This window comes from Podarcis bocagei, assembly GCF_964188305.1.
Source record: "Podarcis bocagei genome assembly, chromosome: 3".
NCBI classification, from domain to species: domain Eukaryota; kingdom Metazoa; phylum Chordata; class Lepidosauria; order Squamata; family Lacertidae; genus Podarcis; species Podarcis bocagei.
In genome coordinates this window covers 88387921-88607940 of record NC_138127.1, presented here as the reverse complement: position 1 = coordinate 88607940, position 220020 = coordinate 88387921, and the positions used below count along the sequence as shown (strand labels likewise).

The 220020-nt window shown below is 43.8% G+C and overlaps 2 protein-coding genes and 2 long non-coding RNA genes across 6 annotated transcripts; 3 read left to right on the top strand and 1 right to left on the bottom strand.

Moving 5' to 3' along the window:
• The first annotated feature begins 4739 nt into the window (after window positions 1-4739).
• On the top strand, window positions 4740-171472 carry THADA (THADA armadillo repeat containing). Of its 3 annotated transcripts, none has more exons than XM_081185941.1 (38): window positions 4740-4913; window positions 7693-7792; window positions 9629-9723; window positions 10822-10952; window positions 12206-12354; window positions 12461-12493; window positions 14551-14599; window positions 16369-16559; window positions 17709-17803; window positions 20429-20649; window positions 22937-23628; window positions 24612-24763; window positions 24861-25016; window positions 25210-25332; window positions 26145-26268; window positions 28457-28608; window positions 29554-29767; window positions 30964-31099; window positions 32352-32488; window positions 32758-32904; window positions 35267-35424; window positions 37092-37201; window positions 46576-46708; window positions 48815-48928; window positions 50415-50537; window positions 52132-52223; window positions 75614-75703; window positions 77883-78014; window positions 101961-102129; window positions 120272-120387; window positions 125430-125515; window positions 143439-143866; window positions 144136-144257; window positions 145553-145625; window positions 146210-146354; window positions 149249-149380; window positions 167618-167772; window positions 170330-171472. In XM_081185941.1, the coding sequence occupies exons 2-38, from the start codon at window positions 7717-7719 to the stop codon at window positions 170702-170704; spliced, it is 5826 nt and encodes a 1941-aa protein (XP_081042067.1). In that variant the 5' UTR covers window positions 4740-4913; window positions 7693-7716; the 3' UTR covers window positions 170705-171472. The 3 variants fall into 3 exon arrangements, with proteins under 3 accessions (XP_081042067.1, XP_081042069.1, XP_081042068.1); XM_081185943.1 differs by having other exon boundaries at window positions 4741-4913; window positions 143451-143866; XM_081185942.1 differs by lacking the exon at window positions 4740-4913 and adding an exon at window positions 5653-5672.
• Window positions 171473-171740: 268 nt separating this feature from the next.
• On the bottom strand, window positions 171741-175212 carry LOC308582739. The gene is made up of 2 exons (XR_014005827.1): window positions 173016-175212; window positions 171741-172598 (listed from the first exon to the last, which is right to left on the bottom strand). It is a non-coding gene; the product is annotated as an uncharacterized lncRNA (long non-coding RNA).
• A 1454-nt stretch (window positions 175213-176666) lies between these two features.
• Window positions 176667-181582, top strand: ZFP36L2 (ZFP36 ring finger protein like 2). Its single transcript, XM_081186009.1, has 2 exons — window positions 176667-177086; window positions 177954-181582. Exons 1-2 carry the CDS (start codon window positions 176682-176684, stop codon window positions 179445-179447), a joined length of 1899 nt encoding a protein of 632 aa, XP_081042135.1. The 5' UTR covers window positions 176667-176681; the 3' UTR covers window positions 179448-181582.
• Window positions 181583-213941: 32359 nt separating this feature from the next.
• On the top strand, window positions 213942-218687 carry LOC308582746. Its single transcript, XR_014005833.1, has 2 exons — window positions 213942-214012; window positions 218308-218687. It is a non-coding gene; the product is annotated as an uncharacterized lncRNA (long non-coding RNA).
• The last annotated feature ends 1333 nt before the right edge of the window (window positions 218688-220020 follow it).

Here is a 220020-nt window from a genome sequence, read left to right as displayed (position 1 = left end):
AAAACGAATCTCCTATGGGGTTGCTTCGCAAGACGGCAATGTCTTGCGAGTTCCTGCTGGTTTTTTTTCCCTTTCCCCCACCTTTTTCTAAGCCGCTAAGCCACTTATCAGCTGATCCGATCAGCAGATAAGCCGCCAAAAGCCGCTAATAGCGCTAAGCTGCTTATCAGCTGATCCGATCAGCAGATAAGCTGCTAAAAGCCGCTAATAGCGCTAAACCGCTTATCAGCTGATCCGATCAGCAGATAAGCTGCTAAAAGCCGCTAATAGCGCTAAGCCGCTTATCAGCTGATCCGATCAGCAGATAAGCCGCTAAAAGCTGCTAAAAGCCGCTAATAGCGCTAATCCTTCAATGGGCTTGCTTCACAAGACGAAAAAAACCGCTAGAAGAAGAGAATCACAGAACGGATTCTTTTTGTCTTGCGAGGCACCACTGTACAGTAATAATAATAATAATAATAATAATAATAATAATGTACTCAAGGGTCAGCTTTTTAAGCACTGTTGTTGCAGTAGTGGTTTCCTGGCACAATATCGTGCCTGCCACAGATTTGACTAAGGGTCAAATAGCCAGGACTTGGAGATACTGTATGTTGTACACCTCATAACACACACACACACACACACACACACACACACACACACACTAACTATAGGGGATTCATTTGTCCTTCAAATACTCAAGTAGATAGTGAGGTGTTATGCGGTAGAAAACAATGCTCCCGCTTCTCTGCCTCAAGCTTAAAGACATTTACCTCCAGCATTTGGCTGTACAATAGCTTTTAAAGACTTTTTATGGGCAGTATGTTTCTTTACCCATGCTGTTTCTACTTTCCATTGCTTTATATAACCACAAAGATAAGATAGATAGAAAAACCTCTGGTTATCATTAATAGTTTTAATAAATAACAAAATAGAACATTCATTGATCCCACCAGCACCACTAGGATCTCTTATCCTGTTTCCTAATACAGATCCTGAAGCTGAGGCTCCAATACTTTGGCCACCTCATGAGAAGAGAAGACTCCCTGGAAAAGACCCTGATGTTGGGAAAGATGGAGGGCACAAGGAGAAGGGGACGACAGAGGATGAGATGGTTGGACAGTGTTCTTGAAGCTACAAACATGAGTTTGACTCAACTGTGGGAAGCAGTGGAAGACAGGAGTGCCTGGAGTGCTCTGGTCCATGGGGTCACAAACAACAAAAACAACATCTCTGTTGTGTATTGAGTCAAAGGATTTTATATCTGTATTATTATTGTCTGTATTTGCATTAGGGTAAAGTAACTGCCTTTTGGTTTCAAAGGGTACAGCTACTATTGGTTCATTTAAGCTGCTGTATTTGGATCCTCTGTCTTATTGGTTTCCTCCAAAAGGCAGGACTGTGATTGCCTGATATTGTTCCCTCCAAAATGTATCCTTTCTAGCTAGTTCCCTGTCCCTATAAATGTAGCTTTCCCCTCCTCAGTCTTCAGTCTTGTTTGCCTTAATAAAGAAGTGTTACTAGAGAACTGTCTCCAGCATATTATGTCAAGAGAGCTGAAATCACAAACCCCACGTCACAACAATCTCTCTACACAAAAGTCTGTGTATGGAGCCCACATATAAGAGAATTTGCCCTTCTGCTGTCTATGAAAGGTTGCTTTTTGGGTACACTGCCAGCATAGATGTATCTTCACACTGGATATGGAGAATGCTCCTTCCAGTATTGGAACAGCCTTTTTGCTGCTATTAATGCACTTACACTGCCTTTCTGTCAAATCCTATAGTACGGGGATATAATTTAACAAGACATTTACATACAAAACCCGCAGAATACTCTCCAGTACTAAGTAAAAGTACTGGATCAGAATTCTACTGATCAGAATTGGGCCACTGCCAAGCAAGACCACACCATATGAATCAACCAAACCTGTGCTGTGTACAGCACCAACACTTACACCTCAAATGTGCCTTTCAAAAAGGCAGTAAGAGATCCAATGTGCTCCGAGTATAATTTTTGTTCTACTAAATGCATTTTTAGATCTAAGGAACTCAGCTGTACAGAAGTCAAAGCAGCCTTCCATTGCTGCTCATGCATCAAGCATTCCGTGGTATGGCTGAAGTTTATTTAGAGGCAGTAGTAAATTCTGAACTCAGAATTTGTTGTTGTGAAAGGAAAATGCCTTTCCCACATTTCAGAATACTGTTGCTCACCAACAAGTTTTAAGGAAACCAAACTCCTACTGTTTTCTCTATCATTCATTTTGTGGTGGCTGTGTATATTTTTAGCAAGAGCAGCCATGTGGATTTTTTTAAAAAAAACCTCTTACACTCTCACGAGTCCCTTCCGATTCTGTGATTCATATTTGTAAATAAATGGAAATCTGACCACACAAACTACCATTATCTCTCCCTAAACTTGTGCATACTACAGTTTATTGTGCATTAGAATCTGCCTGGGTCACCACTGATGTAGTTCTGTGTATACTTCCTGAAACCGAGAACCCGTGGGTATTTTATCTCTCTGTTAAACCTTTAAATTTGTGCATAAGCAGCTATTCATTCAGTACATCATACATCCTAGGCATGACTTTTTTAAAAAAGCCCTTCAGTCCAAACTGGGACTTCTTACACCCACTCCCATGGGAAGTGGTTTGCCCAGTCTAAGCTGCCCAGCATAGCTGGGACAACCCAGTCAGATGGGTGGGGTACAAATTATAAAATGATGATGATTACCAGAGATGCCAAGGGGCGGAGTGGATGATGGGGAAAAACAAGTCACTTTTGGATTTGTCACTACTAACTTTAAGAGGATTTGGTCTTTGTGGTATTTTGGATCTCTGGCAGAAAGGCAATGTATAAATGACATCTTTTGCAAATTATTTTAAATTTTAAAAATGGTATTGTTGGTAGCTGAGAAATTTAAGAGTACATTTCTTAGCACTTTGGTGCCACACAGTGGTAAAACTCTGCAGGACAATGAAAAAATTATCTTTTACGAAAAGTACTTGTCTCTTTTTACCATGCAAAAGTGAATATATTAATAACTTTAGAAACATGGAAATTAAAATATACTCTACCAAACATTTAATGCAATTAGTAACTCTAAAAAATATTAATACTCAACCAATATTTGGTCTGAGCTACATTATAATGTTATACTCCAAGAAATCAAAAGACACACTACAAGCTGCTTTAACAACCTGAGCAAAAAGTCTGTGAAAATGATCAATGTTTAAATGGCCTCTAGATTATGACAGGAATCTGAACAAATGCAACATTTGAATGAAAGTATATTAAAAAAAGATATACACATGCCAGTGCTAATGGACCTCTGAAGCTAGGTAAAAACTACAGTATGTTTAATCACCCATGCACTTATTTAAAGTGGTGCCCCTCACATGGCTGATGTAGTTATGTTGCTATATAGGTTGACTTCATATTGTTGCATTTAAAAATTGCTTTATTGTATTTTAATGTTGTTCCTTGCTCTGGGATTGTGTGAACAATGAAGAGCGGATTGTAAATAATTCACGAGTGAGTGAGGAAGCTTGTTTGATGATTATGCTGCCAATGTTTGGGTGCCTTTCAAACTGAGTAAGGATTGTAACTTTGCTTGAAAGCACTGGAAAATTAAAGCCCAAATTTGTCCAATGGAATAAGGAGCACACATATTAAATGGAAAACTGTGACAGATCCAAGCAGGTACACCACCTGTATACTGTACTTAGGCTGCAATCTTATGCCCACTACAGTATTTGGGAGCGTAATGCAATTTCTGTGCACACTTACTTGAGTGGGAATTATGTCCCACTAAACACGAATAGGAGGACTGAGGTGTAAGAGCACAATCCTTGTCAAGTCGACAATTTCTCATGCACAGAATTACAATCTAGGCCCCACAGACTGACCCCCCACTAACCTTGCCAAGTTTGGGCCCCAAGTATCCTAACTTCTGATGTGGACAGAATTTGGTTCCCGTAATAAAAATGAACCTGCCAGACATCTTTGGCTGGCACAGTGTTCTACTTTGAAAACTCAGTTTTGATTGTCTGAATACGGAAGTTATGGAATACAGTGTTGTTCTGGGCAGTAGCACATGCAAAATATCAGTGTTTGCAAGCTTAAAAACTACTTTTTGCTATGTTAACCAGAATAACTCTTTATTTCTTAACCTCAAAACTCATAACTAACTCCCGCGGAATTCAGAGTCCCCTCGTCCTCCCCATAGCTGTCAACTTTTCCCTTTTCTTGCGAGGAATCCTATTCGGAATAAGGGAATTTCCCTTAAAAACAAGGGAAACGTTGACAGCTATGCCTCCCGTGGATGGTAAAATGACCAAACTCGCTTGCTGCATTGAACACAGGGGGTTTTTACTCCGGGGCAAAAAACGCTTCGAGGCCAGACTGTTAGTCTTATTGAACTCCGTGGGACTTTAACTCTCCCAAGAAGGCACGCTGAGGATTGGGCACCTTTACCTCCACTGCCCTGCAGGGCGGGGGGGATATTATTGAGAAGGGAGCCGTGTCCTGCCCAGATGCTTCGCTGGACTGCAACTCCCATCAGCCCCACTCAGCAATGGCCAAGGGTCAGGCATGATGGGAATTGTAGTCCAAAGGAACCTGGCGAGCCTCAGGTTCCCCACCCCCGTTTTACGGCCCTCCATTCCTCCCTGAAGCCGGCTCCGAGTGGCCTAGATTGCCCCTTGGGCTGCTCCTCGGCCTTCCCGTTTCCCCGGCTGGCTGAGTCGGTCCGCGGCGCATCCAGCGCGCTCGGCCGGGGCCTCCCCGCGCCCACCTCCCGGCTCAGAGGAAAGACGTGGCTCGGCGGGCGGAGCGTTGCCTGTCTGTTCCTCCGTCCGGCCCCTCGCGGCGAGGAGGCGGCACCACCAGAAGCCGGTGGAGGAGAGACTGGCCGGGCCGATCGGGGCGGTAAGCAGCGGGAGGCGCGTAAAAGCGCGCGGCGGGCGAGCTCTCTTGGAGAGCGGGGCGCTTCCCTGGATGCGCTCGCCGCCGCCTTTTCGTTTGCTTGTGTTGCAGGTGGCGCGTCTCGTGCATTTTTAACCCCACCCCCCAAAAAACCCAGTAAAGGGTTATTGGGGACGCTAAGCTGTTCCCTGAATCTAGCTCCCAAACAGCAGGGTCTTCCTTCTCCTCCTCTGCTTTGAACCAAAGAAAACCGCTCCTGGGATTCGGGGCCACGCGATGTAACGCGCCGCTCATAAAGCCCAATCTGATCAAGCGTGCACGCTGCACCTTTAAGGGACATCGGAAGCACAGTTACTTTCTCCCCCTTCCCTCCCTCAAAGAATTCTGGGCCCTGTAGTTTATTAAGGGTTGCTGGGAATTGGAGCTTGGCGAGGGGTAAACTACAGTGCCAAGCATTCTCTGGGGGAGAGAAAGTTCTTTGGATGCGCCTTAATGGTATAGCGTGGTACATAGCCATTCTCATTGATCCAACCTCGAAAGTGCAGTGCAGGTGGTTATATAATTAGGCTGCAATCCTCGCCATGCTATGAAGTTGTTTCCATTGAATTAAGTGTGGCTTACTCTTGGATAAATGGAGATAGGATTGCCGCCTTTGTGATGAAGAAGAGGCACTGAGTCCTCTTCCTGCACTCCATTGCAACGTGTGGAGATTTGTGCAACTTGCTGCCATGAGTGTGATGACCGCCAGTCATTTATGGCTATGTAGGTATCTTTGTTGATCATATACCCAAGCATACTTTGCCTATGGAGTGGCTAATGAAACAGACAAAATCTATAAAAAAATTAAAATAAAATGTCCAGTAGCACCTTAGAGACCAACTAAGTTTGTTCTTGGTACAGTGCTACCTCGGGTTACATACGCTTCAGGTTATAGACTCCGCTAACCCAGAAATAGTACCTCGGGTTAAGAACTTTGCTTCAGGATGAGAATAGAAATCATGCAGCAGCAGCGAGAGGCCCCATTAGCTAAAGTAGTGCTTCAGGTTAAGAACAGTTTCAGGTTAAGAACGGACTTCTGGAATGAATTAAGTACGTAACCAGAGGTACCACTGTATAATGAAACAGAGTAATTCGTGGGGGAAAATTAACAATAATAAGAGGAAATAAAACAATTGCATTGCATTCACTAAAAATGATTGTTGTAATGTCTTGCTTGTAGGATTCCCTGGGTTGATTGGGGAGCAGGGGGCTGGACTAGATTTTTATCTGATCTGGTGAGATTCTTCTGAAGTTCAAACCTGACTGATCCCCGGTGCTGAAAAGAGAGAGACCAGTTAAAACATTCTGTAGAATCTGGAGTGGTTAAGCATTATCCTTCCAGATGTTGTTGGACTCAAACTCCCACCAACACCAGTTAGCATGGGCACTAGTCAGGGATGATCAAAGTTGTCCAGCAATATCTGGAGAGCCACAAATTAGCCACCCCTGTGATAAAGGATTTTTTTGGAATTTTCTCTTCTAGGCTGTAGTTTAGACTGTTTCCCCATCCAATGTATGTGGGCGTGGAAAGTGAGACAAGTCAGGGAAGAGAGTTCAAGCCAACGTCTCTGGCATCCTATTTTGGTGTGCAGGGTATTTTCCTTTTTTTTTGTGGGAGGGTATTCAAACATACAATTTCCCACTTGCAGCGTGAAGTGAAATGAAATAACACTACCACTTGATGCTGCTGTATGTGCAGACTGGCCTAAATTCTGGGGCTAAGCCATGGTGAACTGTGGCTCCAATTAAACTTAGGCAAGTTTTGGGATGAGGGGAACGTGCGGCTGGTTTCTGTGGCTGTATGAGAGTCAGGGGCACAACATTCTCTCTATCTGCTGTCGACTGTTGTCCTTACATGTTCACCAACTCCACAGGTCATTAAAAAAGTGTATTTATGGGTAGCTGTTGGAATCTAGATGGAGTTTAGATGGTTAATGGTTGGAATCAGATGGATGGTATTTCAGGGAAACAGATCTATTCATCTAAGCTAAGAAACAGATCTGTTCATTCCAAGAAGTAGCTGTTGTAGGGAATGTCACAGAATTGATTTAAGGGCAGGTCTGTGTTGCCCCCAGGTAGAGATTACACACTGCAAACATTATCCATGTTGTCAGATGGCAATGGTGGTTGCTCATGAGAAACCAGTCAGGACTCCGACTAGTCTTTTACAGGTTTTATTTAGGTGCAAAACTATTTACAGTGCAGAACCACCAGTTCACGTCTGCCTCAATCGCTAGCAGAATCCGGGAGTGGTCGTTTCCGGGTCCTCCCCCAACATAACAGCTTAGTAACCCCCAGCCTTTTCCTTCTTTGCGTTTTACACCTCTGCGCAAGGTGGGCGACGGAAGAGGTGTGCTTCCCTCCTGGCCGACTTGGCCAAAAGCGGTGCTGAGGCTCCCAGCAGCTTTGTGTTACGTTGAACACAGGTAGACAGACCATGAGCCCAGTTTGCACTGAAGTCTTGGGATGAAACCCTATGACCACCTGGAGTTGCTGGAGTTTGCAGTCAAGTTTTTACATTATGGATAAAGCATTACCCATTGGTGAATCATGGATAAAAAATCTAGCTCATAGGGTCTATGAATATTTTCTGAACTTTTTGTGCAGCGTACGTATAAAAAAAACCAACTGCCACAAACTTTTTGCAAAGCACAAAGGTGAACGGGAATTAAACAGTCTTTACTTTTAAATTGTGCATTTAAAACAGTGTTGGTACCAAGTGTCAACTTATAATCTTTTTCAGTAGGCAATTCTTTAATCTACCAAAATGGTTTTAAAGAAGAAGAAAGAGATTCAGGTTGATGCCTTTGTTCTTGATCACCAACAGCTTGAAAGACTTCACTGTAAGTATAATTAAGTTGTTTAGTTTGTCTCTCTAGACGTATTTCAGTGGTACTGTAATGACTTTTTAAATCCAGTCCTCTTGATGATACCTTTTTAACTTAAAAAGAAAAATCAGCCCTTTTCATGTACTGTAGTTTATATGCTCTTCCCACCCCATTTTGAAAGAGTTTCTGCACTGAAGATCAAAATTAAAGGGAAACATTCCAGAATGCTTGATTTTGTTATTTTATAATTCTCCTTAAAGAATGTATTGAGGATGCCCTTGAGACACTTTCCTAATTTTCGTTGTAGAAAGTTGGTAGAAAGTAGGTCCCCTGGAAGCTGTAATTTTTGTAAAATCTGCTAAATATTGTGAAGAATAAGAATAAGAAGAAGAATACCCTGCCCATCTGACTGGGTTGCCCTAGCCCAGTGATGGCCAAACTTGGCCCTTGAGCTTTTTGGGGACTACAGTTCCCATCATCCCTGACCACTGGTCCTGTTAGCTAAGGATGATGGGAATTGTAGTCCCAAAACAGCTCGAGGGCCAAGTTTGGCCACCACTGCCCTAGCCACTCTGAGCGGCTTCCAACATATATAGAAACATAATAAAACATTACAGCTTAAACAGTTTTCCTTTAGGTTATATAGTTATATAGTTACACATCTCCTTGACATCTGATGGGAGGGTGTTCCACAGGGTTGAACTCATTCTGTGCAGTAGTAGAGCTTTAGGTAGCACTTGGGCAAGGTAGACCCCACTCCTATATCTTCTCCAGAAAACTATATTTTCGTCTTTAATGCAGCACTCGTCCAAGAATTGGATCTAGACATCTGTGAGGGGAGTTTCACTTGTGGAATGTTCCTGTAAAAGAAAGGAGAAGTGGTTTTCACCGATTCTCCCAGCAGCCCTTGACACTCCCTGAAAAGCAATTATGTGTGGGTTGAGGAACTCTCTGGAATAAATGAGAGGTGGCAAAGGAGACTGGAGGAGGGAAAATGCAGGAATTGGTGAATACTGTTTCCCCTCACCCCCTCTTTCCAGTTGTGGAAGCCTCTGCTGGATCATAGCTTCTTCCGTGAATAGATAGGACCCTGCTGGAAACAGAAGGACTGTACTGGATTCAGAGCATTAGTTTCAGATAGAGAAAAATAAAACCTATGCAGTGTATGAGCAATTGACAAAGGGGAAGTCACCTCAGTGAAGGTTGTTGTTGAACTGCCCCAAAAGTTATTGTCTAGCAGCAGCTGGTGGGCTATAGGCTTCCCATCCCTGGCCTGCAGTGTGATCCGCCATCTTAGCTTGTAACTGCTGGGAATTCATTCATCCTCTTCCTTTTAGCTGAAGGCAGGCTACAGTGGTAGCTGTCGTGTGTTCTGGTTACAGCTAAAGACACGATTGGGCTGCGTGACTGCATTTTCCAAATTACTCTTGGTTTGTACTCTGCCTGAAGTTTCTTTGCTGTGAATCCAAATGATGTTTTCAAGTTGGGATGATTTTTACTGGAACTTCTACATTCTTAATCACAGTTGTTGGATTCAATACAGAAGATGCTTTCTATGTCTCTAATAATTGCCCGGAAATAAGAACTTCAGCAGGTGTGTTCTCACTGATCGTAGTGGTGGAAGAAAGCAACTTTTGAAATTATTTGTCCTTGTAAAGGCACAAGAACTGTTCTTGTTTGATCTGTCAACTTGCAATAGTGAACAGAAGTATATGTGTTAATGGGTGTTTCAGGTCTTTGGGTCAGTGAAACATTCACCCCTCGATAACAAAAGATTTAGAAATTGGCATTTATAATATGCACATTGATAGAATATTAAAGCTTTTCTTTACTTGCTTTCTTTCTGCATAGCTTTTGCAGATGCTGAAGGGCAAAACCTAGCCTCTCTGCTGCTGCGTTGTGCACTGTTACCTGATGGCATCCAGCAAATCCATTGTGTCAAGCAGGTCTGATTTTAGTAGCATTAAAAATAGTAACATGGAAATGTGTAAAGAAGAGCTGCAGATTTTCCTACTAATCATTTTCCTACCAGTTAGGAATGGTTGAAGCCTAAGTAAACCAAACAAACAAATGTGATCCAAAAACTGTCTGTACTAACCTTTTGTAGTGCTGTGTTTTCTGCAGTTAAATTCTACTTTATTTGAACTTATAACTTGATTGAAGCAAAACAAATACATTTTAAAATAGGGATGGCTAAACCCAATTTCAGGGACTGGATTAGGCGCTCTGGGTAACCTTTTTCTGGCCCCAAGGCTCAACTCTCTCTCTGTCTCTGTACAGGCAGTGACCAATTAATGCACGTCCAATTCATGCAAAACCATGCATGTGTGCATCACAGCAACCTGAAAGCAGCTTGAAAAGGGGATGGGTGGGGCAGGGTGGGGTGGGGTGGGGTGTAACAGGGTGAGACAGGCTCCCCCCAAGCACATGGGGGTCAGGAATGTAAACCCACAGATCTTGAACTGGTCTGTGACCGTAATAATAAATTTCTTATTATTATTGTTATAAACCCACAGAAATCGGTCATTGCCTGTATAGATAGTTTAAGTAGGCACAGTTCTTTAATGGAGATGTCAGTTGGCTTCTCTCCAGCCCTCTGTCATTTTTATTTGACGTGCAGGACGTGGGTGGCCACACCACTGCTAGCAAGTGTCTCCCGCAGGATTTGTCAAGGTCCTCGGGCCCAAAGTAGGCTAGCCACTCCTGGTTTAAAAGAAGTAAGAGCATCCAGAGAATTGGAACACTGAGCTGGAGAACTTTATAATGCAACCTTTGGTTGTAGATCGCATTTGCATCACACACATTGTCCTTGCCATAGCTGTCAACTGTTCCGTTTTTTAAAGGGAAATTCCCTTATTCCAAATAGGATTCCTCGCAAGAAAAGGGAAAAGTTGACAGCTATGGTCCTTGCTGACTTCGATCGTATAGCCGAAAGATAGATCGGGTTATTTAATGTTTTAGTAGTAGATGTATCTGTATGTATAGGACGATGCAATAGCTAATGCTGAATTCTAAAAAAACATATTATTCTTTGTTGTGCATAGATTGTGCCTTTACTAGAGAAGATGGATAAAAGCTCTTTGTGTGATCCCATGGTTAAAAACTGTTTAGATGTTTTGGGAGCGATGTTCTTATCTCTGGATGTGAAGAACCCTTTGAAAAAAGTGTTGGCAAGGTAAGTGTGTAGTTTTTTCCTATCAGGTTTGGGGTGTGGGCGGGGCCACCCGTTGCTCCAGCCATCCAGTTCGGAGGGCAAAATAGGGAGGGGCGTCAACTATCCAGCCACCAGAAGTGTGTGTGTGTTTGTGTGTGTGAATGTATCTGGGGAGCTACTGTAAGTTTGTGCTCTGCAAATAAAGAATTAACTACTGGCCGTTTGTCCTGCTTGGGCTCAGTGTGCTTGGGACAAATGGTCTGACTTGGTATAAGGGAGATTCCTGTATATGTAAGGGTCTCCCAGCTCTCCAGAGCAGATTTTTTTTTTGGGGGGGAGGAAGGAATTCAAAGAGGAAAGGGAGGATTGGCAGAAACGTTTCCCTTGCCCCCTTCCATGAGCAGGAGCTTAGACATGAATGGAGCTCCAGTCACCAGGTTTCCGGATCTGACCCTTTCTGTTTAGCACTTTGTGATCAGTTCCTCAACAAGCCTGCCCATATTTCTGGGCATTATTTGCTTGACTTTTGTTTTGTTCCTGGCCAGGGCAACTTTTGTGTCTGATTTTAAGACTGAATAAGATTTATAGTTTTGGCTATGCTGCACTGCAGACCAGAGCTTTCCAAACTGTGTGTCGTGACATGTTTATTGTGTCGGCTTTGGCGTGTCGTGTGAACGCTCCCTGTGCTCCTTCCAGGGCTGGAAAGGGGTTAGTTTAACTTCGAGTTTGCTAGTAAAACTTAACGACTGTGTTGCAAAATGATGCATGTTTAAAAGGTGTGTCACCAACATGAAAAGTTTGGAAGGCTTTGCTGTAGACAATAGGGATGATTTGATCCCTGTTGCTTTTAATATTGAATTAGAACGTGACGTTTGAAAAGAAGGCGTGGACAATATGGTTGCAGTTTGTGAAACGGTGAATGTTCTGTTGTGAACCTTGAGTTTGAAGCATTGGCTGCCTCTGCCTTATTTGATTCTATCCTCTTCCACCAGAGAAGAGATGAGTTTTCTAATTGCTCTCACCATTTTTGACTGAATGCTCTCTACCTCAGGTTCTCTATTCCTTTTGATGCTCTAGAAACTGTAAAGAATCAGACTCACATTAAATTTTACTAGAACAGTGAGTGCCACAGTTTCTTATCCTGTAATCAGATTCACTAAAATTCATCCTGAAGTGTTATGGCGCCCAGAAAGATCGAATTACATGTCCTTTTACATTCCATGCTTTTAGCATCAACATCTCAGATAACCTGGCCATGCCCTCTTCTCATGCAGCTCCCTAAACGGAATTCCTGAACCTCTTATGGCAGAAGCTACACAGAGTTTTGTGTTCTGCCTCAGAGAAGAACTAAAAACAACAGACCTGTCTCAGTACAGAAAGACTATGGACAACCTTGCTTCCTGTATGGAAAACAACACTATAGGTATGATGATAAGTTTATAACAGTTTGGAACTTGCAATTATTACAGAAAGAATTTATATTGTTATGATAAGTAAAAGCTGCTTAAATACATACTTTCATCTTTCAGGTAAATCAAGTGTGAATATCCTGTTCAAAGAAGGTAAATTCTTGACATTTCTGCTTAGGTTAAAATGTTCTAATAGTGCCGCTCCATGGGAATTATGAAAACACTTTTCTACCCTTTCGGTAGCTCTTTGGGCGGTAGAAAGAATTAGAGAGAGGGATCTGAAAAAGTGACTTTAGGTATTACCGACTGCACTGAAAATGATGCAATCACTTTATGTCTGTAAACAAGTGCTTAAAATCCAGGTTGCAGGCTTTCTTCCCACATGTGATTATTCCCTGGGAGAGTGCTGGCAATCTGGGGAATTTGTTTCTGTACCAAAGGATGTCGCTTTGCATAGCTAGCACATTTCTTATCACCCCCTCTTCCCCGCAAGGTGGCAGAAGGAATTTGGAGCAACTATGAAACCTTTACCTTAAACATTAATTGAAATAAACTATTTTGCTAGGATACGGGTGGCGCTGTGGGTTAAACCACAGAGCCTAGGACTTGCTGATCAGAAGGTCGGCGGTTCGAATCCCCGTGACGGGGTGAGCTCGGATTGCTCAGTCCCTGCTGCTGCCAACCTAGCAGTTTGAAAGCACGTCAAAGTGCAAGTAGATAAATAGGTACTACTCCAGCGGGAAGGTAAGTGGCATTTCCATGCACTGCTCTGGTTTGCCAGAAGCGGCTTAGTCATGCTGGCCACATGACCCGGAAGCTGTACGCCGGCTCCCTCGGCCAATAAAGCAAGATGAGCGCCGCAACCCCAGAGTCGGCCACAACTGGACCTAATGGTCAGGGGTCCCTTTACCTTTACCTATTTTGCTTGTTGGTATTTCGTGGGATTGATATGGTAGTAAATACTTTAATCTACGGAGGCAAAATTGTGCATGGGTTATTAAGTACACAGATTATAGCCCTGTTTTAGCCTTCATGGACCACAAGGAAGAGTTCCTGCCAGTGAGATGTGCTTTTCCGTTTTATCTCCCCGCTGCCTTGCAGCAGACCACTGGAACTGGTTCACACGTGCCTGTTCTTCATTTAATGACAGCATTATCAAGTGGTCATTGTAAGTTACGCAGCACGACCAGCATGCGGTTCTTTACTGGGCAACATGTCCTTGCTCCCAAGGAGATTGGAATCCATGTTTCAACAGCGGAGAGGAGATGGTGGCGAAGGAAACACTCAGGACTCTTTATATCACCCAAAATGCAATGTTTTTTAAAAATGCTTTCAGTTCCCGCATTCAACTGACAGTCATCAAATGGAGAGAAAGCATGTGATGTGAACCAGGCCTGTAATTAAACTTCTTAATTGCTTAACGCCCCAGCCTCTAGGCAACATACAATATAAGGAGTATGTCATTTGTATCATAGACTGTGGCACTTGTCTTTCTCTTTCTGTATGGTAAAAGTGTTGGGAAAGAATAGCAGTGTCAGGATAATAATAATAATAGTTAAGGTAGTAAGTACCATTGTTTCAGGCAATATTTATTTTCAAAGCATTTTTATTAATGCCTTCTGACCTTAGCTCGCAAAATTTAAAGTGGCAACTATAGCCATGAAGCAGATGGGTGCAACCCAGCAAAGCACAGCCAGAAAACGTACATGAAAACCAGTAAAACAGGTCAGCAATGATAATAGCAGCAAGGAGTTCAAATGTGCCCCTAAATGCCTAGATTTATTTTTTTTTAATAAAAAAAAAATCTGGTGCATAAAAAAAACCAAGAGTAGGTCCTGGACAGAAAAGGATTTCCATAAATTTGTCCCTGGGAGCCACTAACAAATTCAGAAGGTGGAGGCATTGTAATCAGTGTCTCTAATGACCTTAAGAATGGGGCAGGCTCGTATGGAAGTTGGCAGTCATTCAGATACCCAGCTATTATATAGCTGTTTATTCTCTGTAGATGTCCCAAGTTTCTACCAGGGTTTAAAGGTGAAAAAAAAAGTGAGAGAACCTGCAGTATCCACTGAGATGCAGTTTTGTCATTTTGAAAAATATTACATCTGTAGTCTGGCATTTCATTTGTCTATTGCTGCATTATCTTTTTATGTGAGACCTATTTATATCAAATACTGGCTTATGTATGTTTTCCAACTATATTTTCACAGCTCTTCAATTTCTGCAGAAATCTGTGCTTGAAATAGAGGAAGAAAACAGGTGAGAACTGCTCCGTGTAAAATGTGTGCTGGTTGGAATGTGAGACACACTGTGTAGGGACACAACAAGGTCCGTTTGGAACAATATTGCCCTTGTACTTCTTTTGAATTCCCTGAGATGGATGAGCTGCAGCAATCTGTGATTCATAGATAAGTTCCTGGAGTTCAGTCACGCTCTGTGGAGAGGAAACATTGCTGTTTGGTTTTCTTTAAGAGTTTATCCAAACAATTCTGAAATCTGAGAGGAATGCAGAAGAATATAAAAACAGTTGTTGAATGGTGCTGTTTAGAGTTCTGTTTAGCAAATTTCCCTCAGTAAGTGAGGACTTGCTTTTTTAATTCCAGGGGCAGAAATTAAGAGCAGTGAGAGGATGGGCTGGCCAATCTAATCCTGAAGATTCAGAGGGTGGGTTGTAGGCTTTGGCTGTATTTGACAACAGGTTTTCTACAACTAGGATTCTTTATTGCTACTAATATGGAAGGGGGGGCTTTGTTTTCCTTGAATGGAGAATTCCTGAGATTCAGTATGTTTTAGACTCTGTTCAGAAAGCAACTCAAGTGAAGCCATTTGGAATTGAGTTTAGTTTTAAGCTTGGTTTTCTACAGCCTAATAGTATGGTCCCTTTCCTTGATGATAATAAAAATGTAAGAACCAACTCATTGGTGAAAAAGAGCTCAGAATGTTTTTAAGCTGCAGAGAGGTGTACCCTTTTAACGGCAAACGGGTTATTGTATTTTAATATTCTGTTGGAAGCCGCCCAGAGTGGCTGGGGAAACCCAGCCAGATGGGTGGGGTATAAATAATAAATTATTATTATTATTATTATTATTATTGTTGTTGTTGTTGTTGTTGTTGTTGTTGTTGTTGTTGTTTGTTGTTGTTGTTGGGTGGGGTATAAATAATAAATTATTATTGTTGTTGTTGTTGTTGTTGTTGTTGTTGTTGTTGTTGTTGTTGTTATTTTTCCCACACAAATAACTTGGTCTCACTTATTCACTTATCTGCTAAGCCTAACAGTTGTTGGTGGCAATTGCAAAACCAGTCAGCAACTTGTTCCTTAAACAGATACTACATCAATATGAAAGTCCTTTTGAATTTTAAAAAGATTGCTGTTCTAAGAAATATAGCAGTCATGAAGAATACGAAAAAGAGAGAAAACAACTCACTGACTTACTGAGCTTGTGCAGAAAGCAGAGCTTGCCTATCCCGTTAGGCAGGATGAGGCCACTGCTTCAGACGGCGGAAGCCTTCCTGGTGCCCTGCCACTCAAGCAGCTGTGGCGGCAAAGTGCTGCTGCTATCAGCACCAATTTTAGGATCTTAGATCTTGCCCCAAATTGGCACTGATGTGTGGTGTCTCTGACAGCTGTGGATGCGGCAGAGCATGTTTCACACACCAACTCTTATTAGAAGCATTGATAATCTCTCCACGCATACTCTTTTTGTTGATTTTTCTTTGTTGATCATTTTCTGAGACCCTGTTATGTGTCTCTCTCTCCCCCCCCCCCCGTTGATAGCGCAGTGCATGAGACCATAACAGTTCCTTCTCCCTGGTGGTGCCTACATTGTGGAAATCCCTTCCAAGGTCAAATCATTGATTGTGGGGTTTGCATGGCACATTAAGACATGGTTATTTCAACGAAGTTGAAGTTGGTCATTGCCTGTGATGGAAACTCGTGTCACAGTTAATGGATGAATTTGATGCTGCCATAATACACGTTCAAGTGACTAATACTGCTATTCATTTTCAATTTTCTTATACATTTAAAGGAAGCTCAGTGGAAATCGCATTGCTCAAACTCGGCTGATGCACGATTTATTGATGGGTGTTAAAGTTTCAATGATGTTGATACAAAAAATTCAGGAAAACGTTCAGGGAAATTTCTGGAAGACGTTAGATTCTCCTATTTGGCAAAGTATGTGTGGACTACTGAACCATTTTTCACACTTCTTAATTAATGGTAAGTAGTGCTGATATTTAAGGGTGGTTTTTTAAACGCTTCTTACTATATTGGGCATTGCCTTTTAGTAAGAAGATAAGAGTCATTCTGAAGGAAGAGCAATATGAGCGAACCTCTTGGTGGTTTGATGTATGTTTTTTTTTTACACTTTAACAGTGCAGGGTTTGGAAAGAGAGTTGCCTTGTTTTGCTGTCTGCATTGTGTCCTTAATGGAGAAATACAGCTCAGCTAGAGGATGAAGATGGCGCTGTGGGTTAAACCACAGAGCCTAGGACTTGCCGATCAGAAGGTCAGCGGATCGAATCCCCGCAACGGGGTGAGCTCCTGTTGCTCAGTCCCTGATCCTGCCAACCTAGCAATTCGAAAGCACGTCAAAGTGCAACTAGATAAATAGGTACCGCTCTGGTGGGAAGGTAAACGGCGTTTCCGTGCGCTGCTCTGGTTTGCCAGAAGTGGCTTAGTCATGCTGGCCACATGTACACCGGCTCCCTCAGCCAATAAAGTGAGATGAGCACCACAACCCCAGAGTCGACCACGACTGGACCTAATGGTCAGGGGTCCCTTTACCCTTTACCTTTATAGGATGCAGGCCAATTTTCTGAAGCTGTAATCAGGAGGCGTAATCAGCAGAAGTCCTCTGCCCCCAACCCCAATTAGTGGGAGCATGCGCTGGATTGCAACCCCTTATGTAAATACAAGGAACCCTTCTGTTTACGGAAGGGCTACCTTGTATCGAAGCCAGCATCCCTAGTAAGAATTGCCACTATCATTTGTTGATAGAAAATATTTCTAAAAAGATGTTGTTCTGTTGCCTTGCCAATACATCAGCAGCAAACTAGATGCCTGCTTAGTTGTGAGTACCTGCTGTTTAGGCTTGTAATGTGGGCGCTAAAATGTTAAAGAAGATGCAAATTCTAGATTTCCATTGTATGTTGTGTAAGTTCCCAGAGTTCTCCACTGCACTTATTGCTGTGAGCGTTCTCCCCTGGTTTTCTTTGCACTATACATGCTACGGTTACTGTGTTGGATGCCGGCAACAATAAAAATGGAATATATTAAGAATAATTAGCAGTTCTAGAAAACAATAAATCTGAAAGAGAATCTAAATGTCCTTTGCAATACTAATGTATTTCAATTTTATTTCTGCAGAAGACCTCTTACAGACTGTCCAGACTACAGCAGGGTTGGCTGTTGTTCTCTTTATTAAGACCATGTTTGAACCAGGTGAAAAGCTACCTTGTTTGGTAAGTGTGTTTCCCTTGGAAAAGTTAAAAAAACAACAACCCACAATTTACTTAATTTTCAAATTGAAAGTAATCATAGGGTGAGATCCAGTGTAGCGTGAGTGGCATACATGTGTTCTCAAGCAGCAGGATTTGTCCTTCCTCTCTCCCCGTGCCCTGCAACCCCCCCCCCCCAATTATTTTGGAGCACTGGAGCAGATTCTGGGGATGTGTGGGGCTCCACAGGGAGGGGAGGGGAGAAATCAGAAGATTCATCATGCAGGCAAATTTCTGATGAGTCAGTGAGCAGACAGCTTTGGAGGGCACTCAAAATGTGTTAAGTCAGCAGTTGGAAGGGAGAGCTGTTCTGAAAAATATAGTGGCCGTCTCAGTGTTGTTCACAATATTTTGTGCTTTATATATAATAATAATGATTTATTATTTATACCCTGCCCATCTGGCTGGGTTTCCCCAGCCACTCTGGGTGGCTTCCAACAGAACATTAAAATACAATAATCTATTAAACATTAAAGGTTTCCCTAGACTAGCCCCTATTAGAAGAATTGTTAGTCATTTCATAGTACAATCCTATACGTGTCTATTCAGAAATAAAACCCCTTTTTCAATGGAAATTCCTTGCAGAGTGCCTTAGAGCGCAGTCCTGCACGTTCCTGGTTAGAAGTTGCTCCTGTAGAATTCAGTGGGGCAGACTCCCAGTTAAGTGTGCATAGGGTTGCAGCCTTACAGCACAATCATAACCGTGTCTGCTCAGAAGTAAAAACTATCAGTTGTATTGAATTTGGTGGGAAATGAAATCTATGCATGTGTTCTCAAAAGTAAAAACCCACTTGGCGTCAGTTGGACTTTCTCCTCAAGTGTGCATAAAAGGTAAAGAGATCCCTGACCATTAAGTCCAGTCGCAGACGACTCTGGTGTTGCGGCACTCATCTCACTTTAATGGCCAAGGGAGCCGGCGTTTGTCCTCAGACAGCATGACTAAGCCGCTTCTGGCAAGACCAGAGCAGCGCACGGAAATGCCATTTACCTTCCTGCCGGAGTGGTACCTATTTGTCTACTTGCACTTTGACGTGCTTTCGAACTGCTAGGTTGGCAGGAGCAGAGACCGAGCAACAGGAGCTCACCCCATCGCGGGGATTCGAACCGCCGGCCTTCTGATTGGCAAGCCCAAGAGGCTCAGTGGTTTAGACCACAGTGCCACCCATGTCCCGATCAAGTGTGCATAGGATTGCACTATTTATTTTACGCTTGTTAAACTTGTATAGGCTGCCAATTTTCTGAACAATTATTGAGTCTGGTGCTTTCTGAATCCTAGATAATTTGTGGTGGTACTAGTACAGTTGTACCTCAGAAGTCGAACAGAACCCATTCCAGAAGTCCGTTCAACTTCAGAAATGTTCAGCTTCCAAAGCGTGGCTTCTGATTGGCTGCAGGAAGCTCCTGCAGCCAATCGGAAGCCATGGAAGCCCCATTGGATGTTTGGCTTCCAAAAGAACGTTCAAAAACTGGAACATTTACTTCCGGTTTTCGATCATTTGGGAGCCAAAACGTTTGACTCCCAAGGCATTCGGGAGCCGAGGTACGACTGTATACTGAATTGCTGAATTGTTCAGTGGTGGGAATCCCAAGGAAAAAATAACTTGAGAAAGGTATTAGAAAATGCTGCTGAGTTTTTGCCTCGTTTCCCTTTTAGAGTGATTTGATCTTTCTATTCTAAATGGAAAGCTTGGGATAAGTGTATTTTACAAGCCTAGCACTGATCATGGGAGCAGAGAACAAAGAGATTAAATTTATAATTTATCGTTGTGACGTTAACCTATGAGAGTGCTGGAGGTGAAATAGTTAAACAGGTTACCCAATCAGAAACCAGGGGGGTGGAGTCAGAGGGACTATAAAACCAGGGAGGAGTTTGTTGGGAGTTGGGTGGAGTGTGAGTGAATTGTGATAGAGTCAGTGGGGAGGTTGAGTTAGTGTAGCGAAATAAGCTGAGTCAGGAACAGTTAGGAGCTAGGAAGACAAGGAAATATCTGAGATGTGGTTTAGTGAGTGAGAGCAGGTAGCAGAAGTTATAGGTCTGGATAGGCACCCCATGATTGTAATTGACCGATACCGTTTATGAAACCACAAGCTTGTTAAACTGCAATAGATAAACAGAAGTTTATGTTCCAAGTTAACCCTGACTGGACTCAGTATTGTACCAGGTAGGGCCTGGGTGGTGGCAGCGAGAAATAAAGTGGTGGCACAGGGATCAATAGACGGTGAAACGTCCGGGGACCCTGTGTGATTGCCACAATAGTGGATAGGCATAACTACTTGTGCTTAATAGTGCCATGATGGAAAACATGTAAAGAATCATAGAATCGTAAAGTGGGAAGGGACCCTGAGGATCATCTAGTCCAACCCCCCGCATTGCAGGAATATTCAGTTATCCCGTCTGAAGATCAAACTTGGAACCTTGGCATTATCAGCACCAGGCGCTCACCAGCTGAGCTATCCAGGCTGAAAGACCGTTTACATGTTAGCAGCTAGTATTGTGCTTCCTTGCAGTTTTCTAAGGGTCTGGCAAAGCACGGTCTTATTTTTTTCTCCTTCCCTGTGGTTTAATTAACACTGTATTGCCTTTTGCAGATCAGCGACTTGCTTTGTGGCTCACTGAAGCATTCTGACTTACCAGACTGGTTTGTGGACAGCTGTGGGAGTCTTTGCACTGCTGAGCTTTCTGACTCGGTCCTCCTTTTCCTCTGCCACGGAGCACTCGCTATGCTAGAGTGGAAGAATGGCAGCATGGACCGGAGAATGGAGAAGCTGCTCTTAGATATTGCCTTGACTTTGCTGACCTTGAGTGCACGGTAAAACTACATTTTTAAATGGTGTTTCGTTTAGCTGGAACTTGGGTTCGCCCATTACTAGAGTTCAGGTTTCATTATAATATAAATTGTGAATAAAATGTGGTAAAAAATATATCAGCGAATAGAATCAGAGAATTGTAGAGATGGAAGAGACCATCACCTGGTCCAACCTGCTGCAGTGCAATCTTTTGCCCCGTGTGGAACTTGAACCCACAATCCCGAGATTAAAAGTCTCATGCTGTACCAACTGAGTTATCCTAGCAGAACCTTAAATATCACCACCACAAGCCGTCCTAAATCAAAAGGCCTTGCAGTGTTTTGGAAGGAGACCTGGGCTTTGGCAAGTCTGTATAGGAAAAGAGGTCCAGTGTTGTGGGACAGCTGGAGCCGAATCCTTAACGCATGTTAGCAGAAGTGCTGAATTGACCTAAATCTTTCACTTGGTCTGATTGTGGATCAAGGACATTCTTCTTCTTCTTCAATTGGACAATGTGGATTCATAGGGAAATAAAAGGATTCATAGAGTTGGAAGGGACCCTGAGGATCATCTATCCAACCTGAATATGCAGCTGCCACCATACAGGATTGAACCTGCAACCTTGGCATTATCAGCACCACGCTCTAACCAACTGAGCTATCCTTGGGATTGATTTATTGGACCTCTTGGTGCTGCCATCTCTCCTAACTGAAAGCAGCCTGGATACCACAGCAGTGTGGTTTTCAGGTGGCTACTGTATTTTTCCATGTATAACATGCCCCCTTGTATAAGACGCCCCCATTTTGGGGGACTCAAATTTAAGAAAATGGGAGGTTATATTACTAGAGTTGTTGAGCTTTTTTGGGGGGTGGGATGCAGGAAATCACTAACGCGAATGACAAGTGCTAAGAATCGTTCGCGTCGCAGAAGCTGGCAAGTGTCTGTCCGTTTGCAAACAACAGCCGGAAATCGAACGCCCATTTGCCACAGCGGCAGCCAATCCAAGGCAGCTCTTGACGTAGCAACCAATCACCTGCTCAATTAACGCAGGAGCAGCCAATCCAAAGCAGCCCTTGCCGCAGCCAACAATCACGCACCAAATTGCTGCTTGCAAGCTGCAGCTTGTGGCTGCAACCAATCATCCAGTCCCCACAATGCACTGCCCGTGTATAAGACGAGCCCCGTTTTTTAACATTATTTTTGAGTAAAAAAAAACCCTCGTCTTATACATGGAAAAGTACAGTATCTCAGCTGCCTTGAACGCAGGAGAGGTAGCTGCCAAGGATCTTAACCCACATGCTTTCCTTCCTTCCCACAAGTTTAGAGGAGATTGCCTCTCAGTAAGGGCAGAAGGGGAGCAGCCTGAGTAAGCAAAGGAACCCCTCTGACGCTTCACACCATGCAAGACTATGGTCTGCCTCAGGCAGAGGAAAGAAGCAAGGGTTCGGGACAGATCTCTAGCTGATGTTTACCTTGTCACCAGGAGGCTGCTGACTGCCTGTAGCCAAGACAAGCAGCCGCAGGGGTTTGTCCCCTGGAATGTGAGACGAGAGCACGGCCGAGATATGTTCGTGCTGTTTGTTGTATATATTGGTACTGCTTTCCCCTCCAGCAAGTACAGACAGTGGGTGGGAGGGAGGTTTGAAGGAGATACCAGAGATTTGTCCCTAATCTGCTCCTTGGATTTCGTACCATTTCCATTTTCGGGAGAATAAGCTGTTTAAATGAGAAATGCACTCTGTATAGGACCTAGGATAGAATGTTAGAGGTACACATAGAGCAGGGATGTCCAAGAGGTCGATCGCAATCTACTGGTAGATCCCTGCAAGGTTTTGGTAGATCGGTCGATCTCTGGCTCCCTTTCCTTAGCGTTGCTAAAACTGACTCCTGCCTTGCTCCGCCCTCCATTGTTGTTTGATCTTTGGAAGGGAAGATGGAACTTTCTCTGTGTTACTGTTTCCATCCATAGTGATCTTTTTGTGAGTGACTTTACCCCTTTGTCCCTTGCCTTTAACTCCCTCCAAAATGGAAGTCCCCCCCTAAGTTTTTTTAACCCCTAAAAAGGGTTTTTCTCCTCCCCCCAAAAAGCTCAGCAACTTTGAGCTGAACCCCCCAAAAACAGGGGTAGATCACTGCCAGTTCTTAATTCTAAAAGTAGATCGCAGTCTCTTGAGAGTTGGCCACCCCTGACACAGAGCTTTGTAGCTTTGTAACGTTGTGAAAATTGGCAAAGATTTGAAGATCAAAACCATTCCACCTTTAAAATACGGTAATCTTTCTCCATCCTGATACTCCGCTTCTCTCTTGAAGGCTTAAAGAATCTGTTATGGCGGCATCCTTGTCCAGAATTTTAGCTATCTGGACGGCTTCGGCGCTGGATGCTCTTCAGTCAAGTTCTGAAAACCTGAAGCGCAGCCTCAGTGGAAACTCGGGCACTATTGGAAAAATGCTGGATTATGTCTATGCTCATTGGGAGCATCCTCTCGATGCTGTTAGACACCAAACCAAACTGATATTTAGGAACATCCTCCGAATTCACCAGGCCTCAGCAAAAGGACCCATTGTAAAAGTGGACCCTTTCTTCTCGGGATTGATTGACAACTTGCTAAGTTTAGAATGGCACGTTAAGGGCAAATACTCGTCACTTGGCTGCCTTGTTGAATGTGTGGGCATTGAAAATATTCTGGCAATGGACAGGACAATTCCTGCGCAGATCTTGGGCGTCATGAGCGATCAGTCTTTTGCACCTTACGCAAGCGATTTGTTGGAAACCATGTTTGTGAACCACAAGAGACACCTTGAGTCCACACTAGAAGGGAACACCTGGATTGACAAATGGCACGAGGCGTGGGTGTCTCCCCTGCTGTCGATTTTGTGTGATGGGAATCCAGAGCAAGCCACCTACGTAACAGATTATTACTTACCCAAGCTGCTGAAATGTAGCCCCGAAAGCTTGAACTACATGATTAAAATCCTTCATACATCAGCTGAATCTAATGTTGGTAAGATCAGACTTCATACCTTGTACTCCAGGTGTGTTTAAACTGCATAGCTGTCAACGTTTCCCTTTTTTAAAGGGAAATTCCCTTATTCCGAATAGGATTCCTCACAAGAAAAGGGGAAAGTTGACAGCGATGTTAAACTGGGCAGGTGGGTGGGGAATCTTTGGCTTGTTTTGACAGGTATTTCTCTGCAGAGCAGAGGTGGGAGAGATTCTAGGATCCCAATTGCTCAGTGAACAGGTGACAAGAATCGATCCTGATGGCCAAGAACATAGCTTAGAGACCCCCTTTTTATGTCTTCACATAATTCTGCAATAGAGCAAAATAAATTTCACCTTACATTGTCCTATGTATTTGCGTAAAGCTTTCCTTGATTCTTTTCAGGGAGCTTTAATAACAATACACAAACTAGTTTTTCACCCAATTTTTGGTTTCCTATAGAAGTGCAATAATATATATATTTAAAATTATTGTTGTACTGACTGGTTGATCACTAGGTAAAATGTGTATCCTGAGAATTTAGAGAAGGAATTTAAAGCTGGTGGTGTTTAGGATACCTTTAGCAATATACCGTATTTTTTGCACCATAACACTCACTTTTTTTCCTCCTAGAAAGTAAGGGGAAATGTCTGTGCATGTTATGGAGGGAATGCCTACGGGTGGCATGCCTACGGATTTTCCTCCTCTAAAAACTACGTGCGTGTTATGGTCGGGTGCGTGTTATAGAGCGAAAAATACGGTATTCTTATACCTAACATATTTTGATTTTTAGAGTGTTGTTTTTAGCAGTGGAGCTGGAAGTGGTGAGAAATTGCTGTTTTTGTAGCAGTATAAAAACAAAGGATTTATTGTTTTTGTTGTTGTTGTTATTAATTTATATGCCGTCCATCTGACTGGGTTGCCTCAGCCACTCTGGGTGGCTTCCAACAAGTTAAAACATCAAACACAGTTAAACATTGAACATTAAAAACTTCTCTGTGCAGGATCTTGCAATACCAGAGGAGCACTTGGAGCTTTGATGGCATGCCTGAGAACAGCAAGAGCCCATGGGCATTTAAAGTTTATAGACATGATGCACAGTGGTCTTGTATCCATTACCTGTATCAAACAAGGTTTAGTTCATCAACACGATCAGGTACAAATCTAAGTGTTTTGTGCATGTGTGCTTTTTAAGTTTTATATATTTATTACAGAGAAAAACTTCGTTAAAAACTTCCTTATTGTTTTAAAAGGTGCAAATAGACGCTTTAGGTTTGCTTTGCGAAAGTCACTGGAGCACAGAAATTATTTCCACCGAAGAGATGCAACTGATTGAGTTTTTTATTAGCTACAACTTGAACAGCCAGTCTCCAGCTGTGAGGCAACAAATCTGTTCCCTGCTGAAAAAGGTAACCTTTAAGCATGAACTTGAAATTCCGCATACGCCTCTTTAGAAGTTCTGTCCACCTTTGTGACAAATGTTCTCAAACTCCATTACGTTTCGCCTTTACTTTTTTAAAACATGAAATAAGTTGCGATGTCCACTTCGATGTTTCTTGTTGGGTGGCATCATTGTACCGTATTTCTTTTTTATTTTCCAAGTTGTTCTGCCGGGTACACGAGAGCTCCCAGACAGTTCATAAAATGCAGCAAACCAAGTCCAAGCAAGGCCTGGGCAAACATTCCGTTCCATGGGATCCATTAAAGACTTTGCATCAATACAAGGTATGTGTGCACAGAGTTTAAGAACTATGTGGCAATTTCCAAACATTGCAGTAGCCACAAAAGCGGAGAGTGCGATCCATCTGTGGCAAAGGACAGTCTGAGACACGATGGGAAACAAGACATATGAAGCTGCCTTTTACTGGCTCAGACCACAGTGACTGGCAGTAGATCTCCAAGTAGATTCCAATCATTGAGCCTAGGGCCTTGCTTGATACAATTCTACCACTATCTGTGGCCTGCTCTGAAATATCCTGTTTTCATGCCCTAATATCCAGGCAGCAAGGCAATCAGCTACTGCCGGGAATTTTCAGATTCTCACTGGCCCTGAAGTGCCACTAGGCATTGCAGCCAACTCACACTCAGCTAGACTTTGGACCCCTAGTCAAACGTAGTGCAGGCCACTTGCAGAGGGTAGAATCTCCTTGAATTTTGAGGTGATCATAAGAAACAAGTAAGGAGCACAGAGAGAGGAAGAGATGTGGAATGTGGGAAGGATGGAGGTGTGGGGAAAAGATTGAGAACTTGTAAAAATATATTGGCTCATGGAGGTTGGGTTTGTTTTTTGTTTGTTTTTGTCCAGGAGGATATCCCTATGGGGCTTGGCAAAACCCTGCCAGAAAGGGGTAACTAGAAACTGGGGCTATCTCATAGGTTGGGTAAAAGGATTAGTGAAATTTGTTTAGCAAATGAGAATTCGTCAAGCATATGTTTGAATTACAGCTCTGGGATTGGGTGGGTCAAAAATACCCCCAACCCCTTTTGAAGACAGTCTTCTATTTGATCTGTCTGTGGCTTCTATTTCCCATCCTTAGGATTTCATGTCCTCTATCTGTGATATCCTTTTTGGAGCCCTGTTTCCTGGTTCGTCCCATCCAACCAGATTTACTGCACTGACAGTTTTGGGATTAATAGCTGAAACGTTTCCCGTATCAGAAGGTAAGCTGTCTTGAAAATGCGGTGGGGAAAGATTTTGTTAAATGTCTACGGTCAGGTTATATTATAACTGAATACAGTGGCTTTTTTCTTCTCGGTTGCCACCTGCTTTGACTCAACAAAAAAAATGGAACAGCAGTAGGAGGAGTAATAACATTTTATTTCAGAAGAGAAGTACTCCAGTATTCGGAGAGTGCCGCAGTTCAAGTGCCATATGGCTCATTCACTCCTTGCTATTTGACTGTGATGTGAATGGGTAAAGCTTGGTGTATTGGAGTATCTTTTTTCCTGGACCTTGTCTTCCCAAATGCAAGGTGGTTCTTTTAAAAGTAGATTCAGAGGCAATACAAGACACAAATGAGTGAGAAGATTGAAGATTTCATTCTAAACAGCAAGCAATAGATACATACCAAGCAAGCACCTCAATCTGCCACTTGGAAGCCCTCAAGAAGCAGGGAAGCGATCCCCCAGGTAGCCTTTGTTTGCACGGCCCTGCTGCCATGTGTCCGTCCACAAGCTTCAAAGAACTCTGCCCCAAAACCATCTGATTTATAGCTAACTAGCCTGTTAGCTATAAATTAAACGGCGTTTCCATGTGCTGCTTTGGTTCGCCAGAAGCGCCTTAGTCATGCTGGCCACATGACCCGGAAGTTGTATGCCGGCTCCATCGGCCAATAAAGCGAGATGAGTGCTGCAATCCCAGAGTCGGTCACGACTGGACCTAATAGTCAGGGGTCCCTTTACCTTTACCTTTACCCAGCCTGTTAGCCTACGTGCCTTGCCCAACTAGCTATCTGCAGATTGTTCATTAGCTAGCCACCTCTTCCCATGCTGTACGTTCTCCAAACAATGTCTAACATCAGAAAAGGTACCCAGCGCTGTTCCTTCCTTCCGCAGATTAAGGCTTCAAAGGCTGTTCTCAGCCGTCAAAGAACTGATCAGGAGATAAAGAGGGGGAAGTAAACAGAGGCAGGAAGAATACCCATGGCAGACCACTATCTCCTCGAAATACAATTATATTCTGGATAGATTGCCCATGCACTCCACCCCTTGGTCTACATGGTTGGTTACCTCTTCCATGCTTAGCAAATCTGTTCCTCCTTCCCTCTCTGAATAATAACTCAAACATATAACATACACACTAGCCAAGCATGTACAGAATCCAGCAATATGGCATCCCTGCCGCATTTTGAATATCCATACCCCAACGAAATTATCAGCTGTTCATAAATTTTTTAAAAATTACAAGCATCAAGTGTGAAGTTGCATATATATGTGTGTTTTCACTGTGTTCCCATTTAAATTCCACTCAATAAGCAGCTTAATCTGGGCCTGGTTTCTGCATGCACGTTCACAAAAAGCTGCCTTACATGGAGTCAGGCCATTGGTCCATCTCATTCAGTATTGTCTACACTGATTGGCAGGAGCTCTCTAGGGTTTAAAGCAGGGAACGTTTCCAGACCTACCTAGAGACTCCAGGGATTGAACCTAGGCCCTGCTGCAGGCCAAGCAGGTGCCCTATCATTGAGCCCAGGGCCCTTCCCTGAATGTTTGGTTGGAATGTAGTAAAAAAGCAACAACCGTGCATCTCTCTGCATGGGGCGCACACACATTTTGTATTTATATCTGTGAACCTGAATACAAAAAGTCAGGTGAGAATTGACAATACAGGGAAAGTTGCTGCATGGTGATGTTTGCTGCAAGTTGTAACATGGGATGCCAGCCTGCCTCTTTTGACTGGTTTATTCATCTTGCCTGGCCTGTTTCCTGAGGAAACTTTCTGGCACGGCACTCCTTCCACCATGATGGCAATGATCACTTTAGGCTTCTCAATGCAGCAAGTAGCTCTAAAGGAAGCGCTCACCAGTTGGGAGGGAAATGCCACATAGTTCATTTTTAAATCCTTCTGTTGCACAGGCTCTTCATGTTACGCTACCCTGTCTTCCCTTTTCTTCAGCCATACGAGGTCTCGTCTTTTTGTAAGAATGCAACCTGTCCTGTAAATTGAACCACAAACTCTCCTAAGCTGTTTCCAATAAGTTGACGTTGAACTGTATGATTCCTTTGTTTAATAATGCAATCAAGTGCTAAATAGCTAAATGTAACAAAACAGAATACAACATTTTCCCTCTGTGACTTATAACAAAAACACCCTCTTTTGCATGTGTTCGTTGGGTATCCTTTGGAGCAGGCCAGAGCCAAGAACTGTTTCAGGTAGCGCAAGAGGTCAGCCTTCCTCGGCTTCAGACTCTGCTCCACTGCTTTGCCAGCACTTTTGAGGAAATAAAGATCTTGGCATTTGATATTCTGATGAAGCTTCATCCTGTCTTGCCTTATTTTCGGGTATGGATAAAGTTTATAAAAACTCCACATTCTCAATTTTGTAATCATTTTGCTTGTTGAACTCTTAAATGTTGGGTTGAAGGCTACTTCAGAGTTTACAGCAAGAAATGGGTTTGTTTACCAGTCTCCAACCCTAAAAAAATTAAATAAATCCTGTTTCATTGGAAAATGAGGGAGGGCACGAAAATAGTTTTCCTGGTGGACCAATTGGAAGCAGAATTAAAGCAGGATGGGACAAGACTCCATCCTGTTGCTGTTCCTCCTGTATGCCTTTTTTTTTTTTTTGCCTCTGGGTTGGCAATTGAGTTAGGTATTGGGACCGTTGAGGGACGCGGGTGGCGCTGTGGTCTAAACCACAGATCCTAGGGCTTGCCGATCAGAAGGTCGGTGGTTCGTATCCCCGTGACGGGGTGAGCTCCCGTTGCTCTGTCCCTGCTCCTGCCAACCTAGCAGTTTGAAAGCACGTCAAAGTGCAAGTAGATAAATAGGTACCACTCTTGCAGGAAGGTAAATGGCGTTTCCGTGCGCTGCTCTGGTTCACCAGAAGCGGCTTAGTCATGCTGGCCACATGACCCGGAAGCTGTACGCCGGCTCCCTCAGCCAATAAAGCAAGATGAGCGCCGCAACCCCAGAGTCGTCCGCAACTGGACTTAATGGTCAGGGGTCCCTTTACCTATTGGGATCATTAGTAGAAATCAGCAGTTTGGATTTCATCCTGAGACCCTTGCACGTATCTGAAGCTTTTGGTACCGATTTCTATTTTAGTGGTTCCTGGTGGCTAGTTTGAAAAGTCCTTTTTACAGGAGATTTGTTTCTCCTCCTGTATAACAGCAACAATTCCCCCCCCCCCCCCAAGTATACTTTAACAAGGGGCCTGGATTAGAATGTAAGTCAGTACAGTATTCAACAAACTTGTATTTAAAAGTGTTGAACTTTTTACTTCAGGATCCTCAGCAACTGCAGTTGTTGTTTCAAGTAACGATGCAGCTCAGCACAAGTACCAAGCCTTACGACTGTGTAACAGCTTCCTATTTGCTGAACTTCTTAATACACCAGAAAGGCCTGCTGAAGACCTGCTTAAACAATCATCTACCTCTGAACACATTCCAGCCGGATGAGGATAAGTCTAGTGATCCAGTGGAGAAGAACACTTTGGCTGGTCAGTATTGAGCAGAAGAGGAAGTTTTGTTCTCCCCAAAAGAAATCTCCTGTACATCTTTGAAAGCTTTTGTTGTGACCATAGAAGACAGAGAAAGACAAAGGAAAAAAAAGTAATATATTTTGAACTGGAAGTTCCCTAATATGGCTGATTTCAAAACCTGATAAATGGTTCCCACCATAATTGAAAGCTTGTCACTAGGTGTTTAGTCTTGTGGGATCAGTTTGTTCATATACACAGGGGCTGCATTCAATGTTAGCTTTGCACTGGCAGAAAGCAGTTATGCTCATGCAAGGTAAAGCATGACCAATTTTTGGCTAATTTCAGTGTCTAATATTAACATAGTCTTTCAAGGCATGTAGTAGAACTAAATTGGTATCAATGGTATGTCATAAGCTGTTAAAGGGACGTAGGTGGTGCTGTGGTCTAAACCGCTGAGGCTCTTGGGCTTTCCGATTGGAAGATCAGTGATTCAAATCCTGTTGCTCTGTCCCACCTTCTGCCAACCTAGCAGTTTGAAAGCACACAAGTGCAAGTAGATAAATAGGTACTGCTATGGCGGGAAGGTAAACAGTATTTCCATGCGCTCTGGCACTCGTCACAGTGTCCCGTTGTGCCAGACGTGGTTTAGTCATGCGAGCCACATGAGCCGGAAGGCTTTCTGTGGACAAACGCCAGCTCTCTCGGCCTGAAAGCGAGATGAGCGCCACACCCCATGGTCGCCTTTGACTGGACTTAACCGTCCAGGGGTCCTTTACATTTTATCCTGTTATCTTATTGATCACATTCATTACCTTTTTGAAAATATCTTTAATGAATCAATTCCATTCCCACAGTGATTAAGAAGTTGCATGCTCCTTGCCTCAAAATTATATCTGCCCTGCTCTTATGTCCTAACAGACAAAATGTTGCTCTTTAGTGTTGGCTATAGGAAAAACCTTCAAAATTATGTATTCCAGAGCAAATCTCGTGGAAGCCAGTGGGAAAGGTTGCATTGTGGCCCCAAAATGAATGTGTGTGTGTTCAGTCCCCCTTCCTGTTTTCTGTTTTCATGACCAACTTTTAAATTCAGAGGTGGCTCTCTCATGGCATCTAGTCTTCAACTGTCTGTTTATTATTAAAGAATTTGATTTTGTACAGAATACCATGACTATCACTTTGATTCCCCCCCCCCCCGTGTTTGTACTAATATATAGTTGTCAAAAGCTTGATGGTGAACCTTGAAGGAGAAATACGGCAAGCAAACAAGTCTTTACTTCAAGCGGCTACTTCATTTCCAATGTATGGCCGTGTACATTGTATAACAGCAGCTCTGCATCAGTTACCATTAAAGTGAGTAATATTGCCCCTGTGTGGTTATTAGGTTAGGGATTAAATAGCTTGTGTAGGAAGTATAAGGTGGGGTGTACCAGCCCCAACCTCTATTGTCCATGTACCCACCAGCTCTAGCTTGGGGCTGGATGGGGGTTTTAACCATGTTCTGCTAAAGGCACTTAGATATCTCTCTGCAATCAGGAACATGGCAGGATCCTACCCCCTGCATCCCCCTAAAGGGGGAACTTCTGATCTTTGTGTGTTTAGTGTGGAGGTGGGAAGGAAAAAAAATAGTTATAAAAAGGAGAATTCCTGGATGCCAAGATCAAAGTTTAGGGCAAGTACTCTTTGGTGAGAGAACCTCTGCAGTGGTACCTCGGGTTAAGAACATAATTCATTCTGGAGGTCTCTTCTTAACCTGAAACTGTTCTTAACCTGAAGCACCACTTTAGCTAATGGGGCCTCCTGCTGCCGCTGCGCCGCTGCTGCACGATTTCTGTTCTCACTCTGAAGCAAAGTTCTTAACCCGAGGTAATATTTCTGGGTTAGCGGAGTATGTAACCTGAAGCATATGTAACCCGAGGTACCACTGTAATCACAAAATATGCAGCAAAGTATGGAAATATAGGCCATTAGACCTTTTAAAATATGCCCTTGTGGATTCCAAAACTTCCCTATTCTGCTAGTATAGAAAAAGTAACCATGTTTACTTACAGACTCTCCAAAGGTCAGATTTATGTGCATTCAGAAAACGTTGCACGGGCAGTAAAACTTGACTTAGTTACAGTGGGAAAAGTTCCTAAATTATTGGTATAGGAGCTCAAAAGTGGCTTGTATGAGCCATGCAGTCTGAGCAGCAGCAACTAGCTCAGACCTCTTTATGCATTGAGCTTCTCTAGTAGACTGGAAAGCAACAGTAGGCTTGATCACCCATTTCCTCCCAAGGTAAGGGAAGTGGACATAGCTAAGCCTGTCAGGACAGCTTGCTTTATGGTATTAACCCCTTCATGCATCAGTTAGTCTTTTGCATGTTGGTTATAGGAGGCTGGATACCCCATAGTCTGAAGGGGGTTTCTAACTGCATTCCGCAGAGCGTGCTTAGAAGCCTCCCCACAATCAGAAATTTTCGGAAGGCTATTCTAAGCTGCAGTATGGATTGTATGATTATAGTAAGGAAATAGGAAGTATTAAAAATTATCATAAAGTTAATGTTGTTATTTTGTCACAATGAAATGTTTACTTTGAATTCCTTGATTTTCTCTTCTTACAGTAATTTGACCCTGATTCCTGAATGGAAAGAGGTGGTGGCAAAGCTTATTCTGATGTCTTATGAGCTTTCTGCTGTAGTGTCTCCAGTAGTTCAGAGTTCATCACCAGAAGGTCTTATTCCAATGGATACTGACTTGGGTAACCCATGAATATTTCTAAAAATCATGGCATCTCTTGGTGCAGTAGTTTTATGTAGCTTGTTCTTTACCAAAACTGTCTTCAGCCTTCTTGCTGGTTCCCGTTATTATCTCTCAATAGTGGGGTTCACTGTGCCGTTTGGTTGTTCAGGACATAGAAGTGAAAATATCTCCTGAGGAGAGGTCCACTCAGTGTTGTGGAAATATTGATGAATCAACTGTTGTTTGGAAAGTGTTCGTTTTTAAGCCAACTTTCTCTGTTCTCCATAGACAGTTCAGAGCGCTTGCAGTTGATTCTGCGTGAGATACAGCCACGTGATACGAACGATTATTTCAGCGAAACAAAATTGTTCCAAGAGCGCTGCCGGCTAGACTGTACCAGTGAGGGAGCGGAAAACATTTGCACTGAAATTAGAGGTAATTTCAGGTGAACTCTTTGTGTGTGTGTGTGTGTGTGTGTATACATGCAAGGGAGAATGGTGGTGGTTGAGGTTAAGCATCTTTTTCATGTCCCCACCTTTCTCTCTTTATGAACCAAAGTGGCTTACAAATGGCCTCTGTTAGAAAAGCCCCTGCCCGCTGGATTAGCTCTACTATTTTCGTCTGTTTTGGGAAATCCTTTTAAAAGTTGCTTTTCACATCAAAACCACTGGGTGGGGTAGTTGAATTTCACACACTTATAAATGGCCTCCGTTGGGACTTTCATTTCAAAACAAGTAAAATGCTGGGAATGTTGAGGTAAAAATCCATCTATGCCATATGAAGTTAATTTTTTAAAATTCTTTCCCCTCCCTTTAATTCCTACAGTTTCATATTCATGCATGTAGTTTTTAATAGCACTAGATGGATTGGTTGAAAAAGGGATTGTTTCTCCTTTTTAAAAGTCTTTTAACTGAATATCTGCATTTTTAATACTTTGGGCCAACACATCTCCTGTAGCCAATCTTATTTGTGTGTCCCATTGGTGAGGTCTGACTTTACATCATATTTTATATATATATTTATAAAAAATTATATACTGCTCCATTATAGAAAACCTCAAAGTGATTATGACATATTTTTGCTGATGTAGCAGTGATCTCTTCAGCTGCCACAAAAAACACACAGTGGTGTCCTGTCTATGTTAAACTAATTCCCACATTGTTTCATTGCCCTGGTCCGCTGAGAGGAAATCACAGGTGAAAACAGGTGTGTATATGTTTTTTTAGATCTTGCCCTGCACATGGAAAAGGATGTTGCAGGAAACAGATAAGTCTGTTATCAGGGGTTTTTGTGTGTGTGTTATGCTAAACAGGGTTTAGTACCAGGGTTTTTTTTGTGTGTGTTATGCTAAACAGGGTTTAGTACCAGGGTTTTTTGTGTGTGTGTTATGCTAAACAGACAGTAGAACTGGGACTATGCTGATCACCTGTTCAGAGAGGGGACTGGCTTCAGGAAGCCAAGGAGATCTCTAATGTGAGGCCTGGGAGCCTAATCAACTGTTTGGCAAGAGAAGCTGAAGGTCTTCAGAGCAAGGACATGTCGCCTGCTTTCATTGCCTGAGATCCTACGCCATAGAGTCATAGAATGGTAGAGTTGGAAAGGGACCCTGAGGATCATCTATTCCAATGCCCTGCAGTGCAGGAATATGCAGCTGCCCCATATGGGGAACGAACCTGTGACCTTGGCGTTATTATTCATGACTTCTCTTGCTGTACTGACTTAGAACCTATAATAATAATAATTTATTATTTATACCCTGCCCATCTGGCTGAGTTTCCCCAGCCACTCTGGGCAGCTCTCAATCGAGTGTTAAAAACAATACAGCATTAAATACTAAAACCTTCCTAAACAGGGCTGCCTTCAGATGTCTTTTAAAAATAGGATAATTGCTTATTTCCTTGACATCTGAGGGGAGGGCATTCCACAGGGCGGGCGCCACTACCGAGAAGGCCCTCTGCCTGGTTCCCTGTAACCTCACTTCTCGCAATGAGGGAACCGCCAGAAGGCCCTCAGCGCTGGATCTCAGTGTCTGGGCTGAACGATGGGGTGGAGACGCTCTTTCAAGTATAAAGGACCAAGGCCATTTAAGGCTTTAAAGGTCAGCACCAACACTTTGAATTGTGCTCGGAAACGTACTGGGAGCCAATGCAGATCTCTTCGGACCGGTGTTATGTGGTCCCGGCGGCCACTCCCAGTCACCAGTCTAGCTGCCGCATTGCAGTTTCCGGGTCACCTTCAAAGGTAGCCCCACATAGAGCTCATTGCAGTAGTCCAAGCGGGAGATAGCTAGAGCGTGCACCACTCTGGCAAGACAGTCCATGGGCAGGTAGGGTCTCAGCCTGCGTAACCTAGACATAAAATGCCAGCAACGCATGCTGGTTGCAAATTCTGGCCTTGGGGAATCTAGTAACATAGGAAGCTGTCTCAGATTGACCCAGACCATTGGTCCATCAAGCTCAGTATTGCCTTGACTTAAGTGGACAGCAGTGGCCGTCCAGGGTTTCAGGCAGGAATTGTTTCCATCCTTGTCTATTTACTTTATTTAACAAAATGTATACACGGCTTACTAGAACGAAGGGCCTCTTAAGCGGTTTACAATAGGCATTGTATAAATATTCCTTTAAAAAATAAATAACGTTGAAATATTTTTTAAAAAATGTAATCCGTCATTGTAAATCAGTGGTATACTGAAATTGTGTGTCAAAATTTACTGCTAAATTTGTATGCCTGGGTTGCCTTGCTGGAACAGAAGTCTTTAGCTGTCTCTACATATATCCATTATACTTATTTGTTTAAGATGAAGAACAGCAGACATGTGACGTAACAGCTCAGATGGTGTTGGTTTGTTGCTGGCGAAGTATGAAGGAAATATCATTACTTTTAGGCAAGTTGTGTCAGCTTCTGCCTTTACAGGCACTTCCCAATTGTCCGGATGCACTGATAACAGTACAGCAGGTAAGACTATTTAATATTCTATGGTTTGAAATCTTCTGTCCTTGGAACTGTATATGAAGTATTGGAACGAATTACTGTTGGCCTTTTGTCTATCACATCTTTTTTTAAAAAAAAACCTGTCTTGCTGTTTTCCAAATAATGCTGACATTTTATGGACAGACACTTGGGTGGGGGGAGAAAGGTGTTGGCTAGATGTTAACAGCAGCTGTGCTTACTTAAAATTTCAGATTCTTTTAAATGGTTCACTTCTCTATAATTTGGCATCGAGAAGTAGCTCAAAGGATTGTTTTAAGAGACAAAAATATTCAGGGAAGATTCGTGACTGCTTATACCAGGGAGGAATTTTGAATAAAACAGCGCTTTAGCACTGCAAATTGTTTACTGATTTTCCATTTAGGTACATTTAATTACTGTTTACACTGATTACCAGTTATGATAAAGTATTCTCATAGGTGAGCGTTTTAGAAAGGGCACTTTCAAGTGTAATCTGAAGTTGCTATTCAGGCCATCCATACTTGGGGAGCCTTCCATTTATTTAATGGAGGGGGTTAGTCATATATCTATCCATTAAAGATTGAGAATTCGTTTAACTGGCTTCAGCTTCACTTCCACTTATATGTTTCTCATTTGGCAAACGGCAAGGTGAGAGCCGATGAAATTGCCATTTTAGTATAGCTTTTATGGTCTGTAATTTTCGACAGCAAACACATTGATGGATTGAGGGTATCGTGTTCCCCACAGGCTGGATGACAGAATTATGCCCATTCAGGACTGCTTTTCTAACGCCCCCCCTTCCCTTTTTTTAAAACCTCACGGAGGCTAGCACACCATCTGGGACTGTTCAAGAGAACGGACTACAGTGTTTACAAGAAATTAGCTTACCACAAGTATTTCATTTGGAAATATTTTGGATTTATTAGATTTCTGGGTTTAATTGATGACCTTTTCCCTTTCCCATATGGTTTCAACCAGACCAGTTTCCATCTTGGCAGTCTGATATACACAACATGCTTTCCTCCTCTTCTGTCAGCCTTTCTCAGGAGGCTGGAGGTGGGGGGAACTGGGAGGTCAAATCCTGCTCCTGCAAAGGCAATGCCATTGTTTTAAACTTAAACCGGCTACTTGAAAGGGTACTGGTGACAAACTTCTTAGTGTATCCCTTGCTTTTTGGCTATCCTATGCGCAGGGAAGTAGTGCTAATATTTTTATTTGCATGTTGTCTCCAGCAGATGTTTTCATCTGTCTGAGAGCTGTGTTTGGACCTCTTACAAGGCCCAGGGAGTGTGGAGTCATCAACAATGTACCTCCACCATCGGAATGGTTCCCCACCCCTGACTTATGGCATGATCCAGATCACACTTGCCCTCCTTGTGTTTACACATTGTGGAAGGATGGCACAGGCGTGAGTTAACGGCTAAACAGCCCTCTAAAGTATAAAAAGCAGCCTTTAACAACTAATGCATGCAAGCAATGCTAAGAGTTGCTGTCAGGAGAAACAATGCAGTTGATTTACATAAGTAAACTCGGGAGCAGACCATAGGTTTCAATGGGGCTATGTAAACAATTACATTGGCTCTGTCTGTGGTACCATTCTTCTTAGCCTGTCAAAAGTACTTGTGTGTAAAATCCTTGCAGTTTTCTTAAGAAAATCCAAACCGTTTTTCTAGGTGAAAGAGATTGGGGAGTATTTCAAGCATCACCTTCTGAAGTCAAGGCACAGAGGGGCGTTTGAGCTGGCGTACGCCGGTTTTGTAAAGCTCACTGAAGTACTCTCAAGGTAAACTGCACCAAAAGTCACTTTCTTCTGTAGCATTCAAGCCTTCGTGCAGGCAGGATGTCACTTACGTGGATATGAACTTGCTTTTTCATGGAGTTTACCATAGTTTTAGCTCCTCCCTGCACACCCAAATATCATATTACCTAACCAAGACCTCAATGTTTCCTTGGCTCTCTGTTCCTCGATATACCTGCTTTCTGGTAACTAAAACCAAAGCAGGTAGTCTTGCAGTACTTCCAAAATATGCTGAAAGGAAGAATGTGTTTCTCTTAATTCACGTTGGGAAACCTGTGGCCGCCAGATGTTGGACTCCACCTACTCCCAATCATTTGCCATGTTGTCTGAGGCTTATGGAAGTTGGGATCCAACAGTTTCAGAGGACCACAGGTTCCCCATTCCATGTTCTGAGGTAATTTCATAAATATGAAGCAGCCGTCCGTGCTTCAACATCTTACTTAGTAAACCTTTCCACAAAAATACTCAAAAGACAGCTTACCAAAAAATGTGCAAGCCGTATAATACAAGAGCCACTAACTTTTAGCTTTCCAGATGTTTCTGAACTACAGCTTTTATTGTCCTTGACTATTGGTCATGTGGGCAGTTGCGTGATTTAAATGCAGAAGGATGTTCTGGTGAGTGGCGAACCCACTCCTCAAGAAGTTTCTCTCTTCAGCTTCTTCCCCACACCCCAAAGCTGTTTTTCGTTCACTTCTGGTATTGGAGTATAAATGGAAGAAAAATAATACCTGATGTCAGGAGACGGACGACAGGGAGTAAAGCAATGGCGCTGAGCAAAGTACAGCATCCTTTGTCTGTGCCATTTTCCTAAGCCTGACAAATGTTTATGTTCAAGTTACTTCAGAAAAAACAAAACTGCTGTCCAGCCTATTAAATGCTGAGTTTTTGAGGAAATGTGGAATAAATTCTCTTCCCTGCCCCCTTCTCCTTTTGAAAATGAGTAATACATTTACAGCTTTCAGAAAAAAGAAAAAAGTTTTGCTTGGAAATTCTCGCTGCTTTTCATTGGCTGATGTATAAATCTGATAATTTATAAAGGTATACAAAGGCCGATTTACACCCGCTATGATGAATCGTATTTTTCCATTTCATTTTAATTAGTTCTCCCACATAAGAACTAAGCAAAGTCAGCTTCATTTGGGTGCAGTCCACGCTGTCAGGGCTGAGCCATTGGCCACTGTCGGAAGGGAGTGAGGAGTTGGGCTGGGGAATCAGAGGCAAAGGAGCTAGCCAGGAATCGGAGCCAAAGAACATAGAAGCACGCCAGAGCCAGGAAAACTGTTGTTGCTCGGGCAAAGTCCCATCTCAAACAGGAAGCCTTCTATAGTGCTTCCTGTCTTGTGGGACCTAGTGGAGAACTTGGATGGGTACGGTCAGCCCAGAATCTGAGAACTCTTCAGAGCTGTACGTCCATTGCTCCAGTGATCACCCGAGGCAGTTGCACTCATAGCCTAGGGTTTTTTGCCTGTTAGCCATAGCATGTATTAACTCTTGTACGCCTCGTGTTGACATTATAATGACTACATCAGGGGAATAATTTCCTGGGTTGCTTTTATCTTAATAATAATAATAATAACAATTTATTATTTATACCCCAGCCACTCTGGGCGGCTCCCAACAGAATATTAAAAACACGATAAAACATCAAACATTAAAAACTTCCCTAAACAGGGGAATGTCTTCTAAAAGTCAGATAGTTGTTTATTTCCTTGACACCTGATGGGAGGGCGTTTCACAGGTCGGGTGCCACTACTGAGAAGGTCCTCTTCCTGGTTCCCCGTAACCTCGCTACTCGCAGTGAGGGAGCCAGGAGAAGGTCCTTGGCGCTGGACCTCAGTGTCAGGCAGAACGATGGGGGTGGAGATGCTCCTTCACGTATACTGGGCTGAGGCCGTTTAGGGCTTTAAACAGGCATAGGCAAACTCCGGCCCTCCAGATGTTTGGGACTACAGTTCCCATCATCCCTGACCACTGGTCCTGTTAGCTAGGGATGATGGGAATTGTAGTCCCAAACATCTGGAGGGCCGGAGTTTGCCTATGCCTAGCTTTAAATCTTGAGGTAGGAAATCTTGAGATAGGAAACATGATTCACTAGTTTTTAAACCACCAGTCATACTTCCACCAGTCAATGCTTCCTTAGCCATTAAAAGGTATTGTGGAATTTCTATATACATTGCTGGTCTCTTGCAGCAACTAAGTTTTTATGAGCTGGTGTTTTAGATTTCATCCCCTCTGTGAGTGAACATCTGTCCATCAGTTTCACATGTGCGCGCGCCCCCCTCAAAGCAATATTGGAATAATACTATAGATAATACTGGTAACTTATGTGGTTGTGGTAAGAGAGAAGATGCAAAAATGGCTGAGTGCTGAACACTAACTACTGTTACTAGCAAAAATTGAGGTGACCTACCATAGAGGCCTTCTAGAAGAAAATACTGTTTGGGTTGTATCCGACTGAGCCATGTTCATAGACCCACTGAAATAGGATTGATCCTATCCATTGATCTCAGTGGGTTATGACTAAAGTTGGATGCAATCCTTAATTTTCTTCAATTATTATTGTGTTATTTGTAAAGATAACACATGAGGAAACTTGTTGCCCGTGACTGAATTCATGTCTGAAATAATATCCCATTGAGAAGCCTACCAGTTTTGCCCATTGATGAATAACATTGTGCATTCTGTTTTATGCTGTATGCCGACAGATAAAGCGCCATTTTAATTACATTGCAAAATTAAGTTATCTTTAGCACATTGTTGGGTTTTTTTGGGGGGGGGTGTACAGCTGTGTGGCAAAAGGTGCAGATTATGTGGGACGTTTATTGTATTCTCTGAAAATGCCTGGAGTCGCTTCTCCGCCTGCACAGGAGATTGTTTAAACTGGCAAGAGGAAAAGTAAATCAGAGAAAACCACAAAAGCCATTTGCTGAATTAGAACCAGAGCAACTTACACATTGGCGAGCTGTGTGATGTTTTAATTAGAGGTTTTGGAGATTAAGTATGATAAAATTAGTCGCTTGTTCCATCTGATAGAGATCGGGAGTCAGTATGGGCAAAGACATGCTTGAGTTAGTGACTGTCATTGCAATGTTCAAAAGCTCTTTCCCCTCACTTGCCACTTGCTTCTCATGGAAACAACTTTTCAGCCTTCCCAGAGGGCTGTGCTATTGCCAAGTCAAAGGGAGTAGCCTCTTCCATTTTCAAAGTCAACAGTTCTTACTTGTTTTTACTACTTCGGGACTACCAGAGTTTTGCTTGCACAAAAATGTGGGAGCTGTAGTGGGTGACCTGAAAGGATTGTATTACTTCTGGCATCATCAAAGCAGCACAACATTGTGGTGCTAAGGATTTGTCAGATTGCATTTCTGTATATTTTTCCTCTTTCTGCTAGTCCCAGCAGGAGGAAGCTTCATGTTTGTTCAGAGATAAGCCCAACAACTTTTGCTTTCAGCTACATGGTTTTTGTTGTTTAGTCGTTTAGTCGTGTCCGACTCTTTGTGACCCCATGGACCAGAGCACTCCAGGCACCTCTGTTTTCCCCTGCCTCCTGCAGTTTGGTCAAACTCATGCTGGTAGCTTCGAGAACGCTATCCAACCATCTCGTCCTCTGTCGTCCCCTTCTCCTTGAGCCCTCCATCTTTCCCAACATCAGGGTCTTTTCCGGGGAGTCTTCTCTTCTCATGAGGTGGCCAAAGTCTTGGAGTCTCAGCTTCACGATCTGTCCTTCCAGTGACCACTTAGGGCTGATTTCCTTCAGCATGGATAGGTTTGATCTTCTTGCAGTCCATGGGACTCTCAAGAGTCTCCTCCAGCACCATAATTCAAAAGCATAGCTTGGCTATATTTTTGTATTGCTTCCTTGGTGAATTCCAGACAAGGCCTAGAGCTGGTTTGCATGCCACGCTAACCCAGCTATGGGATAATCATGAACATACCTCCCCCCACTGGTTTTATACAGCTTCCTCCCTCCCCTGCAGATGCCGTTTGTGGCATGAGCAAGTCCTAGAATGGCTTGCTGTGTGAACTAGAATCATGGTTTGTTTCAAATGAGTGGTAAGCCAGTAATAAACTAAGATCAGTGAACAATCAATTGATGTACGTTACAAGATTTTTGAGTTCATATATCTGTGCGCGTGTGTGTCTTGGTGAAGAGAGAGATTAATAATAATAATAATAATAATAATAATAATAATAATAATAATAAATTATTTATACCCCGCCCATCTGGCTGGGCTTCCCCAGCCACTCTGGGCAGCTTTCAACCAAATATTAAAATACAGTAATGCATCAAACATTAAAAGCTTCCCTAAACAGGGCTGCCTTCAGATGTCTTCTAAAAGTCTGGTAGTTGTTGTTCTCTTTGACATCTAGTGGGAGGGCGTTCCACAGGGCGGGTGCCACTACCAAGAAGGCCCTCTGCCTGGTTCCCTGCAACTTGCCTTCTCGCAGTGAGGGAACCTCCAGAAGGCCCTCGGCGCTAGACTGAGGAAATATTATGAAAAAGAAATGGCTATCATTCAAGGCACCCCAGGGTGCCATGGCACACTGGTTGAAAACCACTGGGTTAAACCGTGTTTGGCCGTGCTTGAACGTCATGCTGGTTTGTAATGTTTCTGTATATTTTCTGTTATGCTTACGGTGCACATGCAGTAGGCTACTTAATTTATTGACCCGAGATGCATGCATGGCAGCTTACAAAAGAATAATAAAATAGTTAAAATATAAAGAACACATGAAGCAAAGCTAGTTTAAATGGCAGCAGATAAAAACATATCCAGAAAAGCAGATTAAAAACAAAACTCACAAACCCAAAGGGCACTGCAAGAAAGAAGTCTTCAGTAAGCGTCTGAATGGTTAAGGAGAAAGGGAACAACAGATCTCAGTGGAGAGGATGATGATGATGATGATGATGATGATAATAATAATAATAATAATAATAATAATAATAATAATAATAATAAATTTATTATTTATACCCCGCCCATCTGGCTGGGCTTCCCCAGCCACTCTGGGCGGCTTCCAAAAGAATATTAAAATACTATAATACATCAAACATTAAAAGCTTCCCGAAACAAGGCTGCCTTCAGATGTCTTCTAAAAGCCTGGTAGTTGTTGTTCTCTTTGACATCTGGTGGGAGGGTGTTCCACAGGGAAGGCGCCACTACCGAGAAGGCCCTCTGCCTCGTTCCCTGTAACTTGGCTTCTCACAGTGAGGGAGGGCCAGAAGGCCCTCGGTGCTGGACCTCAGTATCAGAGGATATTTCCACCATCTCTGTGCCGCCACCAAAAAGGCCCTGACATGGAGGGGAGGGAGAAGAATAGGGTGACATGCAGTTCTAGGATAGATCTCTGTACAGAAATTTTGCCTATGTTTATATAGCACTATCTGAATATGAAATTCACTATTATAGCACTTTCAGTATCCACAAATTTAATTTTAAAAACTTTAGATGTTGACGTCTTCCTAAGTTGTTGCATCATGAATGTGTCTTTAAAAGTTTAAATACTTATCCCAAACTCCATACTAAAGCCAGATGTGTTGCGATTTTGTCTTACTCAGTTGCTTAAAATCTCTTAACAGGTATATCAGTATTGTAGTTCCAAAGCAAGGTAGTTCTATATCACTCACAGTTTATTGCTCTTCATAATATAAGGAACCCCCCCTACCCCAGTCCCAATATAAACCATGGACACAGGAACATATTTTCTTCACAATTCTGAAAAATAAGCTAATATGGCTTTACAAGGTCTCTTACAACTTGGAATATACACATGTGTAATAATCATGTCTTGCAATCAGTTGGTGAGTGGACATTATTTTGGCTCCAATTGCAGTTTCGCTTGCCAGGGAGAACCTGGGAGAGGGTATTCAGGCTTTTAAAAATTAGAAAATATTGTCGTTTTAAACAAGTGTCAATGAGGTGTGAGAACTGGCACTGCTGGAAAGGTTTACATGCATGAGCTGAAATTGGGCATGATTGATTGTGCTTTATGCACCTTTAATTACAGATGTGCTGGTGCATGAATTTCAGTAAGACTTTCAGGATATAAGCAGATTCCTCTACTCCTTTCTTCTCCTCAAGTACAGTGGTGCCTCGCAAGACGAAATTAATTCGTTCCGCAAGTTTCTTCTTCTTGCGAGTTTTTCGTCTTGCGATGCACGGTTTCCCATAGGAATGCATTGAAAATCAATTAATGCGTTCCTAGGGAAACCGACTTCAGACCAGGTCCGGGGACAGTCTGTCCCCCGACCTCTTCTGAAGGCTGGGGGGGGGGGACAAGGGCTTTTCTTCCCACCCCCAGCATTTTAAAAAACCCCGGGACAGCGGAGGGCTTCTCCGCTGTCCGGGGCGATCTTAAAATGCTGGCGGGCGGCATTTTAAAATCACCCCGGGACAGCGGAGGACTTCTCCGCTGTCCGGGGCGATTTAAAAGCCCCTGGGAAGGCAGGCAGGGGGGACAAAGACTTTTGCCCCCCGCCAGCCTTCAGAAGAGGTCCTGGACCTCTTCTGAAGGCTGGCGGGGGCGAAAGTCTTTGCTCCCCCCGCCTGCCTTCAAAAGCTGTCCGGCCAAGGCTTCGCGGACCTCTGCCGGCATGCCGAAGCCTGCGCGCGCTGACATTAGCGCGCCCAGGCTTCGCGGAGCGCTCCGCCAGCAGCGGCAGCGTTGCCGCTGCTGGCGGAGACTCGCCCGCATCCCGAAGCCTGCGCGCGCTGACATTAGCGCGCCCAGGCTTCGCGGAGCGCTCCGCCAGCAGCGGCAGCGTTGCCGCTGCTCGCGGAGACTCGCCCGCATCCCGAAGCCTGCGCGCGCTGACATTAGCGCGCCCAGGCTTCGCGGAGAGCTCCGCCAGCAGCGGCAGCGTTGCCGCTGCTGGCGGAGACTCGCCCGCATCCCGAAGCCTGCGCGCGCTCACATTAGCGCGCCCAGGCTTCGCGGAGCGCTCCGCCAGCAGCGGCAGCGTTGCCGCTGCTGGCGGAGATTCGCCCGCATCACAAAGCCTGTGCGCGCTCACATTAGCGCGCCCAGGCTTCGCGGAGCGCTCCGCCAGCAGCGGCAGCGCTGCTGCTGCTGGCGGAGACTTGCCGGCATGCCTCTCCTGCCTTCAAAAGCCGTCCGGGATAGCGGGAAGCGCTTCCCTGCTATCCCGGACTGCTTTTAAAATGCTGGCGCTGGGGAGCAAAGCCTTTCGGCCCCCGCCAGCCTTCCTGGACCTCTTCTGAAGGCGGGGGGGGGGAAGGCTTTACTCCCCACCGCTAGCATTTAAAAGAGGTCCCCGGAGATTTCCCTATGGGCTTTCGTCTTGCGAAGCAAGCCCATAGGTAAATTCGTTTTGCGAAGCGCCTCCAAAACGGAAAACCCTTTCGTCTAGCGGGTTTTCCGTCTTGCGAGGCGTTCGTCTTGTGGGGTACCACTGTACTAAGGTTTCCCCCATGCATTCTTAGGTGGAAGAAGAGGAAAGAACTAGATGAGACAGTTTTTTGGTTGTACAGTATGTTTTACATAATTAACAGTTGGTAAAATGAGTTGAGATTACGAGCTCGGGAGAAAATTAGGGTTGCGTTTAACTCTGTCAAACTCAGAGCATTGTCAAACTCATTGAAATCCGAATACTTAAGTTGTTGTTAACTTTGCTGTCTGGTCTTTGACCGCAATAAAGATTGATTGATTATATACTTAAGTCCATTAATTTCAGTAGGTCTCTTTTGCTCACAGTTTGGCCAGATACAATCCTTAGTGTATAAATATAGAACAATCAGTATATAATAGTGTAAACAGATGATTTTTTGGAATAACTCATCCTCTTGGAAGATGTAGGGGACCTGTGTTTCTTAGGGGATGAGAAGACTGTGGGATAGGAAGAATGAGATCCTTTTATGTGCTGCTCTTTTTAGCATTCATATAACATCAGAAGCCACATACTTTAATCTCTTGCGGAGCTAAGCAGCGTATCTGCTTAGCCTGTTTTTGAACAGTTTGCATCTTCTGCGACTAGCAGAAGAAGAAGAAGAGTTTGGATTTGATATCCCGCCTTTCACTCCCCTTCAGGAGTCTCAAAGCGGCTAACATTCTCCTTTCCCTTCCTCCCCCACAACAAACACTCTGTGAGGTGAGTGGGGCTGAGAGACTTCAAAGAAGTGTGACTGGCCCAAGGTCACCCAGCAGCTGCATGTGGAGGAGCGGAGACGCGGACCCGGTTACCCAGATTACGTGACTACCGCTCTTAACCACTACACCACACTGGCTTAATTTATTGAGCTGTTTGCTTAATGTCATCTGCACTGCATTTTGGAAAGTATGTGAAATGGGTAAATACTTCAGTTTGACCAGCTGGCTGAACTATATTTTGGGCTGCGCATGGCATCCAGGTAGAATTTGAGGTTTTGCTCCTTTGCTGGAGGCTATTCCTCTAGTTTTGGCAGAAATAGTTATTTTTAAGACTGCGGTGCAGAAAGGCTTTATAGGTTATGCCAAACGGTGTAACTGCAGAGGAAAAATACTTCACGGCAAGAGGGCACTTCTGACAGCCTCGTATGTAGAAGGTCCCAGGTTAAATCCTGGGTGTCTCCAGACAAGGCTGGGAAAAGCTGGTGTCTGAAACCCTGTAGAGGCTCTGCCAGCTGGTATAGACCAGACCAGGCACCCCCAACCTTCAGCCCTCCAGATGTTTTGGACTACAATTCCCATCATCCCTGACCACTGGTCCTGTTAGCTAGGGATCATGGGAGTTGTAGGCCAAAACACCTGGAGGGCCGCAGGTTGGGGATGCCTGGACCAGACTAATGATTAGGCAGTTTGGTTTGCATCCTAAAGTCCCCTTGGGAGAAATTGACATGAGCCAGTTGTTGTTGTTTAGTCGTTTAGTTGTGTCCAACTCTTCGTGACCCCATGGACCAGACCACGCCAGGTACTCCTGTCTTCCACTGTCTCACGCAGTTTGGTCAAACTCATGTTAGTAGCTTTGAGAACACTGTCCAACCATCTTGTCCTCTGTCGTCCCCTTCTCCTTGTGCCCTCAATCTTTCCCAGCATCAGGGTCTTTTCCAGGGAGTCTTCTCTTCTCATGAGGTGGCCAAAGTCTTGGAGCCTCAGTTTCACGATCTGTCCTTCCAGTGAGCACTCAGGGCTAATTTCCTTAAAAATGGATAGGTCTGATCTTCTTGCAGTCCATGGGACTCTCAAGAGTCTCCTCCAGCACCATAATTCAAAAGCATCCATTCTTAGACAAAAGCCAGAGCTTTTCCAAAAAAGGAGATTTCACTGATACCTTAAGATCATTAAGTGTTATGTATCCTGATCGCCGTGTTTTCAGTTGTAGCCTTTCATTTGTTTTCATGCTCTTGTTTGCCTTGCAGGTGCGACGATGAAAGCCTGCATGGGCTGCCAGAGCGGTGGCTGTGCAATGTACTAGAAGAAATCAAATCTAGCGATCCTTCTTCTAAACTATGTGCCACTAGACGCAGTGCTGGGATTCCATTCTATATACAGGTACCTAAGATACCCTTCTAATCTTAAAACAATTGCAGTTTCTTCATTGGATCTGCTGTAAGAGCTGCAGGATGGTCTTGAATATTAAAATGTGCATGGGTTGTCTTTGGTTCTTCTTCTTCACACACACACACAAATTTAATTACAATTGTGTCTAAACAGTACATTAGTCTCTACACACCTGTCTTACTTTCATTGAACTTATGTCAGCCCAGATATAAGCAGAGGAAGAAATTCCGAGCACACCTACAATATGAAATATCATGGGCTCCATTTGGGATTGTACAGAACAAAACAAAGAGCAGAATCTGGAATGTAGCACAGGACAATTGGCTGACATTTCCTGAAAATAGGTTACTTTTTTGCTTCAGGGATAGCTTTATTCTTATTTTTTTGGCTACAACTAAAGATCTGAATGATCTTCAGCTTGAAGAAATATGATTCACCCAATAACGCTGCTACTTTTTTGGGAAGTGAGCAGCAACCTTGAAAGTCAGGCTATAAATATAGACCTTTTAAATACAGTGGTACCCCGCAAGACGAATGCCTCGCAAGACGGAAAACCCGCAAGACGAAAGGGTTTTCTGTTTTGGAGGCGCTTCGCAAGACGAATTTCCCTATGGGCTTGCATCGCAAGACGAAAGCCCATAGGGAAATGCTGGCGGTCGGGAGCAAAGACTTTCGCCCACAGCCGGCCTTCAGAAGAGGACCTCTTCTGAAGGCCGGCGGGGGGCAAAAGTCTTTGCTCCCCCCACCTGCCTTCCCCCCCACCTGCCCCGGGCGATCTTAAAATGCTGGCGGGCGGGAGCGAAGCGTTCGCTGCCGACCCCCAGCATTTTAAAATCTCCCTGGGACAGCAGAGAAGTCGGGAGCATTTTAAAATCTCCCCGTGTCCCGGGGCCCCGGGACAGCAGAGACTTCTCTGTCCCGGGGAGATTTTAAAATGCTGGGGGTCGGCAGCGAACGCTTCGCTGCCGACCCCCAGCATTTTAAAACGCTGTTCCGAAGCGGGGAGGGGGGGCGGGAACATCTGCCCCAGCCGCCCCACTTCGGAACGCTGTTCCGAAGCGGGGAGGGGGGGCGAGAACACCTGCCCCAGGCGCCCCACTTCGGAACACTGTTCCGAAGCGCGGCTGGGGGCGGGAACACCTTCTGAAGGCGGGCAGGGGGCGAAAGTCTTTGTCCCCCCTGCCTGCCTTCCCAGGGGCTTTTAAATCGCCCCGGACAGCGGAGAAGTCCTCCGCTGTCCGGGGCGATTTTAAAATGCCGCCCGCCAGCATTTTAAGATCGCCTGGACAGCGGAGAAGTCCTCCGCTGTCCCGGGGTTTTTTAAAATGCTGGGGGTGGGAAGAAAAGCCCTTGTCCCCCCCCCAGCCTTCAGAAGAGGTCCGGGGACAGACTGTCCCCGGACCTGGTCTGAAGGCGGTTTCCCTAGGAACGCATTAATTGATTTTCAATGCATTCCTATGGGAAACCGTGCATCGCAAGACGAAAAACTCGCAAGACGGAGAGACTTGCGGAACGAATTAATTTCGTCTTGCGAGGCACCACTGTACCTAAGATGAAAATGACAAGAGTATATGTGTACAGAAGTACAAACCTTCCTCATTCCTTGTATAGCTTCAAAACCGGGTTGCAAGTGCTTGTTAAAATTAATCAAATACTTATTGGCTCTCTCCAGTTGCATAATCCAAAACAGATAATGTATTATGAATGAAACTAACAGAATTAAGACAAGTGAGAGGTTCTTTCTTAATGGTAACCTTTTTAAAAAAAGTTTTCCTGAGGTTTTTGCTTCTCCAGCTTGTTCCTAGAGCTGCCAGTTTCATTTCTAGAAAAATTGCCTCTTTAATGAGTCGCAAATTTGTTTTGATTTAAACATTGAAAGTCCCTTTGCCACTTCCTGGGACTTGAGGCTGAGGTCTGATGCTCCTCATCATTTGTGCTAGATAGGTGTGTGTAATATGTGTATGTGTGTGTGTGTGTGTGTGTGTGTGTGTGTGTGTGTGTGTATTTGGAATCTTGAGGCAACTGGGTCAGTTCTATTTGCAAAAGTTTAGTGAGGGAGTTGTGCTTTGTCTTTATTTCTTCTTTTTTTCGTTCTAGGCTCTGCTAGCTTCAGAACCGAAGAAGGGTAAAACACGCTTGTTAAAAATGACAATGAAAGAGTTGATTTCTTTAGTTTCACCTTCAAGTACTCCACCAAGCCCAATCCCTCAGGTAATATCTACCTTGCATCACAATGCAAAGTCAGTAAATGTATCCGTTGTTTGTTTAGGACAGAGATGGGGGCAAATCGGGCCCTCCAGATACTGTTGTACTTCAACTCCCATCTTCCTTAACCATTGGCTATACTGGGTGGCAGTGATGGGAGTTGGGAGTCCAACAGTACCCAGAGGACCACAGGTTCCCTATCAGTGGTTTAGGAAATTGTTGCCATAGAATAACGGTACACTGTCGTCTAGCCCCAGGCACCCTCCTTTGGATTCATGACAAAGGAAGAACAGCCGTACCTCGCAAGTCGAACAGAACCCGTTCCAGAAGTCTGTTTGACTTCCAAAACGTTCGACTTCCAAAACGCTGCTTCTGATTGGCTGCAGGAAGCTCCTGCACCCAATCGAAAGCCACAGAAGCCCTGTCGGATGTCCGGCTTCCGAAAGAATGTTCGAAAACTGGAACACTCACTCCCGATTTTCAGTCGTTCAGGAGCCGAAACGTCTGACTCCCAAGGCGTTCGGGAGCCAAGGCGTTCGGGAGCCAAGGTTTGACTGTATCCAGGAATTCAATGCCACAATAAGTTTTATTTATATGTCTTGAAATCTTTTTAACCTGCCTTTCATCCCAAAGCAATCCTAGGACAGGGTACAGTAAAACAATCTAAAACCAAAGTGCCACCAAAAATATCATAAAACAAAAGGAGGGAAAAGCTTTACAAGGACAGAAAGATATTGAAACCGGTACACTCAGTAACAGAATTGGTACGTGGCCCTTCAGAGGCTTGAGAAGAAAAGCTTCAGCTTATGACGAAGCTGATATTTATTTTAAAGTATTTTGTAAACCACTTAATGTTTCAGAAATCTCTTAAGCATACAAATAATGTGAATAAGGCTTAAAGACCATTATGGATACGAGAACTAATCCTTAATTTATTAATTTATGATGAAAAGTAAGAAAAGATTTCAAGTATTGAGGTGTAGAATTCTAGAATAATTTCCCACAGTGTACAGAATAGACCACTGACCTAATTTCAGTGGCCTTCCCAGCGTCTTGTGGGGGGATACATGCCAAAACAAAAATAAGCTACCTTTCTGTGATAATTCACTCCCAGCGGGCTTCTTGCTTCAAATGTGGGTCCAGGATATTGGATTTGTATATCCTTCAACAGAAGCACACATACTAAATATAACTTTAATGTAGATTAAATTAGTATTTTATTGTGGTGATGTGTGTGGTGCAGTCACAGTTTACTGGGAACAGGCTGGGTGAGATTTGTTTCCTGGCTTGTTTTCTTTATCTTTTACCAAGCTGTTTATTCCTGAAATTTCCCAGGCATGCAGTTATCAACTTGGCCCCCGACTCTTAAGTCAAAGCAGGCGACTGATCAGGGCTTGCTCGCTTTTCAGAGTTACAGTTTTGAAGTTAAAGTACATAATTTTGAGGTTATTCCGATAACTAAGTAGCCTGTATTGACTTCCCTCCCTACCAGGTTCATGCTTTAAATATCTTGAGGGCTTTATTCAAGGACACCCGCTTAGGAGAAAACATCATTCCTTACGTGGCAGATGGAATGCGAGCGGCAATATTAGGTTTTACGTCTTCTGTCTGGGCAGTAAGTTGATCCTTTACGTTTAGTATATTAAGTTTGAAAGCCACATGTTAATGGGGGTATTGATTGTGTTTCTCAATAACACTACAATGCCTGATTAGATTTTTATGAATTCTTTTTATAGAGTTATATGGAATGTATGCCAAGTGGGCAGCGTGCAGGAAAGGCTATAAAACAGCCTACAGAAACACTGAATTTTGGCTCTTGGTATTCTTTTTATTTGGTTTTTATTTAGTTTCCTGCAATGAAGGCAGAGCACCTTCTGACATAGAAAGCTGCTTCTACTTGGTTGATTAATATTAAAAACTCAGTAACTTTTTAACACACACACACACACACACACACACACACACACACACTTATATATAGAGAGAGAGAGTGCCAGTTGGAGGTGATAATGAAGTCTCTGGTGGCATGCTTGGTCTAGAATGAATGCTTTAAGTTTAAGTTATTAACATGGGCTGCATCCACCTAACTCAGACTTTCCCAAACGTGGGTCTCCAGCTGTTTTTGGATTGTAATCTGAAGACCCACGTTTGGGAAGCCCTGATCTAACTTCTACTCCGTTATTGTTATTAATTTCAGTGGGTCTAAAAGTAGAACAATGTTTCCGTGGGTGTGGTCAGTTAAAATGTAATGCCGCAAGATCAGTCCCCCCACCAAGTAATATAGTTTAAACACCTTAGTAAAGGTAAAGGTAAAGGGACCCCTGACCATTAGGTCCAGTCGTGGCCGACTCTGGTGTTGCGGCGCTCATCTCGCTTTACTGGCTGAGGGAGCCAGCGTACAGTTTCTGGGTCATGTGGCCAGAGCAACGCACGGAAACGCCGTTTACCTTCCCGCCGGAGCGGTACCTATTTATCTACTTGCACTTTTTGGCGTGCTTTCAAACTGCTAGGTTGGCAGGAGCAGGGACCGAGCAACGGGAGCTCACCCTGTCACGGGGATTCGAACCGCCGACCTTCTGATCGGCAAGTCCTAGGCTCTGTGGTTTAACCCACAGCACCACCCGCGTCCCCAAACACCTTACTAACCAGTCCCTAAATAACATTATGAAATCACTAAGAAATCACTAAGGAATTGTTAATAATAATAATGATAATATGAAGTGATATGAAAAAATAGCAAATAAAGTTCCAAAACATATAATAAAGAACTGAAATGCATAATATAAAATAATTTTAATGGAAGCTTTTAATGTAATACTTTGATCATTTTAATTACTATAGAATAAAATAAAAATTCAGAATACCATTTGAGCTCACCTCGAGATAAAAAAATGTGTATGTCACAATATACTGTATATGACACCCCTAGAACCATAAGAAATGCAAAAAAAATTTACTGTTAATAACTCATTCTTGAATAGCCCCCCTTAAAAATCAAATTGCCCCCCTGTTGGGCTTGCGCCCAATGTTGAGAACCACAGGTCTAATTCCAGTATAAATATAAGTAAGTTGAAATTGACATTATGTTTTTAAAATGAAGCTCTTTCTCCTTTATGGGCTTTTTTTCATCTACTTTAACTTATACATAATGAAAAGATATAGGAAAAATTGGGATGTCATTTAACACTTGCCTTTATGTTGCTTGATAGGTGAGAAATTCATCTACTCTTCTCTTTAGTACATTGATCACAAGAATATTTGGGGTTAAAAGAGGAAAGGATGAGAACTCAAAGAAAAACAGGTATGGTACATGGATGCTCTCCTCGTGAAACAGGGTTGAGGAACCTGCAACCATCCAGATTTTGGAATCCAACTCTTATAATCCCTAGTCAGAGATAATGGGAGTTGTAGTCCAATATTATTTGGGGGGGGGGGGTCACATGTACCTCACCACTGCTATAAAATATTCTATGATCAAAAAGAAACTTGAGAAATGTCCCTTATTTTTGATGAATTTATATGAAATTTATTGTTATCATCTGATACCAATAATTAAACTGTGTTAAAAAAAATATTATGACAGTGAGAACATGATGCTCTTAATCTCAGGGTCATGGATTTGAGCCCCACATTGGGCAAAAGATTCCTGCATTGCAGAAGGTTGGACTAAAATCCATGATTGTTAATTTGGGTGTAAAATGGCACTCTCGGCTAATGTTTGCAGTTATTTTACTATTCCCGACCTGCTAAGCTGTTGCTTTTTCTTTTCTTCATTTCCCTCACAAATTATACTTCAGACATTTGTGCTTGCTTCAACGTGGGGCTAATCTAGATTTAGCTGTATAACTTTTAAAACACGGCCCTAAGCCTCCTTGCGTAGAAACCACCCCAGGTTTATTTGGTCTTGCTTCCTGTTAAGTATGCATAAGATTGCAGCCCTCATTTCACAAATGTTACCTTTCCATTATCTTAAAAGGATGTACAAAGCTCTAAGCATAAGAAGCAGGATTCATATATGTTTATAATAATTATATAATTTATTATTTATACTCTGCCCATCTGGCTGAGTTTCCCCAGCCACTCTGGGCGGCTTCCAATCGAGTGTTAAAAACAATACAGCATTAAATATTAAATATTGAAAACTCCCCCTAAACTCCCCAAATGGAAGATAGAGATAGGTAGCTGTGTTGGTCTGCCATAGTGGAAACAAGATAAAAAAATTCCTTCCAGTAGCACCTTAGAGACCAACTAAATTTGTTATTGGTATGAGCTTTCGTGCGCATGCACACTGAAGAATCCGAAGAAGTATCTGAAGAAGTGTGCATGCGCATGAAAGCTCACACCAATAACAAACTTAGTTGGTCTCTAAGGTGCTACTGGAAGGAATTTTTTATTTTGTTTCATACATGGAAGAGTACACATTGAGGGGTTTTACCCCCACAATTCATTGTCATGTGATTGTTCTATATGTATTTCCTGGCGCCTTTAAATGCCTTGAACCCTTTCATAATTCGACTTTCATGGATGTGGAGTCTCGCTTCAGAAAAGTCGAAGGGCCTGGGTCTTTTCTCGTGAGCCTTTGCAGAATGGGCCAGGAATAAGTGAGCTGATTCTGAAAGTGAGAGAACTGTGGTGCGTCTGCTTTGTTGCCTGGGTGGTAGGTTGAATTCTTCAATGGATTCTGGACAGGAGTGGGTAGCAGGGCAGAAAGTGTCAACAAGGAGTTGTAGCAAAGCCAGAGTGCGGCAGAAGCAGACAGGAGCAAAGGGAAGCACAGGGCCTGAGAACAGCACATCCAAGGGCTGCAATGTAACTTTTCAGTTACACACTTGTTTGGTCCAAATGGGCTTTGTCTGTATTGCAGGGATGGGCTGGAGGTTCTGCCGTCACCTGTTTTCAATTAATAATACAGTGGTGCCCCGCAAGACGAATGTCTCGCAAGACGGAAAACCCGCTAGACGAAAGAGTTTTCCGTTTTGGAGGTGCTTCGCAAAACAAATCTATGGGCTTGCTTCGCAAGTCTTGCGAGTTCCTGCTGGTTTTTTTTCCCTTTCCCCCCCTTTTTCTAAGCTGCTTATCAGCTGATCCGATCAGCAGATAAGCCACTAAAAGCCGCTAATCCGCTAATCCGTCAATGGGCTTGCTTCACAAGACGAAAAAACCGCTAGACGAAGAGAATCACAGAACGGATTCTTTTCGTCTTGCGAGGCACCACTGTATTCTTGATTGAGGGATGTACAACTCTGAAATGGTGCCAGCTGCAAGGGCAAAATGTTCACAATTTAAACCCACACATGATTGGCTGCTACTCATTTTCTGAATAATATATAAGCACAAATAGAATCTAATCTGGTGATTTTGTTATTTGGGTATGTGTGAGCCCTTCAGGCTGCGTGCCTACACTAATTTAATTTTAAGAATGACTTTTGGGAACTAATCCTTTACAATGAAATTATAACAATAATCTCTGTTTGAGGAAACCTGCATTTTATATTTATTTGTTCTGGTTCAGCAGCTGAGACACTTTTGTAATAATAAAAAAACCGCTAGATGTCTCTCTTGATTCATGTTTTTTTTATTGCAGAATAATCACTGTGTACCTAGAGCAACAATATGTAATTCGCTTTCCTTCAGGCATCCTTTGTTTCCAATATGTACTTGTGTTTGGATTACAGTCAAGTACATTTTATGTAACTTTCTGGGTCGTTTTAAATGAGCCAACATTTTCAAACTGGGAAGCCTGAAGGTAGGAACTTTTCCATAAAAGTGGATCTTATTTCCACAGATGTTGTGTTGATCCACCTCCTGTACCTTTTCACTTAATAGGCAACCTCAGATACGTTTTAAAATTAGGTTACATGGGCAGGTGTCATTGACATGAGTGGAAAGTCTGATCTCCCAGATTGTGCGATGATAGAGGAAGCCTCGTTAAATTAGATGCAGCTTGTGCCACAGGTTATTGAGGACCTAAGGTTCTAATTTCTATATCCAAGGCTGAACATTTAGAAGAGGATGTTGCAGCATGGTTTGACAGAAATGAAAGGCCAGGCAATTTTAAGAAAATTATTTTTCTCTCCTTACTTCTGCAAGAATCCATGGCAGTGGTACTCCATTTTACATTGAAGAAAAGAGTTTCCAAAGTCCCATCTTCCCAGCCAGTTGAAAATCTTCAGTTTACTCATGGGTTTGTTTAAAGTGTAAATGAATTACCCTTGCGAAAGGTGCAGGAAGCTTGTACCACTTTAATATTCCCCCCCCCATCTTTCTCTTGTAGATATATTTAAAACAAGGGGTGGAAAACATATTTACACCCAAATGCCTTCCATTCCCGTCTGCCCTAAAGAAAGAAATAACATTCTCCTCTGGCTCATTACTTCTGCCCTCCTTTTGGCTTTCTCAAACCTCTCAACCTTTTTGAACGTTATCTCTCCTCCACCCCTGCAGGTCAATCTTGACAGGTGGGCACCGAGGTGCTTGGCAGGTGGGTTGTCCTACTGACAGGTCAAAGTTGGCCCAGGGGGTGGCAGGAAAACACTGCCCTATCAGGATCAAACTCCCTGCACATCAGATGACTCAGTCTGGCTTTCTGCAAGCTTTGCCAAGCCACTCAATTCCCAGCAGAACTGTTATACAGTACTTTAACTACTTTTTTTTTTAATTTCTCAAATGACATCGGAATTAGCATCTGGGTGGAATTTCCGGAAGTCGGCAAAAATGTCCGAGGAAACCCGGGCGTATGGCAACCCATGTCAGAAGTGTTGATTTTTTGATGAAATGCCAAAAAATAGCTCCAAAATTGTCTTTTCTTCTCTTTTTTAGATTTTGCAAAAAAAAAAAAATGCTCAACAACTTTTGTGCCCAGATTTTCACTTTTTGAAGTATGGCAACCGTACTTATATAAATGCAGTTCAAATCAGCAAGAAATGTGATTATTTCTTTATTAGCATCCTTGTTCCTCATTACGTAGTGTAGGATTTGCTGTTAAACCCATAATGCCTAGAAAAGTTCGGCCTCTGCTGTGAGTAGCAGATTTTCCTGTCCATATCTTGTTGTTATATATGGACTCCAAGCAACAGTGGGGTTTCCTACTTCCCGTGTATTTATCATAGGGCCACTCCACACATTATAATTTTAGGTGTTGGATGTGACTAATAGCTGCTTGGAAACTTACTCCTTACAGGTACAGAGAACAGATTTGCTGTATACACTCAGTGTCAGTGAAAAATTTAGTGGAATGACTTTTGCAGGTAACAAGCTATTCTTTTGGACACCTGTATAAAGATCACTGCTGCTGTTGCTGCTACAGAATGAGGATGGAAAAAATGCCTGAACTATTGAACTTCAGTACCTATAATTTCCTGAAACACACTTATCTTCTGTTTACAGCTTTGAAGAATGAGTAATGATTCTTCCTTTTACTGGCATGTTGAGTGCAGATTTCTCTGAATTTCCAATTAGTGCTTGAGTACTAATCAGAAAGACTATTCAGGAATTGATTTTGTTTTTTTCTTCCCCTCTTGCCAAAGGAGCTTCTCCAAAATGCCATCACTTATCCTGTAGTAGCATTCCTTTATTCAGAACCGCTGAATAAAGTGGTGCCTCCCCTCGACAAGCATGAATATTAACGATAGTCCAAGATTTTCTCCTTTTTCATGATGTAGTTAACAATGCAAAGGCAAACTCCCATGAGCTACAGAATTCTGAAACAGGCTGTAGAGAAACTCATGTGACTGCATGTCTCTTGGATGATATTGATGAGAAAGAAAGCACTTTGTGTGTGTAAGTGAATTTAGGGGATAAAATCATTCTTGCGCTGCTAATTATTGAATAGTGCAGCCTGCTGATGGAAGGCTTCAGTGGGAGAGCAGGTTCTCTGTGGAATTTTAAGGAAAGAAGTGGCAGTGTTGCAAAGGCTGACTTAGTGTAAATCAGATGCATTCAACTATGGTTGGAAAAGTTTGATAGGCAGGTTTTTTTTAAAAAAATTAAAATCTGGTACCCACTATGAGACTTGGGACACGTTTGCAAGTGTTCAATCAGAGTTAAACTTATGAGTAAGGAACCTGTGCCCCTCCAAATGATGTTGGACTTCCAGCTCCCATCAGACCCAGCCAACGTGAATAATGGTCAAGGTTGGTAGAAGTAGACCACCAACCTATGGGGGGTGCACACCCCTGTTTTGTTGTTGTTTAGTCGAGTCCGACTCTTTGTGACCCCATGGATCAGAGCATGCCAGGCACTCCTGTCTTCCACTGCCTCCCGCCCGCAGTTTGGTCAAACTCATGTTAATAGCTTCGAGAACACTGTCCAACCATCTCGTCCTCTGTCGTCCCCTTCTCCTTGTGCCCTCCATCTTTCCCAGCATCAGGGTCTTTTCCAGGGAGTCTTCTCTTCTCATGAGGTGGCCAAAGTATTGGAGCCTCAGCTTCAGGATCTGTCCTTCCAGTGAGCACTCAGGGCTGATTTCCTTAAGAATGGAGAGGTTTGATCTTCTTGCAGTCCATGGGACTCTCCAGAGTCTCCTCCAGCATCATAATTCAAAAGCATCAATTCTTCAACGATCAGCCTTCTTTATGGTCCAGCTCTCACTTCCATACATCACTACTGGGAAAACCATAGCTTTAAGTATACAGACCTTGGTTGGCAAGGTGATGTCTCTGCTTTTTAAGATGCTGTCTAGGATTGTCATTGCTTTTCTCCCAAGAAGCAGGCGTCTTTTAATTTCGTGACTGCTGTCACCATCTGCAGTGATCATGGAGCCCAAGAAAGTAAAATCTCTCACGGCCTCCATTTCTTCCCCTGTTTTAGTGTGATGAGAACAAGCCACCTTGAGCCTTGGGTTCTTGAGCTTCCATTTTTGCTTCTCTGTTTAAAACCGGTTTGTTCCAAACAATACCTAGTTGGCATTAATCATGGTTTTCAGTTCAAATTACATATAAAGCTGTGTTTAAGCAAAGCAGAAGCAAAAAGGGGATAGTACTAGATGACTCTTGTGACCATTCCAAATCTGCAATTCTATGTAGCATGTTGTTAACACCAGTGCAACCGCCATCCCTGGTGAACCAACCTGGTTTAAAGAAGGAGATGCATACAACATTCCACAGGTAAATTCTTCTTGCTTGCCTAAGATCATGCTTAAATTGCTCCTGAGTGCTAACCTCCTCCTGCATCATAGCCTTGGACCAAACCCTCTGAATGAGAACTTCAAGCGAGTGGTGGATTTCTCACTTTTAAAAATAGTTTACTGGAAAAGGCAGTAGATTCGTAGATGAGATGCAAAATATTAACAAATGAAAACAAAGCTTTCAAGTTCTCATAATGTTAGGTGCTACCACAGGGATCAGATAAAAATTCTGGATAGCAGGCAGTACAGCCAAGGAAGGCAGGCTGCTTCAAGTTCAAGCACCAATTTTGATGCATGTTGGAGATAGCACATTCTCAGGGACTACTTTAAAAGGTAGAGCTTTTTATGGTGACTGTTAGACACCTAATTTACCAAAGGGACGGTAATGGTTCAGTAGCGTAACACACTTTATTCAGTATGGTTATCTGCCCTCTTCGCAAGAAATGTGGAAACATAGGGAAATGCCTGTTGTCTTTGTCCATGGAGTTTTCTTGGCAGGGATACTGGAGTGGCTTGCCGGTTCCTGCTCCAGGTGGATCCCATTTGGTCAAAACTCTCCACTATGACCTGTCCATCTTTGCTGGCCCTGTACGGCATAACTCATAGCTTCTCTGAGTTATTCAAGCCCCTTCGCCACGGCAAGGCAGTGAATTATGGTGTTGGAGGAGACTCTTGAGAGTCCCATGGACTGCAAGGAGATCAAACCTCTCCATTCTTAAGGAAATCAGCCCTGAGTGATCACTGGAAGGACAGACCCTGAAGCTGAGGCTCCAATACTTTGGCCATCTCATGAGAAGAGAAGACTCCCTGGAAAAGACCCTGGTGTTGGGAAAGATTGAGGGCACAAGGAGAAGGGGACGACAGAGGACGAGATGGTTGGACGGTGTTCTCGAAGCTACCAGCATGAGTTTGACCAAACTGCGGGAGGCAGTGGAAGACAGGAGTTCCTGGCGTGCTCTGCTCCATGGGGTCACGAAGAGTCAGACACAACTAAACGACTAAACAACAACAAACAACAGGGAAATGCCTTGCAAGGAGTCAGATGTTTGGTCTGTGTAGCTCAGAATTATTTGCACTAACTGTAGCCATGGTTCTGTCTTTCCCATCCCATTCTGGAATTGAACCTGAGAACTTTTTGCTTTTGAAACCATGTGCTGTACAAGTGAGCTAAATGCACCTGTGACACACAGAACTTATTCCTCGAGACCAGACTTTCTCCACCTTGGGTTCCCAGGTGTTGTTGGACTACAGTTCCCATCTTTCCTAGCTAGTGTGGCGGGTGGTCAGGGATGATGGGTGTTATTTATAGCCCACCCGTCTGGCTGGGTTTCCCCAGCCACTCTGGGCGGCTCCCAACAGAATGTTAAAAACACGATAAAACATCAGGCATTAAATGCTTCCCTAAACAGGGTTGCCTTCAGATGTCTTCTAAAAGTTGATGGGAGGGCGTTCCACAGGGTGGGTGCCACTACCAAGAAGGCTCTCTTTCTGGTTCCCTGTAACCTCGCTTCTTGCAGTGAGGGAACTGCCAGAAGGACCTCAGAGCAGGACCTCAGTGTCCAGGCTGGACGATGGGAGTAGAGACGCTCCTTCAGGTATGTCTCCTGTGCTCTCTTCCAGCTGCCCTATTAGCAGCAATGGAGCGACGTTACAATGGTACCTCAGGTTACATATGCTTCAGGTTACATACTCCGCTAACCCAGAAATAGTGCTTCAGGTTAAGAACTTTCCTTCAGGATGAGAACAGAACTCTTGCTCTGGCGGCTCAGCGGCAGCAGGAGGCCCCATTAGCTAAAGTGGTGCTTCAGGTTAAGAACAGTTTCAGGTTAAGAACGGAACTCTGGAACAAATTAAGTACTTAACCCGAGGTACCACTGTATATAGTTTTCACTCATCTTCTGTCAGCTGTTCAGCAGAAAAAAAACCTTCATCTCCTCCCCCCAACCCGCCACATTGTTCTTTACTGTGTTTTCCAGTTACATTTTTCCTTCTTTGCTGCCCACATATCAGTGGTACCTCGGGTCTCCTGTTTGTGCAGGGGGAAGCTCCCTAGGTCTGGGCACGACTGCTGTTTGATCTGCTTGGGAGAGGAATGCAAGGTAGACTCACTGCATTACGTACACAAAGCAGGCATGCTGCAATTGTTCTAGGAGTCTTCATTCCTCCGTGTCAGTCGTGGGAGAAGGTTCTTTCAAAAGGCTAACGAGTGAATCATTTTGTGGTAGGGCTGTGGTAATCCTCCAAAGCAGTAATCAAAGGCAGTAAATGAGCTGAGATTAGTTTGGGATATCCTGGAAACTTCTTGAACAATAGGTACATACAGTGTGAGTGTACAGTCACAAAGCTGATGTATGCTTAAATAACACCTTTGTACTCCCCCCCCCCCTTGGTAACGTAACACCTGTCAGTCTCTTTGCATTCACAAATGACTACCTTGAGGTTTTTTGTTTTTTCAAAAAAAGTAAAATAAAATTCCTGCTTATCATCTTCTGATGCACCCCCTCACATCACTGATTTCTTAAGAAGTGCTGGCTTCCCACAGTTGCTCTTCTCATGCCTAAATACACAAAGGTATCATAAATAGCAAACTAACAGGTACTGAGAGACTGAGGCATAAAAGAGATCAAAGCAAACAGACCATGCAGTCATTTCAAAATCTTGGCTGGCTGCTCTTGTAAATAAGAGTGCTTCTAAAGCAGAAAGCATTCAACTACTGTATTTATATAGGCCTTGACTGACAGTTCGGTTATTAACTTCGTAAAAACACAGGCAACGTAAACTAGTAGGAATGTTTGCTCTAGCAGTTTCTATCTGAAAGAAAATGAAAACCAAGGTATAATGGCTTGCTCTCTGTTTCCCTAAAGTATTTATTTTAGAACTATGCAGCATAAAAGAATGTTTTCCCAAGTCGGTGAACTTAAGCAATGTTGCTGGCTTTCTGATATTTAAGTATGTTGTTCCTTGCAAAACAAATGGTACATTTATCAATCTTTTTTGCATTCAGTAATGCTTAATTAGCCTTTTAGCTCCCTTTCTCTCATTGCCTTGCCTTTTTAAAAATAAATAAATAAATATTAAATTGCTCTTGTGAATAATAATAATAATAATAATAAATTTTATTTATATCCCGCCCTCCCCAGCCACAGCCGGGCTCAGGGCGGCTAACAACAATCAAATAATCAGTCAAATAATCACACAATCTAAAAATATTTCATTATAAAAATTAATTAAATCAAATTGATGGCAACCAATTAAGCAGAATTATGTGCAGGTTGCCAGAGGAGGGAGTCAGGCTGCGCCCTGACCAAAGGCCTGGCGGAACAACTCTGTCTTGCAGGCCCTGCGGAAAGATGTCAGGTCCCGCAGGGCCCTAGTCTCTTTTGACAGAGCATTCCACCAGTTTGGAGCTGCAGCCGAGAAGGCCCTGGCTCTAGTTGAGGCCAGCCTAACCTCTCTGAGGCCTGGGACCTTGAGGATGTTATTATTTGCAGACCGTAGGTTTCTCTGTGGGGCATACCAGGAGAGGCGGTCCCGTAGGTACGAGGGTCCTAGGCCGTATAGGGCTTTAAAGGTTAAAACCAGCACCTTAAACCTGATCCTGTACTCCACCGGGAGCCAGTGCAGCTGGTATAATACCGGATGAATGTGGTCTCGCAGCGAAGACCCCATAAGGAGTCTCGCCGCGGCATTCTGCACCCGCTGGAGTTTCTGGGTCAGTCTCAAGGGCAGCCCCACGTAGAGCGAGTTACAATAATCTAGTCTGGAGGTGACCGTCGCATGGATCACCGTGGCTAGGTCAGGACGAGAGAGATAAGGGGCCAACTGCTTAGCTTGGCGGAGATGAAAAAATGCCGCCTTTGTTATAGCTGTAATCTGCGACTCCATAGAAAGGGAGGTATCGAAGATTACACCCAAACTCTTAACGGCCGGTGCTGGCACTAATTGCACCCCCGCAAGAGATGGGAGTTGCCCCCTCGATCCCATATCGTCCCGCCCCAGCCAGAGGACCTCTGTCTTCGAAGGATTTAACTTCAACCGGCTCCCATGTAACCATCCAGCCACAGCTTCCAGACATCTGGTCAGTGTGTCTGGGGCCGAGTCAGGATGGCCATCCATCAACAGATAGAGTTGGGTGTCATCAGCATACTGATGGCAACCCAGCCCAAAACTCCGGACAAGCTGGGCGAGGGGGCGCATAAAGATGTTAAAAAGCATCGGGGAGAGAATTGCACCCTGAGGCACTCCACACACCAAGGAGTGGCGTGATGACAATTCCCCCCCAAGCGCCACCCTCTGTCCCCGACCAGAGAGAAACGAGCGCAGCCATTGAAGGACTGTGCCCTGGATCCCCACGTCGGCAAGGCGGTGGTCCAGGAGTTCATGATCGACCATGTCAAAGGCTGCTGACAGATCTAGAAGAATCAGCAGCCCTGACCCGCCTCGATCCAGCTGCCTGCGGAGATCATCTGTTAAGGCGACCAGAGCCGTCTCGGTCCCATGACCAGCGCGGAAGCCGGACTGGAATGGGTCCAGAGCAGATGTTTCATCCAGAAACCTACCAAGCTGTTCAGCAACCGCTCTCTCAATCACCTTACCCAGGAATGGAAGATTCGAGACAGGGCGGTAATTGGATAGATCTGAGGGATCTAATGATGTTTTCTTTAAGAGCGGACGCACCACCGCCTCCTTCAGTTCCCCTGGGAATATCCCGGTGCCAAGGGACAAATTGATGATATCCCCCAGGGGGCCCCGCACCTCGTCTGGACACGCTCTAATCAGCCATGACGGGCACGGGTCAAGAGGACAGGTGGTGGGCTTTCCAGCTTGGAGGAATCTGTCCACATCGGCTGGAGATATCCGGTCAAAGTGGTCCAATACTGGACCCGAGGACAGTCGAGGGGCCTCCAGTTCCTTTATTGTATCCAAATTGGCAGGGAGGTCATGGCGGAGCAACAGGACCTTCTCCGCAAAAAAGCTCGCAAATGCCTCACAGCTGTGTGTCAGATTGTTATTTAAATTTGGCTGTCCTTCAAGGGACGTTAAAGACCGAATTATACTAAATAATTGCGCCGGGCGAGAGCTAGCGGATGCAATGGAGGCCGAGAAGTAAGACTTCTTAGCAGCCTTCACTGCCATCTCATAGGTTTTCATAAAAACCCTATAAGATGTTCTTGAGGCTCCGTCACGGGCACCCCGCCATACTCGCTCTAGCTGTCTGAGGTCCCGCTTCATTTTCCGAAGCTCCTCGGTAAACCAGGGAGCCCGGTTTCTGCGGGGTCGCAGAGGGCGCTTAGGTGCGATCTCATCGATGGCTGCCAGGAGCTGGGTATTCCAGCCCTCAACAAGCTCAGTCAATGAGTCGCCAGGGGGAGCAAGGTCCCGCAAGGCTTGACGGAATCTATCTGGGTCCATCAGCCTCCGCGGGCGAGCCCAAATCGGCTCGCCACCTAAGCAGGGTGGGGGTGGAAAGTCAATCCTGGCTTTCAGAGCGTAGTGATCAGACCATGGCACCTTCATCGAAGGAGACATGATCACATCTATACCGGCGCCAAAGATCAAATCCAGCGTGTGGCCTGCTTGATGTGTGGGGCCCGAAACAAACTGGGAGAGCCCTAGTGTCGCCATGTAAGACACCAGGTCCAGAGCCTGTGAGGAGGGAGTGGCATCAGCGTGGAAGTTGAAGTCTCCCAATACCAATAGGTTAGGGAACTCCAAGGCCCAGCCGGCCACCGCCTCCAGCAGGCCTGACAGGGTGGCTGCTGGTGCGCTAGGTGGCCGGTACACCAGCCAGACAGCCAAGCTCTCCTCGGAGCCCCACACTAGGCCAACACATTCAATGCCGGGGATCGATGGCGATGGTAGAGCCCTGAAAGAACAATTTTCCCGGATTAATACTGCCACCCCTCCCCCCCGGCCCACAGTCCGTGACTGGTGGAGGACGGAGAAACCCGGGGGCGCCATCTCTCGTAAGGTAACAGTTACCCCTTCGCGCACCCAGGTCTCCGTCACACAAGCCAGGTCAACTCCCTGCGAGATAAAGAAATCTCGCAGGGTAGCGGTTTTGTTGCATAAAAAGAGAAAATAGAGGTATTAACTCTTGAAATGAAGATATATTTCACAGTTATGTTCAGCGGAATCCTAACTGGATTTTATCAGTGTAAGTATCGTTGGATTTAAAATTGCCTACTAGTCAACCGCCCCAATTTAAGCAGGATATCCTAGAATTACAGAAGGCATTCAAGCTTCTGATTGGCTCCTGGAATGTCTCATATTTTGGTTGGTTGCTCTGGTAGGAGTCAGCTGACTCATGCCACAGCAGCTGAGCAAAGAATGAATGTCCTGATTTAGATCCCCCAGATGATGATGATTAATAACAATAATAATAATAATTTATTATTTATACCCCGCCCATCTGGCTGAGTTTCCCCAGCCACTCTGGGCGGCTCCCAATCAAATGTTAAAAACAGTACAGCATTAAATATTAAAACCTTCCCTGAACAGGGCTGCCTTCAGATGTCTTTTAAAGATAGGATAGCTGCTTATTTCTTTCACATCTGAAGGGAGGGTGTTCCACAAGGTGGGTGCCACTACCGAGAAGGCCCTCTGTCTGGTTCCCTGTAACCTCACTTCTCGCAAAGAGGGAACCGTCAGAAGGCCCTCAGCACTGGATCTCAGTGTCCGGGCTGAACGATGGGGGTGGAGACATTCCTTCAGGTATACAGGACCGAGGCTATTTAGGTTGGTGGGTATGAAATTGCTGTGAATCCCCATGCCAGGAAACTTGGAAGTGGTTGTCTTTGTTATCTTTTATTCCTGATTAATGAGGCCTAGAATCTCTCAGCACAGTCCTAAACTAATGAAGCGCCCCTTCGGTGCCTTTGAAATGTTTCACAATATCTAATTGGGAAATCTAGTTGGTTTGTCAGTTCAGTTTGTCCCTTATTGCTCTTCAACAAATCTTCCTGTACATTTGTTATGCCCTTTCAACTATATTTTATTGTATGTAAACCACCCTGGTAAATCTTATTTTAAAAGAAGGCTAAAACCTATTGAACTTGAGAATCCTGTGAATTGGCTCATGTGAATATTGTAGTATTCTGATTACTTTGTTTTGGCCTTTCATATGATTTATGAGAATATTATTCACTTTGAGGGCAAGTTCAAACATATTTTTCATCACTGCAGTATCAAGTAATTACTCAAAAGTATTAATGAACTCCTCATGGATTAGTAAATACAGAATTTTGTGGTCACTTCTAGTCAACTCAGACACACTGTTTTTCAGTGAAGGCAGTGTATACTTTGCTTGAAAGTCATCTTAATCAAGTTATGTATGTGATGAAACAGTGTGGAGTCTCGTATTTAGTGAACCATTCATCTAAGTGGCATTGACCCCCTTCCTCCCCCCAAAAGTTTTGCCATTAAATTATTGACATGGGGTCACCTCTTCCCCTCCCTCCATTTTTGGATTTAAAACATATTTCAGCTGTGTATTAAAAGCCCCAAGAAGTTCATTCTCTTTAGTGGAGGGTATTCTTTTACAGAAACATCAGTGGCTAATGGCCTGCAGATGCTGTAGGGAATAATGAATTCTCCTTTAAGAAAGCAGACAGCACTCTTTGCAACAAACACTCCCTAGTTCCTTTTTCAAACATGTCTCTTTAGCACTCTGATTTCAAGCTGGAATATTTGTTTCGACAGAACTCTGCTTTCTTAACTCCTGGTGTTGGAGCATCCTTAACAGGTAATGAAGGTTTTGCCAGGAAAATCCAACTCTGGCTGAAAAAAGATGAAAGCAGTATCAACCTTGTTAGTGCTGGCACAAGATAATGGTCAGAGGAGTAGACTATACTTTAAAAAAATGCTTTAGAGTTCTGCTTAAAATTAAACAACCCATCAAAGTTGATTGAGTATGTTCACATCCATTATAGGAAAGAAAGGTGAGCAAAATAAAGTGCAGGCAAACAGCTTGCTGATGAATTTAAAAACTGAAGATTCCTCCCACCACAAGCAGGGTGAGGGACGGATAAGATGAAGAGAAAATTTCTAAGTGAGAGCTGGAAGGGTCTGTGATTTTCCATAGGAGACAGGATTAAGAAATACTTTTAGATAGAGTCAAGGTTTTGTAATTATGGACTGTTTTGTGCTGTTGTTGTTGCATTTTATTATAGATTACTTATTACAGCATCTATATGACTCGTTTGATCCTTAAACTACATGTTATGGGTTGTCATTTGTGTTTTATGTTGTGATGAAGGGCAGTACAGTCAAACCTTGGCAGCCGAACATTTCGGCTGCCGAACGTTTCGGAAGCCAAACGCCAAAAATCCGCAAGTGAATGCTTCGGTTTTTGAACGTGCCTCGGAAGTCGAATGGCTTCCCAGGCACATTTCTTAATTTTCCCCATCGAATTTGTTGACAGCCCTTTGATTCTCGGTTTTCGAACGTTTCAGAAGTTGAATGGACTTCCAGAACAGATTACGTTCGAAAACCGAGGTTCCACTGTATATAAATCTAATGAATACTATTACAGTACATCTACATTTTCTTGCATTTAACTTCTGAAATTCCAACTATACACAGTTAAGGTGGGGATGATCTTGTAAGAAGTCAAATTCTCCCACGAGAACATCCCTATTGAGAAGCAACACTGAGAGTTTAAAAGCTCTTTTTGCTCCAGGTAAGGATTAGCTATGGCCTAATCGAAATACTGAGATACTATGTAGCTTTAAGGTACAGTAAACCCACAATTTATGTAGGGGGTTGCGCCTTAAGCCAAAATCACATGTCTTCCAAATCCATTGGGGTTGAATTGCGGGTGGGATTGCCAAAGTCATTTTTCCCAGAGCTCTGCCCTCTTTGCACCCCCTTTATATTAATTTTTTGCCATGCATTTAAAGCTGAAAGCACACAATTAAATGTGCATAGGTTGCAGGCTTACTGTACTTTTCAGATAACCGGGAACTGATTAAACAAATTGCCAGTTTATGTGAAACTCACAGCTTTACCGATCCTTCCTAACTTCATCTCTTCTTTCATACTGGTTAGTTTCAACCCATTATCAAACTGACCTGATGAGTATTATTTAACACAGTTAGCCTCCCTCATCTTCCCCTTCATGGTATAGCACCTAGTAGACTGGAGGCAATTCAAATTAACCCTGCTGGCTCCCCCTACACTCCATTTTAAGACTGTGACTAAATGCAGACTCCGTGGATTCAGCGTCAAGCCAGCTTCCCCTCTCCTCTGTTTTGTTTAACATCTGGTTTCATAAAGAGATCTAATAAAGATATTGCCTGGCTAGGTTCTGGGTTTTCTTTTGGGTCAATGTAGTTTCCTTTACTTTTTTTGTTCAAGATACTCATAAACAACAACTCCTCCTCACCTGTTGCTAAGGGCCATCCACCTTGCCTGGAGTAAATGGTTTGTAGGCTGCTATTATATTCTGCCTATGGTGGGTAGTATGAGACTTCTACCCTTAGATCAGATTGCGTTTTCCTTGTCATTGCAGGCCTTCGGAAGATGAATTGAATAAGCTGTATGCCTTTCTTGCTTATTATCCTGTGTATGACTGTAACACAGAATGCGTTGATAAAGCGCACACACACACACACACACACACAGTGGTACCTTGGTTCTCAAACGCCTTGGTACTCAAACAACTTGGAACCCAAACACTGCAAACCTGGAAGTAAGTGTTCCGGTTTGCAAACTTTTTTCGGAAGCCGAACGTACTCCATTTTGAGTTCCACGCTTCCGTTTTGAATGTTACATTTCCGTTTTGAGTGCCGCACTTCTGTTTTGAGTGTTAGACTGAGGTCTGTCTGTTTTCACTATTTATTTTGCATTATTGTTTTTGCAGCTCTTTTCGTTTTGTTTTTGTGGCTGTGTGGAAACCAGTTCAGCTACTGATTGATTGATTGTGTGACTGCAGTACATTGTTTTTTGCTTTCATTTTATGGATCAATGGTCTCGTTAGATAGTAAAATTCATGTTTTAGGAGTTGTTTTTAAAAGTCTGGAACGGATTAGTCCATTTTGCATTACTTTCTCTGGGAAAGCGCACCTTGGTTTTGGAACGCTTTGGTTTTGGAACGGACTTCTGGAACGGATTAAGTTTGAGAACCAAGGTACCACTGTATATATTTTTTACAGAGCTGTATGATCTAAGCTGTATGATCTAAGTTGTGGGCAGGCAAAAGGACAAAGTGGTTGTGGACATCCTTAATTCATTCCTGGTATTGGATTAGTATTGTATCCTATTATTTTATTAGCTAATTTATGTCTCTGTGAGATTGCCATTTGGCATCTCTGTGGATATTTGGCGGGAAAGTGCACCTTTAGGGCTCTGCAAGGACAGCCGCCTCTTAAAAGACAACAACAACCCGCCCCTTTCAAATTGGCTGCCCTTTTTTCCTGACTAACGCTTTTGTCACTGAGAAATGGAACAGCTGATTCACGAATTATGCATACAGCATTACACCTAATATGCCCCTAATATGTCATGAAAGTATCCTCCTTCTGAAAAATATAAAATACGATAAACAGCTTAATCGGATGACCTTCTTAATTGTATTTCAGTTCAACAATTACTTTGATAAAATACATATTTTGTTATGTGCAAATGGCTTTAGACACCTATGAGGTCCATAAATTACCATATAGCATATATTCAACACAAAAAACAGCGACAATTTGTTGTTGACAAAGGACAGCTGGACATATAAAGGGCCCCATTACCTTCAGTAGCTTAGAGCCTCATCAAACCTAAATCCGGCCCCGGTCTTGCTCCACTCTTTACATTTCTGTCACAGGCTGTGATCTTCTTGTTAGGCTTGTTGGTGCAAGGAACTGTTGCACCCTCTCCCACACCTGAGTCTAAAAAGTCTTGAGCTGCATCCAGAGATTCCTGGTTAGTCTAGGTCAGGGGTCTGCAACCCGCGGATCCGGAGCCGCATGTGGCTCTTTTACACCTTTGCCACGACTCCGGGGCGGATACTAGCGAGGGGAGGAGGCGCATTGTGCGCCCCGACACTCCCCACTGTGGCAGGCGCTGTACTGGCTGTGACGTCGTATGGGGCGGTGTGTGCGTTAGTCACGCACCGTCCCGACGTCACCTTCCTGCCCGCTGTCAGATCGCGGCTCCAGAGATATATTTGTTTTAAATGTTGCAATGGTTTTGCGGCTCCCAGGTTTTTTTTCTTCGGAAACGGGTCCAAGTGGCTCTTTTTGTCTTAAAGGTTGCAGACCCCTGGTCTAGGTGCTCCTTCTCTGAGGAAAGTGAGTTGAGGACAGGAAGAGCATAACATGGCGCTTCCCTCTTCTCCTGAACTCTCTCCCCAGCCTCTTCTTTACTTTGTCACACTCAGGTGTGGCCAAAGTGAAATGATTCTGCATGCATATATACATTCCTAGCCGCTACTTGAAATCTTCTTCCTCCCAGTCCACGGCTGCTTAAAGCATTCAAAGTGGGAAGGCTCATATCTGCATAGTTCATCCCATGTTCATAAACACCTTTTGTTCTTGAAAATTTCCTCCTGAGGGGAATTTTCTCAGAGCTACATATTGGTTAAAAGCACTGGTTATTGTATGGGGTTTACTGTTTTCTTCTTCCCACTACGAAAACTACTTCATTCAGTTTTCCACTGTTTACCAGTCACTTAATATTTTCTCTTATTCAATGACTGCTGAATTTCCTTAGGAGGCTTCAGTGGGGAACATTGCCAGAAACCTTTTGAAAACTTGATAACAGTGACTTGACACCCTTAGCCCATTTGATGCATTTTCTGCCTGTTTAACTTTCAACTGATTTTTTGGGGGGGAGGGATATAATATAAATGTGGCATATTTGGATGGGAACTGTGTGTTGCTTCTATGCATTTTCTTGTCTTTGCCAAATTAAAATCTTAGTAACTGAGGTGTCCAGTGTGGGTGATTTTGCTAATACTAAGTTCTGAAATATTAAACTGTTCAACTTTAACTGGCATCATGCCTGTGCAGGGGGAAAAAATTGAAAAGCTGAAAAGAATAGTTGTACAAGAAAGGAAAGTATGAAGGAGGACTAACAAAACTTGAGATGGAAACGTTAAAAGTAATCTGTAGGCACTTCTTGTAAACAAGTTTTGGAGTGATGTTTATCTTGTGACCTATCAAAGTCAGTTAACATTAAAGGTTTTCTAGGCTTTAATTCAATGTAGTTCCTGTGCCAAAATCCGCATCTGAATATTATCAGTAACTGTTTGTTCCATCAATTTGTCATCTTCATGTAGTCTCTCTATCTGACAATCTCGGTATACGAAAATTAAATGAGTTATTTGCAAACATTCTGGATTGTTTCAGTCCAGATTGCTTGTTTAGTATGTGGAAAGTATTCTTTAAGCAGCGTTTGACGCAGCAGTATATTTTCCTGTTTGAAAAGCTAAGAGGACCGGAAATGGGTGGATACTGTAGAGCAGGATTAGCCAAGCTGGTGCTGCCCAGATGTTTTGAACTATAGTGGTCATCAGCCCCACCAGCATGGCCAATGGTCAGGGATAAGACGGAAGCTTTAGTTCAAAACATTGGGAGGGCACCCTGTTGGCTAACTCTGCTCTAGGGGATAGAGTGTTAGACTGGGGAGCCCTGGCTTCACATTTGCTTCGCTTTGAAGCTCATAACTAGCCTTGGGAGAGTCACTCTGCCTCTTGCAAGGTTGTTGTGAGCGTAGAATGAGATAACCCCTCGTCTGCCATCTTGAATTTTTTTGGGGGAAGTCTAGGATATAAATACAGTGGACCCTCCGGATACGTATTAAATTCATTCCGGGTGTCCATACGTAACCTGAAAAGTCCATAACTGGAGGTGCCACACCTGCGCACATGTGCGGCGCTGTAGAGCACTTCTGCGCATGCGTGCGGTGCGCAGAGCGTTTCTGTACATGCGCGTGCAATGAAACCTGGAAGTATACACTTCCCGGTTTGCTGTGTTTGCAACCCAAAACTTATGTATCTAGAGTGGTACTCTAGGGTCCACTGTATTGCATATAAAACAACATATTTGTGCTTGCCCTGGGAGTGCGAAAGATAGTGCTGAAGACTGCTGTATTTGTCACAACTTGATTTGTATGCGTAGAGATTCTATGTTCATTTTAAGTCTGGTAGAGTAGATCTCTTTCTAAGTGGTATGCAATTACTGCAGAATTGATGTTGTATCTTTTCACACAGAGTATTGCTTTAGATTTTAGGGAAGCAGTACAGTGGTACCTCAGGTTAAGTACAGTGGTGCCTCGCAAGACGAAATTAATTCGTTCCGCAAGTCTCTTCGTCTTGCGAGTTTTTCGTCTTGCGATGCACGGTTTCCCATAGGAATGCATTGAAAATCAATTAATGCGTTCCTAGGGAAACCGCCTTCAGACCAGGTCCGGGGACAGTCTGTCCCCGGACCTCTTCTGAAGGCTGGGGGGGGGGGGACAAGGGCTTTTCTTCCCACCCCAGCATTTTAAAAAACCCTGGGACAGCAAAGGACTTCTCCGCTGTCCGGGCGATCTTAAAATGCTGGCGGGCGGCATTTTAAAATCGCCCCGGGACAGCGGAGGACTTCTCCGCTGTCCGGGGCGATTTAAAAGCCCCTGGGAAGGCAGGCAGGGGGGACAAAGACTTCAGAAGGTGTTCCCGCCCCCCCGCCCCGCTTCGGAGCAGCGTTCCGAAGAGGGGCGGCTGGGGCAGGTGTTCCCGCCCCCCCGCCCCGCTTCGGAGCAGAGTTCCGAAGCGGGGCGGCTGGGGCAGGTGTTCCCGCCCCCCGCCCCGCTTCGGAGCAGCGTTCCGAAGCCGGGCGGTGGGGGCAGGTGGGGAGAAGCGATCTCCCCGCAGCCCCTTGCTTCAAAAGAGGTCCGGGGGCAGCGGGAAGCGCTTCCCGCTGTCCCCGGACCTGGGGCTGCGGGGAGAAGATCGCTTCTCCCCGCCGCCCCTTGCTTCAAAAGAGAAGACCCGCTGTCCCCGGGGCAAGCTTCGTTTTGCGAAGCAAGCCCATAGGGAAATTCGTCTTGCGAGGCAACTCGAAAATGAAAAAACCTTTCGTTTTGCGAGTTTTTCGTCTCGCGAGGCGGTCGTCTTGCGGGGTACCACTGTACTTAATTCGTTCTGGAGGTCCGTTCTTAACCTGAAACTGTTCTTAACCTGAAGCACCACTTTAGCTAATGGGGCCTCCCGCTGCCACCGCGCCGTCAGAGCACGATTTCTGTTCTCATCCTGAAGCAAAGTTCTTAACCCGAGGTACTATTTCTGTGTTAGCTGAGTCTGTAACCTGAAGACTCTGTAACTTGAAGCGTCTGTAACCCGAGGTACCACTGTACCAGTAATAGTATAGTCACATTTCTCTTTTGGTTCTTTTTACTTATTGGGTGAACATCTGTCTAGTACTAGAAGTAGCCACCTGTTAGTTAGAAGCCCTCCTGTCTAATCTCAAATGCTTGGCAACTGGCTGTGGTCACTTAGTAGTGAGGTTGAAAGAATTGTGCATTTGCTGGGACATGCCTTCTCCAGTCAGTCTGCAAGCTTAGAGGAAAACAGTCATGGCTGATACAGGATACCAAATTACAAATCCCAACGTCATTATGACTAAACTTCAAGCCTATTCTTGATCCTAGTTGTAAACTTGATCGGCCTAGCTGGAGAATGTTAGGTCCCTTTTTGGTGGGCGCCGCCAAGTTGTAAGATTGGTAAATTGGAGTTGGTGGTCCTTCATTTACCTCCCAGAATAATTTCCTAATTAGATTAGGAAATTATGCTAACAGAAAATCTCCTCCTTCAGTGACAGGTACCAGTTCAAAAGCATTATTCTGTTGTTCTCCCAGAGAAATGTTATTCAATGCCTGAAACCTGGAGGCCTCTCTGAATTTAAACCACCTCTTGTTACTATAGCCCTGCACTTAAGAAAATGACTTATTGAACCAACCCCTGTTTAAAATCAGCCGTGGAATTATGGGATGTGAAATAATAATAATAATAATAATAATAATAATAATAATAATAATAATAATAATAATAATAATAATAATTTATTTATACCCCGCCCATTTGGCTGGGTATCCCCAGCCACTCTGGGTGGCTCCCAACCGAATATTAAAAACACAATACAGCACTATATAAATTTATAATATTTTGCACACCTGCCTTAACCAAAACTTCCATGGCTATCATATGTTTGAAAGATGAGGACTTGATTAGAAGAATGTTTGAAATGCACTATATTTAAGATTAATATTTTATCTCCGATCATCTTGTACTTTGCAGGCAGAAGTTGAGAGTGCTGTCTTCAATTTAAAATACTCAGCAACTTATTGAAGACATGATCAAACTTGGCATGTTTGTCAGAGGTCGGCATGACCTAACCTGCCATGTTTGTCACAGGTGTGAGGCTGGGATTGTGCAACACTGTCGAGTCAGTGTTTGGCTGTTGTTGCTCAAATGCTGCAGGTTCGAAGCCTTGATCTTTAATAATGGTTCTCTTGCGCTAGAGCAGCCTTTGCCATGTGTTGGCTGATGGGAGTTGACGTGGTCCAAAACACGAGGAGTGCACCAGGCTGGAAAAGGCTTTGCTGGAAATTCAGACACGTCCTCAGGTTTCCAGTTAGAAACACAAGCTTGCAACAAGGGGTTCTTCTTCACATGCTCCCTCTGGAAGACCGATGGTCCCTCCTATAGTGATTAACTCTTCCAATTTACTATTCATCACTTATAATATCTCAAATATCAAAGGCAGCAGTAGGAGGGGTGCCAGGGAGTTGCAACCAACATTCACTGTAAAGCACTACAAAGACCATTTTTGCTAAGACAAAGAGCTAGGAAGACAACTGTTGCTCAGGCAAAGCCTCAGCCCAAACATAAAGCTCTTTCTAGTCCCTGGAAGAGCCTGTTATTCAACTCCTATGGGCAAGGTCAGTTCAGGGCCTTCACTACCCCAGGAAGATGTTCCAATTATCATTTTGGTGGTGTGCCATCCAGGGCTGCTTTAAATAGAACCTTAAGTTCTTGGTTCTGGCCTTGTCATTCCTTAGGCCGATTTTACCTGTCCTCCTTATATGTGGGAATAATCAGACCAGATTTCCTGCAATTTTTGTTTGCTAGTAGAGAGATACTGTCTGCTGCTTCCATTTTCTAATTCCAGAAGAGTCTGCATTTTATCTGTTTTATAGAATCATAGAATTGTACAGTTGGAAGGGACCCAAGGATCATCTAGTCCATGGGTAGGCAAACTAAGGCCCGGGGGCCAGATCCGGCCCAATCGCCTTCTAAATCCAGCCAGTAGACGGTCCGGGAATCAGCGGTCCAGGAATCGGCATGTTTTTACATGAGTAGAATGTGTCCTTTTATTTAAAATGCATCTCTGGGTTATTTGTGGGGCATAGGAATTTGTTCATCCCACCCCCCAATATAGTCTGGCCCCCCACAAGGTCTGAGGGACAGTGGACCGGCCCCCTGCTGAAAAAGTTTGCTGGCCCCTGATCAAGTCCAACCCCCTGCAGTGGAGGAATTTCAGCTAAAGCATCCATGACAGATGACCATCCAACATCTGCTTAAAAACCTCCAAGGAAGGAGAGTCCACCACCTCTCATGGGAGTCTGTAATGTAGGGCTCTGGTTTTCTTAAATGTTATATTGTGGAGATCTTCAGTTATGAATAACAAAATTGGCTTTAACCAGTTCTCCTTGGACATTAAAATAGGTGAAAAATATAGTAAACGAAACTCTACGCAAGGCCCCTGCCAGTATGCTTGTAGTATTGAACAGGTTAAGGTTCCTACCTTTTTGTGCCCTTGTGGAAGCTTTCTGTGCTTGCTTCATTTAAAATATTTGTTTTGATCTGTTTTGCAATATTTGGCCAGTGCTTTGTGGTTAAGGCATGTTGTCTTAGCTGAGCACTGGAGGAATCTTGGCTGGTATTTGCCATGTGGTGATTTACTCATATGTTAAAACCTTACTTATTTTCATTAATAAATATTAAAGGAACTGTAGGTATAAGACTTTTTTTAGATTAGTTCCTTGACCTGAAATATGGAAGCTTTTTTATTATTTATTTTATTTAAATATTTATAAACAGCACTCTCATATAAAATATAATAAGGTGTCATACAATAAAAACATCAATGTGCTTAGGATAGGCATTCAGTGTTTATTTGAAAAACCATTTTAAGTGGAAAACGTGTTTTTTCTGATGGTTTTGCTATCGCCTTTCCCTCCTTAACCCTTGGATTTACCTTATCAAAATAATGGCTACTATGACATTAAAAATAAATAAATCAGTGGGATATGATATCTGTTTGTATTTTTGAAAAAGGGACATGCTTATGAAGCTTTAAGTATAACTTATGTTGTTTAAAAGCTGCTTTTAGGAAGTCTGGTTTTGTGACCTGCCTATTTTGCATTGGCTGATTAAAAAAAAAAAAGATGTTTGCCCATCTTGTGGTACATAAATGGCACAGAAAACAAAATTATTTGGGTTGTACATAATTACATATAAGTCTTGTGTTTACATAATAGTCTTGAAACTTCCATGCAACTGTGTGTTGGAAAATCTTTTTCTTCTTCTACAGAATGACAGGGAGGGAGTTTTTCACTCGGTTTCCAAACCTTTATCCGTTCTTTCTCAGCCAGTTGGAAGCTGTAGCTAGCACAGTGGACAGGTAAGAAGAATCCATTGTTATCATTGTCAATTGTCTATTGAATCCATTGTCAAATGTTTAGGCTTTCAGTGTTGGAGCAAAAAACAGATTTGGAGAAGTGCTGTCTATGTGTTTTTAAGTAGGCTGTTGTTGCTATTAGTTTATTTATAGCCCAGCCTTCACCAGGGACCCCAGGGCAGGTCACAACATCATAATTAATACAATACACAGCTGAAATAGTCAAAGTTAAAAACATTCTGTTCTAGCTGTCCATATACTGATGGAAAATAATAATAAAAATTGCACTCTCAATTCAAAGTCTCTTCGGAATTACCCATCAGCATTTATTTATTTTTTGTAATTTTTGTTTTTGTTTTACTGCAGCCAAAATCAAACTGGTTACACATTAATCGGAGTGATATTTTTGTACATACAAGCCGCTCCATTTCATACAAATTATTTTGCAGTCCAGCTTTGTATTCATTAATTTTTTTCTCCTACAGGTAATTTGAGAAATAATTTTTTATGTTTATGGTTTGGGTTTATACGCAGCAAAAAAGGAAAAGGTGTGTTGTGGGGAAGCATACAGAAGTAAAGCATTATGGTTTGCATTGGTTGTCTTAAAAAAGGGAGCATTAAGCATTAGCTGTTTCTGATAACTTAAGTGAACAAAATTAAATGGTTAAAGAGTTGTAGTGAACTAATAACACTTGCATGAAAGAGAAATGTCTGCAGTGTTTTCAATCATTTAAAAGAGTTGCCTCTACCTAGCGGAGCAATTGAAACCACCAGTAAGCCATGCTGAAGGGAGTTTGGGTGATGTGGAGAGGCCACTTCCCCAAGCCCTTCCAAGATCCATTGGCCTCTGCCATCAGGGGATCTCCACTGGCAACAGGGAGGACATGCCAGTCAGGATTGGCCCAATATGCCCGTCCAAATGGCAGGCAGGTGGAAGCTACTGCAGTTGATAACACTGCGGTGTTTCAGGGATGGGTCTGGACAGGGCCAGATTTAGGTTTGATGAGGCCCTAAACTGCTGAAGGTAATGGGGCCCTCTATATGCCCAGCTGTCCTTTGTTAACAACAAATCGTCACTGTTTTTTGTGTTGAATATATGCTATATCAGGGGTCAGCAAACTTTTTCAGCAGGGGGCTGGTCCACTGTCCCTCAGACCTTGGGGGGGGGCCCAGACTATATTTTGGGGGGGGGGTGAATGAATTCCTATGCCCCACAAATAACCCAGAGATGCATTTTAAATAAAAGGACACATTCTACTCATGTAAAAACATGCTGATTCCTGGACCGTCCGCTGGCCGGATTTAGAAGGTGATTGGGCCGGATCCGGCCCCTGGGCCTTAGTTTGTCTATCCATGTGCTATATGGTAATTTATGGACCTAATAGGTCCATATTCAGCACAAAACACTGTTGCTGTATGTAGGTTTTATTTTATTTGTTTTCAATCTTGTACATTTTTGGAAATGTATACCAAGTGTTTTTTCCCCTTTAAATTTATTTGGGGGCCCCAAGAGTGTGGGGTCCTAAGCTATAGCTTGTTCAGCTTATACGTAAATCCGGCACTGGGTCTGGACCAGCCCCTACCATATCTCCTGGCTGGCTCAAGTAGCAGGCCTGTGGATGTGGCAGTAGCTCTGCCATTTCAATAAGCTCTGCCGTTGCCTGCTATGATTTGAAACTGCCTCCTAAGTCATACTCCCAGTTAGACCCATTAAAATCAATGGGCATTACTAACTTATGTTTGTTAGGCTCCAGTGTTTCTGTTTGGAAGATGACTTAGCTGGCCATAACCCAGAGTGCTTCAACATCCTATAGCAGGGGTCAGCACCCTAAGGCCCATGGACCACAAACGGGCTATGGGGGTCATTTAACTGGCCCATGGACCCCTGCTGCCCATTCGGGGACCCCCACTGCCCGCTCAGTTGGCTCCCGTGCGCTGCGCTAAACCGGAGTGGATTGGGGACCACCTTCCACGATGTTGGGCGGCTTCCCAATGGTTACAGGAAGCTCCTGCACTCTGGCGCCCTTCAGTGTCTGTCGGACCGTGAACCGGCCCAAGCCACAAAAACTTTGCCGACCCCTAATCTATAGCAACGTCTAGTATATTGTCAAATAGTTGTAGACTTAGGCAAATATTTTCATGAATGTGTTTAATGATCTTAAGTTTTTTTTTTTCAATGTAGTGGGACGGGCGAGTTTAAGCTGCACCCGAGCTTATTCCTTCTGCTTTTGATTTTGGGGAAGCTGTATCCATCACCGATGGATGGCACATATTCTGCCCTTAATATGGCACCCTTCGCTCCCTTTATTTTGAGGTAAGTTGTACATTTCACTTCACAAATAACTTCAAGGTACCTGGTAATGCTATTTCAATTGTTAATTCAAAAAAGTGTCTTCCTTAGTTCACCTACCACATTTGTTATTCCACATGGGATCTAGTACAGTGTTGTTTTTTTAACATATAATTTTTATTAATTAATTTTTTAACACAATATTTCCAACATTACAATAGCAAATAAAAATACTCTTTGCTGTGCCAAGTTCGTGACTTCCCTCCATCCCTTCAACTGGTTTTTTGTTTCCAAGTCTTTATATCACACTTTAAAACCTCCACTTCTGACCTTTATATCCTTATAGACAACTCTGTCTCTTTGGTCTAGAAAGTTATAAAATGTCTTAAATTTCGTTGCAGGATTTATTTCAATCCCGCTAGTGTCTTCACATTTTTACGTGATCTAGTAATTAGTGTTCTATTTGTATGAGAAAATTAGAGATAACTTGTGTAGAACACCTTACATATTAAATATTGGAGGAAGGAGATATGTGGATTTTTCTTTTTCCCTGTGTCTTTCTGAGGCTGCAGCCATTTTCTTCTGTGGAAAGGGAAGTGATTGGGGTCTGTCTGGGAACATCTGAAGCTGCAGCACTGCTAAAGAAAAGCAGGTGTGAACCCAATTGATCTTGTGGATGTAAGACTGCTGCCACTCATATGTATGAGCAGAACATAAATGTAATTTTTTTTAAGGGAGAGAAAGAGAGAATGGTTTGGTGTGCACAATAGCAAAAACACCTGTGGCCCATTTACATCTGGTGAAAGTTGTGTATTTCTGCATTGAACCAAAACGTTTGGTTTAATTGCCTTAAAAACAAAATTAAAACAATTATGTTCTGTTGTGTGGATTCTGTACAAGCTTCTTGATCACGTGCAAAGGCAAGGGAGCCCGTCCCTTGTATGCTGGCCAGCAATTACTTGCTTCTGGTTATAGTTAAATTGTAAAGCTATGGTAGACCTGTACAAACAGAACCAAGTATTTATTGATCCATGGGTGTTGAGACTGATATATATATATATATATATTCAGGCACTGAGAATATGTTCAGCCTTGCACCTCAAACAATACAGCATTGGCTTGTAAAAAATCTAATTAAGCTGAATTGAAAGTATTCAAAGCCTAAGTGGAATTTTCCATTTAGTGGGAGTTGAGTTACACTTGGCTTGGCTGTGCTGAAGTAATTTACACAACGTGAGTCAGATTAAACGTTTACAAGAACAAATCTCAATCTTCTGTGCGGTCAGAATACTCCAAAGTTAAATTAGAAGACTTTTTATCAGTCATTCACCATGTTATTAAAAGCACATTTTATCCTGGTAGTTTAATTGTAAAATACATTGTAGATTAATCCTTATAACCTTTAAAAATCTTTGAATGGAGGGTTAGGGTGTCCTTTGCTAGTAATTTTTAGCGAAATAGGCATGCTTTGGATGAAAAGAAATAACTGAGAGAACTATATTAACTGTGAAAGTAAGACTATGAGCAATCCATTGGAGGGATTCCATTTTGTTGCTGTTTCCTGATCATCAGAAATGGCTTTCTGTGGAAATTCTGCCTGCCAATTTTGGCAAGTTCTGATTGATTGTGAATTCATACAGAGTAATCTGTTCTATGCTTTAAGCAAAGCCCTAGGATATTCTCACATCATGAAAAGATATTTCCATCTTGGTCACAGGGTAGATGGTGGGACTCGGCTTTACTTAGGGCTGCCAGCTTTAATCAGTAGTTCTTAAAATAAACAAAAGTTGCGGCTGATTAAAATGGGACCCAACTGATTAATCAGTGGAACTGAGAGCTCAGGATCCACTCGCTGTATTTTTTAGTCTGTTTTTGTTCCCTTGTAATTACTGTAATGGGGAAAGAAATAGAAAATGTTGAGGATAGCCTTTGTTATCTCAAAAAAGCATTATTCTGAAAAACATTATCTCTGGAGGCTTTGGTTTAAGGTCACTCCCCTTTCCTCATCTTCTGTGTGCATTGAGAGGCGCCTTCCACCTTCCACCATGGCTTTAGATCCTGTTTCGTTTTCAGGAGAAATTGAAGCATAAAGTGGAAAATTGGTTCCAATATCGACAAATAATGGAATTTTTTAAACAGGACAGGAAAGTCGGTTTCCAGGTGGAAAAATCAAAATTAGAAACCGAATTGTTAGAATCCAATACTAAGAATTTATCTAGAATGTACAATTTGTTGTTGAAATGGAACACACAGGATGAAACAGTTAAATCGGCTATGATTAAGTGGGCTCAGGATGTTGGACATAACATTATGTCAGCTGACTGGGAATGGTTATGGAACACCGGTATAAAATTTACGGCATGTAATGCCTTAAAGGAAAACATTATGAAAATGGTATACAGGTGGTACATGACCCCAGTTAAGCTGGCAAAAATTTATCATTTGCCCGATAACAAATGTTGGAAGTGTAAAGAGACTGAAGGTACCTTCTATCACCTTTGGTGGACATGTCCGAAGATTAAGGCCTTCTGGGAAATGATCTATAATGAAATGAAAAAGGTACTTAAATGTACCTTTTTTAAAAAACCAGAGGCCTTCCTCTTGGGCATTGTCGGCCAATTGGTGACAAAGAAAGATAGAGCTTTTTTCATGTATGCCACAACAGCAGCAAGAATACTTATCGCAAAGTATTGGAAGACACAAGACCTACCCACTTTGGAAGAATGGCAGATGAAAGTGATGGACTACATGACATTCGCCGAGATGACAGGCAGAATCCGTGACCAACAAAAAGAGACGGTAGAAGAAGAATGGAAAAAATTTAAAAGCTATCTTAAGGACTACTATAAACTTAATGAATGTTAAAATGTCGTAGTTTCCAGAAACAAAGGGGTACAGGGACATAAGGTCAGAGTGTAAGAGAGGACTAAGAGGATAGAGATTGGAAAGTAATAACTGGGAGTTGCTAGCTGAACTATGGACATTGGGATGCAGAGAGGGGGGGTATGGGGAAGTCCTAGAAAGGAGGTTTATGAAAATATGTTTGAAACTATACGTGTATGTTTGTTATTCTTAATGTTTGTCTGTTTTTCTTAAAAATTTTGTAAAACCAATAAAAATTTTATAAAAAAAAAAAAAAAGATCCTGTTTCGTTTGAATAAACCACAGTTAATTCAAGCCATAGTTTAGTGATAGGAACAAGCTGCCTAAGTACTCTCCCCTCCCTTATTCTCCAGTGAAGCCACAAGGAGGAGATTGAAAGGATCTGCTTCCCAGCTTTGACGAACCACGGTTTGTGATTATGCACAACAGGACAAAACTGTGGTTAGTTTAAGCTGTGGTTTACTGAAACAGGCCAAAGTTGAATTGTGGTCTCTGATCTTGTTCTTGGCTTGTTTCTATAAACCATAGTTTAAAACAAATGGCATTTCCCAATTTGGACATTGTTACAAGCTAACTTAAACTGGTAAGGGGGTGTGTGTGATTCCAATCTTCTCATGGCCGTGCCGGAGGAGAGAAGATAGGAAGCACTCAAGTAGGATCTGTTTCTCTAAGGCTAAATCATGGTTTAATGTTTTGTCCAAACTGGGCCTCAGAAGAAACAACAGTTTCCATGAATAGAGTATACTATAGTTTGGGTGTTGTTGTTGTTTTTCCTAAAATGAAAGCATTCAATCTCAGCCTCTGGTGCCGGAAGGGAGTGGAATCTTGGAATGTAAATCAAGAAGGGAAAAGAGGGTGGGAATGCCAATAATAATAATAATAATAATAATTTATTATTTCTACCCCGCCCATCTGGCTGGGTTTCCCCAGCCATTCTGGACGGCTTCCAACAAAAGATTAAAAATACATTAAAAATTAAAAATACATTACACACATATAAATCAAGATTGCAAAAGGATGGAGCTCATCCATTTGTGGAAGGGATACCCTGGATATAACACAGTAATACCAATTCTGATTGTTGTTTTCCTGCTACTCAACCCTAGAGAAAATACCAGGAACATGCAGAGTACTTGATAATAAGACTTCCGGTCGGTGCCAGCGCTTAATGGCGGTCCTGCCTCCGAGCTCCGGAGAAGGACTGCTTCGCAAGTTCGGGTCTTACCCGCTACGGCGAGCGGGGGACCCCTAAAATCCCAGGCGCTGAAGCCTGAGAACAAGGAGACTCGGTGGGCACCATTTGCGCCCCCCGGTACCGTGAAAGAGCCTTTTTAAAGGCTACGGATCGACATCGGGAGTGAGCGCGGTGCTGAGAGTCGCTACCCAGCCTGCGAAGTGAAGCCGCGTCGCCATTAGCGGAGAGCGCCGATTCCTTCCTGAAAAGAAATTTGGACTGAATTCCCGTGAGTAGGAACTGAAAAACAATTGGGAAACTTTAGAAATTGAGCTGAAAGCGGGGGGTTAAATCAAGGAAGTCTGCCTCCCCCCGACTGCATGAAATTTAAAGCAGCGGAACTTTAAACTTGCATCCGATGAAACTTGCTTTCTAAGTAACTGAACCGGGCACGGGGATTTTGGATCTCCCCTCTAGCTAGCAGGGCAGAGGGGAGACGAATGAGACTGTAAATCTGCAAGATCTATTTCAAGCAAAATCCTCTGCTGTCTCGCTCTAAAAGCACGAAACGGTCTGCCTTCTCAGAGCAATAGCTCATTGAACCGACTTTGCCCACAAAGTAATACTATGATACTGTGATACAAAGTTTATACAGTGATTGGCCACAGTGTAATACAAGGGGAAACAACATAGACTGTGAAACTGTGAAACTGTGAAACTGTGGCAATTTGCAGCTACAAGTTTATAGCAATATTGACTCTGACTGTAAAATCCTTCTTTTTTACACCTTTGGACATTCTCCTTTGTTCTTGTATTTGAACTTTTTACTTTATGGCCATTTTGATTTGCTCCCCCTAGAGGGTAATGAATGTTTGACACGGCCCAGGACAGTGGAATTTCCCAGCAGAACAGCTCCCGTGGGAAGTGACCTTGACATGAGTGGTACACAGGAAGAGATTGTCACAAGAGCTAAAATAAGACAACAACAACAACAGCTGCAACAGCAGTCGTCAAAGAAAAGAGGCTCAATTTCAGCTGCAGCTCCAGGACCAGCAGGAATAACAGAACAGGAAAAAGCAGCAGCTGCCTCTATGGAAGCGGTGACAGATGCCTTGCTTAAGATAAATCAAACTCTGGAGTCTTTGACAAAACAAACTTCAGAAAATACGCAAAAATTAACAGAGATATCAGCAAGATTAAATCAGAATACAGAATCTATCAACAAACTGGTAGAGGAAAACGCAACCACACGCCAAATTGCCGAGGATGCGAAAGCTGCTGCTGGAGAGACGCAGGAGAGACTAGAACCGATTGCTAAAAAGGTCTATGAGCACGATGCAACTTTGGCCTTATGGGACTTACAGAGAAAAGAGAGAAACTTAAAACTAAGGTTGGTTCCAGAGAATGAGAGAGACAATCTCGCGGAATATCTGACACGGGAGTTTGTGGGCTGTTGGGATTTGGAGGAAGACGAATTTAAAATCACAACAGCTTTTAGACTGGGCAAAAAACAGGACAGAAAGACCCCGAGAGACTGCTTGATCACACTCAGATCCAAGGAAGAAAGAGACAAAATCCTAGGATTACACTTTCAAAAGGCCCTTCAAATTGGTAACTCAACTGTACAGATCTTTAAAGACATCCCAAAATACATCCTAGACTTAAGAAACTTCTACAAGGATTTGGCCCTCTTGCTAAAGAAAAACAACATCCGTTTTAGGTGGGAATTCCCACAAGGACTGTCATTTGACTATAAATTAAAAAAGGTGAAAATAAAGACAATCCAAGATAAAGATAAATTTCTGGCAAGACACCAGGAGGACCTCCAGAAGGGGACTGTGGACGTACTGGCAGAACAGAGGAGAGCACTAGACATTCTCAACCTTTCGATTGGACAGAAACCATTACCATCAGAAGAAGAGCAACAACTTGGAGCTGTTGGAGGAGCTATAAGAAAACAATAAGATGGCTCTACAATTCCTTAGCTGGAATTGTAATGGACTGAATGGGCCTTTGAAGAGAAGACAAGTATTTCACATTTTGAACAGAGAACAATTGGATTTGATATGCCTACAAGAAACACACATAACCAGAGCCCATAGGAGACTACTTACAAACAAAAGGCTAGGACAAGAATTTGTTTCATCAGATAAAGTTAAGAAAAGAGGAGTTGTAATATATGTGAAAGAAAAATGGGCCCCAAAAATGATTTTTAAAGATGAACAAGGGAGATATTTGGCAGTGGAGATACAAGTACAAGGAGAAAAACTGTTAGTTGTTGGAATTTATGCACCAAACGAAGGCAAATCTGACTTCTTTAAGAGACTTCATGAAACCCTTACGGACTATCTGGACTATAATATGATAATGATGGGAGACATGAATGGCGTGGTCTCTACGAATATGGATAAGTCACAAAGACTAACAATCACTAAGGAAGGGAGACTGCCTAAGACTTTCTTTGAAATGACTGAAAACATGGACTTGATAGATATATGGAGAGTAAGGAACCCTCTGGAGAGAGAGGGAACCTTTTTCTCCCAAGCAATGCTGACCTGGACCAGAATCGATCAAATCTGGATTACTAGTGGTATGGCTCCAAAGATTAAGAAGGTAGAAATCTGCCCAAAAACTTGCTCCGACCATAACGCCGTGAAGATGGAAATGAAACTAACATCAACTGGTCAATTTAGATGGAGAATGAATGACACCCTCTTTCGAGACAAGGAAATTCTTACGAAGGCCCAAAAAACTTTAAAAGACTATTTTGAAATAAATTTGAGGGCTGACGTTGAGAAAAGAGTGATCTGGGACGCAAGTAAAGCCGTGATGCGAGGCTTCTTGATTCAACAAAACTCAATAAAGAAGAAAAAACAGAATGAGAAAAAAGAAAAGATTTTGGAAAAGATAAAGGAAGGAGAGAAAAAACTAAGAGCAAAGCCAAAGTCCCAGGAGATTTTAAGAGAGATTAAGCTATATCAGTCACAATATATGGAATTGATGAACCTAGAGATTGAATGGAAGATAAAACAGATGAAGCAAAAGACATTCGAATCGGCAAACAAATGTGGTAAACTTCTGGCATGGCAATTGAAGAAAAGGCAGAAATTAAATACAGTCACAAGTCTAGAAGTGGATGGAAAGAACATATCTAAACCTAATGAGATTAGAAACTGTTTCTTAGGCTATTTTAAAAAGCTTTATACCCAAGGCCCGCAAAATGAAGAAGATATAGACAAATTCCTTGGAAAATTTGGATTACAAAAAATCTCTCATCAAAACAAGATTGATTTGAACCAGAGAATATCAGAGCAAGAGATAGAGGCTGCCATTCAGAATATGCAACTAGGCAAATCTCCAGGACCAGATGGGCTGACTTCAAGATACTACAAATCACTGAAGGAATGGTTGATTCAACCACTGAAAGAAGTCTGTAATGAGATCCTTGAGGGAAAAAGGGCACCTGAATCGTGGAAAGAAGCATATATTTCACTCATACCAAAGACAGAGACTGAAAAGACTCAATTGAAGAACTACCGCCCAATATCTTTACTCAATGTGGATTACAAAATTTTTGCAGACATTTTGGCAAAAAGACTTAAAAGAGTGTTGATGGAGAAGATTCATAGGGACCAGGCAGGCTTTCTCCCTAAAAGACACCTGGCAGACAATGTTAGAAATGTGATAGACATTTTGGAAAAGCTAGAGGTGAATATAAACACCAAAGCAGTATTGATCTTTGTGGACGCGGAGAAAGCCTTTGATAATATTTCCTGGAGCTTTATGTTAAAGAATCTTCAGGGGATGGGGGTAGGTAAAGGTTTTGAGAATGGTATGGCTGCAATATATTCTGAACAAAAAGCTAAATTGATTGTAAATAATGTAGTGACGGAGGAACTTAAGATAGAGAAAGGAACACGACAAGGGTGTCCAATCTCCCCATTACTTTTTATTTCAGTCCTGGAGGTGTTGCTGAATATGATAAGGGAAGACCAGCAGGTCAAGGGTGTCCAGGTCGGAGCTAAACATTACAAGTTAAGAGCGTTTGCAGATGACCTAGTATTGACTTTGCAAGAGCCAAACGCTAGTACGAAAAAGGTGTTAGAAATAATACAACAGTTTGGCCAGGTAGCTGGATTCAAGCTGAATAAACAAAAAACCAAAGTCTTAGGCAAAAATCTAACAGATGCAGAAAAGGAGAAGTTCCAAGAGGAGACAGGGTTGACACTGGTCAAGAAGGTGAAATATCTAGGGGTCTATTTGACATCAAAAAATGTGAATTTGTATAAAGATAACTATGAAAAATGTTGGTCGGAAATTAAAAAAGACCTAGAAATTTGGTCAAATTTGAAACTGTCAATGCTAGGCCGAATCGCTGTGATTAAAATGAATGTATTGCCTAGAATGTTATTTTTGTTTCAGACCTTGCAGATCCTGGATAAGATGGAATGTTTTAAGAGGTGGCAGAAAGATATTTCAAAATTTGTCTGGCAGGGCAAAAAGCCCAGAATTAAATTTAAAATACTGACAGATGCGAAGGAAAGAGGGGGATTTGCCCTGCCGGACTTGAAATTGTACTATGAGGCAGCAGCATTTTGCTGGCTGAAAGAATGGATGCTCCTCGAAAATACAGACATCTTAGATCTGGAAGGTTTCAACAACTCTTTTGGTTGGCACGCATATTTATGGTATGATAAAGTTAACAGTATTTTCAAGAATCACATTGTTAGAAAAGCATTGTTTAATGTTTGGAGAAGATACAAAGACCTTTTGGAAAACAAAACCCCTAGATGGGTCTCACCAGTGGAGGCCAAAGCAGTGAAGAAACTCAATATGGAGGTCGGATGGCCGAAGTATTGGGAAATTTTGGAACAAGATGGAGATAAGTTGAGATTGCAAAGCTATGAGAAACTGAAGCATAAGGTACAAAATTGGTTTCAGTATCATCAAATAGTGGAATTTTTCAAACAGGACAGGAAAATTGGTTTCCAGATGGAAAAATCAAAATTAGAAACTGAACTGCTAGAACCTAATACTAAGAATTTATCCAGAATGTATAATTTGTTGCTGAAATGGAATACACAGGAGGAAACAGTCAAATCAGCCATGATTAAATGGGCACAGGATGTTGGTCATAACATTATGTCAGATGACTGGGAATGGTTATGGAACACCGGTATTAAATTTACGGCATGTAATGCCTTAAAGGAAAACATTATGAAAATGGTGTACAGGTGGTACATGACCCCAGTCAAGCTGGCAAAAATTTATCATTTGCCCGATAACAAATGTTGGAAATGTAAAGAGACTGAAGGTACCTTCTACCACCTTTGGTGGACATGCCCGAAGATTAAGGCTTTTTGGGAAAAGATCTATAATGAAATGAAAAAGGTACTTAAATGTACTTTTCCTAAAAAGCCAGAGGCCTTTCTCCTGGGCATTGTCGGCTAATTGGTGTCGAAGAAGGACCGAACTTTCTTTATGTATGCTACAACAGCAGCAAGAATCCTCATCGCAAAGTATTGGAAGACACAAGATTTACCCACTCTGGAAGAATGGCAGATGAAAGTGATGGACTATATGACATTGGCTGAGATGACAGGCAGAATCCGTGACCAACGAAAAGAGACGGTGGAAGAAGAATGGAGAAAATTTAAAAGTTACCTTAAGGACTACTATAAACTTAATGAATGTTAATGTGCTGTGGTTTTTAGAAACAAAGGGATACAGTGATATAAGATCAGAACATAGAGAGGACTAAGTTGACAGAGGTTGAAAAGTAACAATTGGGAGTTGCTACAAAACTCTGGACATTGGGATGCAGAAAGGGGAGGTATGGGGAAGTCCCAGAAAAGAGGCTTATGAAAATATGTTATGAATTTATACATGTATGTTTGTTCTTTCTGTGTTTGTTTGTCTTTAAAAATTCTGAAAAACCAATAAAAATTTTATAAAAAAAAAAAAAGAGTACTTGATAATAGTTCATATGAGTGAATTGATTTAAAACATGGCACGATTACAGAATGAATACCGGAATGTTTTGAGTAGGATTTGGATGCAATGGAACCGAAACACAGCAAATACCTCTTAAGTAGGGTTTTTCCTTCTTTCAGATGTCAGTAGGAATTCGAGTTCAGAACATAAATAACTTTTGATTGAAAAAGGCATTGATAAGACTGCGCCGTAATCATTCTCTCTGTGTTTAATTGGGAAACTTGGCAGATTAGTAGGAAGCACTAAGATTTTTGCCAAAACTTTTCAAGCAAAGCTAAGAGAATTCTGCTCTGTGGTGGACAGGGCCTAATACTTTTGCTGCTACTTACTGGGCAGGACCTTCTAACAAGGCAGGGATCATTTACCTGTGATTCCTGCACTGCAAAGTGTTTGACTAGATGATTCTTTGGGTTCCTTCCAACTCTACAATTCTGTGATTCTGTAAGCAGTGAGTGCAATGCCCAAGTGTTGCCTCTGTAGCAATAGATTGTAAATATTTATGATGTTCTTTGTCCCACCCCCCAACGCCACCCCTTTTTACCAGGCCAAATTTAGCATGTGCAGTTTTGGGTTTGAAGTCAAATATGCCACTTTTTATTAAGTACAATATAAAGATAAAATTGTAAAAACCAGAACCCTGCTAATTATTTTCAGGCTTTTGAGGCTGTAAAAGATGTAAGAAAGACAATGGAATGATTTCTATAAATATTTTGTAGCTTAGTAAATTAGAAGGAATTCCTTCCTTCTTTAAAAAGCTCTAGCTGTTAAGAGTGTTGAGAGTCTCATATCAAAATAGACTTTGAGGTGTGACTGGGCCAATATTTAATGAACAGTTTTAAATAACATGATGTTATGCCTGAAACTTTTTTTTAAATCTTGAAATTAATAACTCTTGTCAATATTGGTGGAAATACAAATCCGAATAGTAATGTCTGTGGGTTTGGGTGTTGCAAGTCACCTGCTTATTTGCTCGGTAAAGCAATCCATATCTTACCTTGAGAGATGTTCAAACAGCATTGCCCTTGAGCTGCCTAAAAATAGAATCACTTTTTTTGATAGGTAGAAGACACAATGCATTTCTAATGTGCTTGGTATTATGTATACAGAAGAGTTGTTTCCGATATTACGCATGCCTGTATTTAATGTGCCTCCTTGTCATTAACTGATTTCCCCCCCTCCCCATAGCTCTTTTGATTTGCTTCAGCTAAAAAACTAGCTAATTGATTCGCTCTGTGATGCCTATTCTGTGCACTTCCTCCTCTCTGCTTTCATCTGTAGTGCTTATGGGAAAATGCACTTGCAGCACCAGCTAAGCATATTATAGTTACAAAATCAGTTACTGGTTTTGCATTACCAGTTGCACCTGCGGTACTTAGAGATGGAGGTGGGTTCATTCCATACTGCGGAACTGCTCTAGCAGGTCTCTTGCCTATGTAACTGTAAGAGGTTCTGACTTCTGGGAAAGGCTCCATGCACCTTCTAGGCTAAGGTGATAGTCTGTGTTGGAAACGACAATAAAGGAAGTACTGGCACTTTTTTTGGAGGGGGGGGGGACAAATTTCAGCGGTATCTCTCTTTCCTAATATTGGATTATGGAAGCTAATATTCCAGAATAGTGAGACCACAGTACTAATGATATGCAGGCAGATCCTATATGTTCTTATTTAGAAGCAAGTCCCAGTGAGTTTAATGGGACTTATTCCCCAAGAAGTGGGTACAGGATTGCAGCTCTCAAATGCTCTAGAATGGTTAATTTTATAATTGTGCCTTCCCTCCTAAATGCTAGATTTATTACGATGCTGCATACTTTTTTAAAAAAATATATCTTAATTATTCACCCACAATTATCCCCACTTTGTTGTTGTTGCAAGGATGAATACATAAATTCAAGACTATGAACTTGCAGCACTCCATTAATGAAGAATGCACTTTTAATGAGTTCTGAGTTAATCCTAGCGTTTTAAATTTAACCTTGGGCATCATGACATGTGCTAGATGGCAAGCTGTTTTTCAAATCTGGGTGAATTTCAAAGCAATCTTTCTGGAACAGTGGGTGGGAAGAGAAAGAAAGTCCATTTCCTGTCACTGAGAGGTAATAATGCTAGGTTTGTTTTTTATCTTGTATATTTATGTTATGAACTGCCCTGAGATCTGTGGATCAAGGGCAGTGTACAAATTTAATCTAAATAAATAAAATAAAAATAAATAATACACTCAGAGGTTACAGATTACCGCCTCTGTATAGAGTTAAAAGGTTTATGGTTTACTTTTAATGTGTGCTGGAGGACTGAGCTATTCAACTTTGTTCTGGGTATTACATCATTCTAAGCTAAACCATGTCTTTCATGACTCTGTGCGCTCCAGGAAAAATTTTGCTTCTTTGCTCCTTCTCATGGGATGTTGCATCATCCCAAGCTGGGCTTGTGGTTTAGCTCTCTCTCAGCAGTTGTCAACCTGTGGGTCCCCAGATGTTGTTGGACTACAACTCCCATCATCGCTGAGCTCTGGGCTTGCTAGCTAGGGGTGATGGGAGTTGTAGTTCAACAACATTTGGGGACCCACAGCTTGAGAAAGGCTGCTCCAAGCTTTAACCAACATTTGTCCTATAGTTTATCAAATCAAAACTTTATTGCGGTCCAAAGACCCATAAAACAATTTCAAAACTAGATACAGTTAAAATGGCCAGACAGACAGATGGAAGAAACCAAGGCAGTCATTTTGTTTTATCTAGGGTAAAATGATCTTTGTTTCTTATAACCTCCGGGGGGGAAAAGGTTCCCACGGCCAGTGTAATATTATTTGACCTGTCTTCCAAAAGATATTTAATATGGGAGGCTTCGGATTTTCCCGGCAAATTTTCCAGTAAGGGTTTGGTGAGTTGATCCCTTGCTTGCTCATATTGTCCACAATGCAGTAGGATATGCTTCATACAAACGATGTCCTGGGAACATAAACAAAACCTATTGATGCCTCTCAGTCTGCCATTTAGAACTTCTGAGGGAAATACATTTAGTCTGGCTTTGGCAAATAAACGCTGATAGGTAGGTACAGACAAATTCCTAAGGTATGAGGTATGATTTAGGGTTGACGGCGCCGAGGGAGGAAGCGTCGTCTTAAGTTTCACATCTTTCAGTTCGTTTTATCGTTTTATACTATAGTTCAAAGCTTGTGGTTTGTCTGGGGGGAGCCAAACTATGGCTTAGCTCAGCAGAGCAATAGAACAACCATAGAGGAGCAAAGCCCCTACAACCTCTTTTTGGGGAGCTCACACGCTTGCACGTATGCTAAACCATAGTTTTTATTGTGTATAGCCATACTAAGTGTGGCTATACACAATAAATACATTGATTGATTGATTGATAGTGCAACATGCAAACCAAGCCATTAGGTCTTCACACTAGTATAAGAGGAAGCATAAATGGAAGTGAAGGGAAAGGAATGTGTTTAGAAAAGCCACCAACAATTGGGTCTGGACTCAACCGGAAATTGGACTACCCTGTTCAAGTGGTGGTTGGGGGTGGCATTTTCAGCTCCTTCCCCCTGTTTTGCCCAATTCCCCAGTGTCTATGGAGTTAGGCATTGGTAAGTGTGGTGCATGATTGCAACCGAAGTCAGAAAAAAACAAGGGATCTCCGGAAGAAAAAGTGTTTTCTCTGTAACCATTGTTTTTTAACCAGTTAATCAGTTTCTCACGCTGTTTCTCACCCATCTCCATTTGGTGACACCAAGATAAAATATTGCTATGACTAGCAAGCAGTCTTTCTGGTTTCGTGTTATTTTCTAAATGGCTTCAAGTTGGCAGAATCATTCTTTATTTGGAGGAATATTTGCTAAATGGTTAGAAAAGAAGAATTTGTAATGAACCCCATGTGGCTTCAACAAATTGCTACGCAAAGCTAGCTGAAGTCATTGTGGGTTGGAAAAACTGCATCTGTAAAATACAATAAACATCTAGTTGAAATAGAAAATCCCAGCAGGCTTGATGATGGCTCTGAAATATGATGGGAAAATATTTCTCTAGGGTGTATAAATCTATATACACACACATGCGAGGGGTGGGGGTGGGGAGTGCAGCTTTTCATCTCGCTGAGATAACTTTTCTTAGAAATGTTATACACAAGTGGGCTTAGGAGTGGCTCCGTTTCAGCTCGCTTGTTAAATGACCACTTCAAATAACAGCCAAATTCCTATCAGTCTCAGAAGCGAAACCTACAGTTGTTGAAAAGCTGATCTGGAGTGAAAAGGAAAATGAGGCTTTTCATTATGATAAACTTTGCAAATAGACTTTTTCTTTTCTTTTTTGAGACTAGGGACACTGCCTTACACTTAAGACAGTGTTTTTCTGGGCAGGAGAGACACCACATTTTGTTAATGAGGGGAGCGGGCGTCTAAAATTGCTTTATGGTCAGAACTGAACTTCGTATCAGTATTATAAATCCACTGTGTTCTGGATATTTTGAATGTCTGTATGGATATGGAGCGTGTGTGAGAAATCAATCAATCAATCATACTCAGGCCTGACTGGAGGGTGGGGCCTCAGACTGAAAGAGTTTTATTTTATACAGTGGTACCTCGGGTTAAGTACTTAATTCGTTCTGGAGGTCCGTTCTTAACCTGAAACTGTTCTTAACCTGAAGCACTACTTTAGCTGATGGGGCCTCCTGCTGCCGCCAGAGCACAATTTCTGTTCTCATCCTGAAGCAAAGTTCTTAACCTGAGGTACTAGTTCTGGGTTAGTAGAGTCTGTAACCTGAAGCGTATGTAACCCGAGGTACCACTGTGCTTACTGGGCCAAAGACTGCCACGTTCTGCCACTAACAGCTATTTTAAGCAAATAAAAGATGTGAACTGGTGAAGAACTTTTGTCTGTTAACTGGTAGAGATTTTGTCATATTAAGAAGTTTGAAAAATGCTCACAAATGTATTAATTAAAATATAGTATTTCTGATGGTGCAAGATTAGACTGTGATGAATGTGTCCTCTCAGATCATCTGATTATCTAAACAAAACTGTTATGCCATGGCCCCTCACAGCAGCCATGTTGTGTTTTGCTGTGACCTTCCCCATGGTAGCCATGTTGTGACTAGTGAGAGGAGATACAATAGCCATCTTCAATATCTAAAGGGCTGCCACATGGAAGCAAGCTTGTTTTCTCCTGCTTCGGAGGCTAGGACCCAAATTAATGGTTTCAAGTTACAAGAAAGGAGATTCCAACTAAAAGTCAGGAAGAACTTTTTGGTAGTAATGGCTTTTTGACCATGGAGCAGACTCCCTGGGGAGGTTGTAGCAATTCCAGTCAAAAGGATCATTGACAGAGTTGCTGTCCTCCATGGTAGAGAATATTTTGCCTAGATCAGAAGTCTGATAAGGAAGATTTGTATGTCCACACAGCCTTCATGGATTCTTTTTGTATTTTAAACATATGTTACCTACTTTCCCAATGATTGGTCTTTTACTTGTGCTATTAGTTAGTGCTTTAAGTGAACGTTTTGAAGGGCGTCCGAATTATTATGGGGCTTTCTTATAGAAGTTGCTGATTGTTATGCGTGGCATGCTGCCAACTCAATTGCTGGTTTGCACAAGACCGAATATTTGCAAAGGGTAGCTGAGGCAGCAGAAATGCGCTGGAAATAATTTCGCAAGTTGTGGATCTAAATTTATTGAGTTTTGTTCTTTGGTCACGTGCTGCTGAAAGCAAATGTTTTATTTAGTAGTTCGTGTTGGAAGATAAATAGCACAAAATGTCACTGAGAACATTTAATTTCTGCTACATCTGTAGATGAAAGTATTAAGTCATAACTTCTAGGCATCAAGTAAATGCAACAAGGCCACCTTTAGCTATTGGGGGGAGAGGTGTCGTATTTTAGCTGGCCTTTCCAAGACAAGTGTCTTATAAAACTCAATCCCAGGCAAGAAGCCCTCCCCATTCCCTAGCTACTAATTATTGATTCCTGATCCTTTATCCTGTGTTTCTGCTGGTCTTTTATTAATTTTTAATTAATTAATTAATTAATTAATTACATTTATAGATCACTTTTGTTTTTGTGTGTTTGTGTGTGTATCTGCTGCTTAACTGCAAAGTGTTTAAGCAATGTACAAGAAATACAAAAAAGGATAAAGGTTGGTTTAAAATATTCTTACAGAGAATAGAGGAGCATGAGTACACTGATGGATTGGGGATTGGACTGAGTCTGGTTTTGCTCAGGGGCTGTTGATGTGCCCCAGCAGCTACTTGGCCTTGCTAGGTTCTGGCGCTTGACATGTAAAATCAGTGAGAATTTTGATCTCCCCCTCTGCCACTTTCAGAAACAGACCCCTTATGCCACATTTACACATTCAAATTCAAAAGCTGTTCACAAAGACACTCCTCCCTGGAAGAGAGGGGAGTGGTTGTTGGGCGGGAGCCCGAGCTCTGCCCCTAGCAGGGGGCGTTAGCCCCCTGCCTCCACCTCACCTGGCTGGTGCCCACGCCCCTCAGCAGGCACCCAACCAGGTGCCTCAGAGGGGGCGTGTTCAGCAGCCTTTTGCTGCGGCGCCAGCCTCTCCCCAGCCTCATTCTTCGCCGTCGTCTCGTCGCGAGTCACCCACCCTCCACTCCCTTAGAGTTAGGGCTTAGGTCATTGGCCTTGCTATGGACCTTAGGTTGGTCGCCCTTGTTGTCCAGGGGGCCTGGTAGGAGTTTTTCCATTTGGCATTAGGCTTTTTGGTTTTTTCGCCTACCTCGTAGCAATCGTCACAACTTTTGTGGTATTGGTGGGTAGGTTAGGCATTGGAATAATGTGTTGTGGTGTGTCGAAGGGCTAGGTGTGGCCATCGCCTATGCGTTCAATTTTTGGGTATTCTGTTAAAGGAATCTGGCGGTCGTGTATTCTGTCCGATGCCTGCTTGGCGGGAGGCCATGGCACGACCCTCAGTGACATCAGGGGAGAGCCTATAGTTGGATTAGCATCAACAGGCTCCACCTACTGGTGAATAAACCCACTTGTTTTAGAGATCCAATGCCTAAGCCAATACCTTTTCACTGCTGTAATCAATAAAGTTGTGGCCTTACCTTGCCCATTAACCTTACATCATGTGTCCTTGTGTATTCATTTCGCATTGCGGGGGTCGGGTCCTCGAACCACAATATGGTGTGGCACAGTGTCTTCTAAGGAGCCCTTGCAGTGTGAAACTAGTTGCATAGTTCTTGGGATTGTTGATTACCATGGAATCGTATTACTTGGATATGAATTCACAATAGTATGAGCTACTTAGAACCTGCTTTGTTTCCCCCTGTGTAAGACAAATTAGCTGACCTTTCTTGTTTCTTTGTTTTAATTCTGGTAATGGTGCATTCTGCATGGAGAAGATGGAGCAGAAAGTGAAAAATATGACCAGGGCAACCGCAGGCGGGGTAACTGCCTCATCCCCTGTGTTTTTGGGGCCTCCACACCTGGCACTGGCAGCCAGCTCTCCACTCAACAAGGCTCTTTGCCTCTTTCCTAGAGCAGGGGCTGGCAACCGAAGGCCCATGGGCCACAAGCGGCCCATGGGGGTCGTTTAACCGGCCCATGGACCCCTGCCACCCTCCCGGGGACTCCCGGTGACCGCTCGGTCAGCTCCCATGCGCTGCGCTAAACTGGAGCGGAGCAGAGCAGGGACTGCCTTCTGCGATGCTGGCCGGCTTCCCATTGACTGCAGAAAGCTCCTGCAGCCAATGGGAAGCTGCACACACCTTCTCCATGCCAGAAGGAGCATTTGCGCATGTGCACGCATATGCGTGCACTCCAGCCCACCATGGCGTCTGTGGGACCTTGAACCAGTCCAAGCCGCAAAAACTTTGTCAACCCCTGTCCTAGAGTAAGGGGGGGCGCACTGGCACTGCTCAAAAGACTGCAAAAGAAAATAAATGTCACTGCCGTCATTGCCACGAAGAGGAGGAAGGGCAGAAGAAGAAGTGCCGGGACAGCTGTTTGATCCACATGTCAGTTACTATTTTGTAGTGTGGATAAATGGATTATTATTATTATTATTATTATTATTATTATTATTATTATTATTATTATTTGCATAGCTGTTGTTGGCATTGTCTCGGGAGACAGTGGAGTGCACCTCTGGGGGTGAAGTCAAACGGCTGGGGAATCACAGTGCCTGCTGTGGCTGCAGAGACCAGTAACTCATAACTGCTGCCTCTGTGTTGTTTTTGCTGTGGAAGCAGCAGCGAAGTGACCTCTCTGGGGTGCAAGCCTGGACAGTGTATATGGAGGTCCTGGGCTGGCCAGACAGCAAGACCCCCGCCTCTCGGCCTCACTGATGTGGTCCAAAGGAAAGCAGAGCAAGATATTTGGCATACAAGGTGCCATCCAACTGTCTAAGGGACTCTACTCTGGTTTGTTTAGGCTTCACTCCTTAGCCTTTCCTTCTCCCAAAGGTGTCTCGCAAGGAAGTGGATACAGATCTTCCTCAGAGTTTGCTCCTGAAGCCTTTCTCACGGATGAGTATAGCTGCAAGGAAGCAAAGGTTTAGGATCAGTGTTTTCCTAGATGGATAACCTTCTCAGGTTGACAAGCCCCTTTTGACCCTCAGTTCCCTCTGCAACATGTGCAGAAACCACCTTCTTGACTGTTGGACCCTCAATCCACCGGAGCCTATCTTCACATGCAGGGGAATTCCCTAACTACTGGCGGGTTTGAGACCTATCGGCAACCCTCACCTAGTTTAGCCAGCCAGTCAAAGCCGTTCCCGGGTATGGCCGCTGTTGCTGACAGCTTCTAAGAGCCACAGGTGAGAGCTGAGTGTAGGCTGGAGACAAAAGTTGGACAAACTAATCTAAAAGAAGCACGGCATGTCCCCCACTAGAGGTATTACCCGTCCCCTAACATGCCATACACAAATCTACCATAAATAAAAGTGTGTTACAGAAATTTTTACAGAGTGCATTTCAGTTCCCTTGAATCACTTATGACACAATTATCTTTCTCTAAATTAGATTTCCCAAGCAGGGAAGTATAAAAGGAAAACAGCAAACACTTTCCCCCCCTGCCAGCAAAAACATTATTCAGGGTTGCCAGAGTTTCAGGAAAGCCTTCACTTCAATATACTTTGGCTTTTTGTAACGGTCAGGCGTGTCATAGTTTTAAAGTTCGTTCTGACTATGCAAAGGTTAAATACTTAAAGCTCAAACACTGAGAGTGCTTATTTGAATAATAAAATTTATGGTTTCACTCCAAGATTTTCCAGCTGTTGCATGATACAGCTTGTATATTTTGCTTTGTTTATTCGCTATCAAAAAGCAAATCCCTTCAGATTAATCTGAAGCGACCCCAGCACCACTCAGACTCAAGTGAGAAGAGAGATCACAGACCGCTTTCATTGTAATCCTGCTTGTTAAATCCAGACTTATTGCTGGAGGACTGTTTATTTTTTATCTTGAAGGAAGTATGTTTCATTTTATAATATATATGCAAACATAGTTAAGTTAGCTTGATTGCCACCAGCACTTTTTAATCTTGGGAGACTTTATTTGACAAGTCAAACGATTTCCCATGTTTATTGTGAACTGCCAGGAGGAAACAGTATTTTTCTTATAGACAGGAAGTCCAGGATCAGATACAGTATTGTTCAAGGGCTTCCTTGTGATTTCAATAACAAGGAAGCAAGAACTGGCACTCCAACCTGGGGTTTTATGACTTGTTTACATCTGCTGGACCATTGTGTTTCGGCTCCTTTCTCTTTCCAGTTTTCTTCCATAAATTTGTGCTCAGTAAATGTCCTGACAACAGGTAATGGTTGAGTGACATACAGTAGCAATTAAAGGGTGGGATTCTTTGAAGGGAAGGAAATGGGATTCCCCACCCCTGTTAAGTGAAGCCAAAATTTTACGGCAGGAGCCACAATCTGAATCTTAAGACCTGTATCCTTTTTGTGTTGAAATAAGCAGCATCAAGCATTTTTACATTTTGATGAACCACATTTGATAAATCATAGAATTTTGGAGTTGGGAGGGACCGCGAGGATCATCTGGTCCAACCCCCTGCTCAACGTGGGGCTCAAATCCACAACCCTGAGGTGTATGAAACATCCAGGCAGGAGGTTCACCAATAAGCTGTTGAAACAAACCTTGTTGGTGGTATGTTGCTGTGTCTTCAAGCTTGTAGCTGGCTTTCCGACCTTTCTGATGACCAGGTAGTTAGATCCTCTGCTCAAATCAACCCAGAGTTCCTTACAATTTAGTTGCATCCTGGCTAACTCCCATCTAGCTTGCTTTCTCTGTCCTGGTTCTTTGTTCCCGCCCTTGTCAGTGACCCTTCCCTCATCTATGAAACGTAAATCTAAACCGGAAATCCTATGGAGAGAGAGAGGGAATGTATTGGCTAATTTGGAGTAGGGAAAGGTTTCTTCTCCCTGTTCCTTCTTCAGTCACTTGTCTGCCCACCAAGACTATTTTTCATAGGTTTTAAAGTTGTGGCTTTAGGAAGCAACTATATTCAAATGGAAATGGATTGGTTTTTTATTGGGGGGGAGCTTTCTCCCAGAAATATAGAGGCTAGCCTGTATATCTGGGATAGCAGCTCTTCCTAGGGTGGGAAGAAGGAGCCAGTCCAATTTGACCTCTGTGTGTAAGGAGAATCTCCTTGCCTTTCCAGAATCTTTCTGAATGAATGGGAATTTACATAAGTAAAAATATGCAGTGTTGCTTCAATAACTGCAATTGCTGGCAAAAGCTAGCCCTTTAATTCAATTCATGGTGAACAAAAAATACATGGGTGTGTGGGGAGAATGAAGATACACTTATTTTTCAGTCACTGATATGAATATTAATCTGGTGTTTGGAAGAGGCAGTATGTGTGAAAGGTAAAGCGCTGTTCTACATATCCTTGTGTTTGCCACAACAAGTATGGTTTTGGGATTTTATTTTAGCCTAATATATTATGTGCATTATGTACACATACATCTATATTGTTTGCCATGATATAATAAACAATTGCGAGTTTCTAAATGCTTAGACTTCTGTTTAAAATGACCACAGAATAAGGCAAGCTCCTTAAGTGTTTGGCTGTAATCTGCATTTGATTATGTTACTAGAACTAATGCAATTAAATCAAAATGGAATGCAGTTCTAGAGTTGGATGAGAAAAAAAGGCCTCTGAATCATGTTTTTGGAAAGTACCTTTTCACAAAATATCTGGCAGTCACAACATTGGCAGCGTTCCCATTTTCCATTCTTTCTCTTGAATTGATGCCAGATTCCTTTGGGAAATCATCATTTGTAAAAGATTGCGAGGAAAAAGAGGGGCATTCTTGAGTGTGCCGTTACTGCTAATTAGAAGCTAAACATCTGCAACTGTGTCAGGGTTAATTGTATTTGAAAAGAAACACTTATACACAAGAGTTTGTTCAATTTAAATAAGGCATGGTGTAGCACAAACATGGGAGCGTTTGCAGACAAATTATTTTGCATTGCGTTGCAGTAAAGCATTCTCATTTATTTGAATCCTTCCTACTACTAAACTGCTTGCTTCCTTCTTCTAGAAATACAGTTTTAAAGATTTTGCCTCTATGCATAAGCCAATAAATAAGTTGGGGAAAGTATATTTTGCAACACAGATCTGATTCTTTAGTTCAGCATCTTAATTCCAGTTTGTTTCCAATGCAAGCTATGTTAGGGTGATACCTACTGAGTCAAACCTGGAGAAAACCTACTAATTTAAGTTCATTCATTTCAGTAGCTCTACCCTCAGTATGACTTACTCGGGTATCATCCATACTTTGGTTTTCTACTCATGCTGCTTTGGGAGTGTAGGCTTCACCGTTGGGAAGACTGCGTTTCTGGAATTTGCATAGCTCTGAACCTGTAGAACCATTAGCACAAATTTTGGAAGCAAAATGTGCCCCCAGAATTCAAATGATGAGAGGATCCCTCAGTATTTACTATGTAGACATACAGACAGAAAAGGTTGGCTTTCAGCAGAAAGGGGCTATGATTTATGCAGAATGATTACAAAAAGAGTCGCGTTGTCATTTTCCCTTCATTTGAAACCTAGGACAATTGCAGATGTGGGACCGCAGGAATCACCCTCTTGCCTAGTTAAAGGGAGAGTTATCCTTGTGGAGGAGGACCTGAAGCAAGGAAACTGAAATCTTTTACTACCTCACTTAACCACTCAGCGACAGTTTTTCCTCTGGGAACTCCTGGCTGAGAATGCAGGAGGGTGCAGCTGAAAGTCAGTCCATGACACTGTCATGCACAATTCCTTGCCAGGACCCTGTCCCTTCAAATTGATGATAACTCACTGCTTTAAAGCCGTAAACGGCCTCTGTCCTGTATACCTGAAGGAGCGTCTCCACCCCCATTGTTCAGCCTGGACACTGATATCTAGCGCCGAGGGCCTTCTGGTAGTTAACCCCTCATTGCGAGAAGTGAGGTTACAGGGAACCAGACAGAAGGCCTTTTTAGTAGTGGCGCCCGCCCTGTGGAATGCCCTCCCATCAGATGTCAAGGAAATAAGCAACTATCCTATTTTTAAAAGACATCTGAAGGCAGCCCTGTTTAGGGAAGTTTTTAATATTTTATGCTGTATTGTTTTTAATACTCGATTGGGAGCTGCCCAGAGTGGCTGGGAAAACTTATTATTATTATTATTATTATTATTATTATTATTATTATTGGGGCGGATAGATCTTGTACACTGAAATCATTCACTATTTAGGAGTACGGTTGGGAACTGACAGTTGTCAGATCATTGTCTGCTTTTCCTAGAAGCGCACCCAAGTTTTTGTAGAGTAAACCTTTGCCAAATGACTCCTAGTCTGCTGACAGCCTTCATGTGAGTCCTATGGACAACTCAGCCGGGGGGGGGGCACTTTTCACATTACAGGGAGCAGTGGCATGCAGATAAGCAGCTTGTTCGTTTACATGGTGAGAGGTATGTGCTTCTGTTCATTTGGGGGGGGGAATCAAAGTGGTTCGCAATAGAACATAAAACAATATTAAAAAATTTAAAAGCTGGACATCGGTTAGCTGCTGTCGAAAGATGTATTCTTAATTGGCTGCCTTGGCCTGGTGGAATAGGAGAGTTTTCAGCAGGCATTTAAAAGTTGGCACAGAAGGCGTCTGCTGAATCTCTATTGGCAGAGTATTCCACAGCGCTGGGCTGATGACACGAAAGGCTGTATTTATTGTTGTTGTCAAAGAGAGCCCCTGCATCTCCTCAAGTAGCCTCATCATTTGATGGGCCAAAAGAATGAAAATAAGAAGCATTTTTTTTATATAAAAAAGTTACTTTCTTTGTTCCATGCAAAGCTGCCGTTTTAATCTCTTTATAGGGAAAAGTGCTGTATGTTCGTCTCTAGTGTGCAGTTAAAGGATGAATGTATAAGTCTATTTCCAGTTCAGGGTAATTTCACATACACTCATTCATAAACCCATTCTGTCCTTTTTCTGCATTAATCTGTTGGTTGTTTTTTTTTAAAACAGTAATCTGTGATTTTTGAAATGAAAACAATAGTCATTTTATTTATTAAATTTGTATACTGCCCTTCATCCATAGATCTCAGGGCAGTTCACAACAGAAAAGTGCAGTAGTAAATATATATATATTTGCACATGTGCTTTGTCTCATGGACACACTGTAAAACATGCGCTGACCCTTTGTGTTTAACCCTTTTGAATATGTTGTTTAAGCTATGTTGCGTAAATTCTCATAAAGTGCAAAATCTCAAGGAGAGTTGTGCTCTCATCTGTACATGGCGGGGAGCGCACCATGTTGCATTTGAATTCGCAGAACTTGAATTCTTCAAGCATCCTTTTGTGCAATATGCATTTTATAAATTCTAGAAAAGGCTCCCCCCCCCCCAATTTTGAATTGCCTGTTTGTGTTAATATGCTGTGTATATGGGTGAGCTCTAACAAATTCTGCCTCTCCTCTCCCCCCTACCAGATGTGGTCACTCTCCTGTGTATCGTTCCCGTGAGTTGGCTGGTCGCGCCTTGGTCCCCTTTATTATGGTAAACCAGGTCCCACAGACTGTATCGTCTTTGTTGGCTGGACTTCCGGACTGCACAGATCTCTGCGTACGACAGAATGCCATTCATGGAACACTACTGCAAGTAAGCTTTGCTTCTTTGCAAAACTTTGAAACTGAGGCAGAGCTAGCCGAACAGTTTACATAGCAGTTATTTCCAAGGTGATGAATGGAGGAGATCAGAATTACATTTATGTTGAATGTTTTGATTTTACAGCTGTGCCTTTCAGGTCTCAGGATGATCCAAATGGTAGGAATGCTTGTGGAGTACCTGAATGAGAGGAAAAGATATAGCTCAGTGGTGGAGCATGTACTTAGTATGCAAAAAGTGCTGGGTTCAATATCTGGCATCTTCAGGGAGAGTTGGGAAAGATTCCTTTCTGAAATCCCTGGAGAGGTGTATTCTGATTTTCATTAGCTATAAAAAATTGTAGTATTATTACCTGAATCTGCATTGATGTATTTTTATGCTAAGGTGTATTGGCTGATTGAAGTGCAGGTAGACATAGGTCTGAGAGGAGGAATGGGGGGGGGATTTTAAATATTGCTCATATCAGTGGGCATGAATGACTACCTAAAGCAGATGGAAAGAGTGGTGACTGTTCAGCATGAGTTGGCAATGGGAAAACACATAAAGATGAGAATGGCTCTGAAGAGCGAGAGAGGTATTGCATTGTATTACTTTTTTCAAGTTTTCTTATCACCCCGGCTGTTGACTTAGGAGGAGAGACAGAATTCACAGAGCTCTGGAACAATATTATAAAATGTGAAGATGCATCAACAGTTTTGAACTGGAAAATGCTCCACAATTAATATCAGGTTTGCATGAACAGAATTGCAGTGGAGCTAAGACAAAGTTTAATGGGATTTCTATACCTCAACAATTACTTTGATTCCTACTTTGGCCTTGCATAACTGCTCTCATTCAGTTTTCTTTTCTTACTTTTTACCCTTTTTCTACTTGCTACAGCTCTTATCCAGCAGCTGCTTAGGAAAGTACCTGGGGGGGGGGTTTCTGAATGACTTTGTGTCTGAGTGTTTTTGTCACTACCAGATTGGATTATTTGGTCTTATTCTCATGGAAACCAATGTGGGGGGAGGAAAATAAAAGCTTGTATCTTGAAAAATAAATCCCCAGAGCACAAAGTAACAAAGTTCAGGAAAGATTATAAACTCCTCAAATGGAACAGGACACAATCTATTGCCGCCACTGCAAAATTCATTAATAAGTTTTGGGAGTGTGTGTGTTTTAATGCCTGTCTACATAAATAAAAATAAAAAAAATTCCTTCCAGTAGCACCTTAAAGACCAACTAAGTTAGTTCTTGGTATGAGCTTTCGTGTGCATGCACACTTCTTCAGATACACACACATGCACACGAAAGCTCATACCAAGAACTAACTTAGTTGGTCTTTAAGGTGCTACTGGAAGGAATTTTTTTATTTTGACTATGGCAGACCAACACGGCTACCTATCTACTACTGTCTACATAAATGTCATTCAGACTGAAAATTCCACCTTCTAAACAGAAGGGCACCTGTGACAATTACTGTCAATTGTATTACACAAAGAGCTGTGAATTAAAATATATATATACTATAGAAAATTTGATGGTACATAATAGCATTTCTTTCACTCTCATAAAGCAAATACTTTATTTAAACATTTGCAGTTACTTGAGTGATGAAATTAGCTTATGATATGTTGATTGTCCCCAATTTATCTTTTCTTCATGAGGCACTTAAGCCTTACCTCTCACTTGCTTTTAGTACTGACTTGCATGAGATTATGAAAACCTCCCCTTAACAAAGGAGCTCTGTTAACAGAACATACAATTGAGTTTTCTTTCTTTGTGTGCTTTTTTTAAACCAATAGTGCGTCCTGATTCTCAGAGGAACATGTGAAAGTTCTGTATTCCAATCCAGATTGTCCCTCGGGATAGGTAGAGGTGACAAGACAGCCCAGGAACTTCCTGCCTGAGCCTTGGCCATAGCCTTTGATCTCAAAAACCATGTCCTCCTTATGAATTTCAGGTGCTTACTCCCAATTAAGGAGATACCACCAGCAAATGCCACTGTAACAACAGAGTTTCTGTAAGGGGTTCTCTATGCACACAAGGGGTTGCCAAAGCCTCTGTTGTTCACGTTGGAAAGAAGAGGATGAAGAGCCTTTTACCCTGCACTACATTCTGGTGTTGATGGCCACATAACCCTTGTTTAGTTGAGAAATGGATGCTGTTGAAGTAAGTTGTCAGCTGAGGAAAACAAAACTACTGATGCAAGTTGCATTTTAGAGGTCTAAAATGTAGTGCTCACCCACACCATACATTTAAAGCACTCTATGCCACTTTTAAGAGTCATGGCTTCTCCCAAAGAAACCTCCTGGGGGTTATAGTTTGTTACGGGCCTCTTAACAACTGTCAGTAGTCTTAACAAACTACAGTTCCCAGGATCCTTTGAGGGAAGCCATGACTCTTAAAGTGGCATAAGTGCTTCAACTGTATGGTGTGGATGCGACCTTTCTACTGATCTTTCTTCCCATCAACAGATCATGAATGCAAAACATGTTCAAGCACCAATAACAGCACTTCACATCACAGTAAAAGGTTTTTAAAGTATTCATCTTGAAACCAGCTGTAATTGTCTTCATGGTCTTGTACAAGGCTTCAGAATTCTAGGAAGCCATTTTTCACAGTTTGGAGGCAGAAATTTCCCCATTTTGAAGTAACCGTAATTCTTCTTGTTATTTTTAAATTATTCTGGTGCTTTTTCAGTTCTGCTTCTTATGGAAGAACTGAAAAACCAGTGGGTGATACCTAGCACTACCCATACACAGAGTAGACTTAAGGCCATTGAAGCAAGTAGACTTCAGTCTGTTGATTTTTAGTGGATCTAGTCTAGTATTGGGACCCGGGTGGTGCTGTGGGTTAAACCACAGAGCCTAGGACTTGCCGATCAGAAGGCTGGTGGTTCGAATCCCCGTGACGGGGTGAGCTCCCGTTGTTCGGTCCCTGCTCCTGCCAACCTAGCAGTTTGAAAGCACGTCAAAGTGCAAGTACATAAATAGGTACCGCTCCGGCGGGAAGGTAAACAGCGTTTCTGTGTGCTGCTCTGGTTCACCAGAAGCGGCTTAGTCATGCCACATGACCCAGAAACTGTACGCCGGCTCCCTCGGCCAGTAAAACGAGATGAGCGCCGCAACCCCAGAGTCGGCCACGACTGGACCTAATGGTCAGGGGTCCCTTTACCTTTTAGTCTTGAGTACGGCTTAGCAGGATATCATCTGGTATTATCCATGTTTATTACCTTGAAACTGTCTATAGCTTTCAACATACTTTGGCCCATTTTTCTGCTGTGAATGTATTAGAATTTCTTTCCCATAGCCCTGTTTTTCTTGAAATTTCCTTTAAAGTCAGCAAGTTTAGGCTCTGAGGGGGAATGGAAGAAAATCCCGAGACAGTGGACTTCAGCTATTCCTTTTCTATATGATATATGAGAAGCAATATTTCTCCTGTCAGTAATGTATATAATTGCTTGCAGATCACCAATAATTCCTTCTCCCATTGCTGGCAAATAGTTCTTCCTTCTGCCTTGATTTCTTTTAGGTTAAAAGGAATGTAGTTGTTAAAGTTGCCCTGACCTAAAAAAAAAAGGCAAATCTGGTTTCATGTCTGTCAGTGATGATGATTTTATAAACCTAGTGGGTCTTGTCAGATAGTCTGTGCATGAACGTTTACACCAAACAACAAAACTGTTGTTGTGATGAGATGTTTTAAAAGTCTCCATGCTGAGGTTTCGACAACTGTGTTCAGTTCTGATTTTTCTGACCCTAGCCTTCTTATTGATCTTTCTCCCCATTTACTTAGGTATGTATAGTATGCCTTTCAGAAAACAATGCAGTAGGTACTGATTCCCTCTCCCTTCTCAACAGCCTGAAAGCCATGTCTTAAACCAACTATAGTTTCCAAACTACCTTGCAGGCACCTTACTGTAAATTACAGAAATATAACTTATTAGTAAAATAAGGCAAGGCTTTTTCCCCCCAGCCGGAACTCACCAAAACTCAGTTTCGGCACCTCTCAGGTGAGTTCCAGCACCTCTCAATTGGCCACCATTGCCATTCTAAGATAATGAGGGAGGTGTTCATGGTGAGTTCTGGCGCCTCTTTTTTCAGAACATAGCACTGAGATAAAGGAACCAATTACCCACAGGGGATGACCATAGAACACTTGAATATGGAGACCAGGGAGGTAAATGTTAAGGCTTCTTCCCTGCATAGCGACATTGTCAATGAATATGGGTAGGGATTAGGAGGAAGAAGACTAAGGCAAGAAGACAACAGGTTCAGTGTTCTGGCATATACTAAATTTGAGTGTTTGTTTGAATACGCCCAAGAAAAAATATCAGGTGGGCAGTTTGAGTTGTAGGACTAGATGCAGAGCGGAATGTTTTGGAGGCAGGGTCAATTCTAGGTTTCAGAGGGCTCACAGTGAGAGGCTGGAGAGCCTCCCTTGAGGTTACCCGGCAGCAGTGGTGGCAACAGCACTCCAAGGCTGATGGAGAGCCACCATGTACATTTCCTGCTTATGCCATAAGAATCTTTGACTTTGTGCCACACCAGTGCATTGTGGGACATTTAACTAGTGACTACTGAACCCAGCGGTCAGCCATTGCAGGAAGACCCAGGGCAGGTGTTAGCGCCAATACGGCCTTCTAAGTAGCTGCTGTAGGATGCCAAGTCCTCATGCTGGTGTGAAGTAACGTCATTCAGGTAGCACTGAAAATGGTGGCGTTTGAGAAGGTTAGAAAAATGGAGAAAGAAAGCAGCGGGCGGGGGGGCAGGAACAAAACCCAATGGATAGCAGGAAGGTAGAGGAGAGGGAGCATTTTCTAATGAGTGAGTTGAAAAGTAAGAAGGAAGCTTAAGTATGGAGGAACTGAGGAGCAGAGGATGATCAGTTTTATCTGAGGCAGCAAAAATGTCCAGGAGAAGAGACCTTTCAGATTGGATCAATGGAAGATTCAGTGAGGGGAATTTTAGTGGATTGCAGAAGTCCAGACGCCAGTTTGTAACAGATGATCGGTTAGAAGAGAATGGAAATGGACTGTAGGAGAAATGTTGAGGCGAATTCAATACTATATCAAGGCAGAGTGAGTCGGGGATTCTTAGTGGGTTGAGGGGCAAGTTGGAGAAGGAAGGAAATGGGGAAGTAGGCAGAAGAGACGGTTAAGTTTCTGGACAGTGGATAATAGGAGTTGCCAGTATCAACCATTTTAACAATATTCAGATAGCATCTCAGTGGTTTTATGAAACAGTTTGACTTACAAAAGTTTCTTCCACTTCAAAACCAATTTCAAAAGATGTAAATATCTGGCTAAGCCTCTTTAGCAATGCTTTTTTGTGTCTCTATTTTTTAAAAAGAACAAAACAAATTTTTCACATCATTTATGTTGTAATCCTTTTATAGTAGAATAATTACTGATGAGAACCTAGTTGATAGTAGTTTTCATTTTAATGAGCTCATTACACTGAATAAATCCATTGGTAGTAATTGAATAAAATAAATACTGTTTTTATCTTCACTGCTGTTGTGGTTTAATAATTCCTCTAAAGGGAAAGGGGATTCTTACTAGTAACAAGAAAGAAGCTGTAACAGTTTGTAAAATAAGCGGAAGAACTACTTAATCAGTCCACTGCCCTGTCTCTGACAGTTCAAGTACTGGATTCTTTAGAAATGTTTTGTAGATGTTTTTCATGGGCAATTTAAAAGTTCACTCAGTATGATTATCATCTCCAGTCTTGACAAGCTGCCCTATATACATTTCATGTTGCTAGATCCAATCGGTCTAGTAACTAGTTTTTCCATTACCTTGGCTTAAGCTAAAATACACATGCTGTGGCCTTTGGCCAGTTTGCTTTTTAAAAAGATATTTAATAGTCTTTGGACAGGTCTCAGGGACCTTTACATGCTGTACAGCTGACATTCAGTGATGCACAGTGTTAAAACAGCTTTTTATAAATGGTAATAAGTCATTATTGCTAGGCAAAGTGATTAAAATAGAGAAAGAAAAATCCATTCCCGAAGAATCCCTATGCTTGCAGCAGTGCAAGACTTTAGAAAGGGAGTGTCTAGGTCTTTGTGAAATCTGCAGACATTTCTTCCTTTCTCAAACCCTGCTCATTATTGACTCATTATTTGTGCCCTGGTCATATTTCAGTGAGCATTTCTTCCATTTGCTCGTCTGGATAATTAAATTCAAAAGTGTCATTACTACTTTTGGTCCTTTGCCTTGCAAAGCCCTGCTGACTTTCAGGGTCTGTGGACCTCCTGCAACTGTTGGATAAATGTACTCTTATGAGGGGTTTTTTTGTGGGGGGTTATAGGCTGAATGCTTGGGCCCCCTTCTAATTCCTGGACCCAGCAAGGATTCAATTGCTGAAATAGTCAGGCCAGCCTGGGTGATGGGCCATTAGGAGAACAAAAGGAACGGTTGATGGGCCATTAAGAGAAGAAGAAGAAGAGTTTGGATTTGATATCCCGCCTTTCACTCCCTTTAAGGAGTCTCAAAGCGGCTAACATTCTCCTTTCCCTTCCTCCCCCACAACAAACACTCTGTGAGGTGAGTGGGGCTGAGAGACTTCAAAGAAGTATGACTGGCCCAAGGTCACCCAGCAGCTGCATGTGGAGGAGCAGAGACGCGAACCCGGTTCCCCAGATTACAAGTCTACTGTTCTTAACCACTACACCACACTGGCTCTCTCAAGTAAAGGGGGGCTCTGTGGCAGATGGCAAATGGATCGGCCCCTCCTCCATCTCTTAGCAGGAGTTTTGAGGGCAGAGTTTGCTGTGATGTGACCTAGAGGGAGAAGCTGCAGGCTGGAAGAAAAAGCCATGTCTGGTTTCTGTTTGAATCCAAGGCTGTGGCTATGGGAGAAACAAGACCCTCTTGGGGTGTTAATGCTATGAACCGCTCCATCCTAGGCTCAGGTTGTAAAGGTAAAGGTACCCCTGCCCATTCGGGCCAGTCTTGCCAGACTCTAGGGTTGTACGCTCATCTCACAGACACTTCCGGGTCACGTGGCCAGCGTGACAAGCTGCATCTGGCGAGCCAGCGCAGCACACGGAAACGCCGTTTACCCTCCTGCTATTTATCTACTTGCACCCGGGGGTGCTTTCGAACTGCTAGGTTGGCAGGCGCTGGGACCGAAGGATGGGAGCGCACCCCGCCGCGGGGATTCGAACCGCCGACCATGCGATCGGCAAGTCCTAGGCGCTGAGGTTTTACCCACAGCGCCACCCGCGTCCCGTTGTACAGTGGTACCTCGCAAGACGAATGCCTCGCAAGACAAAAAACTCGCTAGACGAAAGGTTTTTCCGTTTTCGATTTGCCTCGCAAGACGAATTTCCCTATGGGCTTGTTTCGCAAGACGAAAACGTCTCGCGACTTTGTTTCCTTTGTCTAAAAACAAAGACATGTTTTGTTTATAAAGTTAATTTATTTTCCCTTCAATTTTTGAACTGCTCTTTACAGTATGTGTGACTTTAAAGAGCAGTTAATAAACTGTTGTTGTACCAAATTTGGCTTTGTTTGGACTTTTTTTGACCATAGGAACGCATTAATTGATTTTCAATGCATTCCTATGGGATTTCGTGATTCGCAAGACGAAAAATTCGCTAGATGACAAAACTTGCGGAACGAATTAATTTCGTCTTGCGAGGCACCACTGTATATATGTGTAAGTATATATATAGGCTCAGGTTGTATATATGTGTAAATAAACCATATATCATAAAGACACCACAGTCTCCGCTGTGCCTCATTTCCAAAAGGAAACACAGACTCTGGTGAGCAGTGGAATCTCACACCAGTTGTAGATTAGGGTGGCGTGCAACAGTACAGATCCTGTCTTCAGCCAGCAGTATGGATTGAATGGCAGTCCCCGCAGAGTAAGAATGCTTACTTACAGGGATATTTAGGACGGTTATAAAAGAATAATTAAAATGACATTTATGCGATACTGACTTTTTGTGAAGAGCAGAAGCTTTTGAAATCACCAGCTTCACTGTTTTGCTGAGGAAGGTACATGAGTTTCTTTTGATATTAATTAAATCTGTCTCAGTAATGTGGATGTTGCTTTTCTTTTGAAAGGGGTGTGGAATGTTCAGAGCTGGAATACTGACATATAGCTGCAGGGGAGTAACAGGGAGTGAGAATCAGCTAGAAAAATTGTCATCAATTTTGTTCATTAGTATTATGAACAAGAATAACTCCTTCAGGCCTATGGGCATTTTTTTTATCCTGCTTCTCTGTGAAATATTCAAGGTTGCAAACATATGTACTAAAATTAAAACAAATCAATTCAATTCAAAACTAGACTAAAACTGCAGTGATCATATATGCACCAGGACTGGATGTTGTGGACTTCGAGACGCATCATCCCTGACCTTTGGCCCTACTTGCTTGCACTAATGGGAGTGGTAATCCGCAGCATCCAGAAGCTGCCACGTTGGTGCTTTCTTCATAAAATTCGCATATTTGAGGTGCATATAATTAGTCTCAGAGCAAGAAACTTTGTAGAAAGAGGGCCTCAGGGAATCATTGCAGAGCAACCAGAACATAAATATGGGTGTCCCCGTATACTTAGCTTATTAAATGGCTTTAAATGTTAATGAAGTTTGTCAGTTATCTTGGTGACATTGTATGTCTCGGCCCAGCATACCTGAAGAAGCATCTCCACCTCCATTGTTCAGCCCAGACACTGAGGTTCAGGTCCAAGGGTCTTCTGGCGGTTCCCTCACTGTGAGAAGTGAGGTCACAGGGAACCAGGCAGAGGGCCTTCTCGGTGGTGGCGCCTGCCCTGTGGAATGCCCTCCCATCAGATGTCAAGGAAATAAACAACTATCTGACTTTTAGAAGACATCTGAAGGCAGCCCTGTTTTAATGTTTGATGTTTTATTGCAGGTTTCCTCAACCTCGGCCCTCCAGATGTTTTTGGCCTACAACTCCCATGATCCCTAGCTAGCAGGACCAGTGGTCAGGGATGATGGGAATTGCAGTCTCAAAACATTTGGAGGGCCGAGTTTGAGGAAGCCTGTTTTATTGCATTTTTTATATTCATTTGGAGCTGCCCAGAGTGGCTGGGGAGGCCCAGCCAGATGGGCGGGGTATAAGTAATAAATAAATAATTTGATGATGATGCATTAGCAAGAACATTGGAAGGCAGTAATTTTGATCCTGTTTTCATGTTCATGGTGAATTCCAAAGCAGGTTGATGGGCTATGTTGTTGTTTATTAAATTTGTATACTTCCATATACATGCAGACCTTAGGGAGGTTTGCAACATACCGTAAAACATAACATATTTTGAGACAGAAAGATTCCGAGTTGTATCCAGCACTGTGCCATTTTCACGACAGACCAGCTTGTTGCATGGATTTCCTGCTTTCCCTCTTCTCCCCTGTTTCCCCTTGCTCACCCTCAACATCTGTTCCAAAGGGGTGGGAGACCCTCCAGAGGAGATTTTGCAGGTGCACAGGGAGAGAAAGTCCCATTGCATGAACGGAACCAGGCACATGCAGTATTAGATACAACCCTCTGTACGGAACATAAATACAGTGGTGCCCCGCAAGACGAATGCCTCGCAAGACGGAAAACTCGCTAGACGAAAGAGTTTTCCGTTTTGGAGGTGCTTCGCAAAACGAATTTCCTATGGGCTTGCTTCGCAAGACGACAATGTCTTGCGAGTTCCTGCTGGTTTTTCCCCCTCCCCCCCTTTTTCTAACCTGCTTATCAGCTGATCCGATCAGCAGATAAGCCGCTAAAAGCCGCTAATAGCGCTAATCCGCTAATCCGTCAATGGGCTTGCTTTGCAAGACGAAAAAACCGCTAGACGAAGAGAATCACAGAACGGATTCTTTTCGTCTTGCGAGGCACCACTGTATATTGTCATAATACGCTTTCTTATTACAATGGTACCTCGGGTTACAGACACTTCAGGTTACAGAGTCTTCAGGTTACAGACTCAGCTAATCCAGAAATAGTACCTCGGGTTAAGAACTTTAGGATGAGAACAGAAATCGTGCTCTGGCGGCGCAGCGGCAACGGGAGGCCCCATTAGCTAAAGTAGTGTCTCACTTTCAGGTTAAGAACAGTTTCAGGTTAAGAATGGACCTCTGGAACGAATTAAATTCTTAACCTGAGGTACCACTGTATTTTTGATCGGCTTTGTTGAAATTAAGAGTTTTAGTGGCCTACGTCAACCCAAAATATCATTTTTTCTTAGCACACCAATGTTAAAAAGTGTTTTGAAAAAAATTGTCTGGTCTAGGTAACAGTATGCAAGTTCTATGGTTAACTATAACTGTTCCAGAAGTCACATTAATTCTTTAAAAACAGATATAAAGTCACTATGGGCACAATCCACTGGGAACCTTCCGCTGAGCTGTGCAGGAGTATGGCAGCAGTGCACACAGTATAAAACTTGCAGGGATGTATGATTTCTTGAGTAGTTTTATAGTATGAAAAATTGCCTGTTTGGGAGACAGAGGCAAACACTGATTTGTTAGACTGCTCAACATCTTACAGCTACAGCCTGCATCTTCTGTGGACATCCTCCATATAATACACATTCCAGCTCATAACTTGTTCAGCAGACTTCTCTGTTAACTGCCTTGTCCCTTTGGAATAGAAATGTTGCTGATTATGTATTACTTTTCTTATTTGATTTGGCAGCAGAATGTGAAGTGTACTATTTCATAGCTGATTTATAAAGGCTGATATTGTGAATGAATGTTATAGTACCTGGAGATCAAAGCAGTAAGATCATTATAATTAAATGTTTTTTCATTGCAACTTCCTTGCAGCTGCTCCTTTTCTTAGCTCCATTTTTATTGTCCAAGATAAGCTTTTCTTTGAAGTTGGAAAAAGAGGAGTATTTGCGTCAAGTAGAAAACATGCACCTAAATATAAATAATAACGGCTGTGTGTCTGTTCTCATGACTATTTTTATACGTAGTTTTTTAAAAAAATAAAATAGTGTATATAAACTATAGCCTGGTTTGCATGCCACTTTAAACCATAGCTTAACTATAGAACTATAGTGTGCAGTGTGCTAGTGCACAGAGTGAAAATTGGGGCAGTTTTGCTTTTTCCCTGTTCCTTCCAGCAGCTAAGCAGGTTTAAGTGCAAACCAGGGCTCTTGATTTGTTTCTCCAAACTCCTAATGGGAAGACAGTAACAAACCTTGGGTGCAGCTCATGGTTTGTTTGGAGACAAACCAAGAGTCCAAGAAATAACAACTGGTAAATGCAGCAGCAGGAATGGAGAAGCGAAGCAGCTGAAATTCCATTGTGCCAGGGTATGCTATGTATTTGTCATGCTATGTATTTGTAGTTCGGCTTCATGATAGTTTAAGCAGGGGTGGAGAGCAGGATTTGACTGTTGGGCCACATCCTGACCTTGCCCATTCCCAAGGGGCATTTTGACCAGTAGATGCGACCACCAACCTGTCCGTCACCAGACACCACCATGACATCATGTGACCTATCTTCATAGGGGCTTTCTGTACGACCCAAACAAGTTGCTCAACACTTACAGCAAACCCTGCTTTGGGCAGGGATCATAATGTCCTTTTAAAAATAAGTCTCTGGTGTGGCCACATTTAAACTATTATGTGCATCCTTAAAACTACAACACGGGGGTTCTTTTAAGATATGTTGCCGGCTGCCTTGGGAGTTTGACTGAGTGTTGCGGTAGAAATGTTTTCATAAATATTTTTTTTTAAAGAGATGCAGAAAAGGGCAACCCAATAACCAAGGTGTTGGAGTATTTTTCTCTCCAAGAAAAATAATAATGTTAAGATGATTTCCCTGCTTCCAGTTCCCTGATAGTAAGTGAGCAGGGTTGAGTGAGCAATCCCTGGGGTTGGCTGCAGGAGTGACAGTTGCGCCATATCTTGCTGTCTCCCTTCCTTCAAACTCAGGGCTCTCACCCTGTGACAGCCTTTGAACACTACTGTAGGGGTTCAGTAGCTAGCATTTACAACATGTTAGTGAAGCTGGATGCCTTACACATGCAATCGGAGCCGGATTTAGGTCAAACATCAGATGAACACAGATGAGGCAAAATCTCAGATGGTACTGGTGAAGTTGGCTTCTGTAAACCTTCAAGGTAACACACTTAAAACCATACACAGGAGGTTAAGAATCCCAGAATTCTCACCTGACTCTGGGGGCATCCCAGAATTGCTGAAGGAATTGTGAGTGTACATGCGTTTATGGTGGGAATGCCCTGTTCTGACTAAGCATTCTGCATGCAAAGGGCAGACTATTAGCTCCTCTTTTCATTGCCAAGAATGCCAGTTTTAGTTGATTTGGATTATCAAGATTAAGTCTGTTAAGAATCATTAGCATGTGGGGGGGGGGAACACCATAGAAATAATATCTTTAACTATTTACTTTTTCTGTTGATTCCATCTATCTTTGCAATATCTCTAGAAAGTAGGTAGAATATATACCAAGTGACTTTAGTCCAGACTTGTGTTAGGAAGCTGTTTATCAGTAAATCTGTTTAGCTACACTGGCCCAGACCTATCTCAAGAGGATTTCAAACATTGGAACTATTTTTGTGCTCCGTGTTTTGCATAATGAGAATGATGGGCACAGAATTCACTGGCCATTTTTAAAACCACAAATGAAGTTTTGTAATTAGCCGTGATTAGATAAATTGATTTTTTTTTTAAAGCTACTTCTGGAAAGGCACATCCAAACGATTTCACTAAAAACCATGGTTCAGTGTTATAAAGCAAAGCAAAACAGCGTAATGTATTACAACCAGTCTTAATGTTTACTTCAAAGCCTAAGTGCAGTGCTCATTAAGGCTGTTCTTTTGATTATGCAGTTAGCCCTCGGATTGCCCTTACGTTTACCTTGGCTGAGGCGTTTGCAGTTAAATGCCACTGTGAAAATTACTGGAAAACATTAACATTAACATGTTATTGTAAGCTGACATGCTGAGCCTGATGGGAAGTAAAATGTATAAATAGCCTCGTTTGTATGCATAGGGTGAAAATCTGCTTAGTTCTATCAACTGCTATCACTACATGGATCACTCATTTGTCGGGGCTTAAGTTTCTTTACGGGTTTTCTTCCTTTCTGTAAATGTGCGTTGATAGTTTTTGAAGACATGTCACAATCGTGCAAGCAGATGAAACCTTGCATTGTCTAATATTTATTTGCTCACACAGTCTGCATCTGGCTCCGTAGTTTTCCAAACATTTCCCCAGCAAGCACCAGCAAAAACAATCCGATAAGATTATTCATTCTGTTCACAGAGGTAGGCTGGATTGAAAAGAGGCGTCAACTCTTGGCTGCAGAACCAACATCCACCCCAAATGCAACCCAGACTTATAGCCTGCCATATTCCATAAACAGGGTGCATCTCATCTCTCCCCCTTATTTGTCAATCTTATTTGTTTAAATGTGCCTTTCTGGCATGAAGCACAGTAACTGGTCAGGTATTGAACACGAGCCAAAAGCAACCATTGAGATTTCTTAAGGGAAATGTTATTGGCTAGAGGCCCATGTTTGCCAACATCCCATCTCTAGTTGTTCCAGTCCCTAGTATCCAAAGAGGAAGGAGACTTCCTTATGCCTAAGGCCAGTAGAATTCAGCGTATCATAATACTTTAAATAAACACAACTGAGTCATCAGAATGCCTTCATGAATTTCGTTCTATTATGGAACCAAGTTGGTTGCCATATTTTTTAGTAAGTGCACACTAATTATTGCTGCTGTTTTGCAAACTGCCCTGCTCCTGGGTTGCTGCATCAGGTTTCCACCTTCACCAGTGCTGCATTTTTTCCAGCTTACTATTTGCACAGTGTTTTATTTCAGCTGCTGAAACATCTGTATTTTTTCAGGGAGTGCTGAAAATGTGCACTATAGAGTGATGTCAGTTTACTTTACTTTCAAGAACTGTTTAGATGAACAATCAGAGTATTGTTTCGTTCTCCCAGCTAGGAATGTGAGTATTTTTATTGTATACTTGATTCTCCAAAGCAGGCTGAGGGCATATAAGCAGACATTTTATGAATCCAGGTTAGCTCGAGGGAAGGAAGCTTTAACCTTTTGAGTTCATGGAGAGACAAATACACAAACCAGGAAACTTAAAAATTATCTGTATTTTGAAAGGCCATTTCTGTATGAAGGTTTCTTAGCAGGGGGGAAGATTGCAGGCTTCCTTTTTAAAATGTCTTCGGCTATGTGGTGCTTATGTTAAAATTAAAAGGTCTCATCCGTGGATACTCTGAAACAGTTTATTGCTGCTTTCAGTGGCGTGTGGTGAAATTTTTCGTAGGGGAACAGTTAGAGCCAGAGGCACCAGCTTGCAAGTGCGATTAGGGGTGGGTGATGTATGAGCATTGCCTCCTTCCCTAACCAGGGCAGAAGGTTCCCGGGCTTTGGGAAAGAGGCATCAGGCCTCTGGCAAGATGCTGGAGCTCTGCTGCCCCCTTCGTAAAGCTAGGTGGGCTTTGGGATGGTGGTGGGGAGGGCTCTTGAATCCGTTAGAGCAGGCATGGCCAAACTTGGCCCTCCAGCTGTTTGGGGACTACAACTCCCATCATCCCTAGCTAACAGGACCAGTGGTCAGGGATGATGGGAACTGTAGTCCTAAAACAGCTGCAGGGCCAGGTTTGGCCATGCCTGCGTTAGAGCATCGTGCCTCTCTTCCTAAGCTGGGCAGAAGCTTCCCGGGGCTTGGAAAGGAACATTTAGGGGACTAGCTTAGTTCCCCTAATCCAATGACCGCGTGCCACTGGCTGCTTTCGTGAAATCAGATCTTTTTTATTAAAATGTTGATTTAATAAATGCAGATGTGATTTTGCTGCATTTTGAATATAAAATGTGGTGGTGTGTTATCTGTCTTGACACACAATACAACATTTTTTTGGCATTGTATTAAATTAGGTTTGCCATGCTGTTCAAGTAGCATCAGCTGACAACTGCCTGTTGTTTGACAACTTCAAAATATTCCAAAAGTGTTGCCATTTAGATGGCAGCTTAACCTTCCTTATTAAAGGCATCTCCAGACACTGACACTCAGCAGTGCTGAAGGTCTGCCTGGCACCAAAATGAATATCTTTTTGAAACCAGGTTAAAACTTACCTTGCCCTTAGGCATTTGATGGCATGTGATGGGTTGCTATTACTGACCTCCTATGTCATCTGTTGCAGATGTGCAAGTAACTAGGTGTAGGATTGGAATTTAGTATTAATGGTTTAAATTAAGTAGTTTAAATGAAGAAAAAGAAGTGCATGCTCGTGAATAGTTTGGGTTGATTAAATTAAGCAAATATTCATGACAAAACTTCCATTTAAAGCAGACATAGGCAAACTCGGCCCCCCAGATGTTTTGGGACTACCACTCCCATCATCCCTGACCACTGGTCCTGCTAGCTAGGGATGATGGGAGTTGTAGTCCCAAAACATCTGGAGGGCCGAGTTTGTCTATGCCTGATTTAAAACACTTCCTTAGTAGCTACATTTCAGTTTATTAGACCTGGAGTGGATTAAACCTTGAAGAATAGCAATGTTCAACTTTCTATGAAGCAATTTTCTTTGTGTCCTTGGTATTTTACATTTAAATAGGTATTGAGCAGTATGAAGCCTTGAACCAGGATGGTGTAAAAGGATGTTCGTCTGCCTAGCAGCTGTTTTCATGTGCCTTAAGGTCCTCTGTGGAAACTTGCCTCTGGAATTCAGAAATAAAAATGGATGCACTCCTCTGTTTTTTTTGTGGCACGTCCTCTTTCCATGCCAAGTATCGCTGCATGAGTGGCCCCTTCATACTTTATATGTTGCTGAAGGCTGTTCTCCTGCTAGTGTGTGCTGGTTTTCTAAACGGGACGAAGGAGGTAGCCCCTGGTGTGAAAACAGATGTTGCAAAAACATGCGCCTCAGTTTTTATCCCTGGAACAGAGGAAAAAGTTGGGGAAGTAGAGACCTGAGAACTGGTCCTTGTACATTGGGCCGTATTTATTTTGCAGCACATGATACAAATTGAAAAGTCCATAAGGGTTTTCAGTTCCAGTGCATTGTTTGCTTTTTGTGTTATAACTGCCCTTGTGTCACCTTCTCTGGAAGCACAGTTGTTGGTGAATGTGCAGATATGTGCATCCTGGCGCATTATGTAAATTCCCAGTGGATCCAAGTAATGGCAAGCATCATGCCAGTATATATTTTGCCTCGGTTGTCAAACACCAGCCTGTACCAATAGAAGGCCAATGGGTAGCAGATGATAAAGAGCACCCTGTAGCTCTTCCTAAAAGGCATTACTGAAGAAGCAGATACTGAGGATGGGTTTGAGGGAGCTGATTTTTGAATTACTGTTTGCTTCAGAAGATTCACAAGGCAGCATGGCAGATACACAGGATCTGACCGGAGGTAACAGTTTGTTTTAGATCCCTAAACTGTTATGCCATGGTCATAATTTCGTAACAGAAATAAATCTTCAGAAGAAACATGCGTCTTGGTTTATGTTTCCTTTTCCTATTTAATGTTCAGTGAACTAGGAAACCGGTTTGTGGGTTTTTTTGTTGTTTAAAACTGTTTGTTCCTGGTAGTCTATCCATGTATGTTCACCCTTTTCTGTTTCCAACTTTTGATGAGGAAACTACAAATCTCAGTTTCAGGGATGGTCTTGTTAGTGTTTTTAGAAAATGATGCTGATGCAGCCTGGATAGTACAGCTGAAAGACGGCACTGTTATTTTTCAAAAAGCCAAGCTGGAGCTTACGACGATTCACAAAAACACATTTGTTCCTTTTCCAAGTAAGCTGAGCAAATAGGGTTTTTATTTACACATTCGTCAACAAGCTGTCATTTTAGTTATGTTAATTTTTTAATAAAAAATGGCGCTTAGAATATATTTCTGTTTTGAAAGCCATTGCACTGCATGACTTTGGGCTAGTACATGCCCGGTTTGTGACTGGGCTTTAGGAACTGGGCCTTGTGAACTTTTGGGATCTCCCCTATTCCATGGTACGTTCTCGACAACCACTTCTATTCTGGTTTGATTTTAAATAAGAGGTTTGCCAGAACCAGATAAAACTCTAAATTCCCTGAGAACCTGGAATTGCGGGGAGCAAATATTTGTAATCTGATTTGGAAACTTAAGCTGGTCCAAAAACCCAGCTGCCAGATTACTGACTTGGGGCCATTTGGAATTTATATAACCCCTGTTTTACAACAGTTACAGTAGTTGCCAGATAGTTTATAGGCCAATTGAAAATTATTTTGGATTCCAAAAATTATTATGTATCCTTCAGTCCTCCATAGTTGGGGTGGGATAAGACTCTGTGGCTATTGCATGAAATTTAATCAGTCTTATTTTCTGAGCTATTACTATCAGTTTCTGCTTTTGCTTCTTGATATTTCTCATGGAATTTATCATGGAATCCCAAAATTCTAAGGTTTGCCAGGATTTAAAGAAGCATCTTTGCCCTTTCATGTGTCATAGTCCGTATTTTTTTTATTTAAGAAAACGTATTTCCCCACAGGCCTTCACATCTCTAGTGACATTTCATTTTCTTGGTTTATATGTAACATTGTATAATAACTGGATGGTTTTGCTTAGAGAGAAGGTATCCTAATGATTAATAATAAGGTCCTGGGTCCCATCCATTCAAAATGCAACATTAAAAACATTGTAAAACAAATTACAGCTGCAAGAATATGGGTCCTTAAACATCTAAAGTGTCGAAGACCAGATTTGAAATTAGAAATGTTAATACCAAATAAATGTATTCATGTTATTAACTCCTGAGATTACTTGTTTTGCATATGTGCAAGGATGCCTCTCATGGTAAATAAACATAGTGCATTTTTGGTTTTGGTGCAAATTATCTTGCTGTTGATCTGCATATTGTATTAGTCAGTCTTCATAATTTTTCATGTCATGGAAAATAAAAGCTGGGTAAAAGTAGGGAGTTTGCTCAGTGAAATGAAGGCTGATTGGAAGGCCGAAGGCTGTGACTAAGGGATGTATCTTCACAGTTAATCCAGAGCCAACAAGCCCTTTCTGTACAAATTGTAGAGGGTCATTCTGCAGGTGGCTGGGTTTGATTCCCTGTAGACTTATTTTTGATCACTGCCAAAAGCTAAGGAACTGGATATTTGGAAAATATTTTCACAGCAGTCTGCAACTTCTTTATTTTATTTTGATGTAGGTCTTTCACTTGCTGCAGTCCTATTTGGAGTCTAAACACAGGGCTAATTCAGACTTTCTGCAAGGCCTGAGAAGCATCATAACTTGTATTGAAGCCAAACTGTGGTTGGCTAAGTGGTAGGTTAAAACTCTTTACCTATAAATGAATTTATCACAGATTAATAATAGGTTGTAGGGTTGAAATAATTTTGTGTATTCCCCCCTTTCCCTCAGTAAATATGGAGATAAGTGTTATATGTCGCTATTTCAGAGCATTTATTTTGTATTGTCATGTCAAAGAAGCTGAATCTCATTTTTGTGAATCAACTTAAAACAACAACAACATTCAAATACATATACAAATGTCTATTTTAGAAGTTGGGGGAGTAATGATATATCCAGTGCTTTTTACTGGGGGGACACATACCCCTAAACATTTTGTGAATCTATGTACTTTTATCCATTTACTGTATTTACCGTATTTTTTGCCCCATAGGGCGCACCGCCCCATAGGACGCACCTAGTTTTTTTTGGGGGGGGGAATAAAGAAAAAAAATTTATTTCCCCCCCAGGCGCGGGGCTGGCGCAGGGGAAGCCTGAGCTTCCCCCAATCCCAGCCCCGAGAACAGCCTGCTATCCGCAAGCCTAGGGAGGCCAGCGGTAAGTCGCGCCGGTCTCCCTAGGCTTCGGAATGCAGGCAGCTCTGCGCAGCCATCGGGAGGCGGGCGCGACTTCGTGCCCCGCTCCGGATGGCTGCACAGAGCTGCGCTCGCCCCGGAACAGCAGGCAGCTCTGCGCAGCCATCGGGAGGTGGGCACGACTTTGCGCCCCGCTCCAGATGGTTGCGCAGAGCTGCGCTCGCCCCGGGACTGCAGGCAGCTCTGCGCAGCCATCGGGAGGCGGGCGTGACTTCGCGCCCCGCTCCCGATGGCTGTGCAGAGCTGCGCTTGCCCCGGGACTGCAGGCAGCTCTGCGCAACCCTCGGGAGGCGGGCGTGAAGTGGCGCCGGTCTCCCGAGGGTTGCGCAGAGCTTCCTGAAGCCTGGAGAGCGAGAGGGGTCGGTGCGCACCGACCCCTCTCGCTCTCCAGGCTTCAGCGAAAGCTTGCATTCACCCCATAGGACGCACACACATTTGCCCTTCATTTTTGGAGGGGGAAAAGTGTGTCCTATAGGACGAAAAATACGGTATTTCCCCCGATTTGAACTATAAAATGGTGGGGGGGGGGGTTGAGTCAAAATGAGAGAACCTCTAAACTTTTTTTTAAGGAAAAAAGCACTGGGTGTATCAGTACTTTAAAGTAGCAAATAAATTGAAATATTAATTAGCAAAGCTGACGCTGCCAATTATGGAGCGTATTATTAGAATACCATGGATTAACTATGCTGGCAATAGCTGTTGGACACATTGCACTGCAAAATGTTAACCTAAACTCAGCTAAATGTTAATGGATACAGAAATGTGCAGCAGTAGCCTATGTATATTCTGCTCCACGGGTTTTGTTTGTTAAATTTTCATACAGCCCTTCATCCACCTCATTCTCTGAAACCACTAGAGCAAGAAGACTGCAAGAGTTGTCCATACTAATCATCTATCCAGTGGTTCCCAATTGCTGGTCTGCGGACCTGAGGGGGGTCCTCATAACCCACCCAGTGAGTCCTTGAGATGACATGGGGTTGGGGGGTAAACTCCCATTCTTTGCGGGGGCACAATTAATGCCAGCACCTTCTGTGAAGAGTCTGGGTGTAACCTTCAGTGCCTCCCTCTCTATGGAGGCACAGGTTGCAGCTACAGCAAAGGCAGCATTTTCCCATCTCTGCCGTGCTAAGCAGTTGGTTCCTTACCTTTCCCGCCCTGATCTAGCCACTGTGATCCATGCGATGGTCACTTCCAGGCTCGATTATTGTAATTCGCTCTACGTGGGGCTGCCCATGAAGCTGACCCAGAAACTCCAGCGGGTGCAGAATGCCACGGCGAGGCTACTTATGGGGTCTTTGCCATGGGATCACATTAATCCAGTGCTTTACCAGCTGCACTGGCTCCCGGTGGAGTACAGGGTCAGGTTTAAGGTGCTGGTTTTAACCTTTAAATCACTATATGGCCTGAGACCCTCATAGCTACGGGAACGCCTCTCCTGGTATGCCCCGCGTAGGACCTTACAGTCTGCAAACAATAACGTTTTGGAGGTCCTGGGCCTCAAGGAAGTTAGACTGGCCTCAACCAGAGCCAGGGCCTTTTTGGCCCTGGCCCCAGTCTGGTGGAATGTTCTGTCGCAAGAGACCAGGGCTCTGTAGGACTTGACATGTTTCTGCAGGAGCCTGCAAGACGGAGCTGTTCCGCCAAGCCTTTGGTCAGGGTCCAGTCTGACCCCACTCTTTTTACAAGACCTTGCATATAAGCGGCCTCTCTAACTCTTCTCACCGGCTCATACGAATAGCTGAGCCTTGTGAGCACTTAATGTTCCCAACCCTTATAGTTACAAATTGTGAGTTGCCATCTGATTTATTCTGATTTTAATCTGTATTTCAGTCAATTGCTGGATTTTATGTTTTAATGTATTATATACTTTGATGTTAACCGCCCTTAGCCCGGTTTGGCTGGGGAGGGTGGGAAATAAATAAATAAATAAATTATTATTATTATTATTATTATTATTATTATTATTATTATTCACATAACAAAACCTACAATAGAGAGATCAAATTTTTCAAAAGGAGGTGGTCCATGCCCTGGCTTTGGATTCTATTATTTAAAACAACTCACAGTGTTCTTCCTGTTACCAAATTGACTGCACATTCCTGTGCATATCTGCTCTTACTGTGTTGAGTGGCACTTACTTCTTAGTCACAGAATTTATTCCGTTTGCCCTCAGAAAACTCGATTGAAGTTTGTTTCTATTGAGTAGTAAACAGGGTTTTCCTGAGGAAAGCAGTGGGGCAACAAATAAAAACTTCTTGGACTCGTTCCTGGAAAAAATGGATGAAGTATGGATGAGACCTAAGTGTGTGTGGAATTGCAGACTACGGAAGTATAACTAGCCGAACAGCTAGTTATTGATTAAAATAGATCGATATTCAAGTAATCAATACTTCATTCTACAGAGATATAGTTTAACTGTGAACATAAACCAATTGTCTCTCACTCTTGTTAGGAATTAGAAACACACCAGTCTTGCTCAATAGAACAGGAGTTACCTTTAGTTTAGTAACTCGGAAAAGTATCTCAGTGACTTGCTTAGAAGTAGATCTGTGTTTCATTAAGATCTACCACACCTGCCAAAACACCAAAGGTGTAGTTTATGTGGTAATCATTATATTGGTCCCTACATTCTCTTAAGTGTGTTGCATGACTAATGATGTGTGAAAGTGATGTCAAACAATTAGGTCGTGTCATCCATTGATTTTATAATTTCCAGGGATGTTTCCCCTTTAATTTAAAATTATTTGTCTATTTACTAGGGAGTAAGAAAGAAAGAACACCAGGAGCTATTATAATATGTATTCTGATGCATTTTACAAACTTACCACAGATAAAATGCACCAGACAACTAAAACATAAACACAAGGTCATCAAAATGACAAAAGTCACTATGTATATATTTATTTATTTATTCATTGATGAGTTATGACTTAGTGCTTGTACATCAAGCAATTAATGTCCTAGGTTTATTTAAACTTAATTTCAGGGTTTCTATTGAATACTGTCGTAGGTGGATTTATGATTAATGTACAAACATGTGCTTAATTTCTTGCTTAAGTTCCCTTCCACCCCCACCCAAGTACTTACCCTTAAATTGCCTCCAGGTGTCTTGGAGTTAAGTATTTCCTCTTTGAGTTTCTGTGTTCCTAAGATTAGTTCATCAGTCCATGGAAAGTTGCCTGATTAAGGAATAGTTAGTGGTTCTTCATGGTCTCTTGAGTTCTAGGGAAACGGTAGGGAGGTAGAAATCCTAATAATAATTGATTCCATAGAAACTTGGGGAAAGCTGTGTATTGTATAACAGTTCAGACATTTAGGAGTCTTGATAAATTCTTCCTTGTGGATGTGCAAGCCTCCCAGACCCTGCATATACTTTCTATTTCATGCACAGATTTGAGCCATCTGTTTCTATGAATATGCCTAGTATGAGGGAGGTTCCTAAATATATAGGGTATTTTGTGAGCAAAAGGACAATATTTGGAAACAGAATTTTTGTCACATTTTTGTACAAGGGCATATATACCTAGCCTAACTCTTAAGGTCATCTCCTGAGGCCTTCTCCCAATGATACTAAAGATAGGATATTTTTAGTGGTAGCACCCCAGTTGTTGGATGCCCTCCACAGAGAGCCTCTCCTGGCACCCACACTGTTATGTATTCAGTGGTCTGTGTTTGCCTGAGTTTGAGCCTGGACTAAGGATTCTGAGCCCCTGTGTCCTGATTCGATACATGATATCCAATCACAGAACATTTCAGGATTTGGGCCTCTGCCATTGGCCCTTAAACTCTGAGTCATGATTTGCAGCTTGGAAGTTTAGACAGCCAATCACATTGGGAGTGGGAATGGCCCAGGCTTTCAGAAATGTATATAAGCAGTTGCTCTGCCCCTGTTGTCCAGTTCTGTTATTTCAATAAAGATTCTTGGGTGTTATCACTGTGTCTTGCTTCATGGGAACCCACCTGCACTTCACACACTCTGGTCTTTTTAGCACCAGGTGAAGACCTTTTTAGTCTTTCACACTTTTAAGAAAGTGTTTAGTATTCCGAGATCTCTTAATCTGTTATCCTCTGTTTTTATTCTGGTTTTGTATTGTAAGGTTTAGATACTATTTTAGATTTTAGGTATTACTCTGTTTTATAATTTAATTCTTTGTTACAAACCACCCAGAGAACTTTGATTGTTGGACAGTGTAAAAGTGGGACAAGTAAGAAAAAAAATAAAAGAAGTTTTATCTTGAATAGAGCATGACTTGACTGTAGGAAGTAGTTTTGCTATAGATTGTGTGGCTTTTTTCATTGTAACATTTGGTAGATCATCCTCGGATTATTTAGAAATGTGATGTAGGCATTGGCTGGTTACATACATTTTACATGAGCAGGACCTGACAGGAATTTAATATCCTCCTAATGGGTTGTTGGTTTAAGGGGCAATTTTAAAGTATTTTAAAGCCATTTAACTTATGACAATGACTTTGTTTCTAGGCAGAATCCTTGCTTGGTGACTAGATCGACATATCTCGATATGCTTATTCTGCTGAATAATTACCTTGGGAAATCCAAAATAAAAGGTGAGTTTGAGCTAATGTATCGCTTTCTTGCCAGTAAGAGAAAGAGAGAGCTGTACTCCAGGTGATCTCAAGCTAAGCCATATTCTGTGTAGACCTGTTGAAATAAATTGACTTAATTTACTTTAGATGCATTGCAGTCATGGGCCTGATTCAGCAAGTGGTTCTTACGTTCTTTGGTTATCATATTCTTAAAACTATTTTCAACCAATGTACTGCTTAATGTGACATGGCAACTTTGAAACTATGACTTACTGATACAGTGCAAACTTGCAAGCTTCCAGAGAGATGCTTCCAGTTGCTTCGCTCTTCCCCTTTACTCCTGGGCTGAGCTGAGACAAAGTTTGGCCTAGCACAGAGCTTTCCAAACTGTGTGTCACGACACATTAGTGTGTCGGCTGCAGTGTGTAGTTGTGTCGCGTGAACGCTTCCCACAATCCTCCCTGGGCTGGAAAGGGGCTAGTTTAACCTCCAGTTTGCTAGTAAAACTGAATTAACGTGTCGCGAAATGATGTGTGTCTAAAAAGAGTGTCATCAACATGAAATGTTTGGAAAGCTCTGGATTAGCATGTCATGTGATCCTGGGCTTGTGCTTATGCTCTCTCCTCACTCGCCATAAACTCTAGTGATGTGAGAGTCCAAAAGAGTCTAAAACAGAAAAATGAGACTGCATGCATTTTTTCATCAGTAATTCATAAATACCTTAACAAGTTCTCCACTACACAGGCATGCTATCATTAAAAGTGGCGTTCAGTCTCTTTCTTATCTAAGACAAATATATTTTCCAGTTTTCATTGTTAATTAGAATGCATGGTTCTTATAACTTCATTTTCTGCCAAATGCAATAAATACGTTTCAGCTGTATTTCTGTTTTGCTTTAACCCCAAATATGTTTTTTTGTGACCTATTGCTGAAAATGGTAGTGAACTGTTTATTTAAATGATAAGCCGGTCGTAAGTTGTACATCATTTTAATAATGTATTTGTGTCATACTTGCTCTTTAAAAAAGTGGAATATTCCTTAAAGAAGCATTCTCACAGTCATAAAAAAACTGAGAATAGCCATGAAAAATAGCTTAAAATGCTGGTATATGTGCACACTAATCAAAACTAAGGGGCAGAAACAAATATCAGAGCTGATGCTGATGTAATGTTAACTTTCTTTACTTAAATCTCTGAGAAATTAAGAGTATAGAAACATTGGCAGAAAATATACGCTTGCCAGGGTCGTGGGTTTTGAGGTCCATGTTGGGCAAAAGATTCTTGCATTGCAAAGGGTTGGACTAGATCAGGCTTCCTCAACCTCAGCCCTCCAGATGCTTAGAGACTACAATTCCCATCATCCCTGACTAGCTAGGGATCATGGGAGTTGTAGGCCAAAAACATCTGGAGGGCCGAGATTCAGAAAGCCTGGACTAGATGATCGCCGTGATCCCTTCCAACTCTATAATTATATGATTTAATCAGGCTACATTTAACAAAATTCATCTGAATATTATTTTTATTACGTCATACATTTTCTGTGCAGATGGGTATGGTCAGTTTTTAGTGCAGGGGGCCAACTCTCCAAATACTTTTACCTTTGTGGGAAAAGAAGGGTGACAGGTTTTGTTTTTTAACCATTACTTTAAAGTGGTGACTGTTGCTGTCATGTCTGAGGGCAAAATGTACATCTTAAGTAAATTTAAACAGCTTCCTCTTTCCACTCTCACTCCATTGTAATGATTTTTTCCCTTTTCACCATTTCCTTTCAAAAGTGAGGGAAGTATGAAATAAGCTCTCAACTTCTCATTTTATCCTATGTACGACATAGTCTCTCCCCCGCTCCCCTTTTATGAGGTTTTGAACAAAGATGAAGCAGCCACCATGTTGTAGAAAGCTGTGGCCTCTTTTCTTAGCTGAATATTCCATGCCTCCCACCAGTTCCCTGGTCAGCGAAGAGAATCCTTGCACATGAGGTGCTTGTATACAGTGCACTGCAGTATGCGTGGATTGGGAGGGTCAGTGGATTGCGGCGCTGATCAAAATAGCTTTAGAAGAGAACCAGAATGAGGCACTTCATGGCCAAACTAGACACTGCGTGCGAGATCTCCTGACTTTTTCTTTTAACCCTTAAAAGCAGTTGCAATAAGGAGAGTTACCGTAATTTTTGCTCCATAACACGCAGTTTTTTCCTCCTAGAAAGTAAGGGGAAATGTCTGTGCGTGTTATGAAGCGAATGCCTACGGATGGCGGGGGAATCTGCTGCAGTCCTGAGCAGTCTGTGGCTCGCTTTGAAACAGCAAAGTGGGTATAAGCGGCTCCCAGTGGCGTAGCGTGGGGGGTGCAGGGGGGGCCGGCCGCACCGGGCGCAACATCTGGGGGTTAGGGTTAGGGGGCGCAAATCCACGGGTTAGGGGGCGCAAATTACTTGCCTTGCCCCCGGGTGCTGACAACCCATGCTACGCCACTGGCGGCTCCTGTCAGCTAGCCGAGCCGGGGAGGAGGGAGAGAAGCAGAGCGGGAGAGGAGAGTAGCCGTTTACACGAGTGTAAGTGGCTCCTGTCTGGTTGGCTGCTTTAAAACAACCCCGTGCTCTCTGTCCCTGCCTGCAGTTTTTTGCTGTCCGATTTTGGGTTAGCCACTGTAGGGGCTGTGTGTGTGTGTGCTTGAGCTATCGTTCTCCTCCTCCTGCTTCCCGTTCACTCTCCCAGCGCCCCTGCGACTTTAGGATTGACACTCTGTGTCTCTGTGTGTGTGAGGGATCCTTCTCCTTCTCTTGCTTCCCGTTCACTCTCCCAGCGCCCCTGTGACTTCCAGCGCCCTGCGACTTTAGGGCCGGTTCTCTGTGTGTGTGTGTGTTTTGACCTCACTGCGCTTGTTGGGGGAGAGTGTTTTTCTTGATTTGTCTCAGAGTGATTACTGTCGTGGTTTCCTTGCCGGGGAGGAGGGAGAGAAGCAGAGCCTGCTTGTTTTAAAGGAGCAAAGCGAGAGAGGAGAGGAGCCTCTCCTGCATTATTAGCAGCATCCTTCTCCACCCCCCCACGCCTGCTCCTTATCCCTTGAGTGCTTTTCCTTCCCTCCCCACTTAAAACGTGGTTACAAAGCATGGATTCACATGGATCCTCAGGATTTTTGCATTGGGCTACCCCAAACTCACCGTCAGATCACATGTCTGTGGCCACAGCATGAACCACAAAAATCATACACCCACTGTTTCGTTTAGAATATTTTTTTCTTGTTTTCCTCCTCTAAAAACTACGTGCGTGTTATGGTCAGGTGCGTGTTATAGAGCGAAAAATACGGTAATTTAGATTGAGGAAACAGTGCTGGGGAGAAGTGTTGGCCCCATTTTCCTAATCAAAACTTTCCTTCACCAGAATCTTCAAGGGAAAAGATGGGTACCTGTATCCACTTCCTGGAAGTTAATAACAGCTTTGATGGGGCAATATATATCTATATCTATATCTATATCTATATCTATATCTATATCTATATCTATATCTATATCTATCTATATCTATATCTATATCTATATCTATATCTATATCTATATCTATCTCTATCTCTATCTCTATCTCTATCTCTATCTCTATCTCTATCTCTATCTCTATCTCTATCTATCTATCTATCTATCTATCTATATATATTTGGGGGGGGGGGAAATGTTTCATTGTTAAGATAAAATACTGACCAGACACAGATAGGTGGTATGGGGAGAGGCTAAATCTCTCGATTTGAATGCAGATAGTTTCCCCTCCAGCTTCTCATTCTTAGTTATGTTTGGAGTATTTAAATATCATCTGATACACAAAGAAGTATGATTGTAATTTAGTATACTGGTTGGCTGTTGTTATTTGATTCTGCAGGTCTATATTACTTTACACACGCACACACAGTTAGTTACCTGGTTTGTTTTTTTGGTGCCTACATACTTTTGTATGCAACATACAAAATACAAGATAAACAACAATTGAGGGGACAATTTTGATTTGAAAAATAACGCTGGGAGGCTAAGGTTAAATCAGTGCCATTGCCCCAAACCAATTTGGATCCTTATTGGTTCCCCTTCGATTTTGAAATAGACATCAAGAAAGCCAGTTGTGGAACGCTCACATCTTATTTAGTTTGGTTTCAGACACCTTTGTAAAAACAGTCAGCGAGGGAAGAAGACGAGGTGGAGAGAATGCTGTAGCCCAGGGGTTGCCAACTTTTTTTTTACTAGTCATATTCTGAATTTTGAGAAAGTGCTGAGAACTTATCACAAAATGACCTGGGTGTGGCATAACATACAACTGGAGAGAAAACCACCACTGACAATCTTATGCTTGCCATGGGAAGTCAGCTAGGTCTTGCTGGTCCTGGTTATTGAGATCTATTTCTCTCACACACACCCACACACACTGATGCTGTTTCTGTCTAAGTAGCAACAGAAAGCATTCCTCAGTACCAGGAAAAAATATACAAGGAAGCCATGTCACTCTCATTTCATCGAAATCACTTAAAAGGTACCTGCACATTTTGCCCCACATTTTTATTTATAGGAAGGCTAGAGGCTTCCTTTTTTCTATTTACTGGAAGCTCAGAGTCTGGGGCACCTGCCTAGGTGCACCACTGAAAGCCTTCACAGTGGTGCTATTGCCATAAACTTCCATATATTCCCTTCCTTACGGCTAGCACAGCAATTTTGAGGGCTGTGGCACTAGCCCTCTGTTGCTTAGGGTGAGAGGGTGCATCTGTCAATCTTTGCTCAAGGATCTTCTCCCCCCACCTATAACTTCACACCTACTTTCTAAATTTCCTGTGCCCCATACTTGGAGAACCACAACTTTAATCTACTTTGCCATCTTTTCTCTCAAAGTGGAGTTTCCGCCACTTGGATCCTCTTTAAAGAAAACTGAACATCTAGCAGCTTCTTCCTTAATGGGAGTTTCCTCTCTCCAGTCTCATGTTTAAGCCCCTCTAGCCTTTTGGCTCCAAAGAACAGATTTGGAACACAAAGTGGAGAATGTTCTATCCCAAGCACCCACACACTCTTGGCTACTTAAAAAAAAGAAAAGAAAAAAAGACAGCCGGAGTATATATTTCATCTCTTTTTATAACCGTACCCATTTTTATATAGTGATATAATAGCAAGTACTGTATAAGTGCTGAGCCTTCTAGGTTGAACTCCCTTGGGAGTAGATGACAGCGGGCAGATTATTTAAAAACAAAGAATCGTCCCCTGTAGCCAGTGAATCCAGCTGGTCAAAGTTCTCTGTCAGTTGATACTGAACATAACACATTGGTGTATTTTTACACGGAATCATGTATTGGTTGGGCTTTTGGAAGTTTGTGGCGCAATTTGAGCTAACTTCTGTCCATTTGGCAGTATGAAGTTGACTAGGTTTGTGGACAGTGACCATATTTACATTAGTTTGAGCATTTCATTCCTCATGCCAGGCACTGCTTGTTCTTACAGATGTTGAGCATGACTAGCGGGTTATGACATTTCTGCTTTTCCCGTCCTGCAAAGCGCATGTTTTTAGAACATGAGAGGCCATCTTCTAAGTGCCACAGGCAGTTAAAGCCTGTGGCTTCCTGCACCGCAGCAGGAAGACCAGATCATGGCATAGCGCATATGTGCACATCAGCAGCTTAAAATGCTAGGTTATTTCCATTAGGGCATTTCAAGTCATATTTTTACATTGCTGTACACAATGTGGGGGGGGGGAGGGTGTCTGCACCCAGTGCCCATTGCCCAATTTGCTTCCTCACACCTGCAACCAGATTCCTGTCTCAAATGTACACACCTCAGCTTAACCATGATTTGTGTTTTCAAATTGGATGGAAGCCGGTTTGAGGAAAAGCTGGTCAAACAGAAGTATTTCTCGTTAAGCAGCAGGAAACACATGGATTGTGGCTAACACCATGTTTGCTTAATGATTGATTGATTTAATGCATCTTTATACCACCTTTTCCTACAAGGAGCTCGAGTTGGTGTGCATGGTATTCTCTCCCACCCTGTTTAATCCCCAAAACAACTTTGTGAGACAGGTTAGGCTGAGGGGCAGTGATTGGCCCAAGATCACCCACCCAGTGACCTTCATGGCCAACTGGGCATTTGAACACCCAGTTCCTAGTCCAACACTACACCACACACACTGGCTCTGTGTTTGGCTGTGAGAGTACACTGGAGCTGGAATAAACAATAATGTGCACACAGCCATAGAGTTGAGCAAACATTCTTGCCTGCTTTTCCTATCAGTCCTCTTGCCCATGGGGGCTTCTGTACAGCAGAGGTGGGCAGACTTCAAGCTTTGTATTTTACTGGAACCTCAAGATCCACCAGTTAGGGCCTAGGTGCAAAAGACATTAAACAGTACATTCTGAGCAAAGCAGTTTGTTTCCAGTACCAGAATGAACTGAGCTGCTCACTGTCCTTTTGAACACAAGTCTACTTCTGGTTACCCCAAGCTTTTTTAAAAAATTCAGCAGCCTCATTTAGGTGGGAAAGGTCATTTTGTGGTTGCTAAAGGTAAAGGTAAAGGTACCCCTGCCCGTACGGGCCAGTCTTGCCAGACTCTAGGGTTGTGCGCCCATCTCACTCAAGAGGCCGTGGGCCAGCGCTGTCCGAAGACACTTCCGGGTCACGTGGCCAGCGTGACATCGCTGCTCTGGCGAACCAGAGCCGCACACGGAAACGCCGTGGTTGCTACTGGTAGGCAACAAGGAGTTGGGAAGCCTTGCTGGTATATTGGAAATCACTCGAGGATCTAGTGGATTCCAATCTGCCTTCTGCCCACCCTGCATCCATCTGCATCTGTCTGTCTTGAGAGACAGTGCAAGAGTGCCATCGGGGGTAAAGTCAAACTGTTGGAGAGTGACAGCACTTGTTGTAGCTGCAGAGATCAATACGGGAGAGACATGTTTTGTTGCAGCTGGGGTAGATGATGGCTGGTTTCACTGTTGCAGATGCACCATGGCATTTCTTCACTCCGCTGTAGAACACATGAGATAGGCATTTCCTCATCCTATGAACTTCATTTTATCACTTGCTTACCATTTTAATTCCACCACTGCATTTGAATGTGCACGGCTTAAATTCAGCCAAAAATGTGAAACATTAAGCAGCTGTTGCTGTGCAGATGACATATGGTTCACCTACTTCAGGGTCATCTGTATTTCCTAAATGGCTAAAGACTTTTTAATTTAAAAATGTCTCTGTGTTTTGTTGAAGGAGGAGAGATGGTAGATAAAAACAAACCAAGTTCTAACATCAAAGCATTTATTTCTTTTTTGTAGAAAACGTTTAATTGCCATATATTAAAAATAACTAGGCACAAATATCTTAGTTTGATATCAAAGCTCATGTAAGTACTTTGGATCTAAGTTGAGAATAGTATTTCTCAGCTCTTGATAACAAAGATGGCTTGCATTCCTGTGCAGTCCCAGTGAATTTTTGCTTGTAAAAAGCATGTCATTTTAAGTGCATGGAAATGTCACACTTTAAATAACTGTACTGTACTAAAATAGGCTATTGCATTTTTTTCATGCACTGTTTATCAACATCTTTTTATTGATTCTGAGCTTTATTTTAATAAGAATGATAGAAGTAAAACGAAAATCTGCTCTTATGGCTCAGGTTAAGGACAGTGAAGTTAATAAGCTATTAAGTCTGAATGCCTGTGGACTTGCACCACAGCTGGGGAGATATTGGAATGCTTTGGAAACCTGGGGGTTTGCAGAAGTAAATACCTACTGAGGAAAGACTCTGACTCTTGTGTGCAACAGAAATATAAAATACAGCTTACTGAGAACTGAGCATGCTTGGTAGCTGCTGAATGTTGAGCATCAGTTGAAATTAGGATGAAGATGCAGTTTGTCCTACTGAAGTGCCCTACTGCTTATAACAGATTTCCCTGACCTGGTGTCTTCGAGGTGTTGTTGGACTCCAACTCCCATCAGCCCCAGTCAACATGACCAATATTTGGGGATAATGGGAGTTGTCATTATTATTCCATAAAATGACTGGGTCACCTTTCAGGAAAGTTCTTCTTAAATAAAAATGTCTTCAACAGCCACTTATGTCTGTGAAATTCTACTCAATATTGATCGAAAGCAGAACTCCAGTGTATAGTTAGCAGAGTAAAAACACGTTGCAGGATTCCCAAAAAATAGAACAGATACAAGAAACCTATTGGAACGCCTGTTGTTTTTGTCCATGGAGTTTTCTTGGCAGGGATACTGGAGTGGCTTGTTGGTGGATCACGTTCAGTCAAAACTCTCCACTATGACCTGTCCGTCTTGGGTGGCCCTGCACGACATAGCTCATAGCTTCTCTGAATTATTCAAGCCCCTTCACCACGACAGGGCAGTGATCCATGAAGGATCCACCCTCTTAATGAGGTGAAAGAGGAGAGCGCAAAATATGGTCTGAAGTTCAACATCAAAAAAACTAAGATCATGGCCACTGGTCCCATCACCTCCTGGCAAATAGAAAGGGAAGAAATATGATAGCCATGTTCAAATATATAAAAGGATGTCATATAGAGGAGGGAGAAAGGTTGTTTTCTGCTGCTCCAGAGAAGCGGACACGGAGCAATGGATCCAAACTACAAGAAAGAAGATTCCACCTAAACATTAGGAAGAACTTCCTGACAGTAAGAGCTGTTCGACAGTGGAATTTGCTGCCAAGGAGTGTGGTGGAGTCTCCTTCTCTGGAGGTCTTTAAGCAGAGGCTTGACAACCATATGTAGTGCTCTGATGGTGTTTCCTGCTTGGCAGGGGGTTGGACTCGATGGCCCTTGTGGTCTATTCCAACTCTATGATTCTATGAAATGGAGGCAGTGAGAGATTTTACTTTCTTGGGCTCCATGATCATTGCAGATGGTGACAGCAGTCACGAAATTAAAAGACTCCTGCTTCTTGGGAGAAAAGCGATGACAAACCTAGACAGCATCTTAAAAAAGCAGGGGCATCACCTTGCCAACAAAGGTCCGTATAGTTAAAGCTATGGTTTTCCCAGTAGTGATGTATGGAAGTGAGAGCTGACCATAAAGAAGACTGATCGTTGAAGAATTGATGCTTTTGAATTATGGTGCTGGAGGAGACTCTTGAGAGTCCCATGGACTGCAAGAAGATCAAACCTATCCATTCTGAAGGAAATCAGCCCTGAGTGCTCTGTTCAGTTTCGGTTTCAGTTCTGTTAAGTGGTTCTCGTGGGAAACTTGCAGATTCTAGCTTCACCAATTAACTCCAGCTGGTGGCAATTTACTCTTGGCAGAAAGCCCAGGTCTGCTTGACCTAGAAACTACTCGCTCTGATTGGTTAACGAGCAGCACTCAACTCTGTTATCAAGGGATTGCTAGCACAGTTTGGTGTGAGGTGTGTTAGGAGTTAGAAGTGCTGTGTATGGTTATGAGAGAGAGAGAGATAGAAAGAAAGAGAGGATTTATTTTGCTTTTATTTGTATGCAGAAACTCTGCTGGTTTTATTTTTTCTTTTTAATAAATCCTGTAAATAGTTATTCTGAGTCTAGCTGACTAGTCATTACTGCCACAACTAGCTTCCTCGCTGTGCAGGAAAACTCTGCTACGTTTGGGCTAAAGCCAGTAGGGCTATGCCTGACACTTCAAAGTTCCATGAGGTTATGGGCATTGTGCTGCCAGCCTGAGTTGCGGTGGTGTCAGCATCAACGGTGTTGGTTCCAGTAGTTCCAGAAGTTGTTGTTCCTGTTGGTGCAGCAGATGGACTCTGGCTGGTTCCTGACCGTGGTGAGCTGGTGACGCAGCGGACACAAGGACAACAGCTGCAGCGTGTGAGTGCTGGGTGCTGTGGTTCCTGTTTTCTCTCTCGGTGGTTGTGAGTAGCTGGTTCCGGGTTCCAGGGACATTGCTCTCAAGATGACCTCACAACCAGTTCAGATGGCTTTTGAGCGTCTGAATGACTCCAATTACTTGCTGTGGTCGGAACGCATGCAGGCAGTGCTGCAGAGGGATCGTCTCTGGCAAGTGGTGAGTAAGTTTCCTGCGAAGCCTGATGATGAAGACCTCGATAAAGACCAAAGAGCAAGGGCCACAATTGTCTTGGGGCTGGAAGATTCCCAGTTGCCCTATGTGAGGGGAATCAAGACAGCTAGAGGTGTGTGGCAAGCACTTAAAGAACTCCATGTGCGTGAGACAGCGGTTTCCAAGCTGTTCATTCGCAAGGCATTGTACAAGGCAATGTTACAGCCTGGGGTTACAATGCAGGAACACCTACACAGTTTACAGTTAAAGTTTGCTGCGCTACAGGAAAGAGACTGTGCGTTAGACCAGCAGGAGAAGGTGGCTATTATTTTGAGTTCTCTCCCGGAAAGCTGGGATAATTTAGTTTTGTCTCTAGAAGGCATACAGGAGCGTGATTTATCAGTCAGTTACGTTACTGGGCGTTTGATTGAAGAATGGCAGAAGAGGCAAGAAAGGTCGTTGGCTGCAGAGGCTTCTACTGGTGGACGGTTTGGAAGGAGTTCTCATGCCGTGCCAGAGGTGAAGCAAGAGCAGCGTACCGGTGAGGAGTCAGCGTTTGCTGTTAGGCGTTGTTTCCGATGTGGGTCTTCAGCGCATCTAAAACGACAATGTCCGGAGTTGGTCAAGTCTCAGTTGCCGGTGCAGGAGCAGAGACGAGATCAGCAGCAGCAGCAGCGTAAAAGGAAATTCTTCAAACGAAAACAGTCGGCTCAGCTGGTGACCGGCGAGGTCAAGATTGCTGATGAGAAACAAGCGGTCTGGGTGGTCGATTCGGGAGCGTCTCGCCACATCGTAAATTCAGATGAATTGTTTGTTTCCAAGAACTCAGCACAGCGCAGCCAGGTGGCTCTAGCAGACGGAAGTACTTCCGAAGTGATTTCGGGGGGTGCAGTTTTTGTTCCTTGTCTTCGTGAATGCCTGCAAAATGTACTTTGTGTGCCGTCATTAAGGAGCAATCTGATGTCTGTAGATTGTTTGCTAAAAGCTGGGTTTAAAGTGTATTTTGAAGGAGACAGTTGCATTATTAAGAAGGCTGGTGAGATTTTAGGCACTGCTAAGTCAGAGGGAGGCTTGTTTTGGCTTAAAGCAGGATCTCAAGTTGCAGCAGTAGTCAGTAAATCTCAGCCTGCAGTGAATAACAAAGCTATACATGACAACTGTGTGCACTTATTGCATAGGAAAATGGGGCATGCTTGCTGGAAAAGTGTACTAAAAATGTCTGAATTGGCTGATGGGGGTAATTTAAAGAGTTGTAACAAGTACCTTGATTGTAATGTCTGTAAAAAGTTTAAAACCCACAGAGTCTCTTACCCCAGAAGTGACAGAGTTAGTGAGTCACCGCTACAGCTGGTTCACATGGACGTAATTGGTCCATTTGCTGTAAGCAGGGGTGGATCGCGCTTTTCACTAACAATTGTGGATGACGCCACGCGTTATTCTTGGGTTTTTCCCATGAAGAATAAGGGTGACGTGTTCACTAAGTTTAAAGGCTGGGTGGCATCTGCGGAAAGATTTCTGTCCATTAAACTCAAAAGGATTCAGACGGACAGAGGTGGCGAATTTATGTCAAATGCCTTTAGAGATTGGTTACAAAAGCGTGGCATTGGGCATAGAAAAACGAACGTTTTTTCCCCAGAGGAGAATGGCGTTGCAGAGCGAAAAAACAGATCTTTACAAGATATGATGTTTGCCATGCTTGATGATGCTGATTTGCCCATGTCTTATTGGGGGGAGAGCATGCTCACCGCGTGTTATCTCCAAAATAGGCTCTTTCATCAAACAATAGGTACAACCCCGTACTTTAAATTGTTTCAGAAAAAACCCAAAATTGACCATTTGCATGTGTTTGGATCAAAAGCCTGGGTATTAATTCCGAAACAAATGAGAAAGAAGGGAGATCCTAAGACCAAACAGTTAGTGTTTGTGGGTTACCAGGAGCTGGGAAAAGGTTTCCGCTTTGCTGAAGGGACGAATGGCATTGTGATCTCCAGGAATGCCAGTTTTTGTGAACATAGTGGCTGGGAGAGACTACATGCCAATACTGAGGTTTGGTTTGAACCTTCCCAGGAGCTTCATGACTCTGAAGGTAAACATAGAGAATCAGAGTCTCAGGGGGAGGAAAGTTCAGATAAGAGCTCTCAAGAAAGTGGAGTTAGCCAAAGACCAGTTGCTAAGCAACAAAAGAGAGGTCATAGTTCTGAGGAGGAAAGTGGGTCAGAAGAAAAATTTTCTCCCAGAAGATCTAAAAGACAAAACAAAGGAGTGCCTCCGGTGCGTTTTTCTCCTGATACTGCAAATGTGTTTAGTGTAAGTGCAGAACCCAAGAGTTTTCAGGAGGTGTTAAAGTTACCAAAGGAGGAGGCAGAGCGCTGGAAACAGGCAATGGAGGAAGAGATGTCCTCTCTGAATGAGCACAAGGTTTTTACACCAGTAGCAGCGCCTGAGGGGGCAAAGATTGTAGGCTGCAGGTGGGTGTACAAACTTAAACCTCTGGTGACAGGAGAGTACAAATACAAAGCTCGTTTAGTGGCTCAAGGATATTCTCAGAGGCCTGGAAAAGATTATGACGAAACTTTTTCCCCAACTGCTAAGGGGGACAGTGTAAGGCTGATTTTAACGCTTGGAGCAAAGAGAAAACTCCTGTTAAACCATTTTGACATTCAGACTGCATATTTACATGCACCAATATCAGAAGACCTGTATCTAGCCGAACCGCCTGGTTATGAGACAGGTTCCAATAGAGTGTTAAAATTAAACAAAGCTCTATACGGTCTCAAACAGGCTGCAAGATCTTGGAACAAATGTTTCCACGAGGCCTTAGTGTCATTTGGTTTCAAGCAGAGTACAGCTGACAATTGTGTTTATGTACGTGGTACAGGCAGTGATCAAGAGTTTTGTCTGATTTATGTAGATGATGTATTGTATGCCTGTAAAACAGATAAACAAACTAAAAGATTTGCCAAGCAATTGTCCAGTAAGTTCAAAGTGAAGGACTTAGGCCCGGTTAGGACATATCTAGGGTTGGAAGTGTGCTGGGCCCAAGATGGCAGCTGTCTAATTAGTCAGCAGAACAAAGTTAAACAACTACTGACTACATACAGGATGCAGGATTGCAAAGGAGCAGCGGTGCCTATGGATCCAGGTTTCATAAAAACACTTCATATAGATGAGAGTCCTGAATTTGAACATCCTGATGTATATCACTCTGTAATTGGAAGTTTATTGTATCTAGCACAGTGGTCCAGACCTGATATTAGCTATGCAGTAGGCATATTAAGTAGATTGGTCTCAAAACCCACACTAAATGCCTGGAAAGGGGTAAAACAAGTTCTGAGGTATCTCAAGCAGACAATTGGCTATATGTTACAATTAAATTCTTCAGAGGATGAAATGTTGAGTTGCTACTGCGATAGTGACTGGGGAAATTTGCCAGATAGAAAATCTGTCACAGGACTAGTCATAATGGTCGGTGGAGCTTTAATCAGCTGGCGGTCACGCAAGCAAGACATTGTAAGTGTGTCATCAACGGAATCAGAGTACGCCGCATTGAGTGAATTGTGCAACGAGGTGATTTATTTCAAGCATTTGTTAGCAGATTTAAATGTAAATTGTGGAGAACCAGTACAAGTTTACATTGATAATCAAGCTTGTATAACATTAAGTAAAACAGAGGGTTTCAAATCGCGTTCCAAACATATCTCTGTAAAATACCAAAATGTACGTTGCTGTGTACAAGACAATGTAATCACCTGTACTTATGTATCAAGTGAAGAAAATGTAGCAGATGTGTTAACTAAACCATTGGCAAAGGTAAAGAACAAGCGAATGTGCAAGGGTTTAGGTTTGCTGGAAAAATGATCTTCTACATAGGTGTATTTGGTGTTAATTGTTCAGCAGAATCTGTGAGGGGGTGTTCAGTTTCGGTTTCAGTTCTGTTAAGTGGTTCTCGTGGGAAACTTGCAGATTCTAGCTTCACCAATTAACTCCAGCTGGTGGCAATTTACTCTTGGCAGAAAGCCCAGGTCTGCTTGACCTAGAAACTACTCGCTCTGATTGGTTAACGAGCAGCACTCAACTCTGTTATCAAGGGATTGCTAGCACAGTTTGGTGTGAGGTGTGTTAGGAGTTAGAAGTGCTGTGTATGGTTATGAGAGAGAGAGAGATAGAAAGAAAGAGAGGATTTATTTTGCTTTTATTTGTATGCAGAAACTCTGCTGGTTTTATTTTTTCTTTTTAATAAATCCTGTAAATAGTTATTCTGAGTCTAGCTGACTAGTCATTACTGCCACAACTAGCTTCCTCGCTGTGCAGGAAAACTCTGCTACGTTTGGGCTAAAGCCAGTAGGGCTATGCCTGACACTTCAAAGTTCCATGATGCTCACTGGAAGGACAGATCCTGAAGGTGAGGCTCCAATACTTTGGCCACCTCATGAGAAGAGAAGACTCCCTGGAAAAGACCCTGATGTTGGGAAAGATGGAGGGCACAAGGAGAAGGGGACAACAGAGGACGAGATGGTTGGACAGTGTTCTTGAAGCTACCAGCATGAGTTTGACCAAACTGTGGGAGGCAGTGGAAGACAGGAGTGCCTGGCGTGCTCTGGTCCATGGGGTCACGAAGAGTCGGACATGACTAAACAACAACAACATTGGAATGCCAGAAACAAAGGGCCATCTGGTTCACCATCCTGTCTTCAACAAGAGTCACCCTGATGCTTTAATCCTCAGGTCTTGATTTTAAGTTTAATGGCTTTGCATCATTTTTGTTAAGATGCTAGATCAGCTTCCAGTTGGAAAAAGCATAGCTATGTTTTGAAGCAACACTTTTTTTCTGGGCAGAATATACCTTCTGGTCATGCCCAGCATATCAATGTGTATAATTCCCATCCTACCTTTAATATTTTTTTGTCTTCCTTCCTATTCCTTTTTCATCTTTCTTCATCCTGGTATAGAGAAAATGTTAACAGCCGTGCTTCCAGCAGCATAGTTTTGTCTGAACAGAAGTGCCTCTTTAATTCACCTTAAGTTACGGAGCCAGACATTTACTTTAGAAATTAATACATGTGTTGGTTTAATAAAAGTTATAGCATTGGCCAAGGAAAAGAGTTTGTTTTAAGTTAGGCAGAAGTAAATAGAAGTAGGGAAGGGTATTTTCATCAGGGGTAGAAGCGCAGGGATTATTTACTCATTTGTAATGAGATTTTTGTTTTTCTGGGAAAGACATTTTTGAGAAAATGTTGAGTAAAAGGGAAAGTCAGAAATGTTTGGCTGTGGCTTGAGATGCTACAAACATATGGAAATAGCACCCCAGAGGTCTGTGAAAACATTTGGGTTTGCTTAGTCTCCCCTTCCCCAACTAAATAGATGACCACTGGAAGCCAAAAAGGGTCTAAACCCCTCAAACGGTGAAGTAGTTGTCTAAATCAGAGCCTAAAACACATATGAGCTGCTGGATGCTGGTATTCCTAATTTGCTGCCCCCAGCAGCCTTCTGAACATATGTTTTGGACAATCCACATCTGGACTGCCTGGTTTAGGAGTTTCCAGTCTCCTGTTCGTTCACAGCAGCCACACAAAGGCTATAAGACATCTTATACAAGACATTTTGCAGTGATTGTCCATTGTCAATTTAGAGCAATGATTGTATCAACTGATGTAGAGTATGGATGGGGGAGAAATCTGATTCTGGAACACAAGTCTACCAATTTCACACTTTAAGAAACATGAGGAGCTGAAAGAACAAAAATGGACAGATCCTCCCATCCCTAGTGTAGAGGCAGTGTTGTAGAGTGGTTAGAGCAGGGGTCAGCAAACTTTTTTAGCAGGAGGCCGGTCCACTGTCCCTCAGACCTTGTGGGGGGCTGGAGTATATATTTTGGGGGGAAATGAATGAATACCTATGCCACCCAGAGATGCATTTTAAATAAAAGGACACATTCTACTCATGGAAAAACATGCTGATTCTCGGACAGTCTGTGGCCCGGATTTAGTAGGTGATTGGGCTGGATCTGGCCCCTGGGCCTTAGTTTGCCTATCCATGGGTTAGAGTGTTGCACTAGGAAGGTTCAAATCTTCACTCAGCCCTAAAGCTTCCTAGGTGACCATGGACCTGCCACCTACCACCATCTCTGCCTAACCTAACTTACAGGGTGGTTGTGAATATAAAATGGAAAGGGGGAAACCTTTATGTTCCACTTTGACCTTGGAGAAAAGGTGTGGTATGAATGGATCACAGCTGTCCATGGAGGTGCAGGTCAGTTCTGTGTCCAGGGCAGCTGTCTACTAGCTCCATTTGGTACACAGGCTGAGACCCTACCTGCCCGTGGACTGTCTCGCCAGAGTGGTGCATGCTCTAGTTATCTCCCACTTGGACTACTGCAATGCACTCTACATGGGGCTACCTTTAAAGGTGATCCAGAAGATACAACCAATCCAGAATGCGGCAGCTAGACTGGTGGCTGGGAGTGGCCGCCGAGACCATGTAATGCTGGTCCTGAAAGACCTACATTGGCTCCTAGTACGTTTCCGAGCACAATTCAAAGTGTTGGTGCTAACGTTAAAAGTCCTAAACGGCCTCCGTCCAGTATAGCTGAAGGAGCGTCTCCACCCCCATTGTCCAGCCTGGACACGTGAGGTCCAGCACTGAGAGCCTTCTGGCGGTTCCCTCCCTGCAAGAGGTGAGGTTACAGGGAACCAGGCAGAGGGCCTTCTCGATAGTGGCCCCCGCCCTGTGGAACGCCCTCGCATTAGATGTCAAGGAAATAAACAACTATCTGTCTTTTGGAATACATCTGAAGGCAACCCTGTTTAAGGAAGTTTTTAATGTTTGATGTTTTATCGTGTTTTTAATATTCTATCGGGAGCCGCCCAGAGTGACTGGGGAAACCCAACCAGATGGGCGGGTTATAAATAAATGATGATGATGTTATAAATTCCACCTTAAGTACCTCCTTGGAGATAGGTCAAATGATACTACCATGGCTAGGTTCCTCTTGGAAGTACTAAGAAACAGAAACCTACATGCTCTGGATAAAACATAGCGGCCACCTTGGAACCCTTTCCCTTGTATTTCTGTTTTATTTTGCTTTTGAAAATGTTTTTGTGGGCCTTTGGACTGAAATAAATATCTGTGTGTGAATAATGTCATAATAAATAATCATAGAATTGTAGAATTGGAAGGGACCCTCATGGCCATTGAGTCCAACCCCCTGCAATAAATAAAATAAAATGGCTAAGTTTGTTGAGGCTTCCAGTTCCCCATTTGTGCACAGATGTGAAATGCTTCTCCTATGGCATGCAATACAGTTCGGGGGGTTTTCTTTCCCCTGTATTCATTACCCTGAAGAAACTATGTAATACTTGCATGTTTGCAGAGTTGTGGGGGAGACCATCAGATTCTACTTATTAGTGTTTTAGCTACTGATGTTGAAAATTTTAATATGTTACTTAAATATCCAAAATAATTGTTGAACTTAAAACTTGAGTAATTCTGAAGAAATACAGTGGTACCTCAGGTTACATATGCTTCAGGTTACATACACTTCAGGTTACAGACTCCACTAACCCAGAAATAGTGCTTCAGGTTAAGAACTTTGCTTCAGGATAAGAACAGAAATCGTGTTCCGGCGGCAGCAGGAAGCCCCATTAGCTAAAGTGGTGCTTCAAGTTAAGAACAGTTTCAGGTTAAGAACGGACCTCCGGAATGAATTAAGTACTTAACCTGAGGTACCACTGTAGTTCTCATTTTCGAAACATTAGTAATATGAAGCTTGGGAAAATGCCCCTCAAAATTTGAACATACGTTCTGTTGTTAAATCATGTGGGCTTGTTATGTCATAGGAAGCAGGTAAAATATTTCACTGCTTAAATGTGCTCAAGTTTGATTGGATTGTGCTCCAAGTTTTATGAGTAATAACCAAAGACAACCTTTCCTTTTTCACTCCTCATCCCACCACCCTATCGTATTTAATTCCAGGAACAGAGTTGCTCAGATTTTGGGATAAAATAGGCACAATTATCTCCGATTCGGAACTGGCAACGGGTATCAGCTACTCTTCTGCAGTGCCAGGACTTCCTCAGTATCTCCAGAGCATCACCAAACTCTTCCTGTCTATGCTCACGGTGACTTCAGATCCTGGATTTGCAAACTACAGTTCACCTGCCAAACCGAAAACAGTCAAACCTTGTTTGTCAGTTGCACATCTGCTACACTCTGAGTTCTGCGAAGTGCGCTTGTTGGTCTTAGAAGCAACTGTTCTGTGGCTGAAGCAAGGACATTCCAACTCTGTGATGGAAGAACGGGGGAAAGTTCCATTGTGTCTACTGTCTGGTTTGGAGGAGATCCTCCTTTGGATGGCTGTAAAGGAAAAGCATCCGGAATGTTTTTGCAAGGTAAAAACATAGTGGTCCCCCTCTCCCGCTCTGGATGCAAATACTGTAAAATTCACTGGGTGCTACCCAATGTGGGCAATTATCGGAGTAGATCCATTGAAATCAAATAAGCAAGTAACTTAAGCCCATCATTTTCAGTGGGTCTCTCAGCATGACTAATGTTGTAATCTGTAAAAAACATATAATAATTTCGGAGCAAATGGATTCAATTCGTGCCAAATTTATTTTTTTTCTTTCCCCTTCCCCCCCCTTGTTGCTATTATATATAGGTATTAGAGGCTCTATACCATGTGGACCCGCAAAAGGTGCTTTCAGAGACAGAAGATGCTTTAAAAATGAATGCAAGAGAATTCTTGCATTGGGTTTTGAATATTGCAGATGCTTCTGACAGGTAAATTCTTTTGTCTTTTTTATATTTGCTGATTGCAGGTTGCCAAGTGAAAATAAACTGATGTCAGAGGGTGGGAGAGGAGCAATATTTGTGCTCTCACTGTCTTGTTAAGCCCCAGACATTGTCATATTTTTAATAATTTGCCTCTATGGTATTTTTAATACATACTTAGAAGCCCATAGCTAAGGCTAAGAAGTGATGAGTCGTCTACATGAATTACAGGCTGAGCAGAAAGCTGGGTGGGCTCCTCTGGTTCTCTCTTTCACCAGCATCTTCATGTTTAAAATGCTAAATCAGTTTTTCAGGGCAATGGTTATTGCTGTATCATAAAGCTGGGGTCGCAGGAGGCGTGTTTTTCTTTTCATTTTTGAGATCTGGATTTTGAATCTATATTGTAAAATTAACTAATAAATTAACTTGGCCATATTTTTATTTTATTTCATAAAATTTATATATCACTTGATTGCAAAGCAGCCCTCAAAGGGTTTTACGAAACATAGTTATGAGTGCTACCAACAAATCTGGTATTGAACTTGCCAGTTGGTGGAGGACTACATCGCTTCCTACTGTCTGTCGTGGGCCATTCATATCTTTCAGGTTAGATTTGGCAGGTGCATCAACTTTTCTACCGCAGAACTTTAAAACTGCTGGTATTTTTCTGCGGATTTTCCTTTTGACCACTAGACCTGCTTTTATGACAACATTCTTCCTCTAGCCCTTTTTATAGAAAACAGGTTATTGGGGCATGCATCTTACTACACACGTTTGCACTGGTTGTTAACAACAACAACAATTTTATTATTTATACCCTGCCCATTTGACTGGGTTGCCCCAGCCATCGCCAGACATGAAAAACTTCCCCATACAGGGCTGCCTTCAGATGTTTTTGGAAAGTTGTATAGTTGCTTATCTGTTTGGCATCTGATGGGAGGGCGATTCACAGGGCAGGGCTCTATAGAACTTTCCATCTTCTTAGATAGTTTGGTTTCTAAGAGGAAGAGGGTTTGTCATACTTTAATGCAATTCTATATCCACAAGGCGCAACCACCTCATGCCTAAGCAAAAGTTTTTCTTCTGGTTGTATATTGACATGCAGAGCAGCTGTAATAAACTGGACTGTTAGATTTCATCCTGACTTCAGCTAATAAAGCATATTGTGTGTAACAAGTGTGTAACAAGTGAAAATGAGATTCTTTGCTGCTAAACTGCTTGCCAGTTGACTTGCATTTTGCTCTAGCTTTGACATTTATTTCACACTTAGGTTTGTGGATCTGTGTTAATCTTTTATTTTGCAGCATTGAAATTCAAAGTATATCCCTCAAATTTGCCTCAAAGTTGGTCATCCATCTTGTCCAAGAGCAGCAGGAGGTAAGGAAATCTCATTTAATAATCATGTCTGCATCAGATTTACTATGACTATAAATTAAGAGTTTCCGTTCTGCAGGTTCATTTTGATGAACCTATAAAGTTAATTGCTTCATATATGCAAAACCTGAAATTATGACTGCAGTGCATGAGCAAGTACTGCACTGAAGACCAATGTCAGAATTGATTTGATGTTAATTGTCTCAGAACAATTAACAAAGGAGTCCACTGCTGATTTATGCAGTGCTGTCTTAGTTTTTATTCTTTTAAAGCAATGGTGGTGAACTCCTAGCTGTTGTGCCAAATTTGATTTTCTTTCTTTCTTTCTCTTTCTTTCTTTCTTTCTTTCTTTCTTTCTTTCTTTCTTTCTTTCATCAAAAGCAAAGCAATGGTTTTGGTTTCCTTTTCTGTGTCGAATGAATTGCTGGTTCTGTGGAAACTGAATGTCACATTTTGTGTTTATTATTACTTTTTAGTTCCTGTCTTAGTGCCAGTTTTAGTATAGCGCTTGACCCTTCTTGTTTACTCTAATCTCCAGTTTACAAGGATACTTCAGGCTTTTAAAGCCAGTATTAATTTTCTTATAGGAGGTGAAATCAGAGATGAAGCAATGGGTTGGCATAGTCACTTCCTTCTGCGGAGATGAACAGCAAACAGATCTCCGATTAGCTGCTGCAGAGATTCTTGTGAGCATTACGCCATTTTTTCTGACCAGTCAAAAGCTTCTGTTGGGTAAGTAAATAGAATTAAGCAGTATGACCACAAACAAGCCAAAATTAAGCTTCTGAATTTCACTGATTTCAGTGGGAGAACAAATCGCATGATAAACTCACACACCAAAATCAGCAGAATATATGCTTAATTTTCAGTCGGCTTATAGCCTATGTTTATGTTTGGAAGCAGGAAGAGGCATGATAAATCTTAAGGATGTGCATATGTTATATAGCAAACAGATGTGACTTTGTGGTAGAGCACCTGATCCTCTGCACAAGAAGATCTGTCCTCTCAGTAGAAAATGGGCCTATCTGCATGGTATGATTTGCTGTAACAGTGCTTTATGGCATTCGACTATGCTTAATATTTTTAATTTATTCAAACAATTTCTAACTCACTTTTAATGAAATGAATGACCCCAGGGCAAGGCACATTAAAACCAATGAAATATACAATGAAGCCACCTCAGCTGGGCAGAATAGCAAGTAAAACAAAATAACCAACCTAAACATCAAAATACTGAGCGAATAGATGTGTCTTCAATTGGCACTAGAAACTTGACAAAGTCAGTGTCAGCAGACTTTGTGGCGGCAGAACAGGGCACCAGTACTCAGAAGGCTCTCTTGCAAATTAAGAAAATAAGAAGAGCCGGCTTTAAAATTTCTTTTTTACCTTTTTAGATTCTTTTTGGTGTGGGGGGTAGGATGGTTGTTTAGTCGGGTTTGGGAATTTGTTTAATTTTGGTATGTTTGTAATTTTTACTGTCTTTGGTTTGTATTGTTTTATTCTTTTATATATATATATATATATAGGTTTTATTTTGTCCCAGGGCTGCCTGGGAGTGGGTCCCAGCCAACAAAATGGCTGGGGCAGGTTCCACGGGGGGGATGCACTGGGACAACCAATCTCAGTGATCACGGGTAGGAGGAGGAGTTACGCTAAGACCAGACCATGTCATTACCAAGGAGGCAGGTTTAGTTGTTTGAGGACTACCCCTGCCTTCGGATCTGGTCTTGACTGGACAGATACTGAAATCAGCAAGGGATACCCACACGATCTGAAGGTGCTGCTGTTCAGTGCCAGGTCAATGATCCATAAGACCACTGCCATCCATGACTTAATCGTGGATGGAGGACTTGACCTGGCATGTGTAACAGAGACTTGGTTGGATGAAGCAGATGGGCCTGTCCTTGCCGCTGCTTGTCCACCAGGTTTCTCTTATGCAGGTGGGGGGGGGGGAGTTGCAGTGATTTTTAGAAAGTCATTAGTTTGCACCAGGCGTCCTATTGGGAAGACCCAGTTCTCTGAGTGCATGTTCTAGAAGTTGGGCAATAGGGGCAGTACACAATTCCTTTTGGTGTACTGTCCTCCCCGCTGCACCAAGGATTCCCTGCCCAAGCTGCTTCAGGTTGTGGTGGATGTTCTCCTGGAGACACCTACTTTGGTTGTCCTAGGGGATTTTAACATCCATTCAGACATGACCTTACAAGGGGCTGCTCAGGACTTCGTGGAAAGCATGGCCTCCATGGGGCTGTCCCTGAATATGAGTCTGGCCCAACTCATAGCCATGGACATGCCTTGGACCTGGTGTTCACCTCTATGGATGTTGGTGATCTGACACTAAGTAAAAGCGAAATTAAAGAAGTGCCATGGTCAGATCACTTCCTGGTGCAACTGGACTTCTCTACGACCCTTCCCCTCTGCAATGAGGTGGGACTGATTCAGATGGTCCGCCCCCAGCACTTAATGGATCCAAATGGTTTCCAGAGAGTGGTAGGGGATGGTTTATCCCATGTTGATGGCCTTTCAGCTGATTCCCTTGTGGCCTGCTGAAATATGGAGTTAACCAGGGCTATTGACTTCCAAAGCGCCCTCTCTGATTGCATGGAGTCCAGAATGCAGCAGCTATACTGCTGACTGGGAGCGGCTGCCAAGACCACATGACACCAGTCCTGAAAGACCTACATTGGCTCTCAGTACGTTTCCAAGCACAATTCAAAGTGTGGGTGCTTTAAAACCCTAAACAGCCTTGGTCCAGTATACCTATAGGAGCGTCTCCACCCCCATCGTTCCGGACACTGAGGTCCAGTGCCGAGGGCCTTCTGGCGGTTCCCTCACTGCGAGAAGCCAAGTTACAGGGAACCAGGCAAGAGGGCCTTATTGGTAGTGGCGCCCGCCCTCCCACCAGATGTTAAAAAGAAAAACAACTGCAAGACTTTTAGAAGACATCTGAAGGCAGCCCTATTTAGGGAAGCTTTTAATGTTTAATAGACTATTGTATTTTAATATTTTGTTGGAAGCCGCCCAGAGTGGCTGGGGAATGAATAAATTATTATTATTATTATTATTATTATTATTATTATTATTATTATTATTATTATTATTTATTATATTGGTAGTTAAGTGGCAGCCAATGCAACTCCTTTAGGACCATTTCCCTGAGCCCTATCCCTAAATGTGCCTGCTCAACCAGCTGCTGCTTCCAGACCACCTACAAGGGCGGCTCCACAAAGTGTGTTTTACAGCAATCTATAGAGCCTATTGCAGAGTCTTTCCATTATCTAGGACAGTACAGTTTCAGCTACTTCAGCCATTAAGATCAGCTGGCATTTTAGTAACCTAGAATGTTGTAAAACGTCTTCTCCTCAGCTTTTTATTTTAAAATTTTGATCCGCCTCCCCCCTTCCAATTTGTCAGCTATGCACATTTTACAAATACAAAAACCTTCCTTGGAGGTTTTTAAGCAGAGGTTGTGTGTCCATCTGCCATGAATGCTTTAGCTGAGATTCCTGCTTTACAGCGGGTTGGACTAGATGACCCTTGAGTCCCTTCCAACTCTTAAGATTCTATGATTCTGTTTTTGTTTTGTTTTTTAAAAAATATTCCTAACATTTCTTTTTGTAAATACTTAGGTCTGTCTGATACATTACACCTTTGGAGATGTGTTGTTCAGCTGTTGCAGAGTGAAGAGCAGATAGTAAGGAATACCGTCGCTGGCGTTATAAGACAAGCTCAGTCTCAAGAAAATATCTCTAGGAAAACAGGTATGAAATTATTCTTCTTCACCATCAACCATCAGTACTTGTGAAAGAGATTCATTGCACATGCCAATGTGTCTAGGTTGATATTGTTAGCAGGTATGACACAAGCTTCAGAAGGAAGCTTTGTGTTTATAGTACAGTATCTCAATATCATTTTCCCCCTCTTCTTAACTATGTGTGAGAATTATTCCTCTGCAGCAGGAAAGGTATATAGGGGTACAGTGGTACCTCGGGTTAAGAACTTAATTCATTCTGAAGGTCTGTTCTTAACCTGAAACTGTTCTTAACCTGAAGCACCACTTTAGCTAATGGGGCCTACCGCTGCCACTGCACTGCCGCCATGCGATTTCTGTTCTCATCCTGAATCAAAGTTCTTAACCCGAGGTACTATTTCTGGGTTAGCGGAGTCTGTAACCTGAAGTGTCTGTAACCTGAAGTGCCTGTAACCCGAGGTACCACTGTACTTTTAAAAATCTCTTCAGTGCTATGAAGGTGTTGCCTTTTCAGATTCATAAGTATATAGAACTCTGTGTTTCATGTGAATTCAAGTGTTAGAATATTTTTATTTATATAGGACATCTTCAGCTGTGTTGAAAATAAGTTTATTTTTGCAGCAGACTTAATGGATTCAGATGTGGTTAGCCACTGTCGCTTTTCTAACCTAGTCATTCTAGGGTTACAATCTACACAGAAACCAAACTATCTGGTTAGGATTAGTTATTGTTTTGTTTGCTTACAAACAATAACTTGTTATGTAGTTACAGTCTTGCTCATGATCTGTGCAGTGCAAGCCCATGACAGGTTTATTGCTTTTGCACTCTCTCTCTCTCTCTCTCTCTCTCTCTCTATATATATATATACACACACATACTCACAAACACACCTCTCTCTCTCCTTTAATCCTTTTAATGTAAGGGACTGCACTTGTGAATGCTAAACAGTTCCTTCGAAATCTAATCAAGTTAAGGATAGGCTCTGTAAAATGTAGCTTATTTCAAAGCAAAATTGCTTTTTACCGAGTATACTCCAAACAATGCAAGCGCAAAAAGACAATTTTTTGAAAAACAACTTTTCCTTTTTTTAAAGGAGAAATTCTGATACTTCCGATTTGTTGCCTCCTCTCTTTTTAGTCTCCTCTCTTTCCAGCAGGAGCCTAATGTGGGGCACTTGCCATTTCTTCCCTAGAGCTTCCTTTTCTCCTACATCTGCTGAAACAGTTCCAGGGTGTGTTGAGTGGGGAGGAGCTACCCTCCTGTTCCCTGTGGCTCCATCTCCCCTCCTGGCCTCAGTTACAAGAGAGGAAGGGGTTAAATCACCCTGAGTTGTCATCCTCTCTCCCCAATGCTTTCCTGTTTGTTTTCTCTGTCCCTGGGCTGCTGGATGGCTCTGGGCTAGATCCTCGCTAGGAAACTTCTGGCAGGCTTATCTTCCTGACCATACCAGCAGGTGTTTCCAGCACCACCTGGCTATTCTGGCAGAGGAGGAATAGATGGCAGTGGAACCATGCCTTTCTATCATCTCCCTCTAGGCTTGTCTACTGCTCAGCTGCTGGCACAATCAGGACATTGTGAGGCTGGTTTGGCCACAGCTGCAGCCTCCCATTGTGTGCCAGAGGACCTCATCCCAGCTGGCATTCAGTGGGGGGGTCATCATCCAGGAATCTCTCCAGTAGTGCTGGGTCTGCTGCTCAGTTTTAGGATGATGAAGGGTGTGGCTTACAAGTTGGGATGGGGGGGGGAGGATGGGTTTGATGGGAGTTGAAATCCAACAATATCTGGAGGTCCACAGGTCTCCCACCCATTGACTGTGGGCAAGAGTCACATCACCCCTTGTTTCCCTGTGTTTATTTTGCACTCCTCATGTTGGAAAAGTGCATATTATATATATGGCTTCTGAATGCTGCATCTAAATTCATCCACTCTCATTAGCTTGATTGATTCAGAAAATCTTCTGTTTAATTGAAAATATTTGTGCCCCACTTTTCTCATATAGCCCAAGGCCTCTTGCAAGAAATAATAAAGTACAATAAAGCAGCAATATACAAACAGCAAAAAAGAGGCATGTAGTAAAAACATTGTAAGGATAGCATACATTTCGGTAGTAGCGTCTTTTCCTTAGAATTGCTTTGCTTCTGAACCGAGGCAGGCGCTGAGACTGATGTTATTTCAGATCTACTAGAAACTTATTCTCTCCGGCCTTTGCTGAACATTCATACCAATTAGGCATAATCATTTAATATACCTGTTTTGTCCTAATGTTGGCTGCTGTTTTATTTATTCTGCAAGTTTTGACATAATTTTAAGGTTCATTTGTTTGTTTACACTGCCTTGTGATGTTTACAAGAAAAGCTCTATGGCAAGTGTTTCAATAACTTAAATAATAATAGGATCCTACCAGTAAAGACCAAATGCTTTCCTTAAGTAGGAAGGTCTTAATCCTGTAACGGAAGACCAGTAAGGATAGGGGGAGGCTAATGTTTGGGTGCAGCAACAGAGGTCTGGTTTGAGGTTGAAAACTGGTGAGAGCATTGGCTTAGAATCTTCAGGGGTCTGCAACCTTTAAGACAAAAAGAGCCACTTGGACCCGTTTCCGAAGGGAAAAAAAACTGGGAGCCGCAAAACTCGTCATTATAAAAATAACCTTTTTGTCACTTTTTTATTATTTCTTTGTTTGACCCCTCAGAATTACTCCTCCTCATAGAAATAAACGTTAAATTAACAAGTTACCTTTTTTGTGTGTGTGTGTTCTTCACTCCCCTTCAAAACAGTGACCAGCGTACATGCCCCTTACAATGTAGTGGGCGGGTGGGCAGGAAGGTGACGTCGGGACGGTGCGTGACTAACGCATGCACTGCCCCCATGCGACATCACAACCAGAACAGCGCCCGCCACAGTGGGGAGTGTTGGGGCGCACAATGCGCCTCCTCCCCTCGCTAGTATCCGCCCCGGAGCCACGGCAAAGGTGTAAAAGAGCCACATGTGGCTCCGGAGCTGCGGGTTGCAGACCCCTGGCTTAGATGAAGTAAAAAGTGAGAAGGCTCCGAGTGTTGACCCCACTCATGAAGTCAGGTGTGCTTCTCTTTTCAGGGTGTGAGTTCAGAAAAAGGATTTCCAACCCTGTAATACTCATACAAACCTGAATCCTTAGCACATGATGATGTTGGGTCAGACAAAGAAGTAACTGTAAACAAGGCTTTGTTCTCTGCACACAATGGTAAGCAACTATATAGAAACCATTGTGCTTATCTAAATATTTAAGTTGTGTCTTAGCTCCTGAAGAATGTGGCTTCTTTTCTGTATCACAAAACCTGAATGGGCTGTGCCACTCCTCACCTGGCAAGGATATAGTGTCATGTCTGAAGCCCCAGACAGTAAACTGAAACTGAGCTGAAATGACTACACGTCTCCCTGCTTTGTACACTTACCATCATGTGTCTCAATTGATTACGAAGCTGTATCTCCAAGCCCATTGTTGTCTGTTGCTTCCCACATATTTCTATCTGGGTCTTTCCTAAGAAAGTAGAAAAGTGGAACTAGCCTTGAATATGTTTTGCTAGAAAACTGCCGAGGCCTGCAATGTTTCTGATACTTGCTAACACATTGGAAATCATCTTCCAACCCATGTAAGATGCTCTGGTTTCCGCTGTGCTTAGTCCTGACAAAGAAAAGAGGTGTTGGGACTGTAACTTTAACAGTATCAATAAATGTTTCAGTGTTCTTTGTGTCATGATTACTATCACACACTCATGTGGTCTAGCCTTTAAGGTTTAAAGTATATATTGGCCTAACTACATATACCCATCAGTTTGGCCAAGCACTCCTAAGCTTTGGCATACAGGGAGGGAATACCATATTGCCGTCAGGGTCTCGCAGCCTCACCCAGAAACCTTCCCTAGGTGTTGGCTGCCAGCCTTTCAGCCGATGAATTACTCTAGAACAGGGGTAGGCAACCTAGGGCCCGGGGGCTGGATGCGGCCCAATCGCCTTCTCAATCCGGTCCACAGACAGTCCGGGAATCAGACACAGGCTTATATTAACATACATTTCAATTTGCTGAAGAGTTTATGAGCCACACAGTGGTCTCTAGCATTCAAGTCATCAAAGAGTTCCTCTGTACACTTTGAGCATTGTTGTTGTTGTTTAGTCGTTTAGTCGTGTCTGTCTCTTCGTGACCCCATGGACCAGAGCACACCAGGCACTCCTGTCTTCCACTGCCTCCCGCAGTTTGGTCAAACTCATGCTGGTAGCTTCGAGAACACTGTCCAACCATCTCGTCCTCTGTCGTCCCCTTCTCCTTGTGCCCTCCATCTTTCCCAGCATTAGGGTCTTTTCCAGGGAGTCTTCTCTTCTCATGAGGTGGCCAAAATATTGGAGCCTCAGCTTTAGGCTCTGTCCTTCCAGTAAGCACTCAGGGCTGATTTCCTTCAGAATGGATAGGTTTGATCTTCTTGCAGTCCATGGGACTCTCAAGAGTCTCTTCCAGTGCCATAATTCAAAAGCATCAATTCTTCGGCGATCAGCCTTCTTGATGGTCCAGCTCTCACTTCCATACATCACTACTGGGAAAACCATAGCTTTTACTATACGGACCTTTGTTGGCAAGGTGATGTCTCTGCTTTTTAAGATGCTGTCTAGGTTTGTCATTGCTTTTCTCCCAAGAAGCAGGCGTCTCTTAATTTCGTGACTGCTATCTAGTGCAGTGGGCCCTCATCCTTCAGAGCTTGTGCTAATCTACAGTAATATTGTTGACCATCCCTAGGGGAGATCCACCTGCACGGCGTGGGGTGTTTGATGGCTGTCTGGGCTGGGGCTGCCTGTGAACAAATCACAGTAGGAGGGAGTTCTCTTTGTAGAAAAGATTTCAAAAACGCAGGGCCAAAATATTCTGTAATCTGACATCATTTGAAGTGTGCGTTTTTAAAAGAGAGGAAGCTATATGTAAGCTGTGTTTGTGTCTGATATCAAACAGTCGTATTTAAGATGGCAAGAAGACTGTAATCGTCTACAATCCGAGTAACGAATTTTCCAGTTTGGTAAAGAGACTGGGTGCTGGAGAAGCCAACCGTGGCCTAACTCTGCAAAACAGTTTTATACTCAAGGCAAAAAAATTAGAAGAAATCTGAGTGCATGACTTGCCTTGCTATTACAGCAGCCGCTTAGGCCCCAGAGTTGCTTTGCTAATCTCTGATATGTAATACCCTGTTTTTGTAACCCAGAATGAGAGTGTGTTAAAACCACAGCATGAACTACAAGATGAAACAATATAGTTAATAGACTGTGGGTGTAGGAGGACTATTTTATCTAGACTAAAATGTAGAGAGATTAGAGTCCGGTTGTGTCTTCTGAACCTTAAAAATAAATTGGTGATAGAAGACAGCTGGAAGTTTGGAAATCACACTTGCTCGTCATGAGTTGATGACATCTTCTGTGGTGGCAGTGATGAGTTCCAGGGCTAATGTCTAACATTGCAAAGACTCTCCTATCTCCTGTCTTCCTTTTAAGTGATTTACTAGATCTCCCAAGGGTGTGTAAGTGTGAAAAGCCTCTGCTCAGATGGGCATTGATACTAGAGGAGGGTTTAGGAGAGGAGGGTAAGAAGGCTGTGTAAACTGGGGTTGTGGAAGTTAAAAGGCAGCCAGGTTTCACCCCTTCTTTGGACTATAGAAACTGGTATGCTTCAACCCCACCAGTCTTGTTGGCCAGATGTATTGGGACAAATTTATGGTGCTGAATGAAGAAGATGCTGCACATTCTTGCCATTAAATAAATGCACTGTAAGCAGAATTATGAAAAAAGGCAAATAAGGTTGCTTTCTTAATTTACTTTCTTACCACCATTAGAAAATCTTGATTGTAGATTCCTGAGTGTTTTTGTGCTGGGATGTGCATGTGTGTACATGCTGTATCACTTGGGATGTTTTGTCCCAAGCACTGCTGTGCAGTGGAAGGGTGGTTTAGCAAAACAGTAAGGTTTGAAGGACAAGAATTGTGCATTGTTCTTTTTACTGGAAGCCCTCCCTGATTCTCTCTCCCCCACCCCCAACCCATTTTGGAAAACTGTCTGCCTTTATCAAAACATAAATGTAACATTTTTTCAAATTCTGAGACTTTTGCAGATGAATTCTGCAACTGACAGTCATTTAATACCTTTAAAAACTAGGTCCTTATGGCATAAGCCCATTTTGGCAGCTGCATGATTTTATCCTTGGTTTAGGTAAAGGGACCCCTGACCATTAGGTCCAGTCGTGGCCGACTCTGGGGTTGCGGCGCTCATCTCGTCTGGCCGAGGGAGCCGACGTACAGCTTCCAGGTCATGTGGCCAGCATGACTAAGCCGCTTCTGGCAAACCAGAGCAGCGCACGGAAACGCCGTTTACCTTCCCGCCGGAGCGGTACCTATTTATCTACTTGCGCTTTGACGTGCTTTTGAACTGCTAGGTTGGCAGGAGCAGGGACCGAGCAACGGGAGCTCACCCCGTTGCAGGGATTCGAACCGCCGACCTTCTGATCAGCAAATCCTGGGCTCTGTGGTTTAACCCACAGCGCCACCCTTGGTTTACACAGCTATAAAAAATAAAATGAACAAAAGGCCATGAAATGCAAAAGGTAGTTTGCCACCCATTTATATGCAAAGCTCAGACGTATCCAAGATAAGTACAATGACCATGAACATTAATTTGAGCTTTGCATTGAAATGTCACATGATGTAGCTCTTGCATTTCATGAGCTTGCATAAGCTTCTGTTTACACCTTTTTTCACTATGCCAACTGTGGATAACACTCCATGCATCTAATGAAGTGTGTAATAGTCCCCAAAAGCTCATGACACAATAAACGTGTTTGCAATTAAGGTGCCTCCAGACTCTGACTTTGATTCTATTACTGCATGTGTGTACCAGGATTAACCATACCACTCATTTATCCTTAAGCAAATATACCTTTGATAAGTCTATCAAAACAGTGGGAAATGCAAACTGTTCGCCAAATTGCAATGGCGTTTATTTTGCTAAGGTGTCTTAGTATTAAGACAAGACTTCCCAACTAAAGGCACATTGAAGTGCTGAAAGTTCTGTTGAGTATTTTAGATAAGGAATCTTGAGGACAAATGAAAATAAGGGTTGAAGACCTTTGTAGGCATTTTTTTAGTGACACTTAAGAGTGCAATTTAAAGTGAGATCCCTTCAGACAAATGACAGCAGATTAAGTGAGAATAGTGAGAATAAAGTTAATATGGAAGTTAATACTAGCTGCTCTCATGCTGGTTTTGAACAAAAAGTTGAGGTGAAATAGATCACCACCAACAAAGAAAGAATGGTTAACAACAAAATTGGAAGGTAGCAATTATGTATAAGGTAAGGAATTGATTAGAGTGAGAGAAGACAAACAAGAAAGAGAAAATAGAAAAAGATAGATGGAAACTACTGAATTTATGAAGTCTAAATATAACATAAACATGGGTGAATAGAATAGTTTTTCTATATAGAAAAATATAATGCATTTTTGAGTGTTATGTAAATATATAATTTTGTGGGATTTAATAAAGTTTTAAAAAAGAGAAAGAAAAGCAGCTCAGTAAGCAGAATGGACAGCATGTTTTTATAGGTATTTGAAATAATATAGTAACTATTAAGGAAAAAGAGGGTGCTGTTGGTAAACAAGGATATAAGGCAGGCATAGGCAAACTTGGCCCTCCAGGTGGTTGGGGACTACAACTCCCATCATCCCTAGCTAACAGGACCAGTGGTCAGGAATGATGGGAGTTGTAGTCCCAAAATATCTGGAGGGCTGAGTTTGCCTATGCCTGATATAAGGCTACAATCCTAAATGAACATACTGAGACTGAAACTTCCAACATATGAACGTACTCTGTATTTGTCCAGAACAGGCTCTGTCAATATGTAAGGCTCACATTTCATTGGCATCACAAGGCATCTCATTTATCTCCTTAAATTGCTTGTTTGAGGAAAGTATAGGCAGGTTCGGTCAAGACAGTGCTGTTGGTAAATGAACTATCTGCTCTCCTGACAATGCTTTCTTTTTCTTTTTGATCTCATTTCATACACTTTTGAAAAGGCTTCACTTTATAGGAAGAGTTAGACTTATATACAGTACTGCTTTTCTTTTGAACAGTTTAAAATAATAATTATTGCAATTTGTACGGAAATAATCTTTTTTTTTAAAAATCATGTAGGTCTTTGCAGGCCATGAGAAATCATTATATAGTTGTACAAACTTCAGTTTAAGACAGTAATGCAGGACATTCTTGTACAGACACACTGTCCGTTTCTAATTCTTGATATCCGGCTATGCACATCTCCCATAAATAGGTTTCGGAATAAGTGGATTGCTGCTCATTACTATACAGTACTCTTTGTAGCTTTGTTACCCAACAGTTGCTGCACTGTACTGAAGCACATACTTAGGACTGTCTAGCGCTATTCAACAGTTTAAGTGCACATATAGAAAATAGATGCCTTCTATACACATTTTGGTATAATTTTTGCACATCATTTGGCATGTAGGACGGTTAGCTTTATGGTGCCACCTGCTGGGAAGCCCTGTTTTAACACTGAAATTGCCAGTGAATCCCTTGATTCCTTCCAGTTCCTTTGCATTTGGTCGGAAGGCTGGAGCCCTTTTGCTGTCACAAATCTAGTTTTCAGCAAGGCAGTATGTTTCAACCCAGATTGGCATGCCTCAAAGACATAGCTGTGGATTTTCTTCCATTTTTGAAGGCATAGGTTGCAGTTCTGGGAGTAAGACCCGCTACACTCAACGGGACTTACTTTTGAGTAGGCTGAGTAGAGGATTGTGCCGTTAACCCATCCTTACTCTCATTACATTGTGATTTGGGGCCAATTCATGCATTATTTTGTGATGTGTTGAGATATTTACATAATAAATTTTTCATTTGATGGGCCAAGTGTGTGTGAGAAAGGAGGGAGACACTTCACCAAGGAGAATAAACTAAAAACGGGACTGTCAGAGAAATAGCTTTTAGAAGAAGCATATTTTGACATATCTTGATACTTTCCACGGGCCAAGTTAAAATATGCTAATATTGCCCACAAGGACTTTTATGACACTAGAATGCTATTTAAATTATCCTTCGTTTACAGCACAGTCCTGTACATGTCTACCCAAAGCATCCCCGCTTCCCTTCGGACTTAGTTCCTGGTTAGTGGGTGTACGATTGCAGCCCAAGCTTGTTGCATGCATTTTATTGCAAAGTCTGTATAGAGTATGCCCTGCAGCTGCAATTATGGCACAGTGTTCCCATTTGGATTCAGCCACTTTCTGCATAGTATTTTGACATAGAGTATTTCACACATTTTCATTAAATCTTTTGTACACACACACACACACACACACCATCCAGCCTGCCTGTACAGGTTTCTTGCCGTCAGTAAAACAGAGCGAGTTCCCAGAACACACAACTGTTGAGAGGCAGTCCTTTAAAACGGCCAGTAAAATATAAATATTGCCATAAACTGTGAACAGCCCCAGGTTTGGCCGGTGTCAAAACTACGATGGCCTAAGATGGTGGCTGATGTGCACTGCTGTTCAAAAGATAAATTTAGTAATCTACACTTGTGCCCCTCTCTTAGTAAACAAATCTAAAAGCCCAAGGCCATCACTGCAGCTTATCTGTGGTCTGTCAGGTCAGTGTTTGTCAGTCCAGGCCTGCTGGATTGGCTCAGTCACAGAGCTGGGAAAGGTGCAGAAAAGGGCAATTGAGATGATCAATGTGTTGCCGCACCTCCTCCATGAGGAAAGGCCAAAGTGTCCAGAGCTCTAAAATTATTAAGAAAAACAACTTAAGCGGAGGAGATGACAGGGGGTTATGAAATTACACATCGCTTGGAAAAAAACAGATTGAGTCCTGTCCCCCACACTTCCTAACAGTAAAACTTGGGGCCGTCCAATGAAATTTATTAGCAGCAGGATCTAGAATAAAGAACTTACTTTTTCACCCAGTGATTGAATTTTCTTCCCCAAGTTTTGGTGATATGTCCCTAGCTTTAAACATTGATTGAATTGGTATATGGTTGATTTAGAACTGTTGGCTGTGATGGAGGTTTTGGGTTTAGAGGCAGTAAATACTAGAGGCGCTGAATACTAGTCGTTGGAGGCAACAGCAGTGGAAGACAGTTGGCCTTCATGTCCTGATGGTGGACTTCCTGAAAGCATCTAGTTGTCCACCATTAGGGAAACAGGATGGCTAGATGATCCATGGAGCTTTTGTGTTCTTAATTACTGAACACTGCCCTATGTGTTTTTGAGTACAAACAGTCTAGTGTGTATATGTGAACAAGCTGTGGAAAGGGTTTAATTTAAGATGCGCCATAGTCAATACCTGATACAGTCTCTGTGTCTGACAAGATGCCTTAATATATTATGTGTAAATATTTTTATCGTTCAACCCATAAACAGGCTTGTTTTAAAAAGCAATGATAGTAGTAGCGTTCTTGACATGTATCACTATCCTGAATAGGGTGCCCATTGCAACAACACTCCTTCTGGGAGTTGCAATCTATGATGCACCGCTGTTATATTTCATATTAGCAAAAAAGTGCTTTTCCCATTGGATGTTCCTGTGAGTCACAGTGTGTCCCAGTCAGTAATCACAAGGTGCAAAGTTGGAGTGATTTCTTTATTAGCAAAAGTATGATCTCCGCAAACTTCACTGTTTGCACAGCAGCTCATTCCCTCTGGGTCTTACCCCATGAAATCTGTTGCTGAGACTAAAGTCCCTGCTTCCCCACAGCTGTCTGTGTCTCCTCTCCAGAGCTTTTCCAAGCACCCGGAGACAGTGCCGGCATGCAGCTAATCTCTCCTCCGCCCTTTTCATGCCTCTCCTAGTTCTGGAAGAAAGGGGGTAGGGAAGCTTGTCGCAATAGGAAGGGGAGATACCTGTGACCAGCCTGACACATCTTAACAAAAAACCCATGGTTTATCTCTTCTGTGTTCTCTTATGAAATCACATGCATATTCTTGTACTGAAATATGAACTGGGCATGAAAACGTGAGATGGACCATCTGCTCTGAAGCTGAGGGATTAGAAAGAGAAAGTTACCATATACTAGAGGAGACTGGCTATATCCACACCATACATTTAAAGTACAGTGGACGCTCAGGTTGTGAACGTGATCCGTGCAGGAGGCACATTCGCAACCTGCAGCGCCACACCTGCGCATGCGCAGGCCGCGATTCAGCGCATGTGCAAGCGCCAAAACCCAGAAGTAACCCGTTCCAGTACTTCCGGGTTCGGCGCGGTGCACAACCCGAAAACACGCAACCTGAAGCGTCTGTAACCTGAGTTATGACTGTACGTCCAGTATACATCCTGGGAATCGTAGTTTTCCCCCTCACACAGAGATACAATTCCCAGCACCCTTAACAAACTCTAGGAGGTCTTCCCTCACCACCTGCTACTTGATGCTTTTGAATGGAGAGGCCAGGTTTTTAACTCTTGACCTCCCTTTTCCCACTCACCAGCTTCAGCTTCTGATTCTTGACTTATCTCCGCCCAACTCCCAGCTCACTAAGCCCTGTTACTCCTTCAGCGTCCGACACCTCCAGTCTTCTCCCTCTGACCACTCACTGTCATCCCACCAACAACACTCCCCAGGATCTGAGCCTTTCCCCCTTGGTGGTTCTCCAGCTGGTTCCTCCCACCATTCCTGTGTGTGCAAGCAGTCCAGGACACCCTGGCATAGCCTTTTGCGGTCTCCAAGGCCCATTGTCTACAAGTGCACACTCTTCTTTGTTCCTGATGTCGCCACAACTAATTTAGCACCAGGCTGTCTGAGCCCTGCCTTGTGTGTGAAGCAACACTGCCATTTAGAATATGGCTGCATTCATGACAGAGGTGGTGATGGGAGAGATCAATGAAACAAATGAAGATAAGATCATCCATCACGGGATGTTGACCATTTGCTAAAGGAGTTTCAGTTAGCCCCATTAGCAGTGCCCTGGTATCTTATAGTGAATTTTCTCTTGGCCTTTTAAGATTGAAGGAGGGCTAATTTGAAAAAGCAGCAACACAGACTCAGTCCTTGGATGTAATGCTGAGAGAAGAGATCTTAAACTGATAGCCAATAATGGTAAATCAAACTCTTTAATTTTAAAAGACATTTCTGAACTTACTGAGGCATGTTTTTATCTTTTTGCAAAAGCGATAGAAATAAACTATATAAGAAAATCCTCCTCCTTATTCTTGCTTTAAAACAAAAGAGACAATCTCCCAAAGTGGAAGACAACCTGTGTCTCTATCATTCACCTGAGAATGTTCACGGACAGAGCATCAATGCAGCATTCACTATTTAGATTGGGCTATGCCACTAACGGGACGCGGGTGGCGCTGTGGGTAAAACCTCAGTGCCTAGGACTTGCCGATCGTATGGTCGGCGGTTCGAATCCCCGCGGTGGGGTGAGCTCCCATCGTTCGGTCCCAGCTCCTGCCCACCTAGCAGTTCGAAAGCACCCCTAAGTGCAAGTAGATAAATAGGTACCGCTTTATAGTGGGAAGGTAAACGGCTTTTCCGTGTGCGGCACTGGTGCTGGCTCATCAGTGCAGCTTCGTCACGCTGGCCACGTGACCCGGAAGTGTCTTCGGACGGCGCTGGCTCCCGGCCTCTTGAGCGAGATGAGCGCGCAACCCTAGAGTCGGTCACGACTGGCCCGTACGGGCAGGGGTACCCTTACCTTTACCTTAATGCCACTAACATCTGTCTAGGTGGACCTTATGTATATTTTCATCAGATAATAAATGCAGTTTTCTTCATTAATTATAGTTAATCAGTTTGGGAATCGCCCCAAAAAGAAGCAATTTCCTCCCCCCCCCCCATACACATTTCATTTTAGTTTCAGCCATTGTATAGTGCATTACTTAGTTACTTGGGTTCAAGCAGCCCAAATACAAATCCCTTTTGCATTGTGGTCAAAAAGTTGTATCAGTTCCCTGGAGGTTCATATTTTTAATATGTTTTTTAGATTAAATGTTTTCTGTTTGATTGTATTGCTTTAACTTTTCCGTGCTTGCCAGCCTGAGCTCCCTGGGTGCAAGGGTAGCCTATAACAGGGGTCAGCAACCTTTTTCAGCTGTGGGCCGGTCCACCGTCCCTCAGACCATGTGGAGGGTCAGACTATATTTTGGGGGGGAAATAGGAACGAATTCCTGTGCCCCACAAATAACCCAGAGATGCATTTTAAATAAAAGCACACATTCTACTCATATAAAAACACCAGGCAGGCCCCACAAATAACCCAGAGATGCATTTTAAATAAAAGGACACATTCTACTCACTGTCCGTGGGCCGGATTGAGAAGGTGAGTGGGCCACATCCAGCCCACGGGCCTTAGGTTGCCTACCCCTGGCCTATGAATTAAATTGTACTTTGCATCTTGGCTACTCAGCATTTGAGGGTTCTGAGAAAAGGTGGGACTTAAGAGCAGAAAGCAGTACTCCTGTTTACCAGATAGAAAACTGTTAGCATTTCCACTCTAATTCAACAGTTAAAAGTAGAAAATTCTACCTTCCACCCCCACTCTGGGTTGGTGGCTGGGACTACATAACCATCCAACCCAATGGCTTATTGAGCTTTAGGGAGGAGGAGTGGAGAGAAAGGAATTTGTAGTATCTGTGTGTGTTCCACTTAGGCTCCTGGTGATATTAATGAAGTGGTATTGGCACTGAAATACACATGGTTAAGTTTCGACAAGTAGTGTTTCTGGCTTGCAGAAATCTGTGCCAAGCAAAAAAAAAAAAGGAAAAAGGAAACAAACTGGCAACTGAATTCCTGGCCCATATATTTTCCAGCATTATTTTCTGTTTCTAAACTCTTGTTATTCTCCAAAGCTTCTTTTTTTGGGCTAGCAAACCATAGTAAATGGTGCCTCCCCCCCCCCATCGACAGCTTCCAGTTAATACAAGTTTGGGTCTTCAAAAGGGGAGGGCAAATGAGATCCACGAAAATTCCTCTGCAGTGAAATTTAATAAATATTTTTAACAGCTAGTCAAACATGCAAGAATTTCCCCCCTTGCTGAGTAACCAGGTTTTATGTAAGGTTATAAAAGAGGCAAGTGGTAAAATGTCCTAAACACGTCCTCTGTGGTATTCCTACTGGCGGCAATCATTTTGCAACAAAACCATTTTTTTTTAAAAAAAATAATACAAATACAGCATGGGATTTTTTATGCTATTTGTATTGAATTCTCTTAGCTGCTCTTATAGTTGAAAGGGTTTATTAAACCGTGCCATAGGAATGCGCAAGAGGAGTTTAAATCTGATTGATTTTTGTGTAGTCCTTTGTGCTGCCAATGTCACATCCCAGTAATTTTTGATCCGAAAACTCTTCCAACTGCACTATGGGAAATGCACACGGCGGGCTTGAGTGTCGTTTGGGTTTGTGAGCTGCTGTCAAATGCCAGCAATGATTCAGAGGTCTGGGTTTCTCAGATTAATTTTTGAATTGGACTGGAGACCGATTCCATCTTCAGAATGGATCTGCAAAATATTCCTGGAGAGCACCAAGGCATGCCCAAAAGTGTCTCTTGGCTACATCACAGGAATAAAATCTCTGGCCAGGGCCTAGAGACTCGGTGTCAATATGGCTTGAGGGTCATAGGCTGGTTCCCTTCCACCTTCCTGACCTAATGAACAGTTGGGTGGCAGAGAGGGCCCAGTCTGTCTCCTGAAGGCCTCAGGCTGTAGAGAAGTCCCCAATACTACTCTGTTGGTCACACACTCCTTTGTGATCCACCTTAGCATGCCTGGAGAACAGTAATGGTCTGCTTGAAAGCAACTGCCCAACATATATATAACCCACATTGTTGTTGCTGTTTAGTCCTTTAGTCGTGTCCGACTCTTCATGACCCCATGGACCAGAGCACGCCAGGCCCTCATATGCCTGTTGTCTTTGTCCATGGAGTTTTCTTGGCAGGGATACTGGAGTAGCTTGCCGGTTCCTGCTCCAATAACCCACATACCAACCTATTTGATTTAGTACCTTAACTTAACTAAGATTGAACTGGCTTAAAATCAAGAGCTAAACTTAACTCAATCATGGTGGGTGTTTATAAGATGCTTATATGCCTAGACTGGTGTAATAATGTCCATGGGTAGGATCCTGAGAAAGTCAACTCCACTGATGAGTAAGATTTAAAAGTGCCCAGCCTTCTTTTATTGAATCCCATAGAATTATCTAACTACAGAAAAATTCCCCTAAAACTGTTTTTTTTATATATTTCTTGTTCTATTCCATTTCTGTGTTGTGCAATATGTGCATCATTGAAAAACCAATAAAATGAAAATAATTAATCTGAATCATTGCATTCCCTTCATCTTTCAGCTTTGCAGGGTGGGGAAGTTCTTCATTCAGAGAATACTAGGGTGATGCTTTTTGACCCATCGTTTTGTAAAGACTGAATTGGCCGAGCTCAGTATTTGTCCCAAATACGAGTGATGATAATCAGCTACGTCATGCTCAGAGTAGACCCATTGATTTCAGTAGTATGACTAACATTGGACATCACCGCAGATGTTCTTCAGCAGCAAACACTTCTTGGCGCCGAGATTAAATTATTTTACAATGCCTCATATAAGCCAACAGGGAAGTGATTAGTAAACACAGAACATCAGAATTTCTTTGTTCGCAGAACTGCAGGTTATATATTATGCTTTCTTCAGCGTGCACAATATATCTGGCTCCTCAATATAGTTGAAAACAGCCTGTTGGTACATTCCTACAATTCTCCTTGGGGGGATGGGATTAAGAAGAAAAGGTTGTATATTTTTGAAGCCACATAGTAGTCTACCAAGAGAAATGTTTACATATGGCATGATCAAAAGTCTTCTGGTATATGAATATGTGTGTGGGAGGTCTTGCTCTACATTAAATGGATTAACAAAGACGACTCAAAACATTGTAGTTCCTACCTTTTCTTTTTTTAAAAAAGTTCTTCCTGAAGCTTAAAATACCTGTGTCTTTTTTTTGGGAAAAGGTTTTTAAATCTTCCATTGTTTTTATTTGAAGTGTGTGGTATTCATACTTAAGCTTTTTATGTAATTGCTGGGTTGAAGAAACAAAGGATGACCTGTACTTTAACCATTTAAATAGCTTGCTTTTTGCACTTTAGAACTCCCACCTTCTACAACTCTGGAACCTGATAAACAAGACATTTGATAGTTTATGATTTTTATATTAAACAATCCACTATAACTTCCCCTTCACAGACCACCAAATTTTGGACTTCCTTTAAACTTTTCTGTGTTGGCTGTTGGTTGGTTGCTGGTTCTTTCGGGAGACGGGTTTAAGAATGTTTTGCTTAATAGCCCGGATTCTTAACAGTTTCAGCATAAATGATTTGAGATGAGATGTAAGGAACAGTTGGACTTTATTGTAGGCCACAATAGAACTTAATTAAAGGGGGAGTTGTTACAATAAACAGATTAAATTAACTCAGAAGGAGGTGCAATTTGCAAGCCATAGCTGCTGCTCTGTTGCAGGCAAATCTGCCAGCTCAAATGTTGAACTTTAGAAATAGGTTCTGCAGAAATGATGGTCCTGTTCGGCCACGTCTTTTCCTGCATCTTCCTTTACTATAGCTTTGCTCCCTCAATTCATGGAGTGGGGGGAGGACATTGCTTTAGCCTCGCTCTGCCAATCCCCCACATACATGAATGGAATATCCAACTACTGCCTGTGCTTCAGCAGCTGGTATAATCATAATAATCATAATCATAATAATTTATTTATACCCCACGCATCTGGCTGGGTTTCCCCAGCCACTCTGGCCAACATCCAACAAAATACAGTCATACCTCGGTTTACAGATGCTTCAGGTTGCATTTTTTCGGGTTATGGATCACTGAAACCCGGAAGTACTGGAATGGCGCTGAATCGCAACCCACGCATGTGCCAACGTGACACTGCGGGTTGCGGACGCTGCGGGTTGCAAATGTGCATCCCACACCGATCACGTTCGCAAACCGAGTGTCCACTGCATTAAAATACAATAGTCCTTCATATATTAAAAGCTTCCGTAAACAGGGCTGCCTTCAGATGTCTTCTAAAAGTCTGGTAGTTGTTCATGTCTTTGACATCTGGTGGAAGGGCATTCCACAGGGCGGGTGCCACTACTGAGAAGGCCCTCTGCCTGGTTCCCTGTAACCTAATTTCTTGCAGTGAGGGAACCACTGCGCTGGACCTCAGCGTCTGGGCTGAATGATGGGGGTGGAGATGCTCCTTCAGGTATACTGGACACATTGTATATGTATATGTACTGTGGTACCTCGGGTTAAGAAATTAATTCGTTCTGGAGGTCCGTTCTTAAGCTGAAACTGTGCTTAACCTGAGGTATCACTTTAGCTAATGGGGCCTCCCGCTGCCGCAGCGCCATTTCTGTTCTCATCCTGAAGCAAAGCTCTTAACCCGAGGTACTATTTCTGGGTTAGGGGTGTCTGTAACCTGAAGCGTCTGTAACCTGAAGCATCTGTAACCCGAGGTACCACTGTATATTGGTTTGGTTGATTTCTTGATTCAAAACAGGAAAATCACCTGTTTGGGGTGTTTTGCCTACGCTTGCTGAAAGGTGCATAAGCAAGTAGCATTCATCTGTGTTTTCTGATAGCTACATCTGACAGCTTGCCCATGAGAGTAAGATGATTTGGGACAGAAAATGAAACTGTCCTGAAGGGACTAGACTCTGAGATTAAAGTCTTACATATGACACCTAAGCTGAGCATTAAAAGCCGATGAATTTCTCCATCCCAGTGGCCAACTTATTATTATTACTCTTGGTATATTTATTTATTAAATTTATATCCCACCCTTCCTCCCAAGAGAGTGAAGGGTGGTCAAACACTTTGGTGATACACACACACACACACACACACACACACACATATATATAAAATAAATAATCAAAGAACATGTTTGAAACAATTAAAATAGTTTTAAAAACCTTAAACCAGCTCATCATTAAAAACATTTAAAACAATCACATACAGCTCATAATTTCAAAGTTACCCGAAACTATGTCAGCCATCAAATGCCTACTCCTTGTCACTAAATTTTAACATATTTTAAAAGTTGAACAATGGCAGCCAATTTTTTTAAAAAAGGTTAATAAAGGGTTTTGATTTGCATAATCTTAACAATTCCTGTGTTTTTCTTTTTGAGCATAATACATGTTTATATGGATACACTTAGAGAACCATCTTTCCTTTCTCCCTGCAGAGCTTGGCTTCCAAGTGGTGAATGCAGCAATGGCCATGGATTTAACATTTTTTATATTGTGTGAACTGCTGCAGCAGTGGGAGCAGACCAGCGCTGGGGTCTTAATCTTACTGGAGTGGCTGCTAGGAAAAGAAGATTTAGAGACTACAACCTTCGTAAGTCAGCTAACCAGTGCTTGACCACAGCTGGGGAATGCTTGGGTTTTTCAGTGCAATCAAATGGCTTTTTGCAGGATTTCTTTCAAGGTCGCATGGAATCATGCTTTTGGAACGCAGAAGAGATGTTAACATCGGAACCATGTTTTGCTTTTTAAAAAATGTGATACCAATTCAGTCATTGTACCATTCACTTATGAATGTGAATAATGTCCACTCTTGGTTCATAAAGCCGGTTTCTCTGGGCATCACATTTTAACATGTTAGAATAGAGTCGCCCAAGCTGGACCAGGAAACAGAAGGCACACCATGGATTTTTTGCACACATGTGTACTTCTGAACCAGCCTTTGTGGGAATGGTGAGGGTAGTAGGAGAGGATATATCAATTAAATATTATCCTTCCTCACGCTAATGAGCTAATAACAGAGCACATTCCCTTGTACATTGCAGGAAACTAGTTGATAGATTCGAGATAATCAGTTGAATTAAGCAATCCAGTCTGGCTTGTCCAGATTGTATTGTTCCTGGTAAATCCCTCTAGTTCCCTCTTAAAAACAATAATGACACAACAGTCTTCTTTTAAAGGAATGATGAGGTTTACTTACACTCAGTTCGCAGTATGGTCCTGAAGGCAGGCTTTATCTTGTAGTTACAGTTTCCGAGAAAAGTGTGGGTTCTGGTGGCTGAGAGCCAGCAGACAGCAAAAGGGCAAAATGTAGACAAGGCATCAAGAGAGTCAAGAGGAAGATGGCTGCGTGGCTAGCCCTTTTGTAGAGTCACGCCCATCTACTTGGTCACACACACAGGGAGGATGTTCCAGACCAGGTGTGACAGAAAGTCCTCCTGCCTGGAGCAACTCTGTCCACTCTGGCCAAACAGGAAATGTTGTATTTGACTGCTTCAGTGATGTTACATCCCACAGCCTTTTATGTGCAGTGCAATAAACATCCACACAAAAATTTGCCCTTCGTGCAATGTTATTCCGGGATGAATTTGAAGACCATATCAAATCCCTTCATTTGAGCCTGTTGAAAGTTACTGAAACTGAAGCATCCCCATCACACTTCTAGTAAATCAGCCAGCACAATCTCTTCACTGTGTGCAGGTATTATAGCACAGAGGTGCACAACACCTGATACATGAACGTGCTATAAAACTTTTCATAAGCTGTAGGTTAGCATATCTGTTTGATGCTCTTCTGCTCTTTGAAGACTCATGTAGTTTTCACTTTTTAAAAATCCACTCAAAACTCTTTACAAAACAATACAGGCAAATCCCCATTTATGCGGGGGCTAGGGACGCGGGTGGCGCTGTGGGTTAAACCACAGAGCCTAGGACTTGCCGATCAGAAGGTCGGCGGTTCGAATCCCCACAACGGGGTGAGCTCCCGTTGCTCGGTCCCTGCTCCTGCCAACCTAGCAGTTAGAAAGCACGTCAAAGTGCAAGTAGATAAATAGGTACCGCTCCAGCGAGAAGGTAAACGGCGTTTCCGTGCGCTGCTCTGGTTCGCCAGAAGTGGCTTAGTCATGCTGGCCACATGACCCGGAAGCTGTACGCCGGCTACCTTGGCCAGTAAAGCAAGATGAGCGCCGCAACCCCAGAGTCGGCCACAACTGGATCTAATGGTCAGGGGTCCCTTTACCTTTATGTTCCAAGGCACTATGCAAATCATTGAAATCGTGTATATTTGAAGCACCGTTGGAGAAAGATGCAAACACCCTCTGGAAACCATTGGAAAACCCTTTAAAAAAACAGCAGCACTTACCAGACTCCCTCCAAACCTCCTTGCTCAGATTCCAAATGAAGAGTTGCCTGTACAGTATTCTGCTAGGCACATTTAACTTTGTGAAATACAGTAGGATTTCACTGAACAGAAAGCTGACTCTGTACAGTGGTACCTCAGTTTATGAACTTAATTCGTTCCGGAAGTCAGTTCTTAAACCAAAGCCGTTCTTAAACCGAGGCGCACTTTGCCTAATGAGGCCTCCCGCCACCGGTGCCCTCGTTCAGATTCCATTCTTAGACTGAGGTAAAGTCCGCAAACCAGGACACCGCTTCCGGTTTTGCGGAGTTCGTAAACCAAATTGTTTGTAAACAGGGATGTTCTTAAACCGAGGTACCTCTGTATATCTCAAGCAGACATATCTTAATGTTTCAAGGCAACTTTTAATTTCCATAATTTAAATAAATACAATCATCTCAATAATTCTAGATATAGTTCCATTTCATTTTTACCTGAGCAATTTAATGAGATTCAGTGTGGCCATTGAACTATGCATGCATGTGGCAGCAAGAGCTGCAATACTGCCTGCACCATGGGGGAGAAGGAAGGCAGTCAGATGAGTTTGCCTCCTGCACTTTGCAGGAGAAGTGATATTGACATCAAAAAGGGTATGCATACAGTGTCCACAGAGTGGCTTACTTCCAAGTCAACGTGCATAGATGCCTTGCTTAAGACTGAGCAATTTTTTTCTGGTGCATGTGAACAATTTTGTATAGGAGTTGTTTATCTCATACCATTGCCAATACATTGATTATTGCTGGTTTTACGTGCAGGTGGAAAATGACTATCTGTTTGACAAAGGAGAAGCAAATTTCTGGGCTGAGAAATTAACGAAGGTGCGTCAGCTGCGTAAACACCTCTTCCTGCTCATACCAGTGACTCATGTCAATCCATGTGATCAAGGAAAGTTGCGCCAGTTGGCAACATTAGCATCTGATCAAGCCAAACATGTGACCCAGCTTCTTGGAGAAATGCCTTCAGCTCCTGAATTTTCCCGATCTTCGGAACTCACGCAATTAACTATTCGGAAGGAAAGAATATCCACTTGCCTTAAAATACTAAGCTTGCTCGAAGCTGGAAATGACACGTGCAGAAAACTTGAAAACACGAATGCGTATGATTTGCTCACTGCCGATTACAACTTGTGAACCACACTGTGAAGGCAAAGACAGGTCATAAATGTGAACGGCGTTGTAGGAATAAGTCTTAGATACTCCGTACTTCAATCCCTTGAATCTCCATCCAACTTTCTGCTGACGAATGTTTCTCTGAATGCTCTCATAAGCAGAGTTTTTATAGCAGCTGTTGTAGGAAGCAAAGCTGCTAAACTGTTTCTTCCCATGCACTGCATGCTGGCCACCTGCTGATACAATTTGCTGATTTTACCCCACGAGTTGCTCCTGTTCTTTGACGTTGCCGTTCATATTCCTTTTCTCATTGTGCTTCAAGACCCATTCACAGACAAATCTCAAAGTTCTAAGACTTTAAGAGTTCAAAACTTAATTCTATTTTCAACCATGACGGAAAACACCTTTTCCAAAAGCATTCTTTCCCTACGTAGACACAAATACAAGCTTTTCCACAAATGCAACTACTTGATTACCCTTGTAGCTTGAGCGATTCAGTATTAGAATACTATCATTTGTGCTTTCAGCTCAAAAGCTGTTCACCTGTACATGAAAAGTTTGATACCCAGCATGAAACATGCCTCCACACTCCCAATCAGTCAGCAAATGGCCAGGAAAGAAACAGTTCAGTACTACCTAACCACAGAGATTAGTCATTCTTCCGAAGGGCCTGCATCTCAGAAATTTCCTTGAGAGATCAACCAAGGTTGACTGCACCCTCTTAATAATGGTCATTAAGTTTAATGTCCTTCGCTGTTATTTTTACATTAAATGTTTTGTACCAGGTTATATTGCCTCGCTGAAATTATTTTTCACATCTGCTAAGCATTGCCTCTGCCCCACAATGCTCTGCATTGCTGATTCCCTCCCCCACCCCACCCCGATAGCTGGGAAGTGTAGGATGAAAAAGACAATTTTAACCTTTTTAGCATGAGAATACAATTTATACACCATGTTGCAATGCATACTGGATACCAATTTGATGCTTTGCAAAGTGATTGGCAGTGTCTGAATACTAACATCATGCATATCAAAGAAAACTCAGCTGGAAAGCCTGCACCTAAAAAATTATTACTATTAGTTCTTTATAACACCTTCCGGTATCTTTATTTTCTCCATACCATGTTCTAAATGCCCCAGCAGATGGCGCCCTAATACGTACTTTGTTACTGAACCATAAAATAGACCAAGCTGCTGAGGTTTGTTTGCCTACTACAGTAACCTTGCCACATGCCCATGCTGCCGAGGGCAAACAAAGCCCTCTCACTGTCCTCATCCCTAAGAGGAATGTATCTCCAACAAGATATATTGGGCAAGGACCGTAGCTCAGTGGTGGAGTATCTGCTTTGCATGCAAAAGGTCTCAGTTTCAATCCATGAATGTCCACTTAGAACTGGGTGGGAGCCTTGTCAGAAATCCTGGCCTGCTGCTGCCAGGCTGAGTAGACGTTACAGAGCTAGAGAGAGCAATGGTGCGACTCAGCACAATGCAGTTTTCTGTGTGTTCCCTCTTCTGCGCCCCAGTAAAATTTCGCAAACATCCCTTTTGGTGATGGGGAACCTGAACAGTTGTAGAAAACGGCAATATTGGCTCATTAGTAGCAATATTGTCTATACGGGTACTAGTTTACAGTTCAGTGGCACCCTCCCTGTGGAACGCCCTCCCATCAGATGTCCATGAGATAAGTAACTGTGCAATCCTTGGAAGGCATCTGAAGGCAGCCCTGTTTAGGGAAGTTTTTAATGTTCAATGTTTTATTATGTTTTTGTATATGCTAGAAGCCACCCAGAGTGGCTGGGGCAACCCAATCAGACGGGCAGGGTACAAATACCACCATCTGGCAGCCTGTCCTAACCATGTTTTGTTGGAATGAAGTCATTGCCTTATCAAACGTGAAGCAAATCTCACTTGGCCACTTACAGTGGTGCCCCGCAAGACGAAATTAATTCGTTCCGCAATTTTTGTCGTCTAGCGAATTTTTCGTCTTGCGAAGCACGAAATCCCATAGGAATGCATTGAAAATCAATTAATGCGTTCCTATGGTCAAAAAAAGTCGAAACAAAGCCAAATTTGGTACAACAACAGTTTATTAACTGCTCTTTAAAGTCACACATACTGTAAAGAGCAGTTCAAAAATTGAAGGGAAAATAAATTAACTTTATAAACAAAACATGTCTTTGTTTTTAGACAAAGGAAACAAAGCCGCGAGACGTTTTCGTCTTGCGAAGCAAGCCCATAGGAAATTTCGTCTTGCGAGGCAAATCGAAAATGGAAAAACCTTTCGTCTAGCGAGTTTTTTGTCTTGCGAGGCATTCGTCTTGCGAGGTACCACTGTATTCATGCAGAAATAAAAGGAAATTCATTCCAATCATACTTCTGAAGTATATCCACTTTATTTGACTGAATACATTTTATTTGAAAAACCATAAAGTATTAATTGTTGAACCAATTCTGTTGCTTAGAATTGCTGTTTCACCTCCCTCTTTTTAAGTGTCACTTAACTTTGTACTCACATAACTTTTAATAGTAGGCTGTGAGCATTAAGCTTTCATATAATCGGCAAACCTTGGCTACACTTGGCATTGTTGAAGATGTTAACAAAATGAGAAAGGGCCGTAGTGGTTTCAGCTTAAGTAGAATTAGGAAACCCCAGAAAGGCGGTTAATTAATAAACAAAAGAGCTGCAAGAAAGAAACAGCCTTATCGCTGTATGGCTTTAAGCTGTGTAATATCCCTTTAGTTTATAGATAGCAAATAATGGTACATGATCTTGTATGCGTTTCATCACACCACGAGTTACTGTATAACTTTTCAATCAGAAACTTTTAAACCTTAAACAGCAGCTGTAAAAGAACAAAAGTCTATCCCAGAGTAGCTGTCCGTTGAGTACTTAATCGGGGTCGGTTATCTTAAGTATTGGCCTGGCTAACTGTTGATTATAGATTGATCTTTGCCTGGCTGCAAGTATTTCTTACTTATTTATTTTAAGTGAAGGGGAATTCTCAACTTTGAAGCCAGAGCTTAGGTCAAAATTGTTCGCTTATTTCGTCCCCCCTTCCCGCAAGTGGGAGATGTCATTATGTCACTCTGAGTAGACCCAAGGGGTGGCAGGTAACAATAGTTCAGCTATGAAGATCCTAGGACGCAGGGGTTCTTTTGCAAGTTGATAAACCAAGATTAAACCCAACTCCCTCCCCCGACGCGCTTCCTCAATGAATGAAGGCTGCGTTCCTCTTACGGGATGCAGGCGCTAGGGGGTGGCCGCCTCCTTCAGGAACTATTTCTGGCCCGCATGTCAACTTGTCACGTCCACTTCTGGATTGGCAATGCAGTTCCTCGGCCGTAGCCGCAAAGCGTTGCAATTGCCAAAGGGATTAGTCTGAAAGGTGAGGGCGAGGGTTTGTTTTGCTTTTTTCTGCCGTGGCGCAGGACCAGCGACCGCTTGGGGCGCCTGCTTGCGCGCCCTCGCCTGGGGGCTTTTGTTTTCCAAACTTCCTTCTCGGCGCAGAGCCGAGGGAGAGCTGCGGAGCCTCCCCAGAACGAGCTTCCACTCGCTTTATTTGTGCGGGTGGAGGAGGTTTTTCTTTGCGCGCGGCGAGTCCGCTCCGAGAGTTGCTGGAAACGCCCCCCGCCCCCGCTTTGCAGGAGAGGCGCTTCCGGGTGGGAATGAGCCGAAGTAACGGGAGGAGGAGGAGCCAAGGCTGTAGCCTTAGGGCGGCGCACGCGCTTGCGGAGCGGCCGCCTCCCGTAAGGAGGAAGCAGGGCACCAAATGGACGCGGCGGGCGGGCAGCGCCGTCAACTCGCCTGCCAGTGGGCGCAGCTTGATGGCTAGCGCGCCCCTGGATGTGGAGAGCCTCGCCGCACAGCCGCTTCTTCCGAAGCAGCCGCTTGAAAGGAAGATCAAACGGCGGCCTCGCCTTTGTAAACCAGTCAAGGGCAAGAAAAGTGAGAGGGGGGGGGGAGGTCAGGGCGCCTGACACTTTCCGCTTTGCTCCCCACATGGATGCAGCCCGGTGCTCAGTGGATGCAGGCATTGTGGTGAGCCTAGGCGCAAGGAAGCGCAGCTCCGACGGCAACAAGTCCTTCCCGCACCCGCCCATAAGCCTGCCTGTCCTCTGGGAACTGGGTCGAGCTCGCATGTCAATGCGCACAGGCCAGGCTCGCTTGTTCTTGCGTAAGATGCTGAGCTGGTCTGCGAGTGGGGGAGCTTTCCCCCGCTGCTACAGTAAAAGGAGCGACGAGAGTCGGCCTTCCCAAAGAGGGGCCGAATTACGCACTGCTTGGTAGGCAAAGCGAGTTCCAGATGGGGCGGGCGCACTTCCTCTGGGAACAGCGCGCCCCGTTGCACGCCGTGGGGCTTCCTTCCTACTGCGCTGCGCGCGCCCCTGTACTTCCCCCCGCAAACGAGCGCGGAACTCATCTGCGCGCGCATTCCAAGCTCTCCAAGCCACCGGGTTGAATTCATTAACTGGGACCAAAGTGTGGAGACTTCATTGCCGCGGCCGAGGGACTTGGGGAGGCGGAAGGGGGAGGCTGCGCAGCTCTCCCTCTTTTTTGGCGGGGGTCCAGAGGGAAGGGGTGGGGCTGGGCAAGGCGAGCGCCGGCGCGCGGTCCCGCAGCTGTGCTGCGTCAGCCCGGCCCTCCCCTGGCCAGGCGCAACGGCGAGCGGGGAGTTTGAGGCTGTGTGTCAAAGGACGAGGCGCTGGCTGTGCCAATCGGATCACAAGACCTTGAGCGGCTGCCAAGTCTGGGAACTAGTCGGCAGCGGGACGGTCGCACGGGCTGGGGCTTCTCTTGAGCAACAAGGAACCCAGCAGCTGAGGAGTTAAAGCGCCCTTCTTTCTCTTGCAAACATCACACACCCCAGCGGGCAGCGGTGGTGCCGTCCAGCCAGTTACACGGCCAGGCGGGCAGCCTTTGTTCCCAAAACCTGTTGCGTGGCACAAGGTCCCTTGATTGGGCGGGAGGAAGAGGAGGAGTTGTAGGGGCGTCCCATTTCACTCCCAGGCCCTTTGATGCTTCGCTGCGAGCTTCCCGAACGGCTCAGCGGGGGTGTGAAACTGGCAGGAAAGCCCAATGCCAGCGTGTGTTTACTTGAAAACTTCCGAGCCGTGCAAGGAGCTGGGCGGGCTTCGTGCAAAGAGGGCGGCCGATCCTCCGCGCGGAGTGGTGGGGGAGAAACCCGATCTGGAGAGAGCATGGCCAGGGGGGCTCTCTGTGTACGTCAACGCTGCCTAGACCTGGAGTGCAATCGTGTCTTTACGCCCCGTGCTGCATGATGCAGCAGAAAATTGCACTTTGGGTGCAGACACCGAGCTAACATGCATTGCTGCTCAAAGACCTTTTGTCAAGTAGCAATTGTTTCGTAATTCACCCACGTGATGCAAGCACCCTGCAACCCGAGCCTATGCGTGTTTACTCAAAGTAAGCGCCGCTGAGTTCAACGTGCACAGGGGCTGCGGTCTCGGCGCACAAGCCTTGCGGAAACCCATTCCTCTTCATACTACAAACCTGAGGTTCAGCAGGTGTAGGAGCCACGCTGCATTCTCGAGCAAACTGCGTTCGTGCTTTGCCGGCGGTTAAACTCATGGGAGTTTCCTGTGCACATGGCGTTTATTGCAAGCCTCGCGGAAACTGCGCCGCCCATAACTAAGCAAGCCTTTTGTATACAGAATGCATTGTGCAAAATAAGCCAGCCTTATAGGATGTCTTCCCTGGTGCATGTTCCGATGAGAAAAGTAAACTTGCACCCTTGACTGCGTATATTGGCCGCGCTTATAGAGAGGGAACAGTACCTTCTCTATGCGAGCCAGCGAGCCTCCAGCGCGTGCCTAGCACAGCAAGGACGGGGGGAACCGATCGCTTTGCGCGGCCTTAAGACTTTCTTTGGCGAACGCGACCCTTCCCGAGACCTCTCCCCCTCCTTTCTGGATCGCTTCTCCAACTTGCCCCACCTCCCTCCTCTCCCGGCCGCTGAAAGAAAATTGGCGGCGCCCAATGAGAAGGAGCGCCGAGACAAAAGAGGCAGGGCTAGGCTGGGTGGGAGGGGAACCTCTGGGTGCTGTTGCTGGGAGACCCCGGCCGGGTCAGTGTTGGGTCCCTCCCCGCTGTCCTGGCGTTTATATATGGGGCGTGTACGGCAGTCGCGGAGTTCCAGCACTCGAGATAGCTGCGGCCGCCGCTTTGGCTGGGCACCCGCTTCCCCATCTCGGTTGGGAAATTGATTATATAGACTTTTTCAGCTCTCAAGCAATCCGCCCTTTCCTATCCAGTCGTGGCTCACCCAAAGCTTCCGAGGAAAGTGGGATCTTTCGGTCCTTCCTGCATTTCCGACCATTACAGGATCTAGAAATGTCTACAACACTCTTATCTGCCTTCTACGACATCGACTTCTTGTGCAAGGTAAGGGCAGGGAAGCTCGCTCTCTTGTCTCTCTACCAGGGAGCTGAAATAGTTCAGAGAAGTTTTGGCGCAAAACTGGTTTGCAGAAAGACCCTGTCCAAGGCTGCAATCCTGTGCATGGTTACTTGGGAGCGAGTCTTGCTGAACCCCGTGGGACAGACTCCCTGCTAAGCATGCAGAGGAACGAGCTGCAGGAACGGCTTTGTTCTGCAACAAGTTGCGAGGGGGAAGATTAAAACTTTTCTGCTCTCAGTAACTTCCCAGGGAACCTGCTGCTCCCTGCTGCTCGTGCATCTCTTGTAGCCTTTCGCTTTGTAATGGAGGGAAGTGACAGCGAAGAAGGGCATATTTCCAGTGGAGTGCCTGTTGTTGTCCTCAGTTGTTGTTGTTGTGGTTGTTGTGATTATTCCCGTGTACGTGTGGGGCGGGTGTGTTTTAAAATAAAAACTGCCATGGCAGATGTGTGGAAGCTGAAGCTTGCTACTGCAAGGTCCGGCTGTGTTGAATCGGCACTCTTTCGTGCAGCCCCTCCGGATTGGTGGGAGGGGTTTCGGAGCACCCCTCGAAAAGTTTTAAATTGCAGGTAGCTGCTTGGAGCGGGAGGGGAGGGAGCCTTGACAACCAAGACCGCATGGATACGCGATTGGAGCTGGCGGGGGCTCCTCTTGGGCGATTCCGCTGAGGAAAGACCCTTGTGGTCGGTGCAGAAAAGAGAGACAGAGAGGTGCTGGAGACTTGCAAGCCCCTGTCCTTTCCCCAGGCTCCCGGCAGTCACGGTGCACCCTTTTTTCCCCTTTTTCTTTTCTTTCTCCCTCCCTTCTCTGCCCCGTTCTCCCCTTCTCCCCCACCCTCCCTTCTGGCTCCCAGACCGAGAAATCCCTGAGCAGCATGCTGGACAAGAAGGCGGTGGGGAGCCCCGTGGGCACTTCGCCCAGCTCCAACTTCGCGCCGGGCTTCCTGCGGAGGCATTCGACCAGCAACCTGCAGGCTCTGTCTAACGGCAACGCCAAGTTCCCGGCGGGCTCGCCGTCGCCTTCGCCCTCTTCCTTCGGCGGCCTCAAGGAGCCTGGCACCGGAGGAGGAGGAGGCGGCGGCGGCGGAGGGAGCAGCAGCCCCACCACCGCCTTGCTGAACAAGGAGAACAAGTTCCGAGACCGCTCGTTCAGCGAGAATGGCGAGCGCAGCCAACACCTCATGCAGCAGCTCCAGCAGCAGCAAGTGGTGGTGGTGGCGGCTTCTTCGGCGGGGAAGGGCGGCAACGGCAACGGCGGAGGGGGCGGCGGGGCTCCCATCAACTCGACGCGCTACAAGACGGAGCTGTGCCGGCCCTTCGAGGAGAGCGGCGCCTGCAAGTACGGCGAGAAGTGCCAGTTCGCGCACGGCTTCCACGAGCTGCGCAGCCTGACGCGCCACCCCAAGTACAAGACGGAGCTGTGCCGCACCTTCCACACCATCGGCTTCTGCCCCTACGGGCCGCGCTGCCACTTCATCCACAATGCCGACGAGCGCCGCCCCGCGCCCGCCAACGGCAGCGGCGCCAACCCCGCGACGCCGCAGCACCAGCCGCCGCCCCACCAGACCAGCGCGCCGCCCCCGACGCACAGCGGCGGCGGCCACCACCACCCTCTGCACCCGCCGCACGCGGGAAGCACCGGCGACCTGCGCGCCTTCGCGCCCTCCGCCCGCGACCACCCGCTGGCGGGCAGCGGCTTCGGCATCCCCCACCCTCGAGGCGGAGGAGGAGGGGACAGGCCCAAACTGCACCACAGCCTCAGCTTTTCCGGCTTCTCGGCGCACCACCACCAGCACCACCACGGAGGGGCGCCGGGCGGCTTGGAAGCGGCAGCGGCCGCGGCGGCAGCCTTGCTCCTGGAGAGCCCCGGCGGGTCTCGCACGCCGCCGCCTGCGCGCTCCTCGGGCGGCTCGTACTGCGACGAGCTGGTGGCCTCCCCGCCGTGCGCCAACAACGCCTTCGCCTTCTCGGCGGGCCAGGAGCTGGGCAGCCTCATCGCGCCGCTCGCCCTCCACGCGCCGCCGCCTCCCCCTCCGGCCGGCTGCTTCGCCAACGCGGCCGCCACCGCCACCTTCTACCGCTGCCACCAGCAGCCGGGCGGAGGCGGGAACTGCTGCCCGCCTCCCGGCCCTCCGGCCTCGCCTCCTTTCACCTTCCAGCCTTTGCGCCGCCTCTCCGAGTCGCCCGTTTTCGACGCCCCGCCGAGCCCTCCGGATTCCCTGTCCGACCGAGAGAGCTACCTGAGCGGCTCCCTCAGCTCGGGCAGCCTCAGCGGCTCGGAGTCGCCCAGCCTGGACTCGGGCAGGCGCCTGCCCATCTTCAGCCGCCTCTCCATCTCCGACGACTAAGGAGGCGCCGGGAGAAAGTGGGACTTTGGGGGCGCAGAGGGCAGGTGTCCTATGGTTGTCAATCTTTGGGGACCCCTGCTTTTTTTTGGGGGGGAAGGGAGGGTCCCTCGTTGGGCAAGCTACCCCCTTTCCCCTCTTCAATGCCCCCTATCATTTCCCTGTCTTCTCACCAGGAGCAGAGACTGTAGCAGCCTCCAGATACTAGCCAAGCTCGCACAGACCCTTTTCTGTTTTCTCCCCCACACTTTTTTGTGTGTTCCTTTTTAAGCAAGAGAAATCCTTTTGATTGCTGAGCAAATTCAGAGAGGAGACAGGAAAAAAGAAGCTTCCCCCTGCCCCCCCCCCTTATCAAGAGCTGAACAAATGCCAGTTTGTGAAAGGGCAAATGATGTCATCAAGAGAACAATCTTATTTTTATATATCTAAAGAGACTGGAAGGAGAGGATTTCTCCCCCCCCCTTTTTTTTTAGACTAGGTTATAAATGTGCAGCAGCAGCCATTCCATCTTCCAAGTGTGTTTTATGGGGAGGGGAGGAGACAAAGGGTAATAATAAAGCATTAGCAAACAGTTATGCCCAATCCTACTCCCCCAGGAATCAACAATCATTCTGGAGGCCTATGAACTCTGCATTCCAGGTCCCTCCAGATCGCTATACAATAACAAAAAAAGAATTTAAAGTAAGGAGTGTGGGGTTTTTTTGCCTTTCAATCAAATTTAAAGTAAATATACTAAATGTATAAGCTTTTAAAAGAAAAATCCAACATCCTGCCAAGAATATGCCTTGATAACACTCTAGTTTTTTTATATATATCTTATATATATTATAACATGCTAAAACTTCCATTCCAAAGTTTAATATTGGTTCCATTGCCACCACTTAGTGGATGTTTGGCTTAGAACAATTTTTTTGTTGCTTTATTTGGAAGCATTCAACTGAATTTAGTTTGTAATTGTTGGAGAATAACTGCTGATTTTTAAATTTTTTTTTAGCTGAGTTGATTGCACAAGTCACTGCACAACTCAATATGAAACTATTTAACTTATTTATTATCTTGTGAAAAGTATACATTGGTAATTTGTTCATACTGTATTTATCGGGTATGATGAAAAGCAATAGATATATATTCTTTTATTATGTTTAAATTATGATTGCCATTATTAATCGGCAAAATGTGGAGTGTGTTCTTTTCACAGTAATATATGCCTTTTTGTAACTTCACTTGGTTATTTTATTGTAAATGAGTAAAATTCTTAATTTAAGAGATTGTATGTAATATTTATTTCATTAATTTCTTTCCTTGTTTACGTAAATTGAAAGATTGCATTGGCCTTTTTTTATATAGAAATCTGACTCAATGCTGTGGAAGTAGTTTTGAGAAATTTCAATGGGTTGTGTTTTTTTTTAGAATGTACAATGGTTGTAACCCGTCCAAGTTTAAACCTACTTTGCAATCAGAATTTAAAGTGGCAAAACCTAATTCAAACTTTTAAAATTAACCAAAAAGTATTCGTGTTGCCTAACTTCACCAATCACACTGTGATAGTTAAAAAGTATGTAGCAATAAATATGGGGGGAGGGGGGAGCCCAGTATTACGTCCCACAGTGCCTTCATAAGGGTCCATGCTTGCCTTAAATCTTCCTCAACCAAATGAGTATTTTCTTAATGCTTGAGAATTTGAATGTAGGGCTGGGGTTTTTAACTACATGAAATTGTACCACTCGTGTAAGTAAGGAGGCCACATTTGGGACCTGAACCTGTAAATGTGTTCAGGATCATATCTTTTACAGTTCCAAAACATGAAACTTTGTGTTTGGAAAAAAAGTCAGGAGTTATACAAAACTTTCATGGGAGGGTGAATGGATGAATGAGCAGTACCTTTTTTTTATTAAAAAAAGAAAAGAAAACGTACATAGGTACAGATTCAGCACTATGTACTCTTTGGACTACTTTAACATAAGAAGTATGTTTTGAATGTAACTAGAAGATAAGTCAACTTGAGTTGTAATATATTTTGGAGAGTCAGTTCACTACAAATTTGGAGTGCGAGACTGTAAACTTTGTACTGTAAATGTTTTGTAGTTCTCCCAATAAAAACTCTTGAGGAAAAAAAATCCCAAGCTATTAAAAGCCAATGTCTGCAAGGTGGTGGTTCTTTATTAGTTCTGCCCTATCAGTATGGTGTCTTGGCTACAGATTAACCTGGTTTTGAACTGCAGAATCGCTCCATTCCTGCAGAAATGCTTGGGAGGCTGCCAAAACCAATAAACTTTTGTTCCAGAAGGTTCCAAGGTACTATTTCAAACCACACACAGTCCTGTATACATCCAACTTTTGAAAGGGGGGAGGAGAGAGAAACTGGCTTTCCTTGGTGATCTTTAGAGCTGCTGATTTTTTTACAAAAATAGTGATCAGCTTATTAATATAAAGGAAGTCAACAATAGAATATAACTTTGCCTGGAGAGCAGGAGGAAATGATGAATGGGAATAATACACAGTTCATCCTTGATTACTGTTCAAAATATGTTTCCTTGTAACAACACAGTGGTTTAGCTGGATAAGTTCAATGCTTTTAAAACAACAAAGCACTGCATGTTTTCCTAAGTAGGATTTTTGTCTAGTTCTTGCAAATGGAAGGTAACAAACAAACCACATCTTCATTCTAGCACAGGCTCTCCCAACTCACCAATCCCAGCAAAACTCGGAACAGTTTTCCATTGTTAATCATCCATACAAAAATATTTCCTCCACACAGAAAACTAGCATATGGGGAAGATGGAAGGCTACCAGGGAACTCTGGGAAGCCCAATTTTTTAAGGTACAAAACAGGTATTCTCTCATCTGCCATTGTGAGAATTTGGCCCAAAATACTTGCTATATTGAACGTTTACTTTTTCAGAGCCTGATTAGTTCTTTGTTGTGATATTGGACACATGGAGGCCTGTTAGTAAACCTATTCACCCCATCTCCATTAATAAGTTCCACAAACTTTGAAATGCATTTATTTCCCTATGATTATTCAGGGTTTTTTTTGTCTGTTTGTTTGTTTTGCCTGCTTTAAGGTTAATGTGGCGTTGCTGTGCTGCCAGGACATCTATAAATGCTAGCTAGAATGCAGTGCTGCTACCCACATGTTCTGTAGTTGAACAAAGCTTGGGACTGGCTTTTAAGTACTGAAATTAATGTTTGCTCATTGCTAGTCTGTAGGCATGCCACCAAAGGCAGTTCCCATTATTTCAGAGACTCCGGCCTTTGGTTCTGTGGCTGTGGTTTCTATAGATTAGTATTTGGTGGTTGGGTAATTAGACAGTCATTTTTATAGGAGGCCTTGGTGACAGGCATAGACACCTTCCTGGAAAAGCTAAGAAACAGAACTTGTAACTTTACAAAGTTTAGAAGCTGGCATTCTGGTTTGCAATGGTGCTGTTCTAATATTTGCATGCATGTGTATGTAATGGAACCAATACCCATGCAAGCAGCATCTCTATGGTGCCCTCTAGATGTTGTGGACTATAACTCTCAGTTGCTCTGACCAAGATGACCAGTAGTCATGGCTTATGGGACTTCTAGTCCATAGCATCTGGAGGGCACCATGTTGACTATCCCTGCCCTTCAGGCTTTCATGACCTGTAGCACCAATTTGGAATGCAGACAGTCCTGTATTGGTGCCTGCTGTGCTTGACAATTCCCCAATGCTTGTTCTGTTTCTGCCTGCTGGGGAATGCAGAATGTGCGTACCTGTGCCTGCATTCACCTTGATTGTGAGCAAGTTTGCCATCTATTGGATTTGACTTTTGTAGTAGTGAATGTAATAAATTGCATTCCTTCTATCCTTAAAACAAGTGTGTGTTATAATAGTGCTCATTTATTTGTGTAGCTCCTTAGATGTCTAGAGAGCTTCACATACTGTAGATCAGGCACGTCCAACAGGTAGATTGTGGTCTACCGGTAGATCATTGGATGCCTGTGGTAGACCACTGGCTTCCCCCAAAGAAGCTCAACAGGGCTTTCCTCACTTAAAAGAAGCCCAATATGACCTGAACCCCTAAAAAACTGGCCTTCTTCCCTAAAAGAAAGCTCAACATCTTTGACTTGAACCCTCCCTAGAACACTGCCAGCTTTTAACTCTGAGTAGATCACAGACTCTTGGGAGTTGGCCACCCCTGCTGTAGATTATGTCATTACAAAAACTCTGTAAGGGAAACCAGAATTATACCCATCATGTAAATGGACACAAGCACGACAATGCCTTAGCTGTTTGCAAATTCAAACCATGGACTTGGGAGAATTTTAGCCTGGTTTCTTAAATACAGCACTAGATATTGAAAGTCAAGCTCCCCCCCCCCCTAAAAAAACCAAAATGTAACTGCCTAAATACCTTATCTGGGATGGTTTTATTCTCCCCTCTGCAGCCTGTATTCTATCTTCTAGCCCTTTATTCATTAACAGGCGCTGGGTGTGAGTCATAGCAGCACAGTTTGGTGTTTCCTGATTGGGATGTGAAGCCAGAAAAGCAGCTGTTTCGTATTACACACATTTGGTCTAGCGTTCAGCTATTTTTGTGGTGTGCGCTAAAAAGATCAGTACTGGTGGTCAAATTGCAGCCTGTGCCACGAAGATATTTTAGAACCAATTGTTTGCTCTTGAAACCATTCTAACATTTGTATGAGTTGCTAAGATATATCGGAATTAGGAGAAGCAGTATATCAGCTTCCTCCTGCCTTATGGTGATGTGCAGTGCATCTAGCTTCTTGTAGAAAGTTTGGAATGCTGTATTCTTATGGCAAAAGAATCACGGTCTATACTATGCCATGAAGTTCCATTAAGGTACGGCCTTTTGTACCTTTGCAGTCTTCCCTGGCCTGGCACCGTCCAGATGTTTGGAACTGCAACCCCCATCAGCTCCACTGGCCATGCTGGTGGGGGTTGTAGTTCAGAACATCTGGAGGGTGGCAGGTTAAGGAAAGCGGCCTTAGGTTGTCAGTAAGGGGAGCTGCATTGGAGTAAGTCTTCTGAAGCACCATTGGAATTTGAGTCCAACAGCACCATACAGTTAATGCACATATCTCCAAAGAATACTGGGAACTAGTTTATTAAAAATACTGGAAACCGTAGGTCTGGGGAAAAACTACAGTTCTTATGATTCTTTGGGAGAAGTCATGTATTGAATGCACCTTAAATGTGTGCTGTGGAATGTGGATCTGCCTTAGTTAGATCTCAGGCCATAATGAAAAATAGTTCCATGCACTTTAAAAAAAACACCTTTCAGCTCAGCCTTCCACAACTTGCTGCCCTACAGTTCTGGACTTTCACCATGTAACACGGTGAAGAGAGATTATCACGGCTGTTGGTATAAGGATTCCTAAGGCTAAAAGCTGCCTGCAGAACACTCTTGCAGTAGTATGTGTTTCTGGGAAAGCATAAAGGTTTTCTGTAACTTTGAGAAGTGGGAACTCAGCCCAAGGTATAAAGCTGTAGGGGAGGTTTCAAAGATTATGGGCATTAAGTGTTGTGCAGAAGAGGCAAGAAGTTTGCCCAAAGGGATCCACTTGGAGCTTGGAACCTAAAGGAAGGAGGAACTTGGGGACATAGGATGCTGCCTTTATACTGAGTCAGGCCCATTAGTTGATCTCAACAGGGGTGCCAGCTTGAATAAAATATGGGGGTGGGGGGCTGGACAGGTAGGAGTTGGCTTCTATGGAGACTCCCCAAGGAGTCTCCCATCTACTCACTGATCAGTGCCATACCCTACCTGTTGCAATGACAAGCACTTCACTAGTCAGTAATAGTCAAATTTCTTGTGTCAGGTGGTTGCTTTGCTGCAGAGAAGTGTCCGAAATGTGCCCAGCAGGGTGCAGTTCCTAAGCGAGTACCTGTAAAATATGAAGCAAGTGCATGGTTGATCTGGATGAGCATTGCTCTGTGGTACAGCGCCTCCTTTACATATAGCAGGATATGATGCTGCGGAGCAGTGGTATAATTTGGTGCAATACACTTCCTTATATCAGGGTCAAGGGAGCCCGTGGCTGTCTGTCAGCCCCAGCCGGTGCAGCCAATAATCCAAGGCGATTGGCATGGTACAGGTTTCATGCTGCTGCTGCCTTAGGGAAGCAAGGGAGAGTTAAATGGATGATGCCCATCAGGCCTGGCGTTGTTGGGTAGGCAGGTCTAACTCATCAGGGCTATGAGGAAAGGACTAATAAAGCACATGTACCGCCTTGAAAGCAGTGGGTTTCTTCCCACGTGGAGCTGAAGTTCTTGCGTAAGGCCGCCTTTGCTCTTTCCGTGGGATTGCTGCTGTTCTTTGGCCAATTCGGCAAAGCCGAGGAGCGGCTGTTTTTAACCGTGCTCCAGTTCCTTTGCATGAATTAAGGGCCGTTTGAAGGTTGCAAGTCTTGGGAAAGCGCCGTCAGCTTCCTTTTCTAAAGCAAGCATGGAAAGGAACTAAGGGCTGCAACCAAACTGGCTGCTTTTCCCCTTTCGGACTAAAATAACAACAATAATAAATCCATTTGTATTCACCGCCAAACCCTTGCTTTCTCGGAAAGCCTCTTGCTTTTGTTTTGGCGGATCTTAATTCGTTGGCCAGGCTTTGAGCTGGAGTTGTTGCATGAGTGTGTTCTATCTTAAGTGCTGAAAACCTGGAATTTGCAGCAGCTGTGCTGGATCTTGCTTAAGCTATTTGTGAGTTGCAGAACTGGGCCCAGAAAATCCCCACTGAAGAAGCCACTGCCCTGAGCAGTGGTCTGGCCTTCAGACATAACTGGGTGCCTTCAGCTTCTAATATAATTTGGGGACCGAAGACAAAACCATCCCAAATTCTAAAATGGTCGAGTTGTATTGTAGTGGCTCTGAGTCGTAAATTAAAGCCTTGCATTTGAAACTTAGAAAGAACTCTGTTTTATCCCGAGGGTAATGAGGAAGAATACTTCCCCCTAGAACCATGTTATAACACAAAAGCATGATAACATCTCTCAGGATTGCCTCATCTGCAGAACACATGAGGTTACTTTACATTGCAGAAGATTATTGGGCCATCTAGCCTGGGATTATCTGCCATGACTAGCAGATCTTCTTGGCTAGCGAACCCGGCTGCATTCAGATGCAGTGATAAACTATGCTTTACTGCCTTGTTAATTACCCTGAGCCATGAGTTCATGCACACGTTTTCCCTCTCCTCTGGTGTAGTGCATTCACTTCTTTATATATATATTGTTGTTGTTTAGTCGTGTCTGACTCTGTGACCCCATGAACCAGAGCACGCCAGGCACTCCTGTCTTCTACTTCCTCCCGCAGTTCGGTCAAACTCATGCTGGTAGCTTCGAGAACACTATCCAACCATCTCGTCCTCTGTCGTCCCCTTCTCCTTGAGCCCTCAATCTTTCCCAACATCAGGGTCTTTTCCAGGGAGTCTTCTCTTCTCATGAGGTGGCCAAAGTATTGGAGCCTCAGCTTCAGGATCTGTCCTTCCAGTGAGCACTCAGGGCTGATTTCCTTAAGAATGGATAGGTTTAATCTTCTCGCAGTCCGTGGGACTCTCAAGAGTCTCCTCCAGCACCATAATTCAAAAGCATCAATTCTTCGGCGATCAGCCTTCTTTATGATCCAGCTCTCACTTCCATACATCACTACTGGGAAAACCATAGCTTTAACTATATGGACCTTTGTCGGCAAGGTGATGTCTCTGCTTTTTAAGATGCTGTCTAGGTTTGTCATTACTTAAACTAGGCCAGTTTAGCATTATGTCTGAAACCAGATGAAATGCCATTACTCTTAACTACGGTTTACAGAAACATGCTGACTTCAAACCATGGTTTATGCAGCCGGCTTGATCCGATGCACAGTTTAGGATTCAACATCCAAACTTTGCTACATCCAAACTTTGCCCCCCTTCACTAGGAGATGCCATGAATTGGGCCTGGGATCTTTCACGTGCAGAACATATTCTCTGCCTTGGAGCCATGGTGCAGCCCTCCTGGAGACTGTGATATGCTTTATGGATCTTTTGTAAAAAGATGTAGCAAGACTTAACACCTTGGATTTATTAAAGCTGTGCTTTGTCTCAGTAATGTTTACAATAACCCTGTGACCTGGGTCTGAATTATTATTTTTCTGTTGTGAACTGGAGGGCTGTAACTGACAGCGTGTTGCTTAAGTCCCCCTACTGAGTCATGGCAAAAGGATGATCACAACCAGGAAATTATTGCCTTGCAGCTGTGTCTCTTAGCCAGCACCTTATTGTAGATCACGTTCACAAGTTTGGGGAAGGAATGCATCTTCTACCCAGTTCACTGTCAGCTGAAGCCCCCTACCCTGTGCTGTTTTCAAGGACAGAGTATTGCAAACATCACCTTTCAAAATCACCCGGCTATCGCTGTCTTAATGATTATACTCTAGCATTTTTATCCTGCCCTTGCATTTTGTTTTTAATGTGCACACAATACCTTCCTGAGGTATTTGCAACCTTTCCAAGTGTAGCCTTCTACCGTTTAATAGTTTCATATTTTATTAAAAGAATTCAGTTGGAGCAAATAAAGTGATGAAAGATAGAGTGAAAATAAGTGCAAAAAAATACAGTAAGGAAGAAATACATAAAATACAATCAGTTGCACTTCCCTATGTTATTATGTACATACTGTATATAAATAACATTGTTTTCCTAACACATATACTCTGGTTTCTCTTCAGGTCATATCAATCTTTTGCCTTTTACTAAAGATTTCTGTGGAGAGGACCCTGAATGCTCTTCAGTGGCAGGAGGTGGTGCTACTTTTGAATGGGAGCTAAGCTCAGTTTCCAACCACTTTGTAAATGTAATTCCCCAGCCTATAGAACTCTTAAACTTATTCCATTGATTTATAGCCAGATTAGGCATGTTCAGTTGCCCGGCCGAAGTAGCAACAGCAGCAGAAAAGGCATGTGGTAGCACAGAAAAGGCTAGGCGCTGTCCTGGTTAAGGTGAGGGTCTGAACTCTGGTGCCAGCCCTGCTTTTACTTTCAAAAGATGATAAATCGCATCCACGCCATCCATTAAAAGCATTCTTATGCCACTTTAACAGTCATTGCTTCCCCACAAAGAATCTTGGGAACTGTAGTTTGTTAAGGGTGCTGTAAGTTATTGGGGAACCCCTCACAATGCTACAATTCCAAGTAGTAGTAGTAGTAGCAATAATAATAATAATAATAATAATAATAATAATAATAATAATAATAAAATTTATTATTTATACCTCGCCCATCTGGTTGGGTTTCCCCAGCTACTCTGGATTGGCTCCCAACAGAATATTAAAACAGAATAAAACTTCAAACTTTAAAAACTTCCCTAAACAGGGCTGCCTTCAGATGTCTTCTAAATGTCAGATACAGTGGTACCTTGGGTTACAGATGCTTCAGGTTACATACGCTTCAGGTTACAGACTTTGCTAACCCAGAAATACTACCTTGGTTTAAGAACTTTGCTTCAGGATGAGAACAGAAATCGTGCAGCAGCGGCCCATTAGCTAAAGTGGTGCTTCAGGTTAAGAACAGTTTCAGGTTAAGAACAGACCTCCAGAACGAATTAAGTACTTAACCAGAGGTACCACTGTAGTTGTTTATTTCCTTGACATCTGGTGGTATTTCACAGGGCGGGCGCCACTACCTAGAAGGCCCTCTGTCTGGTTCCCTGTAACTTCGCTTCTCGCAGTGAGGGAACCGCCAGAAGGCCCTCAGAGGAGGACCTCAGTGTCCGGGCTGAACGATGGGGGTGAAGATGCTTCTTCAGTTATACTGGGCTGAGGGCCGTTTAGGGTTTTAAAGGTCAGCACAAACACTTTGAATTGTGCTCAGAAACGTACGGGGAGCCATTGTAGGTCTTTCAGGACTGGTGTTATGTGGTCTCAGCTGCCGCTTCCAGGTACTAGTCTAGCTGCCGCATTCTGGATTAGTTGTAGTTTCCAGGTCACCTTCAAAGGTAGCCCCATGTGGAGCAGATTGCAGTAGTCCAAGCGAGAGATAACTAGAGCATGCGCCACTCTGGCGAGATTGTGCGCAGGCAGGTAGAGTCTCGGTCTGTGTACCCAGGATTCTTGGGGGGCGGGCGGAGCCATTATTGTGAAAGTGGTACAAGACTGCTTGAAAAATGTTGTGTGGATGTGACTGATGACTCTTCACCTCTTGTTCCAGCGGTGTCATGGGCTTGACAGAGCACTTGTGCGCCTCCCCCCCCTCCCCACTCGTACAACAGGAATGGTTGTGCAAGACAGCAGATGGTCAGCAGTAACATTCTTGTGATCATGGGAAATATTTAGCACATGTGATGTCACGCAAGCCCCTGTCTTGGAGTTATTAAGCTGAGTGTTTTGGGAACTGACAACTGAGATTTCTTAACGGCCTCTCATGCTGTATGGAAATGCATCTGCACAGGTTTGTTTCAAATAGCGGACACGCCACTTCTCGTGCGCACTGTGATCTGGGTGCATTAAAACTCAAGTGTGAGAGCTGGAAGTCTCTGATTTTAAAGCCTGAGGGTAAATGTTGTTCTGCTTCCTTGCTTGATCTTATTAGACTTCTAGCGCCACCTTTCAAAATATGAACAGGCAGCTTACAAAATGATATTTTTAAAAATCAAAACATCAAAATTTACAATTAAAGATAAAAAAACAGAAAGAGCAGAATAGGTATTAGATTATGATGAGGACAACGACGACGATAATTTATTATTTATACCTCGTCCATCTGGTTGGGTTTCCCTAGCTACTCTGGGCGGCTCCCAACAGAATATTAAAAACACGATAAAACATCAAACATTAAAAACTTCCCCAAACAGGGCTGCCTTCAGATGTCTTCTAAAAGTAATATACCCGTATTTTTCGCTCTATAACACGCACCTGACCATAACACGCACGTAGTTTTTAGAGGAGGAAAACAAGAAAAAAAATACTCCTAAACGAAACAGTGGATGTATGATTTTTGTGGTTCATGCTGTGGCCACAGACATGTGATCTGACAGTGAGTTTGGAGTAGCCCAATGCAAAAATCCTGAGGATCCATGTGGATCCGTGCTTTGTAACCACGTTTTAAGTGGGGAGGGAAGGAAAAGCACTCAAGGGACAAGGAGCACGCGTGGGGTGGGTGGAGAAGGATGCTGCTAATAATGAAGAAGAGGGGTATAAGGGGAGAAGGCTCCTCTCCTCTCCCACTTTGCTCCTTTAAAGAAGCAGGCTCTCTTTCCTTCTCTCCTCCCCACTCAGCGGATCCTCTCCCGCTTTGCTGTTTCAAAGCGAGCCACGGAGGAGGGAAGGAAGGGGAACCATGGATCCTCTGCTCACGACTGCAATAGATCCCCCCCGCCACCCGTAGGCATTCCCTCCATAACAGGCACAGACATTTCCCCTTACTTTCTAGGAGGAAAAAAGTGAGTGTTATGGTGCAAAAAATACGGTAGTTGTTTATTTCCTTGACATCTGATGGGAGGGCGTTCCACAGGACAGGCGCCGCTATCGAGAAGGCCTTCTGCCTTCTAACCCCTCTTAAAGTTTTAAATCCTCACAGCCAGTGAAAACAACATTTCAGCCACAAAAGCCATCTATTTTGAAAGAAAATTGGGGGCGGGGGGGAGCTCATCAGGCCCCACCTAAAACACAATAGGGGAGGAACTACAGTGGTACCTCGGGTTAAGTACTTAATTCGTTCCGGAGGTCTGTTCTTAACCTGAAACTGTTCTTAACCTGAAGCACCACTTTAGCTAATGGGGCTTCCTGCTGCTGCCGCGCCGTCAGAGCACGATTTCTGTTCTCATCCTGAAGCAAAGTTCTTAACCCGGGGTAATATTTCTGGGTTAGCGGAGTCTGTAACCTGAAGCGTATGTAACCTGAAGCGTATGTAACCTGAAGCGTATGTAACCTGAGGTACCACTGTAATTGTATCTTTTGGTTAAGGGAGTTCCATAGACTATAATAATTATTTATTTTTATTAGAAGGGGACCACCACCAAAAAGATCTTGTCTCTTGTGCTTCCTATCCCAACTGCCGCTGCTGGTGGGCGTATGAGCATTTATGCACACTGAAAAACAACATTTTGAAAGATAAGCATGGAGTGGGCAATGCCCTTTCCATGGATGTCAGTCTCCAAGAACGGTCTCAGAAATCTGCTTTTGGTGAATTTATAAACTGGCTGTCACTTACAATTTGTTGCCAGAACAGAAGATGAGGTGAGCATAGATAACTTTGAAGTTTTAGGTTTATCCTCCACAAATAAAGTGATTGACTAAAACAGGGTCTCTGTGTTGGGTGATGTTCTGCTCAAATAGGTCATATGGCATAAAGTTTCTGCTGAGGATGGGGAACCTGTGGCCATCCAGATGTTGCCAGTTTGCATCTCTCTCTCTCTCTCTCTCTCTCTCTCTCTCTCTCTCTCTCTCTCTCTCCCTCCCTGACCACTGCCCATACTCGGTTGGGCTGCTGCAAGGTGGAGTCTGACATCATCTGCTACCCCATCCCTGTGTAATGCTGCCATCTTTCCCAAAGTGCTTGGGCTGCTAAATAACATAACTACAACTCCCCTCAGAACCAGGAAGCATAGCCAGTGGCCAAGGGTAATGGGAGTTGGAGTTTAGCAGCATCTGAAGAGCCAGAGGTTGCCGACACCTGGTATAGGGACACAGGACAGATGTCTCTGCCTTTGAAGAGGAGGTGGGTAGTGAACAAGGAGAAGACCTTCTCAGCTGGGACACAAATTCATATACACCCTGGGAGACTGGCTGGTGCCTCCTACTCTTCCATCGTTTTCCAGCTGAGGTAGGACTCCATATTCTGCCATGCTTAAAAGTCTTAATACTGTGGTGATTTGACTGCTGACAGGTTTGGTCGGCTGTTTTAATGTTCGATCACTGTGTTTGGTTTTTGTTGGGTTGGATCCAGGCTTGTGGCAAATGGAATTACCTTCATGTGCTCCGCAGGAGTAATAATAATAATAATAATAATAATAATAATTTATTTATACCCCGACTATCTGGTTGGGGTTTCCCCAGCCACTCTGGGTGGCTCCCAACAGAATATTAAAAACATGATAAAACATCCAACATTAAAAGCTTCCCTAAACAGGGCTGCCTTCAGATGTCATCTAAAAGTCAGATAGTTGTTTATTTCCTTGACATCTGATGGGAGGGTGTTCCACAGGGTGGGTGCCACTACCGAGAAGGCTCTTTGCCTTCTCCCTGTAACCTCACTTCTCGCAGTGAAGGAACCGCCAGAAGGCCCTCAGAGCTGGACCTCAGTGTCGGGGCTGAGCGATGGGGGTGGAGATGCTCCTTCAGGAGGAAGTCAATTGTCACCAGTTTCCTGCAGTCTACTCTTGCCATTGGAAATCTTCCTTGGAGGTGAGGGACCCTCTGGAGCAGCATGGGAGGTTGTATGGGCAGCTGCAAGGGGAAGAAAAGTCACTCTTCCTCAACTCCTTTCCTGGCACCAGATGCACTTTGGGATCAGACTCCAGTGGGAAGATGTGTCCGCATCTAGTCCGCTGTGCTTTTCTTAATACGGCGAACCACCCTGCAAATATTGATAACGAAAGAGCATTAGACCTTGACCAAAGAAATAACAGAATAGTTGGGTTTTGCCTTGGAATGGCTTTCGTGGGAAACGAAGAACAAATATTCGTTCTGAAAGTGTGGCCCAGAGAAACCACTGCAGTAAGCAAAGCAAAAACACTTTGAAACTGCCTAATAGAATATCTGCAGTGGGAATCCGTTCATTGTTAATAACAAACTTCTGAAACAGGAAATTTTCTGCAGAAAAATAAAGCGCTGGAACATTTCCCATTCTCCACCACCCATCATCTCTCCCCCCCCCCCTTTTATGTGGTCATGAAGAGCAAATGAGATAGTCAAACTGGTTCCATCTGGACTACTGCAATTGAGGGCTCACATAATTATTTTTTATTTCCCAACATTTATAAACGTGTGAGGGAAGGGGATTGCCGGCTGGTTTTGACAAAACCCTTCACACCAGGCCCTAGGGATAGGAGGGGCTGCGCAGATTGTCAGGAAGCCCCTCACACAGGGCCTTAGGGACAGGAGCAGCCAAGAAACGCAATTGCTGAATCAGATTGGCTGCGACAGAAACTGGATTGCCCAGATCTCTCTTCAGACCTTTGACATCTGTCCCAGAGGATACAGGGAAATCTTGTCCAGACAGAATCTACCTAGAAAGTCTCCCTGATCTTCCATGCCTGCCAGTAAAGTTTGGCAAACTCAGGGTAACGATTCCTCCCTTAGGGGTGAACCTATGGGCTATATAGATATATATGCAATTGCCAAATTCCACCAGTGCTCTCCATGCAGAGACTTCAAGGAGCTGGTGTATCCACCCCCCCCCGCCAGTTCCCTCCTTCAAACTGCTGCCTTTGGTTCTTATTCCACGGTTTCAGCTGAGACATGACACTGGAGCACCTCATTGATTGGTAAATATTTGCATAGTGCTTTGACCTCGTACAGGCCAGTATAACTACTCAGGATTAGTCAGCAGCTACGCTCCGTCCCAACCGTGGCGTTTGACCCAAATATTTTTAAATATTTATAAGGAGAAGAATTCATGGCTTGATCGGAGAATAAATCATAAGATACTGCCTCGCCTGCTCCTCCGCCGTCCTGAGTTTCCTGATTTTAAATTATCTCTCTCCCCCCCGCTCCCCAGCCCCGCTTGTTCTTCTGGTTAGTTCCTGGTATTAATCTACTTGGGGCGCGATTGCAACAAGCTTGGAGTCGTGACAATGTTGCAAACAATTCCATGTATTTGCATAGAGTTAACAAAGTGTGCTAAAGTTGTGTGTGAGAGAGATAAATGTCTGCTCCAGGATGTATTAAGCTACCTTTGTAGCCCTCGCCTGCTTTCCAAAGAGGTGGAAACAATTTACGAGGGGGCCATACGTTTTTATCACCGCACCAGACCTGTGACTTGCTCAAGACTGCCTGGGGACATAAAAATGTGAGCCTCTAGCTTCTCCTAGCACTCTAGTGCAGTCTTTGCCAACCTGGTGCCTGCCTGATGTTGTCGGACTACAATTCCCAGCAGGCCCAGCCACGGGACTGCTGGGAGTTGTAGTCCAACAACATCCGGAGAGCATCAGGCTGGCAAAGGATGCGTCCAGATACTACAGTACCTCAGTGTCCTGATTTGTGGAGACCGTAGCTTTTTCCTGCGGCGACAGCTTCAAGGTAGCGTCACACCTAAAACAGACGCACGCTGATTTCATAATTTAGTTACCGGTATTTCATAAAATGTATACACCGCTTGATTGCAGAAGAAAAAGCGGCTTACAAAAAGACACACACACACACACACACACACACACACACACACACACACACACACTGCTGAAACAGTACTTATCCCAGGTCACAGAGTAAAAGCATTTTGCATCAGTCAGATCAAGAAAATGTGCCAGGTTTGGAGGAGCTCCCAGGAAAGAGAACCTCAGAGCTAGGGAGCAGGCATGTAGACCATGTGTACCTGCCCTGTTGGACCCCAACACCCACGGAAAACCTGCCAAGTTCTTGGTCAGCTACCAGTTAAAGTGAGACTTAATCTGCAAGAGTGGTTATATATCTACTAATTAAGTGTCTGGGGTAAAGTGTGGAGGAGCAGCAGAAGGAAAGACTTATCGTACTCTGAAAGAATCCCTGTTGCAAAGACCGTGTTGGTGGGAAGATTTTCTCCCGTTTCAAGGGGATCGGTGAGAACCCCGCAGGGCCAGCCCTACCATTAGGCAGAGTGAAGCAGCAGGGACTGGTGTCAAGGTGTTGGAGACAGCTCTGCATGCTACATGGCTTGCCTTGTGCCCCGCAAGCTAGCAAGCCTACTAGCCTTTGGTGCCATTGTGGATGCTGTCCTGTTGGTTGGTACCTGCCTTCCTGGCTTCTACACATGGAATGGGAACATTGAAAGCTCTCTTACATTGAATCAGATTATGGGTCCATCTAGCTGAGTCTTCTCTTCACTGATTGGCAGCAGCTCTTTGGGATTTCAAGCATCAGCCCTACCTGGTGATGTCAGAGATTGAACTCAGTGCCTTCTGCATGAAAAGCAGGTGCCCTGCTCCTGAGGCACTTTGCCTCGGGTTGCAGAATGCCTCGGGCTGGCCCAGGGAGTGTGGACCAAGCAGCCCCAGGGCATGATTCAGCAACCACACAGATAAGCGGCTCAGTTTCCCCTTCTCTTTATGCAAATGGACAGGGCAGAGATTTGACTCTCGGCCCTTGGTGACAAGTCAGGCTCCTAGATTCATCTTCTGCCCTTGGGGAATTCCTCTTGTGAAAAGAGTTTCTGCTGGCTCGTTCCGGCATTCTTTAGGCCTGAGTTCATGCTGAAAAATCTCCTGAAAGTTCTCCTTGTTTCAAAGGAAGTCCTCTTGGCAGCTGCAAAGAAAGCAACGAAATACTTTGCAAGAGCGTCTTAAGGAATATCTCTGCTTTGTGCTAAAGCAACCACTGCAAAGCCTGTCTTACTTCTTCTGTCAGAGGCATCTGAATATATCTGAAGATCACAAGGGTGCTGTTTTCAGGCTTTCCAGGAGCATTTGGTTGGCTGCTGTGAGACCTGGGACACAGGTACGTTCATCAAGAAAAAGTGTTTTATACGTGTTATAAAACGGTGACACCAGATGGTGCTGTGGAGTCCCATCTTTCGCCAACGTGATTTCCCATAATAAAGTTCACGCTGCGTTTTCCTGAAATGCATTTTTGATGTCTCTAGATCCATCCCAGGATCCTTTGACTGGATGATCCACTGGTCTGATCTTCTCACACTTTTATGGAAAACTGGTGCCATTGGAACATGGAATCAGATGTTCATAAATAAGAGCTTTCTTCCCACTGGCTTGACCCAGGGCCAGCCATGTCATTAGACAGAGTGAAGCAGTTGTCTCTTCAGATGCAGGGAGTAAGAGGGTCAGAGAGCGGTGGCAAGGTATTGGAGGACAGAGCTTGGTGTGTCCTGCATTAGCTAGTCTTACATGTGTTGGTGGATGCCAGCCAGTCCACTGTCTTCTGAATATGGAGAAGCGGCTATGCCATCTTGCCCTTTGCCTCAGGCAGCAAAATGTCTTGAACCAGCCTTGGTCTGACCATAACCCTCCTGTTGCATCCAATGGTAGTCCTGCCCAGGGTAGATCCACTGAAGTTAGTAGACATTACCAATTTAGGTTCACTGATGTGAATAGTTGAATACAGCCCCATGCCTGCAACAGATGCTCCACCTCCACAGTTTTACACCAGTGTCATCACTCTCAAGTTGCACTGCTGCATCCCTTGGACCGGTCCTTTCAGGTGGTAGCTTCAGGGGTACCGTTAGAGGGCAGCAAATGGTCTGTTATTTTTATTATATTTCATGCAGCCTGTTCTCCCCTGTCTTGCTAGCGTGGTCTAGTGGCTAGGGTGTTGGATTAGGACCTGGGAGACCAGGGTTCAAATCCCCACTCGGCCATGGAGCTTGCTGAGTGACCTTGGGCCAGTCACCTCCTCTCAGCCTAACCTGCTCACAGGGTTGTTGTGGGGGGAAGGAAGAACTCTATATGCCACCTTGAGCTCCTTGGAGGGGTATAAATCCATTAAATAAATAAATAAATAGTTGGTCCTCTCAAAATTAGCACATTATGTTTAGCTCAGTTGTGCAGAGGTCGTGTAGAACCTACTGTGCTCCAAAGGTCATGGCATTTCTTTTGCGCAGTGATCTCCCTGAGGAGGCTTATCTGCTACCTGTTGACAACAATTGCGTCCCATCTTTCCTCCAAGGAGTTTAGGCGTCCATAGTTCTTATCTTCCCCGTTTTATCTTTACAGCAGTTCCATGGGGGTAGGCTAAACAAAGAGACGGATGGCTGGCCCAATGTCACCAAGGCAAGTGGGGTTTGAACCCTTCTCTCCCAGGTCCTGGTCCGACACTAACCACTACACCACACAGTCTTTGCATGATCCTCCCTGGAGACTGAACCTGGGGCTTTCTGCATGCAGAGCAGATACTCTGCCACGGAGCTGCCAGCCCCACGCAGTCTTCTCTTTCCAGCTGCAAACTCCACCCCAATCCTCATCCCAGTCTTTTACCCAGCATTTATGCTTTTTAAAACAACCATTGGCCCTACGGGGGCTTTAAAAATCCCTGGGCGGGTCTTTGAGTCTTTGAGAAGACTCAAAGGAGAGGCCTTGCTAGTCAAATCCAGCCTGCTAGATGGAAGCTCCCCATCTGTGATATATAGAAAAAAATGGATGGGGCATCCTTTTCCTTAGTATGATTTCACTTCTGGATGGTATTTTTTATTATCATCTCAGTCAGCATGACTAAGCCGCTTCTGGCAAACCAGAGCAGCGCACGGAAACGCCGTTTACCTTCCCGCTGGAGCAGTACCTATTTATCTACTTGCACTGGCGTGCTTTCGAACTGTTAGGTTGGCAGGAGCTGGGACTGAGCAACGGGAGCTCACCCCGTTGCGGGGATTCAAACTGCCGACCTTCTGATCGGCAAGTCCTAGGCTCTGTGGTTTAACCCACAGCGCCACCCACGTCCCTAAGTTTAATAGTGGTTCTTCTGTGTGTGCTTTGAAATATACCACCCCCCCACCTCAATCTAGCTCACCTTCACTGAGCCGTTCCGTCAGCCTCTGGAGCTTAGTTCAGTCTTCGCCAAGCTGGCGCCCTCCAGATGTTTTGCACTGCAACTCACATCAGCCCCAGTCTCTCCCAGCTCTACTTCAGCATGCTTGGGTTTGAACTTGGGACCTTTCATATGCAAATCATGTTCTCCACACCTATGGACCCTTCCCAGAGCTCACTGGCAGAGCAAAATGTCTCAAGTTCAACCTCTGATAGGGTCCCTGTCTGAAACTGTAGAGAGCTGCTGCCAATCGGTGTATAAATTACTGAGATGGACCGGTAGTCTTGAGCTGGCATATATTCAGATTAACAGGGAGCCCTGGGTAGTGAATCTGAGCCTGTGTGGCGATCACACAGGGCCCCCGGACGTTTGACAGTCTATTGACCACTGCCACCACTGTGATTGCTTTTTCCGCTGCCACCACCCCATATCTCACGGGGACACACGGAGTCCAGTCAGTTGTTAACATTAACAAATAATCAAGTTTATTTTTAAATGCAGGAACAAGCTTATGGTTACAGTTAATATTTCTTGGCAGTTTCTTAATCTTAGTTCCTAGCAACTTGAAACTGATTATTCCCAACTATCTATCTGACTCCACCTAACAATTCCTCTCACTCTCTCACAATACAACTCTACCAACCTACACCTAATGCTCCCTCTTCCTTCTTCAACTCCCCAAACCTCAACTGACTTTCAAAACCTCCCACTCTAACTTTTACTCCTCCCTTGCATTCCCACTGGCCAATCACATCACACTCATTTAACCCTTTCCTTATGACCCATCCTAGGAGGCAAACGCCACAGCCTCAAACTTATAATGTGTGTCTCTGAGAGTGGTGGTGGGACAATGAAGACAGTTCAGAGGAGGAAGGGGGTGGTGGTGAACAAGCAACAGGCTTGAGTGAGAAAGACGGAAGACACTGCAGACACAGAACAGGCAGCCGAGGAGGAGATGGGGCGGAAGCTGAGACAGATTCACAGGAGCTGGCAGGTCCTACTGCGTTTTGCTCTTCTGCCCTCTTGTCTCCAAGGACTCGGAAGGTTTTACATGCTAGGGCAGAAAGCTCAGAGGGCCCCTCCCCAGCAGAGCTTAAGATTGCTGAGAAGACAGCCAGACAGGGAGGAGGCTTAGGATAAAGCAGGAGACCCAGATCGTCAGTTCTGGCAACATCATTACTGGGGCCAGTTGTGCCATAGGGTTCTCAGTGTATATTCTGTTTCCTTGAATAAAGAATTAACTTCACTATTCATTTCTGAGTCTCCGTGCTGACCTGCAGCTGAACCAGCCCTGACAATCCTCACCTGTAGAAGATCCAGGTGTCCCAGTCCCACAGAACCCTAAATGTGAGGAAGTGCTCATGCGCTGGCCTTTCAGTACAGACAACCTCATGCAGCATTCGGTTGTTCAAAAAAAGGATGGCCTGATTCAAAGGGTAGGACTTGAGCCCACAATACTCTTCTAGTCTGTACTTGGATATGCTCTGTAAATGAATAAGGTGTGCCATTTGGAATGATGCACCCAAACCTATGTATTTTTTCTTTCAATGGGGAAGAATTAAGCATGTGCTCAAAACACGTGACTTCAGCAATTAATAGCATTCGCATCTGAACACTGACAATCTCCAATGAAATTTGTGAATGTCCAAAAAACTAGAAACACAGCGGTGGATGTTGTGACAGTCAGCTATGTGTGAATATCATCACCCACTAGTGAAACTAAATCTGGCAAGTGGGGAAATAAATATTTTATTTTTGGATAAATGCAGAAATGTGCCTGGGATTGTCAGCCTTCACACATCATTGTCAACAGTCACCAGATTGTGAACATTTACTGTAAAAACACACATGCACACTCACTTTTATTTTAGGAGAAGAAAATGCCAGTCTCCTCTCTGATGTAGTCGCTCACTGCTGGTTTGTTCATTGAGATGGTGTGCTCTATTTGAGTTAATCTTGGCAGTTGTACAGTCCCCTGGCTTTACAGATGAGCCAACTGCATGATTTGCTCACCGACTCTGCTCACAGCTTTTGAATTCTGCGAAGGCACCATTTGCAACAGAATAGATGGGAGTAGGGACAGTGGCTCTTTTATTATTCCATTTGAGCCGCTCAGATAATAGGCATTGATTTCGATTAACTACAGGAGACTGCAGAGAAGAAGGAAGAAATACTAGAGATGAAGTTCTGCCCAAATAGTTCCAATCTTCCCTCAATGGGCTCATTGTGTGAAGAATGGAGTTACTTGAAATCATAAGGTTCCCTGGAAATGAGAATTGTGCAGGGATATATTTCTATACAGCTGCCTTATCCCAACTCCTTACTGCGTTCTGTAAGAGGCTTAACCCCAGGAGGAAAATATGTCTGTGTTGTTGGGGGACACCATGAGATTGGCCATAGTAAGGCAGTACCATTATCAAGAACAAACCAAAATGGTGGGCAGGCTTTTGAGTTCACCAGGACTTTGCAAACGCTTTGTCAAGCAAAGTGTGTGCGTTGGGGAGCTGCCTTGGTGCTGAATTCATTAAGTCTGAATTCTTCCGGAGCCAACACAGCTCTATGTAGGCGAAAGGTTCCTTACAACCCAGCCAAGCGATTTGCTGCCAGCTGAAGACCTCTTGTATGAGCAAACCCTTTATGCACTGTCTAATCTCCTTCAGTGGAAGTGCAGTTCCTCTATTTAAGGCTGCAGACGAGCTTTAAGTGTTTTCTAAGCGTCATGGCCAAGCGTGCAATCTGGTGGAGCCATAGCCAGTGGCGGACCTTGGGGTCTCAAATTTCAGTGGCGCCCTGGGCAGCGTCAAAATTTGGTGACACCCCCCCCCTACCTCTTGCCATAGCCAACCCCAGCCCTGAAAGGTTGCATGGTATCCATGCATGGAAACACAGCTCAGTTCCATTAATGTGTCCAGGGCAGCTGTTTACCAGCTCCATCTGGTACGTAGGCTGAGACCCTATCTGCCTGCGGACTGTCTCGCCAGAGTGGTGCATGCACTGGTTATCTCCCGCTTGGACTACTGCAATGCACTCTACGTGGGGCTACCTTTGAAGGTGACTCGGAAACTACAACTAATCCAGAATGCGGCAGCTAGACTGGTGACGGCCGCCGAGACCATATAACACCGGTCTTGAAAGACCTACATTGGCTCCCAGTACGTTTCCGAGCACAATTCAAAGTGTTGGTGCTGACCTTTAAAGCCCTAAACGGCCTCGGTCCAGTATACCTGAAGGAGCGTCTCCACCCTCATCATTCTGCCCGGACGCTGAGGTCCAGCGTCGAGGGCCTTCTGGCGGTTCACTCATTGCGAGAAGCAAAGCTACAGGGAACCAGGCAGAGGGCCTTCTCGGTAGTGGCACCCGCCCTGTGGAACGCCCTTCCAGCAGATGTCAAAGTGATAAACTACCTGACATTCAGAAGACATCTTAAGGCAGCCCTGTTCAGGGAAGTTTTTAACGTGTGGTATTTTACTGTATTTCTGGTTTCTATGGAAGCCGCCCAGAGTGGCTGGGGAGGCCCAGCCAGATGGGCGGGGTATAAATAATAAATTATTATTATTATTATTATTATTATTATTATTATTATTATTATGCTTTGCTATCTTGTTTGCCAGTCTGAGCCCCTTTGAAAGGGAGGGATGAAAAGTTAACAAAGGGACGCGGGTGGTGCTGTGGGTTAAACCACTGAGCCTAGGACTTGCAGATCTGAAGGTCGGCGGTTCGAATCCCCGCGATGAGGTGAGCTCCCGTTGCTCAGTCCCAGCTCCTGCTAACCTAGCAGTTCGAAAGCACCTCAAAGTGCAAGTAGATAAATAGGTACCGCTCCAGCGGGAAGGTAAACGGCATTTCCGTATGCTGCTCTGGTTCGCCAGAAGCGGCTTAGTCATGCTGGCCACATGACCCGGAAGCTGTACGCCGGCTCCCTCAGCCAATACAGTGAGATGAGCGCCGCAACCCCAGAGTCGGCCACGACTGGACCTAATGGTCAGGGGTCCCTTTACCTTTATTAATACTAAATAATTATGCATACTGGGTATGCATGTAAAACCTCAGCCCAAAGGCGGCCCTCCAAGCCTGTTTCACTGGCCCTCAAAACTCTCCTTAGGCCACACCCCCTCCACACCCCTATTGGCCCTTCTTCATAGCCTCTTTGAGTATTCGTGTCCAGCTAGCATTCTATCAACAGGGGGGAGGATGGGAAACCTTTTGTATCCATTTTGTTTCAGGCTGAAAGAAGTGTGCAGAGCTGGTTTTTAACAGGAATAAATCACAACCACAGCGGTGCCTTGTGAGGAAATATGAAGGTTATGGAACAGAAAGGCTGGCTTGACATTCGCTGCAAGGGGTAGGTATTTCATAAGGAAAAAGAAAAGGGGGGGAAAACACCACCCAGTTTCGAGAGTGGCATTGTTCCAAGGTAAACTAGGTTAGCCTCCATTTTCTTTCCCACTTCCCTTGTACCAACACCTCCTTTCCCTCCCACCTCCCCCAAAGTGGTCTGGGAACCCAGACTGTGTTAGATCAAGGCAGACATCATGAAAAATAACCAGGACATGCCTTTTGATGTAGCTGTGACTCTTTCTGAAGCGAACAGATGCAAAGGGGAATTGCCAGCTCTCTCCGTTCCAATGGCAACAAACCTGCCTCAAGCCTGGCAGCTGGTCCTGCACCCAACGTCCGTGGCCCATCTGTAAATAAAATGCATTCAAACAAAAATACATTTCTTCTCAGCGACCTCGTGAAAGATGCCTAACTCATAAACAGAGAAAATAAAACCTTTGCTTTTAAAAAAACTGGATATAACCTATATGATTTGGGAAGGAATTCTGAAGATCAAACAGACACATGTTTATGAATGAGATGGGATATTCTTATATATGGCATGTCTGCCCAGGTAGCTCAATTGGTTAGAGCGTAGTGCTGTAAATGCCAAGGTTGCAAGTTTGATCCCCTTATGGGGCAGCTGCATTGCATGGGGTTGGACTAGATCAGTGTTTCCCAACACTGGGAAGCCCCAGGATATTCCAAGGGACCCCCAGGTGAAAAATGCATAAATGAGGGACCACAGCATGAGGTTGGAGGGCCACAGAGGGAAGTGGGAAGTGAAGGGGGGGGGGGAAATAATAATATATATATTTTAAAAGAATCTTGATTGGCTGGCTATCCACTTGGCCAATCACAAATGGGTAAGGGGGTGGCCCACCAGGGCCTAGCACTCCTTTATGCCACTTGAGTTTTCCTGGAGCAGTCCTGGTTTGTTTCCGGCGGAAGATGGCGATTGCTGAGGCTCCCGCTTTGACCATCAGAGCCCACAATCCAGAACCCCCAGTTCAGGTAAGCGCGGTGGTGGGGTGGCAATGGGTAGGGCTGAGAGAGCCAGAGCTGCTTCTTGCTGCTGCCAGTGTTGGGCCCGGTGGCAGCTTGGGCCTGACTCTGCAAGGCGCTGGGTGCAATCCAACCCAGCGCCTAGCACAGGGGTCAGCAACCTTTTTCAGCTGTGGGCCGGTCCACCGTCCCTCTAGACCATGAGGTGGGCCGGACTATATTTTTGGGGAGGAAATGAACGAATTCCTATGCCCCACAAATAACCCAGAGATGCATTTTGAATAAAAGCACACATTCTACTCATGTAAAAACACACTGATTCCCGGACCATCTGCAGGCCAGATTGAGAAAGCCTTGGGTTGCCTATCCCTGGCCTAGCAGATAAGAGCCTTTGGATGTTGCTGAGGGGCTCAGGGCCCGTCGGTAGCGGCTTTGCAACGCGTGAGGTGAAATCCACCCCAGTGCCTAGCCGAGTGGGGTCATGTGGTGCTGCTGACTTGCATCTTCCCCCCCTTCCCCCTTCTCCCTTCCCTCCCCTTCCCTTCTCACTTGTTTTCCTGTTTCGAAGAGCCCTCCTACTTTTGCCGTCAACTGAACAAAGTTCTGCTGACTTGCATCTAGTAAATAACTAAGTGTCTACTCAGAAGAAAGCCGCACTGAGTTCAGTGGGCCTTACTCCCAGGTAAGGGTGTGTGCGGCTATCATCTTTTATCTAGGCAGCCAGATGACAATATCTTTTTGCACCAGGTCAGTGAGGAGGACCACCTGCTTTTTAAAGTTCTCCTACATATACACAACTCCACGTGCCTTTTGGACTGTATCTGTAGGTTTCCCCTCCGTGTCAAATAAGTGTTGTTGACTTTTTATAATACATGGAAGATTACTCTCTCCTTCCTTGGATGTTTCTAAGCAGAGGTTGGATGGTCATCTGTCATGGATACTTTAGCTGAGATTCCTACATTGCAGGGGGCTGCACTAAAAAAATGACTCTTGGGGTCCGTTCCAGCTCTATGAGTCTATGATTCTATGTTTTTTGCTTCAACAATATTTCATTATGTTGCTGTCATTTTATGCAATTGTATTTTGTATAGATGATAAAAATGATAGATAAAGTATGTTCTGTTTCCAAACAAAACATTTAAATAGCTACCTTTCTACCGGTAGGACAAGGCGGGGTATGGCTGTAGCCCGGATTTTTGTTAGGGGTGCAGGCTTTTGCTGGAGGAGTCGAAGAACCTCATGTTTGTATTGATTTGTATTATTTTTACATTTTTAGGGGGGGCAGCTGCCCCCCTGCCCCCCTGGCTACACCCATAAGGAAGCCACAGGAAAGAAACAAGGTCAGAAGGGGGCCATGGTCAGAAAAAGGTTAGGAAGCACCGAACTAGATAAATCTCAGCGTCCCTTCCAACTCCACAATTCTGTGATTCTATCACCTTGGCCTATAAAGGACTGGATGTGGATATTGAAAAGTGATTTGTGAAGTAGAAAGTCAGGAACACAGGGAAGGCCAGTGAGGTGGAAGATGTACAGTGGTACCTCTGTTTACGAACGCTTCTGGTTACAAACGCTTCAGGTTATGAGCTCCTCTAACGCGGAAGTAGCTGCTCCTGGTTGCGAACATTGCCCCAGGATGCGAACGAAAATTGCGCACCGGGAGGCCCCATTAGCGAAAGCGTGCCTCAGGATAAGAACGGTTTCAGCTTAAGAACAGACCTCCAGAACGAATTAAGTTCATAACCAGAGGTACCACTGTATGAATCTTGTGTTGATCTGAAAATAGCTGGCTAAATATTTCCTTGCACGCCCTTAACTTCAAACAGGAGTGTGGTACAGTAGTTAGAGTACGGATGCCCATAGCCCTCCAGAGGCTGTTGCACCACATTAAAAACACGATAAAAGATCAAACATTAAAAACTTCCTTCAACAGGGCTGCTTTCAGATGTTTTCTAAAAGTCAGATAGTTGCTTATTTCCTTGACACCTGATGGGAGGGTGTTCCACAGGGCGGGCGCCACTACTGAGAAGGCCCTCTTCCTGGTTCCCTGTAACCTCACTTTTCACAGTGAGGGAACCGCCAGAAGATCCTTGGCGCTGGACCTCAGTGTCTGGGCTGAACAATGGAGGTGGAGATGCTTCTTCAGGTATACTGAGCCGTTGGCTATTCTGGCTGGGTCTGGTGGTGGCAGTTGGAGTCCAGCAACATGTTGATCACCACAAGTTCCCTGTCCCTGAATTGGACTTTCTTCTGTTTGGTTGTAAGTTGCTTTGGGCTGCCCTGGGCAATATATAGCAGCTAACAAATTCGGTTAACAACAACAACAACAACGGTTTTTTTTAAGGAAACAAATGAATTTTTGAATGCCAAACTTATTCACAAAGTAATTTTGTCCCTTTCCAAATTGGTACCACCTGCACAGGATTTACAACTGTGCCGAGGAAGCTGAGGGGAAATTATTTTGACTAGATTTTAAAAAACAAAATCCAAAACAGCATTTGCTGTTAAGAGCCTTAAGTGATGAAAGGCTATTGTCGTTTTCCGCCTCCATGAGGTTTTATATGAACAGCCCTATATGGTTCAGACAGGATATTGGTGCTGAATTCGTTAATGCCTCCAGCAACGGTAACATTCTGGAAACCGGTTTGCCTGACACCACTTTCAATAATAATATTAATAAAAACCTGCTTTGTCTTTTCCTCATTCTTTACTTCTTGTTTCGCTCAGATGAGTCAGATCTTTGAGCACTTTTAACTGCAGAAGGGGAGTGTGATGTTCCCAAGCAGTAAACAAACTTGAATGTGTACCAAATGATTCCATTTGGTTGGGAGACGTCAATGCAGTTTATCCCCCAAATCTGCCCACTTCCAATGGCTTCTTTTTGCTGAAGTCAGTAGAAATACAATGGAAGAAGGGCTGGCAATACATTTCAGCATGGTTAGGCATCTGCCAGGAGACCACAATTCAAGGCCCTAGTTACAAGAGATTCCTGGACAAGCAGCAGTGAGGAGATAGACTCGGGAGAGAGAGGAAGACCGTGTCTTGCCAAAACCCTACCACCATAAGTGGAAAAGTCTGGTTTTAACCATCAGTTCTAAAAATTGTAGCTCTGTGAAGGGAATGGGGTATCCCAGCATCCTTAGCAAATTACAGTTCCCATGATTCTTTGGGGGAAGAGCTATGACTGTTTTAAGTGGTACAATACTGTTTTAAATGTACAGTCGGGGGGGGGGGGAGTTGCTACGCCGGTGCACAGGCGCCAGAATAACTTGGGCTAGGATACGAACTGAGGCCAAATATTAGAATCATGGACTCAGTTATACAGCTGCAAATAAAATGTTTTAAGTGTGTTTTAAGTGCAATATACAATGTGACCCTAAATGGCAGTGGTGAGCTTTAAGGTAAATTCAATGTATGTTTAAAGTTGCTTTTTAAAAAAAAACACACAAAAACATTTTCAGAACTTTTTTTATTTGTGTGTAGCTTCCACCTGTATCTCATTGGTTCTCAAAGAGCTGCTGTGGCTTCTCTATTTCTGAGGGCAATTCAGGTTTGTTTGCCTTTGAAATCCTGCACTTCTTAGGGCCCTAGGACCCATACCCCTAGTTAGCCCTCAATCCGTTTTTGTTTCCATCTGCAATCAATCCATTTATAGGCAGTCCAACTCAGAGTAGACCTATCAAAGTTAACACGCAAGACTAATTTTTATTCATTAATTTCAATGGGCCTGCTTTGAGTAAGGACTTAGTCGAATGTACTAATGTGGTATCTGCTATTGATTTGTTAAAACTTGGAATTTATTTAATTTTAATTATGTTTGCTTTTGCTTGACTTGTAAGGCTATGGGCTCTCAACAAAGGGCTAAAGGTAAAGGTAAAGGACCCCTGACAGTTAAGTCCAGTTGCGGACGACTCTGGGGTTGCGGTGCTAATCTCACTTTACAGGCTGAGGGAGCCAGCGTTTGTCCGCAGACAGTTTTTCCGGGTCATGTGGACAGCATGACTAAGCTGTTTCTGGCGAAATGGAACACCAACACCAGAGCAGCGCATGGAAACACTGTTTACCTTCCCGCCATAGCGGTTCCTATTTATCTACTTGCACTTTTTGGCATACTTTCAAACTGCTAGGTTGGCAGGAGCTGGGACAGAGCAACGGGAGCTCACCCCGTGGCAGGGATTCAAACCGCGACCTTCTGATTGGCAAGCCCAAGAGGCTCAGTGGTTCAGACCACAGCGCCACCTGTACCCCTAACAAAGGGCTAAAGGGACCCCTGACCATTAGGTCCAGTCATGGACGACTCTGGGGTTGCGGCGCTCATCTCTCGGGAGCCGGCATACAGCTTCCGGGGTATGTGGCCAGCATGACAAACGAAAGCAAACAAGATGAATTTTAACAGGGAGAAATGTAAAGTATTGCACTTGGGCAAAAAAAAAAGAGAGGCACAAATACAAGATGGGTGACACCTGGCTTGAGAGCAGTACATGTGAAAAGGATCTAGGAGTCTTGGTTGACCAGAAACTTGACATGAGCCAACAGTGTGACGCGGCAGCTAAAAAAGCCAATGCTATTCTGGGCTGCATCAATAGGAGTATAGCATCTAGATCAAGGGAAGTAATAGTGCCACTGTATTCTGCTCTGGTCAGACCTCACCTGGAGTACTGTGTCCAGTTCTGGGCACCACAGTTCAAGAAGGACACTGACAAACTGGAACGTGTCCAGAGGAGGGCAACCAAAATGGTCAAAGGCCTGGAAACGATGCCTTATGAGGAACGGCTAAGGGAGCTGGGCATGTTTAGCCTGGAGAAGAGGAGGTTAAGGGGTGATATGATAGCCATGTTCAAATATATAAAAGGATGTCACATAGAGGAGGGAGAAAGGTTGTTTTCTGCTGCTCCAGAGAAGCGGACACGGAGCAATGGATCCAAACTACAAGAAAGAAGATTCCACCTAAACATTAGGAAGAACTTCCTGACAGTAAGAGCTGTTCGACAGTGGAATTTGCTGCCAAGGAGTGTGGTGGAGTCTCCTTTTTTGGAGGTCTTTAAGCAGAGGCTTGACAACCATATGTCAGGAGTGCTCTGATGGTGTTTCCTGCTTGGCAGGGGGTTGGACTCGATGGCCCTTGTGGCCTCTTCCAGCTCTATGATTCTATGACTAAGCTGCTTCTGGCAAACCAGAGCAGCGCACGGCACGCCGTTTACCTTCCCACCGGAGCAGTACCTATTTATCTACTTGCACTTTGACGTGCTTTCGAATTGGCAGGAGCAGGGACCGAGCAACAGGAGCTCACTCTGTCGCGGGGATTTGAACCGCCGACCTTCTGATCGGCAAGCCCTAGGCTCTGTCTCTAGGCATCTAGGCATCCATTAAAGAGGAATAGATTTTAAATTATAATGAAGGAATGCCTACTTACGCACTGTGATTAACTTCAGAGGCACCCCTCTGAATACCTCTACCACCTGAGGTGAGGTGTCTGAGGAAGAGATCCAGTGATGACTGATCCCTCAGGGCAAATGGGGGATTTCCCCACTGACCTCAGGCTGACCAGCCAGCTCCCAGCTGCCTGCCTTCTTACAACCAGTGTTGGCAGGTGGTACTGGCTGTTCCTCCTCCTTAGTCTCAGTGTTGCCTTGGTAGAACTCAACAGGGAAGGGGACAAACCTAGAATGAGTTGGCTCCAGCTTCTGTTGGTCACCCTGGGTCATGAACTGGCTGGACACAGAGGAATGGTGAGAAACACCAGCTGGAGAACCCACAGGGGAAGAAGGCTCAGAGCCAGGTCACTGGTGTTGGGACAATAACCGACGAGTAGTTAGAGGGAGAAAAGCGAGAAGACTGGGAGGAGGAGGAGGAGGTGTTGGAAGCTGAAGAGGCAACACGGCTTAGTGAGCAGGGAGAGTCTGTGGCAGAGAGAAATCTAGAAGGAGAAGGAGAAGTGGAAGCAGGACAGGAAGGAGGCCAAGGATCGGAGATGAGTCCTGCTGGTCAAGAAGACAGGGTGTCTCCCTCTCTTGCTGCAACAAGCTCCCTTCCCCCGTGGTTTCCCAGAACCAGAAGTGGCATGAAGTTATTGTTGTTGTTTAGTCATTTAGTCGTATCCGACTCTTCATGACCCATGGACCAGAGCACGCCAGGCACTCCTGTCTTCCACTGCTTCCCGCAATTTGGTCAAACTCATGCTGGTAGCTTTGAGAACACTGTCCAACCATCTCAGCCTCTGTCGCCCCCTTCTCCTTGTGCCCTCCATCTTTCCCAGCATCAGGGTCTTTTCCAGGGAGTCTTCTCTTCTCATGAGGTGGCCAAAGTATTGGTGCCTCAGCTTCAGGATCTGTCCTTCCAGTGAGCACTCAGGGCTGATTTCCTTCAGAATGGATAGGTTTGATCTTCTTGCAGTCCATGGGACTCTCAGGAGTCTCCTCCAGCACCATAATTCAAAAGCATCAATTCTGTGGCGATCAGCCTTCTTTATGGTCCAGCTCTCACTTCCATACATCACTACTGGGAAAAATACATCCATACATCACTACTGGTATGAAGAGGGATGAGCAGAGGCAGCCATGTTGACAGAGTCCGAGATTGCTTGGGAAGGAGGAGGAGATTTAGGCAGCTGTGGGAGGGCAGAGATCTTCAGCCTCTACCTTCAGACCTACTGAGAAGAGATGCTGTGCTCATTAGGCCTGGCTCCCCTGAGCAGGCCTTTTTTTTGCTAATAAAGAGTTAACTTCACATACTCTGTGTGATTTATTGCTGGCTGGCTCCCTGACACCCTGCTCCACTAGTTCCAATAGGTACAAGCCACCACTGGCCTTCTTTGTTGTGGCACCCCATTGGTGGAGCTCTCTTGCTGGGAAGGCTCTCCAGGCTGCATCCAAATAGGGTCCCACTTGTGTATGTGACCTACGAAGAATTATGCACTAGGTTACTGTCCACGCTGAGGTGTTTGAATGTATTTATTTAACTGAATAAAGAATTCTTTGCTCTTTTATGAAAAGCGACGGGGGCGATTTTATTCCTTTTTTTCAGCTCGCATACTTAAAAGCTTCTTTCAGGTCAGATCCGGGAAGCAGTGAGACACGGCTGGTGGTCTCGAGTGAAGTCCCAAGTGGATGCTTCTGCACATCTCAAAGCCGCCACATGATCTGGCAGAACTCACCTGGTCTGATACTTTTAGTTAGTGCCAAGGAGTGGATTAGGACTGGTAAACAGCTGGGATTTTGCAGGTCAGGAGAGAAGCAACAGAGGAAACAGCCACACAGTGCCTGCCTATACTGAACTTCTTAAACTTCCTAACATTAGTAGCCTCTTTCAGAAACTCTGCATACACTCAGGCTGGAGACAGACATGAGTTTTTAAAGAGAGTATCAAAGGTGGTATACTAGAGGCAAGCATGTCTTGCAGCACTTACAGGTTTTGCAGATGGTCATAATGCTTCAAAAACCTGGGCCGGCCGACAAGGATGATAAGCGGAAGTCTTTCCTGGATCTCAAACAAAGACCTTTCTCATCCTCTGCTGCCTTGCCTAGCTATATATATATATATTACATTCAGATTACCGGTATATCTCACCTTTTTCTCCAAGGAGCTCAAAGGTGGTGTCCATGATTCTCCTCTGTCAGTGTGGTGTAGTGGTTAAGAGCGGTGGACTCGTAATCTGGTGAACTGGGTTCGCATCTCTGCTCCTCCACCTGCAGCTGCTGGGTGACCTTGGGCTAGTCACACTTCTCTGAAGTCTCTCAGCCTCACCTCACAGAGTGTTTGTTGTAGGGGAGGAAGGGACAGTTAGCTGGTTTGAGACTCCTTCAGGTAGTGATAAAGCGGGATATCAAGTCCAAACTCCTCCTCCTCCTCCTCCTCCTCCTCCTCTTCTTTTTCTTTTTTTCCCCCTTCTTCTTCTTCCCCATCAATTAATTCTCACAACATCCTGTGAGGTAGGCTAGGCTGAGAGGCAGGGAGGGGCCCAAGATCACTACTTCAGCGTGGTGAACCAGTCATACTCCCCTAAGTCTTCCTCTGATGACTAATTTCAGTTTTCCTCCCTTTCTCATAACACTTCTCATAACCTTGTGGTCCCCCAGTGAAGCTGAATGTTGGAAGAAGACCAAGGGCAGATGAGAGAAAGGACTTCTTCCAAGCAGCACATAGCAAACTGTGGAACTCAAGTCAGGTGAAAACACCCCTTGCATCACCTTCATTGTGTAATTCAGAGTGCGCACACAGGCGCAGTGCACCTCTGGTGCGGAGAAGGTGACCAGATAACAGTTTTTCTTCCTCTCTCATAATACTAGAACTCATGGACATCCAGTAGAGCTAAATGTTTGAAGATTTAGGACAGGTCAAAGATAGTACTTTTTCACACGGTGCGTAGATAGACCTTGGAACACTCTGCCACAAGTGGCCGTGATGGCCACCAACTTAAAGGTAAAGGTAAAGGGACCCCTGGCCATTAGGTCCAGTTGTGGCCGACTCTGGGGTTGCGGCGCTCATCTCGCTTTATTGGCTGAGGGAGCCGGCGTACAGCTTCCGGGTCATGTGGCCAGCATGACTGAGCTGCTTCTGGCAAACCAGAGTAGTGCACGGAAACGCCATTTACCTTCCCGCCGGAGCGGTACCTATTTATCTACTTGTACTTTGACGTGCTTTCGAACTGCTAGGTTGGCAGGAGCTGGGACTAAGCAACGGGAGCTCACCCTGTCGTGAGGGATTCAAACCGCTGACCTTCTGATCGACAAGTCCTAGTCTCTGTGGTTTAACCCACAGCGCCACCCGCGTCCAACTTGGGAGGCTTTAAAAGAGATTGAGACAGATTCATGGAGGAGAGGGATGTCAGCAGCTACTAGCCATGATGACTATGGGGAGAGTGCTTGGGACCAGCTTGCGGGTTTCCCACAGGCATCTTGGTGGCCACTGAGAGAACAGGATGCTGGTCCGGCCTGATCCCTCAGCCTGATCCAGCAAGCTCTTATGTCCTTAGTTTTGTTCCTAACCCTACTGAATTGTACAGGGGCAGCCGTGAGAATCCAACACAATAACGACACCAGTCCTTCTTAGCCATCTGTGGTTTGCAGACTGGGAATGGTCGAACTAACTACGCAAACTCATCAGTTTTTTTTTTAAAAGACCCTTTTGCTTGCTTCAAGGAGCATTCGATTGGGGTTGTTTCAAATTAGACCAAGAACTCTCTGTGAACCCAGTACTATTCCTCCAGTTAGGATAACTTGGTGTGTTTTTACCTCCCTAATTTTATTGGAATCGGCATAAAGAGGACACTCAAGTTGCTTCGTGCAAGAGACATTCTGCCTATTAAAACCAGGTTATCATAAATCAGCATGTGCTACTGAAGCTAAGTCGCCAAACACGTTGAAACTCAAAGAATCCATTCAGAGCTGTGTCCTTGCAGAGCCGTGGCAATATATGCTTCCCAGGACCTTGTTTACTGGTGAATTCCATTTCCCCAGATGTGTGCGAGTTTCGAGGATATGAAATTCTGAACAGGGGGGATGGAGAATAATAACTTGTTTGTCCAATCTGCGGAGGGCTGCTCGGTGAGATCAGGCTGAGACATTTGAAGAGGTCCATTGCTGTCTGCTCATCTCTAAGCAAATAGCTTAGGACATTAATGGAAAAATTTCACCGTAAATTCTGCCCTCCAGCATCTCCTTTGGCTCTCGGGAACTCAAAGGGAAATGAAAATTAGCACATCCTGGTAAACATCTCCTGAGCGGTCATTTAGTTCTGGACAGGTATCACATCACAGTGTGCACAACCCACCAGCAGCACAAATAATAGCAAGGGACAAGTCTAGCCTTCTGTTTATGCTAGAGATTGGCTAGATTTTGTCAGGATTCTGGAAGAACCCAGAAAGCATGGTTTATTTGGTGGCTCCACGGACTGCTCCAGCAATATAGCTGAGTTGGTTAGAGCGTTGTGCTGATGACACCAAGGTTGCAGATTTGATCCACGTATGGGGGCAGCTGCATGTTCCTGCTTTGCAGGGGGTTGGACTAGATGATCCTCAGGGTCCCTTCCAACTTTACAATTATATTATTGGTCCCATATTGTGTACTTTATATGCATCTTGCTGCAGTGCTGCCTGCTGTCCCAATAATTTCACTGCTTTGTGTGCGTTCCCTATTGAAGTGAATGGGCAGGAAGGTTGTGACACATTGAAGCACACTATGGAGGATCTGGATTGGGTGAATGAACATGCCTGAAATCATGATGGTGATTATCATGAGAAAAGAGATCCTGTACGTAATTAACAGCTACTCTTGGAGGATATATGGAGGCCTAGAAGTTGGTTATCCACCCTCCCTTAGGGAGCTCAACTCCTGCTGAGATTGTCCAAGTGTCTATCTTCATCAACACAATTAAAAAATTCTCCTGCACTAACAAGGGCCTGTCCCCAAGAGGAAGCTATTTAGCAGCCTGGTAATTTTAGCGACGACCTTGTGTTGATTACAAGTTGCTATATTAGTAAATCCTTTCTGAAAGGCAGCTGTTGTTTTGGCATTAACTCCTTGACTCCTAATCAGCTGTTTGTTTACTAAATCCCAAGGCAATTAAAAAAAGGATCCCTATGTCAAGACTACGCTGGTCTGGTCGGTGAATGCTTCCACAACAGAGGTATATTCATGAGAAATCTTATAAGGGAGAAGGCGGTTAGACCCAATCCAGAAAGTTGTAAGTGGCAAGGGAATGGCAATCAATTTGCAATTCCTTTGCTTATAAGCAGTAATTCTGTAGATAGGTCTGTGTTGGGACCCATATGGGAATTCTGTAGGATTCCCATGTGCCCCCTTCATTAGTGACACAAGAAGATTTAAAATATGTGCAGAAAAACAATATAATGGACCCTATAAATAGTAGTATACCCAGTCCTGTTTTTTAAGAAAAAGGGGTGCCAAAGCTCACCATGAACACCTCCCTTGTGCTCTTAAAATGGCAATGGTGCACACCTGAGAGGTGCCTTAACTGAATTTTGGCAGGTTCTGGCTAAAAAATAAAAAGCCCTGAGTATATCTTCAACATCTCTCCAAAGCATTTTTGATGGCTTTTTAATGGTTGCCCCTCTTGATTTCCTGTTGTAAAATATATAAAGTGTGGTTAAAATTCACACAATGAAGTAAAGTTGCCAACCAATCCGAAACATACACTTCCCGGTGATGGCAACTTCCTCTCGCTCCCAGCTTTGAGGAAGGTTGCCTCAAATAAAGCAAGGGGCAAGGTCATTTTTCCCTCTACCTATTTCCCAGAACCCCCACCCCCAAACTGCACACATTAGGTGAATAGACAGCTATGTACTGGTCTATGTCCTCAGATATGTCAGAAACCACCGGTTTCACCACTGGGTCTACAAATAAAGAGAGAAGACTACAAAGGATAGGCTTTGCCCTTGGGCCTTCCAAATTACGTTCCTGCCAGGTGTTGCCCAAACCGTGAGACCTTCTTCTCCACAGCTATCATGGTTATATAGCTTTGGACCTGCTCCGTACTTCATCCCTCGGATACAAGTGGTTCTGCCCAGAGGCACTGGCCACTTCCAAGAAGATTTGGGATCCAGAATGGCAAAACAGCAACCCTGATCTTAGAGTGCTAAACAGCAGAACAGGTGCATAAATCTGCCTCCTTTTCTGGTCCACCTGAGGCCAAGATCTCAGTGTGCCTAACTAACAGTAGGCCCTGTGGAAACTGGACACTGAACCAGAGCTCAAATGTCCCAATGTGGCAAAGGCATAAGGCCACAATGGCTCCTCTCTCCTGACCCCTTCCTTAATCACTGTGGATTCCATGACACTAGCTGAAATTCCCTCTTGTACAAAATTATTTAAGGTGCTCTTCATTTCCGGTAGGCCACTCTAGCAGGAGCAACATCCTCCTCGTCTTCTGCTCGACTGAAATATTTGCAACACAATCCAATGCATGTTTACTTGGAAGTAGGTTGTGTATAGGACTGAAATGTTAAGATCTATCTAGTGTCTTGGTTGCAAGTGACAACACTTTGGAAGGCTTTGGCAGTATTGTGTGTGTGGGGGGGGGGAGAGTGCTATGTTGTTCTTTCTTACTTTCCTATATTGGACAAAAGCTGTGCCCAGATTGCTTGGGAACTCCAGTTTGGCCGCTCCATTGCTGTCACTCAGAGGCATCTTTAGCCTCATAATCATCTGAGGCATACCAACATTTTTGCTATTTGACGGCCACCCAAAAAGCAAATCAACGGGGTGGGATTCAAACAGCAGAGTCTTCTAGGTGCAACGCTCAACATATTATCTTCTGGACCACCCTGGCAATGATGTTTATGATGCAAGTGTATGATTACATTAAATATATAACTCAGAATGTATACATCTCTTGTGAGAAATACAACTTTCCATAGCCTGATTTATGTCTATTTACAGTGGTTGCATCTGCACTTTTGCACTTCTCTCCAGCATTGCTGATTGTGGGTTGTTGTTTTTTTCAAACCCTGAGGATTGTCGCTAAGTCATTACTCAGCGTAGACCCACTGAAATGTAATGAGCAGGAGTAACTTAAGGCCATTGATTTCATTGGGTCGATTCTGAGTGTGACTTACCTAATGACAACCCTAAAAGACATATAGCTGAAGTTGGAGGCTGACTCAGGGGCCTTCCAGGCATCCTACTAAATGAGAAGAGGTTAGATTATATTTTTGCAAGCCACCCCAATCTGTTGCAAGATTCCAGAGGTTACAGGCACTTACTCAGAGTTTGGTTTCCTCAGAACGATGGACAATGGAGACTGTGGTGTCTTTGTGAAATATGGTTTGTTTACACACATATATAACCTGAGCCTATGATGGCGGGGCTCACAGCATTAAGGCCTTGTTTCTCCAATAGCCCCACAGCCTTGGATTCAAACAGAAATCAAGCATGTCTCTCCTTCACAGGCTTCTGCCTGCCTCCTGCTGCTCCTAGGTCACACACACAACACAGCGCTGGCTTTTGTCCTTCTAACTGATAGCCAGTAGAGGGCCCACCCATTTGTCTTCTGGCACGGAGCCACTTCCTTTGTTACCTTAAGGACCCATATTGTTGTTGTTTAGTTGTTTAGTTGTGTCCGACTCTTCATGACCCCATGAACCAGAGCATGCCAGGCACTCCTGTCTTCCACTGCCTCCCGCAGTTTGGTCAAACTCATGCTGGTAGCTTCGAGAACACTGTCCAACCATCTCAGCCTCTGTCGTCCCCTTCTCCTTGTGCCCTCCATCTTTCCCAGCATCAGGGTCTTTTCCAGGGAGTCTTCTCTTCTCATGAGGTGGCCAAAGTATTGGTGCCTCAGCTTCAGGATCTGTCCTTCCAGTGAGCACTCAGGGCTGATTTCCTTCAGAATGGATAGGTTTGATCTTCTTGCAGTCCATGGGACTCTCAGGAGTCTCCTCCAGCACCATAATTCAAAAGCATCAATTCTTTGGTGAACAGCCTTCTTTATGGTTCAGCTCTCACTTCCATACATCACTACTGGGAAAAACATAGCTTTAACTATACGGACCTTTGTTGGCAAGGTGATGTCTCTGCTTTTTAAGATGCTGTCTAGGTTTGTCATTGCTTTCCTCCCAAGAAGCAGGCATCTTTTAATTTCGTAACTGCTGTCACCATCTGCAGTGATCATGGAGCCCAAGAAAGTAAACTCTTTCACTGCCTCCATTTCTTCCCCTTCTATTCTTCCCCTTCTATTCTAAGGACCCATACTTAGGCCATTACTTAGGCCTGGCTAGTCCAACAATTGAACCCTTGCTGGATCCAGGAATTAAGAGGGACCTAGGCCCACGCAAACTCACAACACTATCCAGTCTTTATTGAGCACTCATCCCGATTTGTTTGCAGGGTTATATGGCAAAGAATGAGGATTCGTCCTGTATTCATCCCTGATTTGCTTGTGGGGTGTTATGAGCCTTCCAGTTAGTCATTCAAGACAATCCCCATCGCTTTCCAAACTGGAAAAAACTCCAATTCTTCTTTTTTAAAGTGGATTTCCTGCACTAGGGGGACGGAGCCCTTTAATTCAGTTTACGTGTGCAAACCCAACCTTCTTGCTTGAATCCCACAAAATAGTGATAAACAGGAGGCGTCCTCTGAGTCAGTCTTGAAGGATTACCTCACTTTACTCAGATAATGCACCACAAAAGGCCTCAGAATAGGAGTCCCCTTACGTAGTATGGACATCTTCAGTATAGTGTAACGGAAAGCCTAACTCCAGAAGTGCCAGCTCCAGAATACTTTCTCAGGTTTAAAGGGTGTTTCCAGAGAGTGTTCCCAGCTTCTATACTAGCCCTACAGCACCCTGCCTAGTTCCAGAGCCTGCCCACATGATAATAATAATAATAATTTATTATTATTTATACCCCGCCCATCTGGCTGGGCCTCCCCAGCCACTCTGGGTGGCTTCCATAAAAACCAAAAATACAGTAAAATATCACACGTTAAAAACTTCCCTGTTTATCGCTTTGACATCTGGTGGGAGGGCGTTCCACAGGGAGGGCGCCACTACCGAGAAGGCCCTCTGCCTGGTTCCCTGTAGCTTTGCTTCTCGCAATGAGGGAACTGCCAGAAGGCCCTCGGCGCTGGACCTCAGCGTCCGGGCAGAATGATGGGGGTGGAGACGCTCCTTCAGATATACTGGACCGAGGCCGTTTAGGGCTTTAAAGGTCAGCACCAACACTTTGAATTGTGCTCGGAAACGTACTGGGAGCCAATGTAGGTCTTTCAAGACCGGTGTTATATGGTGTTACATGACACACATGTCAGATGACTAATATATGCATGTGTCATATGATGCCTATGCAAGTCATCAGTCAGCTCACAGGGTTGCATCACGACTGTGCAAAAGGCCTTGGACTATTCCAGGGGATCAGTTTACAATGCAAGGAATGTTTGGTTGTTGTTAGTCATTTCTTCTTGCAGGAGAATTCAGACTTTTCCTTCAGGTAGCGCTTCAAAGTGGACTTGGACCAGAGAGAAGTGGGTCCAGATTTCCAGCAAACATGGCAGGAGAAGACTTCCAGGAATGCTGGAGAGCTGCTGTCAGTCTGTGTAGAAGACAGTAAAGTTGAATTTATAAAATCCACCCTTTCCAAAATCATATGAGAACCGAAACACAGCTTATTCTTCCATCAAAATTGCACACGTCTGAATTTTGCAATGCAGTTCTCCAAACAAGGAATGTTTACAAAGACGTATATATTAGGGGGAAATGTGCATTTAAAAATCAGTGGAAAAGAACAGACAAAATGTATTATATTATGAGAAATTGCTAGCAAAAATGTATACATTATTCAAACCTTTTTAATGTTAGATGTTTCACTGTGGTTTTTTATATTCTGTTTTTTATAGTCTGTGGGAAGCCACCCAGAGGGCAGGGTATTATTATTATTATTATTATTATTATTATTATTATTATTATTATTATTTTATTAAAAATGTGTTTCTGAGGAGAAATTCACACTAACATGCTGAAGAATTTACATGGAGATAGTGTGGGGAGACACTGTTTTTAAGCTTCTACGTGCCACATCTGATCCCCCATGTAGGTAAAAGGTAAAGGTCCCCTGGACAGTTCAGTCCAAGGTGACAATGGGGTTGCGGCGCTCATCTTGCTTTCAGGCTGAGGGAGACGGTGTTTGTCCACAGACAGCTTTCCAGGTCATGTGGCCAGCATGACTAAACCGCTGCTGACGCAATGGGACTCTGTGACGAGTGCCAGAGCGCACAGAAATGTTTTTTACCTTCCTTCCACAGCAGTACCTATTTATCTACTTGCACTGGTGTGCTTTCGAACTGCTAGGTTGGCAGGAGCTGGGACAGAGCAACGGGAGCTCACCCCGTCGCAGGGATTCGAACCACCAACCTTCTGATCGGCAAGCCCAAGAAGCTCAGTGGTTTAGACCACAGCACCACCCAATATAAATGTGTCTCATAGCCACAGACAGAACTTTTATATCACCTACATCATTTCAAGCCCAATATTTTTCAGTTAACTGAATCTACACATTTAGCTTCAAGTCATTATTTGGCTATGCGGGCCAAATGTCTGTACGAACCCGATAGAGCTCCTAAGTCTACACATAGGATAACTCAGTAGGTTAAGAGTGTGGTGCTGATAATGCCAAGGTTGCAGGTTCAATCCTGTATGGTGGCAGCTGCAGGGGGTTGGATTAGATGCTCCTCAGGGGCCCTTCCAACTCTACAATTCTTTGATTCGAACCCTGTTTTGTTTGGTATTATTTTTTGACTTCATAGCAATGGACATCTAACGGTCTTCAAGTATGACATGATATGATGGCAAATGTGTCTCTACATCGTTGAGCACCTTTTCACTGCAGTGTGGTGTAATGGTTAAGAGCGGTGGACTCATAATCTGGTGAACTGGGTTCGCGTCTCCGCTCCTCCACCTGCAGCTGCTGGGTGACCTTGGGCTAGTCACACTTCTCTGAAGTCTCTCAGCCTCACCTCACAGAGTGTTTGTTGTAGGGGAGGAAGGGAAAGGAGATTGTTAGCTGTTTTGAGACTCCTTAGAGTAGTGATAAAGCGGGATATCAAATCCAAACTACTACTACTACTACTACTACTACTACTACTCTTCTTCTTCTTCTTCTTCTTCTTCTTCTTCTTCTTCTT

Coding starts and splice junctions, on each gene's coding strand:
- THADA (XM_081185941.1), top strand. CDS start 7,717: ATGGTTTTAAAGAAGAAGAAAGAGATTCAGGTTGATGCCTTTGTTCTT. Junction 12,355..12,460: donor TATGGAAAACAACACTATAG/GTATGATGATAA, acceptor TTCATCTTTCAG/GTAAATCAAGTGTGAATATC. Junction 37,202..46,575: donor CTCACTGAAGTACTCTCAAG/GTAAACTGCACC, acceptor TTTGCCTTGCAG/GTGCGACGATGAAAGCCTGC.
- ZFP36L2 (XM_081186009.1), top strand. CDS start 176,682: ATGAGAAGGAGCGCCGAGACAAAAGAGGCAGGGCTAGGCTGGGTGGGA. Junction 177,087..177,953: donor ACATCGACTTCTTGTGCAAG/GTAAGGGCAGGG, acceptor TCTGGCTCCCAG/ACCGAGAAATCCCTGAGCAG.